Source organism: Chanodichthys erythropterus, chromosome 16 (assembly GCF_024489055.1).
Source record: "Chanodichthys erythropterus isolate Z2021 chromosome 16, ASM2448905v1, whole genome shotgun sequence".
Taxonomy (NCBI): Eukaryota; Metazoa; Chordata; class Actinopteri; order Cypriniformes; family Xenocyprididae; genus Chanodichthys; species Chanodichthys erythropterus.
The window spans coordinates 23,359,334-23,647,691 of NC_090236.1; the positions used below are offsets into that span (position 1 = coordinate 23,359,334).

The 288,358-nt window shown below is 37.5% G+C and overlaps 12 protein-coding genes, 1 long non-coding RNA gene and 1 other non-coding gene across 28 annotated transcripts in view; 4 read left to right on the forward strand and 10 right to left on the reverse strand.

The window, feature by feature from the left end:
* The first annotated feature begins 12,469 nt into the window (after positions 1–12,469).
* On the forward strand, positions 12,470–16,069 carry LOC137003283 (uncharacterized). Of its 2 annotated transcripts, XR_010891952.1 has the most exons (6): positions 12,470–12,641; positions 13,089–13,339; positions 13,432–13,522; positions 13,743–13,837; positions 14,082–14,140; positions 15,947–16,069. It is a non-coding gene; the product is annotated as an uncharacterized lncRNA (long non-coding RNA). The 2 variants fall into 2 exon arrangements; XR_010891951.1 differs by having other exon boundaries at positions 13,089–13,522.
* Positions 16,070–16,355: 286 nt separating this feature from the next.
* Positions 16,356–18,717, reverse strand: tmem275a (transmembrane protein 275a). Its single transcript, XM_067363383.1, has 2 exons — positions 18,610–18,717; positions 16,356–17,139 (listed from the first exon to the last, which is right to left on the reverse strand). The coding sequence occupies exon 2, from the start codon at positions 17,007–17,009 to the stop codon at positions 16,365–16,367; it is 645 nt and encodes a 214-aa protein (XP_067219484.1). The 5' UTR covers positions 17,010–17,139; positions 18,610–18,717; the 3' UTR covers positions 16,356–16,364.
* Positions 18,718–25,284: 6,567 nt separating this feature from the next.
* On the reverse strand, positions 25,285–38,281 carry kncn (kinocilin). The gene is made up of 5 exons (XM_067364059.1): positions 38,134–38,281; positions 33,458–33,526; positions 30,436–30,510; positions 26,511–26,610; positions 25,285–25,360 (listed from the first exon to the last, which is right to left on the reverse strand). Exons 1-5 carry the CDS (start codon positions 38,279–38,281, stop codon positions 25,285–25,287), a joined length of 468 nt encoding a protein of 155 aa, XP_067220160.1.
* Positions 38,282–47,814: 9,533 nt separating this feature from the next.
* Positions 47,815–61,618, forward strand: elovl1a (ELOVL fatty acid elongase 1a). Of its 2 annotated transcripts, none has more exons than XM_067362575.1 (8): positions 47,815–47,921; positions 57,641–57,732; positions 57,902–58,092; positions 58,616–58,696; positions 59,229–59,285; positions 59,463–59,568; positions 60,035–60,174; positions 60,867–61,618. In XM_067362575.1, exons 2-8 carry the CDS (start codon positions 57,672–57,674, stop codon positions 61,176–61,178), a joined length of 948 nt encoding a protein of 315 aa, XP_067218676.1. In that variant the 5' UTR covers positions 47,815–47,921; positions 57,641–57,671; the 3' UTR covers positions 61,179–61,618. The 2 variants fall into 2 exon arrangements, with proteins under 2 accessions (XP_067218676.1, XP_067218675.1); XM_067362574.1 differs by lacking the exon at positions 47,815–47,921 and adding an exon at positions 54,468–54,735 and having other exon boundaries at positions 60,867–61,617.
* A 554-nt stretch (positions 61,619–62,172) lies between these two features.
* On the reverse strand, positions 62,173–66,781 carry cdc20 (cell division cycle 20 homolog). Its single transcript, XM_067363285.1, has 11 exons — positions 66,610–66,781; positions 66,150–66,362; positions 65,923–66,068; positions 65,700–65,796; positions 65,442–65,567; positions 65,166–65,362; positions 63,762–63,856; positions 63,461–63,686; positions 63,240–63,365; positions 63,041–63,158; positions 62,173–62,920 (listed from the first exon to the last, which is right to left on the reverse strand). The coding sequence occupies exons 2-11, from the start codon at positions 66,337–66,339 to the stop codon at positions 62,760–62,762; spliced, it is 1,482 nt and encodes a 493-aa protein (XP_067219386.1). The 5' UTR covers positions 66,340–66,362; positions 66,610–66,781; the 3' UTR covers positions 62,173–62,759.
* Positions 66,782–67,534: 753 nt separating this feature from the next.
* cc2d1b (coiled-coil and C2 domain containing 1B) lies at positions 67,535–87,618 on the forward strand. 5 transcript variants are annotated; one of them, XM_067364123.1, is made up of 27 exons: positions 67,535–67,742; positions 67,985–68,069; positions 68,294–68,381; positions 68,649–68,790; positions 69,611–69,711; positions 69,805–69,918; positions 70,908–71,045; positions 71,154–71,457; positions 73,275–73,402; positions 74,000–74,078; positions 74,197–74,256; positions 76,657–76,796; positions 77,014–77,086; positions 77,687–77,820; positions 77,918–78,047; positions 78,564–78,736; positions 79,437–79,562; positions 80,501–80,559; positions 80,649–80,765; positions 80,953–81,026; positions 81,268–81,326; positions 81,413–81,464; positions 83,038–83,137; positions 83,364–83,454; positions 83,664–83,786; positions 86,645–86,681; positions 86,766–87,618. In XM_067364123.1, the coding sequence occupies exons 3-26, from the start codon at positions 68,319–68,321 to the stop codon at positions 86,654–86,656; spliced, it is 2,592 nt and encodes an 863-aa protein (XP_067220224.1). In that variant the 5' UTR covers positions 67,535–67,742; positions 67,985–68,069; positions 68,294–68,318; the 3' UTR covers positions 86,657–86,681; positions 86,766–87,618. The 5 variants fall into 5 exon arrangements, with proteins under 5 accessions (XP_067220224.1, XP_067220219.1, XP_067220220.1 ...); XM_067364118.1 differs by having other exon boundaries at positions 67,537–67,742; positions 76,654–76,796; positions 86,766–87,617; XM_067364119.1 differs by having other exon boundaries at positions 67,537–67,742; positions 67,988–68,069; positions 76,654–76,796; positions 86,766–87,617.
* A 1,280-nt stretch (positions 87,619–88,898) lies between these two features.
* Positions 88,899–118,401, reverse strand: zfyve9a (zinc finger, FYVE domain containing 9a). Of its 2 annotated transcripts, none has more exons than XM_067364117.1 (19): positions 118,074–118,401; positions 109,527–109,626; positions 108,033–108,140; positions 105,578–107,049; positions 104,335–104,434; positions 103,783–103,959; positions 102,569–102,732; positions 102,333–102,441; positions 101,944–102,066; positions 101,161–101,316; positions 99,134–99,358; positions 98,535–98,617; positions 98,326–98,430; positions 97,696–97,846; positions 96,963–97,043; positions 96,068–96,230; positions 94,408–94,513; positions 93,997–94,173; positions 88,899–93,144 (listed from the first exon to the last, which is right to left on the reverse strand). In XM_067364117.1, exons 3-19 carry the CDS (start codon positions 108,100–108,102, stop codon positions 92,983–92,985), a joined length of 3,624 nt encoding a protein of 1,207 aa, XP_067220218.1. In that variant the 5' UTR covers positions 108,103–108,140; positions 109,527–109,626; positions 118,074–118,401; the 3' UTR covers positions 88,899–92,982. The 2 variants fall into 2 exon arrangements, with proteins under 2 accessions (XP_067220218.1, XP_067220217.1); XM_067364116.1 differs by having other exon boundaries at positions 102,312–102,441; positions 118,074–118,400.
* A 2,093-nt stretch (positions 118,402–120,494) lies between these two features.
* thpo (thrombopoietin) lies at positions 120,495–129,874 on the reverse strand. 4 transcript variants are annotated; one of them, XM_067362943.1, is made up of 6 exons: positions 129,676–129,873; positions 127,067–127,197; positions 126,519–126,605; positions 126,242–126,406; positions 123,338–123,434; positions 120,495–123,237 (listed from the first exon to the last, which is right to left on the reverse strand). In XM_067362943.1, exons 1-6 carry the CDS (start codon positions 129,728–129,730, stop codon positions 123,218–123,220), a joined length of 555 nt encoding a protein of 184 aa, XP_067219044.1. In that variant the 5' UTR covers positions 129,731–129,873; the 3' UTR covers positions 120,495–123,217. The 4 variants fall into 4 exon arrangements, with proteins under 4 accessions (XP_067219044.1, XP_067219045.1, XP_067219043.1 ...); XM_067362944.1 differs by adding an exon at positions 129,058–129,134 and having other exon boundaries at positions 120,495–123,434; positions 129,676–129,806; XM_067362942.1 differs by having other exon boundaries at positions 120,495–123,431; positions 129,676–129,874.
* Positions 129,875–132,285: 2,411 nt separating this feature from the next.
* Positions 132,286–185,705, forward strand: clcn2a (chloride channel, voltage-sensitive 2a). Its single transcript, XM_067362416.1, has 24 exons — positions 132,286–132,731; positions 149,808–149,961; positions 159,024–159,155; positions 162,805–162,933; positions 163,041–163,174; positions 163,270–163,347; positions 166,951–167,029; positions 167,163–167,288; positions 167,377–167,461; positions 167,753–167,854; positions 169,413–169,497; positions 169,674–169,832; positions 170,203–170,272; positions 170,932–171,042; positions 171,367–171,577; positions 171,675–171,808; positions 173,005–173,183; positions 174,892–175,000; positions 175,123–175,169; positions 175,467–175,532; positions 176,237–176,272; positions 177,797–177,901; positions 180,356–180,442; positions 180,518–185,705. Exons 2-24 carry the CDS (start codon positions 149,808–149,810, stop codon positions 180,971–180,973), a joined length of 2,874 nt encoding a protein of 957 aa, XP_067218517.1. The 5' UTR covers positions 132,286–132,731; the 3' UTR covers positions 180,974–185,705.
* A 3,616-nt stretch (positions 185,706–189,321) lies between these two features.
* Positions 189,322–195,891, reverse strand: fam131aa (family with sequence similarity 131 member Aa). Its single transcript, XM_067363815.1, has 4 exons — positions 195,808–195,891; positions 195,523–195,708; positions 192,847–192,984; positions 189,322–190,027 (listed from the first exon to the last, which is right to left on the reverse strand). The coding sequence occupies exons 1-4, from the start codon at positions 195,875–195,877 to the stop codon at positions 189,579–189,581; spliced, it is 843 nt and encodes a 280-aa protein (XP_067219916.1). The 5' UTR covers positions 195,878–195,891; the 3' UTR covers positions 189,322–189,578.
* Positions 195,892–206,905: 11,014 nt separating this feature from the next.
* Positions 206,906–245,120, reverse strand: eif4g1a (eukaryotic translation initiation factor 4 gamma, 1a). Of its 3 annotated transcripts, none has more exons than XM_067364238.1 (32): positions 244,699–245,120; positions 235,311–235,402; positions 235,052–235,170; positions 234,880–234,963; positions 234,669–234,701; positions 230,613–230,792; positions 230,432–230,531; positions 225,704–225,855; positions 225,537–225,629; positions 225,388–225,460; positions 221,664–222,437; positions 221,480–221,568; positions 221,182–221,368; positions 220,159–220,292; positions 219,945–220,064; positions 219,445–219,837; positions 218,023–218,169; positions 217,702–217,938; positions 217,418–217,522; positions 216,949–217,218; positions 216,694–216,802; positions 215,033–215,144; positions 214,663–214,928; positions 214,430–214,554; positions 214,031–214,203; positions 213,210–213,335; positions 213,021–213,102; positions 212,840–212,938; positions 210,687–210,821; positions 210,512–210,593; positions 210,258–210,398; positions 206,906–208,839 (listed from the first exon to the last, which is right to left on the reverse strand). In XM_067364238.1, exons 3-32 carry the CDS (start codon positions 235,124–235,126, stop codon positions 208,658–208,660), a joined length of 4,878 nt encoding a protein of 1,625 aa, XP_067220339.1. In that variant the 5' UTR covers positions 235,127–235,170; positions 235,311–235,402; positions 244,699–245,120; the 3' UTR covers positions 206,906–208,657. The 3 variants fall into 3 exon arrangements, with proteins under 3 accessions (XP_067220339.1, XP_067220338.1, XP_067220340.1); XM_067364237.1 differs by having other exon boundaries at positions 206,907–208,839; positions 219,445–219,849; XM_067364239.1 differs by lacking the exon at positions 234,669–234,701 and having other exon boundaries at positions 206,907–208,839.
* On the reverse strand, positions 214,317–214,392 carry LOC137003969 (small nucleolar RNA SNORD66). Its single transcript, XR_010892065.1, has one exon. It is a non-coding gene; the product is annotated as a small nucleolar RNA SNORD66 (small nucleolar RNA).
* Positions 245,121–257,910: 12,790 nt separating the features above from the next.
* On the reverse strand, positions 257,911–271,565 carry tfa (transferrin-a). Its single transcript, XM_067364218.1, has 17 exons — positions 271,432–271,565; positions 271,201–271,352; positions 271,009–271,111; positions 264,312–264,491; positions 263,037–263,172; positions 262,898–262,953; positions 262,616–262,776; positions 262,303–262,450; positions 261,181–261,329; positions 260,986–261,082; positions 260,858–260,878; positions 260,567–260,728; positions 260,315–260,465; positions 260,138–260,205; positions 259,840–260,027; positions 258,364–258,526; positions 257,911–258,230 (listed from the first exon to the last, which is right to left on the reverse strand). The coding sequence occupies exons 1-17, from the start codon at positions 271,466–271,468 to the stop codon at positions 258,184–258,186; spliced, it is 2,019 nt and encodes a 672-aa protein (XP_067220319.1). The 5' UTR covers positions 271,469–271,565; the 3' UTR covers positions 257,911–258,183.
* Positions 271,566–284,324: 12,759 nt separating this feature from the next.
* ubxn7 (UBX domain protein 7) overlaps positions 284,325–288,358 on the reverse strand; it is a 13,356-nt gene continuing 9,322 nt past the window's right edge. For all 3 annotated transcript variants that reach the window (XM_067362819.1, XM_067362820.1, XM_067362821.1), the window contains exons 9-11: positions 288,074–288,358; positions 287,203–287,282; positions 284,325–286,011 (exon numbers count right to left, since the gene is read on the reverse strand). The exon at positions 288,074–288,358 is cut by the window's right edge and continues 172 nt beyond it. In XM_067362819.1, the coding sequence (XP_067218920.1) occupies positions 285,850–286,011; positions 287,203–287,282; positions 288,074–288,358 (527 nt within the window). In that variant the 3' untranslated portion in view covers positions 284,325–285,849. The remainder of the gene's footprint in view (positions 286,012–287,202; positions 287,283–288,073) is intronic.

Here is a 288,358-nt window from a genome sequence, read left to right on the forward strand (position 1 = left end):
ATGATGTGATTGAAAACGGATTGAGTTGAGGACCAATCAGCCTGCGCCATCTAGAGTTTCATGACAGAACTTTGTATATATTTAATTTTTGTGCACATAAATTTATACATTTACATGTATGCATTAGACTGTTTCTCCAAATTTCTACAAATGATTTTTTTTTTTTTTTTTATAAAATCTTGAGATTAGGTCTGCATTTTTTGTATTTAGATCAAGAATTGTATGGCAAAAATAATGATCCTAATGTCGCCTTGTTTTTCAGTAAAAATATCAAAACAATCCTAAAACAAGATACAAGTATGCGATATAGCACTTATAGTATTTTAATTTTAAGGTGAGTGGATTGAGTTATTTTAGGTTTTATTTTCAGAATACATATTCTAAAAATAAAAATTATTTTGTGAAACTAAAAATATCTCTGTTAAACATTAATCTTGCATCTCTGAGTTCTTTGTAAGTGAGTGATTCTGTGCTTCAGAGAGCTTCTCTGTCAATGATGGATTCTGACATCACCCTCACAAGGTTTGAATCACATGGCATGGAAGATGTTTGGCACAGAAACACTGACACATCACCAGACATAACTACATCATCATCTGCAGAGGCTTCGCTTCCTTTACAATCAGACAAGGCACTTGCTCCGATGCTCTGAAGTGAAAATGTTCCGTAGTCTTTACCAATGAGCAAAAATGGTTGATTCTGTGATCTCTGTATTGACTATACAAAGTATCTCACCCAGATTATGACTAGATGGCATAGTAACAATCTGTATTTTATTTTCTGGGATCAATGATCAGATTCAAGCCCCCCTGCCTATCCTAAAGCTCCCTGTAAAAGGATAACAAATCAATTATGTATGGCCAGTGTGGCACTGCCTCTCTGGATGGGCAGATAAAGGGCAATAACATAGCAACACACCAACATTTTATACATTTTCATGGTTACAAATGTTTTCTCATACAACAATCTGCTGACTGATATATAGTGAGCTCAGTGGTTCTCAACCCTTTTTGACTATAAGGTCCCTTGTTGTCCAGGCCCGGTGCCACGAGGGGGCAAAATATCTGATTTTGTGCCCCCTCAGATCAGATTTGTACCCTCCTACTGTAGTCCTAACGCATGGTATTTCACAAATCCCATATCCGAGTTTGTGAAGTACAAAATAACAAATCCAACTCCAATTTGTACTTTCAGTGAGCCCTGCAACACATTTTAGCATGATCAGATTTAAGTTTCGCAACTTTTCTCTCTTTTCTCAGTCCAACAGGAAGTCCCACTAAGCAGATCGGTGAACAGATTAGGAAGTCCTAGCAAGGGCTGAAAGAGACAGGACCGAGTGGGCCGTAACAGCCCAGGCCATCACTGAGGAAACGTTATATGAAAGGCTATTGTGCAAGCTAAACACTGCTGCTTTATGGAACTGAACCTGTAAACTCTCAGTGGACTCTGTTGTTTTGTTGTACAAGAGACTGTTCTATGAGTGCTAGAAATCTCACAGGAAAGACTGAACCAGACCCCCTGTATTATGTATGCAGGGCTGATTCGGTCAACAAAGCCAAAGTATTGTGTTTTGCTGCAGTGTAAACCTGGAGTTTTAGTTATCCATAGAAAGTAAATGAAAAGGGAGAACACTCCTGTCTGACCTGACGTTCAGTAAGCACAATTCAAGTGTATGGCTGGGTACATTGTATTATGATCTGGACAAAAGTCTATTCATTGAATGTCAAACCTAAGGAGAGCTAGTGAACAACTGTTATGCAGCAGACAGATTGAGTTACAGTAAGTTTGTCTTGCAGTATATTTCTTGCACATTTATTTACAGAGGGAAAGATAGGTTTCCATGGCAGTATGTCTGTGTAGGTGAGTTTTACAGAATGTGGCGCCCTGGATGTTCTGTCCATGTAGTGTTTACAGGGCTGAGTCTGTGTACACCTGATGCCTGCCAGACATTTTCAGTGGCTTGGGAAAACTGTTAAAAACACAATAGCCACGTTCACACAGCAGAACATTAAGTGTTAATCCGATGTCAATAACCAAACACACACCCATACATTACCAGGACACACAACTACATTTTGAACCCACTCTCATGGCAATTCGTAACTAATTGAAGTTGGTGGCTAATTCATATTAATTTGTACGATCTCATTAATACGTTTTCATACGATCTGCTTATGCCCCACTCACAGTTAGGTTTGCACAAATCAAATTGTATGAATTCATACAAAAATCATCACTTTGTAAAATAGCTGTCTTATCATGCAATAAGGTTGGCATTTTTGGTGAATCTGGCATTTGCAGTTTGAATAGAATCGCTATGGACAAATACAAAGTTCTATGAAGAAACTCTTGCAATCACATTATTCTCTAATAGGGCACAGCTGACAGGTTCCTGTTGTATCAGTAGCTCATGAGCTCATTACTCAACCTTCAAATAATTGGTCAGCATTTGCTGTAGCAGTTGCAGCACACTTTCAGTAACCCTCCAACTTCCCCAGCTCTACCTGTATAGATCTGCTACTGGCAATTTATGTATGCTATATTGTACAATACAATACATACATGACACGCTGCTGTGAGCAAGTAAGACATGCTGATGCTGTACAATATAGCAGACATGAATTACCCATAGCAGATCTATACAGGTGGAGCTGGGGAAGGTGGAGGGTTTCTGAAGCACTGCTATAGGAAATGCTGACCAAGTTTTTAAAGGTTGAGCAGTGAACTCATTGGCTACTGATGCAGCAGGAACCAATCAGCTGTGCTCTGTAGATAATGATGTGATTATGAGGAGGTTGAGTTAAAAGACCTATTAGTCTGCACCATCTAGAGATTCATGACAGAACTTTGTATGTGTCTGTCACATCTTACAGTGTGAGAGAGCCACTCTAGCTGCATTTCCAAAAACAATGGTTGAAATAAAATGCTGCGTAGAGTCAACCAATCAAAATGCTGCGTGAACTATCAGCATGTTCAGCGCCCAAGTCCCACCCCCGAAGGTTCCAGAACTTTGCAAAAGTACTACCTAGCAAGCAGGTACTTTCTGAGGGGGAATTTTTTAACCGGAACTTCATTTAGACCCTGGTTTCTGTGGTCGAAACACACAGAGTACCACCCCAAAGTTCCTAGTTCCTGGGAAAAGTTCTTGCGGTGGAAATGTGGCTTCTGATGCAATTTTTTTCAAATCAAAGTTTTAATGTGATTCATCTCAGAGCTGGTTGCTTTGATTCATTGTTTTGAACTCTTTATTCTTGAAATCATGATGGAGAATATGAATAACAAAAACACTTCCAGAGCCAAGGCCAGTGAGGAAAGTGTCCGGTCACTGTTGTGCTCATGAGCTTTATCCATTCCTAGAGCTTGCAGCTAACCCAGGCTTTCTCACTTTCACCCACATACCGAAAGGCAACCTCTGCCACAGGTTACATCTTTACAGTCCCCTCATTTTTGTAGGGGTCACTGAGTTGTCACTGATTTTTATTTTGTAAATATTATGTGTTTACACTCTAAAAAAGATCTGTAGTACAATGCCCAGTTCTGCGTTAAACTGGGACATACCCTGTTGCTTAGCAACTGAAAGGTTTTCCTTGTGGCAGTTTTGCTGGCTGTCTCTTGCTGTTATAAGCTACACACTGAGTGTTTCAGAAACACATTATGTTCTGATTTCTTTTCTGAAAGACAGACTCCATTCACAGAACATGCACATGCCACCAAAATAACAACAATAAAAAATAATGTTGAACGATACTGCAGTAATAGTATCCAGTTTAGGTCATTATAGTGTGTGAGGAATGTTAGCATTTGTGTAACATTTGTGTGTTATGCAGACAGTTCAACTATTTATTTGATGGAAAATACAGTAAAAACAGTAAATGTTGTGAAATTTTATTACAATTTAGAATAACTTTTCTATTTTAATATTTTTAAAATGTAATTTATTACTGTGATGGCAAAAATGAATTTTCAGCATCGTTGCTTCATTCTTCAGTGTCACTTCAAAAATCATTCTAATATGATGATTTGCTGCTCATGAAACATTTGTTATGAATATCAAAGTTGTGCTGCAATCATTTATCAATTGTCACAAACAGCTGAGCTTTAATATTTTTTGGAAATTGTGATACATGTTCAGAAGCATTTATTTGAAAAATAAATTTTTCGTAATATTATAAACTGTCACTTTTGATAAATTTAATGTGTCGTTGCTGAATAAAAGTATTCATTTAAATCAAATATAAATCTTACTGACCCCAAACTTGTGAACAGTAGTGTATACAATTATTATAACTATTAGCATTACTGTTTTTCATGTCTATTTGAACACCTTATTCTTACGAATTATCGTTATATTATGTCACAATTTCATTCTGTTCTGTAAAATGATCCAGTTTTCAAGGAACAGACTTGGATGGCTTGAAGTTCTTTCATGCCTCAATGAAACTTTGTGAATTAAGTTATCTGAATGAAGCATTTTTTACATGCCAGCATCCCTCCTGTGACCAAATCACAAGGAGGCGTCTAGAGTGCAACTCTCAACAACTACACACATAAATCACAGCTCTTAAAAGCAGGGCCTTCTCTCTTTCTGAAGGCCGGAACAGGCCGGACCATCCCCAACTTGTGTTTAAAGATGCTTAGCTAAGAATTATGTGGCAAGTGAAAAGGGGGTGTTCGCACTGCCTGTTCCCCCCAAGTACATTCTCTTGAACAATCTGCTTTCAGGGGGGATCCAGATCGGAACCAAAGATTGGTGAACCAGAGTGGCTATTGCGGCATGGGGTGATGAGGGGGGGACGTAATGAGAAAGCTGTCCCCGGAGGTCCCTGTCCACATAAAGGCATGATTATTCCCCCTCTTGGCAAGGGCGGCTGATGGCAGGACTGGTCAGACACTGGACTCAGTATTCTTCAGTCTTATTAGACGAGCTCCTCTCCCCTCCTGGTCACAGCATCGAGCTTGTTTGTTTTTTTGGGGAGCACTGTGGGAAAGTCATTAAAGTGTAAAGCATCCCCTTTTATTTCATTCTGAGGGATCCATTTAGAAAAGAGAGAGCGAGATGATGAGATTCTGCCGGTAATGAGCGGAGACATGGCCGCACCAGCAAACCGGTTCAGTTCTCCATCAGTGTGGCATCCATTCAGTCCATCTACTTGAAAGAATAGACACACTACACTGTTTGATCTGTGCTCCTCGTCTGCTCTCAAACACCAGCTTTCAGTGATATTTTATTACAGCACCGCTTCCTTCCAACAGAGCCTATCAAATCATCATTTATTTAAGTGGCTCCCCTACACACCTGTTGCATAACCCATCTTGATGAGCTAATGGAGGCTGTTAAAGGCCTACCACCAGCTATTTAGCCTCTTTACTGCTCAGCAATTGAGATCAAAGTGCTTTTTTCAAGTGTCAAACAGGTAAATTCAGAAACCTTGGCCCTCTCGTCTGCTGTGGAGGTGTAATGAGCAGAGGAGAGCACAGCAAAAAATACCTAAAATGGCCAAAAGTACATGTAAAAACATGTTTAAAAAAATAAGATTAATTTAAAAACACTAAACTTATAATATTATATTTCATATTACATTATATACTTACATTTAATAATATCTTATCATTTTATCAAATAATATGCACATCTAAAAGTGATTGCTGATTTAGATGAATGTGCATTTCAGTCTAATTATTATGAAAAAATGTGAAGAAAAGAGGCATCTTTAAAAAAAAAATACAGCTGTGAACCAGTTTGATGCAGTTTGATTCTTCTTCACATCAGCTCTGTGTTGTGGTAGAGGCCTCTACTGGCGAGCAGTAGTAATGCAACTTGTTTACCAATCTCATCCGATTTAGGAGAATCTCCTGGTGAATGAAGCGCCGGTTCTTTCTGAGCTAAATATTAAGCAAAATGATCAATAATTCAATCCATCCTGTTTCTATTAAAGTCCTGTAAGTTAATATTGGATCACTGAACCGAGTAGGCCTACAAAGGAGAGTACACAAGCATGTATTGCATATGTGGACTTAGAATTTAACTTAGCAATATGCCAAGTGTACTTTGCCTTTAACAAATCTATTTTTAGCTGCACGTTCTATTGATCTGTTTGAATATGTATAGTCAAACAGTCACAGTTAGCCAAGCCAAAAAGACAAATCAATCACACGCATGTATGAAAGAGCCATTACCTCATCATATAGACGAGATAAAACGTCATTGATCAGTTTCATTATGTAGAGGAAAGCCCATTTTAGATATGAATGGCCAGAGCAACACAGAATCTCTGCCAACCATTTCGTATCGTAAAGCACTTTTGTTTGAAAGCAGCAAGAGAGCAGTCAAGTCACATCAATGGTATTTCTCAGGATGTGTTTGTGATGATTTGCATTGAGGGGTCTGAAAAGAAGCTTATGCAACAGCAGTGGGTCATTTGTATAACTTGTGCTTATAGTAGGGCTGGAGGGAGGTCAGAGTTGCTGGACACTCTTTGTCTAGGGTCATTGGTATTCGTAATGGATTGGATGAGCAAAAAAAAAAAAAAAGCCTTATTAAACAGTTTGTATGAAACTCCCACACATTCTACCAAATGTTGTTGTTATTTTTGTGCCAGGGTGCCCTCATTAATTCCCATCATAGTGTTTCCCAGTTACAGATTCTAGTGCATTGTCATTCCTGTAAAATAATTCTGTGCAAGTTAACCACACCTAAATTTATTGCATTGATGTTGCAATTTCAACAAATATCACCAATAAAATATTACAGTGTGAATATTATAGATATCGATTTTAAATAAATTATTACGACGACTCCTGCATAGCAGGGTTATTATAGTTAACTAAAAATATTTAAAACATTTTTATTAATTTAAATAAAGCTGAAATAAAATAGAACAAAAATATTACATAAAAAATGAAAGTAAACAAAAATGACAATTGTTGCCTTGGCAGCTAACTGAAATAAGTGATGAAGATGAAGCTCTGAAATTACTAATGGAAAATAACCTAAATAGTAATATTAAACCTAAACAGCAGAAAATATACTAATAAAAATATTTAAAATACGCTGTATAATAAAATGCCAATACCAATGCCAACGCATAATAGAATTACTAAAAATTAAAATGAAAACTGAAAATATAACAAAAACGCTCATTTAAAATATATCAAAAACTATAATAATATTTTAAATAATACGAAAACAGCACTGATACGTAGAGACAGTCAAATTAGAATTTAAAATGGGACAAAAATGCACAGTAAATATTAAAATATTTGAAAATCTATATTTTCAGTGCAAATTGCATAGCTTTGGTGTTTCATTTGTGTGTCGTAACCCAAATTTCCACAAAAAGAACATGAAAACAATATGTATGATTTGCATAATATTACATAATATTGCATATGTTAATACAGTGCAGACACACTTTGATCCAGACAGGTGGGATTACATATTAATATTTATGCACATTATGAATATTATCATAATAACCCATTTTACATCTGTAAGATGCCAGACAGACAAAGTGAGACGTACTTTGATCATTTCTTTGGGTGCTGAGGCCATTCTTATGTGAGAGTTCCAGTCTCCACTGGTCTTTCCCAGTATGCTCTGTATTATAGAGCTGGGTCAATTTCACCACGGTTACATAACTGCTGTCTGCTTGCATTGAACTCTTGCAGCTCGTCTTTCCTTAATCTCTTCTGCTTGATTATTCTCTCTCTTTCTAAGCTCCTCCCTGACACACTCAAGCTGAGGATACAGACAAGGTTTCTTACACACACACACATACTCTCCCAAGCAACCGCCATGGTCCAGTTCTGAGCGGACTGGGAAAGCTGAGGAACCCCGTCTGTCCCTCAGGGGAGAGAAGGGGATTTGAGACATGAGAATCACGCCATACTGTCACATCAACACAGAGTCACCATCTGCATCTGCAGACAGTGCAACTCTCCTATTCTATTTCATTTGATAGGTTTAGTCAAATCTGGGCTGAGGTTAGTGAATTGTGAGTATTCATTAGTGACTTCTTATGCATACATTCCTGACTTAGCATAACATCTCATTAGTCATTAAAATTTGCTGTTTTTGGGCCTATTCAAACTACAAGCAAGTCTCTAACAAACAGTGTACTTACATTTATATATGATTGCTTGAAAGGACTGTCCAAGACTGGGTCCCAGTTGTCATATTTTCAGTTGTGTATGAAAACGTGCAAACATGTAGCCTACTATGCAGTGGTGACATATATATTAATCTACACATATTTTGACTCATTCATTCATTTCCGCTGCTCAATAGCATTCTGCACCTGCAATTCTCAGGCTGCCGCATCCCAATCACACACTAAAATATGCCCGTTCTTCTGAGATAATATTCATTTGGTAACATTAAACTTACCTGAAAACTTCATAATATATCTTGTTTTGTGACTATTTGAATGCCTCTTATGTACATATTGTGTCAATTTCCACAGACTCTCAATCTTAAAATATGAGAATCATATTATTATCAATAATTATGATTAAATTTTTTGAAAAAATATTAAATCATTGAACTTATAAGATAATCTAATTACTAATAGCCTCTTTGTTATATTAAAGGTGCAGTAAGTGATTTCTGAGAAACACTGTTGTAAGTGGATTGGACCGAGCACCAAAACACACTTGTAGCCAATCTGCAGTAAGGGGAGTATACACTCATGATGGGGGAGGTGCCTGTGTTGCATTGTGTGTTTGTGATTTTGGGGGCGGAGCTATCAAGTTAGGGGTGTGATTCTTTTGGGTAGTGGACTGTTTGTTTTGGTGATTTTGAATATCAACAGCGTTTCTCAGAAATTGCCTACTGCACCTTCAATATATGAATAAATGTTAATATGTATTGTGTATATATTTACAGATTATATTACAGATTAAAAAAATAAATTAAAGGTGCCCTAGAACTTTTTTTAAAAAGATGCAATATAAGTCTAAGGTGTCCCCTGAATGTGTCTGTGAAGTTTCAGCTCAAAATACCCCATAGATTTTTTTTTTTTTTTAATTCTTTTTTTTAACTGCCTATTTTGGGGCATCATTATAAATGAGCCGATTCAGGGCTACTGGCCCTTTAATTCTCGTGCTTCACACCCACGGAGCTCGCGCTTGCCTTGAACAGTGCATAAACAAAGTTCACACAGCTAATATAACCCTCAAATGGATCTTTACAAAGTGTTCGTCATGCATACTGCATGCATGCGTCAGATTATGTGAGTATTGTATACTGTTATATTGTTTACATTTGATTCTGAATGAATTTGAGGCTGTGCTCCATGGCTAACGGCTAATGCTACACTGTTGGAGAGATTTATAAAGAATGAAGTTGTGTTTATGAATTATACAGACTGCAAGTGTTTAAAAATGAAAATAGTGACGGCTCTTGTCTCTGTGAATACAGTAAGAAACAATGGTAACTTTAACCACATTTAACAGTACATTAGCAACATGCTAACAAAACATTTAGAAAGACAATTCACAAATATCACTAAAAATATCATGATATCATGGATCATGTCAGTTATTATTGCTCCATCTGCCATTTTTCACTATTGTTCTTACTTGCTTACCTAGTCTGATGATTCAGCTGTGCAGATCCAGACGTTACTGACTGCCCTTGTCTAATGCCTCAATCATGGGCTGGCATATGCAAATATTGGGGGCGTACACCCCGACTGTTACGTAACAGTCGGTGTTATGTTGAGATTCTCCTGTTCTTCGGAGGTCTTTTAAACAAATGAGATTTATATAAGAAGGAGGAAACAATGGAGTTTGAGACTCACTGTATGTCATTTCCATGTACTGAACTCTTGTTATTTAACTATGCCAAGATAAATTCAATTTTTGAATCTAGGACACCTTTAAAGAAATTATTATAAAATAATAATACAAAAAAAAAAAATTAAAAAGTCCACAAGGCCAAAAGTGAAGAAACGCCCATATATGAACAGCATATCAACCATTTTTTAAAAACAGTGTTATCTTAATATTATTTAAATACTATTACTTAATACTATATTATTTAAATTATTTCTGTTTAGCTTTATTTTTATTTTAGTTTTAAAACTTAAACTTTATTTCAGTTAGTAGTAGTAAAGTTTTTAACAATAACACTCAATAGCAATATAATAGCATAAAAATACATATGATAATATGTTTTTGCTCTTTAAGTACATCACTGGTTCAAATGAATGAATTAATTAAAAAAATCATAGTCATTCAACACTGTTGTTTTTGCTAATCTTTTTCGATTTCAGTTGCTTAGTCATTGTAGATCAGGAAGGCGACCTTCACTGTGACCGCTGCATTCCACATCACAACTACAATACGTCGCTGCAGTTCACCAGCACGGTTTGCCATCAAACCTGCTGTCCTCACAGACAGTAAATCATTATCTACAGTCATGCTAGGTCATGTATGACGGTAAGAAGAGTGGCATGTGACTAATTATATTTACGCTTGTAATCTGTTGTGCCATAAAACAGTATCTCAAACATGTTTCAAACATCTGGATCGACACATGAACACATTCTGAAGAGAGCTCATGCTGAGTAGTGTCAGCTATCATTATTGTTGGCTAAAAGAACAAGAAGACAAACCACAAAACAGGCTGTATTTTAGATGTGCCATCAGTCCAACTGACCCTGAGTGACTCTGGTTTCAGAGAGAACACAGCTGAAATAAGAGACAGTCTTTGAAGTGCTGCTGCTAAATCCAGTGAGAACATAGAGCATAGCCAGATAAAGTCTTACACAGAAGTACTTGCACTTCAAGAGAAGCCACTATTTGATCTTTGATCAGATCATCTGACATAGAAACAGCTGTGGGTATAATGAATGTGAGTAGTTTATTTCATCACAAGGTAAAACAATGGTTCAGGTAAAAAGAGATAGCAATGTGAAGGTGTAATCACTAAATTAATCTAAATGACATCTCGTGTATAGAGTACAGCTCTGATATCTCTGGGCAAAGATATGTGATTTTAATCACAGATATATGTATGTACCTACATAATACTGACAAAGAGATAAAGGAATGTCTTGATGTGTTTTTCTATTGTTCTGGGACAAATATTATTGTAAAACGGATGGTACAAATACAAAATTTAGCACACAGGTACAGATCAAGACAGGTTTGTCATTTTTTAGCAGCAGATATGCAGATTTATTTTACATACTTCATTTATTTATCAATATTTAGGATGGCAGGTGATTCAGATTCATGCCAAATGCATATGGAATTTGCATTTCTCCCAATGGAAATTGAGGAGAGAAAAGCTTAATATGTTTATGATATGGTTATTAATCAAATTGTAGAATTTACTGTCATTCAGACTACAGTGAATATGTGTATTTCATATTTACTAATACAAATGCCTCAGAGATTAAGAAATATTCTTATTTTATCTATTCTAACAGACAAAACAATGCTTTACTACTGAGAGAGAAAAAAAACTTAAAGGAACAGGTCGAGATATTGTGTCAGATGAGGCTAGGATTTTAATGTTATAATAAATTTGTGACTACTACCCTCTGGTGGAAAAAGGCTACACTACTGTAACAAACCGAGAATTGTTTTGACAGCAGAGCTGAGAGATAGATAATCTAGAAAGGCTATGTGGTGTGTGGAAGTGCAAACTAAATATAATAGAATAAAAATCAAAGTAGGTAGCCTAAGTATTTTTTAATAACCAGATGGTCATGATGAACCAGATTTATGATCTTAAAGGGTTAGTTCACCCAAAATGAAAATTCTGTCATTTATTACTCACCCTCATGCCGGTCCACACCTGTAAGACCTTCGTTCATCTTCGGAACACAAATTAAGATATTTTAGTTGAAATCCGATAGCTCCGTGAGGCCTCCATAGGGAGCAATGACATTTCCTCTCTCAAGATCCATAAAGGTACTAAAAACATATTTAAATAAGTTCATGTGAGTACAGTGGTTCAATATTAATATTATAAAGCGACAAGAATATTTTTGGAGTGCCAAAAAAACTAAATAACGACTTATTTAGTGATAGCCGATTTCAAAACACTGCTTCAGGAAGCATTGGAGCACAAATGAATCAGTGTGTCCTCCAAAAATATTCTCGTATATAATATTAATATTGAACCACTGTACTCATATGAACCCATTTTAAATATGTTTTTAGTACCTTTATGGATGTTGAGAGAGGAAGTGTCATTGCTTCCTATGGAGGCCTCATGGAGCCATCGGATTTCAACTAAAATATCTTTATTTGTGTTCCGAAAATTAACGAAGGTCTTACGGGTGTGGAACGCCATGAGGGTGAGTAATAAATGACATTATTTTCATTTTTGGATGAACTAACCCTTTAATATTAGTTGAAGCGTCTGACCTGTAGTTTCATCAAAGACCGACTGGGGGCGCTGTCTGCCAGTGAAATCCACTGGAGAACACGGTCACGTCTTATAAAGTGATTATTAGGCACACACTTATAAAAATCTCTCTCAGGGGTGGACTAATTGAAACATTCCACTGATATGAGCTGAATTGAATTTTCACAATACGAACAGCTTCACGAGCAACCATAAGAGCAGTGGGCTTCCGCAGAAACATGACCTAATGTTATCAGCGGAATAGTGAATGTTTATCAAGGTAGGTGTATTTTTAAAGTCCATTTGACTCAAGTGTTGTCCACAAATGTACACAGATTGAAAACATGTTGACGTGGTTTGGACAAACAAAGGGAATGAAACAGACAAACAAAAAAAACTTGTTTATAAACTTGTTATAATATTTGATTATAGTTTTTCATATTATATGGGCTATTAGTTGACTCGTCTGAATGGCAGTGTGGTTTTGTTCTGTTGTTCATCCAACACAAAAATTACTCTAATTTAAGAGGGTTTTGAATGACGTGTTTGAAACCGTAACACACATTTGTGTAATTGGACCTTTTTAGTTACTGAGATATAGCCATTGCTACAACTTCTCAGTGTCAACAAGCCCGTCTCTTTATACTACCGGGTTGTCCAAATTCGGTCCTGTAGGGTATTAATATTGAACCACTGTACTCACATGAACTGATTTAAATGTTTTTAGTACCTTTATGGATCTTGAGAGAAGAAATGTCATCGCTGGGTATGCAGGCCTCACTGAACCATCGGATTTCAACAAAAATATCTTTATTTGCGTTCCAAAGATTAACGGAGGTCTTACGGGTGTGGAATGGCATGAGGGTGAGTAATAAATGACATTATTTTCATTTTTGGTTGAACTAACTCTTTAAAGTCTGCTTGAAACAAAGTTGCAGTTGTCTTTTCTTCCCTATTAAACGTCATCACGCCAAACAGGTAAATTCAGTCTGCTTTTACAGCCTCATTATACTTATAATTGTGTTCTTATAAACTATTTTAACTCAAATGTTCTGGGAAAATGTTTTTAGATAAAAACTGAAAGAGTTGTCGGAAGCTTAGTGTTGGTGACATTGAAGTTATGGGACCGTTCATTTTGATTTCATGGTGACTTTAAAGATGGTAAGTATATCTATTGTGTGAACCTTTTATAAAGAAAACACACTAACTACTTTGGTGAATTGGTGGCTAATTCATATGAATTGGTCTCCTTTGTACATTTTCATACCCCACTAACTTCTTGCTTACTTTTACTTAAAGTTTCTGTACGAATCACATTGTACGAAATCACACTTAATCTTGTGAAATCCTCAATATGTTCATGATTTTTATTTTATTCCAGGGGCTGAATTTGGTTTTGTGACTAGAAAGTGAACATCCCAGTTCATAACAGCTTCAGCTATGACCTTGCTACTTCACATACTATTTTCTTAACAGGTAAGCATATGAGAAAAGTAAGTGAACCTCTTGTTTGAGAGAGCTATTCATAAATCTTGTCAGTCCAGTGAAGTAAAAGGGATCAGCCTCGCAACCATTGTAGCCACACATTACATCAAATCGCAGTTTCTTATTGCTTGAAATGACAAAATGTCAAACAGCATTTAAGAATCTTGCTTTTAATGTATATTCTGGCATGCCAAGAGTTGTTTTTTCATTATCTAATGTAACATTTTTTTCACAGATTTACTCAAAAGAACAAAGAGAAGTGTTCAGAAAATGTAAAGACTGAAGTCAAAACAGGTGCGGACACAATTGTAATTGAATTATGAGAGTGGGAGTTAAACAGTATATAATTAAGATGTGTACAACTTACAAAAGACACAATTCAATTTCCAGTGCCAACAATACTTTAAAGAACTCGCCATCCATCATTTTACTCAATGTGGCCTATTGCCAGATTAATAACAATAACGCTAATAAATCGGCATTATCAAAACTTTTCAACCCGCATCTCATTGCACTTCCCTCCATTTAAGTACCTTTTTAAAAACACACATGGTAGAAAGTAATGAACAGCACAACATCTTTATAAGTACAGTAATACCACATCACCAAATGTTCTCATTGGACATTTGAGTAGCCCTCACTGGTTTGATCCTGAGATCACTGTCATTATTAAGGCAGCATTCAATTCATTCAGACTACAGCAGATGTGTAGATGGCAAATAGCAGCTTACAAACAAAAGTGGACGTAGTTTGTATAGTCTAATGTTATATAAACGTGCCCATGATTCCACGGCTCCCTATCCAACTCTTCTTTCCTTAAAACTTCTCACATGGAGCCTGTGACAAACAAGCAAATCAATGCGTTTTAATGTTTCTCTTGAATTCATTAAGAACTTTTTTCCCCGTGGCAACAGTGCACTGTTTGTAAGCATGCTGTTCATTTTGCCCTTTCTTCAGCATTCATCACATACAGACCCATATGACTTCTAATAAATATACATCACTATATTACACAGTTAAAAGTACATATTAACAGATGCAATGGCACTCAGAAAATGAAAAGAAACACTAAGCACAGAATTATTACATCAAAAATCAGCCCTTTCATCTTGTTGGAACTGATGAATATGATAAGAGAAAATCTAAAATCTTTTACAAATTTTATTAGATCATTTTCATTCTTAAAAAGTTATAACTGGATAATGTCCTTTGCTTTTTCGGCTGCTTTTAGCTGACCTCTCTGGTAGAATCAACATGAGGGAAATTATTTCGCTGTTTGGCTTGAACCATTAGTGCGGGTCAGTGATAGAGGGCATGTTTGAGAACAATTCTGGCTCTTGCTTTCAAAGGGCAAAGGAAAATCAGGGGACCCAGAGACAGTAAGATAAGAAAAAAGGACATTTTGGGGAGGAATACTGTGAGTAGATGTAGGCAGTATACTCAATTGTTATTGTGCTGTTGATGTAAGACAAGTATTGACAACAGAAGAGGGATACTAGGCGGAGAAAACAGCCTTTGGCAATCATAAGGGAAAGATATATTGTTTTACTTGGCAGCATTATAAACCACGGTGTAAAATAAAGACTGAAGGCTTGCAGCTAGGTTTTTTTTTTGACAGAAAAATGGGTTGTTGTTCCTTAAATAATGTCACATCTCTCAAGAACAAGCAAAATGCAACAACAGTACGAGTGCAGCAGAAAAATGCGAATGCGCCGATACGCTTATATGCAACAAATATGCATTTTCACCACACAGCCTCAGGTGAATCGCACTATAATTGCGTTAAAGGTTTTATTCCGCCCATCACTGAACTCGAACTATCTGTCCAATTTGAACTTGAACTATGGCACCTTAGCAACCTCGTTTTCTAAGTCACACGAAAAAAACATCAGCGCTCTCGCACAGTGTCACGGCTTATTTAAGCGTCCGATAAAGACAAAATCCAAAGTGTTCGGCCACAGAGAGTCATCGAAAAAAGGGCCGAATGTATTTTAATGTTTAAAATGACAACAAGAAAATATACAACATCTGTGTTTTTTGGTCTGTGCACTGACATATGACAATGCGCAGTGTAATGTCTTTCTCCGTTCTGTTTCTTAGGCTCGTTTCCAAAGCCATCTTTACACAACAGCTGATTCTGTCTCTTTTGAGCGCAGTAACTGTGAATGCTCTGAGTAACAGTGGCACAGTATGAATATGTGAAGCACGCCACAGTGATTCACCTTTCAAGGCTCTCTCTTTTTGGATACGGGAGCATGAGATAACGCAAAAGCTCTTCACATGCTTCTCACATACCTCTGTCATTTTTATTAGGAACACATGGCATGGGCCTCGCAAACTGTGAAAAGCAACCTGCTGGATTTATGCGAACGTTTCAATTGTTAATGCACCTCGTGGCACAAGCCAGCTGTGCTAATCAAATGAATTCTTCACGCAAAGTGCTTGTCTTCCCTTCTGAAAAACTATTTACATAACGTAATACTAGCCCTTCTCCAGAGAGCGACCTAAACTGGCAGCCTTAAGTGGCGGCGCAGTCTGAGGGCAAAGTGAGCCGGACCGCCCCTCCACCCCCTGTAGAAGCAGAAAAGGCTGCTGAGCTGGGTCCGTTGGCCTCCATAGTGAAGAGCTTGCAGGCTCGTGGAGGGACGTACTCTGGGGCGGGGACGGTGGCGTTGGTGGCAGCGGCGGGAGCCTCTCTTTCAGGGCTGGAGGCATGAGAGGAGCAGGGGGAGTTGGTGGGGCTGAGCTGCACGGCTGTGGTGTCCTGCATTGTGTGCTCGCTGGTTTCAATCTCAAACGCTGCCCCTCCACCCAACCCTCCTCCGCCCCGACCCATGAAGCCCAAACCGCCACCTCCTTTGGAGCGACGAGAGCTTTGAGGTGGAGGCAAGCGGCTGCAGATGCAACAAGCCCCGAAGAAGGAGAATGCCACCAGTAGGAGTATCGGTCCGATGATGATCGGGGGATTGCTAGAGGGCACAAGCGTGCTGAAGGCGAAGGCGCCCACTAAGGTGATGTTGATGCCCGCCAACATAATGCACAATCCGCATGCGCAGCAAAGGGCAGGAGAAGGCAGACCCTGAGGGCGGGATTTCCGCTTCTTGCGGGTCTGCGTTTCCTTTTTGGGCACTGATGTGCCAGAACTCTGTTCGCTGCAAACCATATTGGCGAGGGTCACGGTTACAGCGTTGCTGCCACAACCCCACTCAGACCTGCCATGTCCTTATCAGCAAATTGTAGGAAAAGAGCATTGCTTCTTAATGAGTGCTTGCTTCATACATCAGGGATGCTACCTGTAGGGCAGAAATAGAGTGAGTGACATAATTTATAATAAAACTGCAAGTGTTGTCAGAACTTTACTGTAATAAGCATTATGAGATGCCATTTATTGAGCTATTAGAATCTGTTTGTTATTGTTGAATGCATTTAAATTATAGGGAAATACACAGATGGTTCACTGGAAGGCCACATGATGATTTAAATTTCATCAAAGTTAACTTCTCCAGCAACTGTGGTCAGTATTAACAAAGATGGCACAAAACAACATCAAACACCACATATGACACTGAAATAATAAACATTAACTGAATGACATAAAGTGAAACATAAACGCTCCAATGTACATAACTGCTAATAAGATAAGAAGAAACAAACTTGAAAACAAAATCTGAACAATTGTGATTGCTTCATAAGGAAATCTGGGAATGCCCCATTTCTAAATTTAATTATTTAGATGAGTTATTCTTTTTACTAGTAATATATATAAAACAATATTTTATTATAAAAGTATGCATTGTTTTGTGTGTAATACTGTTCAAAAGTTTGGGGTCAGTAAGTTTTTTTAAAGAAATGAATATATACTTGTATTCTGTAAGGATGCAATAAATTGATCAAAAGTAACAGTAAAGACTTTTACATTGTTACAAAATACTCGATTTCAAATGAATGCTGTTCTTTTTTTGCTTTCTTTTCATCAAAGAATCCTAAAATAATATTAAGTAGAAACTGTTTTCAGCATTGATAATATGAAATGTTTCTTGAGTATCAAATCAGCACATTATTTTTAAGGATCATGTGACACTAAAGACTGAAGTAATGATGTTGATCTTGGTCAACATAAAAGACTTCTTTAAAAAAAAAAACATATAAAAAAAAAAACAACTTGCTACACCCTCCTCCTCAAACCTTTAAACAGTAGAATGTGTAGTTTTGGTTTCAGGAAAATTATAAAGTAATTCATAATTTTGAAATTAAGTTTTTGTTAATTTTTTGTTACAATATACAGATAATCAATTAACAGATTTTACTGCATTTCACATTTACTGTAGCTTATTAGGTACATAGTTTAAATTACTAATATTTTGACAGTGAATGGCTCATTACTCAAGTCATGACACTGAAAAAGGATATTTCCACAGTCCCATTTGCTCTTATATGCATGCTGTAGCCTACTTGAGCTTTTTACAAAACCAAGGTCACATTTTACTTTCTGAAGACTTAGGAAGCTAATCATTTCACACAATACCCGTTTAAATGACACTGTATCATCAACTGTGTGAAATGAATCTGTAAAATGCGTAGGTATAACAGGAGCAATGAGCATCCTCAAAGCTGGTTTCACCCCTACCGGATGTGATAACACATGAGACGATTAAATGTGGTTAAAGATGACCGTTTAAACAAATGCTTTTCATGCTGTATGAAGACATGCGTTGATTTAGAAATATTATCAGCGTCTGTTCTTGAACAGGAAAACGTCTTACCGCTTAGTCGATGTCCAGAAGAATTACACAGGCTTGATGATGGATGTCTCCGGGTATACGTACGAAAGCTGACGGTCGAAAACGCCGTCCCCCCCCCCCAAAAAAAATACGGCGTCTTTCACGCGGGTTCCGCTGCCCGACTCATATTAAGATCAATACTCCTGTCACTCAGTACACGTCAGGTGCGCTCCACGCGCTGGATTCGAGTCTCAGCAGATGCCGAGTGACAAGATTTCTCTCGGTAAACGATTTTCTTGTACAAAAAGAAAAGATTAGCATTAAGTATTATAATATTTTCCTTTCTTGTTGGCAGTAACAGGTTTCATAGAAGCCAGTGTGTTGATCAGTCCACTGTGAATGAGCGGGTGGGCATGTGTGCATGTGTTCAATGAGTGTGTAGGGAGGAGGGGCCCTCTCATCATCAGCTCCCACATCCCTTTATGATAGTAGGCCAAACTACCACTCTAAAAATACAACATAGTTAAACCCAAAAATTCCATTTTAACATTTAAAATATGTTTACTTAGTTTGAAGGAGATCCCACATTTATTTATTGTAATTCTACTGTTGTAACAATAAATACATGTATGAAAAAGCCTATTTTGTTGTAAATTATTATGCTCTAAATTGTCTATTTGCAAAGAAACATTTAAAGATTGTCTCTTGTATCTCTTTTTACAAAAAGGTACCAACATTTCTGACAAAATACAATGTTTGTCATTTTGTTTTGTTGATTATAGTGGTTTTATTTTATAAACAAGCAGAATCTATAGTATATTTAGGCATAAATGGTTGGTTGCCATATATATACAGTGGAGCAAAAAAGTATTTAGTCAGCCACCAATTGTGCAAGTTCTCCCTCTTAAAAAGATGAGAGAGGCCTGTAATTTTCATCATAGGTACATTTCAACTATGAGAGACAAAATGAGAAAAAAAAATCCAGAAAATCACATTGTCTGATTTTTAAAGAATTTATTTGCAAATTATGGTGGAAAATAAGTATTTGGTCACGTACAAAAAAGCAAGATTTCTGGCTCTTACAGACCTGTAACTTCTTCTTTAAGAGGCTCCTCTGTCCTCCACTCGTTACCTGTATTAATGGCACCTGTTTTAACTCGTTATCAGTACAAAAGACACCTGTCCACAACCTCAAACAGTCAGACTCCAAACTCCACTATGGCCAAGACCAAAGAGCTCTCAAAGGACACCAGAAACAAAATTGTAGACCTGCACCAGGCTGGGAAGACTGAATCTGCAATAGGTAAGCAGCTTGGTGTGAAGAAATCAACTGTGGGAGCAATTATTCGAAAATGGAAGACATACAAGACCACTGATAATCTCCCTCGATCTAGGGCTCCACACAAGATCTCACCCCGTGGGGTCAAAATGATCACAAGAACAGTGAGCAAAAATTCCAGAACCACACGGGGGGGACCTAGTGAATGACCTGCAGAGAGCTGGGACCAAAGTAACAAAGGCTACCATCAGTAACACACTATGCCGCCAGGGACTCAAATCCTGCAGTGCCAGACGTGTCCCCCTGCTTAAGCCAGTACATGTCCGGGCCCGTGTGAAGTTTGCTAGAGAGCATTTGGATGATCCAGAAGAGGACTGGGAGAATGTCTTATGGTCAGATGAAACCAAAATAGAACTTTTTGGTAAAAACTCAACTTGTCGTGTTTGGAGGAGAAAGAATGCTGAGTTGCATCCAAAGAACACTATACCTACTGTGAAGCATGGGGGTGGAAACATCATGCTTTGGGGCTGTTTTTCTGCAAAGGGACCAGGACGACTGATCCGTGTAAAGGAAAGAATGAATGGGGCCATGTATCGTGAGATTTTGAGTGAAAACCTCCTTCCATCAGCAAGGGCATTGAAGATGAAACGTGGCTGGGTCTTTCAGCACGACAATGATCCCAAACACACCGCCCGGGCAACGAAGGAGTGGCTTCGTAAGAAGCATTTCCAGGTCCTGGAGTGGCCTAGCCAGTCTCCAGATCTCAACCCCATAGAAAATCTTTGGAGGGAGTTGAAAATCCGTGTTGCCCAGCGACAGCCCCAAAACATCACTGCTCTAGAGGAGATCTGCATGGAGGAATGGGCCAAACTACCAGCAACAGTGTGTAAAAACCTGGTGGAGACTTACAGAAAACATTTGACCTCTGTCATTGCCAACAAAGGGTATATAACAAAGTATTGAGATGAACTTTTATTGACCAAATACTACTTTTCCACCATAATTTACAAATAAATTCTTTAAAAATCAGACAATGTGATTTTTCTGGATTTTTTTTTTCTCATTTTGTCTCTCCTAGTTGAAATTTACCCATGATGAAAATTACAGGCCTCTCTCATCTTTTTAGGTGGGAGAACTTTCACAATTGGTGGCTGACTAAATACTTTTTTGCCCCACTGTGTATATATAGTCTCTGGTATTTCCCCCAAAATGTATCATCATTTATAATAATTTCCAGCAAAATACAATAGTTAGGCCTGGTTTATTCTTATTTCTGTTAAATAATAATAAATTCATGTGGGATGGTTACCATGGTAAATGTTATGTGAAGGTCAGCCTTACTTTGTTAAAGGAGCCTTATATACAACCAATCATATTACAGGCACTATGAACATGAGACTTACAATTGATGCCTGAATTGTCATCATATACTTTATCTCCCAGCTATGGTTACTATGGTACATTTGTGTAAGGTCATCTATACAAAATAGCGCACCCATTATCCTTTAGTGTATTTTAGATAGTGCTGGCCATGTGCAGTTCACAATATCACCATGAGCACTGTAATGGTCACACAGTTCACTTCTCTTTTTATATGAATCGTTTCAAATTTGTGGTGATTCGCTTTCTGTAGTTAACATTTACTGCCTTTTGAATAAGCTGTACTGTTTCTTCAGATCATCATGAAGTTATTTTTTTCCTAGTCGTGTGAAACTTCTCTCTAGTGCTGTTGTGCGAGACACCAGTACAATGGTGTATAATTCAGTCATTAGTGTACGTCAGAGCTCTTAGCAACAGCAGGCAGTGTCCCTCTTCGTTGTCGCCATGCAAGGACAGATACTGCATAATCAGCCTTAGTGTGTCACTGATGGTCTGCGTGGGATGGACAATGATTCTGTGCCGTGCACGTTACGTGTTCACACAGTACGTGAGCGTCTGAGTCATTTATAGTGCTGTGAAAGGACTACGATTAAGCTATAGTAAGTATGTCAGAGAGAAGATAAATCAGGAAATGGGCCTTGTGTGTGTTGATATGATAACAGTTGGAATTAAGACATTTTAATGTAATTTTTTATGTAATAATTGAGTTTTCTTCATTTTATTCACTTTATTCTCCAGCAGAAAAACATTTCAGTTTGTGCAATCCCAGATAGCACACATACATCTCCAAGATGTCTGTTAAAGAGTGTTTCATCTGGAAAAATCTGTGTTCTCTTAAGTGATCTCTTAACTGCATCCTACTGACTCTTTAAAGGGTTAGTTCACCCAAAAATGAAAATTCTGTCATTTTTGATGAATATTTATAAGTTATTTTTGATGAAATCCATGAGCCTTCTGGCCTCCGATAGACTGCAAAAGAGTTACCACTTTCAAAGCCCAGAAAGGTAATAAAGACATTGTTAAAACAGTCCATGTAACTACAGTGGTTCAACCAATGTTATGAAGTGACAAGAATACAAAATACAAATCAAAATAATGACTTTATTCAACAAAAGTCATTATTTTTGTTGTTTTTTTGCAAAAAAAGTATTCTCGTCACTTCATAATATTAAGGTTGAACCACATGGACATTTTTTAACGATGTCTTTACTACCTTTCTGGGCCTTGAATGTGGTAATTGTGTTCCAGTCTATCGAAGGCCAGAAGGCTCACGGATTTCATCAAAACAAAATCTTAATTTGTGTTCCAAAGATGAACAAAGGTCTTAATGGTTTGGAATGACTTGAATGTCGAGCATCAAACATTTGATAAGCATCTTTAAAAATAGTTTTCCATGTATTCTTAATCATAAACATCTTTCTAAATGTCTATTTAACATGTGACTGGAAACATTTTACATCCGATTTCAGATGAGCAAACGCTCAAAAAAATCTCACAAATGAAAACATGCACATCAAAATCGTTGTTTCTGAGATGTATGTGTGCTATGAGGAATTCAGAACTCAATTCAAAACTAAGATAACTTCAAATATAAACCACCATGAACCCACGGTGTGAAAAATCTTCAGTCATTTACTCATCATGTGGGTCCAAACCTGTATGACAGTCTTTCTTCTGTGGAACACAAAAGTGTTTCAGTGCTCTTTGTTCCGTACAATAGAAGAATGGGTTTAATCGTTCTGTTGAGGAAAGAAAGTAATACAGGTTTGGAATGTCATGAGGGTGAATAAATGATTACAGAAGATTCTTGTTCTTGTAACTGGGCCTACTCAACCCGCTCAGAGCTGGATTCAAACGGCATCTCCGGCATGGGAGGCGGGCACGCAAACAAGGACGTCAAAGACTGCGGCCTATAGCATCAGTAGCAAGTGCGTCTCGTGAGGTTTACATGCACAGCTCTTACTAGCTTGCTTCCGTTACACTCACCCCCTTAAACTTCACTCCCATCCAGGTCACAGAACCAAATGTAACCGGTCCTACCTGACCTGTTCTGAGCGGGATTCAAACGGCATCTCCGGTATGCATGGGAGGCAGGCGCGCTAACAAGGACGACTAAGTCGCTAGAGCGCCTCTTGAGGCCAGGGGAGTGAGGTTTACTCACACAACTCTTACTAGCTTGCTTCTGTTACATTCTGAAAACATCCGAAATTGAATACTTCTCTTCTATATACAGTGCCCTCCACAATTATTGGCACCCTTAGTAAATATGAGCAAAGGTGGCTGTGAAAATAAATCTGCATTGTTTATCCTTTTGATCTTTCACTCAAAAAATTCACAAAATTATAACCTTTCATCGAAGTAAAACAATTGAAAGTGGGGGAAAATCACAATATGAAATAAATGTTTTTCTCCAATACATGTTGGCCACAATTATTGGCACCCCTAGAAGTTCTATGAGTAAAATATCTCTGATGTATATTCCCATTCATATTTAAATTTTTTAGCACACCAGGGTATACTTCCTGTTCCACAGGAGTATAAACATGAGGAAACACAAAAGCCAAATTTCCTTAATCATTCAGTTGTCAGACAAGACTGGAAATTCAAACAGGACCGGCTTCTAAGGTCAGATAAAACAAAAAAAAAGAGCTTTTTGGCAGCAAACTCACCAGATGGGTTTGGTGCACATATGGATAAAAAGTACCCCATGTCCACGGTTAAATATACTGCTGGATCTTTAATGTTGTGTGCCTGTCTTTCTGCTGGAGGTCCTGGGCATCTTTTTCAGATACATAGGCTGCATCCAAAAACTTAGGTTTAGTGTCTTGCTGTCTCGCTGTCTTATAAGAGAATGACTTGTACGGCAGCGTTTGTGCATGAAGGCACCTCACGAAACTGCTTTCGGACAGACTTCTGAGGCAGCGTAACAGTTTAATGATCTACAGCAATATAGCGCAAGCTTTGGTGAGAACTAAACAAATATTTAATTACTACAGTAGTAATTTCTCGATAGAAATGATATCAAAATTGAAATATGTTGGTCAAAATCGTACATTTACACACAAACTGAGCAGCAAACGCAACTTTCGGACACCATCTTTATTTTTCTAGCTCAAGTGTCACAGAATGGAAAGCACAGGATTGTGGGATATCAAAGGCAGCTAAGGATACATCTATGCTTCCTTCAAAAATCGATCTGAGGAAGGTATCTCATGAGACAGGAAGTGAAGCTAACATTGGATTCGGACATGCCTTGATGCCTTAATACCTTGAAATGTATCCTCAGAAGGCAGCATTTTCCAGTTTTCGGACGCAGCCATGGTATCATGGATTCTGTCAAATACCAACAGATAAAAAAATCATCTCTTGTCAGGTGTTCTCCAAACTCACCAGGCATTATAGAAGACGACTCAGAACTGTTCTCTTGGCAAAAGGAAGTACCCGGATGGCTTACTACTTCTGGTGAGATTCTGAAATGCACATACGATGGATAGTTTACTATCCCTTGAGGCCACAGGAGAGGATTTGTGAATGGAGTTGAAGGGACAGTAACAACATGGCAGATGTAGTACGTCTGAATTCATTCATATTACACAAATTCGTACTATATAGAATGTACTTTTTCAACGGTCGTGAAGTAAATTTAAAGTCAAATGTAGTACCTACACAACGGTACGCGATTTCAGACGCAGCTATTGACTTTCATTGTATGGGCAAAACCAGCTGAAACATTCTTCAAAGTATCTTCTTTAATGTTCCACATTAGAAACAAAGTGATACAGGTTTTGATTGACAAGAGGGTGAAAAAATGATGATAGAAGTTTTATTTTATGGGTGAACTATCACTTTAAGCAAGAAAAAACTCTTGACTTTCAATTGGTTATTTTTAGCTTGCTCATTGCTTCTATCAAACAGTATTTTAGTATTACAGCAGACACCTTTTATGAATGAATGAAATAAGATAGGATACAGTAATGAGATGTAAGCAGAGATCAGCCTTGGTTATTGTGTAATGAATACTGTTTGCTCTTTAATGAGACTCCGTTCGGATCCAGCCATTATGAAGGGTCTTGATCAGAAGATGGCGACTTAAACTTTCGCCTGCCCAAGATATCTGGAATGTCTGCAGAAGGCCTAGGAGAAAAAATACAATGCTCAAAATGTCTGAATGTGTGTGCGTGTTAATACAGCATAAGAGTGTATGTGTATTTCTCCAAGATGAATAGGCAGTGCCAAGTAGGGTCCTCATGCAACATAAATGTCATTATGAGTGAAGGCAGTGGTGTAAGTCACCATGACAACCACATCCACAGCAACTTTTTTGTTGGTTTGAGACCAATAAGCTTATAATGGGAAGCGGTCGACACCTTCCTTTTTCCATTTTTTAAGAGGGTGTATTCGATCAGAAAAGACTTTCGTGCTCAAATCTATGTCCAGATGCACATTAAACTCCGAAGCCAACAGGTGAAAGATTTGCAGAAAATAGAATCTCGCTGCTCTGTAATACTTATATGACCGTAAAATCATTTCACAAAGAGGGTCAATCAAAATAATGTCCTGGAAGTGATTGGCTCCTGGCATAGTATATAATGTGGGAGCTCAAAAGGGAGCAAAAAGCCTTTCTCAAAGCAAGTGGAAACCCCAATCACTCTGTTCCTCCAGTGAGCCACAAAGATGTGTGCTGTTTGGCACCACTGCCTGCTAGAAGAATCAAATTAATTTCGGGCCCTAGAGAGAGACTGCCATATTGAGAGAGGGAATTCACTGTGTCATAAATGTAATGAGGAGAGCATGCAGACGCATGTGTGTCAGTTTAATTTGTATCTGGTATACCTCACTAATGTAAAGTTATGAATATGTGAATGACAAAATGATTTATGCAGGTCAAAAGCTGTATAGATGAATTCATTTCTTAAAGGGAAAGTTCACCCAAATATGAAAATTCTGTCATCATTTACTCACCCTCAAGTTGTTCCAAACCTGTATGAATTTCTTTGTTCTGCTGAACACAAAGGAAGATATTTGGAAGAATGTCAGTAAACAAACAGATCTCGCCCCCCGTTTACTATCATATATATTACTGATGTTTTTCCAAATATCTTCATTCTGTTGAGCAGAAAAAAGACGTTCATACATGTTTGGAACTACTTGAGGGTAAGTAAATGATGACAGAATTTTCATTTTTAGGTGAACTATCCCTTTAACATTTAGCTTTTTTAAGCTCTTGTGCTGCTCTAAAACATCAGTGTTGTTTTATAATATATTTAGACTGTAAACGTCTTACCCATCATCCTGTGAGCCCTCGGCTGCTGTAGGAGCTGCGGTCTCCACAAATGTCCCCATCCGGCTCTTCGAACGTTCTACATTAAGTTGGCTTTGAGTCCCTAAGAATGACACAGAGAAAGCAGGCATGTGTTTTTTCCATATTTACACAGGTTTCAGTATTTTCCGACCTGAAGTATGACCCACGTGAATTGCGCATACCTGCATCAATCATCTTCCCAAATTTTTAAATGAGGCATAAAAAATGTGTTGAGAGCAAAAGAGAAGCTTCAAGGTCTCCCAGAGGTTTTCCCGCCAAAATAAGAACTCTACAGTTTAACATTTAAAGTAAAAATATTAATACAGCCATAAATACTAGTATTTTAATTTTACTATTCTGTATAAAAATTATTATTATTATCATTAAATCATGTTTTTTTACAGTACAATAGTATTATTGCAATAGTGAAGTATTATTGCTATTTATATTTGCAACTAAAGGGATAGTTCACCCAAATATGAAAATTGTCATTTACTCGCCCTCATGTTTCAAAATTGTATAATTTTTTTTCTTCTGCTGAACACAAAGGAAGTTATTTTGAAGAATGTCAATATCCAAACAGTTAATGAACCCCATTGACTTCCATAGTATTTTTTTTTTCCATACAATGGAAATGAATGGGGTCCATCAACTGCACAGTAAAATCCCCAGAGTTAAATCAAGTACATTTGGTCCCTCTCTAATAGTGTTAAAGTAACACTGAAACAGAGTTAAAGTGAATGAGATAATTAAGCAATTAATAAGGCTGTTCTTGTGTTTCTCTTTTCTGAAACACAAGTGATTCTGCTTGTTAACAGCAGGCATTCATCACTAATGCACAATAATCATTCAATTAATTGCTTAATTATCTCATTTACTTTAACTCTGCTTCAGTGTTATTTTAACACTATTTAGAGAGGGACCATATGTACTCTGAGCAGAGTTGATTTAACTCTGGAGATTTTGCTGTGTGTATGGTATATTCTCCAAAATATCTTCTTTAATTCATACAGGTTTGGAACAACTTGAGGTTGAGTAAATGATGACAGATCTTTCTTTTTTGTGTGTGTGAACTATCCCTTTCATTTGTTTGAATTTTATAATTAAATAATAAAACAAAATATTATGATTTATAATAATAATTATTTATAATAATCATAATATTCACTTTTTACGCGTACGCGAGGGCCAGCGTACAATGCGCATGACGCAAATTTCGTCATCATAAGAGTATGCACATACTCTTTGCACTGCCAGATTTTTGTAATCACGCATACTTGTATGCGCAGGTCGCATATGCGTATAAAATTTTTGTTGCAGTAATTAGTTTATCCACAAGGTGGCAACCTTGCCCTGGGGGCGTCATAGTCAAAGAAAAACTGCATAAACTGAACAGAATGAAACGCATGCAAGCTACAGTGACAATGGAGGCCTACAAAGAATACAAAGATGTTTACATGGGTTGTAACTCATGTTGACAGATTGCTCAAAACTGCGCAAGCGTTGAATGCCCGTGTATGCGTACGAGTCAAGTGAAGTATACTTCGACTGTGCCGTACACTTGCGTACACATGGAAAAAAAAGTATACCCAGGGCTTTAGTATTAGCATTAGTAATGTTGCATAATCATACTGAAGCTGAAAAAACAAGGTTTTGTCTGAGAAAGGGCCATAGACACAGACTGAGACCAAAATATGAGACTGCTGTTCATTCGCTCAACACATCCCTGTTGCCTGTTTACATGATTCAGTGCATGACTGCTGTGTGCTCTGAGGGCATAATAGAGGCTGTGAAAATTTAGTGCATAATCATACTTTTTATAGCCTTTTGCTGCCAAGCCACATGCACACAGATTTAAAGAATACCTTGAATTCATATAAAGCCTAACAGTCTGATAACATAAATATATCTTCTCTGCAAAAAACCCAAGAAAATCAACTGCAGGAAATGAGGCATCATATCAAATTACAGTTTTTTTCCAGATTATCAATCTACTCATCTGAGCACAAATCTCATAACGACTGTGCATTGTGTATGGGACAGAAACAGATGTGCGGACTGAAGCAGGAAATGGCCAGTGAGGAGGCAACAAGGACACACAGTAGCTGCATGAGGGACGCTGGGCTGCTTGGCTTGGCTGGGATTGACACGTGTCAATGTAATTTCCACAGCAGGGCAAAGAGTGAGCTTTCTGATTAAATGAACATGGTTTCCTGGTAGCCCATGTCACGACTGCAGTCATTTCATAACTAAAAGTGCCCATATCAGTTTTCAGAACAAAGCCATGTTGCCAAGTACTGTTAAATAATGTTGCTTGTTCACTAATTCCTTCTACATAGAGATCACCAGCGCTGTCTGATTATGGACCCTTTTTACTGAATGTGATGGCACAGTTATCAACATTGCAAATTCATTAAGTTTTTCATATTTTAATTTGTAAAAAATATTTATAATGCTATACCTATACCTATTACCTTGTCATTAAATTACAAAAAAAAGGTGTTTCTGTGAGGGTGTTTCTAGGGAGTGAGTGATGGCGAGGGAGTGATGGCAATTTCTCCCTGATAAAATATTTTAGAGCTTGGAATTACTAGTAAAATGTATATTCATAAAAATATAAAATATTTAAAAATGCCCATGTGGGTTTAGGTTTTTATTCATTTACATTACTTTTCCAGGTCTATACTGTAAATCATACTTGAAAATTAGGCTTTCTGATATCCAGGATTTCCAAGACTGTGGGAGCCCAGGAAAGAAAGGAGTATATCTTGATATATAGATGTTTTAGATTATTTTAATGTTGTTCGTATTTTAAAGCACTTTAAGTAATCTTAAAGTTTTGCTGAGGCCCCCTCTTTGAGAACTGGACTAAAAGACAATCCTGGACCTTTGCTGGTCCACACAGGTAATTCCTATCCATTATACCATTACTATACCATTATACTATAGTGTATATATATTTTGATGGACTGTATTATAACAATCAATACTGTTTAAGTGGTCAGAAGTATGAATCTTGTATTTAGAGACTTTAAGGAGTTCAAATAGGTGATTCAAGAGATTCAAGAGTTCAGAGAACTGAAATGTCAGTAAAGTTGAAGGGGAAATCTGTGTTTATTTGATGATTTTAGTAACTTAATTAACTTGACCTGTGTTGTCGGCCTCATGCAGGTGACTCATGTACAGACTGAAGTGGTATTGGCATAGCACAGGAAGCTGCTCGGAAACAGTTACCTGCTGGAACATCATTAATTTTCATCGAGCGGGATGAGTGATTAGGCACAATCTTTTGAAACTGCCGTGGATGAACGATATTGGGGCTGCACCTAGAATTGTAAAGGCCAGGATCCACCACTTTGGTTTATATTGGGACATACTGACAATATATGTTTGTAGGTTCGTATATTTGCAGATTTTTAAAAAGAAATACCCTATAGATTTACACAAACTGAGAAAGTCAAAAAGCAAAGTTGTTCCTCGCTCTCCCTCCTATTTCTGTGGTTGTGTTTCCATTAGGGACACTGACATTGCTGTTTGTGTTAAGTTCAACAAGAGTTGCAGCAATTATCAAACAAGACAATTTGAATGAGTCTTGATTGGAAACATAGTTTTAGTTATTACCCATTAAATCAAAAATACCATTTCACATGAAATAACCTAATGGCAAGGCTCTATATTAGCTTGGAACACAGCTCAGGACTTTGTCACAGCCTCCTGCCTTAGATCCAGCAGGCCAGAGAGAGTGTAAATGAGAAGTAGCGGACAGCTGTACACTGACCCTGAGAAAATATAGTCACTCTAATGGTGTCATATGAAATCAGTCTTCGATTGTCAGACTGAAAAATGGAGAGATATGTCTGAACAGGTTTGTGTGTGCATATCCATGTTACATAGAAAAGCCACTTACCCTCTCGTGTGAGTGTAGCCGGCTGTTCAGGGGCTGGATTTAAATTTGTAGCCATTGGGTGCACTCTGAAGTTGCCTGAGAAAATTAGATGTCATATTAGTCTGCGCTTGGTCTCTCATCACAAAAGCAAATAAATCTCATGTTACACAACATAATCAAGATCGCCTCTTTAGTGAAATTTTATACAGCATTTAAATATAATTGATACGCACCACAGTTGTGCACCATTCAGAATTGAATTGAGAAGAATTTTTAAGCTGAGGTAGCAAACAGGATGCATTTGAATTTAAAGGCTTGAAACAGATGTTGTGATGGTCTGTTCTTTCCTATTGTGATGTATATCCAAGTGAAACTACGGAAGAGGATTAGGGCCAAGCAATAATAAAAAAATAAAACCATCTCGAGATTAAAGTTGTTAAATTACGAGAAAAAAGTCGAGATAAAATGTTGAGAATAAACTCGTTAAATTATGAGAAAAAACTCGATAAATTACGAGAACAAATTTGTTAAATTATGAGAAAAATGTCATTACATTTCGAGAAAAAAGTCGAGATAAAATGTTGAGAATGAAGTCATTAAATTATGAGAATAAAGTCATTAAATTACGAGAAAAAAGTTAAATTATGAGAACAAATTTGTAATTTAACAAATTTTTCTCATAATTTAATGACTATATTCTCAACATTTAATCTTGATTTTTATCTCGAAATTTAACGATATTTTTCTCATAATTTAACTAATTTGTTCTCATAATTTAACGACTTTTGTCTCGTAATTTAATTAGTTTATTCTCAATATTTTATCTCGACTTTTTTCTCGAAATTTAATGAGTTTTTTCTCGTAATTTAACAAGTTTATTCTCAACATTTTATCTCGACTTTTTTCTCGTAATTTAACGAGTTTTTCCTCGTAATTTAACAAGTTTATTCTCGTAATTTAACAAGTTTATTCTCGTAATTTAACAAGTTTTTTCTCAAAATTTTACGAGTATTTTCTCGAAATTTAACGAGTTTTTTCTCGAAATTTAACAACTTTAATCTCGAGATGGTTTTATTTTTTTATTATTGCTTGGCTCTAATCCTCTTCCGTATGAAAAGGCTTCTCAAAAACGAAAAAACTTGGCGGGACTTGATTTTGTTCATCAGGAATTGATTGGATTATTGTGGTTTGCTATTGCTGTGATCTCATTTGAGTGACAGGTTGTCCCGCCCTCACTCAAGAATGACACTGGAAGAGGAAAGGGACGGTTCTTTGATTAAAGATTAAGATGGCACATGATAGAAATAATTATGTGTACCGATAAATCATTTATAATAAATACTGCAATACTGCATAAAAAATAACAATTGCAAATTTTGATTTCATGGTGAATTTAAGGAAGTATTAAAATTAACTGAAAAATTAGAAATTCTAGTTTACAGATGTTTAATAAGTTGTTGTTTGAAGGTTTTATTGCACTGTAAACCCTAACACTCAAATAGATAATTGGTTTGAGTAGTACAAACTTAAATTAAACAAATTTGTTCAGTCAAATTAACTTAGTTTGGATAGTTACCGTCATGGTAATGCAACTTGGTTTGAGAACAGGTATATTAAATGTTTTATTGCTGTACTCATTAAGCAAGTGTTATACCATGCTATTGCTAACATGCTAGCCAATTAGCAAGGTAGCATTTTCTGAATTAGCTTGTTTATAGCTTGCTAAGTTTCCACTAATAAAGATATTTGAGATCACATGATAATTTTAAGTTAAATGTATTAATGTACTCAAATATTTCAATTTAATAACAATTAAACATGTTGCCAGCAGGTGGCGTTATGATTATAACTGAATACGTGCATGGACATGTGTTAAGGGCAGGACTTTTATCAAGTGTATGAAGTTTGGGGCAGATTGGACATTGTTTGCCTGAGTTACAGCAACTTCCTGTTTCATGGTGAAACATCAAATTTTGTCAGGGACACGCCCTTTTACGAAAACTCAAGATCTTTGCAATTTAGCGTCGCACAAGCCTTTTGATTACACAAACCAAATTTGAAGATGATCGGATTAAAACTGTAGGAGGAGTTCGGTAAAGTATGAGGCATGAAAATGGCCAAAACTACACAAAAATCGCACAGGAAATTCAAAATGGCTGACTTCCTGTTGCATTTAGGACTTCGCTCCAAGTAATGGGACATTACATGTACGTACTGAATTTCGTACATGTTTAAATTTCTTAACTTAAATTTTTTTAATGTAACCGATTGCCTCAATTTTTGAGTTTTGCCAACTTATTCGGGTTTACAGTGTGGCCTTATAGACAGACAATTCTAAAATATACACATATATATGTGTATACATAGAGGTACATACATTTCAAAAGTTTGGGTTCAGTATTTTTTTATAGTAGGCTTATTAATTATATTAATTTTTATTCTATTAAAATAGAAAAAAACATTATTTTTTAAATTGTAAGAATATTTCACAATATTACTGTTTTTATTGTATTATTTATCAAATAAATGCAGGCGAACCAACCCCAAATTTTTGAACAGAATATATAATTTATGTTTTAATACATAAATGTACAAATGGACCTCATTTGTAAAAATGAATTACCTGCTCAATTTCCTCTAAACTGTAATTCAGTACATTTTAATCTAAACATTCTTAAAGGCATAGTTCACCCAAAAATGAAATTTCTGTCATTAATTACTCACCCTCATGTCTTCGCAAACCCGCAAGACCTTCGTTCATCTTTGGAACACAAATTAAGATATTTTTTTTTTATATTTTCGTCGCTTCATAAGGTTGAACCACTGTAGTCACGTCGACTATTTTAATGATGTCTTTAGTACCTTTCTGGACCTCAGATACCCTCGGATTTCATCAAAAATATCTTCATTTGTGTTCCGAAGATGAACGAAGGTCTTACGGCTTTGGGATGACATGAGGGTGAGTACTTATTGACAGAAATTTTATTTCTGGGTGAACTATCCCTTTAAATTCTGAATGAAATATAATATCATGTAGTCTCACCTATGTTGGGCAGTATGTGATGGAAGTTGAGCCATGTTCTTATAAACGGGTAGATAGAAATGAGGAGACCTGCAGAACACACAGAGAGAACAACAGAATCGCTCACTCTGTGTTGTCATCATTCTTCATGTTCTGCTGACAAGACCTCCATGTTCCCTCCTTGGGTCTATTTAAATTGTCTTAACCAACCAGACAGCATGGACATGCAAATCAGGACTGTATAGCATGGAACATTTCAACTGGTCTTTTCAGAGTATAGCTCTAATATTACTGGATTTCTCTCTGCTCAATGGCTTCCTGAGCTAGACACATTAAAGACGTCCCCCATGCATATTGCATTACACCGCAAACCGAAGAACCACAATTTACGCATTATTATGGGCAAGCAGAAAGAAACAGAGCACTTGTGAGTGGTCAATTGCCACAAAAAGGGTTGCTTTTGGTTCTGCTAATGTTTCAAGCTAAATTTATTCTAAGACTCAAAGTCATTCACTCTAATTGGACATGCCCCAAAACGGCTATGATGAAGGTGTGCAGTTCAATTCTTTCTCTCCTGTCTGTCTCCTTGTGTTTTTCTGAGGTCTGAGGCTGATGGAGAGACTACAGGGGCTGTGCTGGATTTTGATTATGCACCTACTATTCAAGCTGTGAATCAATTCCTGTTTGAAAAGGATAAGGCACCTCTGCTGGCTTTGTGTTTTGGCCAATTTCTGTTATGAGAGGCCACTGGCAGGCATGATTGCAGCAAGCTGAGGGCTTCTTCGCCACGTGTATTGCTTGCATTTCCTCCCTCTCCCACAATTTTCCCTTCTTGCTCTTCTTTGTAATTTTGTCCTCTAATCTCCTACAGTCTTTTTCTCCTAACTCACCCTAGACCTATGAATCCATCATGGTGGTTGATGCTTTAGATTGTGGAGCTGCAATTGATCTGTCCCGTTTGACAGGAGAGATGTTCACGCACCAATAAAGACCTCCAAGCCCATGTGTGCAGCCATGCCAGCAATGAGATGGCTTCAAGAATAGGACTTTAGTCTGGTTAGATTCGACACGAATGAAGGTGAAGCTGTGATTGTATGGTTTAAAGGCTGTTGCTGACACGTTTGAATATTCAAACCATCAGCAATATTGCGAGTGTGATGCTTTTATACAACAGTTCAATAAACAAGAATTTAAAAAAGTTACATTTAAAGGATTAGTTCACTTGAAAATTAAATTTCTGGCATAATTAGTATGTTAACTAAAGGGACCTGAAAAGTTTTACCAACATTTATTACATCGAGTATATTCAGTATTCAGTTATTAAAGGGTTAGTTCACCCAAAAATGAAAATTCTGTCATACTTACCCAACATGTCATTCCACACCTGTAAGGCCTTCGTTCATCTTCGGAACACAAATTACGATATTTTTGATGAAATCCAAGAGGTATATTTTCGATAGACAGCAATTTAACCACCACTTCATAAAATTAAGGTTGAACCACTGTAGTCAAGTCGACTGTTTTAATGATGCCTTTAGTACCTTTCTGGACTTTGAAACTGGTGGTTAAATAGTTTATGGACTTATACCTCTTGGATTTCATCAAAAATATCGTAATTTGTGTTCTGAAGATGAACAAAAATCTCACGAGTTTGGAATGACATGAGTTTGAGTAATTAATGACAGAATTTTCATTTTTGGGTAAACTAACCCTTTAATAACTGAATACTGAATGTAATAAATGTTGGTAACATATTTCAGTTCCCTTAACTTACTAACATTAACAACGAGCAATACATTTGTAATAGTATTTATTAATCTTTGTTAATGTTAGTTAATAAAAATGCAACTGTTCATTGTTAATTCATGTTCAGGTCCATTAAATAATAACAGATACAACATTTGATGTTAATTATGTATTAGTAAATGTTGATTATTAATTCAAATAACTAATGTTAACAAATGAAATCTTATTGTAAAGTGTTACTTATATGTTATTAACTACAACTAAAACTAAAAATATTAAAAATTGTTGAAAAGTAATTTCGTTTATTGAAATAAAGCTGAAATAAAATCTAAATATTATAAATCCTTGGCAACTATAACTGAACTAAACTAAGTAAAAAAATTACAAAAACAAAAAATGAAATAAAAATAAATAAAAGCGAAAGAGAAATATATTAAAAAAACGATAAACTAAAATCAAAATGAAAACTGAAATACCGTCAAACTGCTGAAATCACGTGACTTTGGCACTCCGAACCGCTGATACGACACACTGATTCATAACGATCCGAAGCTTCCTGAATCAGTGTTTTGAAATCGGCCATCACTATATAAGTCGTTATTTTGTTTTCTTTGGCACACAAAAAAATATTCTCGTCGCTTCATAATATTAATATTGAACCACTGTACTCACATGAACTGATTTAAATATGTTTTTAGTACCTTTATGGATCTTGAGAGATGAAATGTCATTGCTGGCTATGCAGGCCTCACTGAGCCATCGGAGTTCAACAAAAATATCTTCATTTGTGTTCCGAAGATTAACGGAGGTCTTACGGGTGTGGAACGACATGAGGGTGAGTAATTAATGACAGAATTTTAATTTTTTGGGTGAACTAACCCTGTATTCTACAGTAGTATATAGTAAATAAGCAAATATAATATAGATTAAATAATTATATATATATATATATATATATATATATATATATATATATATATATATATATATATATATATATATATATATATATATATATATGAAAGCTGCCAATCAGCCAGTTCATCTGACTTGATGGTTGAATATCAGCAATGATGCATAACGTACCTTCAAGAGCCTATACAGGTAATGCTGACTTTTCTCCAGTAGTAAACAATAGATCAAAGGCTGCTGGAGTGTTGTGCAGCTCTATTGTGACAGGGTCCTGTGTAGATTACATACCCACCATCGTAAGCAGGTGGCTTGGATTACAGACCTGGATTAAATGATGGATGAACCCCTTTTCTTTTTTTCGACAAACCTCAACAGACTGCAGGAGGATACTTCAGTATACCTCTGTACTGCTTATAAAACATGTAACCATTTCCAACATCCCTCTTAATATGGGTTCATTTATTTATTGTTGACAAATAGCAAAGGATATAGTGTGAAATATTGTGAGAAGGAAGTGCGCTGATATGGAGCAGAGATTAGATGTAGTGTTAAAAATGTATGATATGCAAAAGAGCCATGCACTGTGGAATACTCAGTGAAGCAGCAGAGCACTAGCTGAAAAACCCTGAAGATTCATGCAGCAAATTCAAAGGATAGTTTACCCAAAAATGAGAATTCTAGCACTCACACACCCTCAGTTCATTCCAAACCTGTGAAGCTTAATAAAATGTCCAAGCTGCTTTTTTTTCATACAGTTGATGTGAATTGTCAAGCATCAAGAAGGATGAAGAAGGCCTTTTTAGAGCTTGACAAAAAGTAGTCCATATAACTCCAATGTGTCACGAGAGGCTATGATAAAAGCGCATGATGAAGGAGTATCCAAACACAAAGAATCTTCATTAAATCCACACTGGAGAAACACAGGAGATAAAGCAAACACAACCACTTTCCATAAACGTTAAACATCGATATTACCAAAGATGAGAAAGGACAAACAACTCAACAAATCAGGTAGAATATATACACAACCAAATTAGGGAACTAATGAGTTAATTAATGAACAGCAGGTGAACTGAATCAAACTGACACATACTTGGAAACTAGGTCAATTGGCAAGACAGGAACAGAAACAAACACAAAGAACAAAATGTAATCCTGACAAAATGTTTTATTTTGAATCTTCCAGTCATATAGGATAACTTTGTGTGTAACAGACTAAAATTTAAGCCATTATTCTCTAAAAATATTGCTTGACAGAAACGGTCACCATTTACTCTCATTGTATGGGAAAGAGCGGCTTGGACATTCTGACAAATATCTCCTTTTGTGTTCCAAAGAAGAAAAAAAGTTGATGTTTGGATCAACATGAGGGTGAATAAACCTTTATTTTTTATTTATTTATTTATTTTTTTTACTTGAATTTACTATGTATTAACATAGTAATTTCATTTTACTCAGCGGCCATCTTTCAAACGCCTCGCGGGCATGAAAGTGCAGCTTCGTCTCTTTGAATGGGGAAACGTCAAATTCTCCAAAGCTGTTTGCCAAACTTTCGATTCAATTTCATATTTGAAATCACCAATGAAATCTGAAAACAACAGATCATAAATTTTGTTTCTAAAAGCTCGAATCTTGACAAAAACAAAACAAAAAAACATTTCAGGCTAGATCAAGCTAATGCGCATGCGCAGTCCTAAGTGTGCGTCTCTTGTGTCTCATTTCGGAGGCACGCGTCTGACTGTTTCTATGAACCTGAGCTTCTAACGGCCGCTGCAGTGACGCAATGACTTTACCAATTGCCGATTGGCTCTTATTTAGAAGGCAGGACTTTCTCCCATTCAAAACAATACGAGTGACGCGTCTTTTGTTATTCTATAGTCTTTGGTATTAAAGACAAGATGAATGTACAGTATTCAAAGATGGAATCAATGATTTAAAAATCCATACCAGATACCCGCTAATTTAAATATTGGGGTGATGTATCCCCTTTGATATCTATGGTGGTTTTGTCCAGTCAGACAGAGAGTATTGCAACTTACCAAGCCCCCCTGCCCCGAGGAAAATGCCTCCTACAGCATCTGCATCACAGTCCTTTGACACGCCAATGATGATACAACCTGCTACAATACTGAGCAGGGCCGAGCCCACCCGCAGCCCATGGTACTCCCCAATACTGACCGCGTTCATTCAGCAGGTGGAACCCCCCCACCTGCCCCGTCTGGCTGTCCCACATGCACTTACGGAGGCAGATCACCGTATGGAAGTTTCACTGTTAGTGAAATGGGTTAACAGAGACTCTACGTTCTCCTCAAGAGTCTTCATACATCTTTAAACACTGGGCTCTTGTTACCCTGCCGGATTCATGCTTGTTCCCTTCAAACTAATTTGGGTCTGATTGAAGGCGACTAATCATTTGAGTAGGAAGGCCAAGCCAGGCCTAACAGACTCATGATACTTGAGTGTTTACGCTGAATGGCCAGCAGGGCCATTAATATGTAAGTAAATGAACTCAGTTAAGTGTGGTGAACAATATAGTTAGCTTGATCCTTAAAAATCTATTCTTGCATCCATGCATAATCGAGTGAGGAGTATAACAACGTGACCCAGAACATCTCATCTCTGCTTCTAATTCTAACCGAATAAACATGCACAAAGCAAATTGTAGGCAAACACTTTTTATTCACCCATTTAGTTCATCTGAAATACATGTTTTTCCTCACTTTTAACTAATCCAAAGTGTCAAACATTGTGCGCTTATTTTAAAATACTCATCTGCATAAAGGACTAAATTACCTGATGTTCCCAATCTCCTGCAGAGGATGTTTTCAAGTGCTGCCTACGCAAGAGTCAGAGTGTCACCACTGGGGACAAAGGATATAATAAAACTAAAAACACATTGCATAACATGGGTTGAGGTCATTGGCAGACACTGAGCAACGATATATGCTTTATGAATAAAGCTAGTTTTTTTATATATATATATTTGGCATATATATGCTATGTATGTAGAATCAGGGCATAGTAGTGTTCAGAGGGCTATGAAACCAGTAACTGACTTTGCTTCAGTAGTCAAATCATGTCAAGTGACATTTATGTACATAGCGCTTTATACAGATTGTTTCAAAGCAGCTTCACATTAATAACAGGGTTATTAATAGGGAAAGTATGGTCCCTCTCTAAATAGTGTTAAAATAACACTAAAGCAGAGTTAAAGTTAATGAGATAATTAAGCAATTAATTAAGTGATGATTGTGCATTAGTGATGAACGCCTGCTGTTAACAAGCAGAATCACTGAAGAAAAGAGAAACACAAGAACTACAACTGACTTCAGTCACAGTCTTATTAACTGCTTAATTATCTCATTAACTTTAACTCTGCTTCAGTGTTACTTTAACACTATTTAGAGAGGGACCATATGTACTCTGAGCTCTTTTGATTTAACTCTGGGGATTTTACTGTGTAGTAGGGGAAAAATACTATGGAAGTCAATGGTGCTTCAGAACTGTTCAGTTTCCCACATTCTTCAAGATATCTTCCTTTTGTTCAACAGAATTTTAACTTTTTAAGTGAACTATCCCTTTAATGTTACATTCATCAATTATTAAACACATTCAATTTCAGCTGTAAATCAGCTCTACAAAAGATCCCTGCTTACAAAAATATGCTCTAAGAATGTTTTGCTAAAATTCCCATAAAGTTATGAAAATGTTATTTCTGAAAGCATTCAAAGCATCCAGTTTTTTTTTTTTTTTTATGTTTTAAAATGTTTTGTCTTACATTTTACATTCTATTTTGCAGACATTATGTGAATGTTACTTTTGTATGTTCTCTGAAGGTTCTGAAACATTTAAAAATGTTAGACGAATGTTCATCTAAAACATTTAAAAACAATTTATAGATAATACTTTTGTGCTAACATTTTGAGAACATTATTAAAGTACGGAAGAGGATTAGGGCCAAGCAATAATAAAAAAATAAAACCATCTCGAGATTAAAGTTGTTAAATTATGAGAAAAACTCGTTAAATTTCAAGAAAAAAGTCGAAATAAAATGTTGAGAATAAAGTCATTAAATTATGAGAAAAACTTGTTAAATTTCAAGAAAAAAGTCGAAATAAAATGTTGAGAATAAACTTGTTAAATTACGAGAAAAAAGTTGTTAAATTACGAGAACAAATTCGTTAAATTATGAGAAAAATGTTGTTAAATGTTGAGAATAAAGTCATTAAATTATGAGAATAAAGTCATTAAATTACGAGAAAAAAGCTGTTAAATTATGAGAACAAATTCGCAATTTAACGAATTTGTTCTCATAATTTAACAACATTTTATCTCGACTTTTTTCTCGAAATTTAACGAGTTTATTCTCAACATTTTATCTCGCCTTTTTTCTAGAAATTTAAAGAGTTTTTTCTTGTAATTTAACAAGTTTATTCTCAACATTTTATCTCGACTTTTTTCTCGAAATTTAACGAGTTTTTTCTCGAAATTTAACAACTTTAATCTCGAGATGGTTTTATTTTTTCATTATCGCTTGGCCCTAATCCTCTTCCGTATTAAAGACCAGATAACCCTAAACGAACATTCTATTCAAGTTAATGGAAAAACATTTGTTCATAACTTTAAGAAAACCTTGCCAGAACATTAGCTATAAAGTTTGCTGTTAGCTGGGATAATAAAGTGTCATTATTCAGCTCAATTTAGTTCAATTTTGTTTCAATTCAGTTAAATAAATATGTCACAAAGTCCATCAATAGAAGGCAATAGTGTCATTATTTCATCAAGTCAGTTCAACGTAGCATTGTCAAAGGTACCAACCGCGATATAAGTCGGTACTGAAATTTTAAAATTGTGACACTTTGAGCACTGTTGAGCATATTTGTAAACACCTCTGATTGGTCTTTGTGTTCACATGCTCATCAGATATGTCTGTGATTGGCTACAATGATCAACGCTTCAAAAACATGTAAATAGACATCAATGACACTCTTCACCGAGCACTTACACAGGAGCGTTTGAAAGCAGACCATCTGCTGATAGACGCCTGCTTTCAAACTCTCCCTCTCCCGCTTTTCAAATTCAGACACTCCCGTGCGTTGATCATTGTAACCAATCACCGACATATCTGATGAGCCCGTGGACACAAAGGCCAATCAGAGGTGTTCACGAATCTGCTCAACAACGCCCAAAGCATAACATTTTCAAAATTTCAGTATCGACTTGGTATCACGGGTGGTGCTTTTGACAACACTAAATGTTCATTCATTTCAGTTCAATAACAATATTGATGTTACAAAGTTTGTTTCATTATCCTGCAATCATTCGATAGTGTCACAAATCGATAATATTACTAAATATTAATTTTTACTTGCCATTTCTTTGTAATCAATTGTGAAATGCATAAAATGTTAACAGTGACAGTGATGCAGTTCCTCTTTGTAAACAACTGTGTTATTCGGCTAATTCAAATTCAGCAGGGACATCAGCTGTGTTTGCTTTGGTATAGTTTTTTTATTATCTTTTCCATATTAGGAATGGAAAGGTCATCTTCATTCTGCCTCTTTAATGTAGATGCGCTTAAGACTGATGATCAAATCCACTAATGTGTTTATGAAGACGTGCTGTGGCACATTTTCACAGAGGTTCCTGTACCGTAGCAGGCAGATGAGTTTGCCCATTTTGACTGATTTGACTTGGAGCTGGAAGGGAATGTGTAATGAGTCTTCCGCCGTCAGGACCCAAGACCATCCACAAAGGCCCCGAGTTGCCATAGGGATGGCATATCCATGGCAACAGAAGGAGCCGGGGGTGAGCGGGATTAACACCAGTGAGTTGGGTAACAAATGACGTTAACGGGTGAAGAAGAAGAAGTGACACATTTCCTGTTTGTGGGCTGGGATCCTTCAATACTGTCCTGTGTCTTTAAGCATACAATTCCATTTAAAAAAATATATGTTCACTAGACAAAATAACACCGAGAGGAACTTATGTAACAAAAATTCAATTAAGTTAGGTAACTGAAATGAATTACATCAGTAGAGCTCTTTTTTTTTGTCAGTTCAATGGGTGGTAATTCATCCCTGAGACATAAACATCTTACGTAGTGTCAGAGAAGGTGCAAATACAACAGGCTAATTCGTTTACACCATTGAGAGTAAAATTAAATCAGAGCCATAGACAAAACATAACTCAGAAATATCTTTTAAAATAAAAAATACATTACAACATCATTGTAAACATCATGGCAGATGTCAACATATAAAATTGACAATAAAGAAAAATGACAAAAATCTACTGTGTGCTGCTTTGTGCAGTTCAGTGTGTGTGTGCCTTTGTTTGGAGTATTGCTGCAAATAGAGATAATAATTGTTAAATAATTCAGAGCAGTAATTCATTTCATCAGTCATTATAAGTTCATTATTTCACACAATGTGTCAGTAATGGGCAAGGCAAAGCTGAATATAACAGTAGGCCTACATTAACCTGTTCAAAGTGTAAATGTGTGGCCAACAACTAAAATACCAATGCACAGTTTTGGGACAAACAAAGTGTATATTTTTAATATGAAATTTTTACAAAATTGAAGCCAGACTGCACTAAAAAACTATTAGTGTGATGAATAATTCCATCAAAATGCTGTATGAACCATCAGTGATGGGGGTAACATATTACAAATACCGTAACACGAGTTACATAACCAGATTACTTTTTTTTAGATTAGGTTTTTTTTTTTTTTTTTTTAAGAAATATTTATAAAAGTTACTTAAATGTCCTAATTGAACTAAGGCCTAATCCTGGCTTAATCTAAGCCTTGTCTGTGAAACAAGGCCACAATGTATTTAATCTCACTTTTTTAACCATCTTTGCTGCTGACCTTAATTCAACCATACTAATAAGTAACAATTACTTTAGATAAACATCACATTTGTGATGTGTCACTTTTTTTATTGCTGAAGTGTGATGAACTTTCTTCTCCAGAATGGCAGCACATCTGAACGGTTTGTTTGAGCTGCGCCCTCTACTGTCCAGGCATGAATTTGCATTTCCTTCAGCCTGAGGCTAATTTATGCATTCCACTTCAAGTTTGTATTCCCTTCACTCGCTAACTTCCCTCCATCTCATGGACTCAGATGTGCGTTATTGCATATGTTGCACGAATGCCCACTACTGGCAGAACTTATGCGTAAGGTTTAAATGGAACGCATAAGCCCTTTATCGCTTGGAATACACTATGGAGCTGATTTATTATTTACACCCCATTTTACTTATGAATTTGTTTTATGCATCATTATACAGTGGGTACGGAAAGTATTCAGAGTATTCATTTGTTATATTTCAGCCATTTGCTAAAATCATTTTTCCTCATTAATGTACACACAGCACCCCATATTGACAGAAAAACACAGAATTGTTGACTTTTTTGCAGATTTATTAAAAAATAAAAACTGAAATATCACATGGTCCTAAGTATTCAGACCCTTTGCTCAGTATTTAGTAGAAGCACCCTTTTGATCTAATACAGCCATGCGTCTTTTTGGGAAAGATGCAACAAGTTTTTTTTACCTGGATTTGGGGATCCTTTGCCATTCCTCCTTGCAGATCCTCTCCAGTTCTGTCAGGTTGGATGGTAAACGTTGATGATGCTGCCACCACCATGCTTCACTGTTGGGACTGTATTGGACAGGTGATGAGCAGTGCCTGGTTTTCTCCACACATACCGCTTAGAATTAAGGTCAAAAAGTTCTATCTTGGTCTCATCAGACCAGAGAATCTTATTTCTCACCATCTTGGAGTCCTTCAGGTGTTTTTTAGCAAACTCCATGCGGGCTTTCATATGTCTTGCACTGAGGAGAGGCTTCCGTCGGGCCACTCTGCCATAAAGCCCCGACTGGTGGAGGGCTGCAGTGATGGTTGACTTTCTACAACTTTCTCCCATCTCCTGACTGCATCTCTGGAGCTCAGCCACAGTGATCTTTGGGTTCTTCTTTACCTCTCTCACCAAGGCTCTTCTCCCCCGATAGCTCAGTTTGGCCGGACAGCCAGCTCTAGGAAGGGTTCTGGTCGTCCCAAACGTCTTCCATTTAAGGATTTAAGGATTCTTAGGAACCTTAAGTGCAGCAGAAATTTTTTTGTAACCTTGGTCAGATCTGTGCCTTGCCACAATTCTGTCTCTGAGCTCTTCAGGCAGTTTATTTGACCTCATGATTCTCATTTGCTCTGACATGCACTGTGAGCTGTAAGGTCTTATATAGACAGGTGTGTGGCTTTCCTAATCAAGTCCAATCAGTATAATCAAACACAGCTGGACTCAAATGAAGGTGTAGAAGCATCTCAAGGATGATCAGAAGAAATCGACAGCACCTGAGTTAAATATATGAGTGTCACAGCAAAGGGTCTGAATACTTAGGACCATGTGATATTTCAGTTTTTCTTTTTTAATAAATCTGCAAAAATGTCAACAATTCTGTGTTTTTCTGTCAATATGGGGTGCTGTGTGTACATTGATGAGGGAAAAAAAATGAACTTAAATGATTTTAGCAAATGGCTGCAATATAACAAAGAGTGAGAAATTTAAGGGGGTCTGAATACTTTCCGTACCCACTGTATATGCACATAAGTTGTTGGAGAAAATATATAAAATCATATAGGTATATGAGCTGTTGGAGAAAAATAAAATTACACAAGCGAAAAAAAAAAAGTCAATAGTATAAACTTTGACTGTGAACATAAGGTAGCTGTACGATTAAAGGGGACCTATAATGCCCCATTTACAAGATGTAATATAAGTATCTGGTGTCCCCAGAATGTGTCTGTGAAGTTTCAGCTCAAAATACCCCACAGATCATTTATTATAGCTTGTCAAATTTGCCCCTATTTGGTTGTGAGCAACACACCATTTTTGTGTGTGTCCCTTTAAATGCAAATGAGCTGCTGCTTCCAGCCCCCTTTCCAGAAGAGGGCGGAGCTTTAACAGCCCAACATGGCCTCACCCCCTTAGTTGTGTGTTCTCGGGGGCAGGGATTATGTCAATTTTAGGGTTAATGATGTCACTAACCCGGGAAGAAGCTCGTTGTAGTCCCTACCAGCCATTTGTTGTAGTCCTTAAATAGACAATTCTTTAAAAGAAAATACCTCCCTTTGCATTGAACTTTGAGTGTCATAACTTTGCAGATGTTGTTTATGTTCTAACAGCAACATTACACACTAACTAAAGTTAAAAAAATTAAATAATTATCAACCACCCCTTTAAATCTCAACAACATATTATACACTATTATGCGATTAATTATCAAAATAATGAATATATTATACACTACAGTTAAGCGAGAACTGCTGTGATGTCACAATCATGTTGAATTGTGGATATAGAGCTGCTTGAAGTGTACATCGGAGTAGACTCGCTCCCTCAGTCAAAATCGAGGGGATGAGGACCTATCCACATAAACTTCCCTCGCCCACTTGACAAAGCGGAAATGGTGGCACGGATTCCCCCGAGGGGAAGTTCACGAGTGTATGTCTAAAAGCAAAGTGGAACGCACCCTTAGTGTGAAGCGCCCTTTACATTTGCCAAAAATAGAACAGGTGAGAAAAGGTAATGCAATTAGTTACTTTTCTATTGAGTAACGTAATATTGTAATGGATTACTTTTAAAAGTAACTTTCTCCAACACTGCCAGTAATAACATTTTATATTATTGCTGTTCTTCAAGTTTTTCTTCTAGCTTCCTGAACCTGTATGTAAACTGCCTTGTTTTTATTCTGTTCAGACATGGAGTTGTGCCCTCCTGCTCTCCCACCGACATCTTCATCCTCTCCAGCAATCCCCTCAAATCATCATTCTTGTCAGTCAGACCTGCATGAAGGAGTCTGCTATCACAGATCTGGGCGTTTGACGCAAATAGTCAGACTCCTCCACAGAAACATGTTCCTCAGCCTGACTCATGCCAAGGAAATAATCTGCCTCAGCGAGATTTCTTTTAATGACAAATTCTCCAAATTGCAAACTATTTTAATTACTAAAAGCATCAGTTTTTTTTAATTGGCAATCCCAGCTAATTTAGTACGATCGTATTCATGAAATATTTCACACCAGGCAGAATCATTAACAGCCCACATCTGCAAACAATATTACTGTCATGGAGGAAACAAGCATTGAAGGTTCTCAATGAGATGATGCTCTGCGTTAAATGAACATTGCAGAAACATTGCAGCACAGCCGTTCCTCCTCTGCTGAGGAGGATGCAGCAGGATAAATGAACAGTGTGGGCTGCCATCACTAAAGAGCTTACGGCCCCCGACAGTAATTAGCCCGTTGGACCTGTGGCACGTAATTGCGACATCTATTTAAGTCTGTGCTATTGATGAGTCTCTCTGACCTGCTGGGGAAGAGGATGGCCTTTGTTCCCTCCTGGGTGAGAAGTCTACTGAGGCAAAACTACCAGCTGTGAACTCAATTACCAGAGAGGTGAGCTACCTGCTCTGTATCCATATCACAGGTCTGCAAGGCTGTTTCTCTGGGAGGTGGAAACTGCAAGAGACAATGAGATTGTGTGAAGTCTAGCGACAGAGCTTTTCAGAGGTAGAACAGATTTGAATATTCAGTGTCATTAACAAAATAAGGCCCTATGTCTGGCGCAATGACAATTTTGGTACTTGCCTTTATTGTTATTGTTAAAAAAAAAAAAATTATATAGAAAATTAACACACCACAATAAGATATTTAGAGGTAATGGCCATCTATATGATAATAGAATTGAATTGAATGGCTGATTTGTGTTCAAAGGACAATGTCAGGCCTGTAAGTTATCAACTTTTAGCATATTAACACTAACTATAGCTGCACTATACCGTTCAAAAGTTTGGGGTCAGCTTCTATTCAACAAGGATGCATTAAATTGATCAAAAGTTACAGTAAAGACATTTAAAATGTTACATAACTTTTCTATTTTAAATAAATGCTGTTCTTTTGAACTTTCTATTTCTAAAAGAAGAATCCTGAACAAAAAAATGTATCACTGTTTCCATAAAAATATTAAGCTACACAACTGTTTTCAAAATTGATGATGATAATAAGAAATCTTTCTTGATTATCAAAGCACATTAGAATGATTTCTGAAGGATCATGTGACACTGAAGACTGGAGTAATGATGCTGAAAATTCAAACAACTGCTTTACTGATCAAATAAATGCAGCTTTGGTGAGCATAATCTTTCATAAACATTAGTTTAGTGTAGCCTGCATAATTCAATAATTATAATTTCTGTTCAGTGGTTTGGTGTTTCAATAGGTTTTTAATTGTATTCATTTTGGCTACTTAATTTGATGTTTACGTCTCACATATATAAATTAGGCCTATATATATATATATATATATATATATATATATATATATATATATATATATATATATATATATATATATATATATACCTTTAAAAAATAAGTTATTACGTGTTATTTAAATATAAGTACCATTTCGGGCACTTATTTTGTATCCTTTTGTGGTAAGTATACTTTTTTGATGTAGTACAGCGACGCCTAGTGGGTGTCGATAACAACACAATATGGGAGTAGCAGAAGCACACAGATATCATTTAGCTCATCAAAGTCATATTTTAGACGTACATTGATTTCATGAACGCTACTTAAGACCGTATAAATCATGTTGAATTAATCTCAGCAAAAAAACAACAACTCGTTATAGGTGTCCTGATACAAACTAATTGACATGATAAGAAATGTCTCAGAAAATAATGGATACAAAAACAAATCCAGACCTTCCGGACATCCAAGACTGTTTCCTGCGTCATGACGCATGATTGATCAGGTGGGCATTTGGTGTATCTGTTGTAAACTTATTCGTGATTTTCTGTAAGGTGACATGTGTGGCTTTACAATTCTGTATTAGCAAGGCAGTACATAATTAATGGGTTGAATATTTTACCTTGTAACACACTGAACTGTGTTGACCTGTGAATGAACATGTGTAACCCACGATGCACTTTACACAATTCGTGTTTTTTTCTATTTCCTTCTCTGAATTTAGAATAGTCTTCTTACAAGTCACAGATAACTGGCTAATTAACATTACCGTGTGACTTTTGGTGCACTAATGTAGTTTATTCGGTGTTGTGGCATTGCTGATAGATTTGGTTTGGGTTTTAAGTCACTAAGGAAGTGTAAAGTTGCAGACTTAAGTGTTTCTCAGATTGTTAGTATGTATTTTGCAGTGGTGAAAAGAGTATGAAGAAATTTGCTGTTGAAACACGCATATAATGTCCTTCCCTCTGGAAAATCCAGCTTAAGTTTGTGTATCTGTGTTCTAGAAAGTGCTGGCTGGTTTCTAGCTGGTCTAAGCATCCCATGTTCCACTAACAGGCATGACCTCTTAAAGGTGCTGGTTTGTTGCAGCTCCAAGATGGTCTGCCAACAAGTATTTTACTCAACTTGCTTTCATTACAGAGTTTTGTCAGCACGTGCATCTTTATTTGCATATGTCCTAAATTTTAAGACAAACTATTCTCAGTAATCTACTATTGTTTCCAAACTTCTCTAATATTAAGTGATTTGAGTGGGCAACAACTGGACTGCAAAATAATTGTTTTGGTTCTGGTAACAGTACTGCCTTTCAGATTGAAGAAAGTTTAAAGGATTAGTTCACTTTCAAATAAACTTTTCCTGATAATTTACTCACTCCCATGTCATCCAAGATGTCTTTCTTTCTCCATGTCTTTCATTCCTCAGTCGAAAAGAAACCTTAATTTCTTTTCGACTTTTTTTTTTTTGATGAAAGCATTCCAGGATTATTCTCCTTATAGTGGACTTCAATGGACTCCAGATGGTTGACGGTCAAAATTATAGTTTCAGTGCAGCTTCAAAAGGCTTTAAACGATACCAGACGAGGAATAAGGGCCTTATCTAGAGAAACCATCTGTAATTTTCTAAAAAAAAAATACAACTGAATATGCTTTATAAATACACTCGTCTGGTATCGTTTAAATCCCTTTGAAGCTGCACTGAAACTGTAATTGTGACCTTCAACAGTCTGGAGGCCATTGAAGTCCACTATAAGCAGAATAATCCTGGAATGTTTTCATCAAAAACCTTAATTTCTTTTCGACTGAAGAAAGAAAGACATGAACATCTTAGATGACATGGGGGTGAGTAAATTATCAGGAAAATTTTATTTGAAAGTGAACTAATCCTTTAACAATGCTTTTAAAGTTACCATGAAATCAAAACGCACTATTCTTATTTTTTATGGAATTGCAGTATTTTGTTTTTTATATATATATTTAAATGATTCATATGTGCACATCATTATTATTTTTTTTAAATTAATTTATAATCCTCACAATCTTTAATCAAATAACTCTTTTCTCTGCTGATGTGTTTACTGGCATGAGGGCAGGACAACCTGTCACTCACATGAGATCACAGCAATAGCAAACTACAACCATCCAATCAATTCCTGATGGACAAAATCAGCTTTTGCCCTACTTTTTTTTCAGAGAAACCATTTATCTTGGATATATATCAAAATAGGGAAGAAAAGACTATCACAACATCCGTTTCATGACAACTTTAATGATGCTTTAAGTAGTGGTTATTCTTAGAAGCAGAAGACATTCCCTGTGTCCTAGAGCATACCATCCGCCCTGAATAGCATCCGTGATCGAGTAGGTGACATAATCGCTTTGGGTTGCTTGTGACGTTGCATAAATGAGTGAGGTGTGGCTCGAGATCTCTCTTTTCTCTGTGGTTGTAGTCGTCAGACATCCTCTATGCTCTTCTGACAAAATTCATTATTCATTCATGGTGTTGTATTACTGAAGTTTCACTTGGTGATGTTTTTGATGGCGGTTATGTTTTTCATTGATTAGACACTGGCAATACAATTTCTGTTGTTATCCCAGTGATTTACAAGATTTTAGGTAAAGTGAAGTGTTGCAAAATTGAGGTTGTGCAATAGAATCTGTGGATTGCACAAGCGTCCCTTTAGATGACATCAATTCATTTGGCTAAAATTAAACTCCATAGAGTTATCTAAATAATTAGAAATAAAAATAACTATTTAAAGTGAACAAGCTAAAAGGTACCATTCAAAAGTTTTTTTTGTAAAAAAAAAAAAATATATATATATATATATATATATAATATATATATTATTCAGCAAGGACACATTCAATTGATCAAAGGTGAAACAAAAGACATTTATAATATTACAAAAAAAATTATTTCACATAAATGCTGTTCTTTTTGCTCATCAAAGAAACCTGAAAATAATATATCACGGTTTACACAATATTGAGCACCAAATCAGCATGTTGGAATGATTTCTGAAGGTAATAAAATGTCACAATATTACAGTTTTATATTGTATTTTTGATCAAAAAAATTCAGCCTCGGTGAGCATAAAAATGATGGTGTGAATCAAAAACATAACAAATCGTACCGAATACCGACCCCAAACTTTTGAGTGATAGTGTATATTTATATAAATTCCAGAAATCGAAAACCTAAAATTTTTGTTGATAGAAAAAAGTCAATTGAGATGTAATGAGTCAGATATACACATAAAAAAAAAAAAAAAAAAAAAAATATATATATATTTAAATGTTAAATATTAAATAATATGATTAAATATTATTTAATATTAATAATATAAATATTAAAATAAGCAATTAAAGTAATTCAAATCTTAGTGTATTATAGAAGGGGCTTTAGTTCTCAAATATTTATAGATACATCTAATGTGTGATATGATGCCCTATTATGTACAGTCCAAATTTATTTTCTGAGAAAGAGTCTTTTAGTGGTGTTTATGAGCTCCTTTAATTTGCCCGAAAGAGACAGTCCAGTTTCACTACTTTTCATAGTGGCTATTCCCTCTCGCTCAATAGACTAACTCAAACAATTTAAAGGATGATACTGAAGGATACTGAATGGAATCCATCATTTCAACTGAAAATCTGCTGATGTGTCTGTATTAGCACATGAATGCAGACCTTTAGCAGCCCAGCACCCTCCTGTTTCTGAAAGTCTCTCACCAGCATCAACAGCAGTTCTTATGGATAGCTTCCATTTAGGCCTAGTCATCAGTTTGAGTCCTAAAAACACGCCCATTTAATGTAATTCAAAATTACATTAATTCAGTTTTCAGTCACAAGGGCTGGAACAAGAAGCAAAGGTTTATTCAGTAGAGTAATGAGAGACAGCTGATTCTTTAAATTGAATCATGTATGACCAATTTTGCTCTCAGACTATCCCAGGACATTAGTGTATGAGATTGCTTGTTCAGTTTGACCTACAATTTGAGGATTGCTGTGGTTTGTTGTTGATGTCCTTAGGTGTGTGTTGAGTACATTTCTTCTAACACACATGATTTGCTAAATGATAGAGAACTTCTAAAAATTCTGAGAATTTATAGGATGGTAGTAATTTTATCAATACATCTACTGCATAATTAAGTAAGTATTTAGTGTCTACGTGAGTCAAAGTTATAACCGGAACTGCTGTGACTGGTGACACATTGATTAAATGTCCTCTGTGATGTCCTGGTTCGTAGAGGTTGGTTTCCTGTCTGCAGTTTGAAGCATAAATATTACTGGAAAGGGAAGTGATGGAGAAAAGTAGGTCAGAGGTCACCGGATGATGCCAAAAAACCATAGACACGTTTTTCTCAGTCAGTCAAGTGTTGGGTGAAAGTACAGTGAAGGAAAGGTGTACATATGATCCTCAGGTGTATGACGTGTGAAGAATAAGATGATGATAACAGTATGGAATGTCACACAAAGTCCTGGGAGGTTTACTAATAATAATAACAAAAAATAAATCATACCTCAACAGGCATATAACTTAACGATTCTTCTAAATACTGTACAAACATTAGGCTTTTATGAACTTTCAGCAGAAAAACATACATATACTACCGTTTAATTGTTTGGGGTCAGTAAGATTTTAAGAATTAATACTTTCCTTCAGCAAGGATTCATTAAATTGATCGAAAGTGACAGTAAAGATATTTTAAAAATTCTATTTGAAATAAATGCTGTTCTTTAGAAAATTCTGAAAATGTTTTTTGAATTATTAGAATGATTTCTGAAGGATCACGTGACTAAAGACTGGAGTAATAATGCTGAAAATTCAGCTTTGCCATCACAGGAATACATTACATTTTTATTATACATTTTAATAGTAAAATAGGAAGCGTTTTTTTTTTTTTTTTAATTTTAACAATATTTCACAGTAATCAAATAAACAGTATAAAAATATAAAATAAACAAGGGATGCCACCTAAATTATATAATTTATATATATAATATATATATATATATAATTTTTTTTTTTATTGCTAAAACTAGCTTTTTGTACCTCAGTATCCTTCAGACATGCTGAGTCTGGACATTGGGCTCAAAGGGTGTTTTCAAAGCTAATAAAACATTGCACCCTTGTTAAACTAAGTATATATATCATATAATTATTATAAATAATAAATGCCTATATATAGAAGAAACGGTTAGATAGAACCTTAAAGGGTTCAGTCAAGCACTTCATATATAGAACCTTTTATGGGTTCCCATCATAGGATCATTTTATGGATTCGTTTTTTTTTTATATTATTACATTTTATGAATTAAATGTAATTAAATTCATATATCACTAGAAAAAAAATTAAATAACCCATTAAACATGAAAGTATTATTCATATGGTATAAAGGGCTCAAGAACCCTACCTTTTTGTATGAATGAGTGTAAGAAGAGTGCATGTTTTGATATAAAAGAGTTGAATGAAGTTCTGGAAAGGACTCTGTACATTCCTAGAGATGTGTGGAGGTATGTAATTAGATGCTTGTCTGTGATTGTCTTTTCTTATCTCTTGATCCAAAGGCTCAATGTTTGTCCTCAACCACAGGAAGTTCACACAGCTGGTCATAACCATATCTGAGCTTTTACTGTAGAAAAGGGTATTTTAGCCATAAATGATGAATGATAAGATTACCTGGGTTAAAATATGTATTTTTGTAGGCGTGAAATACGATTGATTGATTAAATGTGATTTTTTTTTTTTTGTGGGTTGTGACGTGACATTCAGTGTGTCAGTTATCAAACTGCTTTTTGTGTCAGAGAAAATGACTTGAGCGCAGTGACTCCCCACTCGTGTCAGGATTTTTGTCATTCTTCACCTCCTCCCGGACTGCTACAAGAATGCGTCGGTTTGACGGATCCCACACCCTGTCCTCAACGTCTGAGGAACGGGTCAGACCAGTGCTACGGGAATCCAGTGAAACTGACTGGTAGTGTCCCTGTGTAGAACAAGTGCCACATGGTGTCTCAGAGATGGAGGGCTCAGAGACCTATAGACATATAGACATGTGTCCGATATATCTGTCATTGTTGCAGTTATGATTTAAAACACATCTCATTGTGATACAGCACTTCTACCTTGACACATGAAAGCAAACCCATTCAGTTACACTAGATATCTTGGGTTTTCTTAGAAAGGATGGCTTTCTGTTTTAGTAATGTTATTGTTAACTAAAACTAAATCTGTTAAAAATATATATTTTTTTATGTTAATAGGAAAAAAGCTGAAATAAAATAAAATGTAAAAATTAGATGAAAAATGTAACCTTAAACTGCCTTATAACTGAAATAAAAAGTTAAAGTAACAATATTACTAAAACATTTTTTTTAAAACAAAATAGTAAAATATAAATACAAAATAAACTAAATAACACTATTTATTTATTAAACCTGATTTAAGTTATATTTTATGTTTATATATATATATATATATATATATATATATAGATAGATAGAGCTATGGAAAAAAGTTAAGAGACCACTCCAAGTTCAGAAATCACTGTTAAGTGACTTAACATTGATTTCTGAACTTGGAGTGGTCTCTTAATTTTTTCCATAGCTCTATATATATATATATATATATATATATATATATATATATATATATATATATATATATATATATATATATATATATTGTATATTGTATATTGTATATAATATAATTTTTTTTTTCATATGTGTTATATATTTCTATTTTTCTCTGGCTTTGTGTATTGGTCTTACTATCACTGGATAGGCCCATATTTGTGACCCAAGGGAAACAAAAGACTTTTCATTGTTGAGCAGTCTCCGCTGGATTCTCGCCTACTTCCAGTGCATAATAAAAACCTAGCCAGTATTCAAGCCAATCACTGACCTGCCTCACTCTCAAGAGCCAATCATTGAGTTTTGAGGTAGGTTTCAGAGGGCGGTTCCTGTCAGTTGAATGCAGGTTGCAATCCCGAAACCAGGCGGGTGTTGTCTCTTTAGCTGCTGCTCAGGTTTATATTAGGCAGGGAGTGACTCCTCTGAACGTGGCCTCTGCCTTGGCAAAACTCCCACTGGGCTGTCACTTATTCTATCACTAGTGAAAACTGCTGTGATTGAGGGCCACTGAAAGAAAGGATAAGGACACTAGGAAGAACCAAAGTTCAGAGACTGTTTCCACTGCTTCCTTGGGTCTGTCATCAATTTATTTGCCCCCGTGGGGCAGTATTTTTTTAAGACTGTTTTTGTATATATTTATTTATTTATATTTGGCTGGAGTGACTATATCATCAGAAAGACAACAGGTAAGCTTAAAATCTACTTTTGTATTTTTGATAGGCTGTGTTATGAATGGGAATCCCTCACTGTCTCCTATCAAATAGTTTTTTGGGATAGTTTGTCTATTTTCTCCTTACTTAGGTGACTAAGAAATGTGATTAGACACTAGATCTGGTCAGCTTAGACCATCTTTGCATCTCAAAGGATTTAGTTTTTTGTGTTCCTTTGGTTTATGATTATTTTTTCTTTGTAGGTTTGACTGTGATTCATTTTCGTGATGTTGTCATTAGCAGTTCCTGTCTAGTGAGTTAATCTAATTCTTTGACAGGATAGATATCTACATTTCTCCACCTCACCAGTTTGACTGGCTTTGCACTATTGCACTATTCATTGGAGTCCAGGTAGTACAGAGGACATAAGAATCATTACTACATGAATGACTTTAGGGTGTTTCGTTTGAATTTCCTGGAGTTTTTAGACAATTTTGTACAGATTCGGAACTTGCACCATATTGAAGGGTTTAAGGTTTTTATGGACACTTATAAGCAACTTTGTATGATTCTAAGAGCATGAGGAAAGTAAGAGTCATCTCATATTTTAAAAGATTTTTTTTATCACAACAATCGTGTGTCTCCTTCATCTTGTGTCTTTATGATGGTTCTGTTCTCTTCTGAAGAAATAGGTGGTCATGCATAAGATGTGTAGGCAGATAAGCAGTGAAGGATCTGTTTAGTGTGCTTTGTCATCCTATCCCATTGTTTTCCTGCTGAACATCGATCCACATACAAACAGCTGTAGTGAACTGCATTAATATGCGATTTCACAGACAAGATTTAAGCCTAGTCCAAGACTAATATCTTAAAATATATCAGTGCCATTGTTTTGTCTCAAGATGCACACCAGTAATACTTAAATGCCCTAATTTAACAAAAGCCTAGTCCTGGCTTAATTTAAGCCCTGTCTGTGAAACCAGCAGGCCTAAGTCTTTATAGTCCTGTTCAGTTTGTCTGGTCGGATCCCATGTGCGTTTTGAGCAGTAGAAACAAAAAAGCAGAAAAGTAGAAAGCAGAGCAAGAAAGGTGCTGGTGAATGATCCCGTTTTTTGCTTGTCCTGTTGTCCTGCTTCATGTTTTTTTCCAACATTTTTGCATGTGAAATACTTTTGAAAAAAGTTGATGTGCTGCTAAACTATTTTAAATGACATTTTACTAATAGACCCTTTTCACATTTCCGGGTTTCTCAGAAGCGGAAGTCATCATAGTTGGGTAAAATTCTATGGCAGTGAATGAGAGAAAACATTAAATATATTTTTTGTGTTCCCGTTTTCTCAAATAGCAAAAGAAATACTCAACAACATTGTTTTCACAACTTGCAGAAAGATGAAAAAAATAGAGATAACAGCAGTCAGAAGAGAGAAAGATATGAACTTTACCGTCACTCCCATTGCTGCTGTATTAGAAACACCCTCACAGCAGTGTTGACTATTTTTTTGTAATTTGATGAAAAGGTAATACAATACGAAGTAAAGTGTTATAAATGTACATACATTTAAAAACTTTGCAAGATTTACAATGCTGATGACCACTAAAACACATCATTACAGTCTGTGAAAAGGGTCCATTCTTAATTGTAATAACTACTTAAAGGGTTAGTTCACCCAAAAAATGAAAATTCTGTCATTTATTACTCACCCTCATGCCGTTCCACACCCATGAGATCTTCATTCATCTTCGGAACGCAAATTAAGATATTTTAATTGAAACCGATGGCTCTGTGAGGCCTTCATAGGGAGCAATGATATTTCCTCTCTCAACCATAAAGGTACTAAAAACATATTTAAATCAGTTCATTTGAGTACAGTGGTTCTATAGTAATATTATAAAGCGACAAGAATATTTTTGGTGTGCCAAAAAAAACAAAATAACGACTTATATAATGATGGCCGATTTCAAAACACTGCTTCAGGAAGCTTCGGAGCAGTGTGAATCTGTGTGTCGAATCAGCGATTCGGAACACCAAAGTCACGTGATTTCAGCAGTTTGGCGGTTTGACACGCGATCCGAATCATGATTCGATATGCTGATTCATAACGCTCCGAAGCTTCCTGAAGCAGTGTTTTGAAATCGGCCATCACTAAATAAGTCGTTATTTTTTATTTATTTTTTTGGCGCTCCAAAAATATTTTCGTCGCTTTATAATATTAATATTGAACCACTGTACTCACATGAACTGATTTTAGATGTGTTTTCAGTACCTTTAAGGAAATGTCATTGCTCCCTATGCAAGCCTCACGGAGCCATCGGATTTCAATTAAAATATCTTAATTTGCGTTCCGAAGATTAACGAAGGTCTTACGGGTGTGGAACGGCATGAGGGTGAGTAATAAATGACAGAATTTTCATTTTTGGGTGAACTAACCCTTTAAATGAAGTACTTCACTAAATCCTATATTTGTCGTCTTCTATAGTTTTAAAGTGTACTTCTATAGTTATATTTTAATATTTTATTTATTTAAAAATTAAAACACTTGACTGAATGACTAGAATATATTTTAATATTAAGAATGAACTAGAAAAGGCAAAATGGGGACCTGTTACAGGTCCATTTTCCCTTATACATTCATATCAAGATTTTGGGTTAAAATTTGTGACTTAAAAAAAAAACTCTGCCAACTACACACATTGTGGTACACTCAATAGTATAGTTGGTAATAATAATAGTTTGGCTTTGGTGACATCGTGTACCACTCAGGTTGGGCTTTGTATCCTGTTCAAATGGCCAGCTGTTTCTTGTTTGCTTTTGCTGGGCTGTCATTGTTGACTCTGACTCCACTGTCCTCCTGATAACAGCATATTACTCTGACCAGCCTTTACTTGCTGCATTGTCATTGCCTGCTCACCTAATTTTAACACATTTACTTATGTTCTCCAGTTTATTAGTTGTCTGAAGAAATAAAGACAAGATGTTGCAAGAGCTGTTTTCAAGCGTCTTGAGGTTCTACGACTATCTTCTGAAAAGAACTGGTAAGAGCTCACTGAATCATGTTTCTTAGAAGAGTAAAAACCACCAATATCACTAGCTTTTTAATGTGTTACGCTATTAAAAACCATTAAAGCTTTGTCCACTAAGAATCTACTGTAGAAATACAGGCTTGTTTCTTGTGGCTGATCAGTTGATTTGTAATTTTCTCAGATGCCAGAGTTCGTGATTATCCGCTGATGCAGAGTCCCATTCAGATGACGGTCATCTTGCTGGGATATGTGTTCTTCGTTTTATACGTGGGACCACGATTCATGACCAATCGCAAACCTTTCCACCTCAACACAACTATGATCGTCTATAACTTCTCTATGGTGGCCTTCAACGCCTACATTGTTTATGAGGTAGGAAACTTTTCCATATTTTTTCATGTTTGGGAGTATAACTAAACCTATTCATGTACCAGAACTGATGTTTTTGAGGAGAACTGCATAGCTGATTCAAAAGTGAAAATTTGCTCACCTTGCAATAGTATTTCTTCTGTAGATCACAAAAGGATATGTTTAGCAGAATCTTCAAGCTACTCTTTTTCATATAATGAAAGTGAATAGTGACCATAGCTGGCAAGTTCCAAAAATGACAAATGGGCACCATAAAAGTGTCATAAATGCAGATTTTTGTGTGACAAACAGACTGACAACACATTTTTCTGAGACTTTTATGGTGCTTTTTGTGATTTTTGAAACTATGGGTATTATTCACTTTTATTATATGAAAAAGAGCAGCGTGAGCATTCTGATAAACGTCTTGTGTGTTCCACAGAAGAAAGAAAGTCAGAGAGGTTTGGAGGGTGACAGAAGAGAAAAGATGAACAAACCATGTTTTTTGTACTTTTGTGTAATTTTTTGATCTGTCTGACGCTTGCAGTTCTTGATGTCTGGCTGGGGAACAACGTACACTTGGAGATGTGACCTCTGTGACACCTCCAACAGTCCTCAAGCTCTCAGAGTAAGTTAATTTCATTCAGACATGTCTTACTGACATAAGAATTAATACTTTTATTCAGCCGGAACACATTCATTTAAAAGCTACGGTATAAAGACATTTATAATGTTACAAAGGATTTTCTGCTGTTCTTAAACTTTCTATTCATCAAAGAATCCTGGAAAAAAAACATCAGTTTTCACAAAAATATTAAACAGCACTACTGTTTTTAACTGTAATAAGTAATATTGTTTCTTGAACATCAAATCAGCATATTAGAATGCTTTCTGAAGGATCATGTGACACTGAAGATTGGAGTAATGATGCTGAAAATTCAGCTTTGCCATCACAGGAATGAATTACATTTTAAAATATATTAAAATAGAAAACAGTTTTTTAAATTGTAATAATATTCCACAATATTTCTAGCTATGGTGTTTTTGATCAAATAAGTGAACATGCAGATGTCTTTCAAAAATATTTTAAATATCTTACAGACCCCAAACTTTTAAATAGTAGTGCATAATGTTAATTGTGTTTCTCCTTATATCCTCAGATGGTTCGAGCAGCCTGGTTATTCTATTTCTCCAAATATGTTGAACTTCTAGATACGGTAAGAATAATTTATGTCTCCATGCTGTGATTATCATTCCTTAAATTTGTGTGTGTTGCAATACTTGTATTTGGAATAGGATATGCATAGGCATTTGGCACAATATACAGTAGCTTCCTCAATAACTACAGGATGATTTGTTACCTGAGTTAACAAGAACAGTGTCTGTGATTCCAGGTGTTTTTTGTGTTGAGAAAGAAGCACAGTCAGGTGACGTTCCTGCATATCTTCCATCATTCCATCTTGCCCTGGACCTGGTGGTGGGGCATTACTCTTACTCCTGGTGAGTCTGTCAATGCTGTAGTCCCTGGTTTAATAGATCAGTAGTTATTAACCGGCTTTGCTTCAAGACCCAGGACTATTTGTGAACCAAATAGTACTAAAACTATGAAGAATATGAACTATAGCCTAGTTTAAAAGTATTTTTGCATGTGGGCAAAGTAACCCCCAGGGTTTAATGTGTAACCAAGTTTAATGTGTATTAAAGGGATAGTTCACCCAAAAATGAAAATTCTGTCATCATTTACTCCCCCTCAAGTTGTTCCAATGTGGGGCGAGATCTGCTTGGTTACTGACATTCTTCCAAATATCTTCCTTTGTGTACATCAGAACAAAGAAATTTACACAGGATTAGAACAACTTGAGGTGGAATAAATGATGACAGAATTTAAATTTTTAGGTGAACTATCCCTTTAACTGGTGTAAAAATGTCTAATTTTAATTACTTTATTTTCATGTGAAAATGACAGCTGGTGGCATGGGTTCTTTCCACGCTTTGGTGAACGCGTGTGTCCACGTCATCATGTACACCTACTACGGTCTAGCTGCTGCAGGGCCACGCTTCCAGAAGTATCTGTGGTGGAAAAAGTACATGACAGCTATCCAACTGGTTAGTGGAAACTCATTTAAACTCTTAATCTTATGTGACTAATCTGAACTGCATTTGCATCAATGTTTAAAAAAAAAAAGGTGCATAAATTGAGATTAAGTAAAATTATAATTTATACTTGTCTTCCAATTCAATGTAATTATATACATTCTATTCCTTTCCATCAAAACAGTTTTTGCTCTCTCTTAAAGTGCCCCATTACACTATTTTGAAGGTTCCTAATTTTGTTTTGAAGGTGTCCTTCAATAGTTTTACATGCATTCAAGGTCAAAAAACACTTTAATTTTCTCATAAAATACATTGCAGCATTTATCTCTTTTCTCACAATGTCTGAAAACATTTCAGACATTTCCTCCTTTCCGAGAGCCTACTCTGCTCTGATTGGTCAAACAGCCCAGTCTGTTGTGATTGGTCTACCGCTTACATTGTGTGACTGAAACGAAACGTCCATTACCATATCTGAATTTCAGGCCTCAGCTACAGCTACAGTGTTTGAGGGCTGGTCAAAGTAGACACAAGTAGACAGTGACTCCATTTATCACGCACTTTTATCTTTGAAACTTTTTCAGACCTATTACAGCTATATTGCACACTACATGAAAGATAATTTCCAAAAAAACATAATAGGGGCACTTAATTTCTTTACTGTCGAACAATTATAATTACATTTCATTTTCTCATATTTTCTACAGATTCAGTTTGTACTGGTGTCTGTCCACATCTCTCAGTATTACTTCATGGAAAAGTGTGAATACCAAGTTCCCATCTTCATTCATCTCATCTTGATCTATGGCACGTTTTTCTTCATCCTCTTCTCAAACTTCTGGATCCAGGCTTACGTAAAGGGCAAGCGACTACCTGTTTCTAAGGAGGAAAAACCCAAACAGAATGGCATTATCACTGTGATTGAGCCTGTGGTAGTGGCCAATGGCAAACACTTGGAAAATGGCACTGTGCACTACACTAATGGATTTGCCCACAATGGGAAAGTGAAGGAGGTCTAAGTGGACCTGGCGTCAGAGACATGGTTGTTAGATTATTTTTGTTAAATGTTCTTTTTTATATATATATATAATTGTATGGGAGATGAAACGGCACATTGGATCTGGCGGTGGGTCCCCCTTTCTTTGTATTTTGGATGTTGGAGGCTGGGGAGCACTATGCATGAAGAGAATTCGTCCACTGAAGTTGGCTTCATTGACGTCGCTCTGAAACCTGACAGCATTTAAACATGTCTGTTTAATCCAGTTGACCTTGGCTTTTTCCTGGCATATGAGTCTCCCAGTTGTTTGCACACTGTACAGTTCTCACAAACTTAAACTTGACTGTAAATAAATATTTCCTCAGTTTATTGGAAATGTATGAGTTGTCCATTTTTTTTTTTTAGAGTTTGTTCATAACTTATCAGTTAATGTTTTTTATAATAAATGTTATTTTTTTGCCTTAAACTCTATTTGTGAAGTTGATTTTTATTCAAAAATGAAATGAAATGCATTTAAGCACACTAATGCCCATTAAGAAATGTAAAATCTTATGTTACCATATTAGAAGCATATAAAAAAATATAGACTGCTCAAGACAGATGTCTCGCACGTAAAGGCCAATTCACACTGCATTGACAGACGCCAACCAACACAATCACCAGATAATGTCACTTCTCAGAAATTCCACGACCTGACAAACACCAATTCAACATCCAATCAGTCTCTGACAAGGGTATTCAATAAAGTGCCTGGTGCAGTGAATTGTCTTTTTTTGTGCATCCTTTTACGTCTGTAATGCTTGGATGTTTTTTTTTTTTATTGTAATGCACTGATCCTGAATTATAAAGAGCTTTCTATCATACATTTCAGACAAAACGTCATGGTTATGAACATGAAAGAAAAAAAACTCACATGCAGTTTAATTGCATGTTCTGGAAAAGGCATTTATTAAAATAAAGCACATACTCCAAACTGATATTAATCTCTTCCATTTATGATTTCAAGCATGTCATAACCTAGAAGGCTTTCAATGGTTTTTAATTTAACCTTTCTGCCAACATGGAAATACGTCATTCCACTTAAAAGCCCTTTTTAAAACCACACATTAAAATATTACTAAATTAAACTGTACTAATTGAACAGCAATGGAGCATCTATAAAAGGCAAATACAATAAACGTCAAAAGGGGAAAGCAATTCCTTACAAAACTTTATTTGAAAAATTACATTTCTATACATTATTTAGTGATCACTTTTAGAGTTAAATATGCAAGAACATGAGTAGAAACAATCACTAAAATGGTCATTCAAGGGTTTATCTTACAAAGGAGGTGGTCTTCTGGGAATCCCATTTAATTTCATTTAAAAAAAAAAAAAAAAAAAAAAAAACACATTGTGCCTCTGAAACAATAAGGGTGTGTCTAATAAAACTTAGTGTAGAGCTTGTGGCAGGCGTGACCGACAGCTTGTGAATGGAATTGCCCAGCCCTTTGAAAGCCAAGCAATAAAACCAATGGAAGTTTAAAACTTTTGGGGAAACCACTTCAGATCTTTAAACCTCCCAACTCCGTTTGTTAGATGCATTAAAATTTACATTTCATAATTATCGAATATGTTGTTGAATGATGCTGTTGGTAGGCTTTGGTTTCTTGACGGCATCCTTTTCAAAACTCTTCCAGAGTCGAATGGTTTCATCAGCAGCAACAGAAGCCATAGTCGAACCATCTGGACTCAGTGCCAAGTTGAGGACTCGGTCTTCATGTGCTGAGATAGATAATTGGGGAAAGAGAAAGACAGGAATTTAAGTGTAAATTCACAATTTAGTGTGGTTGTAACATTTAACTGAAGGAAGGGTGACCACACAAATCACAATCTCAAACTTGCCTTCAAGCTCTGCAACTTTAGTGAGTGAGGGGTATTTCCAGATGATAACCTTGTCGTGAGCAAAACCATGGCCAGACACCAACTCTTTGTAATTTGGTGCAAAAACAAGAGATGATATCTGGAAGAAAGTAAAAATGTAGTCATATCACTTAAGATAACATTGTACTATGACATGCAGAGATACAATGGGTGAGCCTACCTGTGAACAAGTGTCTAAGGCACTGATACAAGAGCCACTGTTGGCATTCCAGATGCGAATATGACGGTCACTGGTGCCCCCTCCTGACGCAAGGATGCTAGGCTGCCAAGGGCACCATGCCAAAGCCTTAAGGGTGCAAAAAGGATAAAATCTCAACTAAAGCCTTAGTGGAAAAAATCAGAGCAGGAATAGAGGTTCACGTCCTTCCAAATTCAAGTTACCTTGACCGCTCCCTGGTGTTCACTTAGAGCATGGATGGCTTGATATTCTGAGCCTGACGTCATGGGCCAAATGTACACCATATTGTCATTGCCACCGCTAGCTAAATATTTCCCATCTGGAGACCAGGTAAGGCCACAGACTTCCTGAGTGTGCCCACCGAAGGTGAAGATGTGGTGGTCTGCTACTCTAACATCATGCTGATGAATCAAACCAGATCTGGAGCCACTGTGGAGAACAAGCATATTGTTTAATACCTCAAATGCATATAATCTGCAGAGTGAAAGGAGATGCTGGCCTTACCTAGACAAAACGTGATCATTCCAACTCAAGCAACCAACCCTTGCCGAATGACCATCCATGCTGCGGAGACGCTTTTGGTACTGAACATCCCATAACTGCAAGAAATGGAATGAAGCAAAGAAATTCAGCAGGCAAGATGGCAATTTGCAGAGCAATATTTTGATTGGTTTATGCATCAATCAAATCTCTACATAATCCATTATGAGAAACTGATCACAGACGGACATCCTTTAGGATCACAATAGAACAGTGATTCTACTAAAGGGTCTCAGTAAACTTCCAAAGGGGCATCAAGACAACTTAAATGCAAAAAGAAACTAAAATTAACTTGAATTCATGGTGCAAGCTGACAATGTCAGTGGGGCCCCATCAACGGTTTGGTTACCGACATGCTTCAAAATATCTTCGGTTCAGCAAAAAAAAAAAAAAAAAAAAAAAAAAAAAAAAAAGTATAAATATCCCCATAAAAATCACAAACACCTAGAAAAGTCATGCAATATTGGTAATGTGCAAATCCTTAAAGGATTAAATTTCCAATTTAATGTTACCCCAAGCCATCCTAGGTGTTTATATGGCTTTCGTCTTTCTGATGAACACCGATATTTTTATACAAGTTCTTCCATCCATCATAAACATACTCCACATGGCTCCGGAGGGTTAATAAAGGCCTTCTGAAGAGAAGCAATGCATTTGTTTAAAAAAAAAAAAAAAAGGGGGGGGGGGTTATGTAGCAAAATATCTAGCTTCTGCCAGACTGCCTTCAGTATTCAAGTTAAGAAAGTGTAAACTAGCATCGCGGCAGTTACACTTTTTTCATAAGTTGAATACGGACAGCGTAGGACGTAGTGCAAGCTTTTTGAACTGCAGGAGTTTTACACTTTCTTCGTACATTGAATATGGAAGCTAGATATTTTAACTCATAAAATGTTAAATATGGATTTTTTACACAAAGGCATTGCTTCACTTCAGAAGGCCTTTATTAACCCTCCGGAGCAGTGTGAAGTACACGTTTATGATGGATGGATGTGGATGGAGACACTTTCTTCAGCTCATACTTGTGACCCGTTCACTGCCATTATAAAGCTTGGATGCGTCAGGATATTTATTAATATTTCTCCGATTGTGATCAGAAAGAAGTCATATTCACCTAGGATGGCTTGAGGGGGAGTAAAGCCAATTCTCATTTGAAAGTGAACTAATCCTTTAAGAATATTCAAATTACCTAAATAATAAAAAACCTAGCCGTACAGTTAGATAAAATTATTGTCTCATTACAACTGAAGTACTATAAATATTTTGGGGGCCTTCGAATATGGTTTTGGACAATGGGGGGCCTTCAAGTCAAAACGGGTGAGAACCACTGTAGTATAATTATTCAACCACAGTATGAGAAAAGTCAATTACCTCAACTTTACAATCACTGGTCCCAATGGCTAAGAAATTGCCATCTTTGCTCCATGAGACAGAACAGATGTATTCATTGACATCCTCCATTTTCTTCAATAAAACAATGTCCCCCGCACCAGCATCCCACAAATACACATGGTCGGCAAGGCCAACAGCCAACAGGTTCTGCCTTCCCCAATCCATTAGGTTCAGATCTGAACATAAATTGCCAAATTAGTCTCAAATCACATGAGATTCTCTTCAAATCATGGTGTAATGCAAAACTCAGCTCACAGAAGTCATTTTTGATATCAGGGGCATCTAGAATCCGCTCTGGAACTGAGGAAATGTACCGGCTCTTCTTGATTGAGACCGGTGTGGGAACCTGACTGTAGAGAACCTTCAAGTTATTCTGATAACCTGTGGGAGATAGTGTTGACTTCATTTTAGAGACCAGTTTGTGCAAGGATGTTACCTTAAAATCAATAAGCCAAAAAAACAATTGTTCATTTTAATAGTATTAATACTAAAAGTAGTAGATAAATAATATACCCTCAGGGGCGTTCAGTGGTTTTCCTCCTAAATGCAAGATCTTTGCTTCTTCAATGTCATATCCATTTAGGGTCACAGACCAAGCTTTCTGATTTGGCTGCCAGGACATCAATCAATAGTCAAAAAACATCTACAACCTGATATATGCACTTCTAATAATTCTAATTTTATTGTAATGATTTATAATATTACAACACATTACTATTATTATGCAGGAACTTACTGCTGTAGACGATGAGGTTTCTTCCACTGGCTCGTTCTCTTTGGATATAAGAAAACTTGCTACATCCAACTGTTTGTTATTTCTCGTTGGGATGAATCGATCTCCTCCTGCCTTAGAGGGGGTGTTTTGGGTCTTGCCGTTCTTTCCTTTTAAGAGAGACATTGAATGTGTAACACTGAGGACACTCCAACACTACAATGACAAGGAGCTGGACTTATGACTCGTACCTGGTGTTTTACTGGGGGTTTTGGAAAGGCTCACTGATCTGCTGGTGCTCTTGTTTGGGGAGAGGGAACTTGTGTTAGTGGAGCTGGAAGTGCTGGCTTTCCTCTGCCACCTCGCCATCGGGGCGTTTGTGATAGGCATGTCCAGTCGGAGGACATTGTGGATGTCATTCTCAAACCCAAACTGGGACATTACTGCTACAGCGATGGTCAACTCTGCATAAGAAAATGGACAGGATATGGAGTCCGGCGACATGGAGCACGTGAAGCACGACGATACACTGTTTGATATGTTTTATATAACGCCAAACAAGCAAAAATGTATTATTTAATCTTTACATAAGCTTTAATATAAATGGATAATACATGTAAATGGTTAGGAAATGATTACTTATTACTGCAGCTATATTCATAATTAGCCTAACTTACTTGTGGAAAAAAAAAAACTTATATTTCATCTTACCACAAATCCAGCAACTTCGTTCCTCTGATGCACAAATAAAATGATAATAAAATGTACTTTAGCCGCTCTTGTTTATGTACAACTTTCCTGCTTTCTTCGTCCTTCCACAAGCAGAGTCAAGTCTCATCTGAGCAGATGAAGAAAGTTAACGGATGAACGCCAGTTTAAATGTCTTAAGCTCGTGTCGTGATTGGAGAATTCAAAAAACAAAAGTTTTCGCTGTTACCAAGGCAGCCAGGCAGAATGCTGCGCGATGATTGGTGAATCGCATCATTGAGTACTTCCTGGCAGCATTACATATTAAGAGTCCTTTGTTAGGCTCGTTCCTGGTTTTGTTATTTTAACCTGATTTGCCACTCGCTGGTCTGTTGTTAATATTTTACGAATTTTTTATTTCGGAAAGGTATGACAGAATGATGCTTCTGAAACATGCATTCAGCTCGAGTCCTTAACTGGAACGAGATTCACTTTATTATGTACTTTTATACAAGGAATTTGAATCGTTAAGACTTTAATGCGCTCACAGAAAAACACAGCAGAAACACAGCTTGACAGAGAATCACAACAAAAAAAACATATTAACTAAATAATAAGAACACAGTAATACAAATAGAGTTATTATACACATTAATGTGAAGAAAGGTAAAGGAGATTTAAAAAAAATGCTGAACTGAAAAAAAAACTGAACATTGCACACATATTTGTGAAGGAAACGCGTTTGAATATGAAAACATATGAATTTATGAACTGCGCAATGTCTGGCCTGGCATGAGAGGAATGGTTAATGATTCACCATTCGCTTTCATTGCATCTTTTTTCAATACAGTGAATGGTGACTGTGTGTTTCTTGACTGAGGCTGTCATTAGCTGAACATTTGAAGTCATACATGTTTGTAATCTTGAAATGATGACACAATTTTATTTTCGATGAGATATCTTTTTATTTTGAAAAAGGGTCTGTCATTTAAAGTTGAGAACTTTTATTTTGAAAATGCTAAAGACCGGTGTGATTTGCCACTGTTGGGCGTGGCCTGTCTTCATGTTTTCGTTGCATTGGTTGCAGTAGCAAAACAAATCCAATGTTAAATGTACTTCTATCTGCCGTGCGACGTTTTCATTAGAAATTCACCGAGGTAAATAATTTCACTTTCTTTTTTTTTTTTTTCTTCTTTTTTTTTTTTTTTTACAGTCAGAGAGTTGTCATTTAATACGCAAGTATTATGACTTAGCGAATGGGGTTACTAATACAAATTTTCTGTTGACATGAAGTATATATAGTTTTAGGTCGTTGGTGAGTGTGTTATGTCTGTAATCACCGCAGGTTGTTGTTGTTTGCTTCACATAAACTGTCAGGTTTGTGAATCCCTTTGTAAAGTAGGAAGGAGGAAGCAGGCTTTGCTTTTGACGAGGAAAAGAAAGTAAAACCACTCAACTCCACATTTCTCTTCTGGATCAGCGGGGTGAGTCAGCACAGCCCACGTGTTACCAGCACATGTGACTGTCGTTTGCTTTGATAAACTTCCTCTAAACCTAAACTGTCAGTCTACCAGAAGCAACCTTCACGCTGATATTTCGTGCTCACGTGAAAACTTAGTCCAAGATTAAAAGATTATTCCTCGTTGATTTATACATTACATTCTGACCTCAAGCATTCAGGTGTTTGTTTGTTTTTTGTCCTGAAAAGGGTGGAGGAGTGGGAGCAGGTCGGGATGTTTGCCCGGAAAAACAAGCGAGCAGCGCCTAAAGGCCAAGGAGCTGCAGCAGCCAAACAGGTCAGTGTTAAAATGCTTTGCATATGATTGTCCGTTGTAAATGATGTGTGTTAAAACATCTTAAAGGGACATTTCACTTAAAAAAAGAAAATTCTTTCATTGTCATTTACTAAATGACAAGACAAGTTTTATTTTTGGATGAATGAATATTCATATCTTGTTTACATTGGACAGGGTACAACAGAAACCCATGAATTATCTGCCCATCTCATGATCATAATAAAAGTACTATTGGATCTTTACATGTAAGCTTTTGTTTCTTTGTAGATGGGATTGTTGCTTGATTTCAAGCCCGATGACATGATGGGCATGGAACAAGATCTGGATGATCCAGCTTTAGAAGCTGAATTTGCTGCCATTGTTGGGAAGAAACCCAATGCGGCTGCCAGGGGGAAAAAGTCGGGCAAAGGTGGGCATCACGATTTCCTGTTTCTTTATTTGAAATTCATGTCATGAATACAGGCTGTATCTGTTGCAGCCAAACTTTAAAAGGTAGGATTTGAAATATTATCACCTAATGTATTCTATAGTGTACTTTTATTGCATGTTGTGGTAGTGCCAAGGCCTGTATTACCTGTATTACATCTTAGTGGCTGCTGCTCAGTTGATGCAGAATGCCCCAGAAGTACATGATTTGAAATCTGATATGTTTAATTATTGACACTCAGTTCTGCAGCCGTTTTTGAGCCCATCACCTGAGGTGTAAATGCCATGTGTACCATGTGACTAAATACCCTGGAACTGATTGTCTGATGTCACCACAAGAACACAGTCCCAAGCCCTTCACTAGTTTTATATACGGTCAAACCAAAAATGATTCAGACAATTTTTGCAGGACATTATAGTTAATTTATGCGAGTATAGCAAAATAAAGTAAACTGTGACATATTATACCCAAAAAATACAGTGGACCAGAAATTATTCAGACACTTTGACCTGACCATGTTTTGCTTAAGTGTTATCTGACATAATTAAGATAATTTTTTTCTGACACAGTTTAACTCTGAGAATTTGTCATAATTTATTACCATTTTCTTAAACTAGAATAAACTGTAATAAGTGAATAAACTGTAATGCTGAATAAACTGTAATAACGAAGTTTATTGAAGTGTTCGAGGTGTTTCTATTGGCTGCCTTGTACTCAGTCTGACTGGATGGTATGAGCCTGAAGGCCCTGGAAATATTTTGTGAACGTTTAAATGAATCTTACTTGAATTTTTGTATTCAAGCTCCATTACCAATGGAGGATATTGAAAAAATGGCGGAGGCGTGCATGAAAGACATTGATGATGATGACGATGACAGTCTGGAGGAGGATGAAGACCTCTTGGTAAATGAAACCTGTGATTTTTCATGGTTTCTTGGGTATCACTTCTGAATGTGTAAAAAGTGAGTTTAAAGTGTTTGTTTTTTTTCTCGCTAGGCTGAGCTCCAGGAAGTGGTTGATGAGGAGGAAATGGAAGACTCAGGTGCCGCAACGCCAACCTCCCCTGTTAGTGCGGAAACTCCTTCAGCAGAAACAACACCAGCAGCCCAGGTATCATCTAAAATTATTTAGGAAGCCGTGATCACATCGTCTTTGTACAGTTTTGTCAGTTGTAATAAAGTTATACTTAAGATATATGTAGTTGAATTTTTTAAATTGAATTTCTCATATAGAGATTGAGCTTATATACACTACCATTCAAGTAGTTTTTGAAAGAATTTAATACTTTTATACAACAAGGATGCATTAAATTGATCAAAATTGACAGTAAAGTTATTTATAATGTTACAGGAGATTTATATTTAAAATAAATTCTGTTCTTTAACTTTATATTCTTCAAAAAAATCTTGAAAAATAAAATCCTAACCACCGTTAACACAAATATTAAGCAGCACAACTGTTTAAAACATTGATAAAAATGAAAAAAAAAAAAAAAAAAATTGAGCACCAAATCAGCAAATTAGCTTTAACAGTTATTTTGTAAATTTGTAAATTGTAACAACATTTCACAATATTACTGTTTTTACTGTATTTTTGATCAAATAAGGGAGGGACAAATGAGGGACTTCTTTCAAAAACATTAAACAAATATTTTCAATCCCAAACTTTTGAATGATAATGTTTATACAGTTATATTATCAGCAATCATTTCAACTTGGGATGTAGAAAACTACATATTTTCAGAACTAACTAGTAGGTGGGGAGTCTAAATTACTTGTTTGGTCCTAAGGAAGCCCAGTATAATTTGGGTCTACCAAACCCATATCAGATGTGTGTTGAAAGAATTTTTTTTTAAAACAGCTAGGTGGAAGCTACTAAGAATCTGCCGCTAAAAATAGTAAAGCTAATTAACTTGTTGAACATCCTGACCCATTTCTAATGACATCTTAATTAAGTTTTTCACAGAATCTTAGTTACAGCTTAGTTAAAATCTCTCTAGTTGAGATGTGTAGATTATTCATTTAAACATCTCAATCAATATAAGCTGTGTTTTGGTACAAGGCATCACTTCATATATGATTATTTTTTTTTCCTCACAGGACATTAAGGTTTCTTCAGTGCCTGGAAGCATCGAACACACCTTAGAGGAGAGAATAAACCTGTATAGGATGGCTGTTACCAATGCCAAATCTGCAGGGGAAACCTCTAAAGCTCGGAGATATGAGAGAGGCCTCAAGGTGAGCAGATAATAGTGTCACTGCTAAAACAAACAAAGTCTGGATACAATTAAATAATTATTTTTAATAATAACTTATCACAATTGGCGCTCTCATACTCTTGTTTAGACACTACAGACTATGCTGGCATCAGTGCGAAAAGGGGGGAAGATTGACGAAACCGAGATTCCCCCTCCAGTTGCATGTGGAGCATCTGGTGGTCCAAGTCAGCCCCCTGCCCCTGCGGTGTCACCTGATCAGCACGGGGAGAGTGACAGTGCTGTCGACATTTCTCCCGTCTCCGCGGAAGCCGCCGCTGTTGTCATGGATCCATCATTAAACACTAGAGATGAGTCCTCCGGTGTGATGTCTCCAGCTTCCCTGTCATCTCCAGAAGGGGAACACGCAGGAAGTGGCGCTGAATTGCACTTAGGTCAGTCAAGTGTTTCTGTGGCAACAGACCACAGTTTAAAGGTGCCCTAGAGTCAAAAATTTTATTTATCTTGGCATAGTGACATAACAAGAGTTCAGTACATGGAAAAGACATACAGTAAGTCTCAAACTCCATTGTTTCCTCCTTATATAAATCTCATTTGTTTAAACGACCTCCGAAAAACAGGCGAATCTCAACATAACACCGACTGTTATGTAACAGTCAAGCTACAGTCAAGTCAACAGTCAAGACAAGAGCTGTCGCTATTTTCATTTTTTAAACACTTGGAGTCTGTATAATGCATAAACACAACTTCATTCTTTATAAATCTCTCCAACAGTGTAGCATTAGCCATTAGCCACGGAGGACAGCCTCAAATTCACTCAGAATAAAACTTTTAACATCCAAATAAATACTTTACTCACATAATTCGAAGCGTGCATGCAATGCATGACGAACATCCTGTAAAGATCCATTTGAGGGTTATATTAGCTGTGTGAACTTTGTAAATGCACTGTAATATAGCCGACAGCTCGTGTAGCAGGAAGCTCGCGTCTTAAAGGGGCGGCGCCGAGTGTAAATCAGTGCATTGTTAATGATGCCCCAAAATAGGCAGTTAAAAAAATTAATTTAAAAAAATGTATGGGGTATTTTGAGCTGAAACTTCACAGACACATTCAGGAGACACCTTAGACTTATATTACATCTTGTGAAAGAACGTTCTTGGGCACCTTCAAGGGTTACAAGTTAACGGCTGAAAGGTGAAGTGCCTTGCTGGGGTCTGAAGATGAGGGAATTATTTTTATTTAAATTACAACATAAAAATAATTTAATGTAGCACTGCTTTAGATCAGCAAATTGGTGACACTGACTGTGTGAACTCCTCTGTACAGATCAGGTTTGAAACATTCACACAAACCTGTGGAGTTCATGTCATATTGAGTACTGCTCAGGAGAACGAACACAACCGTTCAAAAGTTTGGGGTCTATTCATTATTAGAATGATTTTTGAAGGATCATGTGACACTGAAGACTGCTGAAAATTCAACTTTGCATCACTGTAATAAATTAAATTCTTAAATTTATGAACATAGAAAAGTTATTTTAAATTGTAATAATATTTCACAATATTACTGTTTTTTTACTGTATTTTTGTTCATATAAATGCAGCCTTTGTAAGCGTAAGATAACTTCTTTTGAAAACATTAAAAACATATTTCTGATCCCAAAAGGTAGAGTAGTACGCAATCTTCAGAAATTCATGTAAAATGTTAATTTACACTCTTCTCTTAAATTATGCTGATATAATAATTTGCAATGAAACTTGTGTTTATTAAATTAGAAAATAATACAAAGTAGAAGCATTTTCACGATTAGTCTTAGAATTTTGGATGCGATTTTATGTGGCTATGGGATCATTTTAATACAGACTTATTCCCAATTTTGTGATTAATATTTGACAGCAGTTATATTAATTTATCATTGGAGTCTATTTTTAGCTTTTCTGGTTAATAAATTATTTCTTGCTGTCCAACAACCCTAAAAAATTGTTTATATTGATCATATCATTTTATTTGAATCATTTTGTCATTTTCATTATTGCTAGTAGTCATAGTTCAATATGTACAATTGCAGAAAAGTCATTTTTTTTGTTCATTGGGACAAGAAGGCTGGATGTGGAAAGCAAACTATGTTGAAAATAAGGGCCTTCCCCTTTTTAGAGTTGTTCCCGACTAACTAATTTAACTAGAAGTTTTACATTCTGCATAGCTGTTCTTGTAAAGGGCACATTGTTGTTTCCTCTGCTCCAAAATCAGCCTCTACAGTCGGACAGCCCACTAAAGACATTCTGCTGGAGCGACAGAAGGAGTACAGGATGGCAGCTCTCAAGGCCAAACAAGCAGGAGAGATTGACCAAGCCAAAATGCATATAAAGGCCAGTAAGGTAAGATGTGGTTTCTATTCAAATGCATACAGCTTTGTATTGCTCTGTCTGCAATGTTAAATTCAAATAGTGGCATATATGTCAAAAGTCAGCCTCACCTCTCAGGGTTTGTGTTCTTGTATTTTTGTTAATTGTACAATGTTAGATCTCCCTTCATCTAATAAGTTTTATACAGTTGATATATAAAGAGATTTGTAAATGTACTTATTTTTTTGTCATGTAAACTCTGTTTTGCCCACTCCTGTAACAGACGTGGCTTTATACATGCATGCCACCCTGTTAATGTGTCTTTTTCCATTTGCCTTCTTCTCTAATATGGAAATTTTGACTTAAACTTTCCAAAGACTCTATAACTCAAAGCCTTTACTGTTGTCAAGTACTGTTTCAGTTTGTTTTGCATTCAGTTTGAGGCATCAACCACTTCAGCTATGTTGTCTTGCAAGTTTGGATATTCCTCTTAACCAAGTGACTTGTTCCTGTAAACCTTTATTTCTAACAACTTACTTGTAGCAAAAATGTGCTAAGTTATGTGGGGTATTCAAGACTGGTAGGAAGTAGACAAAGAGAAGCACTATGTTGTTTGTTTGTTTGGCTCAGGGATTCGATGCAGCAATTGAGGCTTTGGAGAAAGGCCAGCTGGTGGATGTGAGCTCCCTTCCGCCCCCTCTGTCTCAAGGTTAGAACTGAATTATCATCAATGAAGAGAAAGATACTATATTAGCCATGTTACAGAATCGATATACATTTCCAGGTCTTGTGGCATTATAGAGTAAAGGCTTAATTCTTTTCCACAGCATCAACTGTTACTCAAGCCGCACCTCAGAAGGCTGTTAAAGTCTCGCCTTCAGCTTCTGGTTAGTACACCACCTCTCACGTCAAGTATTTTTTAGAGACTGAGCATATGTCTCATTGGCTACGTTCACACTGTTAGTTTTTGGGATTGACAACCGAATTTACTTACAGATCTGAGTCTCAATGTCCCATTTACACAGCAACTTACAGTAGCATCTCGAATACTGTCTGTATAAACAATGTGCAATGGGAGTCAAGCCTGAATTCTCTTCCCAGTAACAAGCAACAGTGACCAAAGTAATATAAAAGATGGTGATGTCCATAAAACTGAAAAGTCTTAAGACTTTTAACACAACAAGAGTCCAGTCGAGCCGCAAATTCATCCGTCAAATCTTTATTAACCAACAACAGCGTTTATATCTGGCTGGAGAGCGCAGCATTTGAGTCACGTGTAGAACACAAAACTGACATGAGCAGCTCCAGGTGAAGAACAGTGACTGGATCTAAAACCCTTTTATCTTTATCGCAGCAAATGACCGAAACCACACCTGAAAACCTGCAACACATGGTAGATACGCGTTTGTGCAGTGCAGAGCAACTATCTCGAACTATCTGGACTAGTTGTCCAGTCTAGTTCCGTTCACACAGCGCATGTTTTCCGTTAATGCAGTTGTGAATTTACAGGTGTGAGTTCAGAAATAAAATGCGGTTGTCACTCCTGTAAATAACTGAACTGTGTGTGACTGTGAACTTTACCATATTAAAGGGTTAGTTCTTCCAAAATTGAAAATGATACCATGATTTACTCACACTCAAGCCGTCCTAGGTGTATATGACTATCTCTTTCAGACGAACACAATCAGAGATATATTTAAAAATATCCTTGCTCTTCCAAGCTTTATAATGGTGGTGAATGGGGGGCACATTATGAAGCCCCCCCCCCCAAAAAAAAGCTTCCATCCATAATAAAAGTAATCCATATGGTTCCATTGGGTTAATAAAGCCTGCTGAAGTGAAGCGATGGGTTTTTTGTAAGAAAAATATCCATATTTAAAACTTTTACCTATAATAACTCTGACCTGATGCATGATGTAATGATGAACGTGGAAGCTCAGAGGATAGAGCAATTTTAATGAGAAATTTTAAAGTAGAAATGACAGGGGATTTCGATATAACAGGCGAGGATATTGAGTTTGTTGCACAGCCCTATTTCTTTAAACCGTAAGAGGCGTCTAAGTTTACGCTACTCCTACTTCCTGCGTCATACATCGCGTCAGGGGGTTACCACAGTATGCGTACAGTTGTCCGCCGGAAGCTGCTTATTTGAATTGATAAACTTTTAAATATGGATATTTAAAACTTTTGCTTCATCAAAACATCGCTTCGCTTCAAAAGGCCTTTTATTAAACCCACAAGCCACCCCAGATGTATATTACTATCTTCTTTCAGATGAACACAATCGGAGATATATTTAAAAAGATCCTTGTTCCTCCAAGCTTTATAATGGTTGTGAATGGGGGGCCACTTTTTGAAGCAAAAAAAAAAAAAAAAAAGCATCCATCCATACGGCTCCAGGGGTTTAAAGGGTTAGTTCACCCAAAAATGAAAACTCTGTCATTAATTACTTACCCTCATGGCGTTATGAATCAGTGTATCGATTCATGAATCCGATCGCCAAAGTCACGTGATTTCAGCAGTTTGGCGGTTTGACACGCGATCCGAATCATGAATCGATACACTAATTCATAACGCTTCGAAGCTTTAGGAAACAATGTTTTGAAATCGGCCCATCACTATATAAGTTGTTATTTAGGTTTTTTTTGCGCACAAAAACTATTCTCGTCGCTTCATAAAATGATTGTAGAACCACTGTAGTGAGATGGACTTTGTAACGACGTCTTTAGTACCTTTTATGGATCTTGAGAGAGGAAATGACATTGCTGGCTATGGAGGCCTTTCTGAGCCATCGGATTTCAACAGAAATATCTTAATTTGTGTTCCGAAGATGAACGAAGGTCTTACAGGTGTCGAACGCCATGAGGGTAAGTAATTAATGACAGAGTTTTCATTTTTGGGTGAACTAACCCTTTAACCCCCTGGAGCCGTATGGATGGATGCTTTTTTTTTGTTTTTTGTTTTTTTGCTTCAAAAAGTGGCCCCCCATTCACAACCATTATAAAGCTTGGAGGAACAAGGATCTTTTTAAATATATCTCCGATTGTGTTCGTCTGAAAGAAGATAATAATATACATCTGGGGTGGCTTGTGGGTGAGTAAATAATGGGATAATTTTAATTTTTGGGTGAACTATCCCTTTTAAGGACTGAAAATTCAGGACTGATACAGTAACTGTATTCTGCTGCTGTGTGAACATGGCCTTTTATTTGTCTGATTATGGCCAAACCTGAATGACTGTATTTGCTGTTTCCTAGTCTTCATTTTGTGTTTTTGTTATATCAGCAGGCAGCATTTCTGGCCCTTCTCAGCCCAATACTGTTCTTGAAGCTCTGGAACAGAGGATGGCCAAATACAAAGAGGCCTTCACACAAGCTAAAGCCAGCGGGGATGAGCGCAAAGCCCGCATGCATGACCGCATTGCTAAAGTTAGTAAACATGTCAATATGACACCTAAACCTCACATTGTCACCACTGAATGTCTTTGATTTTTCAGTTTCTCTTGCAGTGTTTCCTTTTTAGATTTTATCTGATTGTGGAAATCCATTCAAATTCATGTTAACATACCACACAGGATTTTAAGCATAGCGAGGTCTTTGTGCAGACGTGTTGATTTAGGATTGTTCATGTTTCTGTGGCCCACAGCAATACCAGGCTGCCATACGTGCCCATAAAGCAGGTCGACCTGTCAATTATGACGAACTTCCCGCCCCTCCAGGTCAGTTCTTTTGTAGTCAAAAAGACCTTAGACCTTAGATATATTAGACATTATGCATACATAGTTTTGAGTATATGTGCACTACCTTTCAAAAATGTGGGGTCAGTTGGAATGTTTAATATTTTTGAATGTCAATTTAAAATTAATGTTTTTTAATTATCGATTTTTTTTTTTTTTTTTTTTTTTTTTTTTTTTTAATGCCAAAATCATTAGGATATTAAGTAAAGATCATGTTCCGGGAAGATATTTTGTAAATTTCCTACCGTAAATATATCAAAAAAATATTTTTGTGAGTGGATAAGCATTAAGGACAACTTTAAATGTGATTTTTTTCAATATTTGTATGTTATTTATTTATTTTATTTTTTTTGCACCCTCAGATTACAGATTTATTAAAATAGTTGTATCTCAGACAAATATTGTCCTATCCTAACTAACCAAACATCAATGGAAAGCTGATTAATTCAGCTTTCAGATTATGTACAAGTATTTGTTTGTTATACAAAAAAAAAAAAAATCTTTCCCCAATTTTATTTTTTCTTGAATGATATGTATGCTTAGAAAACAAGGAAATATATTAAATTAAAGTGTTCCCTATAGGCTTTCCTCCAATCCCAGGCCAGAAGGCCGCTTCTCCAGAGCAGGGATTGGCTGCTGTCCTGGAAACTGCCAATAAGCTGACGTCTAATGAAGCTGAAGCTGATGATGATGAAGAGGAAGATGAAGAGGAGAAGGTGCTTTCTTTAATTCTGTAGCATTTCTTACATTTGCAAGTTCCTTTTTTGCCATTTTTTAAGAAGTCACCATAATGTTATTTGATTTTTTTTTTAGGTTAAAGCTCCAAAAGTAGTAGACCAAAAGAAGCCCACTCTTGCAGTACAGCCTACAGTACAGGAGCCCAAGAGGACTCCTTCACCTTCCCCAGACAGAACATCCAAAAGAGGAAGTCTGCCTGACACTGGTAGAGTTGTGATTTAAGATGGCTTCTTAATTGCAATGCTATTCATAACTGATTTACGTGTGAAGTAATCCCTGTCAAATTGGTAGAGGTGTCAATCTTCACTTGCCTCACGATTCAATTTGATTATGATTCAGAGGGAAATGATTCAATTATAAAAAAATTCTTTATGCATTTTTTCCTCCTATTCTCCTAATCACAATAAAGTTCTTTTTGTTATTTTATCTTATTTTATCCAATAAAAACAGTAGAAAAAATCCAATGGAAGAAACAAATTAAGTGCTTTACTTTTTTCATTTTACATCTATTTAACAGAAGCATTAAGGTAAGAAATATTACAGAATTTGAATAATCAAATGTAAAAAATAATCACTACATAGTCTGTAGTATATTAATTACAAATAAAGAATTTGCAGAATCGATGCAGAATTTTTCACATCAGCATCGCTATACATAAAAAAAAACTATTATATTTCACAGCTCTACAAATGAGTTTAAATCTGGTTATTGTCTCTTCAGCTCAGCAGCAGCTGGAGTTTCTGGAGGACCGCAGAAAGCAGTACATGAAAGCAGCACTGCAGGCAAAGCAGAAGAATGACCTAGAGCAGGCCAAGACCTTCCTGCGCACAGCAAAGTGTTTGGACCCCATGATAGAAGCCGCCCGCAGTGGCAAGACAGTGGACGTAAGCAAGGTAATCACGGTCTGTCCCTGTTTTTATAATAAATTGGTTTGGTTTGGTTTTGTGAGACTGGAATTACTGACGACTCAGGCAGTTCAGTATTGGTACTTTATTCTGGAAGACAGTAACTCCATTTATCATGTACTTTGATCTAGTGTTGTCAAAAGTACCAAGTTGGTACTGAAATTTTTAAAATATGATGCTTTGAGAGCGCTGTTGAGTGGATTCGTAAAACTCTCTGATTGGCCATTGTGTTCACCTGCTCAACACACAGTTTTTCTTTCAAAGTTTTTATAAGCGTGACCGGTCCTCTGATAGATGCCTGCTTTCATATGTTCCCGTGTGTATCTGTGTAAGCGCTCAGTGAAGAGCGCCATTGATGTCTATTTACATGTTTTTGAAGCATTGATTATTGTAGCCAATCATAGACATATCTGATGAGTGTGTGAACACAATGGCCAATCAGAGATGTTTATGAATCCGCTCAACAACACTCAAAGCATCACATTTTTACAATTTCAGTTCCATCTTGGTATCGAAGTTGGTACTTTTGACAACACTACTTTGATCTTTGAAACTTTGTAGACCTTTTACATTTGCAAACAGCTATGTAACACACTACATGAAAGGTAATATTTGAGGAAGCATAAAAGGGGCACTTTAACAAATTCATAATGAAGTAATGAGTAATCACTTTGCCTTTATGCTTTAGCTGCCTTCACCACCTGGAGATGAGGACGAGGACTTCATTCTAGTTCATCACCGTGATGTTCAGATCTCAGAGAAAGCTGAGGAGGTCTACACTCAACTCACCAAACTACTCAAAGAGCAACATGAGGTAACAAATTACGAAGTAATTATGAAGTAACAAAGAGAATGGATTTAAATGGATAGAGTTTGATATTAGCATGATGCTAAGTTTACAGCGGTAGTAAGCATTAAAATACACATTAGGTAAAATAGTCAATATATACAGTTGATTTTAGTAGAATTTGACGTTAGTATGTTGCTAAGCTAACAACGGTACTCTAATAAGCTTACAAATACATATTGGGTGAAACAGTCCATTTTTTTATTCAGTATAAATAAGCATATTTAAAATGCTGTCTGAGTAGGTAGCTCACTAAGTTTTGGGACAGAACCTTTTAAAGGGGAATTTTACGCAAAATTCACTTTTAAATGGTGTTTGACTTTGAACATAAAATGTATGTTGGCAGTGTGCATACACAAACACCCTATAATGGTAAAAATCCAGCCATAAATCATAAGCAATGTCTCAGAACAAGGCATTTGCAGATTCTACTTTTTTGTGATGTCAAAAAAAGCCAAGGCCCCATCCACGACTGCTGGTGGCCCTATTAGCATAGACCCCGCCCTGAGTGAGCTGTACAAAGTCAATTTTCTACGCGCTGCAGTGATAAGAAAAATGTCTTGGTTTCTTACTAAGAAAGCCAGGTGTGTTGTTATTGGATGTACATAAGTGAGCATAAGACTCTTCATTTGCCGGCAACTGAGCCGCTGAAGACGCAGTAGATTCATTTTGTTTATGGTGGGAATGTGCCCCTCAAGTTGCCTAAAATCGTTCATGTCTGTGCTAATCATTTTACACCAGACAAGCTATAATAAATTATTTGTGTGGTACTTTGAGCTGAAATTTCACAGACACATTTTGGGGACATCAGAGACTTTTATTTCATCTTGTGAAAAGGGCCATAATAGGTCCCTTTTAAAAGGATGTGGAATATGGGATTAGGACCTGTTTCCTTTCTTTTTCAGAAATGTATGACGTACTCCAAGCAGTTCACACACATGGGGAATGTTGCAGAAACAACCAAGTATGTATCGTATCAATGCACCATTTCAGTAAATCAAATTCAAGCGATTTCACCGGGCATTTAATTTATTCCCATTTTCCCTCTTTTAGATTTGAGAAAATGGCTGAACAATGTAAAAAGAGCCTGGAGATTCTTAAACTGGCGCAGAACAGAGGGCTTCAGCCTCCTAAACATCACTTTGAGGAGAGAACATATCGCACTGTCAGGTGTGACACTCTTTCCGTGAATATCACATCAATAAAAAAGCCCAATACAGTTTCCAGATCTGAGGATTTTCTACAGGAAGCACCTTCCTCACTACTGTTCAACACCGTGCTGTTAGGGGAAATGTATGAAGTTTCATCAAATGACATTTGTTTTCTTATTTCTTTTTCTTGACTTCTGTTCTTCTAGGATCTTTCCAGAGCTCAGTAGCACAGACATGGTTGTCGTCATTGTTAGAGGGATGAACCTTCCTGCTCCCTCTGGTAAGCTTTAAACATCTGTTCTTGAAACAAACATTTAATTCTAAACTAAACAAATCTATATTTATTCACTTTGCAGTCACTTTCATTCAAAGTACATTTAAGGCATACATTTTTTAGTACAAGTGCTGTCTGGGAACTTTGTGGTTGAGTAACTGGAACTTGAATAAAATTTAAATAAAATAATGCAATTTTTAATAACCTCATATTGCTTTAAAATCTTCCCCTCTACTTCTTTTGAAAGGTGTTGCAACAAATGACTTGGATGCCTATGTTAAGTTTGATTTCCCATACCCCAGTACAGTGAGTACTTGTTCTTGAGTTGTCTAGGCTTCATTTTATTCAGTCATCCATTTAATTTTAATTATAACTGTCTCTGTTCACATTAGGAACAACCTCAGAAAAATAAAACATCAGTCATCAAAAATACCAACAACCCAGGTAAAAATGTTTAGCTATTAATTTCTGTATCATTACACAGTACTGTTTGGGGAAATTGTTTTATATATAATTATCTTAAAGGTTTAGTTCACCCAAAAATGAAAATTATGTAATTTATTACTCACCCTCATGTTGTTCCAAACCTGTAAGACCTTCGTTCATCTTCGGAACCCAAATTAAGATATTTTTGATGAAATCTGAGAGGTATATGACAATATAATAAACACTTTCAAGGTCCAAAAACAGTAATATTATGAAATATTACAATAAAAAAGTTAAATTTTAATCTATGTAAAAATATAATTTTTGTGATTTTATCCTTTAAAAATCATTCTAATGTGGTGATTTGGTGCTCAAGAAATATTTATTATTATCAGTTAAAGATGGTTGTGCTGCTTATTATTTTTGTGGAAACCATGATGCATTTTTTTTTTCCAGGATTTGGAAAAAAATTAATAGAAAGTTCAAAAGAGCATATATTTGGAATAGAAATATTTTTTAACAATATAAATGTCTTTACTATCACTTGTGTTGAAGTTAATGTGTCCTTGCTGAATAAAAGTAATACAAATATTGTTAACACTTTACAGTAAGGTTAATTAGTTAAACATTAGTTAATGTATAAACTAAAATGAACTAACCATGAGCAATACATTTGTTACTGTATTTACTAATCTTAGTTAACGTTAGTTAACGAAAATACAGTTGTTCATTGTTTGTTCATGTTAGTTCACAGTGTATTAACTAATGTTAACAAAATTTTAATAATGTATTAGTAAATGTTGAAATTAACATTAACAAAGATTAATAAATGCTGTATACGTGCAGTTCATTATTAGTTCATGTTAACTAATGTTAACTAACAAACCTTATTGTAAAGTCTTACCAAAATATAAAAAAAAAAAAACCTTACTGACCATAACTTTTAAACAGTTAAAAAGTGCATTAAAGGGATTGTTCACCCAAAAATGAATATTCTGTCATCATTTACTCACCCTTGTGTTGTTCCAAAGGTTCCAAATGTTGGCAACCAGACAGCTGATGGTAGCCATTGACTTCCATAGTAGGAAAAAAAATACTGTGGAAGTAGATGACTACCGTCAGCTGTCTGGTTATCAACATTCTTCAAAATATCTTCTTTTGTGTTCAGCAGAAAAAGTAACTTATACAGGTTTGGAACAACACGAGGGGGAGTAAATGATGTAATTTTTAGGTGAACTATCCCTTTAATATTAGTGATCATGTAATATGTAAGGGATTCATGTGTACAAAATAAACCCCGACTGGGTGACTTGGAGGATTATTGACAATCTGACTGTATTATCCTGTTTTATACACAGATACTTAACAAATGAATAAATAAATAAATAGACACGAATAAGATTTTATTATGTGACCACAGAGTGATAGGAGAGACATGAAACTAACACAACTATGCAGGAAATCGGTTGGCTGGGACAAATATACAATTTAGTGATCATTATACAAAAATATTTGATTGCAGGACACCATGATTAATATTTGCTGCTGAAGGTTTAATACCCCCATGTTGAATTATTTGGTGTCTTTGCAGAGTATAACCAGAGCTTCAAACTGAACATCAACCGTAACCACCGTGGCTTCAGGAGAGTTGTACAGACTAAAGGCCTGAAGCTGGAAGTGCTGCACAAAGGGTGAGAGTGTTCCTCAGAAAATGATTATCTCCAAATAATCCTAATTTTAGGATATTTACTAAAATTATAGTAGTTAATTCCTTATTTGTATTGGAGAGACCCGCAGGTCAAGATAAACATCTGACCAGTGCTGCCCTAATTGAACTCTGTGACTGCTGTGGTGCATGCTGGGTCAGTGTGTGTAGGTGGATCTTAGCTTCACACTGACTTCTTTGTCTTGTGACAGTGGCTTCCTGAGGAGTGACAGGCCGGTTGGAACAGCCCACCTTAAACTGGAGAAACTGGAAACTGAAAGTGAAGTGAGAGAGATAGTGGAGGTGAGCGGGGCTGTTTTTGAATAGTATGTGCGTAGGAGCTGGAGACGAGAGTGCAAACACCAGCTGTGAAAGCAAACATATGTATGTGTATTTAACAGATGAACTTGAGCTAAAATTATACATTCACACCCATGAAACGCACATCATCATGTTTACATTTGTAAAGGAAATGAATGTTTATAGCATTGGCTTAATTTTTTTCTATGCAGCTTATGGATGGGCGAAAGGCCACAGGCGGTCGTCTGGAGGTGAAGGTGCGTCTCAGAGAGCCACTGGGTGGGCAGGACCTCCAGACTGTCACAGAACGATGGGTGGTGTTAGAGGAGCCACAGGTTAGTGCTACTGCGGTTGTGTCACGTGATGAACAATCTGTTCAATGACTCATTTGTTCCTGATCTCTTGCTTTCAAAAGTGATTAGCGCCACACTTGCCAAACATTTAAAAAAAAAAACCTGTGGTGAAAATAAAGTTTTTAATGTTGTTTATGTCTATGTGGTATTTTTAATGTTTTAAGACAAACCATGTTCAAATTCATTACTCATCACAATGGCTGAGTATTTTACAATAGGCAGTCTCAAAAACTGATGATATAAAAAAATCAGGTAAATTTAGCAATATAGCGGGTGAATTATGTTATGATTATGAAATATATGTATCCACTGACATTCTAAGTTGTTCAAAGCATTTCTAAGGATACTGATTTTTAGAAGGCAGCTGTCTGACTCTGAGATGGTGAACAGGAACATGGTTTGTGTAACATTAGCAACACTATATTAGCTGTGATTACATAGTCAAGCCAAAGGCTAATCCTATCAATTACTGTTATGTGTCTGACATTGTAGAGAGCAATACATCAAACGCATTACCGTTCTGATACATGAGCTTGTAGACGACCCTGTATATTTCCCTCTTCCACTCCTTCTTCTCAATCAGTTTCTGGTTCAAACACATATGGCTGAAGTAAACTAGTATTTCCACTTGTTATCATGTAGCATTTACTGCAGTAAAGTTGACAGAGTGGGTCAGGTATTCTGAGCACTTGTGATTGAGTGGAGGAGGGGCTAATATGCAAATTCATGGATTCGCATGTAATGAATGAAGCAAGGGTGTAGAATAATTAGGCATAATTAGAAATGTGCCGATTCAGGGCTGCTGCCCCTTTAATTGCTCGCACTCTCCGCCCCCTCCCGAGCTCTCGACTCTATCACTGCATAAACAAAGTTTACACAGCTAATATAACCCTCAAAATGGATCTTTACAAAGTGTTCATCATGCAGCATGTCTAATCGCGTAAGTATAGTATTTATTTGGATGTTTACATTTGATTCTGAATGAGTTTGATATTGCTCTGTAGCTAAAGCTAACATTACACACTGTTGGAGAGATTTATAAAGAATCAAGTTGTGTTTATGAATTATCCAGACTGCAAGTGTTTATAAATGAAAATAGCGATGGCTCTTGTCTTCGTGAATACAGTAAGAAACAATGGTAACTTTAACCACATTTAACAGTACATTAGCAACATGCTAACGAAACATTTAGAAAGACAATTCACAAATATCACAAAAAATATCATGTTATCATGGATCATGTCAGTTATTATTGCTCCATCTGCCATTTTTTGCTGTTGTCCTTCCTTGCTTACCTAGTCTGATGATTCAGCTGTGCACATCCAGACGTTAATACTGTCTGCCCTTGTCTAATGCCTCAATCATGGGCTGGCATATGCAAATATTGCGTAAACCCCGACTGTTTCGCCTGTTCTTCTGAGGTCTTTAAACAAATGAGATTTAGGAGGAAACGATGGGGTTTGAGACTCACTGTATGTCATTTCCATGTGCTGAACTCTTGTTATTTAACTATGCCAAGATAAATTCAATTTTCAATTCGATGGCACCTTTAAGATATTGGAGGTCATTCAAGAACGGTAATGCATTTGATGTATTGCTCTCTACAATGTCAGACACATAACAGTAATTGATAGGATTAGCCTTTGGCTTGACTATGTAATCACAGCTAATATAGTGTTGCTAATGTTACACAAACCATGTTCCTGTTCACCATCTCAGAGTCTAAAAATCAGTATCCTTAGAAACGCTTTCTTGTGAAATGAAGGCCTTTGTGTTTAAATAGACCACCTTATAATGTGTGAAGAAAATGGAACACAAATATATTGCTATTGAATATTAACATTATTACTAATATTACTGCCTCTAGTAATTTATTAGGGCCCGAGCACCGATGGTGTGAGGACCTTATTGTAATTCTTCTCCGAAATGAATCACATTTTTGAGGGTCTAAACATGCTCAAACTCATAAAACTTTGCACACGCATCAGAAGAATTGAGTGTGCAAAGTACAAGTGTGAAATTCCCTAGACAGATGTAACAGCCCAATACTGACAAAAAAGTTCCTGGGTGCAAAATCTGTAAATCCAACAGGAGGAGAGATATTTTGAGTTTTCTCTGCAAAATATTTGCAGTTTTTGCCATTTCCAGACATTGTACTTTGACTCTTACTGAATACTGGCATGTAGATGTCTTTAAGCCATTGATTAAAGCTCTAGGAGGAGTTAAAGCGCCACCTATTGGCAGCAGGAAGTGTGGCACGTCGAAATGACTTTGCCATATTTCTCCTGTATTTACTCACTTGTATGCGTGTCAACCACTGTTCACAGTTTTCCTAAGGCCAACAGGTGGTGGGCCATTTCATCACTGCTTGCAGCTTTAATAATTATTATTATTATTATTATTATTATCAACATCAATAATATATTAATAGTAATTTAATAATTGTGTAGGGGAATTTACAGTTATAGATCATCTCAGATATTGGTTTGGTCATTCTAAAATACCATCAAAATGGTTGGGCATAATTCGATCCCAAAAGTGTCTTGCATAATTACATTCCCAACACGAGGCTTGCCTTTCGTTTGCACGCTTTGGGGCTCGAGTCATTTATGATGTATTAAAAAAGAGTCACAGTGGCTTTCCTAATTACCTCAGTTTTTCAGGAAGTGATGATTTTGTTTTCTTGAACTCATAAGATGGAAATGCTTTATTTGCAACTTTTAGCTACTATAAGTTACATAAAATAATAAAATCTATATAACAATTAATCATCCGAGAGTACTTTATGATTATGATTTATGAGTTATTTGGTTTTGACTGTCATGTGTTGTTTGTTTTAGGTACTGCTATAACTGACACTGATTTCATCTTCACAAAGTAAGAAAGTTTGTCCTATTTCTAATGACAGATACAATATCACATTCATGTTACACTTTACCTTACACTGGATTTGTCTTTCAGGTGTTGAGGTCTCAGCGGTTTTATCAGAGCTGATGAAGTTATGGACGTTGAAAGCTCAACGGTGCTGCTATCCTTGGGTACAAACCAAGTGATGATTTCTCAATGTGCTCTCTGTGCTTTGAACCGTTCACAGAGAGACATTGTCACTGACAGAGGCCGTTAGCTTCGTGTTTGTCAGGGTAAAAGAGGTTGGACCTTGATGTAACAGTTGGGGTGGTTATTAAAAATACAGGAGGTATTAATAAAAGGAGCAGGAAAATGTGCACCGACTTGCGTGAGATTGATATGCCTTTTAAATGGGCTTTTTGAGATAGATTGCCTCTTGATTGTATAATAAAGCTCACCCCAACTGTTAAATTAATCCATTGGAGCTGAAGCCAATGAGAGCTAACCTTTTTTTTTTTTTTTTTTTTTTTTACTGCTCTGGGATGCACTTATGCACTAATGCCAAAGTAATCACTGCTGCTGCAGTAAGATGAATGACTTAATCTGTTCTCCCTTAAAATAGAACCTGTTTCTGTCATATCTCCAATACTAATGTATGACTGCTATGCAAATGAGTTATACATGATCAGCTATGCAAAAAGGTTTGTGTTTGAATCCCAAACATTATTTCAGACATTTCAAAACTTGTTTACACCCTCTTTATACAGATAGGCCGTGCTAAAGTACTGCTGTTAAATATGATATTCCTTATGAATGCCATTAAAGCCATAAACCAGCTTGTACTAATTGAACCAGATGTGAATTATTCATCAAATGCTCTGAATAGTCTATTTCTTAATGTCTGCTTCAGTAGGTAATTACGGAAGAGGATTAGGGCCAAGCAATAATAAAAAAATAAAACCATCTCGAGATTAAAGTTGTTAAATTTTGAGAAAAAACTTGTTAAATTTCAAGAAAAGTCAAAATAAAATGTTGAGAATAAACTCGTTAAATTACGAGAAAAAATTAGTTACATTTCGAGAAAAAGGTGGAGATAAAATGTTGAGAATAAACTCGTTAAATTACGAATTGGTTCTCATAATCTAACGACTTTTTTCTCGTAATTTAATGACTTTTTTTCTCACAATTTAACGAATTTGTTCTCGTAATTTAATGACTTTATTCTCAACATTTTATCTCCACTTTTTTCTCAAAATTTAACGACTTTTTTTCTCACAATTTAACGAATTTGTTCTCGTAATTTAATGACTTTATTCTCAACATTTTATCTCGACTTTTTTCTCGAAATTTAACGACTTTTTTTCTCATAATTTAATGACTTTATTCTCAACTTTTTTTCTCATAAATTAACGAATTTGTTCTCATAATTTAACGACATTTTTCTCGTAATTTAATGACTTTATTCTCAACATTTTATCGACTTTTTCTTGAAATTTAACGACTTTTGTTCTCATAATTTAATTCATTTGTTCTCATAATCTAACGACTTTTTTCTCGTAATTTAATGACTTTATTCTCAACATTTCATTTTGACTTTTTTCTCGAAATTGAACAACTTTAATCTCGAGATGGTTTTATTTTTTTTTATTATTGCTTGGCCCTAATCCTTTCCGTAGGTAATTGAGCAAGTGGTACCATGTTTGGAAGTGATTGTAAATTTCCAGTAAATTTAAGCTTATTTTTATTTGTATTTTTTCGGCACTTTGCTGACAGTCACTCAGACTAGAACAGGTGCTGTAATAGTCGAATACACACTCTATGATCAGAAGAAGAAGCAGTTTAGTTGACAAGTTTGCAAAGGTAGATTTTAGTGATTCTGCATTGTTTTGTATATATATATTAAACAACCCTAACATCATTTATGAGAGAAATAGATTAGTTACCACTTGTCTTGCACTTGACAGTCTTGTTCTGTACTAGGGTCGCTCCTAGTAGGCACTTTAGCCATGTTTAGCCAATGTTTACATTACAGTCTAGTGTGCACTTAAAGGGATCACCAAAAAATGAAAATTCTGTCATCATTTACTCATTTACATAATTTACTCACCCTCAAGTTGTTCCAAACTTGAATTTCTTTCTTCTGCTGAATACAAAAGAAGACGTTTTGAAGAATGTTGGCAACCAAACAGTTGAGGGGCCCCATTGACTTCCATTGTATTTTTTTTTTTTCTTTCTCCATACTATGGAAGTTGGTGGGGCCTATCAACTGTTTGGTTGCCCATATTCTTCAAAATATCTTCTTTTGAAACAAATTCATACAGATTTGGAACAACTTGAGGGTGAGTAAATGCTGACAGAATTTAAAATTTTGGGTGAACTATCCGTTTAAGTCATTATATTCAGACACAATATCTTTTGATTTCCATAGTGATGACCTTAAACAGCTTAGCTTTGTAACATTTACTCTAAATACCTCATTTTTCCCCCCCATTTATATTTTGTGGTGTGTTAGGTAACAATTTGCGAAGGATTTACTGATATTTGGCTTTAAGTGTGGACAATGTGCGATCTAGAGCCATCAGACTTAAGTTTTACAGCAGATCTGTCCATTCATTTCAGTTAGATGTTCTCATCTCATGTGAATTGTGTAGTTTAGCACATTTTCCATTTTCTCAGATCGAGCTTTATCTTAGTTTAAATTGTACTGTCGGTGTCGATTCTTCATTAAATGTTTTTCATCCATTGCAAGGTTTATCCTAAAAAAATTTTTTTTAAGAAACTCAATTGTCTAGTTTTTACCCGTACCACAATGTTTCAGTTTAGTCATGCTGTTCTTAATGCATCTTTCCCTGTACTATATACCATATAATTTAATTTAATTGCACACCAAGATTTTGAATCTGTTTTATTAAATGAGAGAAACAAAGATCTGTAGCTCCTGATTTTTCTTGATTGAAATGGATAGTTTTATTTTACCTTTAATGGAAACTATTAATATAAAAACATTTCAGTTTTATGTACAACCATGACATGTTTTTGTATATTCAACAGGTTTGATAAAGACTGCTTTTATTGACATTTGTAGTGTACAATAAAGAAAGGTTGTATTCTTTTCCTTTTGGCTTTTCATACATTGCAAATTTATTTCCATTTCACCCATGTCAGGTTTTAGCAGTAATTCATCACAGATCAAACCAATAGTATGTAAAACTGTTCTTCAAAGCAGATAGTCCTCTGAAATGCTGTCAAAATGCAAAGATTTTCTGAGAATTACAAGTTCTCGTTTGTTTCAGCATGCATGCTGCAATACGCTATGGGCCGACCCAAAAAAAAAAAGGTTAACAAAATATGTCATGATATACAATACAGCACATCTAGAAAAACAATGGCAAAGGTGGATACAGGGAGTAACAAAAGGCTGTTTTGAACTCTTAATGGGAAAACAATACAGCCTTCATGAAATGCCATTTATTTTTCATGAACAGTCTGCTTCCAAAGCTGTCGGCGCTCTTCACCAAAAGCCAGAAACACATGACTATTGTCTCAGCGGTTGACCTGCTAATAAAAAGGCTGTGAGGTTCACTTGCTGTGGACCGTCGTATCAGCTGCTGTCCTCATTCATGCGTAGGCCATCTGATGAAACCAACCATATCTGAGAGTCATTATGCAAAACAGGAGAACATGTTACCATCCCACCTTTACTTTGTTATCTGACTAAAAGGTTAACTACAATTTGATTGTCATGTCAAGATACTACATCAGTTGACGCCATTTTAATATTGACTAGTTATCTAAAGACGGCTTGTTAAAAACACTCAGAGGTTACAATGTCTTTCTATCAGTTTAGACATGATTGACAATCTAGTTGACCTTTGGAATGTCTTGATGATGGACGTATCGGTTTATGAAATTTTAAGGCAAATGCCATTTTCTCTTAAAATGTGATCCACAGTGATGTCCCAAATTCCAAGAGCTCCTCTTATTGGTAGTTTTCCATTTCGGGAGAGTTTCATATTTACCTGGCTAACTGTTGTAGTAATTAATTTTCTCCATATGAGTGAAAAATCAACACCACAAACACAAAAAGTTCCTTAAAATACTAAGTCCTGCTTAAGAAGTGAATGTTCTCAAGGATTATTCTATCTGATACCACATTACATCAATCAATACCAAAACAAGCTGAATTAGGGAATCTCCTGCTTATCTAAGGCAGGACTCCAGACTAATAAACATGACTGGGCAGCTATTGGCTCCTAAAATTAAATTACTAAAACCGCTCGATAAAGATGCTTGTTTCAAAGCGCTTCAAGTTCATAATTGAGAACTGACTTGCAGTTTAGTAAAACATTTGCGAACTCTGTAACAGCTTTGAATGATTCACTGAGTCCGATTAAACATGCTAACTCACAAATCCATTTAAAAATAACTAATTTGTCCGTGAATCACGTATCACGCTGAGCAGACAACAATGTGCCCTCTAAAGTTGTAATTATCTAACAGCACCTCACAAAATGATATATAACGATACAACAGAGCCGCTAATAGGACATGGTGATGGGAAAAAAAATGAGATAGGAGGAAAATGTTTTTTTTGTGTTCTCTCGCAAAAGTATTGTGTTTACTCGCATCACAAAAGCATTGAAATATAGTTTATAATATACAAAGTTTTGAATGCATTATCGGGGAAACAAAAAACGCTTTGCAAGAGATTAGAGAATGCATAAACATTTAAATATATTTTTTTCCTCCAACACCATGAACGTTTAGGGGCTCCGTAGGAAACTATGATACACAAAAACACTCTCATAATAGTTGCAAATTTGTATTTCGTCACATTTGCGACTATTCTTGTATCAGTCTGGAGCCCTGCTAAAGCATATTGATAATGGTCTTGGCATCTCTATAGAAATAAAACATGATTGAAAAGCACGGTCACATTTACATTTGCAAACAAAATCCAGTCATTTCAATAGGAATCCATGCATGGAATCAGAGATTCACCATGCTGACCAACAGAATGTTACTTGGTTTAAAAGTGACTTCTGCGTGAGCTGTGCTTCATATAACACTACAATATTGAAAATAGACCTTATTTGTTTGTGAAATCCCTCTAATGTGACCACACCTTAACACTGTGAGAAAATAACGGACTTAATGACCCCAACCCAACAAACAGGTGCTTCAATACCACATACCAAAATCCAAACTTTCCTCATCAATGAATACAGCATTCATCTTTGAATAATACTTATATATCAGTAATTCAATTCTTCTTTATTCTCTCTTTCTATTTCCTAATGATGGCTTAATATCCTGTGCACTGCATTTCTATTCTTTACACAATCCTTTAAATGTCAAAAACATTGGCAGAACATCATATGAACATGGGCTACTAAAAAGGGTGAGAGATGGGATGGGACAGAGATGGGGCAGGATGCTTAATGCAGCAGCCCAGAAAAATGGTAACATTTCATCCTCCATCACGGCCCAAACCAATCCATTATAAAAGCTTTATTGGACTGAAACCTTCAGTCATGTCAAAACCTACCATCAAACTTAAAGTTGTAGTTGAATTCCTGAAGGCCGCTTGAAATTATTGTTCGATCATATTGTCTCATAATAATAATAATAATAAAGTCTGTGACAAAGGTCCGTTCTTGACCTTTGTATCAATAACTCAATCGTCAACATTCCTAATACTGTTCCACAATCTTTCCGCTACCATGCCAAGCAGTCCATCTCTGAAGAAGCTACATCGTTTTAGCTTTGGAGCAGTTTTACCTTACCAAAAAAAAAAACGAAAACAAGGTCCATATTCATGAAATAAAGCATCTGGTGATTCATAAAGCTTAGAGGCGAAACCGAAGCTCATTCTTCGTTTCTTCTTGAGGCCCAGGCACTGTGTACCAGAAACCATTTCATAGAACAAACCTTTCTTCTACAGTTCTTCTCTCGGCCAACGTCAACTTCTGGACAGTCTCCATTAGGGCTGAGTGTGTAGAGCGCCCTCTTGTGTTCCAGGAGCTTAGTGTTGCTACAACGGTTCTGAAGAGATCGTATTCGGGGTCACCACCCCTTTTGACTCAACAGGGCCAATGGTTTCCACAGTGGAGTTGAAAGGTGAGAAGAAAAGAAAGAGAGCACCACATTCAGCGGGGCTGGGCAGAGGGCGTCCCAGTGGAGATGGTGCATAGGTGGTATGGAGGACTTGTTCCTGCACAGCTTTCAGGCTCTTTGAAGTGCAAATGAGAGAGAGAGAGAGAGCGAGAGCGCGGAGAGGGACTCGAGCTGGTGGGAGGCATGAGTCTGAGACTGGACGGAATCCTTCCTTTTAAGAGATGATCTCCAGGATGTAGAAGATGAGCTCCATCACCACAGGCCCCTCACTTAGCTGGCAGGCCCCACTGTGGATCACTGGGATGAGGGCGCTGTCTAGATCGCTCAGGTACTGGGGGAGCAGCGGCTGACCGTTACTGCCTGCTAGGTAGCCCACCTGTAAGACATTTCAGAGTAAGTCTGGAGTCGTCATCTTTCCTTTACCGAGGCTACATTTACATTAATCTGGATAAGTTTTTGCATTTTTGTTTCAAAACACTCTCCATCCAACATGTTCTCTTCCACACTAAAAAGTCAGAAAATGCTTAAATCATTATAAAACCTTTTACTTACGTGATTACGTGAGAACAGACATGCTGTTCTTCTGGAATAATCGTTTTATTAGCAAAATATATCTTACCACTTTGTGGTCTGTCCAGGTCACACTCAAATTGCCATTCCATGTATGGGCTAAAACGCAACTGCCCTCATGTTTTGACACAAGACTAAATTTTCTGTCATCTTTGCGGGAATATAATATGAAGACAGTATATGTACAATATGCTTCACGTGACTAAACATGCGTCATCGTTTTCAAATACCTCCACACTACAACATGAAATGGTGTTTTAAAATGTATCCACTTTGAAGAGCATCTTCAAAAATCTCCTTTTTTCCACAGGACAAAAACGGGTAACACTTTATTTTACAGTGCCGTAGTTATACGTTACTACATATGCTTACTATAGTAATAACAGTAAATTATGCATAATTACAAGTAACTAACCCTAAACCAAACCCTAACTGTTACTCTATAATAAGTACATGTAGTTAATTAATAGTACTCAGTACTTATTTGAGTAATTACAATGTAACTACAGCACTGTAAAATAAAGTGTAACCCAAAAACACTGTCTCAGTGTCGACAGAAGGCCAAAACGGAGAGAAAAAGATTCAAATGTATCCGGATTAATGTAGACGTAGCCAGAAAGCAACAATTCAATGCAATTCAATGGGCTATCATTGTCACCTGATCAGAGTCCAAAGTAACCCGCAGGCCCAGTTTGGCCATGCCGTCCTCTTTGAGAAGTTTGAGGTGAGGGCACAGGGCCATGCAGAAAGCCCTTGCCACATTCTCGGCGAGTCGGCTGTGGTCTGCAGGATCACTCAGGCCATTGGTCTGGTCCTCACTCCGTAGGAAGAACACCTAAGCAAACAACACATTTAATATACAGAGCAAAATGAACAGTCATTTGATGAAAGAAGATTTGTTTTTGTCCATACTATGAGTCACTGGAGTCCAAAACAACATTGGAGCCCACTGACTTATTATTGTATGGACAAATTTTCATATTAGAAAGTCATACAGATTGGATGTGTCATTACAATAGAATTCATAACATTAAATGAAGATGAATAATGACAAATGATGAATATATACCTCTGTCCAACGGATGACTTTCCCATTGGCTTTATACTCCGAGCCATGGAAGATCTTGACGCTGGTGACTGACTCCATGGATTTCCCATCAATGGGGCTGATCACTCTTAATACGAGAAAAGTACATAGGTGAGATGAGAATGATTTTTGTTAATGACAGGTCAACAGCATTTACCCAGCTCAAGAACCTGGGATTTAATATTTCCCTTTGTAAACAGGTTTTTTGATGCGATATCCACAAAAGCAGCTAATGCTATACACACACACACACATACACTGATGAGACAAAACTCTTTGACCAGTCACAGGGGAAGTGAATATCGTTTATCATCTCCTAACAAGGCCACATATTAAGGTCTGGGTAGATTAGATGGTAAGCAAACAATCAGTTCTGGATCAGGAATAAAAATATGAGCGACTTTGACAATGGCCAAATTTTTATAGCAAGGCAACTGGGTAAGTTGCTCCCAGTCAGCAGTGGTGAGAATTTTCCAAAAGTGGTCCGAAGAGCGGCAAACCACAAACAGGTATTGGGATTCATCCAGTAGAGCATTTGTAAGGTCAGGCACTGATGTTGGACGAGAAGGCCTGGCTTGCAATCTCCATTCCAGTTCATCCCAAAGGTGTTTAATGGGGTTGAGGTCAAGGCTCTGTGCGGGCCAGTCAAGTTCTTCCACACTAAACTCATCCAACCATGTCTTTATGGACCTTGCTTTGTGCACACTCATGCTGGAACAGAAACAGGCCTTCCCCAAACTGTTCCCACAAAGTTGGAAGCATTGTCCAAAATGTCTTGGTATGCTAAAACATTAAGATTTCTCTTCACTGGAAGGGGCCTAGCCTAACCACTGAAAAACAGCCCCATACTATTATCCGTCCTCCACCAAAATTTACAGTTGGCGCTATACAGTCAGGCAGGTAATGTTCTCCTGGCATCCGCCAAATCCAGACTCACCCATCAGACTGCCAAACAGAGAAGCGTGATGCGTCACTCCACAGAACACATTTACACTGCTCCAGAGTCCAGTAACAGTGTGCTTTACACCTCTGCATCCAACGCTTGCCATTGTACTGGGTGATTTGAGGCTTGCACGCAGCTGCTCGGTCACGGAAACCCATTCCACAAAGCTCCCACCGCACAGTTTTTGTGCTGATATTAATGCTAGTGGAAGTTTGGAATTCTTCAGCTATGGAATTAGCAGAGCACTGGTGACTTATGCACCTCAGCACTCGGTGACCCAACAGTACTCTGACTATACATGGTCTTCTGTTTTGTGGCTGATACCACTTACAGTTGACTGTGGAATATCTAGCAGGTATGAAATTTCACAAAGTGACTTATTGCAAAGGTGGCATCCAATCACTGTATGCTTGACTTCACTGGGCTCTTCAAAACAACCCATTTTTTCATAAACGTTTGTAAATGCAGACTGCATGGCTAGTAATTTATGTGAGCAAAAAAATACCATTTGGGAGTTTGCAGCCTGCATTTATTGATAAACACTGTACACAAAGCGAAATTAAGATATCAGCAGCACACTCCATTAAACAAGCATGGATCATTATTTGATGTGAATGCTTTTTTTAAATTAGGTTTTAGGGAATGGTGTCAGTAAAAAAACTGGTCAAGTGAAAGAGTCAGTTTTAGTTGTCTGCTCACCCCTTGTTGACATTGTGGTCATCATCAACCCACTGGATATGGACGTGTTCCTGGTTCTCATCCTGATCAGCTTTCCCACAGGCAATACTGAAATCTTTCATCTCTCTCAGGGCTTGCCGTAAGGCCTCCATCGTTTCAGCTGTAATCTGCACCATCACGCCATCTGGGGTACAAGCATTCAGTGTTACTGCAGTAAGCACACATATCAGTGCAACATTTTACACTGCTAAGTAGAAAGCACTTTAAATTTGAATCAGGTGGTACAAAAAGTACAATTCATCCTGACTAGGACTCTCTGTGGACTGTCACTGTTAACCCCTTATACCCTGAAGGCATTTTTAATGATTTCATGTGGCACAGTTAGAAGTAATAGCTTATAACTCTCCACAACAAAGGTATCATCAAGTACATGGTCTCATTTGATAGAAATCCTTTGAAATTTTGAAGAAAATAGATTTTGATCTTTTTGGAGGTTCTTCTGAGAAAACCCCAGACAAAGTCATGTAATTAACTGATTTATTTTGTAATTATTTGTACTTGACATGCTCACTATTGGAAAGTATATACGAAAAGTCATAAAATCAAGTTTGGGCACAATCATGTCAACTGCATCTGGGCCAAATTTTGTGTTGATATCTCAAAGCAATTAAATGTTACAGCACTGGTTCCAACATGGCAGACTTTTTATCAAACTCCAAAAACCTCTCCAAACTATGTTTTACTGCTAAGTAGAAAGCACTTTAAATTAGAATCAGTTGGAACAAAAAGTACAATTCAGCCAGACTGGGACTTTGGTCAATGTTAAAAGGGAGATTATGTCCAGTTTAGACATTGTTCCAGGGGGATCAGATGCCCTACATTTAGAGAAAGTGGTTGCAAATGTCTTCTGTTATACCTTCCACAATGCTGGTCTTAGCCAAGTAGCCCGATGAAGCCTTCAAAGCCCCGCTGAACACAAAGAAGGAGGCACCAGTCACTAAAAGAGGGATAAAAGGAAATAAATACATCAAAAACATACTTTATTCATGCAATATTACTCATTTACTTTTGGATGAAATAGAACTCAGTGGCCAAAGATTTTTTTCAGTGTACTTTAATCAACTGACAGCACCGATTTTCATACATGACATTGCCGTACACTTCCGTTCAAAAGTATTTTAGTAGTAGATTTTTTTTTGAAAGTCTCAAAGGCTGCATTTCTTTTTTTTATTAAAACTGCAGTAAAACAGTACTATTGTGAAATATTATTACAATTTTAAACTTTTTATTTGAATATATTTAAAAAAGTACTTTATTCCTGTGACGCAAAGCTGTATTTTCAGCATCATTACTCTAGTCTTCAGTGTCACATGATCCTTCAGAAATCATTCTAATATGCTGATTTGGGTCTCAAGAAAACCGTGATGCATTTTTTATAATTCTTTAATGAATACAATGTTCAAAAGAAAACGATTTATTTGAAATTTAAATCTTTTGTAACATTATAAATGTCTATTCTGTCACATTTGATCAATATAATGCAATATAAATTGACCCCAAACTTTCAAATGGTGGTGTGAATATTCTGAGTGAAATCTTTGGGTGCGGCTTCAAAGTTTAATTTGCAAATGCAAGTAATCGTGCCGCACCTTTGCGAGGCTGGTGATGAATACTGATGGCCTGCGTCTGGTAGTTACCATCATCGTTCTGAACGCAGACAAGATGGGAATCCGCCCGCTCATTGAAGCATGCGCCCATTGCCAGCACATGCTCGTTGGACTTATTCATTGCCTTCATGAGCTGATAAAAGAGAAAGCCAAAAGAAAACTTGTCACAACTTTCCAAAGTTTTGCATAATCCTAAAACTTAATTATGTTTTTAAGAGTTTATAAGTCCTAGATGAGTGAAAGACAGCTATTTAAAGACAGCAGAGAGTAAGTCACAAGGCAGCCAAGGCTTTAAATAATCCCTGCCATGTCAAAGTTCTGCCACTAGAAGTTCTGTTCCGTCAAATGCTTTCCAAACACAAGCTAAATACCAAAAGTTCAACGACTTGAAAAAAGGACACTGAGACAAGCTGTTGTCAATGCTTCACTTGTTTCATGGGACATTTGTCATGAATCTATTACGCTCGCACGCTGTTCCATGTAAATCTCAAATACATTTTCCATGCATTCTATCGGAAATTTATTGCCATTCAACAACTAAAAATAAGTTTTGCTATAGAAATTCAAATAGCGTCTCTGTGGCATGTTCTTCAAGTGCTAGTCTTCATTCACCTCATTGTAACGGTTACTCGGTATCTTGATGCACGTTTTCCGCACTTCCATGTCCACCACCAGCCCCTTCACCACCGGCAATGTGTACTGGTAATTTCTGAAGTCCTGTAGACATGTGGGAAAAGTCAAATGCCATCAGATGACTTGGTATGGGTTCATATTGACAGTAAGCCATGTGCAAAATGCAGAAGTGAAATAAGATTACTTACTGCCAGCAAGTTCATGATGGTATGACCGGTTTCTCCAAAAAGGGGTTTTCTGAAGCGAACGCTAAACAGTGGGCAGGGGTAGACTGCAACACAAGTCATGCTATTCAAATCAGCAGCTCACAATAAGCTCTTTCACACTCCAAAGGCTGCTTTTATGTAATACGGCAATTACTTTAATGTAAAAATCGGGGGCCCTGTGTGCTTACACAGTCCTCACACACCCCGGTTAAAGATGAGACTAAAACCGTACATGATGCTTCTAAAGTGAGAATGCTTGCATGTCACGGCTGAGGATTCATGAGTTGAGAAGCTCAGCGGGAAACACATTGTTAATATATTCCATCTCCACAGGAGGCAGTGCTTACGAATTAGTGCAGAGAAATTCTCTGCGTGAGAAGAGAGCACAGAAAAAGACATTTTCTGCATTGTTGTTTCCTAAACAGCTCTTCTACAGGCAACTGAAAGCATTCTCACTACCCTCACTGTGTCAAGAGGTCAAAGATACAATATAAACTACAGGAACAATCCAGATCTTCCAACATCCAACACTGCTAAACCATTAAACAAGCTTGAAATTTAACATCAAACCACAAACTCACATCGGTATTCCGCCCCTAGGCGGAGCATGAGTCGGATGGGAAAGACCTTAGCCCAGGGGGTCTCCCACTTCTGCACCAGGATACCAAAGAGGTAGGGTGGGTTAGGCAACGGAAGGTCCTGCAGGGTCTGGAAGGTGGGGCTGATGTAAAGGAAGCCGCCATGCTCCTTGCTGCCCAGGAAGCTCTGAGTGAAGAAGGAGTGGCCCAGGTGACTTAACACATTTCCTGCACAGAAGAAGTGTGAGATTAGATCAGGTTCTACCACTGTATTTTCATGCTTAATCTATTTTTACTTAGATAAATAGCGAAAATAAACTTAGATTGCTATACACATTTGCAGAAATTCCTAACCCTAGTAAGTACATGTAGTTCTTTAATATTGCGTACTTAAATGTATAAATACACGGTAACACAGACAAATAAAGTGTAACCAAATGCTGTTAATTATAATACATTTAATATGTTGTAAACAGTTGTAGTCCAATAGTCATTTAGTTATAACTATACCAAAATTCAGAAATAAAATATAATTAAAATAGTTATCAGACAAAAATATCTACCCAGAAAGCAGTACAATGAAAATGGGATTTGAAAAAAAACCATCCAATATGTTGGAAAGACTGTAATGAAATGTCAATTATGTATGGAAGAGGATTAGGGCCAAGCAATAATAAAAAAATAAAACCATCTCGAGATTAAACTCGTTGAATTTCGAGAAAAATGTCGAAATAAAATGTTGAGAATAAACTCGTTAAATTACGAGAAACAATTCGTTAAATTTCAAGAAAAAGTTCGAGATAAGATGTTCAGAATAAACGCGTTAAATTACGAGAAAAAAACTCGTTAAATTTCGAAAAAAGTCGATATAAAATGTTGAGAATAAAGTGATTAAATTATGAGAAAAAAGTCGTAAAATTGAGAACAAATTCGTTAAATTTTGAGAAAAAAAGTTGTTAAATTTCAAGAACAAATTACTTTATTCTTAACATTTTATCTCTACCTTTTTCTCAAAATTTAACGAGTTTTTTCTCGTAATTTAACGAATTTATTCTCAACATTTTATTTCGACTTTTTTCTCAAAATTTAACACCTTTAATCTCGAGATGATTTTATTTTTTTATTATTGCTTGGCCCTAATCCTCTTCCGTAATTATGAATACATTTTATTTAATAGAAGAATAGTTGCACCTAATTACAAATAGGCTGTCAATATTTTTATGCTTATTAGAGTATCATAAATGACATCATTAGCTTAGCGACGTGCTAATCTAATACAACTATTTGTGTGGCATACAAAGAAACTGCCTTTGTAGTGTGTTAAGGTCTAGTTACATTAGCAAAACTTCTGATGAATTTCACAGGCTTTGTCAATAGTGCAGTGATGTATGAAGCTCAGCTCACACAAGCATATTTCTATCAATCAACGTTGCGAATTCAAGAGTCCAATTTGAACCTGATGCGGAATCAGCATGGGAAACGAAAATCCTGATTGCATGGATTCCTGTTGAAAATTAAACCATGAAAATTTGCAGAACAATGGTAAATGTGACTGCACGTTTATGAAGCTTACTAGGTTTTAGAATAGTACTAATGACTATAGCTCATTATGTTTCACATTTCAAAAGAACAAAAAAACTCATGAGAGTTTCTCAGCATTAGCCACTATGTAAGCTGATGGCCAGTGAATCTGGCCAGACAGATAACATTCTTTTACTGAACACGCTGAATTGGCCTCCACACGTCCTACATTAGGCTCACAGGGAATGCTTTCAGAGTAAGAAGACATGGGGACTGTTTTGTGGTTGAGCCCATTGACCTGAAGTATGACTGGGTGACTGGGTGAGGATTGTGTCTGGAAAACAATTTCTGCTGAAGTGGATCCTGAATGCCACCGGGACCAGCAGCCTCATTTTACATTTAAGAGCCTCTTGGCAGAACAGTCTAATTTTATCTATGTAGGGCTCGCTCTCATTTTGTCAGGATCAGTTTACCAGAACAGGCCCCCTGGTGGAGGCGTATCAGTTTACCTGTGAGAGCCTCCCGGTACAGCTGGACGAAGTGGCTGAAGACGTCCTTGGGAATGGTTTTCTCATCAGGGAGGCACTGTAGAAGCACTACAACCTCGGCCTGGCCCACGGCATGCATACCCTTTGTTGTCATATACCAGCACTTCCTATTTACATCTTTACACAAAGATGGCATAAAAGACTGTCATGGCTTATGGGAATTGTGAGAAATCCCTTAGCAATTTTCTGTAATTCCACAAGAGTGACAAAATCTACAAAACGTACAGCTAACAGTTACGTTCAACTACACATCTAGCCAATGAAAATGGAAGATTAGTAAATGGTACAATTTAACTAATAAATGGGTGTTTCTTTAACTTCAGGCATATTTACATAACCATTTAAATATGTATTGTGTGTAAATGTTTTATATACATTACCGTTCAAAAGTTTGGGGTCAGTAAGAAAGTTTGTTTTTGAAAAAATGTATACTTTAATTCAACAAGGATGCATTTAACGGATCAAAAAGACATTTATAATGTTACAAAAAATGTCAATTTCACATACTTGCTGTTCTTTTGAACTTTCCTGAAAAATGTAACAAAAATGTATCACGGTTTCCAAAACAAATGTATGCAGCAGAAGTGTTTTCAATTTGATAATACTACGAAATGTCTACTGGGCCTAACATGCCCATAGATAAAGAAACACCCATGAATTAGCATTTTTCAAAAAAAATCACTCCATTAGCATTATATTAAATCTAAACTGAAGAGAACCTCTAGAAAGTAGTGGCTCACTCACAATTGACCAGTTTGACCATGGCCAGCAGGTTGGCATTGAGGACAAACACGAGGGGATCAGGGCCACCCTCCTCAAGCTGCTGCATCAGCACAATCTCAGAAGGTCTTTCCTCCACAGCATAGTCTGCAGACAAGACAAACAATATCATTAATGTAACTAGCAACAAACTGGTCCATGACAGTTTCTGTTCACTTTCCTCTCATGGTACAACCCAGATGAGGAACCAACCCCATGAAAGCCCTCCCTTAGCATGAGTGGTGGAGACAAAAGCAGAAACATAGATACATGCACACAGACAAGCACAAACAAGCACTAATACTCATATTTAGAAGAGTGGAGGCAGCTGAATGGTGAGGATGGGCAAGCACCTGTGATGTGGCCTCCCGTACCTCCTTTGACGCCTGTGGAGATGAGGATGGGAGGAAGTCCGTCCTCTGGGATCAGACTGAGAGAGCTGCCCACAGGGCTGGCGGTCGAGGCTCCAGTGGCACGGGCCGTCTGCAGCAGCAGAAAAGACACAAATTCATGACTGTAACATAACATGACTGTCTCAGGATAAGCACCATGATCGAAATGAGCCTATGCCTGAAAAATGGAATTGAAATGGAGCAAAGTAAATTGTCACCTCAGAAGCATTGGCTCCTGAGGATTTGTTTGAGCTTTGGGATGTTGCCACAGGCTGTGAGGGGTTGGGGTTTGCCGGCGGCCCTTTAGAAGACTCTGTAGTTTCCCCGTTGGGTAGAATACCGTCAGCAAACCAAACCCTTCTTTGCTCTCGAGGAAGAGTACCTGGAAGTATACGCACACGGTGAGGCTTGAGAACAGCTAACTCTGGACTTTAAATGATAAACAGCCTAAAAAGCAGTGTTTAGAGTTAAGGCACCTGTCACATATAAGAACAAACAAAAAAATGGTCAAATTACTCTTTTGACATAATGTGATTTTTTTTTATCCAATTTTTCATCAGTGATCTGAAACTTATTTGCACCTGTAAGCACCTGTAAAGCGCTTAAGATACTATATTATCTCTGTGTTAATGGGAGAGTTCACAAAAATGAAAATTCTGTCATCATTTACTCATGCTCATGTTGTTTCAAATCTGTATGACTTTCTTCTGTGAAACACAAAAGAAGATATTGTAAAGAATATTTGTAACTAGGGGTGTCACATTATACTGGTATTGATGATAACCATGATATTTAAAAACTGAAATATTGCTAGGTGGCAGTAGTGCACCATAAAAAAAAGAAAAGAAAAAAAGACAACAACAACACAATGTGAAGCTACTACTGTTGAACAAAGTCATGGCGGAGGAAATGATTGTTATTGCCACTATAATCATGTAGTAAAAATCTGACACCGTGACAGCCCTAAAGTGTTTTGTTGACTATTGCCTAACAAAAAAAAGCTGAGAGAGACATTTCTTAAAATATTTTCTTTTAAGTTCCACAAAACAGGTTTGGAATGACATGAAGGGGAGTCAAATGGTAGAATTTTAGGAAATTACGATTAGTGCACAATTAGGTTTGGGCAGTGGTTCCTAATATTGGCCCTGGAGTACCCAGTACTGAACTTTCATCTCATCAGCTCTAAGACCTCAAATATGTGTGTTAGACAAGAGAGACATCAAAATGTGTGAGTTGGTGGTACTCCAGGAACAGGGTTGGGAACCACTGGGTTAGGTTAAGTGAAGCTCCCCCCAAACAGACCAAGAATGAAGTCTAGGGGTTGAGGACCCACAAAGAGCCCTGACACAATTTGAACACTGCTGAAAAGCACAAAAAATCCACAATCTACAAATGAACAACATTTATCTTGGCAATATCCTACAGACTATACCTTCAGACCCTGGTTGTTTAAGGACACCAACAGGCACCATGACTGTTGGTGGTGGGGTGCTGAGTGCTCCTGATGCCTGGGCTTGCTGCAATGGGGGAATTGTGGAGCAGTACTCAGCTGGGTTGTTGGGATTTGGACTCTGGTTGCAACCACCTCCCATGTTCTCCCATGCTTGAGCTAATGAGTGAGTTCAAAGAATCTGGTTATACACAGTAAAACCCTAATTTTAAGTGTTACTTCTCTACAGAAGTGCTTACTTCTGTATAAAGCTACTTAGAAACAAAGTTATTCTGTTCTTTATAATCCTTAAAATCTTGGAAAAATGTCCTGCAGAGAGGCTTCAAATTAACTTAACTGAACAAAAACTCACCATAAAGATTATGTTTTAATGAAAACTACAGTACATTAGCACCATTTTAAAAATTAAAAAGGGTGAAATGTAACTACGTTAACCTTCTGTTAAGTGATTCAATTTGGGGAAACTGAGGTACAAAAACTCCCAGCCTGTAGAGGGAAATTTATAACTATTCCTATGAGTTTCATATCACTCACCATTCAAGAGTGCACGGTGGCAGGTAACACAAACCCTTGCTTCTTTCCTGTCCATGTACATCAGTCTGCTTTTCAGACTACAACAAGCAGCACAGAACACCTGGCCAGACACACATCACAAACACATTTGCTTTGATAAAAACTATCCATACCAAAAAATAAGACATAATAAATGAGATATAATAAAACAATGGAAAGAAACTAAATGAATCAGTCATAACTTGTGAACCAGTTCCCAGGACAAGGACATGGTCTAGAACGATCAGTTCTGTCAGATTAAACAATTTTACACCACAGCTACATTTCATTTTCACTCAGTTCTTTCCAATTGTTCTTTCCAGCCCATGTCTGTGAAAATGTCATCACCGATGCAGCAGTTTATCACCAAGGGAAATTAAGGCATTATTCCAGCAGTCTTGCAGTTATTTTTGAGTGCTGCATCGACAACCATTTCTCCCTAAAGGAATCTGACAGCTTTACAGGTTTAGAGCTGCCCGACAATTACCCATACTTCCTTGAAATTCTGCTCTCTCACTGTACTGCAGCATCCCACTAGCTGACTCAGAACAGTTTGATTCTGGTCGAGGATGTCACACGCAACTACTTTTCCTGAAATCTTACCCTCTTCTGTTGAGGGTCTGTCGTATTTACGGATCAAGAATAGAAGAGGGATATGACAGATAAAACGAATTAAGCTTATGACTAAAAATTGCCTGAAACTCTAGTGGATGCCAGCCGTAAAGTGTTATGGCTATCAAAACGTTATATTAAATAGTTACAACATCATGAGATAAACTAAAAACGAATTGGTCTGCAGCAGGAGAGACAAGCTTATATTCCACTTGAGCTTCCAACTTGAGCCAACATTAAATTGATCTTTAATTTCTGAGGAGTGCTGCTTGCCTATGCAAAACTCACTGCCACAATGCAAGGATGTTGCGGCCTGTTGCCAGTGCTGTGCTATGCGGTTATTAAGGTGTAATGAGAGGCTTTTAAACATGTTGCTATGTGGTTGCTAGGGTATTTTTAGTAGTTACCAAAAATTGCCTGAAACCTAGAAAGAGAGCCAAGTTAAAAGAGCCAAAGTTTAATATAAGCCTGATTGCTAAAAAAGTAGCATCACACCACTTCTCAAAAAGCTGCACGATTTAATATACCACACAGAGTTACTGCTTGTTTAGTTAAATACTTGGATTAGGAATTTGAATAAAAACACCACTCAATAATGAACAAAAAGCTTTACCTTGCCACAAGCCCGACAGTGATGTCTTCTTTTAGTGAAAGTGAACTTGACCTCGCACTTCATGCAAATGGGTGCTTGAGAGTCAGGAACCCAAACAGGAGCCACTTCCCCCAAGGAGCTGAAGGGTTTCTTAGAGAAGGCTCCCTGCTGGCCTGCCTGGAGATCATTGTCTGGACTCTCAGATGGGATGAGTAAGCCTGAAGAGCCATCTCCCTGCTCTCCATTCATTCGAACAACCCCAGACTCGGTTATTCCACAAGATGTCTCAAGGACTCCTGTCATACTCTGTGGCTCCAGGTTCTTGTTCTTGCCAGTAGAGCCAAATTCATTCTTAACTTGGCTCGAGAGAGGCTGGGGAATCTGCAGCTTCAGACTGACAGGCTGTTTTGGGCGGGCACCACCATAGGGAACGCTGACAGGCTGTAGTCTGCTGTTGTTGAGTTTGCCAGTTCTGCCAGATTCCAGTCCTCGAACTGGATCACAACACTCTTGTTTGCTCTCCTCCATTTCTTTTTCTTCCATCACAGAGTCCTCCTTTGAAGGGACTGCTGGCTGGCTGTGTGCATCTCCATCAAGATCCACAATCAGACCATTGGACAGGGACTTCTCCGCCCCTGATGATTCAGAGGCTCCGTGAATCCCTTTGTGGTCATTCTCTAGCGTTTTCTCTTTCTCTTCCTGATCTAACGCCCAGGTATTTTTCCCTATACTTTCATTCTCGACCAGTCCACCATTCTGAAAGACACCCTCATGATTCTCCCTCTCAAAATCCAGTTCTCCATCACCATTCACTGATTTGTGCAATACTGCTTCCCCTTTCTGGGGATTACTTCCTTCTGGAAATACCAGATTACAGTCCCTCATTCTGACCTCATGGACAGGTGAACCACCTTCAGGCTTGATTGCCTGTATCTTAACACCGTTCTTTAAAACAGGTGACCTATTCCCAGGTTCATCATGACCAGCACCACTTCCTCCCTCATCGGTACCATTCCGCTCCATCTTAAGCTCACAATTGTCCTTAACACTTTGCTGATCTGTAACAGCTTGACTTGTCTCATCTTCATTGGCTAGAAGGACATCAGACTGGCCGCTATGTCCAGGACTAGCTGGATAGCCGTTTTCCAGCACCACGCTGCTGGAGGCCGGCAAGTCTGCCAACTGCCCATCAGTGCTCACCAGCTTGCCAATGTTGGGCTGGGGCAGAGGGGGACTATGAACATCTGCCGGCCGTTCTTCACTCCTGCCCTCTGGCTGTTGCCCCAGCCCCTGTTTCCCCTCTAACCTGGTGACCTCAGCCAAAGAGGGGCCATCTGACATCTGGGCATCCAGAAGAGGCTTGAAGCTGATAGGGCTGTCCCTTGGGCTGAGGTCAGAGTGGGTCAGTGCTGGATTCAGGGAAAGGAGGTGTGATGGCGGGGCCAGAATCTGAGTCCACTTGGCATCCGAGAGAGTCGGCGTGTCCGTTTCATCTAAAAGGGTGAAAAAAAGAAAAAAAAAAGAGCTCATTAGCTTCCTTTTTGAGAAGATCGAAACAAACAGAAGATAAATTGAGAAATGAGGTCAGGCTAGATTGGAAAATGTTGAGGAAGTGGGCCAATCTGGTCATTGCCTTGGGATCCATCTGTCAAACTGACACATCAATGCTTTGGAATGTGGGCAGGCATTCCCTTTCTCTTACATACATCCAAGCGTGATCAAGCAGACACAAACTCACACTGCTCTCCCTCTCTATTCAGCTTTCTTCTGGGGCCGTTTAATAGTTTTAAGTCTCCTTTCACCCCCATTAATCTGTCAAGATTAGTGTCTGAGAGGGGATGTACATTCATTCCACAGTTCAATGGCGTCACTAAGAGGGTGGCTGTGTGTGAGGCAAGTCTGTGTAGCTTTTAATGTTCTTTGTGACAAACAGGACAAAGCAATCAATAAATTCCAAAGTCAATTTTATGTGGCTGTGCACCAGGATCTGTTGTCCACATATCCCAAAATCGTGATCAAAATTATACTAATTACAATTTCCTGCTATAATTCAAAATGCACATACAACCTTTAACCTTGTAAATTACATGTGCTTGACTGTGTGACACCAATTAAACAGTGTTCAGGAAAATCAGGGAGAGGCAGAAGTCCTGAGGGGAAATGCTAATTCAATTGACCCCATTTACACCACAGACTGTTGCCACCAGCACAGCTACCTGCTTGTGCTAGCCATGCTGTGGGCAGCTCGACTCAAGAGACAGTGCCAAACATTTGTTCTATTTATATCAGCACCTGTGTTACTCTGCGTTCAGTTCATTGTACTCTAATTCACCTGACCAAGTGGGTTATCTGAAGACATGTAAACGTGCTGAGACTTTGAATATCTTTTGTTCTGTTTTACAGCCTCAGAACATCTATGACTGTCAGAGCTAGTGCTTTATTCTTTCAAAGTTTTGCAAGTTAGCAGTTCTCTTACCTTCATTCTGTTCAAATTCATCCAGCACCTTGTCCAGGTTAAAGGCCTCAGCCTGGAAGTAATTCTCCATGGGTCAAGAAACTCCACCCTGCCAAGTGATGTGTGAACCTGAAAGGGAAGTTGCCTTTTTCATAAGCACATAAATACAATACTTTCCACATGCACAGGAACACAGACTGCTGACAAATTAAAACCTTATACAAGTACAGTGAACTGTGAAAATCTTCTAGAGTCTGCTTGCATATCAGAATCAATAAAAAGTAATATATTGTGATGCTTAGGACCAATGTTCCCTGTAAGCTGTGCACGTGCACGGCCACGGCCACGCAGAAAAAAATATTTTCCGTGCAGAGAAAAGACATGAAAACCATGTGTGGGGAAATCCATTTGATTGTAGTAGTTTAAATGAGAAACAATTACAGTGCTTGGACAACTGCTATAGAGTTATTGTTGCTATAGAGTTAGAACCGGTGAATGTGGTTTATAGGTTTCATAGAAAGAACGACTGAGCGCGTGTGAGCTGGCTGGCCCTGAGCCAAATCAGTCACGGTAAGAATACTGTCATGTTTGCAGACTAAATACCTCAATATGAGAGGCAACGCGAAACAAAAAGAAATGTGAAATAAAACGTCATGTTTTAATGAAAAGTGGTGGAAATAACGGATGATGGGCACATAATGCTAACAAAACTCTTTATAATCAAACACCCACCACAGGTGTAGCTTGCAAACTCAAAATACATCAGTGATATACCTCCGTTTAAATAGTTTTTTGTGTGTGGTTGATGTTTAGATAACTATAAAAGAGTTAACGTTCACTTTTTCTTAAAAATATTTAGCTATCAGATCTGTTTAAATGCTTCAGTTTGTTTTCACTTTATAATATATTAAAACAAATGGAAGCATTTAAACTGATATAATACTGTATATCAGTTTAAATACTTAAATATTATATTATATTTTATTATATTATAATGTAAGCCTAATAAAAAAATTTATCTCACAAGGGGATTGTTTAGGGCTCCTTGCCACGAAAAATCTTGAAACCTCCTGGTATATAAAATCTGGGAAATTCATAAGCAATAAACATGTAACTTTGATGGTTTAACATTGTTTGTTGCTAATAATTGACTGTACAAAAACACATTATGTTACAAATAGGGCTGGGCGATATATCGAATGCTTTTGTCACGCGCATTTCGTCAGTAAAGCCGGTTCCCTGATTGCCGCTAAATCGCCATCACCTGCTTTCAAATGAAGCGGCATTTAATAGACAGAGCCGTAGTTCACTGATAAGCCACGCAATATCGCGTTCAATATCGATGGCGATTCATATCACAAGAGTTAGTTGCTGTGCACATCAAATGATAGCAGAGAGGAGTGGGTGTATAAAAATGTGTTTTTTGAAAAAAATTAATCTTTATTAAACATTAATTTGAACCAATCAGTAAACTCAGATCACATACAAGAAATATACATGATTAATAATTTTCACCTGCCCAGAGGTCCTCTTCAGTAACTGCAGGTCAATCTGCACAAAGGCTCCTGATAGAGCCCTTGTCTCATCCAGTCTCACACACATTGGACAGCCAAACCTGAAACAGAACAGGATGATAAGATTTCACTAAAGACATACAAACTCTACTGGTTTGAATTATCCCTGTCATGTCTGATTCAGCCTTATGCTAAATGGATGCCTCATGTTAATACCCTTGAGGTCCAAATAAAACCAAAATCTTCCAGTTAACCTGCTATCATTAAAATTTGAGCAATTCCACTTCCAGTAACTTGCTGAGCTTTGAAGATGGACAAAGTTGTGGCTGCCTCTGTTACATTGGAGGATAGGTTGTCACTGCCAAAGTGGGTAACGGTGTGGGCCGGTCTCACATAAGAATGAGTGTGCTGCAGAGGGTTCTGAAAGTAGCAGACTAGACACATTTTATGCTTAGTTAAAAATGCATGCTTTGCCACACTGTCAGCACAAAGCTAAGACGACAGGGTAGAGGGGAATAAGAAACACAGTCATGCAAACCGCTTAAGTGAGGTTGGGGAACAGGACCCCTGATTACGCATTTGCTCTCTTTTCCGCTGTGTGTTAGAATTAACATCTGATATCCCTTTAGACCAGAAAACATTATTAAAGTAAATGGTAATAAAGAGGGAATGAACTATAAAAGAAAGAAAAAAAATACACTATACAACAATTCTTTTGGCTACAAGCATTAGTTAAGGTCCTTGAATATGCCTGACTGAATGTGCAGATGCACTCTCCTACAAAATCATCCCAATCATTCTAAAATTAGTTCTTTCCAATTACAGCTATTCAAATCAACTGCTGAAATTGTTTAATATATATATATATATATATATATATATATATATATATATATATATATATATATATATATATATATATATATATATATATATATATATCAGTGCTTCCCACACATAGACTTTACTTGGGCAGGCTTGCCCACGTATAATAACGGCCACCCAAGTATATTTGGAGACACATTTTTGCTTTTATTCTTTTTATCCTCTTATACTTTTATATCCGCGCAAGATAATGAAATCATCCGCAATCGAATAGCTAGTCGTTTCGTACCTGCTAGTTATGTGTGCATCAGAACTGTTTACTCCCGCTGACATTCCCACGGGCGCTGCATTTTGCGAAGTCACAAGGCGCAACAGCGCTTCAGACTCTATGTTCAGACTCCTTCAAAGTGATTCACAATCAGTGAAAAGCGCAGAATTATGCAAAGTGATTGCTAATGAACTCAAGTTGATGAATTATTACAATGTCTACTTCATGGCCTTTATATAAAATGTTTTATACGGTTGTAAGAATCTGAAGGATCAGCCTGCAATAGTACAGACATTTCAAAATAAGAGTCCCGGTGTATTTCGGGGTTGTTTATAATTAAAAGTCAGTAGTCAAAAGTCAAAGTAATTAAAAGTTTTTTCTTTTTCGTTTGGGCATTATTGGTATTTTGATTACACAATAAATTGTATTTAATTTGATTTCCATTTAATTCATAGTAAATTATTGTAGTCTCCCCCACAGGAAGAAAAAACAAAGAACATTATTTGACACCTATATTATTCATTTTATAAATTTTACTAGTAAAATCTGTGTCCCATTCACTGAGAGAGACACTATATGACAGCAAGGAGAACATAGGAAAAGGAGAACCATTTAAATGCTGCAATTTTGCATAATTTACAATGCATAATAATGCATAATATTAGTATGTAATTAAATGTAATAGTATACTATGTAATTAAACTTAATTTCAATAAATAAAAATACTGTTAAAAAAAACAAACAAAAAAAACAACCACGCATTATTTGTTTGTCACATGTAGTAGACCATTAGGATAATAGGAGGAATTTTCGCCCAGCTACCACAGCAAGTATATTTCAAACCTGTGGGAAGCACTAATATATATATATATATATGGACCTTAAGCACAGATCCTTTATACTGTTACACATGCATTTTCTTTCTCAACTGTTGTTAACATTCACTTAAACATAACTTTCTGTGTTTACCTGAATTCTCACCAAGACCTGCATTTTGACATTATTTTGTGTGTATTTGCTGTTTAAGTGCAGTAAGCAGCGAAAAAGACTCAATTTATCACTGAGGCGGCTTTATGCACGTGCACTTCGAGTGTAAGCACAAAATCTGAGTGAATGAGTAAAATTATGCACAATACGCACAATCCAACGAGAAACAAACAACCGGAGCAAAACCAGTGAGTGAGGGGAGGCGGGTTTGTGTGTCAACACTCGCTGTCGGAGAGATGAAAGAGCGAAAGTGCAGCTGCTATTGTGTATCTATTCATCGGATAATAAGTATCGGAAGCATTTCAGATATTTCAGGATTGATTTCTTTTGAAAAAAAAAATAATTTTTGACAACACTACATTTCACTTAGTTTATTAATTCAGATGCCTTTTTAAAAGACCACAATTGCAAAAATGTGTATATGTAAAATTCAACCCGCCGAAAGAGGCTAGTAAGAGTGACTGCGTTACACACCACTGCTGAAATCCACACTCATTTGATTTGGAGGGTTAGCGGATGTTTAATGTCAAGCCCTGCATATAGCAGGAAAAACAAAATATCGCAATGTCAGTTTTTTCCAATATCATGCAACCCTAATTCTTGCTCATATAATATTGCTTATTTATGGCCAAAAAAAAAAAAGGTCAGAAGAATGGCTCATAGGTGGTTCTGATCATAAAGATTACATCTATCCTACATCTGACATCACTATCACACAAGTAGAATGAAGGACCACAACTAAATCTCATGGCTGAAAAATAGCAATTATCACTCTGAAAATATACCAACTGTCCAGCTATGGGCTGATGGAAGCAACTGTTGCACAAAAGCTCCTGATCTAACAAAGTAAGTTTGAGCGAGGATGTGAAGGGTTACGGAGTTTACAATCACATTCTGTTTATACTGTACCAAAAAATCAAGTTCACTGCCAACATGAATGTCTTGTGGGACTGTCCCTGTAATTAGAGTGTTGGAAGGTGCTTTGTCATTTAGTAGCTACATGATCACATGTTACAAGAAAATATTTTTTTTCTTAGTATAAGAAAAAAAACATGATCTGTTCAATTGTGTTACTTTAGAAGAACCTTTCAATTTTATATATTTTGGGACATGTAGAAACTTGCAAGATATCACACAATATTTTAAAGCCAGCTAACCAAACTCTTTGCATCAGGAGTAAAATCCCCAAAGCCTCAACAGCCAACTGAATGGGTTGTGATTACAAATGCAAGTCTTTAATTACAATCCACAATCGTTGCTATAGATGACTGGCAGCGCAGCAACAAACCCATAAAGTTTCCATTAAACTGCACTGTGACTCCACCCAATCTGAAATACAAAAAGCTTTGTTTTCGCACAGCTAACAAGGAGCACTGCATAATCCACTATAGACTTAATGTATAGTGCATAGTTAAACTTTGCTTGTTTAAATTGCTTTTTAAAGCAACTATAAACACAAAATGTTTAGGAGACAAGCTGGTTGCGACTAGTGAAACCAGGGACCATGTCTGATTAAGATTTAATTACTTTGTAGATTCTCTGAATAATACATGCACAGTCAGTTTCAACAAAGGTGCTGTATTTTTACACCTGTAAACCTATGAGTAATACGGTTTAACATCCAGACATTTGAAAGCAATTTGTAATCCTTTTGGGATTGCCAAGAAGTGGAAAATTTGAGGAATATTTGGCTCCACTGAACTAACATATTCATTTAGACCAGAGGTAAACATTGTGTTTTTGTAAACAGGTAGAGATTCACATCAAGAAAAAAGGAGTGACAGGCAAACAGAATATAGTGACTGTGCGTAATCACATAATCACCTCATTTTATTTCAGCCAATGTGTTGTTACATAACAAACCTGTTGGGAAAGAGACACAACATATGCCACACCTTCTTACACAGTTTTGTAGATCTGCTATAAAAAAATAAAATTAAAAAAGTTGTTCTTCATGTCTTATGGCTTTTTCTTAATGTTCCTGACTTAATCCTATAAAGCCTGACATAAGAAATAATAGTAAGAAAAATTATTGAAGGATTATTGAGAAAAGTTATTTAAACTTTAGATAAAATATATTTTTTAAATCCATTAAAAAGTTGCATACGAGTTTTATTTTTTGTATAATTTTTTTATACTTCAGGCATTTGTGGCTCATATAGTAGAGATGCACGATTGTATATAAATTGAGAATCACAATTTTTATTTTTTTTTTTTTATTTTTTTTACAGAGATCACGATTCTCCCATGATTCTGAATAAACAACTAAACAAAATAGCGTAATTTACTTTAAGTTCTGACAGAATGTTATTTGCATTACATAAAGACTTCAATGTTACATAAATACTTCACTTGTTTCATTACTGAATGAATCAAGGTTTTTGAAGGATCTCTTGGCTAAACAATTCAATGACAAATACTTTTAACAGTTGCTTGTCGCCACCTACTGGTGAAATGATGTAATTGACTCCATCGTTATAAGTGTCAAGTTACTTTCATTGGTGTTTATTTCCGAACTATAAACTTCTATTCCAGTACTTCTGTGATAATTTGAATTATAACACCGTTATAATGATACTCTGTGATTGAAAAGACTGTTTGTGAAGCTGTTTCATACCAATAAAAGAGAACTCAATTCGGCACTTGCACGCTGTTTTCTGTGCAGGGCACATCCAGAGCATGTGCACAAAAAGACGCCTCTCATATAGTGCACGAATACTGTACTGAGTTCTCTCTCACATCTTCTTCAAAATATCCTCATAAACAGTCAGTTATGTCTTAAGTGAACGTAAACAGTTGAGAAAGAAAACGCATGTGTAACAATTTTGGATCCGTGCATAGGTCTAAGTGACAGCTGGCTAATAAACCCACTGTTGTCTGTGTCATTAATGTTAATCAAAGAATAAAAGAAAGAAAATCACTTACTGATCTTGACTGAATAACGGATATGGCTGGGCGATAAAACGATAATAATTATCGCAATATAATTTTCCTCGATACAACTATAACAGAAGTATAATAAATGTTCGCTATAAAGTTTATGCAGCAAAAGCGGAATGAAACAACACTACTCGTTTGAACACAGACCATTTATCCACTCGGTTCAAATGGCAGCACAGCACAAGCTTATTATAGCAAATGCATTTACTCACTGATCAGTCTAGATCATGTGACCACTAAACAGCGCTGTGAGATCCAGTAAGAAGCACTTGAATCCAACTAAGAATACGAATGTCTTAATGATTAAAACTAGTTTAAACCAGATGAAACATCACTGACATTCTTAACAGCACTTACAAACACAAGAAACACTGTGCCATGAGTGACCCAGTTAGACTTTTCAATCTACAAATCACCATCATTTATGGATTTACTACAGGAACACTAACATTGTACAACCGCCCACCGGGAAAACTCCCGATGCTTCTGACAGCCAGACCACCCCTGATCTGCACCATGGTTTTGTGGCAGAAATATTCAAATCAAATTTTATTATATTATTAATGTAGACATGTATTAAAGGAGTAGTGGAATAATATAATGTATTAAGTATTATTTCTTATTAAGCTATAGCATTTGTTTCTATAGTAAAAACGTATTTAGGCTACTGTTTTTTTAATAAATACCATAGAAACCATATAGACCTATAACTATACTAGTAAGATGCTATATGCGTGCATGGTTTTACCTATGATTATCATGATCTAAAAAGTATGATACTATGGATGACCAATGGTTCATTTAAATAAAAGTAGAGTCCTAAATGAAAGTCAGAATATTTGAATTTTACCCTATGTTGTTTCAGTTTTTGTGTTAATGTTTTTGTTAATAAACAAATTTACATCTACATCCCAACGCAAGCTACTGCTACTGTCAACACAAGCTACGGTCAAATGTGAATTTCTGAGACAAAACACATAATATTATTAATATTGCAGCCTGCACTGCAAACAGTGTCGAAGACGCACATCATTAAAGTCAGGCAACACAAACTATCATCCGTTAGAAGAACATGCAGAAACTAAGACATTCATTTTTCTATTAGGATATTTCTTTTGTTAAGGAAAAAAAAGTTAATTCATGCATATTTTGATGTAGAAAAATATTTTATTATAATATTCTACCTCAGATTTGTGAGATGTTCACCTTTTTGGCAAGTGTTTTTCATGTTCTGACAAAAAAAAAAGTAGTTTAAAACCACAATTAACTGTCTGGCTCATACAACTTTCACTCGGGAGCAAAAAGCATTTGCCTTTAAAGTTTTTGACATTTATCGTGATAATTATTAATATTGACAGATGTGAAAAATTTTATTGTAATAATTTGGCTATATCACCCAGACCTAATAAAAAGAAAACTATGCAGCGTTATTTTATAATTGATTTTAATTTCTGAACTTTGTTCAGTTGTATTTATTTGTGCTACTGCTGATTTTCTTATTTGTTCTTATTGTTTACTGGCTGTATACTTTTCTTTAATAATGTTTGAAATTTATATTAGTCTGGTTTATTAGTTAGTTGTTATTTAGGTTACTGGTTTTTGTTCATGGTATTCAGCTGCAACAGAATGCTTTGCAAAAAGACACACAACAAATGTGTTTGATATCAAAATGTTTGTTTGTATAATTAATGGGGTTTTTTTTGTTTTTTTTAACCATATTGGAACCAGTATTGCTAAAATTAAAACAATACCCAAAACTACTCACAACCCGTCTGCGGTCGATATGTGCCCTTGATGTGGACTTATGTCGACCGAGCCTAAAAGGTAGTATTTTACTTGCCACAAAAGTATGAACAATCAGAGGGCAAAAGGCTTGTTTTCAACAGGTTTTTCAGCAATGTTTGGACTTATGTTAAGAATTTAGAGGCCTTAGAAATTCACATCTCAATACTCAAATACACTTCTCAGATACTGTAGGCTTCATAGAGTTAAACATGTAATATATAACCACATTCCTACAATGGCTTCATGTGATCATTATCGGCACTCCCTGTATTCCCAAGAAAAACTATCCTCACATGCAAACGCCTAAATTTTAATAATGTCATGTGACCAGTTCAGTTTGGACTTAACTTTTGCAAGACTCTGGAATGTTGAGATATTTCACTGTACATTTTATTTTAATAGTCTTTCTTCCTGTTATTGTTCATTTTGCAAAGCATCTTTCTGCAGCACACTGTGCCGCTAAGACTGTTGACGGGAAGCTCAGTTTGATTGCTTCCGCACTCCAGGAATGCTTTCGCTGTCACTTTCTTGCTACTGCCTGGATAAACTTTAAGGCCTGCTGTGGCATTTCACCCGAGCTTTGCATATAAGTCATCCTGAACATAAAGCCGCATAAAGTAAAGAAAAAAACAGAGATGCTCCAGAAGCTAGGTAGAACTAGAGCTCACAGCTGCCATAGTGTCTCTCGCAATTTGAACATCACAGTAAACATTTCTATTACAAGATTTTACTTTCATCTACTCTCACAGAAGAATGAAAATAGCACAAGGAACTAGCCTTTGTTCCAGCATCAGTGTCATATTTAAAAGAAAGAGCATTAGAAGCAGCTCAGATGTCTTGGACAGCAGGGCCAACCTCAGAGAAATCTGTTGCTGAAGGAAGCGAGAATCTGTCAACCTGTCACTGGGTTCACTGGATTAAAAAAGCTTCCACTGCATCATTTCCTCTTTTCCCAAATTAATCTCAAACAAGTGCCTTAAATCACACATTAGAAAGCTGAATGAGTAACTTTAACTTCTGCATTTCAAGTGTTGATTCACTCTGACAACAAGTACCAAACCCTTGATGACTATATACTCATGCCCTATCACGAAAAATCTAGTCTAATCTCCATATAAACATTTTTAATATATTTTTTGTAATGTGACTTGCATTTAAATAATAATAATAATAATACAATTAATATAATGGGTTCTTAACAGTTGGTCATGATAAACTATATTCCCAACTCCATCCCAAGCTTTCAATGAACCCTGTGGTTGTACTACAAAAAGTTAGCACTTCATAAAAACTTTTTAATATTTTAACTGCTAACCAGTTAAGTATTATATATTAAGTATCAGCGAGGACTTGTATTAGGAGCATATTCAAAAGTTAGAGTTTGTTGAAGTTCATTCTGCAGTCTCTAAAGACGCTATTACCGTTAGCTAAATAACATTAGCCTGTCAAACAACCCGCTCTACTGCATGTTTACTAACCTGATTAACGTTACCAGCTATTTTTACACGCTTCACAAAGCAGTCAGAAGCTAATCTTAGTGATTTAAATGTGAACACACAAGATAAAAATGTGCGAGCCTAAATTAATCTTTGGCAAAAAAGAAAAAGGTCAGTTTACCGCTCGCAAATGATCTGTCTTCAATCTCTTAAGTAGCATTAAATGCTGCATTTGTTGTGTTTCTATAGTAAACACCTCACAGATGTCATAAGCGAATAACAGTTTGTGGGTTAATCGTTTACTCACCGGTAGAATCCCCATCATCATCATCATCATCATTACCATCATCTTCACGCACGATTCAGCCATGTAACTCCCCAGATTAAATCCAACACACTTCGCGTCATAAGCGATAATGTCTTTGACATCTGCAGGATATCTCCAGGAGCAGCTAGGCCATTTTCCAGACCTCCTCAGAAGTGTAGGAAGAAGTAGTTTGCGCGAGAGCTCCCGTATATCCCTCCCCCAAACGTTTAATGGAGAGAAGGTTACTACGAACTGCAGCAAGGGTTGGACATTTTGGCTCAAGCTACGCCGAAGTGGCGTGAGACTCCCACGCTAGCGATTTAGTTGAGCCAAGATGGCGTCTGTTTCGTAACCTTGTGTGGTAAGCGTTTCACAGCGGGTGACACCACCGTGCCTCTGGATCCAGAGGAAACATTACCGCGGGGCGGCACCCGAGTCCACGTGACGTCATTACAATGCAACACTATCATATTTAGGGATCAAATTCTTCTTTTGTAATACTGTATGCATAATGGCATAAATGTTTAATACTTGCATTTGTACGAAAGTCTATCTAGGATTAGATTCACATTGGCATTTAGGCAATAAGGAATAAACATCTTGTTACAGAGCTTGTGAAACTGACTTTAAATTCAGTTTCATACATTTTTACATTTTTTGAAATTTTTTTTACATTTTTTGAATTTTTTGAATCAATGCTGCAAACATGTCTTTATAGTTAAAATTCCTGAATTTTTGGCATTCCTGAACTTTTCATCGTCTTTTGTAATTGTAGTTCATTTTATTTAATTGTGTTTTTGTATTGTATTAAACTTTTAGAGATGTTTGAATTAGTTATTTGCAGTTATTTTACTACTGCAGTGCCACCATTTGTTTATTCAAAAGCATTCCAGTTTATTAATATTCAAACATGTGGGCTCAAGCATTTAGTGCTCAAAGGGATGTTTATATGAACAGAGATATGGGCCTTTTAAAGAGTCTCTTAACCATGGGCCTGTAGCACAAAGTGGCCTGAAAGGCAGGGATTATTATGAGCAACGGTATTTACTTTATACAAAAGTGAATCTAAGAAATAAATACAAATATTAAACGTGACAGCAATGTCAACAGAAAACAATGTATATTTGTGGTGAAGAAATACATCTCTACCCTAAGAAAATCGTACTGTGATGTGGAAGGCTTGGCTCATGGATATTATAATAGGATATTATAATTAGATTAAGTGATTGGACGCTCCAGGATGGTTACCAAGCAACATCAACATGAAACTATTAATATTCATGAGCTATTAACATTTGTTTCATTTCCCCTAGAGTTTCACTCTCGACAAGTGCGACACCTAGTGTTCATTGTGATAAGCTGCATACTGCATAAGATTTTTCAGTCAAATGTATAAGCATATATATATGCGCAGTATTCAATCCTTTCATACAATTTTTTTTATAATTTTACATTCTTAACTCATTAAAATCGTTTTAATGCCGTTTCGTTATGGAGTATGTGTGCAATATAGTCACTTGGTGGCGCTATAACCTTCTACATCGGACTGCCATGGTAGGCTTGCCCTGATGATGATGTGTGATGATAACTGATGAGGTGTCCAGAAATTTTAAAGATGAAAGAAATACATTGTCCTCATCATAGAAGTCCAGAATCTGAAAAGTCAGTAAACAATCTTCTGTAAGTTCAATGCCCTAAACTAAACTGCATAGAGGTGGGTTGTATTACTAATAGCCTCCCAGACATAAATGTCAGGAGTCAACTGATTCACAAGAGCTTCAATATTAAAATAAGAACTTGGTCTCTTAGTCTCAAAATGAAAACAGCAATTAAAATGATATTAATCTACATAATTATTCAGTTCCCAGTTTCCCTTTAAAAATGAACGCAAGCAAACAAAGTTTGCCTTCATATAAGCAGGCTTTCAAGAGCCATGTTCAACACTCTGATTAAGTGTTGGAGGTAAATGCCTATATACTTGATGAAAAAGCCTTAGAGATGTAGCTCCAGCTGCTAGTGGGACTGAAGAAGAGGATGAGCAGAAGGAAAAGCAGCATGAATACAACACTGACAGATGCAGAGATGGCATTTATCAAATACATCATGTTCAGCACATATTTATAAGGTTACATTACCTTATTATGTTACTACATTTGAAAGTATATATATAGTTTATTATTATATAGTTCAGTTATTATTAATTATATATATATATATATATATAATTGTATTGGAATACACAAATATACCCTGACTACTTTTTGATTACTGTTTAGATTACTTGGTTAATGTGTTTATCTGAAAAAGAAAAAAAAAATGATGCAAAAAAGGCTGACTATCTGTATCTACAGGTCCTATTATACAATGGGAAAAGCATGCATCATAATCAGTTAATAATATTTCATTCGTTTTTTTTTTTCTTTTTCTTTATTACTATTATTCATTTTTTCTATGACAACCTAGGAAAAAAAGATGTCTACAAAATTTGGCATGTTTCATTGCGTTATTACAAATTGACTCCAAGCACAACTACACAATATGCTTACAAAATCTTTTTAAAAATTGTAATAATCTGTGAATTAAGGGCGAAGCTATCAATTTTCCAGACATCACTTTTGGCCACTTCTGTAGATCATGAAATGCATTAAACATTACAGGGTTTCCCAAACCTGAGTTTGTGAAAGTGCTGCAGAAGGTTCATGAGTTGATGAAAAGCTAATAATTAATGAAATCATAAAAATGAATAAATAATTCAAAAATAAAAACAGTCCAAATAAAACACTTGAACAGTAAAAATCGAGATACATTATTTGTTTACCTACTTGTCAATATGACCATTAACTGGCATCAGAGAACCGTGAACATGCAAATGCATTATTAAAATTATTGAAATATCAGCTTAAAATATCAGGGGGGAATTCAAGTAAAAAAATTTAGGTCAAAGGACTAAAAAGTACCTGCACTGCATGAACAAACATTAATAAACATTATTAATGGCCAAAGTCTCCCAGGATTGAAATATGATGTCCAGACTTCCAGAATCAATAATTAGTGAAGGTCACATGGTTATGATGAAGACAGTATTCACAGCTTCACATCGGCAGTGTTTAGTAATTATTCATCTCATACATGGTGTAAGGAAAGGCACATTTATTTATATAGCACATTTCGGTAATTCAAAGTGCTTTACATAGAAAAGGAAATCAAATAATCATAAAATAATTACAACATATACATAAGAAATAAAAAAATATTATGCAAGAGTCAGAGAGCTTCGGTTCTTGAGACACATGCAACTCCCAGCTTCAGTAGCCCCTCACTGCAGAACACTCGAGATCCAGGGGGCGGAGACAGGTAGGTTAAGGGTAACCAGATCCAGGGGGTGGAGATGGGTAAGTTTAGGGATATGTAAAGTGGGAGGAGTTGGATCTAGATCCAACCCTGCCCCCTGGATCTTGTGTTCTGCAGTGAGGACCATCTCATTTGAGTTCTCATAGAAAGACCTACAGTACCTACAATCATTGTCATCAGATGCATCTGAACCTGACCAAGGCTGCTAAGTGCATATTCAGCAAAATTAGATCCCAATGCTATAACAAACAAAGGTAAAAATTCAAACAATGCTGAGATTTGTTTTTCCTCTTTAGATGTGTGCTGCTACTGTCCAGATGGAGAGATTTTTCTCAAAACAATACAGTAAAAACAGTAATATTTTGAAATGGTTACAATTTAACTAATTTCTTTTTTAATATAGTTTTTAAAAATATGATTTATTTCTGTGATGCAAAGCTTCATTTTTAGCATCATTACTCCAATCTTCAGTGTCACATGATCCTTCAGAAAGTAGAGTTGTCAAAAGTACTGACTTTTTTAAAAATGAAAGTATTGAAATTTTAAAAATGTAATGCTTTGAGCGCTGTTGTGTGGATTCGTAAACACCTCTGATTGGCCATTGTGTTCACGCGCTCATCAGACATGTCTGTGATTAGCTTCAATGATTGGCGTGTGAACAAAATGGCCTATCAGGGGTGTTTACGAATCCACTCACCAGCGCTCAAAGCCTAACATTTTTAAAAATTTCAGTACTGACTTGGTACCAAAGTCGGTACTTTTGACAACTCTATCAGAAAGCATTATAATATGCTGATTTGCTGCTCAAGAAACATTTCTTATTATCATCAGTGTTGAAAACAGATGTGCTCCTCAATTTTATTTATAAACTGTGATACATTTTTCAGGATTCTTTGAATAGTTCAAGTTCAAAACAACAGCTTTTATTTGTAATAGAAATCTTTTGTAATGTCATAATATAATGTCTTTACTGTCAATTTTGACTTGCTGGATGAAAAGTAATAGCTTCTTTAAAAAATCTTACTGACCCAAAACTTTAGAATGGCAGTGTATATGTCTTCCACAATTAAATCCACTTTAGTTAAAACTGCCTGGATAGAGCATACATTAAAAACGTAGCTGATGTTCGAGGTCAGTGTTTAGATGAAACACTATAATCCACACAACAAATTAAATGAAATTATATTTAAATATTTAGATATGTACATTTAACAGCTACAAAAGACATTACAAAAGAAGACATCATATATTAAAAAGAGAATATATTTAGTGATTTAAATATTACGTATTTTCACATTGTGCACTGTTTATTTATACTGTTTTGTTTTAATGCATCAGTGTTTCAATTTAATAAAAATATTGTATAAATGATATTTTTTCCTTTTTTTAATAAAATATTGTAAATACTATTTGTATACAAAATATATGATATGCAAAAATATCCCATAATTATAACTTGGAGTGTAAAGGTAAAGTCATACATTCTGCCCTTTTTATTGTCTTCAGGTTGTCTTCCATGTGCTATCACACCATGTAGAGTTAATTCAACTTTAATGCAACCTATAAAATAAATAAATATAATCTGTGTTATAAAAACATTTAGGACTCACCAGTTTTCAGTTCAGAACAGTTTGTATGTTTTAAAAATTCTAGTGGGTGCATGTCAACAGGTGAGTCAGTTCAGCTATGATCCAGTAGATGGCAGAGTCTTGTCGTTTACGTATCATGTACTTTCTCTTCTGTGGTCTCCGGCAAAGTGCATGGCCCTCCCTTGTCTTGAAGGTGGACCATCGTTAAAATGGATTGGGCCTATCTGGTCCCATTACGCAAGGTTGAAGAAAGGCCGAAATTAGAAGTCAGTTTTTCAGTCTAGCATCCTTTTGCCATCTCAGCAATGAGCCACTCCAACTTGCCTGTGAGAAGTCTCCCAAAGTTCTTCAACACCAAACCCAAATCCTTAGAGGGCTGGCCCAGACATCTCTCTGCCTGGGGCACTACTTGCTCCCCCTGCTGGATGAGACAAAGATAAAGAAAATGGTGTTCAAGCTAAAAATAGTCATAGTATGTTGAAGAGGGAAGAGCAGAAAGGACTTTGGAAGATGGCGGGTCATCAGTGAGAGCAATGAAAACACCAGCTTTGATTTTCGCAAGTAGGATAGTTATATTTTGCAAATACATCAGATAATAGCAAAACTACAGTCCAGCAAACATCTACCCCCCTCCCCCCCACAGTATGTTCTTTAATCTAGAAGTGATGGTATGTATATTTTATCAGTAGGGCATGGCTGTAATGCACTTCAGAGAGCACCATGTTCCCATCCTTCTCACGGGTCAAGTATGTGTCGCTATCTCCCCTTCTTTCCTGGGGAAGGAAGGCAGACTTCACCCGGTGTCAAAGTGACCAAGATGACGTGACGGATCAACAAAGATTCCGGGAAGGCAGGATATTTTCCTTGAGAACTACTTGCTTTCACAGCCACATTCAAATATTCACATCTTTTTTCCATTCAATCACTTTTACTTTTTTTAAGTAATATTAAAGTACAACTAACAGGTCGTAGTTTTTGTCTTTATTTTATTCTATAATATTTATCTTTATTTCACTTTCATTTCATTTTATAATTTATTAAATTAATGAACTAATTAGAAATCAATCATTTTAATATACTATAAATATACAGCACTAATGTATGTATATGTGTGTGTATATATATATATATATATATATATATATATATATATATATATGTGTGTGTGTGTGTGTGTGTGTGTGTGTGTGTATTAGTGCTGCCAGTTGATTAAAAAAAATCACATATTTTTTGTAATTAACTGTGAAAACATTGGAGATTTTATTATTTTTAAATTGTAATAATTTCACATTTACTCTCTTAAGTAGAAACAACTTAAAGACAGTATATTTTAAATAATCTTCTTATGAATGAAGGCCAGCATCACTGACACTAATACTGGTACTGATGTCTCTATTAAATTGATTTTTTTAAAACATTAATTATATACATTCAACATTACAGTATAAGTAAAAGCTATCAATTTCAACATTTATTAGGCTTTAGAAAATAAAAATGTACTGTGGCCTTCCTCCCTATCTGGCAGGTAGGAAATATAGCCTTCAGTAATTACATAAAGTTATCAAACACTTTACAGTCTTCACTGCATAAATTATAAATTTAATATAGATTAATTCTTATTAAAACTAAAATTTTCTCTGTTACCTTTGTTCTTTGATTAACATTAATGACAGACATCACAGCAACTGGTTTATTAGGCTGCTGTCACTTTAAGAGCTGCCACTGCCGAACATGACGCGGATCTGACGCGCATCTCATTTTCTCACTTAAGTTCATTTAAGATGTTATTTAAGACCGAAAAATTGACATTTTGGCATAATTCTGTGTTGAAATTCAAGTGTGAAAGAAAACTCCACACTGGCGGACAACTTTATGTGCGCAGGAGGTGTGTGTGTGTCACACAGACATAACATTCACAGACAGCGCGTTCTTGTTTGTATTGAGGCACATGAATGGTTTAAAAGCATTTGCGTGAATAAGAGCGTGATCATATAATGTATCGCTAGCAAATTATGATGGAAAAACAGATACTGCATTAATTGAATCAATTTAAATCATGGGCTTTTCCTCCGAGGAGGCAAGGGAGGCAGTGCCTCCTCAGGAAAAACAGGATGACAAAATAATCCATATTACATATAAAACAACACAAATATTACAAATTATGACATTAAAAAGAGCGCAAGTCAACAGCGACACCCGCAGATAAAGTTACAGCAGCCATGCCTCCCTTTGCTCTCATATAAAACCATAGAAAACCATTAGACCCCCAGCGTGCGGTGGGTTTTGTGGGGGGTAATTGAGAATTAATGGGGGAAAGTCACGTGAGAGGAGGCAATGTCTCCATCGCACTATGATTGGATGTAATTGGTTATGATTGGATATGATTGGTTTGTGCCGTAAATCCCGCCTCTTGTTTACGTGCGCGTTCCGCGCGTCAGTTTGAATGAACAAATAATGGCATCAATGGGAAGACTAATTGAAAAGTAAGTAAACAGATCACCCAGTTAGATATCATTGTTTATTCTACAAGTTGATTCCTATGTGAGTGAATTCCTCAAGAGGCTCGCACTCTGTCTGCATGCCATTTGTCTCTGCGGCAATATATATATATATATATATATATATATATATATATATATATATATATATATATATATATATATATTGCTTGCATGCTTGCATATTTACTAAATATTATAAAATGATGGGTACAGTATACAATATTTTTATATTTATTTATTTTTATTAGGTCAGATGTTGTAGTAAATCCTGTGCCTTCATTGTTTATTCTGCAAGTTGATTCCTATGTGAGTGAATTCATCAAGAGGCTCGCAATCTGTCTGCATGCCATTTGTCTCTGCGCCAATATATATAACAACAAAAGTTCAGCATGCAAGCAATATATATATATATATATATATATATATATATATATATATATATATATATATATATATATATATATATATATATCTTGCTTGCATGCTGAACTTTTGTAATATTTACTAAATATTATAAAATGATGGGTACAGTATACAATATTTTTATATTTATTTATTTTTATTAGGTCTGATGTTGTAGTAAATCCTGTGCCTTCATTGTTTATTCTGCAAGTTGATTCCTATGTGAGTGAATTCCTCAAGAGGCTCGCAATCTGTCTGCATGCCATTTGTCTCTGCGCCAATATCTATCTGCGCTTCAGCACAAGGTTGATTTGGTCATCCTCACCTCAATGTGGAGTAGTCTGACTACATGCAGGTAGTTGTTGATACTGCGTTCCAAGCGCTCTAGCAGATTGAGTCTACAGCCAGGTTGGCTGAGTGTCCTGGCAGACCGCACATCCTGCGCTAGAGTCCCCAAAGACAGCAGGATCTCAGCCCTCCACTCATGCACCTGGAACACAAATATGCAGGTGTCTCAAAGAGTGTGTGCCCGAGAGCAGCATGAGTGGGTTGATGCTGTAATGGAGGGAGTGTGTGGGAGTGGGCTGCATTGAACAACTCACTGATTTTCTCTCCCAGGTTGGTTTGTGAATGCCGACGCATTGTAATTGAATAGAAGAGGGTAGAGCATCTACAGCATCGCAGACTTTCTGTAAAAGGGGTGAAAAGCACATCCTATCAAATGTCTCACCGGTGGATAGACAAGTAGATGCTGAAGAGTCAGACTGGCAAACTGTCAAACAAACACAGAGTCAAGTCAATAAGATAACGGATGACGCCAAGACAGAGGATGACAGCAGTGAAGCAAGCGAGACAGTTAACATGCAAATAGGTAAACTGACAGATATCTGTCAAGTGAAGTGTAGCATGCAAACATCCTATTAATGAAGAAGTATTCAAATGACTTTATATAACCTAATTAAATTGAATGTTATTTGATTTTAGCACACAACATAGGCTCATTTTGGAATGGAAAGTCAGCAAAGTCCATTGTTTGGACAAGAAATTTGAATGGCTCCACTGTCCTTGTAATGTTATCCTTATGGTGTAAGAGCCACAGAATATTATTATGGTGTAAGGTGTAGATCTGGAGTAGATGCCACAGTCTTACCATTTCCTCTTGTAAGTCCTTCACTTTGTTCATCATTCTTCTGGCCTCGCTGTTGCACACAAAGTCAATTGGTCTAGTTTGAACGCTAGACAGTTCAGAGGCAACCATGCTGAAGACTACTACCAGAACTCCTATAAGACAACCAATCTAATGAGAAAATGTTTGTCTGTATTATGTAACTCTGGGAACTAAAATAATGAATTACATTAGTAGATCACAAATTTGCAATATTCAATATCACTTTACATGAATAAACATTATTAAATTATAAGTTTCTTAAATCAGAAGGTACAACATGAAACAACTCTCTGGATTACTCAATTCTGATTGGTCACAGCACTAAACTGTCAAATATTTTTCTTTAGAGTGCAACAGTGCACAACAACTTTTTCACTTTAGAACCCAACTGTTGCACTCTCATGTTATTTTTAATGTAAAAGCGGTGGCGGACATTTTTAATTTGAATGTGCAAGGCTTCCAGTATCATCCGCTTTCAGTTATTATTAGTTGTACAAACTAGCAGCGTTGAGTGAACCTATGAAATGGAACAGCTCATTATGCTTCTTGACAAACTTATACCATCCCGCCAATTTGATTGGCCAGTAGCGTTTAGCACCACTCTGAGAATACACGTATGCTTCATATCAGCGTGCTAGGTGCTATTTCAACAGATTTCATTCCTTCAGGATGTGAATGACACCGGAAATCTGACACATTAAAATGACAAATTGCTCTTGCCTGAAAAATAAGGCGGATAGCGAATAATGAATCCGTATTGCAAAAAAGGTGGATAACACCAAAGTCCCTTTCAGCCAAGTCACACCCCTCAAGCAGCTATTTCAGTCATGCAAGTGCAGCTCCTATCTTTAATGGGGAAACATCAAATTCTTCAAAGCTGTTTACGATTAAATTTCATATTTGACATCACCAGTGAAATGTGACAACAGCGGTCTCATAAATTATGTTTCTAAATGCTCAAATCATGACACAAAACAAAACTGCATTTTTCAGGCTTAACCAGCCAACGTGCATATGCTGTCCTATGTGTCTCAGAACACTGAAGCTGCAGTGACGCAATGACTTTACCAATTGGCAATTGGCTTTTTAACTTAGAAGGAAGGAATTATCCCACCATATCCCACCATATTGTGCGTTGCACTTTCTCCCATTCATAGTAGGCCTAATATAAGTACACCGTCTTTGTATATCTAAAGCTATGATCTAGTCTTTGATAATACTAATGTGTAACCGTTGCCCATGGCAACATTCTGGCTTTCACCAAAATCCCTTTAAAGGCCCACTGAAGTGTCTTGGAACGGGCAGCATTATTCAATGTGTTGACGTAATTTCAACTGGAACAGGAAGACAGGGCGATATATCGAACAGCCCCGCCCCTTTTTTTTTCAAATAGCCAATAGTGTTTCGTTTATATCACAGCTTGACCAGAGCTGTTAAACTCAGTAAAACATCTGTGTCCTTTTAGTATCTAACCGTTTATCCTCCTAATCTCCTCTATATCACTTATACAGCATTCTGTGCAGAATTTAAATGGGTCAGATACCTTTCGCTGATATGATCCGCTCTGTGCTCTCATGTCTCTGGGCCATAGCACCGTGCTTGCTTCATTCGCGTCAATGGAAAGCATATTTACACTGTCTGAATCGTTCCCTATTCTCTATATAGTGCACTATGTGCCATTCACCATGCAGAAACTAGTAAATGTGTGAATAAATGACCGATTTCAGTGTCTGTTGATAGTGTAGGAGGGGGCGGGACTTCTAGAGAGCATTTGATTGGACAGAAGATTTGATGAGAAGCTGAAGTGCGATGTGATGTCATATAAATCCGTGATCCATTTTAGCGGAAGTGAGAGACTGTACGTTTTGAATGCCTATATCTCTTAAATGCTAATTTTGCCACTGATTTGGAACACACCAGCTTATTCATAACATTAAGGCTAACATATTCATACTAAAAGCTAAAAAACTTACATTTTGATTTCAGGGGACTTTAAGACTGTTATTCTATAGTCTTTGCTTTCATATCATCACGGTGAGGTCGGTCTCCTCTTCTCATTGCAAAATAGAACAGTCATCTTGTGACTCAAAACAGTTGACAAGTGTAATGAAAAAACTCAGTATTTATTGTCGAAAACATCGGAACAGGTGCAAAAGTCGTGTTACACTCTAGCTAAATATGCTAGCTAACAATAAATCAACATAGTAGACGTGTTTATCTTGTTGCAACATTTTCTGCGTTATTTTTAGCGCAGCTTTTAATATAATCTAAATTACATAAATCAAATATTTCATGTCCATGCATTAATTTGCCAAGTAGCTGTGCAAGATAATTCAATCAGCTGGTCATTTATGTAAAATAGGCCTATTTGTCCGCACATTGTCCTTTACATTTTTTGTAGCCTACTGTAGGCTACCTACTACTAATCTGTTACATAATGACTTTACAAAAAAACTCAAATTTAACAGCTTTTTCAAAATAACTGCGCAAAGGTAAAGTCATACAGAGTGAGAGAGAGAGTTTCAGAAGCGTTGAGTCTGCATTGATAAGTTCGTTACAATGAAGACACCATTCATGCATAGCCTACTTACTACTTAAATCCATGCCCTGTAAAAACATAAGATCTTCAGTCGCGTTGCTTTCCATTGGAGAGCGTCTTTTCTGAAGAAATAACGCAAAAACACCAACCGAGACGTGCGCTTCTCCACTACATTCACTATCATGTGCATCGCCCCCTCACTTTCTGACTTTTTCTAAATATTCCTTTCCCGGCTGGGACGTTTTTTATCTCGTCTCTGAACATGCCCTGACGTCCCTTCAGTGAGTCACATTACAATGAAGCCAAGATAAAAGTGAGGTTGTAGTGGATACTGATACAATTCTAAATAGATAAACAAGTAACAAGAGTTTTGGAGAGAACAAGTTAGGCTGAACAAACACAAAGTGCCCACATAGTTTAGTTCAGGTTAATATTTTATTACTTGATCAACCCCATTGCTTTCAGGATTGCCACATTCAGTAGGACATATTTTTGTATGTATTCCTCCACTATTCATACATATCCACACATATTTTACTCTATATTTTTATTTATACTTCATTTATTGTTCTATTAAATATTTATTGAATGTATAGCCCAAAGATTCCACTGTAGTCTATAGGCCTAAACCCACAAAACTGAACTGTGCATTTTTGCAAGTAAAATCAAAGAACGTCACAACCTGTGTTTATATTGAATCTACCATATTGATATCTACCATACTGATATCCGCTATTAAATTATTTAAATAAAAAATAATATAATCAAGTGTATTTTATGTAGCCTTAATCAATAAAATAGTGTGACAAGATAGATGGTAACAAAATATATTGTCAGTGACAGTCTACCTATTTAGATGGTAACAGCCTATAATGATACAAACATATAGGGAGCTCTGTATATTTAATTGCTCAGGGCTAAAAGAAAGCAGGTGTGTGTATGAATCAGCAGAGCTGAATGAGTGTGCTCAGACGGCCTACTTTCATGACCAGCCTGCTGGTGTCTCTGTCCCTTTGTGAGTTATCATAAATATTTGTTTTATTCAGCTCCAAGCCTACATATCTCTTTGCCAGATTACACACACACACCACTTAAGACAAGCTTCAACTGTAATTTCAATTCACATTTTTCAGTCTAAGCACATCAACTGTCACGTGTTTGCCTATAGTATAATGCTTGCACAGATGTGTGTGCAGAAGCCTATATCTTCCTAGCAACACACCTGTTGTCTTTGAATTTGGCAAATTGTTGTAAACATAAGAAGATCATAGTGCATTCACTGTTTATTTGCTGCAAATCAGAACACTGATCTAGAATGGTGATATGTTTAAATATGGCAGAGTGTTTGCTCTGAACATTAGAGCACACTGAAATTAGAGGATCTCACCACCCTCTCTCTTTCTCACTGCCGAAACAATCTTGCGCTCAGTCACCCTGCAGCAGCCCACAAGTCACAGCTGTGAAAAATCAGGATAGGGCAAAAAGCCTTGTCTGCGAGCCTTGGAGTCGCTGTGATCACGACAAGCTTTGAATGGCATTGATAATGATTACAACACCACACATGGGCCTATATGTGGAAAAGATAGATACATAGATGCATACATAGATACATACATACGATAGTGAATGAACAAGCATTTACTTGTCTTTAAAACCTAACATTCTGTCAAAATACCATCAGCACAAAGCACTGGTGAAGAAGACAAATGCGCAATTCCATGCATTAATGACTAAACCAGTGACAGAATCTGCATAGATAGCACATACATAGATACATACACTTAGCATGTGTCTCAATCAGCTTCCTAGTTCAGTAGTCAGGGCACTGATCAGGGTATCAGCCACATTCACTTTCATTATATACTGATTCACGACCTGAGCTAGGAAGCTGATTGAGACACAGGGTTAGTGAATGAACAAGCATTTACTTGTCTTTAAAACCTAAGATTCTGTCAGAATACCATCAGCATAACACAAATGCGCAATTCCATGGCATTGGTGATGGGTAACGGGGACAGAAGAGGAGTCAACCCGCTATACCAGTGACAGAACCCGCATACACACATAAATACATAGAAGATACATAGGATAGTGAATGAACAAGCATTTACTTGTCTTTAAAACTTAACATTCTGCCAAAATGCCATCAGCACAACGCACTGGTGAAGACAAATGCGCAATTCCATGGCCTTAATGACGGGTAATAGGGACAGAAGTGGAGTCAACGCGCTAACTAAACCAGTGACTGAACCCGCACAATCATAGATACAGACACATCCTACACTTAGTGAATGAAAAAGCATTTACTTGTCTTTAAAACTACACAGTCTGTCAAAATACCATCAGCAACGCACTGGTGAAGACAAATGCGCAATTCCTTGGCATTAATGACGGGCATTTAGCCGGGACAGAAGTGGAGTCAATCCGCTATACCAGTGACAGAACCCGCATAGATACATAGAGACATACACTTAGTGAATTGAACAAGCATTTACTGTCTTTAAAACTTAACATTCTGTCAAAATACCATCAGCACAACGCGCTGGTGAAGAAAAATGCGCAATTCCATGGCATTAATGACAGGTAATAGGAACAGAAGTGGAGTCAACCCGCTACAACGAGTGACGGAACCCGCATTGCATCACAGAATCAATTCCTGGCCAGTGCACGCGCCCCAGGCTCTGCCGGCTTAATTACTCCTTTACCTTTCAGCGCGTGCAGTGCACACTAATCTGAACCGTTTAGGTGATGCATTAACACCGTCAAGAAGCCTATGTGTTAAGGAAAGCGCTAGGCTTTTTTCCTTTTTCTTTTTTTTTCTTTTTTTGAAGTTTAGCTTCCAGTCAGAGGCGAAGACGAGCGCGAGGCATCAGCAACAGGGCACTGCCAATTCACTGGCGAGGACAATTATACAGAAAGTATCTCGATGGTCTAGACGAACAATTGAGACCTAACAGCACTGACGTCATTACTCGATTTTGATTGCGTTGCTCTAATTGTGTGGGGATTTCTTACATTTTGCGTCATTAAATGGAGCGGCGAAGGTGACGTTTGGACTGTTGCGTTCGAGAGGAGCTCTTTCCAAGACTAAAGCCGGCGCGGAAAAATGTAAGTAGCCGCCAAAGACGAAATAGCAACCTGTTAAGGGTTCCAATATTGCTGCCGATAAACTGCGCTGTTACAGCGCGTCAGAAGTCACACAACTGCCATCAGAACAACCCGTTCGCCCTTTTATAGCTTTTGCTTGTCATTCTTATTCCGAAGGGCATTTAATCGACTTGGTTATCTTGTGGGGCTCAAGGGCACAGTGTTATTCGTGCAGGGAGTTGAACATACGCCTGATTTTCTTGTCTAGATCCTCTAACGAGGACAAATAGGCACAATTTTGTCAGACCGGCTTAATAAGATGATGTCCTATCTCTTTCAAGAAACCCTGTGGGCTCAGTCGTTTATGTATCTAGATCCAATGTCCCTTCAAGGTCCTTTCTTATGTTGGAGGAATCTGAAGAGGAAAGAACAAAAATGTAATTGATATTGCATCCACATAATTCAAAACACAAATCGATATCTCCACCTCTGCATCCATCTTAAGGGATAAATTCACTTCACAGTTCAGAAGTGGGCAAAATCACATAACTTGGAGACAAACTTTATCTTCATATGCTAACTTGTTTGATTTGGTATCATTAGGAGTTGATATCAAGTCAAATGTTGCAAGCTATACTCTGTAAATTTATGGTAAACAAAAAATGGCAGCTCAGTTTACTATAGTAAAAGAACTTTACCAAATACACTGATGATATTACAAGCCGTACAGGATGGCATTTTGGTGACCATATGTTTCAGTTCCTAAATGTGTATGTCATTAAATGATGTAATGTTATTATACCAGCCTATTTGAGCTATTAAAATCGATTTGTTACAGTAAACTGTGCTGATAGATACAGATGGCACACTGGAAGGCCACATGATGACTTAAAGTTCGGCAACATTGGCCTCTAGCAGCAGTGACTAATAATAACTTAAAGACAGAGAACAGTGTTGCTCACACAAACATAACACCATCAGGGAACCATGACACTAATGTAATACAGTAAACTTTATAACTGAAAAAAAAAAATAAATAAATAAATAAGGATTAAAAAATAAGATTTTTTTTGTTATAAAATCTAAACAAATTTGATTGATCAGGGAATTCAGGGAAAGTAACCATTACTTTAAAACACAATGATAGTAATATTTTGCTCTAAAGATTATGATAATATATATATATATTTTACAATATTTTTATAATATTACATGTTTTTTTATTTAACATTTTATTTTATATGCAAATAAAATCAAGTTAATTAGTTAAATGTACAGTCAATTTATAGCATTTCTCCATTCTTTTTTCTGTTCAAATGAAAAAACAAACAAAAATAGGCTACAGCAGGGTTGCCAGGTTTTCACAACAAAACCCTCCCAATTGCTACTCAAAACTAGCACAATCTCGTTTCAGGAGTGTCCCATGGAAAAAATTGCGTTCCGGGGGATAAAATCCGCGTTTCTGGTGAGGTTCCCCTGGTAAAATTCGCATTCCAGGGGCTAAATATCATGTTATTTGGGGTCGCTTCAACCCACGGACAAGAAAAACAACCCGTGGCAACAGTGTAAAAGTAGCCCAATTCCACAGCAAAACCACAGACTTGGCAACTCTGAAATACAGTTTTAAAGTTTTGTTTATTTTCATGCTTAATGTATTCACACTCATAGAACTGCGAATGAGCTAAAACCACTTAGTTGCAGGCCAGTATTGAGCCACATGCTATTGACTTCAATGCACACTGGGTCTTATTCCGTGTCTGGGATGGTAATGTACTAGCATGTAATCTAATATCGACCCTTGTTTCACACCCCTACCAACTCTCATTTTCTCAACCAGACCCATATTTAAATAGTCGATGAGCAAGATGTTCTTTTGAAGTCTTCTGGGCTTCCACAATTCATTAAAAGAACATACAGAAAGTTTTGTGGAAGATGCATCGAATTGGGTCAGTGTGTTAACGCTGAGGGCATTGGAACACCCAATTCAAAGAAATATGCAAGCAATGGATGATGCTCACCTGTCCAAACATTTTCGTATGACTATGATGTGCGTTGCCAAGAAAGAAAGAAATAAGGTCTTGTGTTTATTTACTTCTTATTAAACTTAAAAAGACCTTATGGTCATCTAAAAAATTTAATTTCTTTCTTCTGTGGAACACACACATAAAAAGATATTTTGAAGAACATTGTGGTTCAAACCACATTGGACCACACTGACTTTCATTCATTGAATGAAAAACTTTTTCTTTCTTTTTTTCAAATGATCTTTTGTGTTTCACAGAAGAAAGAATGTTGTACAGGATTAAAACTATGATAAGGGATGAGTAATTGATGACAGAATTTGTAATTTTGGGTGAACTGTAATAAGAAATAGCTTATGTCTGTGAAGAAATGTTAATGTGACACAAGTAATAGAGGTAGATTACCAGATTTGACAGTGTACTTTGCGATCATTTTTTTTTTTAGAACTGCTGCACAAACAAAGACATGTTTCAGTTTTGAGTAATGTCTGGATGAGCATGCATGGATGGGAGAGAGAGAGAGAGCTTGAACACATACACAAAAACACTGCAGTGTTGCAAGAAAACTGTCAGAATTCACAGTGATACATTCATATTTCATCCCAGCCTGTGCCCCTGCTGTTCCCTGAGCTGGCAGTGGACCTGTTACTGAGCCCAAAAGCAGCCTACCAGTTTCTATCTCTGTAGGGAAATCTGTTTAACAACCTATTGGTTTCTTTCTCTCTCTCCAAGGAATTTTGTCTTTCATCCTGTGAAGCCTTTGAGCTGTTGGTGCTTGTAGGCTGCGCTTGAAATGCAGCCTATCTATATTTAGTATTTACTGTAAGCACAAGTAATATTAATGAGGTGTAATGAACTGCCCACCGGCTCTCCACAGGTTTTAAAGTGAGGATGTTCTGTGTCATTACAGATCGATTGATTTCTTAAGTGTATCCCAGTTTCAACTGAAAACATTTAGTACTTTTGAAATAAATTCGAGTATGAACTTTGAATGAACTCAATACATAGGCTACCTATTCTTGCCTTGGTACAGAATTGCACTGTATTCGTTTAAAACTTAGTCATAAAGTCATAAAAAGCTTAGTACGCGTTAAGTGCTTGAGTTCACGGTAGTGCAAAATAGGGATTAGTCACAGAGGTAGAAAAATACATCTATTGATTTTTGACAATCGAGTCAACAGGTATGGAGTGTAGTAACCCCTGTCTTCCCACACAAAGCGGGTTTTCAGCGTGTTAAGGCATATATTGCAGTGCGCGCGCGGGCAGAGGAAGAGTTCATTCGACAGCTGAATGTGCTGCTTGGCTGATTTCTGCGGAGAAAGACCTGTTACTCAGTTTGTGCTGCTTGTTGAATTGCGTCCCAGTGATGCGGAGGTGATCTTGTGGTGTTTGGGAATACCGTATCGCATTTAAATACTTAACTCCCGCTATATTCAACGTAATGGCGCGAGACCGAGCCCAGCAACGCGTGCTTCAGTACCAGCAAACTCTGGTGAGTATTGCTGGTCAACGTGATTCGAAACGAGATGTTTTATCCGCAGAGGTGCGTACAAGTATGATTGAGTGTAAAAGTGTGGATTTTTTTATGAATGAAATTACCCTGTGAATTGCCTAAGTAGAGGATAATTCAAGTTGAACGGCGAGAATGTAATAGCCTAATTGTTGTAGGCCAGGAGTGTAGCCTAAAAGACGGTTTATATTTAATTTATGTGTGTTGCTCGACATTTGTAACAATAGCATACGCCGTTTCCAGCTAATTAAGTCAACTGTATATTGATAGGTGGTGGTTCTGGCGAGTCCACAATAACATTTGAAGCATAACTAATGGCATCATTTGCATTGAGTTCAATCATATTTCAAGTTTAAGGGCATCATCAAAGTCCCCCCTTCATTCCGCTTCATCCCCTCAGTACCCCTCCTACTCCTGCACTTGTGGACTAAATGTAGATCCACTCTGAATATTAATTGACTCATGCACCAGTTTCCCCCCATTTCTGTCACATTGTGATTGACAGCTGTACCCTGGAGCACTTGACAGGGATATCTCTATATTCAGGCAGATGTGAAGAGGAGGAGAACTGGAGAAGGACACGTTCAAACGGTCGGTATGGGGTACAGTCTTCTCATTCTGCGCCAAAATCCCCTGCTTCACCCCACCCACTAACATCCATCTATCTGAGCAAGTTTTTGCACTGTTATGACAAATGTGTTTGCATAATGAAGGTAGGTGTGAAGTGGCCGCACTCCGATCCATGTGTTGCATTCGTATCTTGTCTTTTTGAGTTCAGGCTATTTCTGAGCAGCCTTTCTCCCTATAGGGCCAGACGATGTGTTCCACAGGGTCCATGTGTGTGATGAATGAAACTGGGACATTTTTTTCTGGCCCTGCTTTCCTTATCGGTGAGAGGATCAATACAGCGCTATACAAAATGGTGGCTGGAGACTCATGGTTTCATTGCCTCTCTCAACACCTTTCCCTTTGACCAGGGGTTGGGCCTCGTTCTGATTGATGTCTTTATCATTTACTGTCCTCACGATGTGCTTTGCTGCACTGCCAGACCCGAGTCTGGAAGCATTTGGCCAAAGGAGGATTAGTCTGTGGTGTGTGCTTTTCCATGCCATGTTTGTTTTTCTTTCAGTATATGCACAAGCTCACTCTGTATTTTATTGTCTCTTTATTGTATTTCTCCAGGGATATTGCAATGCTTATGCTTGCGTGACTCACATTTTCCAAGTCTAAATGCTCAAATATGGCTTTCAGTACTGTCAGTTTTAAGAAATCTGGCCTTGCTCAGTGATTCATGTTTGCACTGAAACTCGTGATTGCACTGACGATATTATCTTTTCAAAGGGCCTTTTAAATGGTCTTGCAGGTAAGGGCATCACAAGTGCAGTGAGTCTGCTCTTTAGTGGCCTTTTGTATCTTGCAGCACTCGATTGCACATACCCACACTATTTGCAATTTATTTCCCCTCAGCGCGAAGAATCTATTTCTTTCGAAACCTTCTCATCTGCACTGGCGGTACCTTTGGAAGATTTTGCTGTATTGTTTAGAAGAAGGGAAAGAACTATGAAGCTCACTTTTTTGCTTCCTCAAGACAGCCAGATGTGCTTCCACAAAGCTCTTAGCAAAAATAGCACGCCTGGGGACACTTTCCTCCTAGCTTTAGCACACATCACTCCTCTGTGTCACTGTGCCCCAACTGCATGGACCGGTGGAGAGTCTCTGCTATCACCCTGTCTGATCATTGGCAGCATTCAATCCATCAAAAAATCCGTCCAGCATCTCTAGCTGAAAAGCTGCAGCCCTAGCAGGGGTTTACATATGAGAACTGGATAAGAGCTGAGTAGAGATTACAGACAGGTGTCAGTCTGGAGGCAAGCAGTGGCGGAAACCAGGTGCATGTTATTTCCATTGAAAATCATAGTAGTGACTGTTTACTTGTCTGAGAGGATGGAAAATTGATGATAATGCTGAAAGATGGGTTGAGTAAAATGGGGATTGTGTTCGCTGATGAAACTGTTTACACTAGTGCGTTTTTGTTTTAAAACAGCGTTTTAAAATGAAAGCGATCCTCATCTACACTGTTTTCACAGCATTTCAGAAACTATCTCCTTCTGCAATACACGACCGAAAACGCATGTCACATGACTATTCATGCACACTGGGCATGTCGTACAAGTGTAAACAGTTGCCTCTTGTGCATGTAGGCAGCTGCAGTATTAAAAAAATGCTAAATTAAAGTGCACAATGGCTGCTTAAAAAACTACAACAAAGCCAGCAAAGATTGCAGTTCAGTCTCCATGTTATTGTATACACTGTCATCAAGGATACGAGCAGAGTGAACGTGGGCAGCAACGCCACTGATTTTCAAAAGTCTCCGTTTTGGTCCGTTTATACTGAAATGCAACCTACCTTTTTTTTTTTTTTTTTTCCTTTTTCTTTTTTGCTCACCCGACCATGAGGTTTGTCTAGACAGTGTCCAAAAGATTAGTTAAAATTGCTGCTCTGCAATGAAGTTAATCCATTATAGAGGCTTGTTGGTATTCAGCTGCTTTGATATGTTTGCTGTTTCTTTATTTTTACTGCCTTATGGAATGTAATGTCTTCTTAGGAAGGATTTTTTTTTTTAAAGGTTTAGTTCACCCAAAAATGAAAATAATGCAATTTATTACTCACCCTCATGTCGTTCTATACCCGTAACACCTTCGTTCATCTTCAGAAGACAAATTAAGATATTTTTTGATGAAATCCAGTGGCTTAGTGAGTCTTTTATTGCCAACAATGTCACTGAACCTTTCAAGATCCAAAAATGTACTAAAGATATACTTAAAACAGTTCATGTGAGTACAGTGGTTCTACCTTAATATTATAAAGTGGCAAGAATACTTTTTGTGTGCCAAAAAAACAAAATAACAACTTTTCAACAATATCTAGTGATGGTCGATTTCTAAACACTGCTTCATGAAGCTTCTAAGCTTTACAAATCTTTTGCTTTGAATCAGTGGTTTGGAATGTCAAAGTCACATGATTTCACTAAACAAGGCTTCGTTGCAGTTTGATACGCAATCCGAACCACTGAAACAAAAGATTTGTAAAGTTTCGAAGCAGTGTTTTGAAATCGGCCATCACGAGATATTGTTGAAAAGTTGTTGTTGTTGTTGTTGTTGTTTTTTTTGGCGCACAAAAGTATTCTCGACCCTTTATATTATTAAGGTAGAACCACAAATTTGTCAAATTTGATACCTTTGTCGAATTTCGCGAGGCCCTGTGCAGTCGCCCACCTCGGCCAGCCCTTGCGACGGCTCTGAGTATAACGCAAAAGCCACATGGATTATTTCATTTTAAAGCTTGAAAATTCTGCCTAACATCTCCTTTTTGTGTTCCATGGAATGAGATGGGTTGGTATGATAAGGATAGGTGAATGTGATTTTACCAAGTACAACATGTTCTTAGATCAACATCTTTGTTGATCCTGGAACAAAATTTCAATCAACCAATCAGATATAAGGGACAAGTTTACTGTTTGTCAAGTTTAGGTTTACAACCAGGGTTAGGTGCTTCTACATCAATGTTATTCACCTATCATTCCCCTCTGATTTTAGGGATAAGTTATGGGTAGGATTAGGTTTAGGGGTAGGAATTAGAGGTCGACCGATGCCGATATTTAGAAATCAGGGCATCCGATGGCTGATATATGATGCCGATTTTTTTTTTTTGGCTGATATGTTTGGACTAAAAATAATTTATATGTTAAATATTAAATACACAAAACAGGTAATCAAAAATCTAGACTGTCAAATTAACTTAGTAGTAACCTAATTCATAGTAGGGCTGACCGATATATCGCATGAGATTGTCACGCGCATTTCGTCAGTAAAGCCGGTTCCCTGATTACCGCCAAATCGCCATCACCTGCTTTCAAATGGAGCGGCATTTAATAAACAGAGCCGTAGATCACTGACAAGCCACGCAATATTGCGTTCACTATCGAAGACGATTCATCTGCCCTTATAGTAATAATACATGGCTCAACATTTTAAGCACCTTCTCAAAACTATTCTGAGGTTTCATCTGAATTGCACGTTTCTACTTTCACATGCAAATGACGTTGCACTTATGATAAACATGGTCGCATCAATTCTAGTAGGCTACAACGTAATTACTCTTTCAAAACGGTCTGGTTTCCCCTGCCATTGTTAGTTGAAGCTGTGTGTCAACAAGGCACGGCTGCAGAGTGTAAGTTGCTCCGTCTCACACGCAGCCTCAGAGGGAGAGAAATTCTCCAGTAATGTACAGAAACAGAATTAATAACGTCAGAGTTTATCTATTCAACGCAGGCTTGTATAATAACTTAGCCGCTGTGCTCGTTACCAGGTTTTGGTACCCGCGCCTACCTGTAGCCTAAACTACAGCTGGTTAAAGGCTTGCACATCCCGTCCACGTGCAGGATGATCCGCGTGTATAACAGGGCATGTGTGAGTGACTTGAGAGCTTCAAAACAGCAGTCCACTAAATCTGTTTTTCCGCACTCACGGACAAAGGAGTATACTTTGAAAGGCTCGTGTGCTCAACTGTGCGCGAGATGCAGCGGAACGCGGAAAATGAAGTATAACTGGTCCTTTATGCCAGTGGAATGGCAATTGCGCCTGCCTATTAATCAGCCTAATTTGCAGCACAATCGGTCAACCTCTAGTAGGAATAGGGTTAAGACTACATTTTTAGACAAATATGTTGATCCAGGAACATGTCTTAAAGTCACGGTGACAGATAAGGATACAAGTAAATGATGATTTTAATTTTTGTGTGAACTGTCTCTTAAAACTCCCCTTCAGATTGAGCAGGTGAAGGTGTGTGACCTCTGGTTTTGACCTTTAAGGGTGTGTTTCAAGATTGAGGATATGCAATAGCGGATGCTTTTAGATAGCCTGCCAGTTTCCGCCATCAAGCGGAGGAGGATTTCGGCCACCGATGAGATCAAAGAGTGTAGATGTTGTCAGGATATGGGTCCTACAGTGTGACATCAGCCTCCCCTCACATCACCAGCATGGTGCTCGCAGTCACAGACATGTGATTATGCTTTTAGCACCGCTAGAGGATCTTTACAGTGCACTTACTAAAGCGGGAAGATGGTAATGACCTCACACTTTACCAACAAACATGGCAAGAGAGAGATGTAGGGGTGGGAAGTCTTTAACAGCCAATGGTACTGCCTGCAGTTTGGTCATGCATGGATGTAAATTGATCAGCAGTGTTCATACAATGAATGATATGCTGAAGAGAGATGCTATTCATCACTCACCACAATGATTTGACTACCTCATTTATGATTTTTTAATAATTTTTTTTCCCCACAAATGAAGCAATGAATAATCTTAAGCAGGCAAGGCAACAGCTCTAATGACAGCCATACCTACTTGATTGCAAAATGGATTAAAGAAGGCAGTTTAATCCCACATCAGCTTTTAGTCGCATGATCTCCATCCAAGCATCTGAAACACCATTTGGCCCTGAACCACTATAATTTAATAGAACACCTCAGGTAAAGATATTACACATATCTTTAATATTCTTCATTCTGGCTCAATGTCAAATCAGCCCACTCCAGGTGCGGTGGATTGCAGAAGAGTCGTTGGTGTAATGGGATCAATGCCTTTTTTTCTTGTATGGGATGTTTTGGGGAAACAGGAGTTCTGGTTGCTGACAGAGGTTGTTTTCGTGAATCTTCTGGCTGTGTTATATGCTAATCGAAAACAACCTTTTTCTTACTTTTTCCATTATATATATTAAAGAAGTTCTGACATGGAGGATCTAAAACTTGTTTTGATAAGCTTTTTGCTTATAGAGATGGGACATCAAATGCCCTGACTAGGGGAAGGAATTTGCACAAAAAGGGTTGATAACATCCTATCAAGAATATCTGCAAAATTATATTTCAAAGCCAAGAACCGAGATAGGTTTTAGTTTATGATCTTCAGAGACGTTTCTACCTTGTTATGACTACAGAATAAAACTAGAGCTGTGTATCTTTCAAAACTTTGGGGTCAGTAAGATGATTTGAACATTAGAATGATTTCTGAAGGATCATGTGACACTCGACTCAAGACTGGACATTCAGCTTTGCCATCAAAGAAATAAATTACATTTTAAAATATATTAAAATAGAAAACAGTTAATTTAAATTGTAATAATACTTGACAATATTACTGTTATTTTACTGTATTTGTAATCAAATAAATGCAACTTAAGCATAAAAGAAATCTTTCTGACCCCAAACTTTTTAAATTCAGTGTACATCACTTGCCATCACTGGCAAGTGTTTTTCATGTACATTGCAAATCCTTTTATTATTTTAAATAATGCCATGGCATCAACATTTGTTTTTGATCTTAAGTTTTGTGAGCTCTGTTCTGGTTCTAACAACTCCAAAGTCATGGGCTCAATTCCCAAGGAACACACATACTAGCAACATGTGTTGTATGTACCTTGAATGCACTGTAAGTTACTTTGGATACAACATCTGTACCTATGAAATACCTAAACATCATTAAACAAGATATATTTACTTATTAGTTTTACTTTTTACTTAGTTTCCCATAGGAAAAAATGTTCAAACATAGATGTGAGTTTAGTGAGGCACTTGAAAGATATCTGAAACCAATTATTTTACACAATTTTGCCTCCCAAAGAAATGCATCGTGTTTAAAGGATGTTTAGATGTTTATTTTTACTGAAAAACAAGACAAATACTTAAATTATTTTTACAGTGTATGCATGCTTTTAATTCTTTGTTTATGTGCTTATGTGCCATGTTCACTGTACAGTTAGCTAAGCTGAAGACACTTTCTAGGATTTTGCCATGGTTTTTTGTCTAAAACATTTTTTTGCAAATCATAAAAACAAATAAGTTGTAATGCAGAATCTGCAGTTTTAATGTGACATGCTCATTGATGGCTGACTAATTGCCATTGCGATGTATCTTCGCTGAATGAGTTCTGATAATGTCAAAATATGTGGGCCACATTTCTCTGGTGTGACTCCTCTTATGACACCCATCTAATGAAGAATGAAGCACAGCAACTGATGACGTTATCTCTCACTCTCTCTCTCTCTCTGTGTGTGGATATAGACCAGAAGAGACCGAGAAAAACAGAGACGTTCAGTTGAAAATACTTCTAACTTGTTATCTTCTATCTTATCTTATCGTCTTGTATTCTAAAATACAAGATATCTTCTTTCAAAAAGACGAGTCTGCTTTGAAGAAAGCCTTTTTTTAGCGTTGAAACAGACTCCAGACAAAAAGATCTTGCTTTGGTTTTAGCAGCCCGTTTCAATTTTGTGTGTCAATAAGGATGTCAGAATTTGATGGGGACTGTAAAACGCCCAGTCATGCCTGTCAATCATGACCACAGTCTTAGCTAAGATGCACATTGTACAGTTGACATAAAAGATGTCACACAGTCTGCTGTGGGCATCATGCGAGATTTCTATGGGGTCATATTGTACATTCTGACAAGCAACAATCAAAAAGGACAGCAAAGATTTTGCAGTACAGCCATATTTAATTGCAGTAGCTATTACATCCCATTCACCCTGTAGTGGAGCGCCATACCTGCCTTAGAGACGCAGGACAGGGCACTTGATGCTCTCAGACGGCTGGCTAAAGGCTCTGAGGCAGAAGTGGTAAAAGGTTCCATTTACACTCCAAAACCCTTCAGAGAGATCTTTGCCACAGGCCACTCATATCCACCTGAAATATTCCTTGAGCTTGTGTGCCTGTGGGTCTATTTGATTAGCATACTTGCTAGCTGTATACCAATAAATGTATAGGTCAATGACATGTAAGTGTCCTTGATAAAGAGGAAAAACACATTACAAGTTCTAAGAAACCCACTCTTTGTATTCATGTAGGTTTCATATGGTTTTAAAAAATCATTTATACCATTTTCAAGAAAGGAAATTTAAAGGGGACCATTTTATGACTTTTTCAAAGTCTTGATTTTGTTTTTAGGGTCTACTAGAATAGGTTTTCATGCTGGAATGTTCAAAAAACACCTTATTTTTCACATATTTTACATTGTTGCAGCACCTCTCTTCCCATTCTGTCAGTAACACTATAATTGCCTTTCATTTCAGAGGCTGCATCCTCCGGAGGTCGCATTTGAAGGCTTTTCTTAAATGAGACCGCCTCAGTGACGTATGCAGCCTTCAAATTCCACATCCGGACGATGCAGCCTTCGAAATGAGATTCAGCTTATGTTGAGTTCGTGTCTTGATGGAGCCACTCCTTCCGAGAAGTGCGTTGTGCTTTGATTGGTCGGGGGGACCAGTGTGATTAGTCAACCACTTCTGAGCATGTTTTGGAAATGTAACGACCCTTATAACCATGAGTTTCAGCACACTACTAACTCAACCAGGCATCACCTATCCAATCCAAAGGGACTGGAATTTCCAGTCCCTTTGGATTGGATTTAAACCGGATTGCAGGGTTGCTCAAACAGCAAAATTACACACTTATTTAAGAAGAAAATGTGTTTCAAATATTATTGATTATTAAGCTAAAAGTATACTTCCCATATACAAGTTCCACTCTTGCTCACCAAAAGACCCTGTGATGTAATTTTTGTCATTAATACAGTGCACATATTTTTTGCACTTGAAAAGAAAGCGTCATTTTCATTTTTAATAGATTATGCACTAAACTGTGCGTGAGAGGGAGCAGAACTGGGAAAATGGAGTATATGTGGGCTTTTAATTCATCTTTTTAAAAATTTTTTGAGAGCCTGAATTAACCTTGACATAGTAAGTAATATTACTTAATGCAGACCTCTAGTTGGTCCCGCCATATGACTTTCACCAGGTGAGAATTTTAGAATGTATCACCTTGTTAACGCATACGTTCACCCACTTCTCCTGGAAGACATGAAAATGAAGTGGCCAGTGAACTTAATAATTAATAATTATGTACACAATGCATGTTTCATGTGAATAAAACATGTCATCAAATTACGTTTGAATTGAAAGGATTATTGCCACTTCCATCGACATTTAGTGTGTACTGCACAGTTGAGATATATGAAAAACGCTAAGTGAGTCTGTCTCTGGCTTAGTGCCCGTCAAAGCAGGAAAGCAAATCTCTCACGCACAGTTCATCACGTGATGCATTGAATGTTCTAATCACATCGGCGTGAAAGTACACGTCAAAGGGTTAATAGATAGGACAAAAAGAAAGAGCTTCACGTCTTTAACCCTTACAGCAGTAACTGAACTTGGATTATGCATGTGAAAGCAGTACTGCCAGACATGTCTTCTAGTACAAACTGTGTGAAAGAACAGAAAAATGTGCCTCGTTTGCCCAGTAACTGCTCAGTGACAGGGATGCAGGCATGCGGCGTCTGCAGCGCCCTTCCTGGTCAATATGCCGCAGGTCTGTTTGACCGCTAGGATACTGAAGGGGAACACTTTAGAGGCTTATTGTATTGACTGTGTGTGCTCTGAAGTGTTGGCGGGGTTGAGCTTGATGTGATAAGGCAGCATCTGTTGGGTAAACCTTGTTTATCACAGCTTGTCACCTAAACCCTTTTCCTAATTTTAAAGAGAGGCCAGGAGCTCACCTGTGATAGGAGCATCGCATTTCGGGCGTGTGATTTGATTGGTCGCAGCAGCTCATTGAATGTGACAGTTTGTGTTGCTAAGGTTAAATGTCATTCTGTTAGTAAATTGTGGGTGAGTTTAATTGAGCCAGACTAATATATCAAGCTGTCCAGGATGGACGGGTGCCAAGCTGATGAAGGCGATGACTTAGGCATTGCGTGTCAGGCGACGGCTTCAGGTGGGTAGATGTTTAGGATGAGTGACAAAGGGGTGCAAAGGTTGTGTGAAACGAGGCAGACGGAACAGAGGAGGAAGAGGAGGGTGTGGATCAATCTGCGCTGGGCTGCTTTGCTTTCTCTATATGAGCTGCACCTGCTCATGCGAGCGAAGAGAGAGTCTGCTGGAATCGTGATGCTCATCTCAATGTGCCGCTGGCGGCAGAGCTCCTCAGATCAGAGTGCCGTGTGTTTATAGAACAGAGAAAGAGAGAGGGAGAAACAGGAGGAGGGAGTGGGAGAGCGGGATTGTGGCGCTACACAACGGACCTGCCAATATTCCTGTCTCTCCATCTTTAGCACCGTGGGCATGTGCCTGTGTGGGAGCAGCTGACTGTAAGAACGAGGGATAGGAGAAGAAAGGAATAGGGAAAGGCAGAGTACAATGGGTGGGAAGGGCTCAAAATACCCCCTTACGTCACCCACACATGATTTTTTTTTTTTTATATATATATATTGGAGGACAAAATCATACAATTGAACATAATTCAATATGAATTGAGCTGAAGGATACAAAATTGTTGAAAGCATTATTGTAAGTTTGCAGTTGATTGGCTGAAAGGACACTGCACAATTTCTGGTGTAAAAGAAAAATGTTAAATTGATTGATCAGATCTCCAGTCAGGGTCCAAAATGGACCCAGTGCAGACTAAAATTGGGTTTGGCAAGTGAATAAAACCGTAAAAAAAAAATTGAATTGTAAGAAGAGCCTGAACATCACTAAAGTGATATGCTCAGTGGTGATTCAAATAATACCACAAACAATTTTAAAAGTAGTAGTAGTTTATTTTGGCTCTTATTTTTTTCCTCCAGAAATACATATGTCAATTACTCCCCATGTTAAGCCACAAAAATGAACACAAGCAGAGGCTGGCTCATAATGCTGCAAGTGACACAATGACCTACATTGTCACAAATATGCAGTGAAAAACAGCTAAATAATGTCATTGTCATAGTGATTGTAATATTATAGCAAAAATAATACAAAATAGAGTTTTAATGAGTGTTAAGTAATATTTACAGATGTAAAAATTAATTTGTCAATGGCAGTTTTAGTTTTAGATTGTTAAATTGTTGATTTTTGGAGAAACAACACAAACCAACAACAAACAGCATCTTTATCAAATAACAAGCAATAATTTGTGTGTTTCAAGGAGAAGAACTGCTCATTTAAATAACATTCTCCTTGAGATCGCCTCAGAAACCTTGTGCTGGGCAGTTTGAGGATAAAAAGTATAGATTTCAGTTTGCTTTAGGGTCTCATGGGTCTGTGTGAAATAATCTGTAACTGCTTTATTGACTAATGAAATATTCATTGACAACAGGGTGCTTGAAAAATGCTTGTTTCAGTTTCAAAAATATTTTTGTAACTGAACTTGTATTGAAAATCATTTACCGTACAAACCATACTGTTTTAAACTATTTGATATTACAATTTGACATTATCAAGTCACAGCTCAATGCAGCAAAATGTGAAAGTAGTTTAAATTCTGATGGTGTATTATGTTCTTATATCTCTGTGAAACACAGCCAACCAGCACTGTTTTTGATACTGTTAGCTTTAATGTGTAGAGCTCCAGGAGAATAGAAAAAAGAAAAAGTGTACAATTCATCTCTTCTTCTGATTTTTCTACTTAGATATGACAGTCAGTATTGCACTTAATTTATAGTTTCTACAAGAGGTATTTAACTGCCTTGAACTTTTTTTCACATTTACTTTTATTACGGCATCAAATCTTTTTTGTAAGTGCAAATATTTATATTTTGATTATACTTAAAGGGTTAGGTCACCCAAAAATGAAAATTCTGTCATTTATTACTTGCCCTCATGCCGTTCCACACCTGTAAGGCCTTCGTTCATCTTCGGAACACAAATTAAGATATTTTTGTTGAAATCCAATGGCTCCGTGAGGCCTTCATAGGGAGCAATGACATTTCCTCTCTCAAGATCCATAAAGGTACTAAAAACATATTTAAATCAGTTCATGTGAGTACAGTGGCTCAATATTAATATTTTATAAAGTGACAAGAATATTTTTGGATCGCCAAAAAAAACAAAATAACGACTTATTTAGTGATGGCCGATTTTAAAACAATGGAAGCATCGGAGCACAATGAACAAGTGTATCGAATCTGATGTTCAATACACTGCTGAGTAATAAATGACAGAATTTTCATTTTTGGGTGAACTAACCCTTTAAGTTAACATAGAAAATCATGTAACTCACAAATAAGGAGAGTGAGATGCTGAAATCTGTCAAAAGTATTAAAATTGTGACTTAAAATGTTAACCTATGAACTCAATCTTATAAGTTTATTGAAGTCTGTCAAAATAAAACAATCTTTTGTATTAAAAAAAGACAACTAACACACAAAAACACTGCAAATAAAAGCACCAAACACTAAAAGCACAATTTTCCAGCTGCTTTGGTTCACTGAGATTAATTGAAACATTATAACATTTGATTGAAACTTTCCAAGGTATTTGAAAATCAAAAAAGACAAAAGTAGAAGACGTCTTACATGGAGGAATTAATTACTCATCCCTGAAGCACTGCAAATGACATCATTGACTATTAGTATGTCTATAATTAGGAATGTCACAGAAGCTGAATTACCCATTGAGCACATCCGAGCAACACACAGTAGTGGTGTTTCATTCCTAAACAAATCAGTGTTTTTAAACAAATTGGTTAAGTAAACAATTCAATGATTCACTAACATAACTTGCTTGTCCTTTAATGTATCCAGAACCACGTGTGATGTAAATGTAATGGTTACTTTTCTGAAATGATGCAGCCTCAATGATGTATATAGCTGACAAAGGCAACCTCTGGAGCCTTCAAAATGAGACAGTGTCTTTGAAAAAATCCTACTGGCATAGCATAATGGAAAATGCAGAAAAGGTTACAACACTGTCTGGAATGTGCATAGATTCACTTTTAATCTGATCTTTATACTGCATAACTTATCTGATGATTGAAGTTCTGTTTTTTGAATGAATAAGCATTTAGTACCTTACTTTACAGGTAAATTATCATTAATCTCCAATGAAACGAAACTGAAATGGCACATTGACTTTACTGGAATCTGTGTATCTGCAGTTGAGGTATGAGGTATATGAATTCAAAATAAAGCACACCTGGGTGTATGTGGGAGCATCTCTGTGCAGCTCTAAAGAAAACATTGCACCATCAGGGCAAAGGCACTTTCAAAGCACAGAACTGCATCATGGTTCATATAAAATAGCAGTCAGGGCAAGTATGTGTTTTTTTAGAAAATGTGATAAAATCTGGAACACCTGTGAATCTGTTAGCAAAGGAGACCACTAAAATGCTCACAGTAACTATAGAAGAGTTACAGCCCTCCATGAAAGATTGAAGAATGTGCATGAGACGACAACAACACCATGAACAATTCATAAGTCTTGTAGTCTTGTAAGTTAGGTGGACTTTTTTCCAAAGGAATAAGAGTGAATCAACAATCGCAAGGATTTTTCTATGGCCCAGTTAAGTCAAATGTGGATGCTTAAGTGTAAATTTAAATACACTTAAATTTAAAACTCTGACAGACTACCTTCATTTATTTAAAGGGTTTTTGAACGGCCTGTTAAGTTGCACATTATTTCACTGAAGCACTTCTCGGCTTGGTTTCCCTTCATTTCCTTCCCAGGTAAAATCTTTATTCACTCCTGTCTCAATTTCAGATGTATGGACGCTATACACAGGAGTTGGGGGCCTATGCCAAAGAAGAGGCTGCTCGTCTGCGTGAGGATGGAGCGCTGCGAAGGACCACCAGTGTGCGCGGCCAGGCTCCAGAACTGCTGGAGTATGAGAAGAATCCGTGTGCCAAGTGTCAAGGTGGGTGTGTTGTGTACATATGTGCGCACCAACAGCTTGCTGGCTGTTCTGCTAACGTCATAGCTTGCTATTTGTAGTGGTGGCTACAGAGTAAAGCAAGGAAAGCAGAGCCAGCAAAAATCTACAGTGATGAAGGGCAGCAGGGACTGAAAGAAGAAAAGGGTCACAAAGGGCAGCAGGTAAAAGAGTTAGAGAGAATGTGCTGAAATTGGGGATTAGGTGAGGCCATTGCTGGAGATAAGTGGGAGGGATTTGACCGAAGATGAGAGCTTTACTCTGGCTGCGTGATGTATCTAGACTCTTGGTCAGGCCAGTGGCAGAAGAGCTTTGCATGAAGATTCATTTTTTTCCTACAGAATTGAAACACCCTTACTTTCCTCTCCTTCTAACACAGTGGTTCTTAACCTTCTTGACTCCAAGGCCCACTGTTGCCCAGGACAGTATTCAGAGGGCTGATATGTACCTCTAGTACTTCTGTAACCCAAAAGTATGATGTAATTTTAATGTTTTACATCTTTACTTTTAGTGTGTTTAGTATTTTAATTATGATTCTGGTAATTTAACTAAGGCCATGTTCACACAGCTGAAGAATACTGTTGTCAGACCTGTATTTGAGTCCTTTATACAGTTGTTCACACACATTTTAGTTATTTAAGGGAGTGACAACTGTATTCTATAACTGAACTTACACCTATAATTATTAAAAATTCTCAATTTTCCAAAATCCAGTCACTGTTTTCCACCAAAGCTGTTTCTGTTAGTTTTGTGTTCTACGAGCGACTCAAATGCTTTGATTTCCACCCAGATATAAACGCTGCTGTTGGTTGATGAAGATTTGATGGATGAACTTGCAGCGCAATTGGACTCTTGTTGTGTCAAAAGTGATGAGACTTTTCAGTTTTACGGATGCCACCATCTTTGATATTACTTTGATCACTGTCACTATGGTTACGGCTTGACTCCCGTCCCGTCGTTCATAAAGTATTCGAGATGCTACTGTAAGTTATTGTGTGAACGGGACATTTCGAGACTTACACCTGTAAGTAAATGTGGTTGTCAATCCCAAAAACTGACAGTGTGAATGTAGCATAAATTTGAATCATTTTAAGACTTAGTGGGACTCCTGGAAGTTTTCTGAGGCTCCCTACTTGGCCCAAGCCCCCCGATTGAGAATCACTGATCTAACGTATCCCAACATTTGTTGCAGCATTATGTTGTGTTTCGAAGGCTGGTGTCAGTGAGAATTATTCAGTGATTTTTAATGGGTCAGCATTTTTGTGAAATTTTTGTCATTAAATTTCTGGATTTCAGGCTTTAAGTTTGTAGTGCTAAACCAAATTTTAGCAACTGCAGTTGCTAAATGGTAACTTAAAGTCAGCATTAAAACCAAAGTTATGATCATCTTATCTTTGTGATGTATGTCCAAGTGAAATGGCTTTTTGAACAAGAAACAATCTTACACCCCTCAGACGAACATGACTAACTTTCGTGGTTAATGATAATAATTTAATAATTTAAATTTTTTTTCTTTATGTAAAAGGAATACATACTTTTGAGCCCCCCCAACCTTTTGTTTCATTTTAGGGGAGGCAGAACCCATGATCGACTTCATAATTCAAACACCGGCCGCTGTTCCAACAAGCAGCCAGTGTTTGATTTATGACTAGCTTAAAGGGTTAGTTCACCCAAAAATGAAATTTACTCACCCTCATGTCCTTCCACACCTGTAAGACTTTCATTTATATTCGGAACACAAATTAAGATATTTTTGATGAAATCTGAGAGGTTTTTTATCTCCCATTGAAAGCAATGAATTGACCACAAGCAAGGTCCAGAAAAATAATAGACATCATTAAAATAGTCAATTTGACTACAGTGGTTCATCCTTAATGTTATGTAGCGACGAGAATATTTTTTGTGTACAAAAATAACAAATTTATTCAACCATTTCTTTTCTACCCTGTCATTCTCCTAAGCTGTTTACGATGAAGACACAGTGCAGAGCTTCTGGGTTCTACGTCAGAATGCCGGCTCATTATTGCCTGACGCTGTTCACGTGAGCATCATGACGCTTGTTTGCATTGCTGGCCAATAATGAGTCTGCGTTCTGATGTAGAACACGGAAGGTCTGCAATGTGTCTTCAAAGTAAACTGTGTAGATTAAAATCTCCAAAAACCATTAGTGCAGTGTTATGTATATTTTGTTCAATTGTGTACTTGCATTGTCTCAAATGTTTCCAACAATGTTTATATCCAGAGAAATTTGCAATTTTAACCAGTGCAACGGCTTGTCATTGCATTGCCTGTCAATGACGCCATATTACATACGCGTTACCCTCAATTTCTGGCCCTACTTCCGTAAAAACCATGTAAACACCAAAGATGCTTTAATATACCATGCGTTTTATTAGACAGCAATTGTTTGGATACCTTTTATCAACAGAAAATTAATCATTGTTATACAGCTAAACACAGTCTTACTGTTTAAATCTTGTTTTCTTGATTTACCTTGAGTATAACATGTTTGTAACCATGCCTCAGAGACAACAATTTTCTGTCAAGTGGCTAACATGGCAAAACCAGAAAGAGCTGGTTATAGTAACACAACATTTTTCACCATGCAATATATTTTAAAATTAACTTCATGCCATTTAACAATACAAATCATCCAGCTTTTATTCATATAATATTCTAATATCGATCTAGCATAGTCTCATACCAGCCAACGAGTGAACGCAAATAGTAACGTTAACATAATTTTAACGTATTTTTAGTATGATTGTTTTGACCAAGTAAAACAGCGATGTTACCCCACAATTTTAATTTGTCAAAAAAAGTGAGCTGTATGTGTAGTAATTCAGCACTCACAGCTATTTCATTAGACATAATTGTTATAGACATAAACAACATAATGAAAGAAGCGGCAGCAGCCAACTACGCCATATAAGCATAATAAAAACAGCAACGTAAAATGTTCCAGGCCTGGTCCTCTCTCACCCTTCACCGCTGTCATTCCTTCTTATATACTTCCGAAGCTCCTCAATGGCACTCGCAGGTGTCTCTCACTAGCATTTGCTCCACTGGCCTCGTTCTGCTCTCAGCCCCGTCCTGATTCATACCACAGTAATGTTAAAGGTGTCATATAATGCCATTTTTGTACAAGCGGTACATTTTTGGCCCCGACGAAGTTTGACAATTAAGGCTCGAACAGGATGTTTCTGAATGGTTGGTTAACGTAATGTCACTTTGATCTAACTTTGTATGTACTGGCAGGGTAGAGAAGTGAGATACGAATGCTATGTGTTTACTGATTGTATACATTAGTTCATTGACAGATTGATGTTACAGCTAATGGTCATGAAAAACTTTTTTTCAGTAAATGCTTGTCACTGATGCGTGATTCATGCAGTAATAACTGTTGCAACACAATTTTTTTATTTTTTTTTTGACATTACTTCTTAATCAGTAACAGACACCGTTATAAACCATCTACAAAAGTAAGCTTAGTGTAGTGTTACCACGTTAACTTTACCACCTGTATACACAGTTTGTAATAACACAATAACCATAACGCATTGTTCATTATAAACGTGGGATTATGAATTATATTGAGAATATCGTACATGGAAAGCATGCCGTAATGTACCCTGAGTGTAAACTTTAGCCACATTCATCGTGAAGCGTGCAGGCGATTTGCAAAGATTAATATAAAGGTTAATAAAACGTTACATTCACTTCTTCTGGAGGTGCAGCAGGAACACGAATAACTTAGTTGGTACTGATCCTTTTTTCAGGAGCAGCTTCTTAGCAAAACCTGCTTTATACTGACCCTCTGGTGAGAAATGATTTGCGCAAACATGAAAGCATTGACGTTGATCAGGGGGAATATTCCCTTCAAAAACGAAACTCAGCCACTGCGTCTTCAGCGGTTCGGATTTAGGAACATCAAAATGACTACTGTGTTCGTTATTACACCCAAGAACAGAACACCACAATCGCTTAGACACCATTCTGCTCCAGTGCATCAACAATGGCGGACTATGATGACAGCTCGCTCAGGGCGGGTCTGTGTTGAAACGCTGCTGTCAATTAACAATCGTGGGAGGGGCGTCCGACCATGTGACGTCACACGGTCAGATGGCTCGATTCGAGACAGTGGAAAACATATAAAGAGATTTAAAAAAAAAAAACACTGGATGTTTTTTTTTATCATTATAGGATGGTTGTATACAGGCACTGCCAATACAAATTTCAGTATAATCAACTTGTAAAAGTACATGTACCATCATATGACCCCTTTAATAAAACTTTAATACATTAGCTCATCCATGAACATGATTTCTGCCCGAGTCCTGTTGGATTGCTTTCCATCTGCTGTGGAGGTGAAGACTACAACTCCCATGATTCCACGCTTATTCACGGCATCATCAAGCTATACCTTTGTTATTGTTTTGAATTAGCGACCTCTAGCTATGAAACTTACATACTGTGCCTTTAACCAGCAAGACTTTCATGGTCAACCAGAATTAGTTCCCAGGTAACATGCTGGGCAACCAGCTTTCTTAGCTTTTGCTGGTGAACAACATAGCTAGATCAGCACCAAACCAGCATGTTCAGATCCATATTTAAATCGTTTCCACATTTTCCCCAACAATATGAAAAAATCAGAAAATATAATATGAACAGTCCATCTGGCTCTGCTCATGTATTTAAAACAGTTCAGTGAGAGAGGATATGGTCATGTCTGACGCCTGCAGATGTGGTGGTTTACCTCCTGCTTTCTAGATTGCCCTCTACTGGTGATTAATTGTCACTGGTTTGTGTAGCTGCTGTTGTTGTTTATCAATCTGTCACGCACATTCCACAAGTGTGGCCATCACCTGAATCTTAAGAGATTCTTGATGGTCTTTACATTTATGGCGGAGATATTTTTTCCCAATAATTTTTCAAGCATTGACACTGAACATTTGCTGTTGTCTAGCCTGTAAACTACAACTTGCAGCATTTATCGGCCTGTTCAATTCCCTCTGCACCTCAGTGCAGTGCTCGCCATTCACCAGCAGGGAGCATAATCAGTCTGCGCTGTTTAGGGGTGATAGATGAGACACGTAGACGTGCAGTGTATCTGTAATGAGCCACTGTGTCTTTGTGTGTGCTTGTGCATCTGTATCTAGAAATACGTCACTTTTCACCAAAGGATGTATTAAATGCACCGTTACATTTGAGTTTTGGGAAAAAATATATTCGGCTGGTAACAATTTATTTTTTCATTTAATGGTACATTAAGATGATTAGCTGAATAAAAAGTGAGCTTTGAACAAAAGCAGGACGTCTGTGATAAATTCCCTCAACAATTAAAAAAAGTTGAGTCCTCATTTAATAGGCAATAGTGTCTCGCAGTCCACTGTTTTTAGTGCTAATGAGGGATCTCATTGGTTTCTTGTAATATAAATAGACTGCTCTTTTGGCCTTGTGTAATCTCCAAAGACACACAGCATCTGTCTCTATATCATCCTTCCCGCCTCCCTGTTGAGTGTGAAAAGCATGAGAAATCTATCGGCACAGTGTGCAGCGGAGGTCTTCTGATCCTCCTTGACTGAGTTTGAGGGGTTTGGAGGCTTGTCAGCACACTACCTACACACTGGCATCATATGTGTCTCTTTCTCTCTCTCCGTGTGTCTCTGTCTCATTTCTGTTTTATTCCTCCATCTAATACTGTTCCAAAACCTAGCGAGCTGCCGCATTGCATAGGAGGCAGTCTTCTAATGCAGCATCCCAACCCTCATGAAACCTCATAAGTGACTGATTTGAAACGCACTGCATTGACTTCCAGCTCCAAAAGAGTTTGTTGCTAAGCTAACCACATGATACTCTGAGCCTTAAAGGGTTAATTCACCCAAAAATGTCATTATGTACTCACCCTCATGTTTTTCAAAACCCGTAATTCATCTTCAGTCACAAATTGAGATATTTTTTTGATAAAATCCAAGATTTTCTTTTTTTTTTATCTCCCATAGAAAGCAATGAAATGACCACATTCAAAGCCCAGAGAAGTAGTAAAGACATCGTTAAAATAGTCAACTTGACTACAGTGGTAAAACTTCAGTGTTATGAAGTGATAAGAATACTTTTTGTGTGCAAAAACATAACATAAAAATAACGACTTTGTTTAACAGTTTGAAATGTCGTCATACACAGTTGACGTAGTAAATGCAGTGCAGGCGTCCGTGTTTATGTTCAACCGCTGTGATATGAGGCTAATTAATGACACAAATTTCAATTTTGGGTGAACTAACCCTTTAAAATACATAGCACACTGAAATATTGAGTAAGATAATACATTTTTATTCACAGTAAACTATTTTATCAATACTTTAAAGTACTGAGCAAAGTAGATATATTTCTAACCAACATTTTTTGAGTTTGATATTAGATTGTTGCTAAGCTATTGATAAAACAATACTCTATTAAGCATAAAATACATAGCACACAGAAACATTGGGTAAGAGAGTACATTTTTATTCACACTACACCTTTACTTACTGAGAGAGGTATTTATAGCCAATATTTCACTAACCTTGTCCACTCGCTTTAGAGATGATGTCAGTGTTGTTACGCCCGCTAATATATAATATAATATATTATATTATATTATATTATATTATATTATATTATATTATATTATATTATATTATATTATATTATATTATATTATATTATATTATATTATATTATATTATATTATATTATATTATATTATATTAATTATATTATATTATAAATATAAGCAGTGGTGGTTTGTGCTTGTGCTGGGCCTGTTTCCAGGATACAATCACATATTTGGGTTTGCTAGTGCTTGACCTGCATAGCAATAGTGTATGATGATTGCTAATAGCAGTTGTCAAATTTTATCAACCTACAGTCTATAAAATTCCCACTTTTCTCCAATGTTTCTACCTGTCCCAGCTCTTTCTTTACCCCAAGGATGTGTAAATGCAAAAGAGAGAAATGTATTGATTGATATTGTTTGGTTAGATTTTTAATTACGCTGACAACATTTTCACTGGCCTCAGCACGAAAAAAAAAGGCACGTTTGTTTTTAGTAATGCATATACAGTATGTGCCAGAAATAATATTTACATTTTTCATTGAATGTAGGTTATCTTTACAAAAAAACAAAAAAAAAAACAACAACAAACATTTGATCTACGTTATGACATCTCCATAAAATAACACTTTATAAACACACATTTGCTTGAAAATTATGGCAAATAGTTTGTAATTTTTAAGCCTTTATGCTACAATAAATCACATTAATGAATTCAAACAATTCTCGATCAGCTTATTTCGAGGAAGTGTATTTTTAGGCTGGTTTTGTCAGAACAAGTAAGTTGCTTGTTCTTGTGAGATCTGGCATATATGCCCACCAAAAAGAGTATATAAACACATCCTGCTCTCCATGGTGTAATTAGACTTTATTTGCGAATTTTAAGATGACAGAGGGGGGTAGATTTGCTACAAGCTGTCAGCATCCTGCTGTTTGTTCTCTATGCAACTTTAGAGTGCAGTCCTACCACCATAGCGGACATAATCTGTCTATTTCAGTGCTAATTGTTTTGGATCTGTGGATGAAAACAGAGAACTGGCAGCAGTCCACCAGCTCGCCCTCGTGGGAAATTGTGACTACTGCTCGGAGGCTTAGTGTAGAAAATGCCGCATAAGTTGTCATATCAGGCAGAGTGAGGGCATATACTATTGCCTCTCACCAATCCTCCTACACCTTTCTACTCGCTCTGGGGATATAAATAGATCTTGGATATATAATACATTGTTATATTATGCATGCGTGCCACATAGGGATGTCACTTCCAGTGCTGGCCTGTGACTCACTTGTCAAAGACACTAAAATCTGTGTGGGGAAGCATGGGCTCTGCATATTTATACGGTTATTCCTCAAACTCCAATTAAGTGTCAAAATACGCCGCATCTCAGCACTTCTGTCTGGCGCGGTTTGGAGATAAGCACTCCAGGTTTGCGTGTCCAAAATGCATCTTGAATTGCGGTAAATTTGGTTCGGCTTATTGCTTTCTCGGTTGAGGATTGTTACTGGGTTTATTTTGAGAGCAAAGACATCTGTTGTGCCACTTCAGTGGACAAACCGGCCCACGTGCCAACTCTCGCACAGAGGAGCCGGGCAAAGAGCCACTCAGCAGGTGCTGAGGCTGGCGGGGCAGCGTCTCTGTCACGTACACAGAGGTGTCCCATCACCTGCCGTGACCCTTCCCTTTCCGCTGTCTTTCAGATGCCTCTTATCTTCAAACGCACAAGCCATTTCCTGTCTGGGTCTCCACAACCCTGTCCACCTATGCAACAGCGCAATTGTTCACACTCTCATGAGTCTGGAAATGTGGGAATCCAGGGGAAAACAAGCTCTTTTATGAGCAATTGTTCACTTCATTAAAGCATACTGTGTACCTACTGCTGGGTTCAGGTAATTTCTCTGGGTTGTTTATTTCCTGTTCATACAGCCTATCTCTATGTTGTGAACACAGACTGACCTAAAAAAGGAAAGGAAAACTGTGGATGTTGTTGGTGCTTAATAGATTAGATCACTCAAAAATTTAAATTATGTCTACATTTACTCAATCTCAGGTCGTTCAACACCAATGAAACCAAAAAAAAGTGGAAAATTAAGACATTTTAAACAATGTCCTTGCTTGTTCTTGCAATTACTGTACCATAAATGTAGCCTATATATATAGGCTGATGGGTGCAAAACACAAAACCCACTGGACACTCACATTTTTCACTATATTTTTATCAAATAAATGCAGCCTTGGTGAGCATAATAGACATTTTTTTTTTTTTTTTTACACTTTTGAACGATACAGTATGGCATATAAACTGATTTTTTTTTTTTAATGTTTCCTTTGCATCTTTTTTTAAGCTTCAGTGGCTTGGTACTTAGTCCTTGGACAAGAGCAAACAGCAACACAAAAGTGAGTAAATGATGACAGAATTTTCATTTTTGGTTGAACTATCCCTTTAATGTCTGTCTGCAGTCTGTACATCACGGTGTCAGAAGTTCCTGATTTCCCGTGTGGGTGAAGACTGGATCTTCCTCATCCTCCTGGGGCTTCTCATGGCATTGGTCAGCTGGGCCATGGACTACACTATTGCCTTCTGCCAGCAAGGTGAGAGAGAGAAAAGAATGAAAAGAAAGGAAAGGACAATTTTCTGCTTGACAGGGTTCCATGAAAAGTACAGATGGTGTCATTTAATCAGTCAAGTATTGTTTTTTTTTTCCAGTGGGGTGTCGTCATCATGTGTATTCTGGGATGGAAGGTGCATTAATGCCTGAACGAATTGGTGCCAACTCACTGACCTCCTTTAGCAAAAGAATGAGTTTATTTACAAGGGCTGGGGTTGTCAGTTCAGTCGATTAACAAAAAGGCACATATCAAGGGCAACTTTTTTAACGTTGCAGCATTAGCTAAATCAAAAATATACAAATAAGACAACTAGTACTTTTGACAGATATGTTTAAAGTTATTTACACTCACATGAAATGAAGGCCCCAGTGATATCAGTGGCCTATTTTATTTTACATAGTGCCTGTTTCTCCTCCGAGTCCATACTTTGGTGTTGTGGGGTCTGCATCAGGAAGGGAACATTGAGGGTGCATACAAGCATACTTCCGACTTATAAATTGACAAATGGCAAACAACGGCCATTGCAAATCTGCAAGAGCACTAGTACACATCAAGTGTGCCATACAGGACAGGGCCATATAGTAAGTCGCCCCCTCGTGGTGGTTGCCATGTTTTAATCATATGGGGAAAACACTAGAACAGTGGTTCCTATCAAGGTCAAAACTGACTGCATGTACACAAGCAGCATGCATAGGTTGCATGCAGAGTATGCTGCCTTATCAAATCACGCTACATTACTGCCGTTCTCGACAATGTACCTTTGTAAAAGTATGGATTTAACACTTACTAGCATGAAGAACAAATATAGACATATGCACACTCTCTCTTTGATACAAAAACACATCCTGTGTGAGTTCTTGTTTTTAAAGTTGATAATATTTTATTCAAGCAAGAATGTAATTTTTCCCAAATATCCACGATTGCAAACGTGACTTCAGTTCAACAAACAAAATGGTAATATTAAGTGCTGTACATTTTTAATATAGTATTGCCAGTATTGTTTACTCCATTTTGCAACAAAATAATAGCTCCATTGAAAGCTACAGCAGAACTACAACACACAGCTGTGTTTTGTGAATGAATCTGCAGCTTTGAATGAATCGTGAGAGTCAATGATTATCTTGGTTTGTTACTGAATGAATGAATGAATGACTCCCGCCACCTATTGGCAGTTTTAGTTCAATATTTAATATCACTTAGTTTTTACCATTGCTGCATATTTCTTTATTGAACATTTTTATTTAAAACATTATTTATTTTATAAAGGTATTTATAAAGGAAAAAAATGAAAATCACTTTAAGGGGGCAAATAGCTTTTCCTTCATGGAATGTTTTCAGTAAAGTCAAAAAATAAGTTGAATGTTTTTTTGTCAAAATTGGGTTTTCATTAAATTATTATTCTATAACATCTTGTCTATCATCTCTGAAAATATCTTGGCAAAATTTGCCTGTTTAGTGCATAAAAATAGCGATTTATAATGGCAAGCTGAAAAGAATACACCCGGCGTTGGTGCAAAAAAAAACAATAGGCCATAGCTTTACCTAGACAGTTCACTTATCAAAATAAACCACATAACATGTTGAATGAAGGTGTAGTAATGCAAATTTCCCGCCAGTCCTGTATAAACTACGGCACGCAAAGATTTTTTTCTCTAATACAACGTTATTGTGAGAAGGCGGAGCACAAGAGAACAATGGAGCTATAATGAACATACATGTTCTAATTATGTGTTTATTGGAGGTTGAATTCAAATCAAATACTGCCAAACTGCCCATACTACTTCTGAATAGGATGTCTACTTCATAAAATTTATGAAAATATGGAAATATATGGTTCAGAATCAGATCACTCAAATAAATGGAGGCGCCCTTAAATGGTCAATAATGGAGTTTGGATGTTATATAGTGAAAAAGTTTAGTACTGCACCCAAAAAAAAATCTTACTGAAAGCTCATTTTTGAAATATTTCAACCTAAAATTTGGAATGTTGACATTTTTGGCTTTGATTTTCTTGCAGTTTAAGAGTAAAACATTTTTGTAATATATTATTAGAAAATATAAACATATATTTTTTAATTTTCGTAAATAAACTTCTATAGCTTTTTTTTTTTAGCTAATTTATCTCACATCCACAATAATCTGACAAGTTTCTTTTTTAAAACAAGACCAACTTTATGTCTATATTCCAAAGCATTCTTGAATTACAATCATTTATATTTGGATAGTGCATTTTTATGTCTGTGCGAAAAAGGGGGTGACCTTACTTAATCCTGTTATTCTCAGAATTCTGTTCCTGAAAATCACAGCGATCAGAAGACTTTATATAACCATAACTTTTGTTACAGACAAGCTATGAAAGAAGTAAAAACAGAACAGAACCTGTGATAGGTCAAATTTCACCATGTGATGGGTTTTCGCATATCCCATCTCACATTGATATAGTCTATGTATAATCTATAGTCTATAATCAAAGTTGCAGACTTTGGATAAACATAAAAACTCTCAAATGCTATCCTTATATTGTAATCATTACGAGCACAAGCTTTTAAGCACAAGAATTCTGTGCAAAACTAGCTGTTTTAGCATTACTAGTGTTACCATGTGTTTGAAAGAAGGACTATATTGTCCAGTGTTTTTACTGCAGTGCAGTATAACGCATAGTTCCCCGACTGCCAAATAAAAATGACAATGAATAACGAGCAGAGCAACACTGAAACGCACCTGTGATTGACTTAATGTTAGTTCACTCAAACCTAAGTGGCCAACACCAGAGAACATGGGTGGGAATGGTGGCATGTGTTGAAAAAGTACTTTAAAAAGTACTCCCACTGCTGCAACACCCCTGCTATGTGCTGTACCATATAGTGTATGAATTTTAGACAGTTGAGTGCATGTTGAGTGTATGAAGTGTCTGATATTCCAGACTTTTTTTTGGTTAAATAAGCCATTATCCAACACTGTTTTGTAATTTTTTTATGTGAATAAACTATTTGCACTAAAAATAGCATAGAATAGTGCTTAAGTATGCAATTTGGAATACACCTTATATGTCAAAAGTAAGGGCAAGGACCCCTGATAGAGACATGGAGCAGGGACCCTCCATTTCAAAATGTGTCAAACAGAGCTACATATTTAGCATATAGCTATTAATATTAATAGAAACCAACCATATTATGATAGTTATATTATGTTATGCATTATATTAATAAAGTTAATATAGTTATATTATATGAACTATGCACATAATTACTTTTCATTGTTAAAACCAGTGCAAGATGCTTCATATGCATACATGTTGTGATTCATCATTAGTTGTTCACAGATGTTGTAAATTATTTTAATGGATTTGCAGAGTCATACATTTTCATTTTACTAGTCAGCTGGAAAATTAAACATTTATGTGAACTTTAGATTCAAGTTCTCTAGTAAAGTGCGGATGTAATGTGTAATCAACGCTATACCATAGCAAGATTAGCAATGTACATTTAAGATTATTTAAATTTAAACATTACATTTGACTTTGTGATGATTTTTGCAATACTGCTGTGGACCCCCTAGGGGTCGCAGACCCCCGTTAGAAGAGCCTTGGTCTACAGAGATGTAATTTTATGGTGTGTGCCGGTGTCTGCAGCACAGAAGTGGATGTATGGTGGTCTGCACAATAACATGCTGCTGCAATACCTGGCCTGGGTCACCTATCCAGTAGTTCTCATCACCTTCTCTGCTGGCTTCACACAGATACTGGCACCACAGGCAGTGGGTGAGATATGCACACACTGATCCATGCTCACGTAATCAATTTAAGCCAAGTGGCCTTTACGTGTTCTCAGATCTCTTTGTAACCCCCTTCATCATTTTTTCCTCTAGGCTCTGGGATCCCAGAGATGAAGACCATCCTCCGAGGTGTGGTGCTGAAAGAGTACCTCACTTTCAAAACCTTTGTTGCCAAAGTGATTGGCTTAACTTGTGCCCTTGGAAGTGGCATGCCTCTGGGCAAAGAGGTGCATAAGAGGGGATATCTGATCCTAGATAAGCTTTCTAATGCTAAAATACTGTAATCACATCTGTTATTTCTATCTCCTCTTGCATCCTCTAGGGACCGTTTGTTCATGTTGCCAGTCTGTGTGCTGCTCTGTTGAGCAAATTCATGGCCTTGTTTGGAGGAATATACATGGTGAGAGATGTTTTTTAATGATACTGTCTTTTGTCAGTAACTTTCTGACATTTCATATTTTGGTAACACTTTATAATAACTTGCATTAAGAACATTAACAAACGTTATTACAACATATTATGGTTTACAGAACATCACTTACAATCAAATATTTGATGAGTTCAGATGCAAAAGCTGCTAAATGCCACTTCCGTCAAAAATGAGATAATGATATTGAGTGAACGCTCTCCACACATAGTATACGTTCATCAAATACTTTCGCTTCAATACCACTAAATCCCAGTGTCAGCCCATTCAGAAATACCAGTTTGTTGGCAGATACCACTAAATGCCACTTCTCTTTGTCAGCAAAAGCCTCTAAGTCCACAGAAGAACCAATTGGAAGACACAAATCGAATCATATGATTTCAAGATGAACGACGGTGTGCATATGAGCCGGCTTTCAGTTGTCGAACTGCAAGTTTTTATCATGTTTTGTCCATCTTTACAGCGGCAACAACAGATTTTGTGAGTGGCAAGTAAACACAGTGTTCCTTTTGCTGCTGTAAAACTGATAGAAATAGATGTTTTACTATGTCTTGTTGTCCAAAGAGTTTTTTTTTTTTTTTTTTTTTAAAGGCACACATGGACAGTCAAATTGGTTATATACCAATGAAGTGACATTTTTGAAAATAAGGCATTTCAATAACTGACTAATAACCTTTTCATTGCCATTAAAGTAAAATTACTGAACCTGAACATAGGAGCCTGGTAAAAAAAAATTCTAATTTAAAAGAAAACATGTCAAAGGGACTTAGGCCCTTTATACACCTGGTATTAAGATACGTTTTGGTTGATCGGATCACAAGTGGATGACGCTAAAAACAGGTGTAGCAACAAATGATGTTTTTTAAACAAAGTTTTGGAGGAACACGTTCAAACTGTCTATCTAGTCAGCTCGAGAGGAGGTATAGGCTATATACACAGACGAGAGCTGACTCACCTAGTCACCGCAACAGTTTTCTGCATCCCTTCGCCACCAATCGTTCCAGGTTGGCAGCAGCGTCCATTAGGATTGTTTGTGATTTGGTCTTAGTGACTTAGGAGTCCTCTTAAATACCCCTAATGTTTTACAGATTTAGTAGCTAGTTTTAGTGCTAAAATGCTTTGTGAAATTCTCTTAGAGCAAAAAATCTAGATCCAACTCATCCCACTTAACATATCCCTAAACCTACCTGTCTCCGCCCCCTGGATCTAAACTACCCATCTCCACCCCCTGGATCTGGATCCAACTCCTCCCACTTTACATATCCCTTAACCTACCCGTCTCCGCCCCCTGGATCTTGTTTGTTCTTCAGTGAGGGGCTACAGCCTACATCAGCAAGTTAGGAGCTACTTTTAGCCTTAAGATGTTTTGTGAATATATCCCCTGATTTCTAACAGATGCTCTGTGTTTTTCTGTCATCTCTGGGTGCATTCATATGTAAATTGCGCAAGCTTATTTTGTCCATTAGAAAGATCTGAGAAAAAAAAAACATACATTTACCCACCCATAGACCCTCCACTTGAAGAAATCAGGGCAGAAATTGTGGACAAAAGAGATGGATAAACACCAGGTATAAACGGTGTCTCCCTCATCAACTTGTGATCCCATCGACCAAAACTAATCTTATACTAGACCAAAACTAAACTAATACCAGGTCTAAACAGGGCCTTAGAGGTTTTTCCATCTGAATACAGTCATATACAGTGGCCTCATTAAGTATTTGAAAACTTTTGGACAGTGATGAATTTTATTGCATTAGATAATAAATTTGCACATGCTTCAACATTTTGTGTTTTTGTGCACATGACCCAAGTTTGAATCTATTTGATATTATTTTCAGACTTCCCCTCTTGATAAAAAAAGTCCAAAAATAAAACAATAATAGTTAGGGTTTAAAATAGTATCTGTTAATAATATTTAAATGTACTTTAACTATTAATCTATTAAACATCATATAATGATGGTTAAAGACCTCTTAATGAAATGTCCTATTAACAATGACCCATTAATGAGAGATGTTATAAAGCGTTACCAATGACTTGTGTTTGTATTATCACTTTACATGTCACTGCACCTGGAACTTCATAGCCTTGTTCTTCTAGTCTCATCTGCGTGTATCATACAAACAAGCAGCTGAGTGTTCTCTAGGGTTTTTTGTTAGGCTTTGATTAGTCAGAGTACATAAGGTATCGGTTCTCTAGGGAATTGCAAGCACAGTGAATGGAACCATTTGTAAATCATGCTAAAAATGAGTCAAACAGCCTTTGTGTGATATCATATCAACCTTCTGGACTTTGCCCACAAAGTAACCTGAGAAATAACAGCATGCTGGGGAATGGATCAATAACATGTTGTTAGCGCAGAGTGAATCTGACAGAAAATCGGAGGCCATAAACATGCCGACACATTTTAACTGTTCCACTATAATTGAATGCGCTTTAATTAGGCAAATGTCAATGGCATGTTTACACAGTCAATCAGGCAGTGGGGTCCGGGGTAACGGGCCGTGCTGATAATTATTTGTCTGACACCTTGTACCTATGGGTGTTACTTTTGATAGTGGGATATGAATGATGATCTCCAATTAGGGCCTGAAAAAAAAAATACTCTAGTACTAATATAAAGGGGATAATGTTGCCATATTGAGGGGAGTTACAGATTATATCAGCATAATTTGTAGGTACTTTATTGGGGTGATTACAGATAGATAGATAGATAGATAGATAGATAGATAGATAGATAGATAGATAGATAGATAGATAGATAGATAGATAGATAGATAGATAGATAGATAGATAGATAGATAGATAGATAGATAGATAGATAGATAGATAGATAGATAGATAGATAGATAGATAGATAATCACAATTTCCACCAAAATATTTAGCAGCACAACTCTTTTCAAGATTGATAGTTATAATGAATGTTTCTTGAGCACCAATCGATCATACGACCCCAAACAGTAATGTAAATAGTTAGACAGATCAAACATTACATTACAATAAATAAAAAAACATGAAAGAGAATAATAAAGATTTACTTTTTATAGATACAGACTTGAAACAAGTCAACAACAGTGTAAGTACTTAAAATATTGATAGGCTTTGAAAGAGTGCAGATACTCACATGTATATGTGTTATTTTGATTTACTGCTGAAGGAAGAGCCCTTTGAGGGAAACAAGGTAAGATGCAGGTATTATTATGTTTGGGTGTGTCTATGTGATCAGATTGATTGAAAGTGTTAAAATAAATGAAAAAAGCTAGTTTTATTTTCTGCTCCATTTGTGAATTTTTATTTCCCAAGTTTACCATTTTTCCATTGTAATTTAGAGTCTACTGGACTTCATTCTCCCTGGCCGTAGCAAACCCGTTCACAAAGATAGCGTATAGTGAATGAAAGAGCAGTGTTTGTCCATTTTTTAATTGTGTTCATAGCAGTACCTTGTTCAGCATGTCGTTGCCATGTATCCGTCAGTGTAATTACCCTGTTTCACTCTTGGCTGCCTGTAAAATGCCACCGTGATAGTCGTTTGAAACAGGATTTGCATGTATTCGGTTTTCTTGTTAATCTGACAGAATGAGCTGAGGAACACAGAGATGCTGTCAGCCGCCTGTGCAGTGGGGGTGGGCTGTTGCTTTGCGGCCCCTATTGGAGGTAAGACCAGACATTGTGATCATAGCTGGCCACTGGAGATAACGCCATATCACATTTACGACAGTAACGTTTCCCTGTATACTTCCAGCTTTGAGCAAAGTTGTTTGTTGTACAATCTGCTGTGTTGTTGCAGGAGTGCTGTTTAGTATTGAGGTCACATCTACGTTCTTTGCCGTGAGGAACTACTGGAGAGGTTTCTTCGCTGCAACCTTCAGTGCCTTTATCTTCAGGGTGCTGGCAGTGTGGAATAAGGATGAGGGTGAGGGAGGAATACGTTATGATTGCCAACACTGTCAGATGATTCATTCGTCATTTCTGACTGTCATTCTCTCTTCGCCATATTGCAGAGACGATCACAGCTCTCTTTAAAACACGCTTTCGTCTGGACTTTCCCTTTGACCTTCAAGAGCTTCCAGCTTTTGCTGTGCTTGGGTTTGTGTCTCATTATTCTCCCAGAACAAATTTGATTTACATCATTTCAGTTATGGAAGTCAGATTTTATGCAAACTAATATCCTTGTCTTGAAACATTTGTGCTACAAATGTCTAAGCTGATTAGCACTGTTTATTTGTCTTCTTTCAAACACTAAGAGTTGTGTGCAGTTCACATGTCGAGTCTTTAAATCCAACTAGTTTGTGATTCCTAGTTCTTAGCTGTAAAATAGAAATGTGCGATGGCCATAGTTTTGCTTAATGTTTCAGTTGTTGTTAATGTTTTTCTCAGAATTGCCAGTGGTTTTGGAGGGGCGTTGTTTGTGTACCTGAACAGGATCATAGTGGAGTCTATGAGAAAACAGAAAACCATCAACAAGTTTTTGCTAAAAAAGTTAGTTTTTAGTGCTTCTTTTACAATGTTAACAGCAATTCTTATTGTATAATGTATTTTATTTAGGAACTAGCTCAGAATTTTTTAAATTTCATTATTAAAGTGTTAGTTCTCCCAAAAATGAAAATTATGTCATTAAGTACTCACCCTCCTGTCGTCTCAAACCCGCAAGACCTTTGTTCATCTTCGGAATACAAACGAAGATATTTTTGACTTAAATCCAAGGGTTTCTGAACCACACTTAGGCAGCAACATCATTCCACCTTTTGAGGTCCAGAAAGGTACTAAAGACATTGTTAAAATAGTCAACATGACTATAGTGGTTCAATCTTGATGTTATGAAGTGATGAGAATACTTTTTGTGTGCAAAACAAAACCAAAATAACGACTTTAACAATTTGAACTGTTGTCATATGCAGTTGACATGGGCGATATTGAAACACTGCTTCATGAAGCTTCAAAACCATTATGAAACTTTTGTTTCAAATCAATGGTTCGAAGCGTGTATCAAAGTCATGTGATTTCAGTAAACGAGGCTTCATTATGTCATAACTATTTCATGTGGATTCACTGAGATAGCCCCCCAGCGGCGAACCATTAAACAAAATCCATTTTACCTGATCTCTGAACAATTTTATACATTTGTAGATGTTTTAATGAGTACAATTAAAAGGAATAATAGTAGTTAATAGTCTCTTATTGGCCTGTTTAGCTGAGCTGTCCATTGAACAAACAAAACAAGCCCTGAAAATTGATAAAAGAACACATATTACACAGACACTTGATATTGAATCTTATTAGATGATTAGTTAATTGCATTTGATAGATTTTATTTTCAATAAAACATTTGCAATAGTTCTGACCAGCAGGGGTCACCAGTGTGTGGTGTTTCGAACACTTTGAAACAGTGAATAATTTTGCGAAGCAATTGGTTCATTTGTTTCAAAGCTTTAAAAAGCTCCACTACCGAACACCGACTTCTTATTGGCCGGCTTCTGTGTCAGCATCACACACATGCGTTGTGCTGCTCATGTGTACAGCGTCGACCAATAATGAGCCGCCGTTCGGACGTAAACACAGAAGCATTCACTACGTTCAACTGCATAATGAAAACCGCTCATATTGTTAAATAAAGTCATTATTTTGGTTTTGTTTTTGCGCACAAAACATTAAGGTTGAACCACTGTAGTCACATTGACTATTTTAACAATGTCTTTCTGGACCACAAAAGGTTCTATGACACTGCTGTGTATGTGTGGTTCAGATACCCTCGGATTTCATCAAAAATATCTTTGTGTTCCGAAGATGAACAAAGGTCTTATGGGTTTGGGATAACATGAGGGTGAGTACTTAATGACAGAAATTTCATTTTCAGGTGAACTAACCCTTCAAAGAATGTTACAAACTAAAATATATTTTCTGTTTTCGGAGCTGGATTTAATAATGAAATGAAATAAATGATTAATATTAAATTATTAATTTTATATGAAATAGTAAAATGTTTGTTTATTATATTAAAATCATATTTTTTTCCTCTCTCATGTTTGGTTTCCCATAGAAGACTAGTGTATCCGGCAGTGGTCACTCTCCTTATCTCTACACTCACCTTTCCTCCAGGGTTTGGACAGTTCATGGCAGGCCAGGTCTGATGTTTCAGATGTATTATGTGTCTCATCGAAATGGTTCCCTTCTCTATACCTTTCTTCTTTTTATACAACCAAACTTTTTCAGTCTTTCAAGTGTGCTTCATGTTGATAGATTTATTTGTTCCAGATCAGTAACTGCATTCAATAACAAACTGCATTGCCTCCTCTTTTAGCTTACTCAACATGAGTCACTAGTGGCACTGTTTGACAACCTGACCTGGTACAAGCAAGGTGTTGCTGAGGAGTTTGAGTACTCAAGTCACGTACCTCAGGCCTGGAAGCACCCGCAAGTCAGTGTGTTCATCACACTCCTCCTCTTCATTGTCATGAAGGTGGGTCTCGCCATGTTATGTAAATTATAAAGGCCACGACTGTTAACGTCAATGAGCAATATGTGAATTTACCATATTTTATAATACAGCTATCTTTTGATTAGCTTCATAGAATAATTCTCATTGCAAAAATAAATAAAATATCTGGTCATATTGAAATGTCAGTTACTCAATATATTAACTTCTTGTTATTGAATTGCAATCATGCTGTTGTACTGAAAATCAGCACAGTTTCGATTCGCCTGCAGGTAAATCACAGCCATTCTGATTTTCAGTACAGCATCACAATTGCGAGTGTGATAGTGCTTAATTATTAAAGGGTGTCTTTGTTCATGTGTGTGACCTTGTGGCTCTTGAATGTTCTTCTCAGTTCTGGATGTCAGCTGTGGCCACAACAATGCCTGTGCCTTGTGGGGCCTTTATGCCGGTTTTCCTCATTGGTATGTGATTGGTAGTGTGCATATGTTGTTTTTGAAAGTCAACACTGTTGGAATTGTTTTTTTACTTTGGTTTTCATTTCAAATCATTATTGTACTCTGCCAGCCAAAGTTTGGAATAATTATGACTTTTTTTATGTTTTTGAAATAAGACCATTTTATGCTCGGATTTATTTAATCAAAAATACAGAAAAAAACAGTAATATTTGAAAATGATTACAATTTAAAATAACTTTATATATATTTTAAAATGCAATTTAAAAAATTTTCAGCATCACTACATCCTTCAAAAATCATTCTAATATGCTATCATTCAAATAAGAGACTTTTTTCAGAAAACATTGGACCGGCAGTTTATGAGCGAGCACGTTTGAACATTTATTTTGCTCTTGTGTTCATACCAGCCATCATATTTTAATTTTGTTCTTTATGGTTGTTTTCCTTTTCCTGCAATCATGTTCTCCATTTCCATCCCTCATCACTGTCTGACTCACTAAAGCCTGTGTGTAAACTCGTGAAATCACTGCAGCTTTATTGTGGAGTCATGTGTGTGACCTCATGTAAGTACACATCAACCACGTGTTACAAAATTGATTTTTTTTTTTTTTTGTCACACCCAAAATGTCATCAAATCTGAAATGTGAATTCTGTGTGTCGCCCAGGGGCTGCATTCGGTCGACTGGTCGGCGAGAGTATGGCCGCTGTCTTCCCAGACGGGATACACGCCGACGGCACTGTATATCCCATAGTTCCCGGCGGATATGCAGTTGTCGGTGAGAGCGTCCATTGTGCATGCCTTCTTACGGATGTCCATTTGTTTTCTTTCAAAAGCCATCAGTTTCAACCCGTCGTGGCTATATCTTATTCACACACGTAATTGAACCTGCAGGGTGTTGTATGCAAGAGTCATACATTTTTCATTAACCCACACAAACCAACAGCCAAATTAGATATTGCCTTTGGAAATGGCTTCAGCGGTAGCGCTGCATTGTGCAGTGGAGCAGAAAGCTTGTCAGGAGCACAATAGGAAATCAGATGGCTTGAGGCGGGTGACTGCTACTGTAATTTGACGCGGGACGAAATGGTGATTTCCACAGGGGCGGCGGCTCTCTCTGGTGCAGTCACTCACACCGTGTCCACCGCTGTCATTGTGTTCGAGCTGACCGGTCAAATCTCACACATCCTGCCTGTGATGATCGCTGTGATATTGGCCAATGCCGTGGCTCAGAGTCTACAGCCTTCCCTCTATGATTCCATCATCCGGATCCAGAAACTTCCCTACCTGCCAGAGCTGGGCTGGGGACAAGAGTGAGGGCTGTTAGGTTCCTTCCCCAAATTATCACTCTCATATGATTCCCCTGGCTTTTTGAATGCGCAATCTCCCATCTTGTTTTTTTGTCTGTAGGAAATATAATATCCGCGTGGAGGATATAATGGTGAGAGATGTGCGGTATATCACTCTCTCCTCCTCTTACCGGGACCTGCAGGAAGCTCTCGTAACAGGCCAGCTTAAAACCCTGGCCCTGGTGGAGTCCAAAGGTGAGACATGCATATATCTGAATATTTTACACAAAAAGTTGTTGTCTTCCTGTTAGTCCACCTTCTGCACGTCCTTCATACCACTATCACTATCTCACATTGGGAATTTTTAGATAGATTTTTGGGTCTTCTACCCAAAGTGTCTTTATTCCCCATTTTATGGAATATGGAAGAGCAGTTCTGCTCTGCTGAAATGACTCTGCAATATCACTCATTGATTGCTGAACCATTTTTGTCAAGAAATGAGGTTTTCATCAAAATGGGTTTTCAATGGCTGATGCCAATCTCTAGAGAGCGAAGTGTGTGTATATATATATAATATTGTATATATATATAATATAATATATATATATATATATATATATATATATATATATATATATATATATATATATATATATATATATATATATATATATATATATATATATATATATATATATATATATATATAAATGCAGTTCTTTCTATTCATCAAATAATCTAATATTTTAGTTTCAACAAAATTTTAAGCTGCATAGCTGTTTTTAACATTGATAAGACTGGAGTATGATTTGAGCCACAATGGAGGACAAAAGGTCACATGATCATTTGATTGTTTGATTAGTGACTCAGAAATAGTGCACAATCTGAAATATTTCTTATTCATTTTATGAATAAGTTTTATGTTTAATTTTTTTTCAAAATCGTAAAAAATTTTGTGTATTGCAAGGTTTACATTTATATTTCCAATGTGTAAAATATGCTGATAGCGATTCCGTTAGACGTGTACAGTTGTAGATGCCTGGGAAGTAAATGAGCTTCTGGATGAATATAAAGAAACAGTTCATTATAGGTGTTTGTATGATGCTTAAAAAACTGCTCAAAAGAAAAATACAAATAAATAAGTGTGTAAAAATGAGGTTGTAAATACCTTTTTGATGTTTGATTTTGGTACAGTTTTTTCCAGCCATTTTCTTGAAGTTCCCAAATGAAAGCTCAGTTGGAAATGTTATCCCACAGTTCCACCTCATACCCTGTGACAGACACATACTTTACCTTCTCCATCTCCTTTCCCGCCCTTCCACCATTTCCCTTTGCTATCCCCCGTTCTTCCAGCTATCCCGCTGTGTCTCTCTCACTTCTCTCTTTCTCTCTTTCCATCTCTGTCTGGTCTCTCTGCTGTCTCCCTTGCCTGTGTCCCCACCTGGCTCCAGAGTCCATGATCCTGCTGGGTTCTATAGAGCGCTCCCAGCTGCAGTCACTGCTCTCGCAGCAGCTCGGCCGAGCTCGCAGGCTGGACTACTTGAGAGAACGTGCTCAGGACAATGGCACCCATGTGCCCACCTTCCCCCAAGACTCTCCCTCCAAGACTGGCCGTGGTGTACGTTTCCTGGTATGAACCTCAGAGAGAAAATGCTAGTGTTAAGTACAGGTATCTGAAGCAGCAACTGACTTTCGGATGGCATTTTTTCCCCTGTAGATTTTTACATGATCATATTAGAAATGCATCAGACATGAAAAACAACACCAGGTTATAGGATGACTTCGAACAAAAATTAAAAATGCTATTTTTCTGTGCAGCTTAAATCTCATTGATTTGCATTAATTTTCAGATTGCACCAGGTTTGAAGTTATTGAGGGCAAAAACACATTCAGGGTGCACCAATATTAACATTATGGCCACTAATTATAAGCTGATAATTATTTTAAATTCGCCATGAAGTCGCCATCACTTGTTCACACATGTACTATTTTTACAAGGTTGAATGGCGCATAGTCCGCTATATAGGGTATAGAGAATGACAGTGTCAATATGCTTTCCATTAAGGCAAATAAAGTCTGTTTTCATGGTAGTGTCATGCGAACTGCTGCGAGTTGGTGCAGGCCACAAAACATCATTTGAATTATACACAGAATTCTGTATTTTAAAGCGTTTGGAGGAAATTAGGAGGAGAAATGGTTAGAGATTAGAAAGAAAATGAGGCATTACCAAGTTCAAAGGCTCTGGCCGAGCTGTGATATAAATGAAACGCTACTGGCTATTTAAAAAAGGGGAGGAGCTGTTCGATATGCCCTGCCCTTTCTTTCTGTTTTAATTGAAATTACGTTAACACATTAAATAATGCTGCACATTCCAAGGCACTTCAGTGGGCCTTTGATGGTAACCAGTAAATTCTTAAGATCTGTGCTATTTATTTGTATCTATCTATACTGTATAAATCTAAATAAATAAGAAGCAAAACAGTAAAATTAATTTCACTTAATTATAAAATTAAAATGTATCATTTTAAATGCTACAAGGGAAATTAAGCATTATAAAACAGTTTGAAAAATTCATGATTATTTTGAGATTTGCTAAAGATTGCATTTAACAGTGTAATTAAATTAGTGGGTTTTTTTTAAGATTATTTTTAAGTGAGCGTTTGATTTCGGCAAAGGTTAATTAAATTTTAAAATGAGGGAAATGAGCATCACAATTAAAAATACAATTTCAACCAATGTTAATTAACAAAAAATCTAACCGATTGATCCTGCACTTCTAAAAGCCATTGGTTCCCACATGGTAAGTGAATGCTGTTCTTGAGCATGTGGGATGAGGAATGAGATTTGCGGAGAATGAGATTATCTACGTTCAATCTGTTTAGTATGGCTTCAGAAGACTCAAAATACAATGTATGAGTCTCATGGTCTCCATTAATGTTTTTTTTTATATTGTGTTTTTAGTGTTTAGTGGTCACTATGAGCTATGGTGGTCACTGTAAAGATTTCTCCTTTCATGTATAAGTGAAAACAGCATATAGGCTTGGAACCACACAGGGAACGTAATAAATCATTTTCAAATTCTGTGTGAAGTATTTCTTTAATTATGTTCAATGTTAGTCTGACATTGTTTTTGGAGTCTGTGTATTTCTCAAGAAGAACAAAGAATTTTCAGATCATGTCAGGTTTTTTTTTTTTTTTTATGTTTTCTGTTTCATTCCAAAGAATTCTTTCCCTACAGGTTGTCATCTCTGAGCTCAGTAATACATCTGGGAGTGCATGAAGTGTGTTTTAGTAATCAACCTTACTGATAAATCTATCTAATAGAATGTTTTTTCCAGATCTCCACTGAAGAGTCCTCCTACAGCCCCACACTGACTAACTCCCAGATCCCCCTCAAGTCTGCTCTGAAGACGGTGTCTGCAATCAGCAACACAGAGTCACTGAACAGTGTGTATATAACACTTACTCACACATTTCAACTCCTACTCATGTATGTCGTGTTGCGAACTGTCTGCGACCCCCCTGGTACGCACCCATCTTGTGCTAATCTAATCACTCCTCTTCTGCAGGCTCTCCAAATCTCTCCTCTGGGGAACCTGTGAAGGAGCAAGTAGAGGTACGATGGCTCTCTAGGGACCATGGGTGCAACGCAGCACTTATGTAGCTGTAGATTTTACAGGTGCCCAGAGGCTGAATATGGGATGAGAGACACAAGAGGAACCATCTGCCAAAACAGCCCCACAATTAGCCTAAACGTCTGGTTTGACGTAATTTTTTCAGTGTTTCAATGCTTGTCTTAGGCTTTGTTCAGACAGGCAGCATTTGACTAAATTCTGTTCTGTTGAGAGAGCCTTGCGTTAGAGTTGCATTAACGCTTTATGCTCCTCCCTTTTCTATATGTTCTGTCTGGAAGAGCAAAGCTGGCCCCAAGGCTCCTAAGAGGAGCAGGAGGCCCAAGCGTGTGAAGATACCCATGGCGGTAAGAACACTGCCGCAGGGATTCGTTCCACTTGCCCACAAACACGCATCATCGGGGGTGGCAGTGGCACAGCCAATAGGGCCTTTACATCTCAGAGGCCTTATTGCGTTCTGCCTGTGTGCTGCATTGATACTCTCGTCTCCTCCAGCTTAGTACTTCCCCTCTGGGGAACAGGGATCGAGCTGACTCACAAGATGAATCATGCCATGTTATGAAGTGTATATTTATCTCTCACGGGATAAATGCGTTTGTGTGACGCATGGTTTGGTTTTGAGGTTGTCAAGATTCAGAACGGGCTCAGAAGGCCCGTATATTCGCAAACCTATGAACGGATGTCAAGGGGTGTTGTAATTGGACCCATTTCTTTTGAACAATGCTTCACAAAGTAGATTCAAGTCCAATTTTCAACTAGAGCCTTAAACTCTCCAATCAAATTAAGAACCTTTCGAAAAGCTATTCCCTGTCTTAGTTCTTTATTGCCTTCGTAATGGCATCCAATCTACCTCACCCTCCCCTGGGCTGCTTTTAATGTATTGCTTAAGCTTGCTAATGTTTAGTAAAGCTTGAGCCGCTTCGGTAGATTACATTAGTATGTGTAGCTTGTCTTGTCAACTGAATGAATTGCATGAACGTTTGTGAGGACAAGAACATATGAAAGGGACATTTGTGCATTTCTGTGTCTAATTCTGAACTTGTGTTTTCAGGATACACCTGATGTAGAAGATATGTCAACAGCAGAGGTATAAATACTGTACTTACCCCTAATTATGTTGTAATTGTATCACATTTCATTGTAACTAAGGTGTGTTCTAGAATATACAGTGGGGTCCAACAGTCGAATTCTGGCATTCAAAATCTTATTTAAAGGAACACTCCATTTGTTTTTTGAAAATAGGCTCATTTTACAACTTCCCTAGTGTTAAACAGTTGAGTTTTACAGTTTTTGAATCCATTCAGCCAATCTCCAGGTCTGGTGGTACCACTTTTAGCATAGCTTAGCATAGTTAATTGAATCTGATTAGACCATTAGTATCGTTAGCAGAGTTTCAATATTTTTCCTATTTAAAACTTGACTTTTCTGTAGTTACATTGTGTATTAAGAACGACGAAAAATGAAAAGTTGCAACTTTTCATTTTCTGTCGGTCTAAGTACACGATGTAACTACAGAAGAGTCAAGTTTTAAATAGGAAAATATTGAAACTCTTTGGTAATTTTTGAGCGAGATGCTAACAGTCTAATCAGATGCTAGCTAAGCTATGCTAAAAGTGGTACCACCAGACCCGGAGATCGGCTGAATGGATTCAAAAATGGTAAAACTCAACTGTTTAACTCTAGGGAAGTTCGAAAATTAGCCTATTTGCAAAAAAAAAAAAGTGTTCCTTTAAACTTGAAATTAACTTTTTTAGAATTTTGAAATATGCAAAGAAGGTTCTGCTCCATTTCTAGGTCTATAATCAAATAATTCAATTTGTGACATTGATCCTGTGATTTTTTTTTTTTTTTTTTTTTTTTTTTGCCTCTCTCTTAATCTGGCTTCTCTCTTATGGTTCCATGGTGACATGCAACAACAACATCAACAACATAAATCAGAGTCAATCAGAAAATAAATATTTGATGTTTAACATACAGTTATGTGGAGCAGGATTCCGGTCCAATGAGATTTCACTGTGAGTAGGGCCAAGGAAATAGACACCAAATGACTGCCAAAATGTCCTTTCACTTATGCTAGTACATGGAATAAATATTTATTATGGCTTGTCACGTAACCATGTTGCTCCTGGTTAGGACACTGTGTAATAAAGCTAATTTTGTAGCTTCTTAAATGTAGGTTCTGTAGAGAAAAAAACATTCTGTCATTCTGTCTTTGGAACACAGGAACAGAAAAGAAATCCTGAAGAATGTTCACACTGTTCTTTTCCATAAAATTGTAGTTTTTACGAGAAACAGACTGACATTTAAGATGTTATTCACTAAAAAGCTGACCTTGAAAATCATCCTTGAAAGCTGTGGTTACTACTCACTGTCATTGTATGAAAAATAGCATAAAAGTAAATATTCTTTTGTGTTACAATAAAGAAAGAAAGCCATTCTGGTGATGACTTTGCATTTTTTGGGTTAACTATTTCTTTAATATTTAATGGACTGCTTATGGACAGGATTATCTTATAGTCATCTTATAATATAAAACCAAGGATAATTTCCCCTTTGAACTTTTGTACTTTTTTTAGTTTTACCTTTTTAAGATTTTTTTTTTTTTCTTCAGATAGCAGAGTGGGAGGAGCAACAGTTGGATGAGGCTGTTAATTTCAACAACTGTAAAATAGACCCCGCCCCCTTTCAGCTGGTGGAACGGACATCTTTGCATAAGGTAAAATCTGTATCTGCCAAGAATAGAGAGTGGTGATGTATTTTTGTTGGCCAACCTAGAAGTTGGTTCTAGAACACCCTTGTTCCCTCAACAAAATGCCAATAGGATTTTTTAGAACAGTTTTCCTGAAATTTTATGTTAGAAGTTTGTAAGAGCATAATTATGAATACAACAAGGCTGTAAAAATGGACTAGTAATGAGTAGATGAGTCCTGCTCTGAATGATGACCCAGACAACTTCTGTAGTCTCATTTAGCCACTTGCTTAGCCACAAATAAAAGCTTTTTAAAAAACCACAGACAGATAACCACAGACTTTGTTTCAGGCATTTAACCAAAAACACCTAAAGAAGAACTTTAGGATGGTGGAATTGAAAGTGCTGAAATGCCAACATGTTTCTGGGTTTTGAACTACAAAAATATGTCCTCCCTGCAACACTCTCTTATTTGACCTTTAAAGGGGTGGTTACATGCGATTTCACTTTTTTAACTTTAGTTAGTGTGTAATGTTGCTGCTTGAGCATAAACAGTATCTGCAAAGTTACAGCGCTGAAAGTTCAATGCAAACGGAGATATTGTCTTTTAAAGTTTTATTTTTTTTGCCTACAAAAACGGGTGGTTTGGACTACAGCGAGCTTCGTCCCGGGTTGGTGACATCATAAACCCTTGCTATTAACATAAACACTGCCCCCGGGAACACGCAACAAAGTGGGCGAGGCCATGTGGCGCAGCATAATGAAAGCGGAAGAGTTGTTTACACCGAACGCGAGCTGTGCGACGCGACGCATCAAAAGATATAGAACCCATTATAATCTGTGATATTTTCTACACTGGATGCGGCGCTGAAGACAGCTTACAGAATCTACACGAGTTCAATGCTGGATTTACACAAAGGCTTTTACTGAAAGATGAAGCAGTTCCTACTTTAAAAACAGAAGCTGCTGTTTATTGGCTTCAAACTGTAAGTACATTTTATTGTTTGTAACTTACATGTCTTTTAAACGTAATGTTATAGTTCTGTTGCTGTTTTTAATGCATCTAGGACATATACAAAGAGCAACTCGTTTTTGCTTGCCAGTTAGCTAAATTCTAGTGCAACAAACACTAACAAACTTCTATGTTCATAGACAAACAGTTGTTCATGCTATAAATTAAAAGATACCTTTACAAAAATGCGACTACTCAGGCATGTATTTACTACAGGAAAGCTTTAATCAGGATTAAACTGTATATTGAAAGCTAACAAACAGCAGTGACAGCATATCTAAACACTTTGACACAAATACTAAATGAAATACCATTCATAAACGTCCTTTAAAAGCCACGATTGGAGAGGTTCTGCTTTATCCTCTTCATCTGGGTCTGATTCGGCTCAATTTGATACAGCAATATAGGCGCTTTTATTTACTTTCCACCTAAGCGCGTAATAACGGATGGTAAGGGGCGTGGCGTTTCCAGACGCTTCAGCGAATCACGATAGACTGGGCCAGTTACCAACCTGCTGACCAATCTGAGCACATTGCGTATGTCGGAGGGAGTGGCTTCATAGAAGCAGGAAGTCAAACGAGCCGTTCATATGACAGTGGAAACAGAGGTGTAGAATAAAGATAAAATATATGAAAAATACAGCGTTTTCAAAAAAACGAAGCATTAAGACATGTTATACTGTGCCCCAAAAACACAATCAAGCCTAGAAAAAAACCACGTAACCACCCCTTTAACATATTTATCCTAAGAAAAATGACTCTCTCTCTCTCTCTCTAATATATATATATATATATATTAAAATTAACACTCGCCAAGCGCCAAATGCGAGTAAAAATCGGCGTTGCGAGTGAATGAAATGGTGTCAGTCTAACGGTGTCACTTCCTGTGCTTCAGTGGACAAAATCACTCAAAATTATGACAAAAAATGCCTGTCTCAGCGAGTATCCTAGTAAACATAGACGGTTATGTCTTAAGTGAATGCAATCACAAAACACATGATCCATGTGTGCATTCGGTCTTAAAGTGACAGCATCCTAATAATCCTGCTACTGTCTGTGTTTTTAATGTTAGCCAAACAACAAAGGACGATCTAAAATGTTGGTGTCATAACTGCCTGTTTTTGTGTCATGGCTGGTAAAAAACATTTTTGGCTAGTAAATGTTCTTAAGTCACCAGTCCTTTGTTGTTTGGCAGGTGTGGCAAAAAAATAGTTTTAGGCCCTATATATTAAATTATTATTTTTTTAAAAGTTGAAAATATATATATATATTTTTTTTTTAGTACAATATATTCAAAATGTTCTGAAGCCACACAACAGATTTTTTATGAGGAACAGACTATAATTTAATTCATATAAGGAATATAACACACAAGTCCTATGGAAAACAAACAGGCCATTTTTTTATCACAGTTGCCCTTTAATGAAACATGAACATCAGTCCTTTTCTCTGTCCCTTTGTGCATTACAGACACACACCATTTTCTCACTACTTGGCCTGGATCATGCCTATGTCACCAGTACCGGACGTCTAGTAGGAGTCGTCTCTTTGAAGGAGGTGTGTAATTGTAAAGCTCTTCTTTACACCTGGAAAAATGCTTACATTTCAAAAATTGCTTGTGTCTGTCTGCAGCTGCGTAAGGCCATCGAGGGCTCCGTTACTGTGACCGGAGTGAAAGTCCGTCCCCCGCTGGCCAGCTTTCGCGACAGCGGCAACAGCAGCAGCGTCTCAGAGGTCACAGAGCTCCACAAGTTCTGGAGCCGTCACAAGAGCCTGTCATTGCCACGGGAACCCAACCTCCCCGACCTGGATGACCAAACGGAGCAGCCGTCCGAGGGCAGCCTGGTGAATGAGACGGAGTGCACAGAGCTGTCCAGTCAGAACAGCCCTTTACACACAGACGACCAATCGGAGCTGCCTTACGCTGATGTCACGCCCCAAGAGGAGCACATATCACAGCTCCCCTGTGACTGTATCAACCCGATGGAGGACGGCGGCTCGGAGGCAGTCAGCGAGCAGTGCCCAGCTCCGAATGAGGAAGCGGTGAACAAGGGAGGCCCCTCGCCGTCAGCCGGTCAGCTGGAATGACAGCTGCTTGCAGTCGGTAACGCACACTTCATTTACACCATAAGCGGGATTGTGAAGTCAGGTTGAGGAAAACCTGGAGGAAGTTTTTAAGCAGTGAAGCACACTTTCTGCTACTAATCAAACCAACCCCAATTGCTGGTCCTGCCTTCACACGAAACATGCCGTGTGTGTTTGTATGTGTGGGATGTCATAGAAGTGTGCTGCAGCGTGAGTGCCGTGTGGCTTTGGATATGTTCAGTGATTTCAGGCGGGCTCATGAGTGATCGTCTGTTTGTATGTGTGCATTCGTCATAAATTTGTTTGATTTGTGGCTTCGTAGTACATTTGTTTGTGTGTGTGTGAGATTAATTTAAATAAGTTTGTTCAATGATGTCACAACGTTTTTTTGTGTGTTTGCGGGTTTTCATCATCAACATTTTTGTTTGTCGATTTGTAGCTTCACGGCGCATTTGTCTGTGTGTTTCTCCGTCTTTGCGCAAGTGACAGAGTGTGCGTAAGAAAAGCTGAGTGTGTGTGCGAGAGTGACTCAACTGCACCTAGCCAACGCACCCATCTGGTGCCGACACTTTAAATCCAAATAAAATTGTCTCTGAGAGCCAAACTACAATTTTGCTCTAAATATAGCCCTTAATAACCCACACTGCAAGGAAACATGGAGGGACAGAGCGGGGGAAATCAAGGGAGCGGGTGGGCAAGAGAGGACACAGGGAGAACAAGAACATGATGCAGAATGAGAGAAAAACAGAAAGGACACGGGAAAAATGGAGTCATGGAAAGGCAGGAGAACGAATGGGAGAGTGGGGTAAACTCTGTCGCTTTTTACTTAGGCGATCAACTAGGCAAGAAGAAACAAGTAATCTGGCAAATGAATATGCAGAATATGTAGGGGCACAGAAATTTGACTTCTCAAGAAAAATGGTGTAGTGGCACAACTTACCCCACATTAGGGGTAAGATGTGTCATGATAAGGGGTAAGTTGAACCATTGGGGAACGTTTTAACTATTTCTGGAAAAATGAATATAATCTCATTTAAAGTTTTATTTTGCTGCACAAGATTTACGTTTTCATAAATAACTAGAAAAATGTTGTAAATTTGCATTTGGATGCAAAGCTTATATCTTCACTATTAGCCACTGGCACCTTTACACACTTTACCCTAAAGCTAAAATGTAGGGGGAAACAAAATATTCATAGCTAATTTTTTTTTAATAATTCATACCATGTTTTATACACTGGCAATTCACCAAAATGTGTGATTATATACAGTACTGTGCAAAAGTCTTAGGCCACCACCAGCTTTGTTTTAATGACCATCCATATTTATTTTTATATGTACACAAAATGTAAAAAAAAAAAAAAAAAAAATCAGTATTCAGTGTGACCTACTGGACTTCTTCCATTTTCTCAAAGGAAAAATCTGAGAAACTTCTCATCATATTTTGGAAGGTTTCTTGGCCTTCCAGTCCTTTTCCATTCCATTTAGGTTCAAGAGACCCCGTTTCCTGGTATTGCTCAAGTGTAAGGAGAGGCTTACTAAATACTTGCCACTTTAGCCTATAGAAGTCATTTTTTCTGTTTTTAAAGGGTTAGTTCTCCCAAAAATGAAAATTCTGTCATTAATGGTGCACATTCTCGTCGCTTCATAACATTAAGGTTGAACCACTGTAGTCACATGAACTGTTTTAAATAAGTCTATAGTAGCTTTCTGGGCATCTGAATGTGTTATCTTGCTGGCAACGGAGGCCTGACTGAGCCATCAGATTTTATCAAAAATATCTTAATTTGTGTTCTGAAGATGAACGAAGGTCTTATGGGTGTGGAATGACATGACGGTGAGTAATTAAAGGTGGTATAGAGGATGTTGTCGTCGACTGAGTTTTTGAAATTTCAAGTGAACGCCTCCCAAAACTCGTCCACGAGTGTTTGTTTACCACCGGCATTCGCTGTGTTATTAAGCCGGGCACACATTTTACGACTAGCTAAAACATTTTGACTGTGCTCAGCATACAGCGATAGTTTCCTGCTCCTGAAGCAGATTTATATACTTTCACATGGAATTTGAACACCGACTGTAATCGCAGACTGAACGCAACTGGCTCTGACTGGACGCGTTTAAGCGCGATCAGTCATAAGTATCAATTTACATTCATAATCGGCCTTACAATCGTTAAGCCGCGCACACACTTAGTGGATTCATTATGTCGGACTCACCGCAGGTAACTCATAATCTGCAGTTGTTACTCCTGTCTCCTGACAAAAACATTGCATGCGGCGTATGTAGAGTGTGGAAAGTTACTAGAGCGCGCAGCCGCGCATCTCTCACAAGGAACGTCACGGCAGTGACTGACAAGCCAGAGGGCCAATCGTTCACGCGATGATCGCATAAACGATTGGCTGATGTTTTTAAGGCCCTACCTCGTGCACAGATGATGTATATTAATATTATTCCTTTCAGTGCACCTAAATAAATAGTCTTTTATCAGTTAGTAAAGACAGTTTCAAGTAATATTGCAAAAATGTATAAAACAAAACATTTAATGACGGAATTTCCATTTTTCGGTAAACTAACCCTTAAATAATGCATACAAATTTCTTGTATTTTATGGTTATATTCTAATAAAGAGACTGAAGTAATTATATATGATCATTATACCAGGCCTAAGACTTTTGCACAGTACTGTATTTTTGATTTAACATTTACCAGCCATGTATAAAATTATATTGTGCTTTGAACCATTTCAAAATATATGTTCATGTGATTAATAATGTTCACAGTTTGCTAGATTATGGGCACATCTTACCCCACTCTCCCATACAAAACCAACTGCAATTAACAGTCTCACAGTGGAGTTTCCAACCAGGGTAGTTTTGAAGCACATTGTAATTATCATCCAAACAAAACACAGCAATACACAAGCGTCTCACATACTGACAGCATCAGAAAAATCTCCTTTAACGACGCATCGTTGAGTACACGGTTTGGATAGTGCTGCCTGTAATTACGAGTAATGATATACCACGATATGTAGGCACGTTAAGCATGCACAAATCTGTATCAGGACCAGAGAGCCTGGCCATTTAAAATGTATTAAAGCATCTTCCCTAGAAACTCAAAATACCCAGAGAGACTCCGAGTGGAGAAACGGAGCCTCTTAAATTCTTAATTATATGCATGCACCCCGATGCAATCATTTGCATGCTCGCACACTCGCATAAACAATACACATCGTATTGCTTAAATACAGCCATTTAAAAAGCCTGTTTTATGTATTACTTCATCAGATTTACTTACATGGCCTTCTGCTTTTTCAAAACCAGAGCTCTATATTTTTCTGCACGTGCTCACAAGGTGTACAACATGTCACAGACTACAACGCCAGTGTAGATTGACTGATAAAGTGTTAGAACTGCAAGAACCAGCCTTTGTATAAATACCATTGCAGGGAGTTTGTAGTCACTGTGCAGATCTCATCCAGTAATGTTCAAATTTGAATCATCAAAGTATTAAAATGTTATTCATTACAATGATGGATATTCTGTGTACCTGCGATCGTGTCATATCTGAATTGTTTTACATATATGTGAAGCTTTTAACATTTGATTTTGAGCTGTCGACTGTGCAATATTAGAATTAATGCTTGCCGAATAGGGTTATTTTACTGAACACTGGCTGTTTCTACAGTGCATATTATTTTGAAACTGTTTGCAATAATGCACATCATGAATAGGACATGTACTGAAACAAACTTTTAATGCCTTTAAATTTCGCTTTCACAACCTGCAAAGTGTTTACTGGACCTCAGCAGTGGAGTTTTTACTAGTTTCAGCCTGAGAATGATGTTTTAATGTTCTGTTTGCATCAAAACTGTCTGAACGACGCTATGCAGTATGGTCAAGAACAGCACAACTACCCCAGACACAAGCCTAAGCAGAGCTAAATGGAGAACAAGTTGTTTTGTTTTTTTCTTTCTTGTGCACTGCAGAAATGCGAGGCTACGGGTTTGATTTAAACGGATCAAGGCAAGTGGACCAAAACCATAACCATAACACTGACTTCCTGACACAGCCTTTTCTCATTCTCTCAGAAACGCCTGCTACGGGTTCTGTGAGCCACAAGAGCAGAATGTTTCATCGCCATTTATCCGGCTGCACTAATCAGCTGTTTTATTAACGTTTGTTATAAAACCGAATCCTGGTGTGGAACAGGAATATCTTAAGCTACTAATGATCTTTAGATATGTTGTGTCACGTTTTGTCTCTGTTAGCCGCTTGTGCAGTTTAAGTCAAGCCCACGATGTGTAAAGTGTCTGCTAATATGCCGCACATTCAGTGTAGAGTTAAGCAATAAGTCTGCTCCCATATACGTAAATGGTTTTTATAAATCATTTGCTTGTACAGAATACAGGGTAAAGCGGTATGTATATGAACTCTATTCACATACCCTGTACATATAGAGATAAGCATACTGAATCAGCTGTTACCATTATTTTTCAGAAAACATGAAATTGTTTTGTACATCAGTAAATATTAAATTTCAACTTTAAAGCTTTGTTTTATGCAACTCATTTGTGTGGGAAATACTGTGGTGTAAAGTTGGAATACGCTGGAATTTTTTCTTGTTTTGGGTAAAATATTGAAAAGCAAATTTAGGTATGAGAATGAATTATTTTGGATGATTTTTCTAAACAGCATTTATGTATATGTAGTATATGCAGTACTATGCTGCAGTATATGTAATGATTCAGCAGTGAAACGTATGAATATACACATAACTTTAATGCAATCATAATTCTCACATTTGACCTCAGACATTTTCTGTACAAACAATAAAAAAAAAAACTTTTTGCAGGGATTCACACATTCACATCAATGAACATCATGACATTACCGGTCCATATTGGGGATAAAGATGACAAAACATGGTTGGTTATGAATTTACACTGCCTTTCCCCATGCTTCTGCAATGAATGAATGAATGCAGTTTGGAAAGGCAACATATTCTTTCTGTCTACTGTTTTACTGTAGCTGCATGTCAAGGTTAAACTAGTATCTTCAAAAAACCTGTTCATTTAGCAGCCAATCACAAATCAAACATCTAATGAAGTGCAGATAGGGAGGAAAAATATGGCAGAAAGGAAAGTAAGAAACATGATTGATAGAGGATTCTCACTCAGTTTGGTATGGAAGCCCATTTCTACCACAAGAGAAAAAGATTATGCTTTGGCAAATCAGTTGTGAAAAAAAAAAAAAATAGAAATTATGAGATACTAAGGCAATATTATGAAGTCAAAATTATGACAAGTCAACTATGTGACAAAAATTCAAATTGTTTAAAAAAATGACAAAAAATTGATAGTTATAATTGACTTTTTATCTCATAATTAGGATATTTGTCATAATTTGTTTCATCTCATAAATGATGTCATGATTCCGATAATGTATAAATTTCAACTTATTGACCTTTTATCATAATTTGAATGTTTTGTCTCAAATTATTTTTTTATTGAGTAATTTAGACATTCATTTTGACTTGGTATCTTGGTACCCTAAATCTTGCGCACGATTTACTAATTCATTCCCTCAATTTACTAAATCGTGCACACAATTTAAATATTTCTTGCAAATCATGTGCAGGGCTCCATATAATTGACAATCTCATAAGTAGGCTATGACTTAAAGGTACAATTTGTGATATTTTTTTTCCGCTAGAGGTCGCTAGAAGCCTATTCAAAACAAAGGCGTAGTTTGATGACGCCAAGTTTTAGAGCGGAAACTTGGGACATGTGGTCTCCATCTCAACTGACGGTGCAAAAGAATGGGGATTAGAGTCAGGAAGAACTCATGTTCGTGGATGCGATTATTAATGTTACTGTAGTATGAAGCAGAGCAGGAGCGAGTGTTGCGGGAGCTGAACGAGGAGCTGGAGCGATTGATCAACACACGCATCACGAGCAGCGGGACTTTTATTATGACACAGTCGCGGGCGCCGCTTCCGCTTTTCCGGTCATGAGTTTACGGGAGCTGTCCTTGTCGACAGAACCAGCGGCAGATGGTAAACAGTAATTATGTTCCATAAATAAGTAACACAATCCACATTAAAACGTGCAAGAAGTAAATAAGGAACTGCTTGAAGCAAGCTAGTGGTTTGCTGGACGCTAACTCTACTTCCGCATTTGTCCAAGGCACTGATGTCGTGTGGTTTCTACGTCAGTAAAGGCGGTAACAAAGGTAACTGACGTCATTGACAGGCGACTGCACTGCCCCGTGTCACTGTTTAGAATGGGAATTTGCTCATGATTTACAAGTAGTTGAAAACAGAGATATTGTTAGTAATCAGCTGGACAAAATATATAACACTAGCCTAGTGGTTTTTGGATATTTTACTGCAAAAACTTTACATATTGTACCTTTAAGATGTCAATTTCGACATGTCATGACTTTTTATTTCAACTTCATTTCATCATTTCACAAATGACTTGTCAGAATTATGACATATTTTACATGTTAATTTAAATCATAAATATGACAGTCTGTCATAAAGTCATAATTTTAACTTCTAATGTCATTATTTACTAAAGCAAGTTTATTTTTTATTTTATTTTATTTATTTGTGTGTGTGTGTGTGTGTGTGTGTGTGTGTGTGTGTGTGTGTGTGTGTGTGTGTGTGTGTGTGTGTGGCAGAAATGACCTTCCATAGTTTGGTAATATACATCACACAGTGATCATAATAAACAGGCACATTCTATTCATAGTTACAACGCAGAAACCTTCCTGCACCTCAACCCTTCTGGAGCAATAAGCCGAGACACACGAGCACTTGCAGCGTGACATCTAAACCCAAACAAAGTAAAGAAGTGGGCTTTGTCTGTCCCTTAGGAAACCTGCAGTCCTGAAGTATTAACGACATCTTACAATAGCATTATGTCACTTTTGAATGGTCGCAGCAGAAAAACGTTTGAAACCATGTTCCTCACAGAGATATTCCAGTCTCTTGATGTGTCGTCACATATGCGACAAACGGAGAAGCTGCTGAATACACCAAGAGCACAGGTAATGAGCGTCACGTCCGCGTTTCACTGGAAACTGTTATCATAATGTCACTATCATCCTACCCGCCGCTTGAATGAGGAAACAGTACTGTAGATTTCTTGAACGCTCATTTCAAATGAAGAACGTGTAGATCAAGAGGAAGCGGGGAAAGAGAGGAAGAGATTAAAGGGGTAGTTATCTCTAAAATTGAAATTCTGTCTTCAGTTACTTGGCCTTTTTATCCTCTGTGGAACACAAAAGAAGACGTTTTGATAAATGTTCACGCTGCTCTTTTATATACAATGAAGGCAAATGGTGACCTTCAAATAAGCACCATAAAAGAATCATAAGTGGTCCAATGATTTATCCGTTATATTTTTAGTCTTCGAAGAGACACTATAACGTTATGTGGCAAACAGACTAAAATGTAAGTCACTGTTCGCTGAAATTCTCGCCCAACAACCATAGTTATCATTCACTTTAAAGGGTTAGTTCACACAAAAATGAAAACTCTGTCATTAATTACTCACCCTCATGTCGTTCCACACCTGTAAGACCTTTGTTCATCTTCGGAACACAAATTAAGATATTTTTGATAAAATCCGATGGCTCAGTGAGGCCTCCATTTCCAGCAAGATAATTAACACATTCAAATGCCCAGAAAGCTACTAAAGATATATTTAAAACAGTTCATGTGAGTACAATGGTTCAACCTTAATGTTATGAAGTGACAAGAATTTTTTTGCGAAGCTTTACGAATCTTTTGTTTTGAATCAGTGGTTCGGAGTGTGAATCAAACTGCCAAAGTCACGCCCCCCAGTGGTGAACCATAAAAATTTCAAAACACTTATGACGTAACGAAGCCTCGTTTACTGAAATCAGGTGACTTTGGCAGTTTGATAAACTCTCTGAACCATTGCTTCGAAACAAATGATTTGTAAAGCTTCGACGCTTCATGAAGCAGTGTTTTGAAATCGCCCATCACTAGATTTTGTTGAATAAAGTCATTATTTAGTTTTTTTGGCACACAAAAAGTATTCTCGTCGCTTCATAACATTAAGGTTGAACCACTGCAGTCACATGAACTGTTTTAAATATGTCTTTAGTAGCTTTCTGGACATTGAAAGTGTTAATTATCTTGCTGGCAATGCAGGCCTCACTGAGCCATTGGATTTTATCAAAAATATCTTAATTTGTGTTCCGAAGATGAACGAAGGTCTTATGGGTGTGGAACGACATGAGGATGAGTAATTAATGACAGAATTTTCATTTTTGGGTGAACTAACCCTTTAATTTTAATTAAAAAGAGCAGCTTGAGTTATTATCATTACAAATAAAACCAAAAAAAAACATTTCAATCTTTAATGTTTCACAGAAGAAAGTCAAACAGATTTCGATGGACATGCGGGAGAGTAAATGGTGACTGAATTTTAATTTTTTAGATAAACTATCCCTTTTAAAGTATGGAGGAGAAAAACAAGCCATCGTGTCTGAATGCATAACAGACTGGACAAACACTTCACAGAAGGGTTACTACAAAGAGACCGAGACAAAAGGGCGAGCGAGAGCACAGCGTCACTGCTTGGAACCTTCTTCCTGCTCTTCCTCCTCCTCTTCCTCATCAAAAGACACGGCTCCAGAGGTATCGGAGATGCTTCGGCAGTGTCTGTACCAGCGGATGACTTCCTGAAAGACGTTGTCCTCCCCTTCCTCCACATCTCTTCCATCCTCCTCTTCTTCCTCGGGTGAAAGGCCAGACTCGGAGTAGGAGGTGGAGTAGTAGCAGGAGTCTCCCTTGCTCCACAAAGGCCTGCGGTCTGGTTTATGAACCGCACACATTGCCCTGTCGCCCTCCCCTTCTGAAAGCTGGAGTTCTTGGGCATATGGTGGCACTTCTTCTGAGATGAGCAGGTCGTCGTGGTCTGTCTGGGTGGAGCAGGGTTCTGACTGACTGAGTGGGAGTTCAGCGACGTCTGTCTCAGCCTGACTTGGCACTGGGCAGCTTTGATTGGATAATACCGTATCTGAGGGAGGAGCAAAGGGTAAGAATACCTATAGATACAGGAGAGGATAGAAGTGGAAAAGAAGATGGAGAGAGACAGAAAGACACAAAGGACAAATGATACCGAAAACAAAAAGGAAGAAATTAAGCAGAAAACACAAAAAATACATGAGAAAGAGCATAAGAGATGAATGAAATGACAAGACTAACAAGACTAATTCATTTTTTCCACAAAAATGAATTCAAGATCAACAAAAAAACATGTACTGTGAAATTGCAAATATACAGAGTCTGCAAAATGTATCTGGACACTTTTTGACACGTCACTGCATTACATACAAAATACCAAACCAAGTGGTATCTGAAAACACATGATACTAAAGATTTCCTCATAAATAACAGAGACATGTCTTTAATTATTTTAATTGATTTGGAAGTCATTCTTTGTGGAATTATGAAACAAACTATGTGTAGTTCATTAATAATCATGTTACACAAAGTTTGACAACCAGAAAGTGAAACTTTGTCTTGATTTTGAACAATATATTTATGGCTTCATATTTTGGAACCTAACAAACTTCCTTTTGTTTAATGTTTTAATTGAAAAGTGTGCTTGTGCTTCCAATCTTTCAAATATATGCAACTGTTCAAAATTTGGGGTTGTTAAAACATTTATTTGATCATATATATTTATATATATATATATATATATATATATATATATATATATATATATATATATATATATATATATATATATATATACACAGTGGCATGAAAAAGTATGTGAACCCCTTGTAGAATCTGTGAAAATGAGAATTATTTTAATAAAATAAGAGGGATAATAAAAAGTGCATGTTATTTTTTGTTTAGTATTGTCCTGAGTAAGATATTTTACATAAAAGCAAGTTTGCATTTAGTTCACAAGACAAAACAATAGCTGAATTTATTAAAATAACCCAATTCATAAGTATGTGAATCATTGATTCTCAATACTGTGTGTGGTTACCTGATGATCCACGACTGTTTTTATGTTTTGTGATGGTTGTTCATGAGTCTCTTGTTTTTCTGAGCAGTTAAACTGAGCTCTGTTCTTCAGAAAAATCCTCCAGCTCCTGCAGATTCATCAGTTTTCAAGCCTTTTTGCATATTTGAACCCTTTCCAGCAGTGACTGTAGGATTTTGAGATCTGTGTTTTCATACTGAGGACAATTGAGGAACTCAAACTCAACTATTAAAAAAGGTTCAAACATTCACTGATGCTCCAGAAGGAAATACGATGCATTAAGAGTCGGGGTGTGAAAACTTTTGAACAGGATGAAGATGTCACAATTGTTCTTATTTTGTTTAAATATCATTGTTTTTCATTTAGTACTGCCCTTCGGAAGCAACAGAAGAATATTTGCTTGTTTCCCGGCAGAAAAATTAAGTACAATTTACCTTGATATTTGAATTCAAAAGTTTTCACCCCTCGGCTCTTAATGCATCGTGTTTCCTTCTGGAGCATCAGTGAATGTTTGAACCTTTTTTTAATAGTTGTGTTTGAGTACCTCAGTTGTCCACAGTGTGAAAAGATGAATCTCAAAATCATACAGTCACTGCTGGAAAGGGTTCAAATATGCAAAAATGCTTGAAAACTGATGAATCTGCAGGAGCTGGAGGATTTTTCTGAAGAACAGAGCTCAGTTTAACTGCTCAGAACAAACAAGAGACTCATGAACAACCATCACAAAACAAAAAAACAGTCGTGGATCATCAGGTATCCACACACAGTATTGAGAATCAATGGTTCACATACTTATGAATGGGGTTATTTTAATACATTCAGCTATTGTTTTGTCTTGTGAACTAAATGCAAACATCTTTTATGTAAAATATCTTACTCGGGACAATACTAAACTAAAAATAACATGCATTTTTTTATTATCCCTCTTATTTTATTAAAATAATTCTCATTTTCACATATTCTGCAAGGGGTTTACATACTTTTTCATGCTGTATATATATATATATATATATATATATATATATATATATATATATAGATAGATAGATAGATAGATAGTAATTGATTCCTGTGATGCAAAGCTGAATTTTTAGCATCATTACTCCAGTCTTCAGTCACATGATCCTTCGGAAATCATTCTAATATGCTGATTTGCTGCTCAAAATACATTTCTCAGCGTTGAAGTTAGTTGTACTGCAACTCTTTTGTAACATTATAAATGTCTTAACTCTCACTTTTGATTTAATACATGCTTGCTGAATAAAAGTATTAATTTCTTTAAAGCTGCAGTCCGTAAGTTTTGTCTCTTTGTCGCCATCTCTGTTTGAAACCTGCAGTTGCAGTTATATGCGGAATTATCATCTTTACATGCATTGTGCATCAGCACGGCTCCTCACCGCAAATCTAATGTTTGCTGTCAGTCACTGCACTGGTGTGGATACTGTATCTGCCATTAAAATGACAAGTTTAATTATTCCAGCTGCTGAGAAAAATGGCTATAAATGATCAGCCACCTACAGACATGATGTAATGACGCAAAGCTATTTTTTTCCTGCGGAAACCTCAAATTATAAAACATTATTACAAGCTTACCGTTGTGAATCGGGCTAAGGTAAGGAGATTGTTTTGACTGGCTGATTTTGGATAATTTTTTAACAAAAAAAAAAGTTATGGACTGCAGCTTTAACAACAAAAAAAGTTTTTGAATGGTAATGTATGCAACTCACTTTGATATTTTGTACGAAAATGAACAAATTCGCTTCATATATTTTTATTTGTAATGTTTGTTCAAGTGTGAAAATACATTCTAGGGCCACTTTGAAGGCCACGCTCACCTGAGCTCAGAGTTGTTGTGATTGGCTCGTCATATAGAGGAGGATCCTCTTCATATGACTCTTCATCCATCTCCTCCTCATCTACAGAGGTCCAGGCACGGAGCTTCGCCTCTGCAATGGCAAACTGCTCAGCCACACCTAAAAAAAAAAAGAATCGTATCGAATGACACCGGACTTTACACGCTAATTAAACAGGCGGCAGTGCAACAAAATCTCTTTTGACACAGCAATGACGTACAAGTTTTCTGGTGAGGCTTTTGTTCTTATTGAACAAACTGCTGAGAGACGAGGGTTTTCTGTGCTAAATGCAAGTTAAATGACAGATTATCTCAGCAGCCCAATTCACGGCAGTCAGGAAACTGATGACAACCAAACGTAGCAGAGTATAAAAGCTGCCAGGTAAAGTAAAAAATGGAGTGCTAGAAGAAAGGAATGAAGTAAACTGCAGGATCAGCAGGTGTAACTGTGTGACTGTGTAATCTAATTTAACACCATCTGCTGAGTCTAAAAGCCTTCAGCTGGCACATGATGGAGGGGCGGAAGTTGACTGACAACAGATCATATTCCTCTTGCATTATATACTGTATTGATGTTATATTAATAATAATAATAACACTTTAATTAAAGCTGCAGTCCGCAACTTTTTTTGTGTTAAATATTTATCTAAATTAAATATTAAAAATTATATAATGAAAATATACAACATGAATCCATTTTCCAAACCGTGTTTTTGTCTTATCTTGAATCATTATGGTACACTTATAATAAGTGTTTATATTCGGACTATTTCAGACCGGACTGGTAGGACCCGCCGTAGAGTATCACAGTAACTGCGTGACTCGCCATAGACATACACAGAGAAAAGTAGCTCCGGCTAGAATGTTCCTCCGCAAGACGCGTGCAGTTCTGTTTATTAACCGCTAGAGGGCCAAAAATTGCGGACAGCAGCTTTAAAAAAAAAGTACTATAATAAAATAAAACAAATTTCAAATTTTTGTGCTTACTATAATATAATTCATATTTGTAATTTGTTATTAATATATATAATGAATGTAATAATAATATCAATAATAGATACACACACATATACAGTAAATATACGTTTCACACACAGTTATTATAATATTAATAAAAAAAATTATTTAGCAAACTTTTACAATTCTGGATGAGAATATAGAATATTATATTGTAGTCATTATTACATTAATTAATAATAATAATAATTACATTAACTTTTTGTCATTAATTTGTATTATATATGTGTGTGTGTGTGTGTGTAGTTTAAGTACAATATAATATTCTACATTCTCTTCCATAATTTTAAAATTTTGGTAAATAAAAATTGTATTCGTTTTATGCATCCAAGATGTAGGTGACTTTTTTACTTCAGTCGAACGCAAATTATGATTTTTAACTGCAACCGCTGCCGTCTGTCAGTCAAATAATAGCAGTGATTGGGAACTTGAACAATAAGAGTCGAAAAAACTTCCATAGACAAATCCAAATGAAACCCTGCGGCTCGTGACGACACATTGATGTCCTAAGACACGAAACGATCGGTTTGTGCGAGAAACCGAACAGTATTTATATCATTTTTTACCTCTAATACACCACTATGTCCAACTGCGTTCAGCTTCCGGTGAGTGAGGTCAGATCGCGCTCTGACAACGGAAGTGATGTCTCGCGTTCATTGAAGTATATGGGTCATCACAACGCGTTTTTTGACCTCACTAACAGGAAGCTGAACGAAGTTGGACATAGTGGTGTATTAGAGGTAAAAAATTATATAAATACTGTTCGGTTTCTCGCACAAACCGATCGTTTCGTGTCTTAGGACATTAATGTGTCGTCACGAGCCACAGGTTTTGATTTTGATTTGTCTAAGCAAGTTTTATTTACTGTTATAGTTGAAGTTCCCATCTACTGCTATTATTTGACTGACAGACCGCAACGGTTGCAGTTAAAAATCATCATTTGCGTTCGACTGAAGAAAAAAAGTCACCTACATCTTGGATGCACTGGGGGTAAGCAGATAAACATCAAATTTTCATTTTCGGGTGAACTATCCCTTTAATATTATAACTATTTTCTAAATGTGTTATAATACAATTTTAAAAGAATTTTATAATAACATTTTAAAAGAATGTATAATATTATAATAATAGTAATTGCTATCATTATGAGTGCTGTATTTGACCTGACATTAGCTGATTATTATTATTATTATTCATCTTATTATTAATTAACATAATACATTCATGCAAATGTTAAAATCTTGATGTTGAGTAATAAAGTTCATGTCCAAAATTCAGCTTTGCCATCACAGGAATAAATTACTTTTTAAATTATATTAAAATAGAAGGTAATTAAAAATTGTAATAACATTACACAATATTAATGTTCATAAATATTACAGTTATTAAATGATTAATACATTTCTAATCATTTATGACAGTAATTTTGACTTCACATTAGCTGATTATTATTGTTATTATTAAATCCGTGAAAACATTCATGCAAATGGTAAAATCTTTATGTTGAGTAATAAAGTTCACTTCCACGTTAGTTGGCAACAGCCCATGTATAAACACCCAGGCAACAATATCTTTGAACATCTAGGGTTATCTCCTCAACACTTCATCAGCAGTGAGAGATCCACAGCTGTAAAAGACCCACCTGCTGCAAACCGGGCCTCCTGCTCTCCTTCGCTGAGATGGGAGTAGGAGTTAAAGTGGGACTGCAGTGTAGCAGATGGAGGGTCTAAGGGCTTAGACCAGCCCTTCCACTCAATCAGATGAGCCACCCGACCCTGAGCCATGGCCGTGGGTTTGGTCACGTGATCCTTCACCACCTGTGAGATGCCTGTTAGGGAAACAGCAGATTGGTGGTAAACACTGATGTGTGTTACTAACATACATAAATGCTTCTGATGAATGAAGCTACAGGTGTTTAAATCCTCACCATTAAATGATGATCTGGCCAGAGCTGCAATTTCCTGGATACTAAGAGCTTTTCTCGACTTGGGGAGCATATCAATAGGGTCATCAACCTGAGGAAGCAAGTTCAAAGACAAAATGGTCTCCTTTTGCACTGTGTAGATATTATAATATACATTTCCTAGAAAGAAGCAGTTATAATGGTTTGGTCTTGTTTGGGCTTTTTTAAAGAATTTCATTCAGCACAGATGTATTATATGAATTTGTATTACAAAAGATTTCTATTTCAAATATTATATTATAACTTTCTATTAATTAACTGTTTTCAGCATTGACATAATAACAGATGTTTTTAAGCAGCAAATCATATTAAAATGATTTATGAAGGATCATGTGACACTGAAGACTGTAATATATTTATGTAGATATATAGCATATATATGGGTCAGTAACATGACGGGTGATTTTTTTTTTTTTTTTGTCCAAAGGCCTTAATAATAATAAAAAACAAAGATATGACATCCAAAATATGTAAAGTAGTACAACTAGATCTCTTTTATTGAATTCAAAAGGTTTAAATTATATTTTGCTACATATAAAGGTATTTTAAAGATTTTGAAGTGTCAAAAGATAATTTGGTTTAACCATCCAAAGGCAAATACAGCCATTTAATTTGTGATTAAAATATCTTAAAATGTAATAAATTTATATATTTTTTTTTATTATGGCATGATTTTATAACATCATATATCATCAGTGTGCAAAATGGTATTAAAAATGTGTAGAAATTGTTGCTTTGTTATGAGAAAGAATGTCTGTAAAAATGAATTTCATTGATGTCATTCGGAGTAACCAATATAAAAGGAACATTTTGGATCAAGTCATGAGGTCAATATCATGTGACAGGATGTGGAATCATTCAGACACCTGCAAAGGACCACATGGTCATGAAGCAAAGTAACTAACTCTCTTTTAACTATTTAAAAAATTTATGTTTTCACTTGCTCCTACGCATGTCCCGAAATATCAGGTCATACGGTACAACCGCTATAAAACGTAAAATATGCTGTAATATTTTAAAAACTTGTACTAAATATAAAATGTTTGATTTGCATTTTGCTAGCTAGTTAGCAAGCTAACCAGCTAGCTATCTAGATATCAGCCTTTTAGCATTGTTTGAAAATATCGTCATTTGGTATAACCACAAGTGTCATTCGGTAAAACCGGAATTTTGGTTAAACCAAATGATTTTTTTGGTCACATTTTGTCCAGCTTGTAAAAAATTACAAAAGCAGTGTTAAATGATCATAAAAACAACAATCTCATTGTTATCACTTAATAAATCTTCAAAATTAATTATATCTCCATTATATTTTTTTGACACTTTAAAAAACCTTATTCGTCAATGACCCATATATATATATATATCATACCATACAAAATCCCTCTTACTTTGTTAAAATAATTAACATTTTGCAGATTATGAAAAAAATGATCAATACTGTGGGTGAAAAAACAAACTCACTACATCACATATATATCCTGCTATGAATGTCAAACACACAATTACTTTCCAATGGTCCCCTGTAACCTGCTAAAATACCCACTGGGGCACAGTATGTGCGCCCCTCTTTGGGAATTATTGACAACACAGCAATGGCCACCATCAAGGAATTAACCAATTCGTTCTCTTACCTTATTACATCTCCTGACATGTCTCTCTCGCTTTATGAATGGACGCATCTCAAAAGGCAGAGTTTTCTAGTCAAGACACGAATACCAAACTACAAGAGCTCCACATGAAAGTAAAGACTCTAAAGTCACTGCCGACTCAAGCTCCACCTCAGAAACAGATGCCAAATCCACAATTAACCCTTTGACAATTCACTTGCACTCATCCAAGTTGAAGCATATGTTAGTTGCACAGGCTGTTAAAGTGTTCAGCCACACTGTGGCATTAATAATCAAAGCAGCTGATGGCTTAGACATATTTGGCCAATCAAGCCTCTTCCTGTGGCTTGTTAATTTACAAACAGCATTCGCTGCCATGTCAGATAATATTAGCCTGCAGCCCTCAAGATGATAAAAAAAAAACTGGCCACAGCTGGGGGCTAATGACCTCTGGCGTTTGACTTTAATGGATTACATGATGGAAATTTGAATCGACAAGTGACATCCATCGGTTTAAAAAGAGAACCGATGTGTCTGATGAGTGATGAGGCGACTATTTGTAGCCCTTGTACTACAAATCTTTTAGAAACAAAGATCCAGTTACTATTTTCAAATAATCAGGTGAGGTGAAGGATTCGTAAACGACCAAAACAAAAGTAGGCCACTGTGTCAGGCATAAAATTATGCATTTAAGCTATATCCACCCTCCTAAAATCAAATCACACAGGTGGGTCTGACATGCACGTGCCTGACGTCAAAGTCTCGGACGCAGGTACATATGCTTAAGACAGATTGCCCTTTAAAGCCCATAAGAAAAGCTGCTACTGAAGAAGATTGCAGAGGCACCAGCTGCCTACCATGTTTCAGTGCTGTATGTGGGTCAAATATTTCTGCGTGATTTGGGGTTAGCCGTCACAGCAGAGAGAGACAGACATGGGCCATGGTGATCATAATGAGGTCAATTAAGCTTACACCACAGGATATGGGCTCATTTTACTTCATTACCCTGGTATTATATGCTAATACCATGGTACTTTGATATGGTAATGATTCAGTACCATGGTACTGAACAGCACTCACCCTGCATCATGTCATTCAGCCTTCCAAAAAGAGCAGCAGAACAATTAAAACAGAATGCTTGGTTTTTTTTCCCCCCGCAGACAGTCTACATGTCCAAAACATAAAACATGGTATAACCATGGTACTATGTGCAGCAAAAAAATTAAAAATATAATATTACTATATTATTACTATGTAAAAAAACAACAAAAAAAAACAAGCTATTACCAAAAAAACTACTCACAACTAAGTCCACTATGTCCACAAACATAATATTAGCATGGTACATGCCATATGTCCTAAAAAATAACATGGTATTACCATGGTACTACATCAAAAAAAAAAAAAAAAAAAAAAGAAAGAAAGCATCATACCATGATACATGTCCAGAACAAACACACACACAAACACAAACATGGTATTAGTATTATTACCATGATACATGTACAAAAAACAAAACAAAAACAAATAAACAAACCATGTATTACCATGGCACTGTGTCCAGAAACATAGTACCAGAATAGTAAATGTCTTACAAAAATGGTACAACATCCAAAAAAGCAACATAGAGGACCACAATACATGTTCAAAATAAACAAAAACAAGGTGTTATTACTACTATATCCAAGGTACATGTTTTTTTCCCTAAGGTACATGTCCAAGAAAATACAAACAAACATAGAATTACCATAGCATCCAGAAACACAGTTTTAGCATGGTACATGCCCAAAAACATTCAGCATGAGACTGTTCTCATACTCTCAAGCCACACGTCCATTGTCCAATTTTCTCACGCAGTGGAAAACACTGTGGAGCAAAAAGGACACAGACAAGGCATTGACAGACAAGATAGTGCAGGGTACTTCTGATATGAAACAAAGTCTCAGCTTTTAGATTTTGTACGTTTTACTACGAAATTCAAATGATAAATACAGTTTTGGCGCTCTTTAATATGGCCTGAAGACTGCTGTAGCGCCTCATTTCAAGCGAAGCAGGAGCGTGTGTGAACTGATCTTCGTTTCCTCTTTATTACTAGTTGTTATAGCATGAAATAAACATGAATGAACATCTGAGGGTATGTTGAAAGAAACAGTACAACTTATTGAAATATATCATGCCTCATGTAATCGCTCAATCAGTGCGGAAACACGTCAATAAAATGACAATGTCACGTAACATTACATTTACCTCAGAAAAGCCATTAAGAGTCATCTCTATAGTTAGCAAGAAAAAATTACTATACAGAGGAGCATTCTGCAAAAAAAAGCAGAATATTACATATTAATTATATTATGCAATTAAAAAGCTATTATTAATGTTATTATCATAAAAACAGTGTTGTATGCAATTGTATACAAATCAGTTAACCTTTAATAACAGGCTTCCCTGTATAGGCTAGTTTTCAACAGTAGTTAAGATTAACATGTACTATATCCATTTCCGAATTAATCAATATGTAAATACAGTCTTATGAAACTTACAATCTTATGGTAAGAATAGTAGGCTACATGTCTTAAAAAATAACATGGTACTACTTTCAAAAAAGAAAGCATGTCCAATAATACATGGTATTACTATTACCATGATGTTCTGTCAAAAAACGTGGTATTACCAAGGTACATGTCCAATACAAACAAACAAGCAAGGCTTTACCATGACACGATGTCTAGAAACATAGTATTAGCATGGTACATGCCCCAAAAACACGACATTATAGTATGTCCTAAAAAATAACATGGTACTTCTTTCATAAAAGAAAACAACATACCATTGGCATTATGGTACTGTCAAAATTATACATTATTATGTATTATACACACATACAAAAGAATTCGCTATAAGCAGGAAAAAATAAATACACAGACATTGTCACAGAGATAACGAGGTCATATATTGAGATTTGTTTCATCTTGAAATGAGCTGCAGCATCTCGAGCAGTGTGTCTGGGTGAAATAAATATATACCCTAAACATTATTAGCCTTGTTAGGTCAAATATATTACAGCATTTGCAACAGATATTTAGTTGCAGTGAAGGAAAACGCACCTAAATTAGGCCACCTGAGCTCAATTCATGGAAAGGAACACAATGCAGTTAACGCAATATAAGGGCCGGTCGTTATAGCAACAGGTAACCCGTGAACCATCTGTCCCTGAGCATCATTAATTCCCATTGACCATGCACAACACGCAGGCACAGGTCTATGAAATGTGCCGCTGTAGGGTTTGGGATTTGGCTGGTTCGATTGGATTTTTTCCCTCAATCTGTTTTCCCCCAAACTGTTACATTCTGTATTATGCATAACATTCCATACACATTTAGTGATCTGAAATGACCATCTGTTTCTATGAAGCCCGTGTACGACAATAATGGCACAAAAACGGTTATTTTGCGGATAACTGCACGCTTTAAGGTAATGATGAATCAGGCCCTGATAAATGAATCCCATCACATAAGTGAGGGTGACACGGCAGGACATAAGACCCGAAGTCCATCAGCGGCCCGAGAATTGCCTGCTTGATTGATTGATTGGCGAGCAGATCATTTTCATAAACAACAGTGTAGCAACAGCACTCAACGCGTTTGTTTCCTGGCAACAGGCGAGCTGTGATATTATTCACGCATTGTACGTGACGGCCTATTGCGATCCCAGCAATTCCAGCGCAACAACACATGCATAGCAGTCACCAAAACCATAAACATTGATGGTGCGAGCCAGAATCGATGGAGCATTTTGTCAGTGACACGGAATCCACACGTACCTTTAGATTTAGTTGGGGTAAAGCTGTCAAAAGCATTGCACATGGATACAGCATTAGCGTTGGGTCTCAAGAGAAGAATCGCGGAGCCGTCTTCGGCAGTGAATAATAGACACCACCTTTTCTTGAGCATCAGAGACAGGGGCAAAAATGAGTGCTGCTGTTAACCCACGAAACACATCGTCCCCACCACACTGAGTCTTTTAGACAGCGTCATCCCACCTGTAATGCGGCTCTCTTAAAGACACAGCCTCTTTCACACGTACAGAGCCTGAGCGACGAGAGCAACTTATTATGGCAAGCCGTTTTAACATTTATTCCCAGTAGCGGCTCCTGACTGTAAATTTAGGTAGAGCAGATTCTGGTTTAGTGCTAGTTTATGATAAACATTTTGTAAGCTTTATATTCTAATCGCATGCAGAACACTTTTGGTAGGTTGCATTATTCAGCCTGAGGGTGGCGCTCTAATGTGGATTGACAGGATTTGTACACACAACACATGCATAGACTGCTATCTTAGAATTGCCTTCATGTTATTGTCTACAATTTCACCGGGAGAAGGGCCAGTTGACTAGCGATCTAACCAATCATAATGCCGAGTCTGCCATTTTGTGTGACAAAGCAGCCAGGGGAGTTAGATTAACGTCGGTGGACTTGAACTTGAAAAATGGTGTGTACTGATATCTTTCCTCGGTTGAAAGAACATTCCTTCTGATGTTCATTCATGTTTATTTGATGCTATAAATTAACTAGTAGGAAGAGATGATTGGTTTACAAGCTGCTTGAACTGCAGATTTGTCACAACATATTAATGAACCAGAAAACGGTATTTATTGTTTCAATTTCTTTAAAAATGATAAAATTTGAGACTTTGTTTTATATCAAAAGTAACCTGCTCTGTCTTGTCTGCCGACGCATTGTCAGTGTCCTCTTTGATGTATTTCCCGATGACTTGTTGGACGTAGCAACAGTAACTAAAGGGGGCGGGTCTTTGTGAACGACAGTTGTTGTTTTAGAATAAAGTTGCGGAGGAATTCGAATGAGGAAAAGTGTCTATTCTCATAACAAACAAACACAACAGAACTATATAAAGACTTTTCACATTAGCATGTTTACACAACACCTTTTTCAACTAAAATCAGAAAACTTCTTATGTGTTTTGGCTGTTCATTTACACGACAACAGCATTTTGGGGGCCTGAAAACGTCAACCTTTGAAAACAATACCATTATTGTCTCCGTATAAACAAACAAAAAAGTGAATTTGTGAAAAGAGTGACGTTATGCGTATATGTATTACGTGTGCAGTCTATAGGCGCATAGTTTTTCTTTACAAAGTGACCTTTCCAACTACTGGCCTGGCATGCATAACAGCGTTTTTAATCAGTTTTGTGGATCCATGTGAACGGGGATGGTTTTGACAGCGTTATCATCTGCACGTGAAAAATGCAAAGTACAAGTGCTGGTCATATAATTAGAATATCATCAAATAGTTGATTTATTTCACTAATTCCATTCAAAAAGTGAAACTTGTATATTATATTCATTCATTACACACAGACTGATATATTTCAAATGTTCATTTCTTTTAATTTTGATGATTATAACTGACAACTACGGAAAATCCCAAATTCAGTATCTCGGAAAATTAGAATATTGTGAAAAGGTTCAATACTGAAGACACCTGGTGCCACACTCTAATCAGCTAATTAACTCAAAACACCTGCAAAGGCCTTTAAATGGTCTCTCAGTCTAGTTCTGTAGGCTACACAATCATGGAGAAGACTGCTGACTTGACAGTTGTCCAAAAGACGAACATTGACACCTTACACAAGGAGAGCAAGACACAAAAGGTCATTGCAAAAGAGGCTGGCTGGTCACAGAGCTCTTGTGTCCAAGCACATTAATAGAGAGGTGAAGGGAAGGAAAAGATTTGGTAGAAAAAAAAAAGTGTACAAGCAATAGGGATAACCGCACCCTGGAGAGGAAACAAAACCCATTCAAAATGTGGGGGAGATTCACAAAGAGTGGACTGCAGCTGGAGTCAGTGCTTCAAGAACCACAACGCACAGACATATGCAAGACATGGGTTTCAGCTGTCGCATTCCTTGTGTCAAGCCACTCTCAAACAACAGACAGTGTCAGAAGCGTCTAAAGACAAAAAGGACTGGACTGCTGCTGAGTGGTCCAAAGTTATGTTCTCTAATGAAAGTAAATTTTGCATTTACTTTAGAAATCAGGGTCCCAGAGTCTGGAGGAAGAGAGGAGAGGCATACAATCCACGTTGCTTGAGGTCCAGTGTAAAGTTCCCACAGTCAGTGATGGTTTGGGGTAACATGTCATCTGCTGGTGTTGGTCCACTGTGTTTTCTGAGGTCCAAGGTCAACGCAGACGTATACCAGGAAGTTTTAGAGCACTTCATGCTTCCTGCTGCTGACCAACTTTATGGAGATGCAGATTTCATTTTCCAACAGGACTTGGCACCTGCACACAGTGCCAAAGCTACCAGTACCTGGTATCCCTGTTCTTAACTGGCCAGCAAACTCGCCTGAACTTAACCCCATAGAAAATCTATGGGGTATTGTGAAGAGGAAGATGCGATATGTCAGACCCAACAATGCAAAAGAGCTGAAGGTCACTATCAGAGCAACCTGGGCTCTCATAACACCTGAGCAGTTCCACAGACTGATCGACTCCATGCCACGCCGCATTGCTGCAGTAATTCAGGCAAAAGGAGCCCCAACTAAGTATTGAGTGCTGTACATTCTCATACTTTTTATAATCATCAAAATGAAAAGAAATAAACATTTGAAATATATCAGTCTGTGTGTAATGAATGGATATAATATACAAGTTTCACTTTTTGAATGGAATTAGTGAAATAAATCAACTTTTTGATGATATTCTAATTATATGACCAACACCTGTAAAAACGTTTCTGTTTTTAGTATGTTGTCACGTAAATGTACCCCTACCCTAATATACACGAGTTCACACTTACATATAATCAGATATAGTATAAAATATGTGTATTTGGCGTGCTGGTCAAGGAGAGGGCTCCGAGCTCGGAATTTGAACTAAATGAAATTAATTAGACTAAATTAATTTAAAAACTAAATTAGAGCATGCTGCAGTTCCATTTTTCACCACATATTTACACAGGATAATTGTGAGATGCTATAGAGATGGGAATCTCTGCAGCACTCTATAGCAGTTAGAAATTACCATGGTTACTAAATACTACTGCATGTCCCTAGAACCAGATTCCATGTCTGGGGATTGGGTCGCCGGGGCCCCCGCCTTCGGCTCCCGCCCAATCCACAATGCACCGGCCCCTTACGGTCCCTCCTGCAGGTGGTGGGCCCAAAGGAGGTCGGCCCCACGCCATTTTTTCGGGCTGAGCCCGGCCGGGCCCCATGGGCTAAGACCCCGGCCACCAGGTGCTCGCATGCGAGCCCCAACCCTGGGCCTGGCTCCAGGGTGGGGCCCCGGTTGCGCCATACCGGGCGACGTAGTGGACCTTGTTTTTAGTTGTCTCATAAAGGGCTTCTGAACCGCTCTTTGTCTGATGAGCTGCGCTGAGCTGCGCTACAATTTTCCGGTCAATCTACATTCCTACTCTCACCTATGGTCATGAGCTTTGGGTCATGACCAAAAGAACGAGATCCCGGATACAGGCGGTCAAAATGAGTTTCCTCCGCAGGGTGGCTGGGCGCTCCCTTAGAGATAGGGTGAGGAGCTCAGAGTTGAGCCACTGCTCCTCCACATCGAGAAGAGCCAGCTGAGGATGCCTCCTGGACGACTCCCTGGGGACGTGTTCCGGGCATGTCCCACCGGGAGGAGGCCCCGGGGAAGACCTAGGACACGCTGGAGGGACTATGTCTCTTGGCTGGCCTGGGAATGCCTCGTAATTCCCCCGTAAGAGCTGGAGGTAGTGTCGGGGGGAGGGTGAAGTCTGGGTGTCTCTGCTTAGATTGCTGCCCCCACGACCGGGCCCCGGATAAGCGGAAGAAAATGGATGGATGGATTGACTAAATACTATACTAATATAATAAATATTGAGACATGATAAAACATTAGTCACTATTGGAATGCCTACTAGTAGGCTAATAAGATATCTTTTAAAGAATAAATGTTTAAACAGACTGCCATACATGCCCATGTTTCAATACATCTTAATTCTCTGGGTTAAGAACTTATCATCTGCTCCCTTATAATGCAGTCAGCAGCACCTGAGATGATATAAATTGAAAACATGTTATTCACCCCATGGACATTGGCACTTAATAACAAGCATATAAGGCTTCCTAAGCCTATAAGCTTAGGATAACACATTCAGAATAAATGGTTGCCTTTATACCTAGCATATTACTGTACATGGATTTTTTGTCTCAGAAAATGATGCATCATTTACTCTGTGCTGTAAGGACATTAAAAACTCAACATTTCAAGGTCGAGAAGCTATGATCACAGTGTGTTGCTCCTTTAAGTACATTTAGAGGAAAAGAAAATCTTTAATTCAGCAGCAGTCAGAAGCCACAACTGCAGCTGTGCATGTGATACATGGAAAAAGTGTAATAAGCTAGTCTTGTCTCAAGGGTGGGCTGTGGTTTAAAATAACTTGTTAAGAGGATGTGATCATACTGTGACCAGGTTGTCTTTACTGACAGTTTGTCCCTAAGCACAAGTTAAAATATTACTGATATGTAACATAAATATATATATAATCAGGTGACAATTTGGTAAATTTTAGACAATTTACAACTTATTTTGTGCAGTAAATAGGTGCTAAAAAGATTAGTGTTGGAAATGCTAATATGGAAATATTAGCATCAAATTCTAGAAATAAACTAGTCCTACTTTAAAGCTGTAGTCAGTAAGTTTTGCCTCTTTGTCACCATCTCTGTTTAAAAACCTGCAATTACATGTGGATTGTGCATAAGCATGGCTCCTCAGAGCAGATGAACCTGTTTGCTGTCAGACTACAGACTGTAGTCTTGGAAGTATGACCAAAATAAGAATTTTCACCAGAAAATGTCATCTAAAGTAACAAATCTGCCACGTTTGTTCTGACAAACTGAGAAAAAAAAAAAAAAAAGCATTACAATAAATCGCACTACCATGGTGCACATTATTGTTATACTTAGTTCTCAAATTATTAATGTAAACATCAGCATTGCATGACAGCATCAACAGCATCTTCCACATGCCATATTGCCTACTAGCTGGGACTCCTTTATGTAAACAGACGTGATGCAAAGATGAACGGCAGCATGCTCAAATTTCCGCGGAAACCCACCAGTACCACTCGGATTAGAACAAATCATTACAAGCTTACCATGAATCGGGCTATGGTAAGGAGATTGTTTTGAACAATGCTTGGTTATGTACTTGCTCAAAATTTGATTTTGGATAACAAAGTAAATTACAGACTGCAGCTTTAAGCATACATTTCCCAAAAACAACAACACATTTGATTGATAGAATTCTTGAAACCTTAATTTAAAAGCACCTTTTCAAAATGCATTAATTTCATGGGACGACCCATAATATTAGCAGCACAGACCTAATGAATTGTGGAATTAAAGCAGAAATGTGTCAAAAATGTTTTAAGGAGGCTACTTTACTTCCTCTACACATACCAAAATTATCAGAAATGACAGTAACATATATATATATATACATATATATATATATAAAATTCCAGTCCAAATCAAAGCTGATCAACACTGAATTTAAGTTCAGATGAAAGGAACTGCATTAGTCAAGGAAACAGATACACAGCTAAAATTAAGCATTAAGTATCCAGCTGCAGAACCACAGCACCATACCAGCAGCCACAGGACAGAAATGAGTGGCAGAGCTTATATAGTTATTAGTGAGAACAGGTCATTTAATATGAGAACATTGTGTATGGGTAGTCTTTGCAGCATAAGCGCCACTCCTCACTTCCATCCTGTTGCTGTGGTTCTGCAGCTGGATATCTTGGCCCTCTAACCTTCATTTGAACAAAATTTCTTAGGCATGCCCTCTCCTGGCACAAAGGCTCATTACAGCATGAAAGCACCAAAGTCGCATTTTTCATTGCAAAAACACTCCTTCACCCTGTCTCCACTTCCCTCAAACACACTACTTAGCAACTTGATAATCTTTTATTTGCAATGTTCCATTTCTCCAACATTTCCAGTTTGATGTGAAAGCATTTAATTCCTTAAATAATAAAGAGAGCAAAAAATATTTACACATTTTTTTTTCAATAAAACTAATCAATGGATCATTGTAAGCACCTCTTACCATCTGGAAGAAAACAAATCTTAAATACAGGGAAAAAGCCATTGTTTTGGAAAAAATAAATGGCATTACATCAGATTTTTTAACTTTTAATTTCTGAAAAAAAAAAAAAAAAAAAAAAAAAAACATTTCCATATGTATGTACAGAACGCTCCTGAAATGTATTTCCACTTTGCAAGTAGAAAAGGCTTTAGGATCATTACTGTCATTTCATCAAGTTGATTTTTCTATATGCTTCAAGTTTTAATGATTTCTCTTAAAATTCCACTGCAGGCTTGCTTAAGTAGGGCTTCCATGAAAGACCCCATCAGTTCTTCAAGAGAGGTAAGACGCAAAAGTGTGGGGTAGGAAGCAGGACATGGATGGCTTAATAGGAAGCATGTTGGACCCCCCTCCTCATCCAGCAGCACTAAGGTCAAAAAGGTCAAAGTCCATCCAAGACCATTATCCTGAAGTTCAACAGGTCCACCCCTTACTAAAGGATACAGGAAGCAAAAAAAAAAAAAAAAAAAAAGGGGCAAAATACAAACGCTACACAAATTTCATCCGTCACTTAGAGAATTCAAACACTAAGCAAGTATACCTTTGTCTTTGCAGATTTAAAAACGTGACTCCTCTCGCACACACGAAAGAAAAAAAACTTCTGTAAGAGCTCTGCGTTTGATCTGAAATTACAAACCTAAAGGACATGATTGCCATCAAGCCCTCTATACAATATATGACATCCTGTCTGGTCCGTCATATACCACGTTGCATATAAATCTATATTAACATGTAAGAGCAGCGTTGGTTTGTACTTTTTCCCCAAGAATTTCTCATAAAAAATAAATGACGATGAATTGTTAACACGTTTAAGCAGTCCTGCAGATTTTTTTTTTTCTTTTAATTTTATTGTTTTGGTGGACATTAGCCACAAGAGATATAGAGAGCAGAAGAAATGACTGAGAAATGATTGTAGTTTGTATCTGTCGAGAGCCACCCTGAACAGATAAGATTGGCTTATGAGGACCAAGTTCAACTTTGTCGTCAAGATATCCTCCTCAGAGTCCCTGGCAGCGGTTTCTCTCCAGTGCTACCTGGGCTAGCAAAGTTCAGGATTAGCTGTTGTCAGATTCGGACTCAGCCTCCCGTAACCAAGTGAAGAAGGCAGTGACAGACTTCAGGGCCACACCCTTTCCCAGCTGCTCCGCCGGGTCTTTGCTGGACTCCCATTTGTAGAAGGCTTCCTCTTTGATCACGTCCTCATCGTACAACGCGTCAAAAAACATGCGCAGTAAATCTGGGTAAAACAGAGACAACTCTCGTCAGCTACACTTTTAACAACAGAGGTTTAAAAAGCCAGCCAGAAGCAATAAAATGTTAAAGTGATGGTACCTAAACGTCATACACTACCATTATAAAAGTTTGGGGGGGGGGGACAGTAAAATTTTTTATTTTTTAAAGAAATTAAACACTTCAGGCAAGGATGCATTAAATTAAAATGACAGTAAAGAAGTTATTACAAATTGCTGTTCTTTTGAATCCTAAACAAGTTAACAATAGTTAGCGGCGGTTTCTTAAGCAGCAAATCAGCATATTAGAATGATTTCTGAAGGATCATGTCACACTGAAGAGTAATGATGCTGAAAATTCTGATTTGATATTGCAGGAATGTTACATTTTAAATGTATTATAAAACATTTTAAATTGTAATATTTCACCATATCACTGGTTTTATTGTATTTGGTCATATCAATGCAGCATTTGCGCAAACTTTAAAAAACAATCAAAAAAATCTTACCGACCCCAAACTTATTTTATATCCAACAAAAGTATAAATTACTTGCATAACTTAAAGGAACACTCCACTTTTTTTGAAAATAGGCTCATTTTCCAACTCCCCTAGAGTTAAACAGTTGAGTTTTACCGTTTTCGAATCCATTCAGCTGATCTCCGGTTCTGGCGGTACCACTTTTAGCATAGCTTAGCATAGTTCATTGAATCTGATTAGACCGTTAGCAGGCGTAATAATCAAGGAACTTTGCTGCCGTTCCATGGCTGCAGCAGTGCAATGATATTACGCAGCGCCCGTGAGCCCCTGCTTGCACAGGGAACGTGCCTTGCAACCATGGAGACGTTTGTGAGAGACGCTGCGTAATATCATTGCACTGCTGCAGCCATGGAACGGCAGCAAAGTTCCTTGATTATTACGCCTGAATGAGAGTATAGTTCCTAGCCATATCAGCCTAGAAAATCACAACTTTTTATTTTCCGTCGGTCTTAGTACACAATTTAACTACAGAAGAGTCAAGTTTTAAATAGGAAAAATATCAAAACTCTTTGGTCATTTTTAAGTGCGATGCTAACGGTCTAATCAGATTCAATGAACTATGCTAAGCTATGCTAAAAGTGGTACCGCCAGAACCGGAGATCGGCTGAATGGATTCGAAAACGGTAAAACTCAACTGTTTAACTCTAGGGGAGTTGGAAAATGAGCCTATTTTCAAAAAAAGTGGAGTGTTCCTTTAAGATTAACAATACAGCACAATAAAACCAAACAAATCAACTAAATTACTATAATTAAAGCTGAAACAAAAAAAAAAAAAAAAAAAAACAGCTCAAACCACAAGCCTTTTGGACATTTAGAAAGCAATGTCATCTGTGGATATGACTGAAGAGTATGCGCAAAAAAAACAAAAACAAAACACCACCACTCACTGGCCGGCTGCTCCATCTGCACCATGAGAGCCTGGAGAGCGTAGAGTGCCTGCAGCTCCTTGATTTCATCAGAGAGGTACTTCTGCAGCAGCTTGGCCCTTTGGTTTATCTGCTCCACATCCACCTTGTAGGGGTTCTCACCTATAAGTGTTCATTTATGCACACAATTAAAATTAAGTGGAGGTCAGTGAAAGTTCAGGTCTGAAGTCAAACTAAGGTGAGGGAAGTAGATTGCATTTAATGGATTCACTCACATATAACGGCAGACTGACACACAGACGTCATCAGGGCCCGCACAAACTGATTGGAGCTCATCTTCTGCTCATCTAGGTTGGCCTTTAAAGGAGAGAAACACCAGTCAGTACATAATGTTATACCTTAATGTTTGATTAAAGAGCCTTGAACCATAGCCAAAGCACACGCACTCACCTCTACCCAGTCATAGATCCTCTGGTTGTTGGCTTTTTCCTGTAACAACCTGTCCAAATGTTTACTCATCTCCTCAGCAGTCAGTTCTTTCTTACTGGGCTTCTCAGACTCCTCACCCAGAGTGAACTCCATTTTCTGCAAATATGACATCTTAACCTTCAGGCTCATTTCATTCATTACTACAGTTAATTCACTATAGTTTAAAAAAAGGGTAATAAAATATGATAAGATCTCAGAGTTAAACTGTGTCAGAAATCATCTTAATTATGTTAGATAACAATTAAGCAAAACATGATCAGATCAAAGTGTGAATAATTTTTGGTACTGGTAGTCCACTGTATAAAATTGTGTATGTCGTCAGTTTATTTTGCCATCCTCACATAAACTACAGTGTCCTGAACCCACTATTAAAAAAATAAATTATATCTAGTGTCCGAATAATTTTTGGTTTGATTATATGCATACACAAATATTTTTGATATATATAAAAAACATTGCAAAGAAAATCTGAAGAACTAAAAGGTTAGGAAAAGTATATTTTTTTCAAATATGTGCAGTGAAGATGTTTGACCACAACAACAATTACTATTACTATTAGGGGTGGGAATCTTTAGGCACCTCACGATCTGATCTGATTCCAATTCTGGGAGTCACGATCCGATTCCAAAGCGATTTTTATTAATTAATTAAATTAATTTCGTAACCTTGTTTTTTATTATTATTTTTTAATACATAGTCTATGTAATTATAGGTATTTTTTTTTTAAATTGTTAAAAAAATTGAATGTTAAGATTTTCAAATATAGGTTTTAAACAGCTTCAAATCATAAAAGTGGTCTAATAATAATAAAGAGGAACAACAAAACATTACAAGCAATAAACAGAGTGCTTTCAGTATTTAAGAGTATCTGAAAGTTTTCCATTCAAAAGCTGTGAGGGATTTTTCTCTTTCTCAGCTTTATGGTTGTTTGATTATTACTGATATCATCATAGACAGCAGAAGAATAAGCTGCATTCACAATAATGCACAGTTTTCTTTTAAAATATAAGATGTTTTTGTCCTGTCTGTTTAATCCTTTAAGACATCTAACTGACTGTTTACATTAATTTCACGTCGTAAAAGCATTTTGAGATGCAAGCAGGCTACATTTAAACACTCAAAACAGCCACTTGCGCGAGCGCCCTTCACAAAGCACACATGGAAATTTAAAGCAGCCTTCTGTCAGTGAGTTTCATATTTCTAAAATATAAGCCCACAGCACTCCAAATAACATAAATGATGCTTTCGTAGAGCATTTGTAAGGAAAATAGGCCTACCGGCGGGCAAGAATGCAAGCTACAAGCGCGCTTCTCTCACAGCTCAAATTAGGGCTGCACGATTAATCGCATGCTATTCTCACGCGCATTTCGTCAGTAAAGCCGGTTCCCTGATTACCGCTAAATCACCATCACCTGTTTTTAAACGGAGCGCCTTTTAATAGACAGAGCCGTAGTTCACAGACAAGCCACGCAATATCGCGTTCATTATCGCAGGCGATTCATCTGCGATATGATCGCGATATTGCGTGGCTTTTCAGTGATCTACGGCTCTGTCTATTAAATGCCGCTTCATTTGAAAGCAGGTGATGGCGATTTAGCGGTAATCAGGGAACCGGCTTTACTGACGAAATGCGCGTGAGAATAGCATGCGATTAATCGTGCAGCCCTAGCTCAAATCCTGTGCAATGATCAAACATGCAAATGTCCGTGCAATGGGTGCGCATAATTCGCTCTAGCTTTTCTGAACTGTATGAAGGATTATTTTATAGAAGGTTAGAGTGGTGTGTGTATGAAAGGAAATTGAAACAAGCAAAATACGGTTGTTTCTGACAGTGCCTGTCCACTGGCGCGGAGCGAGCGTATTCGGTTCATTCCTATGGAAGTTGAGCATTTTCAGGCTCGCAAGAGTGAAGCTCTACTTCCATATGAATGAATTGAAAACGCTTGCTGTGCTCCGCGCTGGTGGACATGCACTTTAAGCACACGCAGCGTCAACTCACAACTGAGGTAAGATCAGAATCGATCCAGAATCATTGATGAGAGAATCACGATGCTCCCACCCCTAACTACTATTATGATGACTTTTTTATTTCTAGTATGTTTAGCTTTCAGTACCTGCTCTGTAACAAACTTATTGACATCCTCATCTTCAGGCAGAAAGTCTTTCCACCTGAGTCCTGCCTCCAACCACATCGATCCAGCCTTTTTGTGACTCTGAGAATTTTTCAGAGAAGAAAAAAAACTGCAGTTTATGCAAGTAATATTCATAAAGCATTTGCCATAGTATGATACTCACCAGTCCTTTGCAGAGAAGGTTAAGTATGTCAACAAGCAAGATTGCTGCTTTGCCCATTGGCAGAAGAGGTTTGGACACTTCCCTGTGGACAAGATTATTTAAAAAGTTCAGATGGTGTGCAAATGCATTATTTTCTATTGCTTTGATGGTTTAGAGTCTTGCATACAGGTATCTGATTCAGTGCCTAACCTGAAAAGCTGGCCCATGGGAATGCCACCCTCTTGCAACATTGGTGTGATGATCTCAGCCAAGTAGAGCCAAATGTGAGGAATGTCAATGGCCATATCATCTGCTATCTCTAGAATCTCCTGAAGTCTACAGTGGGTAAAACAAGACATTAAAATCATAAGTGCAGAGACGCATAGAAATATTTTGTGATGATGGTTTAGAGTTGATAGACCTGGCAGCATAAGCTGTTATATTATTACGGTCATCATTGTATTTGTTTATTTATTGAATTTATAAAAAAAGCAGAAAAAAAAAAAAAGCAGTCATGCTACATTAGTGCAGACACAGAAAAAACAGTGTTGCTGTTGTCAACAATGTAGATTGATTACATTAAAGGAATAGTTCACCCAAAAATGACAATTTTATCATCATTTACTCCCCCGCAAGTCATTTACTCACCCTCAAGTGGTTCTAACTTTAAATCTAAATCAGTTTCTTTCTTTTGTTGAACACAAAAGATGATATTTTAAAGAATGTGGGTAACCAGACAGTTGATGGCAATCAGGAAAAAAAAACAAAAAAAACTACTGAAGTCAATGGGTGCCATCAACTGTCTGGTTACCAACATTCTTCAAAATATCTTTTGTGTTCAACAGAAGAAAGAACCTGATTTAAATTTAGAACCATTTGAGGGTGAGTAAATGACTTGCAGGAGTAAATGATGTTAACATTTTCATATACAGATTTGGAACCATTTGAGGGAGAATAGATGACAATTTTCTTTTGAGAGCTATATTTCCTGACTCGGACTAAAAACTGCATGTAAAAATGCATGAACTTACCCCTTGTAGTACTGCTCATGTAGTAGTATTCTAGCACTAACAAGCTTCTGAAACAACAGGCCCACATGCTCTCTAGCGATGGTGCTGCGCTCCAGCGTGGACTCCACACCGTTCCGTACAAACACAAAGAGAAGAGAGGCGCTGTTCAGCTCCTGCACACACTGCACTGCCTCCTACAGACAAGTAATGAGAATAATGTCAGTGGAACAGGCCAGGGTAAATGTATAGGTTTAAACTGATAAACAAGTTTGATAAAGATGACACATTTCAGATTTGTATGCAATGGCTCCTCAGTTCCTCAATCCCATCAGTGTAGATCAGTGGCCCAGACACGTGGCACAAAATGAAGGTCATCAGTGGAGCACACTTTCACTTTAGGATAAAATTGGATTTACATACCTTCATGTCGTTGATGTGGAGATACTCTTCAATTATGGATTTGGACTTCTTGTCCAGCTCTTCCTCACTCATGGCAGGTTTGGCTGGAGCAGGAGGTGGTGGAGCAGGAGTCGATATAGGCTTCGCTGAGAAACCCAAGCAGGTAAAGAGGTGATCAATTTGTGAATCATCAACTCAAACATCTCTCTTGCTGGTGCAGCTCAGGACAGTTCTCCTAGTCGGTCGACTCTCACCTGTGTCTTTGCTTCTATCGCGCTCTCGACTGCCTCGGTCGCGGTTCTCTGTCATGCTGGACACGCGGCGTACAGAATCCGGAGGTCCGCGACTGTCACCTCCTCTGCGCTCTTCGTTTTCACGGCTGAAGCTGCGTTTGGTGATGGTCTGACGGGGTCTGTCTAGGCCTCGGTCCCGATCTTCCCGCCTGCTATCAAATCGGTCAAAGCGATCTCTGTCTCGGTCATTGCGATCTCTGTCGCCACGGTCCCTACTGGAGCTGTTTCTGCACAGGAGATGGACAAAGTCAAACTCATTTTTAGATTACCATTGAACACTGAAGTTAGCACTCGTTTGCCACACAAAACAAAAAGCACTTCAAAACTGTACCTTTGAGGCACTCTACGATCAGAGTCAAGTGAGGATGAGGATGAAGAAGATTGTCCAGACTGCTGCAATGCAGAGAAGCGGTTGAGTGTGCTAGTGGCAGGTCTCCCCTGGTCTGCATCATAAAAAAAAAAAAAAAAAAAAAAAACAGATTAGAGTTTTACAATTAAACAAACAGACAAGATTTTTACATTGTTAACACTTTGACAGTTATATGTTACTATATGTACTTACTATAGTAATAACAGTAAATTAAACCGAAATATATATTTTTACATTAACACTCTGATGTAGTTACTACATGTACTTACTATAGTAATAACATTAAATTATGCATAATTACAAGTAACTAACCACAAACCAAACCATAACCCTATAATAACTATAGTAGTTAATTCATATTACTAAGTAATTAAGTCCAATGTATCTACATCATAAAACAGTGTAAATGAGAAAATGAGTGATGCTTGCCCATGCAGTCTCCTTTGTCTTTAGCCAGTTATCAACCACACAGAACATTATAGCAACAACTCTTGCATGTCATAATACATGGAGCAACTTTTTGAGCAATGTTGCCAGGCAATGTTGCTTGGGTACTTCCCCATTGAGAATGGGCAATAAATTTTGATCTAAAGTATCCAGATAGAAATTTTGTTGCCCAAGTCTTTAAGGCTATGTTTATACTGTCAGTCCAAATCTAATTATGTATCCGATCCAACTGTTTTCCAGTATATCTGCGTTGACAATAACGTTGAGTTGACAGGCATATGCCAAAAACAACCGCAGCATGGAGGGATTTGCAATATAGATGTCTTATTAACAACTCAACAATGTGTAGGACTACTGTGCTGACTACTTCTGATGCAACGGCAGAAACGTAGGAGGCTGGCATGCATGGCTTTATTACGTGCTGTCGCTGTGTGCCACTTTTAAAACATGTCTCCATTATATTGTTATTTTGTTCATCTGGCACTTTGCAACAACACAACCTTTCTGCAGTGACTTTCAGCATATTTCCTATGACATCATCTGACATTTATGTTTCACGTGGCATGAGAAAGTCACAAAAACCATGTGAAATCTGATCTGTGGTGTGTTTCCCGAAAGCATCATTAGCCAACTCTACCAATAGAGTTCAATGGGACTTACAACTAATGACGGAACTTGCGACCATAGTTTGCTTTGGGAAACGCATCCCAGAGCGGTCTCAGACTGAAACTGAAATCCTATTCAAATCACATCTCTGGAAGTCTAACTACATATGAATGTAGCTGAAAACAGATTTGTAAAAATCACAATGTGAGATGTTTTGGTAGTTCAGACTTGCTTAATCTGATCAGATATGCACAAAAATCAAATTTGGACTGACATTCTGAATTCTAGATAAAACTCATGTCACAGTGTATAATAGTGGTTGTCAACCATTGGGTTCTCAAGCTTCCAATAGGGCCTTAAAATGGTTTACAATATGCCAAAACAACCATTTAATAAGCCAACAATCTTTAAAAAAAAGCAAAATTTTTTATTTTAATGTCACAAGATTTGAAGCGTCCACTGCCGTGGTAAGCAGCACCAATTAAAACAGCCCATCTATGACATGAATAAAGAGCTGGTATTCTCTATTCTGTGTGAAGTCCAAGTTAAATAAGACTAGGCAAACTCACCTTGATCTCCAGTGGACTTGGCTCCTGTGCCTCCACTGCTCCCTTTGCCCCAGCTACCCCATGAACCCTTTCCTCCTGGGGCCAGCAGCTGGTTGCTGAAATCTCCAGGCTGAAGACAGAAATACAAAACAAATGAGACAATCAATGAGCACATCAATCAAACAACTGAAAAAATATTATGCCATGAAGAAGTGTCACTTTCAACAGCTAAATTATAAATGTCTAATGTTATAAAATAGAAAAGTTAAGATTCACCTTAGTAATTTTACTGAGGCGACTGGTGTCAATTGGTCTGTTCTTAGTGGAAATAGGCACAATGTTCCAGCCCTCATCTTGGGTCTGGCTACCGCGGCCCCCAGAGGAGTGCGGCCCACCACGGCCCCCTCGACCCTGACTAGAGTCTTTCTTGGAAAGTAGCTGTTGTTGGACTTTGATTTGCTCTCTGTGTTCTTCCAGCTCAGCTTCTTTGTGGATCTGATCAATGGTCTTGGGACCCAGATCTCCTCTCCTGGGCACCCAGTTGTTCTGCGTGACAGAGACCATATGCACATTGTAAAAAAAAAAAAAAAAAAAAGGGCGAAGAAATTGAAGCGCAAGAAAAACTTAAAACACCACCATGCATTTATTTTTTTATTTTTATATATGTAAATGAAGTTCTTGCCAATTTCCTTGTGCAAATGCCACATGAAACAAAGATTATTTGCCAAACCAAGTGTAATGTTACCTTTCGGAGGTCTAATACATCCTGTAGCATGAAGCGGATTCTAGAGGACGTCTTCCTCTCTTTAATGATCTTCTCCATCTGGTGGAAGTACTGATCCATACGAGGCTGCACACAACAAACCAACATTAAATCTGACTAAAAGTAAACAAGTGAAGACAATTGTACAATATACTACACACAACTGAAAGGAATGTAGACTAACAGAATTATACAGCTCATAACTCATGAACCCACAACTCCTCAGAGCTCTGATGGATATTTGACTGATACAAACTGTGCTATACCTTGGCCTTCTCAAAGTCTAGGTCTTTGCCAATGGTGGACAGCAGCCGGCAAAGGCACTCTAAGCTCTCCTCATCATGGTTCTTCAAGAGCTTGACAATGCAGTCATGCATGATGGGCTCTGTCAGCATTTTTAGCTTGAACAACTCTCCGATGAACTTGATATTTCCAAGCGACCGTCTACGTGCCTTGTCCTTGGCTTCAACCAGCTCCTCGTTTAGGCGCTGACGCTCCTCTTCCTACAGTTAAAAAAACAAAACAAATTGTTTTGATTTTAACAGAACTATTTGATGCACCTCTAGTTAAATGTGGTGAGACGTCACCTCAGTGGAAGCATCCAGCTCCTTCTGTTTTTGCTCAAAGATCTCATCATCATCCTTGTCCTTTTCAAACTCTTTTTGACAACGATTGAGCAGTAGTTTACGGAAATTCACAGTGACTCCCGGTTTGTCTGAAGTGGGGACTTTAAGCTGGAAAACAGATCATTCAAAAATGAAGTCACATTGAAGTCACATAGATTAATCAATTTCTTTTCTTGCTCAGAAACAGGTTTCAGTTGGTCAAATATGGTAAATGGAAACAAATGTGCTTGCTTGATGCACAAGATCCAATGAGTTCTCGCTTTCGTTTACCATATTTGATTAGCTCCATGTATGCGCATTGATTGATAATATGTGAATAAAAGGCTAAATTAAATTTGTTCTTCATAAAAAGCATCTTCAAAAGACTTGATTTAAATGAATTTCTTTATAATTTCTTTAAGATGTCTTTATGAACTTTACGAAGCATACAATTTTCTGTAGAATGTACTTTCAAAGGAGAGACAGAAATTTTACGTTTAATTTCATTAAAAACATTGTCATTTGTGTGTTTCGAAGATGAACAAAAGTCTTACAGGTTTGGAACTAAAGCCCCGGGTATACTTCGGCCGTCCGGGTTCGTGCACCGTCCGCATGACGTAATTTTCGTTACAGCTCAAATTTTGAGACAGCGCGGACGGTGCGTGTGCAACAGCGCATGCTCAAGCAGAAAAGAAGAGTCCACTAGGTGGCAATACGCACAGTGACGCGTGCCACGTCCGGGAGCAGAAAGTGAAGTATACCTGGGGCTTAAGGCTTTAACAATCACTTTGATCTTTATTGTTGGTGTTATTTTTTGTTTAACTGTTGTTGTCATTAAAACAGTGATTGTTTGGCAAGGCCTTTTTTGAAAAATGGAAAAAATAAAATGCATATTTAAAAAATTTTTTTGGTAATAGATTAATGATAAGTGGAATAATCTATTGGTTATTTTTATGATTAATCGAATGTGTGTCTTATCAATCAATTAATCCTTTGGTTATGGTACCAATAAAATAATAACTGTAACTTCTGTCATTAATATTTCAACATTTTATTCAAACATAACATTGTCAAGAATTAAAAGGCATCTGTCAGTAATACAAATGTCCATGACGGCTGATTGGTTTGTCGAGAAGGCAGTTTTGAGTCCTGAAAATGTGCAGGTGTCAGTTCGGTTATAGAAGGCAGTTGTCAAGATCGTAAAAAACAAAACGCTGTATGAACAACCATATGCCATACTAGCCATTAGCATCTACTTTAGAGTCTTGTTTTGTGTAAATAAAACAAAAACAAAACGGGGTTTTAGGGATGAACGTAAAAAGTGTGATGCGTCAAAGCAACGTGGCACAAAACAGGTCATCAATTGAGCCAACACACCAAAGCAAACAGACAATTGTTACTCACCCCCATAAGGCAGCGGCACATGTTGGCATAAGCTACAGAGAAGTTGGGTTCGGAGATGGCTTTCTCAAAGATGAGGTCAATGACACCCTTGAGCCTTTCTTCTGTGTCTATGCTGAGCTCCGTCACCTGCTTCATCAGTTGCTGGAACATCTGTGGCGTGAGCTTGTTAAGGACGCTGCGCACACGGCGGAACAGCTCTTGTGTTTTTGCAGCCTCAGCGTCATCATCCTGCTCCTCTACCCCACGGCTTCGGGCTTGCTTCTTGACCGAAGGTGTCCAAGCGTTCTCAGCCTGGTTGAGTTCCACATTGTCTTTAATAGACACGCTGGTGATAATCTTGGGGTTGCGATTGATTTGGTCTTTGCCTCGACCCGGCTGAGGGCGCCGTGCAGACTGAGAAGAGTGCTTTTAAAAATAAATGACCAATCTCAAAATACAGCCACATTACTTATAACTGACAACTGACTTTTGAATCATAAGAGTAAAGAAAGTCAACTGACCGGTCCTCTCCCTCCTCCTCCGGATGACTGTCTACCTAAGTTAGCATATGAAGGTGTGAAATCGGGCCCACAGTTCATCAGACTCCTTGGATCCAATGGCCGCAAGGGGGTTTTATTTGCCTGTTGTGGAAATGGCAAAGAGCAAGAGGGTGATTATAATTTTTAGCAAGAAACATTTCAGGTTAAATCTGTTAGGTTCAGATAGAACCTTCACCTTGTCCAAGACAACATCGCTGATGTGCGGCAAACCCTCTGGCTTGTGCATGCTTGCACTAATGAACTGGAAGCCAAGCAGGAACTCTCGATCATATCGTTTCTTCTCTTCTGGGTTGATGGGCTTCCATTGCTCTGTAAGGGGGACAATGAAAAGAAAAAAATTAAGTTGCAGGACAGCTCCACAAACGCAAGACATTTAGACAGTTTATCTTGGAAAAATCTATATCATGTATAAAGATTTTCTTGATTTCAGTTTGTCTTATACAAGGCAAATTCACCAAGTTTGGTATCATTTGGTGGGAATGCAAAAACTAGCCAACAATCCATTCCCAATTAAAAATGTTGCATTTATTCACTGGTAAATACGCAGTGAAAAAAATAAAATAAAAATGTTATTTCACTGATTCCCAGGGGTATAGTATTTCCATTAATCGTGTACAATTATATAACCATATCTCTACAAATTAAAATACCAATAATATAACATTTCAACTTGATATTCAATAATTCTAATATTTCACAGAAGAAAACCTTTAAAAAATGTCCATTAATGTACTTTCTGAACAAGAATGTTGCCTAATATTTAAAAGCAGAACATTCCAATAAAATATTATAGTCAAGAAAGACTTCACATAAAGGCAAATCTTCCCCTTCTAATAAATATACATGGGTAAGTCATATGACAAATTTGACATTTTGTATATACAGTCTGATCATTTCTATTTTAAAAATTAAAACAATGGTTAGGTCTTTCATTTATAACTGGATTCTCGTCATGACTTATGGACACATTCATCCCCTGGAAATATACAAACTCAGTGTGGGTTTTGTCAGATTAATAAGCATAAGACTTCTCAAAAAAAAAAAAAAAAAAAAAAAAAAAAAAAAAAATTATCCACAAACTTTTGAACATTAGTGTACATTCAGTGAACTGTCCTCTAAATTAAAAGAACACTCATATATTGCTGTAATCTGTAAAACAGGATGAACGTTCTCAAGCAAGACTCAATTAACTTCTAACCTTCTTTATACTGATACTTCTGTTCTACAGGTTTAGACGCATCAGGCTCAATATTTTCTGTGTCCAGCTTGTCCTCCTTCTCCTCCCATGTTTCTTCCAACTCTTCAGCTGGTGGGGTAGGGGTTGGCGCCGGGGAGGGTTCTTTCTGAGCAACCTCTGGCTCAGGAGCAGGCTTTTCCTCCTCTGGCTGAAACCGGTAAAGACGATTCATTATTGCACACGTGTACTCTTCACAAGTCGCAGAATGTCCCATAAGGTCTACTGTTGTAAAACAAAAATGTGTCTCATTACTACAAACCTCTTTGAAGGCATCTAGGACATCTCCAAAACCTTTGTTATTCAGATCCTTGATCTTCTTTTTCTTCTTTGGCACTGCTGTCACGGAAGCTAGGAAGAGAGAAAATAAAGTCAAACATCTTAAAAAAAAAAAAAAGAAGAAGAAAAAAAAAAAAAGCTAAATATTTCTCAACTTATTTCCCCACCTTGCATAGTCGTTTCCTCAACAGGGCAGACTGCTACAGGGGTGGGCATCTCCTCTACTTTATCCTTTTCTGCTTCCTCCACAGGTGCTTTCACAGCCGTAAGGCAGCTCTGCTGGACCTGAGGAACTGCTTGTTCAGCAACTGGATTAGTGGAGCTCTCTGGCTTCACATCTGGAGACTCTGCAGAATCCTGAGGCAAACCGTTTTGCAAAGGCTGTTCCTTTGGCTCATCAATGACCGGTTCTGGAACAGGTGTCGCCATGGTTACAGGGATGGGGTCCTCAGAAGCATCATCACCATCATTAGCTACAGCAGGAGAAGTCTCCACAGGAATGGAGGTGATGGCAGCCGGGCTAGAGTCAGATACAGCCTCTGTTTCAGCCACAGGTTCTAACTCTTTCTCCTTGGCTACCTCAGGCTCCTCTTTTGCAACCTCAGTAAAAGTTAGCTCCTCAAGAGGGGAAGTGTCCTCAGACTCCTTCTGTTGAGCAGGGGCATCAGGGAGCACTGGAGCATCCACACTGTCGCCAGTTTGAGGCTCTGAATGTTGGGGATTGTTTGTGGGAGGAGGAGAAGGAGAAGGTGGGAGTGCGGGGAATAGCACAGGTTCCTCTGCTGGAGGAATGGGAATCTTGCTCAAAGGTGAAACAGGTCTGACCTCCGACACAGGTTTAGAGTCGGCGGCTGAAGGTGCAGCGGGGGCTTGCTCTGGTGTCTTTGATGGAGGAGGGGTGGACACAGCTGCAGGAGGAGCCATAGCTTTCCCTTGATCATCTAAGGATCAAGGGCAGTAAAAAGTATAAAATCAGTATAAGCAGGAAGAAACTCCAGCTGCTGTTTCAACATCCCTAGAACACATTCCAAGGGCCGGATTCATAAAATGTTCCTAATAAAACTTCTTATATGCTATTTTCTAACTTAAGAATATAGTTAAGAATATTTTGTATTCCCCAAAACATTTTCTCTAAACATTGTTCTAAAGTCAAAACTTAGGGTGCTTTCAGACTGGACGTTTAGTTTGAAATGGGGCAGAGTTTGCATGATAAATTGGTAATGTGAAAGCTGTCATGTGCACCAGGGTACGGAACCCAAGACTACCTGGGTGCAGTTAATGGCGAAAGATGAGGTAATTTGACTGAATGTCATATTTACGGCATTTTACCTGCAAGAAATACATGCTCAGTTTCAATGTTATTTTAATTTGGAGTAGAATTAAATGAACGGCAAAGCATTTTGTTTGCGTACGTCAGTTTGAGAGCCACTGCTGGATATCAGCCTACACTTTGGTCGCAGATTTAGTCAGCAAATGAGCAGCTCAACATAGACCAACTGAATGACACTTTAAGTAGAAAATCTCAAATGAAGATCGCTGAACTCCAGTTTACTTGTCTGTGTTTTCAGATCATCCGCACTTTTTCATCAGTGTCTGTGGTTGCCAAATTGCAAAGATTAAGTAAAACGTGTTCTTTTAACAAAAAAGCTGATTGGGGGTTTACAGTCTGGAAATCTAGCAACAGTCTGTAATGTTTTGTCTCCTTTATTCGTCAAAAACAAAGTGATTTCAAAAGAGTGATTTTGGTTAAGTTTTTAGTCTTTTAGCCACATTTCAGTCTCGCCTTTTTTTCCGTCAACGATATTGCACCTGTTGATTTAGTCACAGTTATCGTTAAATGACATTTGTGTCATCTCTCATCGTCTAGTCTTAGTCATGGAAAAAAAGGTCGTCAACGAACATTTTGTGTCATAGTTTTCATTATAACGAAATTAACACTGGTGGCAAATAAATGGCAATCCACTGTCTCTTCAAAAGAGCCAGTTTGCAAAATGTTCTATTCAATTTATAATTATCTAAATGAGACTTAAAATATTTATTTTAAATGAATTCAATATGTAAAAAAGTTGGTTTAAAATTAATGTTTTATTCAGTTTTTAAACAAATTTCCATCAAATAAATTTTAACAGTCACTGCTAGCCACCTACTGGCATAATGTAATAGATACAATCTTTATTTGCGTAACAAGTTTCAAAAGTAATTTACTCATTTTGATTAGGGCTGGGTATTGACAATTTTCGCGATTCCTATTTACATGCTTGCGATTCAATCCAGATATGATATTGATTATTTTGGATGTAGTATATCAGATACAGTACATGGCAAATTTTCCAGAGGAAAAAAAAAAAAAAAAAAAAAAAACCTCAACTAATGCTGTAAGCTATACATGGGAGTCAGTTGGTACTACATTACTATAATATTGAAGATTAAAATTAACTTATTTATATACCAACACTTAAATTACACTCAATGTTTTTTTTTTTTTTATAACAAATAAAGTTTAGGGTAACACTTTACTTGAAGGGGTGTGCATAAGACTGATATGACACCTTCATAATCATAACATGACATGTCATGAATATGAAGGAGGGTTTATGAATGTTTATGACAACTGTCATTAAGTGTCATTCGCTCAATTATGTCATTTTTAATGCAAAGATGACATTGTTTGAGATGTCCGAGTTATGACAACTTGACATAAACCAATACATCATAACCTGTCAGTGTCTTTGTCATGACAACTTGACATCATTTAGCTTTATGGGTTAACATTGCATTAAACTGTCATGTAGTTGGTTTTGACATTGGCTGTCATGAGGCCATTATAATAGTGTCATGAATATGTATCTTGAGCTCAAGTACAGTGGTACAAATTGAACTTGTCATTAAAATGTCATTAAGTGACAATACTCTGACAAATAATTTTATAACAGCGTCATGACTATTTTTTATTTCATGTTTTTTTTCCCTCCAACAGAAGGTCAGATAATAGACAATTTCAAATTTCGTAAAAAAAAGATGACACTGTTATAAAATAATGGTAACACTTTATTTTAGGGTCTTTTAACTAGTTGCTTATTACTATTAGCATTCATATGGCTAAAATATTGGCTATTTATTAGTACTAATAAAGCACATATTAATGCCTTATTCTGCATGACCATATTCTACATTCTTAATCGTACCCAATACCTAAACCTAAAAATTAACTATAATAAGCAGTAAATTAAGAGTTTGAGGGAAAAGTTAGTTAATCGTTTATATACGTGTTCCCTATACTGAAGTGTTACCAAAATAATGTAATGTTAACCCATAAAGCTAAGTAGTTTTTTAAGTTTGATAATTAATCTGCTATGTCATGTTTATGACAGGTTATGTTGTCTTGGTAATGTCAAGTTGTCGTAACAAAGACAAACAATGTCATCTTTGCATTAAAAATTACATAATTGAGCGAATGACATTTAATGACAGTTGTCATAAACATTCATAAAACCTCCTTCATATTCATGATATGTGTCATGTCAAGATTATGAAGGTGTCATGTCAGTCTTATGCACACCCCTTCAAGTAAAGTGTTACAAAGTTGAGAATAACAATCATTTTTACTCCAATTTATTATTTTTTTTTTAAATAAACATTTATATTGTGCACTGGGAACAATCACGCTAGAACCACAGCAAACGTGCCAGTGTGAAATCCCCCTTAATTTGGATATCTGACAAGAATCCCTCTTAAAGTTAAGATAACCTCAAACAGGCTCTTTAAAAATTTAAAATGCACAATGATTAGATAAGAGTTAATGATTTTTAAACTTTTGAAACTCTGACATTTTTACATTTTGTGACTTTAAAAGACAGAAACCTGATTGGTTGTTTAAGAAAGCCCACTCACCAGCTCTAACAGCAACAGACGGAACACTTTCACCATTGGTCTGGACAGGACCTCCCGCCTCTAGACCAACAGTCTGAGAAAGAACAACAAACCATAAGTCCTATTTGCCTTGCTCATGTCATTATAAGCAGATGAGGCAATCAACAAACCTGCGGAGGAGTGGGTGTGGAGGTTGTTCTCCCTCCAGACATAATCTCCTCTGTGATGTCACGTCCCCCCTGGTTGGGGTCACGTATTCTGATCTGTGAAGAAACAACTGGTAAGTCACAGGCAAGTGGATCTAAACAAAAACACACCAAATGTTGTTCCCACCCACCTGTTTGCGCTCTCTCGGTTTGACTGGTGCCGACTGCTGCGGCGGAGCTTGCTGTGGAGGCGGAGCCGGCTGCTGCTGAGCGGGATTCATCATGACAGGGGCGGCGGGGACTGACGTTGGGTACTGCTGTGTCGCAGGGTAATAGGCAGCCGCTAGACCACAAAAAGAGACATGAATAAATATGAGAACTAAAATACTAAAATATGAGACAGTCAGCTTTAAAGAGAAGGGGACCCACATGCAAAAAGTATTCTCACACCCAAAAACACTTCCCTGAGGAAAACAATGTCAAACAACTCAATACTTCATTCATATACAAGACTCATCATAAACTGCTTAATCACACTTAAATCCCAGAAAGTTTGCGGTATGTCTAGGTTGAAGTAGCACTACATCAAAGGGTACATGCTTTCTGCAGTGTTAAAACAAGACCAGCCAGGTTGAGACACGGACAAGAGGTGCGACACAAACAGCCCTGCGCTTCAGACTCACCAGGATAGCGCTGGGAGGTGAGAGGAGCTCCGTGCAGCGAGAGACGTCCGTTCTCTCTGCCCGCACCTCTCCCCCCACCCCCCCGCCTCTCCCTCCCTGCCAGAGAGGGATCTGAACTCAGCCAAAGGAGAAAGAAAGAGGAAAGCGAGAACAACAGAGAGAAAGAGACAAAGGTCGAGAGTGAGTAAGAGGAAACAACAAGCAGCATTGAACAGCGTTAGTGAGCCAGTAATCTAAAGCCGAGTTCAGACTGCACGATTTTCAAAGCAGTCGGGTCACTGTTCTTTTCACACTGCATGACTATCTTGGCCAGCATTCAGTCGCTGCTGTGTTCAAACTGCATGATGGATCGGCGACAGGTTTCACACTGCATGACTTTACAATAGGAAGAATTGCCGACAACTCTGTCTGGCAAGCAAAACTACGTTTCACAGCCAAACACACACGAGAAAATCTCGCATGCAAGACCGGAGTTCTCACGTGAGACTGGGATTATTGTTAAAAATGGTAGCCCACAAGAAGCTTGCAATACGAATTGCCTGTGCACTGATTTGCAGTGAAAACAAGAAAAGAATATGGAGGAGGAAATGGTTGGGAAGACGTGAGGAACAAGGATTGTGTGTTCTGCAATGAGAGTGGTCTATAACTCCTCCCCGAACTCCCCGCTGCTCTATATCTTGCTCTCTCATTGGCTTTCAGTCATCGCCAATGTAGTTTTCAGTCAGAACACTTTCACACAGCAGGATTTTGAATCGCAGCCAGGTCCAGATATTTAGCATGCCAAATATCTCACGGGCGTCTGCGACTCTGTGATTTTCTCAGATCACGTCTTTGCTCATTCACACTGCATGATTGTCACTTGCGTGAACGAGCATCGATTCGCCTGTGATTTCGGGTTTTTGTTGGCGATTTCGGGGCTAAAATTGTGCAGTCTGAACTCGGCTTAAGCAGACATAAAAGGTAGAACTAGGCATTTAGTGGTTAGTTATGACAGGGATATTATCTAATGTAGATGACTTATCTAACGTTGACTTCCAAACAGATTCATCTTTCATGGTCTAACAAAGTGAACATTACTAGTGCTGCCCCCTAATACTTGACTAACCGTTTGATGATGAGAAAAGGCTTAGTCGAGCAAAATTTTATTAGTCGCAAGAAGAAAAAAAAATTCCACAGTACATCAGGCAGGACATCCAAATGCTCATTCATCGACCTCAAATATGGCTTTTCATATGAAACATGTTAGTAGTAGCAACTTTATATGGCCACTCACTTTAAACATTAAAGCGTTAGTTCACCCAAAAATGAAATTTCGGTCATTAAGTTCTCACCCTCATGTCGTCCCAAACCCCTAAGACCTTTGTTTGTCTTCGGAACACAAATTAAGATATTTTTATTAAATCCACGGATATCTGATCCACACATGGGCAGCAACATCATTGCACCTTTTGAGGTCCAGAAAGGTACTAAAGATAAAATGGTCAACGTGACTGCAGTGGTTCAACCTTATTATGAAGTAAGGAGAATACTTTTTGTGCACAAAAAAAAAAAAAAAAAAAAGACTTAAAGACTTAATTCAACAAATTCGTCTGCCCCCTGTCATACTGCTACACTATTTTAATTTTTGCTCAGTAGTGGCGGGCTCCCATGTCAGCATCATACGGATGTGTTGCGTCTACTCATGTGACCAGATCCGCCTTTTGGACGTTAACACTGAGGCTCTGCAATGAAAATAGTGAAGCAGTATGACAGGGGACAAATGAATTTGTTAAATAAAGTCGTTATTTTTGTGCACAAAAAGTATTCTCGTTGCTTCATAATATTAAGGTTGAACCACTATAGTCATGTTGTCCTTGATTGTTGACCTTGATGTTGATTTTATCAATGTCATTTTATAGATGTCAAAAGGTGCAATGACGTTGCTGCCTATGTGTGGATCAGATACCCTCGGATTTAAAAAAAAATCTTAATTTGTGTTCCGAAGACAAACAAAGGCCTAACGGATTCGGAACAACATGAGGGTGAGAACTTAATGACAGAAATTTAATTTTTTGGTGAACCTACCCTTTAACCTAGAAAAATGAGTTGAAGAGTAGTGCGCTTACTGCATGGCGGCTAACATGGAGGCTCCATGTTGGTCATCATACAGATAAGAGTAATACATCTTTTGAATCTGTAAAGAGTCTACCTTTGTTTGCGTGCACTCACAATATCAACGTTGGGCTTTTGTAGAATAATGAAATCAAACGGTGTGCGATTGCTGCTGTCTGTCTCTGTGAACTTGAGTGCGGCAAAAAAAAGAAAGAACCAAAACTCCATGTAAAACTTGCCTCACAGACATTAAAAATATAAATCAATAGAAAAGCGAAATGACTAATTTTATATTTTATTTTAAAACAAACGTTCTCAGGTTATGTAATCTGAATGAAACGTGCAAGGTGCATCCACTACTGCAGAGATGATGAGTCAGCATCATCAACATCACTGCAGCCAAAAATAACAGTTCATTCAACAGTTCAGAAAACACTAGTTCAATTATTAAAATGTCTCCTTGCCGTTTCCCCTGAATGGATTCATAATCATTGCTTCTGCCGGTGCACAGTGGTAAGCTCTATGCGTGCACTTGAACGCTGATTAGGCTATGTAGGCATTAAAGGCTCATTATTATGATTTATATGGTTCATTAAGAAACGTGCGATGTATTCGTCCATTTTAAGCATTAGTCTACTATAGTCGACCCGAAAAATCTTTATTCATTTCAGAATCCTGGATAATCAAGATCAGTTTTCCCACGATTCTGAAAACAAAAACAGGCTAAAAACAACAAGTAATTCACTTGAGGTTCTGACAAAATGTTCCATTTAATTTATAATTATCTAAAATTTTATAAATGAGGTTACTAAAAATATTTTAAATTATTATTATATTTTTTTTTAAATAATTAAGAATTGTGTTGTCCAGAGATTGAACTAATCTCCATTAAAAAAAAATTAACAGTCACTGGTAGCCACCTACTGGCATAATACATACAATCTTTATTTGCGTAACAGTGTAACATTAGTTTCAATAGCCATTTACTCATTTTGATTAGTATTTAAATCTTGCCAAGGTCTGCTAAAAATTGGCAGATGTGCTTCATTGCTAGGTGGTTCTTTACATTTTACACTGGGGTTACCCACATTATGTTTCTTGGGTCTGCATTATTCCCTTCAAAGCAAACAAACTAGCGTGCTTTTATTTGTTGCATAGTGATCTGCAAGTGCAAAGCCAGGAGGGGGGCTTTTTTTTTTGTAGACAACTGAGTAGGAATTATTCTCATGATTTCATTCACCATGACCCTGTCCAAAGACTGCCCTCGTAGACATCCCCCTCCCCCACCCACACAATTTCCAAAAACTCATCAGATCTAAACTGAATCACAATAATGACCTATTTTGGCTCCAAAACGGTGGATTTCACCTAAAGGTGACAAGTTTGCATCCCTGCTTTAAGCACAATCTTAATTCTCATCATTGAAAACCACCAGCGGGGGGGGGGGGGATTATACAGAATGGAAGCAAATTATCAAGTTGAAGTGTGTAATTTTGGAAGCAATGGCAGAACTGAAAAATGTTTTCAAACATGTTTCTTGAACATTTAAAGTGATAGTTCAACCAAAAATGAAAATTGTCATTTACTGAACTTTGTGTGTGTACGGGGCTATTTTGACAAATACTGGAAACCAAGAAGTTTAGGTTACCATGGACTTCCAGTGTATATTTATATTTCTATATTATATATATATATATATATATATATATATATATATATATATATATATATATATATATATATATATATATAAAAGACATTCTTCAAATTATCTTATGTTTTACAGAAAGTCAAACGTTTGGAATGACATGCATTTTTGGGTGAACTATCCCTTTAAATTGAAACCATTATCTTTTAATTTATACTGGTTTAGCTTGTTTGTTTGTTTGATTATGGGATGAAATGTGGCCTAAACATGTTTTTGTGAGATTCACCCAACACAAATGTTGGTTTCAGAGAACCTCCATAGGTCTAAATATTTATTCAGGAATCTAATGTATGTGTTCTACAGACTGTGGCAAGAGCACTTGAGTAAAATGAACAAGTTAAATAAGCAAGAAAGAACATGTTACTGGCACAAGGCACAGTAAAAAGAGGGTTTAGTGGTTCAAACAAGCAGGGGAGGCCCAGAGCAGAGCCTCTTACCATATGTACCATATTCAGCTGGACTGCTTCCAGCGTAGAAGCCTGCAGTTCCACTGGATACAGAGTATTGCTGGGTTGGGGGCATGTAGGGGGGGCGGTACTACAACAGAAAATTAAAGGTTATTAGACAAATGAACAACCTTTAAAAAAAAAAAAAAAAAAAAAAAAAAGTAAAAGTTACCTGTCCATGTAGAAAAAAAGTATGGCCCTGAGAGTTGGCGAATGGCAACTGTTGCTGGGGAATCATCATAACCTGTGAGGTAGGTTGGTAGACATGAGTGGGTGCAACAGACCGGGGGTTGTTGCTGGGTGGGACCCGAGGGGCACTGCCTTGCATGTTGGGCCGGTTGGCGTAGTACGGCTTTTGAGGAAATGAGAGAGAGAGTCAGTTGCACATGACCAAACCTTACATTTTTCCTGTTACTTTAAGCTTTAAGATGCCGTCACACTACATTCACATCTATTCATATACATGCATACAACAGGACCAAATTTTCATCAGCCATTTCTTCAGTGTCGCATGAGCCTTCACAAATAATTCTAATATGCAGATTTGGTGCTCAAGAAACATCTCTTATTATGAAGAATGTTGAGAACAGTTGGGCTGTTTAATTTTTTTGGAAGCAGTGATAATTCTTTCAGGATTCCTGATATGTATAGAAATTTCAGTCTTTCCTAACATTATAAAATGTTAATACTGTCACTTCTGGTTAATGTAATAAAAAAAAAAAAAAAAACACTGATATGCCAAGCCATCAGAACCAAACTGAAAACCTTAAAAAAAAAAAACAGAGGTATGTATTGAACCATGGGCTAACTGTAATGTTGCATCCCTAGTAGTTATCTAGAATGTTTAAAGCCTAGTGAGACTGTACCTTTTCTAAACATATCACCAGCTCACACCAAGAATTAATGCATTTTACTTTATGATCCTACTTATCATGAAATCAAAATGACCCCATTTTCTTAACACAAATTTCCAGTCTTAATGTGCACGATTCAGTGTAACAATGAGTTTTACACTTTAAAACGTACATATAAGACAAGAACTCTGGAAAGTATGATTATATTGGCTGTGAACAGAGGGAGAGAAGAGTTACCTGCAGTGACCTGAATCCACCCTTCAGCCACACAAAATATCAGAAGAAATAGAGTGGAGAGGTGGCGTGAGAGATAAAAACAGACAACAAGCAGCAGTAAACGTTAGCCATAAGCAGTGAAAGCAAGATTCCCACATGCACGGTTAAGAGGAGCCGGAGAAATATAATGCAAGCACAACAGAGGTCAGTGGCACACAGAGAACAAGGTATTAAAGTCCCTGTAAAGTCATTTTAAAGTATGTGTTTTGAGCTTGTCACACCACAGAAAAATGTGTTATTAACCACCCAGCCAAATTTGAATGATTAAAAAAATCTGCAAATAAATGAATTAAGTTATCAAAATCTCGAAAAAATAGGCAGCGCTGTCTGTTCACAAACGCTGGGGGCGTGTCCGCTGTCGGCGCTGAAACCACGCCCACTCGCGAGAGCTGCCGTCTCAACTTACTTGTCTAATGAGTCAAACATACTGATGCATAAACAAAAGAACCACGTTACCCTCTTGCACATTTTAGTAGAGTTACTGTGGAGTACCTACTTATTATAACATAAGCACACACGAAAACTTACACTCATTGGGCACGTACTGCCGTACTGTTGTCGCGTCGACAAATGACGGTGCTGCGAGACGGGAGGATGAAGGCCGGGACGGGAGAGAGTCTGTCCGGCCACATATATCATCGGTTATTGTCGGGACGGTAAGAAGGCCGAGGCGGGAGGGGTGGACGAGGTCTGTTCAGTCACATTCACCAAAACAGCGGATTATCTGTGAATCCCAGCTGTCTGATGAAAGTTTGTAAAATATCCAGTGTACAACGAGCACTTTAGAATCCTTCATATCATCGTTTTAGGAAATTTAAATAAGGAGACAGAGCATATTGTATATTTTAACAACCATGAAATATGCATTTGCATGACGAAGGCATTACTAGCTAAATGTACAAAGGGCTGTATATAACTGTAATGACACTCAAGATTGAGCGAGTGAACCACTGTAGAGTTAGAACGAAGCAGCGCCACGGTGCGTCATCGACATTTATATAGTGTTAGGGGCGGGGCTATGCTCGGGGGACGATGTGCGTCATTAGACCCCCGTTTTAGCTCCGCCCAAAAAATCCTGAGCAGAGACTTGAAAAACTGTTTAACGCTCTAACTTCATAATTAAGCATAAGTCAATTCACAGACTTTGTAATGTGTTTCAGCAATACATTTGTAACATTTATAAAGTGTTTAGAAAGAATTCTCAGAATTTACTTTACAGGGACTTTAAAGGGTTAGTTCACCGAAAAATGACATTTCTGTCATTAAGTTCTCACCCTCATGTCGTTCCAAACCAGTCAGACCTTCCTCCATCTTCGGAACACAATTTAAGGTATTTTTGATGATATCCAAGAGTTGTTTTAATCCTCCATTGAAGGTAACAATTACTGTCATTCAAGGTCCAGAAAGGTATTAAAGACATCCTTAAAATAGTCCATGTGACTACAGTGGTTCAACCTTAATGTTATAAAGTGACGAGAATACTTTGTATACAAACTAGAGCCCGACCGATATATCGGCCGATATGAGCTAATTGCATTTAAAACATGAGAAACAGTCTCATGCTTCACTCATGTTATGAGTGTTGCATAGTTTGCCCACCAGAGGGAGCTCTGCAACTCCCCAGTTGACAACAGCGCCAGAAATCCACTACAGAAGAAAGTATTGTTGTACTCTTTTGACGGTGAGTCTGTCGTTCGTCATGTGAAATGATTGTAGATTTAGTTCATACACTGTATATAAAAACAGTGTGGTAGTTCTAGCTAACGGTCCTATCAACACTTCTAAATATTCTGTAACATCATTTACAGCCGCTAATGCATTGCTATATTAGATTAGCCACAAAGCTAATACCATGTTTATCAGTGGAAGAGCGCGAACGTTAATAAGAGGTAAAACTATAACGTTAGCGTTTAACTTATTCTAAATATATCTGCAGTGTTTCCCATTTAACTTATTTTAATTTTATTTTCAATTCATTGACATGATTTTGTGGAATATTGAATTTGTTTGGTATAGCTTTTACTTTAACGTTAGTATTATAATTTATTTACAGTACACACACAAACTGTTAAAACCAGCTTCAACTGGAAGTAAGTAAAACTGTTAAATATTTAAAACCAGACTTTTTTTGATCATTAAAAAATATATACTTTTGATGTGCAATTGTTTAGTCATTGAGACTGTAATCTAAGGCTTTTTTAAACATAATCCCTTCTGGAAAGTGGTTTATACAGCCCACATACATAGAACAGGCAGATATTTTGCTATTGAATGTTGTGTAAGTGTAGTTTATAGGAAATGGGTCTAATATCAAGTTAATTTTCAAAATCAAAATATCGGCTTATAAATCGGCTCTTTTCGAGTTAATATCGGCATCGGCCCCCAAAAATCCCTATCGGTCGGGCTCTAATACAAAAAAACAACAAAAAAACAACAACTTTGTTCAACAATTTCGTCTCTCTCATCAGTCTTCTAAGCAGTTGATGCACTGCGTAGAAGTTTGTTGAATAAAGTCTTTAATTTTTTTGCCCACAAAAAGTATTCTCATTGTTTCATAAAATTAAGGTTGAAAAAAACTCTTGGATTTCATCAAAAATATCTTAATTTGTGTTCTGAAGATGAACAAAGTCTTACGGGTTTGAAACAACATGAGGTTGAGGGTGAACTTCATGCCAGAAATTTAATTTTTAGGTGAACTAACCCTTTAATAGTGAACAGACGAGACCCAAAAACAGCCATTAAAACACATGCAGCCTCTGATAATTAGGGTTGGGAACCCGGAGGGGGGGGATGGGTGCTGTTCTTATTCAGAATTGCATCAACAGAATTCAAAAGTATTTTTAAGTACTTTTGAGTGAGGCAGGAATGGATGCTTCTTCAAATGTACTAAAAGAATCTAACCAGAACAAGATTCATGAAACATGATTCCCAACCCTATTGACAAAGGACATGAATATATGGAAAAACCAGCAAGAGGAGCACCTAGATGCAATAAAACATGTAGCGTATTAGACTATTTTTTTTTGTTTGTTTGTTTTTGTACAGACAGAAGACTTCTTATAACCAAGCAGGCTCCAGTTTATGAAAATTGGTAGTACCTGTTGGTGTAAAGCACGAGGCCCTGGCGCAAACTGGGAGGAAAGTAAAGAGTAAAAGGTCAAAGTTGAGATGCAAAAAGGAGTCAGACTCTGCCATACATGCACAGTTTTTCCTCCAACACAAGCAGGAATTAGGACACCTAGCTAAGCCACAAAACAGACTGAAGGCTTTGTCGGTCATAAAGAGTTTCAAGGCTTGAACATTGTGTACCTGTCTGGGTTGCGGTGCAGTGTTCATTTGTGGAGATGGCCCGGGAAAGACAACCGAGGGAGGCTGGCCTGGGGGATAGGCACCCTGTAAAAGAAATGGAAATACTGACAATGTTAAATACGACCCAAATCATCCACTTTATATTTGTAAGTTTCTCCAAATTCACTTTCACCTGTGTCAGTCCTGGCGATTGGGAAGGGTGGGGAACGGCAGGGGGTCCTGTTATAGGCTGAGGTGGTTTATTCATTTCCTGTGGTTCTGCATGAGGGGGCCTCACACTTGCCTGCCAAACTGGAGAGTCAGCAAATCACAATTGAGGAATAAAGGGATACAACCAAACAAGTTATATTAAAACAGGCCAACTTTTCAAAACGAAATACAACACAGTGAAATAGATCATGTGCAATTGAAATAATTTGTGAAAATCATACCTCTAAATTAGTATTCTGAATCTCTGGGGTATTGACAAGCCCTCAGGAAGAGTCCTTGTGTACTTGTGTAGTGTGTCCTTTAGCAATTCACCCTGGATAGGAACAAGAGACCATTAGTTTGCTATTAAAGTTTTATACATAAAAAAAATTCAGTCAACAGGTTAGGGACGATCATGTCACAACCAAAACCAGGAGCCTCAAGTGTGCATGCACATAAGCGGCAGATTTTCTGTACGCACAATTTTTCCGATTGATAAAACCATGCATACGCCAGAATCTTCGCAAAATTCCCTTTATGAAACCAAGTCATTACTATGCATTACATCGTCTGCATATTTCCATGCATATTCCCATCCACATGATAACGTTTAACAGTACAAAACATTAGGAAAATATGACAAATGCAGTCACATTAAGGCTGATTTATACTTCAGCGTCAGGCCTACACTGGAGCCTCTGCGCCGTAGGCTATGCGTCTGTTTTCATTTATACTTCTGCATCGTTGTCCGCATCGACGTACATGCAGACCACTAGGAGGCAGTGTCCGCGGTCATGACAAATCAAAACAAAAGCTGAAGAAGTAGCTCATGTACGTTGTCAGAGAAGCTTAAGAACAGAAACGGCAGAGAAGCGACAAATAGGTAATGACTTTTGTTGCAGTTTGTCTGTATGTGTCCTCTGAAACAGTATTTTTTCATTCATAATGAAGTTGAAAGTGCTCGCTCTTCTCCGAGTGCTCCGCGCCAGTTTTTTGACCCGAGGGAGGGGTTCTAGCAGACCAATCAGAGCGCTTGCGGTCAGCGTAGAATTGACGCGTTGTTACATTTTTGAAGAGGTGCACGTCAGGTTACGTCGTATGCTACGCACAGCCTACGCCGTTGCTACGGCGTACACTCGATGCAGAAGTATAAAACAGCCTTTACATTGCTTGTTTTAGAAAAAAATAAATCAAAATACTGTTCAGAATGTTTTCAATGAAGAGTTTTTCTCATTCTTTTCCACTGGCCAAACAGTATTTTTAATTGTTTTAAACAAATCAGATTTATGCAATTTTGCCTATATGGTAAACATAGCCTATACTACCTTTCTAGATGTAAAAAAGTGCAATTACGTTGCTGCCTATGTGTAGAGCAGATACCCTCGGATTTCAAAAATATCTTAATTTGTATTCTGAAGATGAACGAAGGTCTTGCGGGTGTGGAACTACATGAGGGTGAGCACTTATGACAGAAATTTTATTTTTGGGTGAACTAACCTTTTAATTGCTGCAATCTACTTGAAAAGTTTACTCTGAATCATTAAAAATAATGAATGAAAGTTTGAATGAATGATTCAATGTCAAATACACTGTTTAATAGTCACTTGTCGCCACCTGGATTTGAATGTTCTGGTGTGATCATAGGTTACCTGTCAAAAGGTTTAACAGACAGGCAATTTGCTGTCATTCAGAAATAAGATCACATTTCTGAATCGAGATCTTTTAACGATTAATCGTGCATCTCTACAGTGAGAATAAAATAAATTGTCCTTTAAAAATATTATGTAAATGCTGTAGACTGCAAAGACCAGACTAGGGTGATTTGTCAAAGTGGGACTAACAGACCTAGACAATGTGCTCCGTTTCATTTAACACATAAGTAAAAATCAAACTACAATTTAAATAAAACGTCACAGGTTGCCATCTCGGAATTACGGTTACTACATGGTGTGAACAGCACAAGTTTGTGGTTTTGGTTCAGGAGGAGCTGTAAAAGGTAACTTTGTTTTTGACGTTCAGTTGCTGTCTGTCTACAACTCTGCTTAGCCTTACGTTGATGACGTGTGATGTCAGCATGAGCAGAGTGCACGGAGGTATTGAAACGCATATGTTGACAGGCAGGTAGGACATTGTATGCGATGGACCGAATGTAATGATAGGACGAACATTTTTTGGTCAAGAGACCTCCACAGAAGATAAATGTACACATTTTAAGATTTAGACCACATCTATTACTAATTGCTAACAGGATGTGAAGAGAGTTTCAACCAGTATAACAAAGTGTTATAACAAATTGCCTACCCTACCTTTAATAAAACTTCAGCTGCATCAATAACAGCAGATCAAGTTCCATCAATGACAGACATGACTCAAGCATTCTAATGTCAAACATGACTGCAGCAAAGAAGGGAACTATAAGACACCAGTTATCCTGCTGTAATGATGTACAATGTGTACCTGATTACGCTCCAAGAAAGCCTGAATGAATGATGTCTGTGAGCAAGTAAAGAACGGGTGGGGGTCTACTAGTGTCAATTGAGATAAGACCACACCACACCCTTAAGATCTCAAACACACAGAGACAGAATGTGTATATAACACAATCTTCCAGCTCAGCTGAGACAAGAAAGGGAACACACAGGAGAGCAGCTGGAGAGCTCAGGCCAGGGGTTATTGAGATGTAGGCTCTTCATTCTGGGAGTGTCTGTCTGCCCCCCGTGACCCTCACACAAAAGAGCGGGACCTACCATCCGACTCTGTTTTTGATCCCGACAGATGGCAACCAATAAACACCCTCAGACTCTCTCAAAAAGACGACTTTCTGGAAGACAGCAGACGGGGGAGGATGAATGATGCTACTAAGGAACTAAAGCATGTGGGGAATGCGCTTCCTTTAGAGGGAACATGAGAGCTTCTGACAGATCACCAAGGCCCAACTACATTTATGAATTTCTTTTTTAAAGGAAATAAAAGGAAAAAAGTAAAAGAACGGCTCAAAGAGACATTGGTGTCAGTGACAGAGGGAACCTAGAAATAAACGAGCTAAACATGGGATGTTTATAGCATGAGGGGGGGAGGGGCCACACGCGTGTTCAATATAGCCATGCCCAGCCATCCATGACATCCAGATGAAGTGTTTGTGGGGTGGTGGGGGATGGAATGCTAGGCTCATGGAGTTATGATCAATGCATTTGGGAGACTTTCACAAAAAGCCATTGGCTTGTACGGCATACATCATAAAGTTCATCCCTAAATTTAGTGGCAGTATAAAGATAAAGTTTGTTTTTTTTGTTACACGTGTGCAGAGTTGAGCACACAGTCTTTTAAAGTATACTTTCACATCATCATTTTTATGTATATTGCTATTGTGATTTGAAACAATATTTCTTTACACATATACTTGTCTTACTGAGAAAATTTGCATAAATTACACAGGATGGTGTTGGTTATTTCTTTATGCCATATGTTTTGTTCACAAATTCATGTAGAATAAAATTTTGTTCACCTGTAAACGCACTAAACAGACATCTCTAAAAGGTTAGTACAACCAAAATAATAACATTTCTGTCATTTACTCACCCTCATGTCATTCCAAACCCAAAAGGCTTTTGTTCATCTTCAAAACACAAATGAATATATTTTTAATGAAATCTGAGTGATTTCTGTCCCTCCATTGACAGTCTACCAACTACCACTTTGATGCTTCAAAAATTTTATAAAGAGCAGTTAAAGGGTTACTTCAGCCAAAATAGAAAATTCTGTCATTAATTACTTGCCCTCATGCTGTCAGACCTTCCTTGATCTTCGGAACACAAATTAAGATATTTTGGTTGAAATCCAATGACATTTCCTCTTTCGAGATCCATAAAGGTACTAAAAACATTTAAATCAGTTCATGGGAGTACAGTGGTTCAATATTAATATTATAAAGTGATGAGAATATTTTTGGTGCACCAAAAAAAAAAAAAAAAAAAAAAAAAAAAAAAAAAAAAACTTATTTAGTGATGGCCGATTTCAAAACACTGCTTCAGGAAGATTCGGAGCATTATGAATCAGCGTATCGAATCATGATTCGGATCGTGTAAGACTGCAATCACATGACTTTGGTGCTCCAAACTGCAGACTCGACACACACTGATTCATAATGCTCCGAAGCTCTCGGGCCATCACTAAAGTCTTTTTTTTTTTTTTTTTTTTGCCGCACCAAAAATATTCTTGTCGCTTTATAATATTAATATTGAACGACTGTGCTCACATGAACTGATTTAAATATGTTTTTAGTACCTTTATGGATCTTGAGAGAGGAAATGTCATTGCTGGCTATGCAGGCCTCACTGAGTCATCGGATTTCAACTAAAATATCTCAATTTGCGTTCCGAAGATTAACAAAGGTCTTACGGGTGTGGAACGGCATGAGGGTGAGTAATAATGACAGAATTTTCATTTTTGGGTGAACTAACTCTTTAAGCAGTTTAGTCCAAATTTTCAGAAGACAATCACTTAATATGATGTTTAGATTGAATTTAGGCTTTTATTAACAGTGAACATAAACAGAAGCTCAACTGTACCTGCTTGACGAGTAAGAACCACCAACATTGGTTCTTGCGGAAGCTCAAAAGTGCTGCGTAACACAAGAATTAACATCACTGGTTCTTTCAAGTCAAGCAAGCATGAGCTTTTTGATATAATTGATATAAACTCACAATTGCGAATATTAATGTTCGAAACGGTAAATATAAAAATTCAGGATTGTGAAATTAAAATGTTATAGGCTGTTTAAAAGTTATATGTAAAATATTATTGGTTTAAATATTATTTCATGCAGTAACTGCTATGCATGTCTTATGAACCAAATATTGTGTAGACTGTTTACATCAAATTATTGTTTTGATTGTAGACTAATCATTGCAGGTTTCATCAGTCCAGTCTGTGACTTGCAACAAACATCTGTGTGTAGCTTCAACGATGGTATTCTATAAAAATTAATACTATTTTTTTGCATTCCAATTCTGATATCCAAAGACACAAAACATTTCTCTCCTATTCTGTGGATTTTGCACATTTTCCTCCACTTGTTACCTCTATTTTTCTGCCACCACTATGCGCGCGTAGCTGCAAGTGACGGAACTGTGACGTCTGCTACAAATGGGTCTATAGTTTGATAGTTCCCTGGATCTAGGACACATCTCTCCTGCATGCAAAATATTCCCAAACCACAAATGTTGATATTTTGGCCAAGTCCTTAACCAGTCCTGAATTCACCTTCCCTATTTCTGTGCATTTAGATTGCACACTGAGGGGCTAGCAGAAAAATTGTGCTTTCTGCAGTTTAGAAATCATGCATGCTCACATTGCAATTTAATTGTGAATCCGATTAATCACATAGCACTCTCGACACATGCGCACTTGAAAGTTTCATCCTTGTCCTGTGTCTGCGCTATTTCTCTCCAAAAGTTATGAATGCTGTTTCCAGTAGTTTATTATTGTTGCTCCAGCACCATTTCCTTTTTCAACTGAAATTAAGGCCCAGGTCAGAGTGGTTTAACTGATTAGCAAAAAAAAAAAAAAATACAAGTGAATGTGCAGGCTGCACATATAGAGTTGCACGGTTACTAGGGGTGTAAATATATATAGCAGTACGAAATTTCGTGATGCAAAAATGTTACGATATGCATCGTAGAGTGATGGCGATACTTTTACGATATGACGGAAGTTTAATCTTATTGGTTGAGCTGCCGACGTGACCTACTCTGCAACATGGAAGTAGCAGTGAAAGAAGCCGTGTTGTCACCGCATATTAAGGGTGTGTCTCAATCAGCTCTCTAGTTCAGTAAGTGTTTCGCGCACACATCGAAACTTACAAGCAGGTTTAAACATTTCGAGTCAGTCTATTGATTGGTCGCGTGAGAAAAGTCGTGGCTTTCTTTCACCGCAGTGCACAGCAACAGCTGTGCTCACAGAAAAGCAAAAGATTCTTGCGATATCTTGCTTTAACAAAGTTCTGTGGGGCCGTTCACATATTGCGTCTTTTCCGCGTGCAAGTCAGTTATTTCAAATGTAGCCATGCGGCATGCGTGCTCACAATGGAAGCAAAACGGTCGTGACGCGCATGCGCTGCGTTTTCCAGACGCATCGAGATGAAAAATTCGCAACTTTTCAGAATGACGCAAGCGCACCGCAGGTCATGTGACAAGAACCAACTGATCAGCTATGGCCTTTCCGTGACAAAATATCAAAATCTCAGCCGAACAGCTGATCATAGCTGTACAAGGTGTTTTTATATCTATAAGTAAAGCTAATGCAAGGGCTAGAAATCAATTTATCCTTGCCGAAACTTCCTGATCCTCTTGGCGAGCGCGGTTCATGGTTGCATAGTAACGACCGACGCCACGGGAGCGCAAGCGCTTTGGAAAGGAGAAGCGGCGCGGCCGCGCCTTCCACGCATTTTTAGAAGCGATATGTGAACGGTCTCTTAGGATTCTTAATTCTAAGTTCATGTTAATTTTAACATTTTTTTTTTCAGTGACAGACAGACCTATTCAGCTGTTAATTTGAATAGGCTACAGAAGGTTTATTAAACCTTGAAATGTGATCTTGTATGTACAAGGAAAATTATTGAAATTTGTTAATGTTTTTTAAATAAATCTTATTTTAATTTCAGTTTCATTTTGTTCAAAATATCGTGATACGTATTGTATTGTGAATTCCATATCAGGATACGTACCGTATCGTGAGCTGAGTGTATCGTTACACCCCTAACGGTTAAAAAAATTACTAGCGGTTAACAAATATCAAAGGCCAATACATCAGCCAATATTTGTTGAAATGTGCTTTTGGAGCCTGCATAAAAACACGTGGTCTCTGTGTGTGATGGTTGGTCCGTGCAAATTGAATGTGGGCAGGAGAGTCACTGGAGACACTTTAAACCCTTGATTTTAAGCTATGCTGTGCTATATCCAGTTGTCCACTAGGTTATATTCATGTCATTTTCTTGCTGCATGTAAAATTAGTTTCCTTGTCTTTATTTATGATTCCCTGTGTGCACAAACCTACCAGATTGCTGACTGTTCTGTTGGTTAGTATTTACTTCGTTTTAAATTCATATTTTTTAAACAATTTATCTGTGAAAATATTGTAACACGATTACATGATTAAGAAGTTGCCATCTAAAGTTTAAGTCTTTATTTAAACAGATTTAATTCAAATTATTTCTAATTTATTAAACTTTAATTAAAATAGGCTAATTAAAATAGGCTAATTATAAATATATAGCTTTATATCAGTCATCCTGCTCTCTTGAATAAACCTTGACTTTAGACTTTATTGTTATCTGTTGCCAACTGCATAAACATAGCTACTATGTTAAGACTGTCTTAACTCGTCTGAACAACTAGCAGACGGTCAGGCAGTTTTTCTTCGTTGGCAGACTAAATTTTCTTAGTGTGTTCCGCATCGCCGGCTGAAGTTGGTCCTCTTCAGCTTTTTTCCACCCGATTCGACATGTTGAATCGGCGTCAGAGTTCGTTGGTCCATCTGATCATTATGATTGACACTTCAGCTACTGCCACCTGCTGTTTCGGACAGGCATTTCATCCTACACAGGCACAGAATGGATGTGCTACTTGGCCGTTGAGCATTGGTTTGGTGTGTCAGGGCAACTTTGGACAGACGCTGCCGACGCTTTCCCCCAGTTTCACAGACGAGGCTTAAGCTAGTCCCAGACTAAAATGCATGTTTGAGCCATTTTAGGTGAAAGCAACTTGTACTGACATTTCTTAAAATATGTCAGTGCCACTGTTTTGTCTCACCCTCATGTCATTCCACACCCATAAGGCTTTCATTCATCTTCGGAACACAAATTAAGATATCTTTGATTAAATCGATTTTTGATTGATTCGATTCGTAAAGCTCTGAAGCAGTGTTTTGAAATCGCCCATCACTGTATTATTGAAAAGTTTTTTTTTGTTTTTTTTGCCGCACAAAAAGTATTCTCGTCACTTTATAATATTAAGGTAAAGCCATTGAACGCACATGAACTGTTATAAATATGTTTTTAGTACCTTTATGGATGTGGAGAGAGGAAATGTCATTGCTGTCAATGCAGGCCTCACTGAGCCATGGAATTTATTCATAATATCTTAATTTGTCTTCCAAAGATGAATGAAGGTCTTACGGGTGTAGAATGGCATGAGTAATAAATGACATTTTCATTTTTGGGTGAACTAACCCTTTAATCTAAGCTCTGTCTGTGAAACTAGGCCTTTGTTTTTGGAATCAAATTAGACCAATCTCCTTTCTCATTTAAATGAACTTATGACCAGTCTTAATGAAAAAAAAAATTAAGTTGACAATTTACTCATCTTCATGTTTCAAGCATAAATAACTTTCTTCTGCCTAACACAAAAGTACATGTATTATACATTCACTTCCATTGCATACTTTACCACACAATAAATGGTAACAGGCTGTCATTCTGCATAACATGTTTTCCGCAGAAAAAAAGAGGGTGTATGCGCAATTAAAAAAAAAAAAAAAAAAAATCATTTTAGGGTTAACTACCCCTTTAAGCAACTAAACCCACTATGGTGATTCATATGTCAGAGCCACGAGGAAATTAACCAAACAGGCTGATTCAATTATGAAATCCTCATGATACTGCAACACCAAGTTAAACTCAAACATATAAAAAAAAATTTGAAATAATAATAAGACCGAGCAAGGGTAACGTTTCCCAAATGTCAAGTTTTCTGCACGCTGTGTTCCCTGAAGCAGCGAGCTGCTCCTACAGACGTGTCACACCGCAGCCATGATGCTCTGCCGGTGTGGCTAACAGCGCTAGCCTCCATATGGCACTGACACGCTCACATCCACTCCACTATCTGTACCATAACAACATAGATTAATTCCCAAGCCAAGATTTAACCACCACCACATAGCATTCGCGAAAAACCCACCTCGACAACCATCTGAGAAAACTATAAAATCAACCCGGGCCTTCAGTAAACGTGAGGGGAAGTGCCCATTCCACCGCACTAGCTTATTAGCTATACCCCCCTCTAAATCAATGACATGGTTAAAGCCGACGGTCGGTGAAGTTGTCTCCGGTTCGTTTAACTATATCGTATGTAAGACTTCGGTAAAGTTGAGGAAAAACGTTAACGTTACATGCTGCACAAACTTATTCTAACGTGCGCGTGGCGACATTCCTTCCATACGTCACACGAGACAACGGTTAAAAATGCTGTTAAAATACCAGAGAGCAACCCATCCACAGCCGACAGGCCGTGTAAACCCAAACGGGACGGCACAGGACTGTCCAAAATTGATATGTTCCTCAAATGTAAGTAGATTGACTCCCAGAAATATGAGCAATAGTGTAACACTGAAAAAAAGCGTAGTCCCTGGGAAGTAAAGCCCAGGGAATACAAAACTGGCTTATCATTGAGGTAAAGTGGGAAAAATAACTAGCGACAAGTTAAAAGAAAGGCGTTTAACGAAGAAAATGTTTGATACTTGACCACACATCAACATTAAACCCGTCGTGAGAATCAATCTAGGCCCGCTTGGCCCCTCCGATTATCGGTTTAGACGCGGCTATCAAAGTTAGCATAAGCAGTAGGATTTACTCACCCGGCACCGCAGACAAATGGGAAAACTTGAGGGCAAGACTTCGTCAGCGTGTTTCTTGAAAGTTTCTTTTTTTATTTTTCGTTACTAACAAAGGGCGTCTTGGTTCCCACAGGTATATTTGGTTTACTCAAGTGATAAGTGTTGGCTAGCGGCTGACACTTTAGGTTTAAATCCCATGTAGCGTGCAACGCAAGAAAAAGTGACAGTATGGGGGGAAAAGATAATAAATACAGTTTTCAGATGTTACTACTGACAAAGTTGATGCCCCCAGGACAAGCCTCTTGACTGGAGGTCCATGTTTAAGGCGCGGATGGTGACGGATTGCCGGTAAGTTGATCACACTTCTCTTAATAAACGCGATTAGAACAGAGCCATGGTGCTTCAGCGCTTCTCCCCTTGAGCCCGCAGAACCGGACGGAGTGCTCGTCGAGCCGCGTGGGTACTTCCGGGTTAATCAACCTGAGCGCTGCGGGGTCATTCGCCAAGGGTAGAAAGAAGGCGCAATAATAAAAGTCTCCTGCACACGTAAAGATTTAAGATTGTGTTAGTTTATGTATATACAGAAAATAATTAAATACTCGCGTGTATATTAAAATGTTGAAAGAAATAGTTATAAAACGAACCGTGAGTGTATAAACCAGAAAGGCACGGACTGTGTTTAAACAGGAAATGGAAACAAAACATGAAATACGACATTCAGTATGCAAATAATGTGTTGAAGTAATTTATATAAAAGAGAAAATCAATACAATAGAATAAAATACAAGTAATTGAGTATAAAGCACGAAATGTATTTAATTTTGTAAATTTAAAAGCATCATGAATAAATGACTATACAATGAAATTCACATTTCAATTCACATTTATATGCTTTTTAAAATACATATAATTTCAAAGCAGCTTTAAAGAAAATGCATGTGTCTACATTAATTTAGAGTGATCTGTGACTGAAATGTATATATACAAATGATACAGTTAGCTAATTTATTGATTTAAACAATGTATTAATTTAAGGTAGAAACAGCTCATTGAAGTAATGAATACATGTTGCTAACAAAAATGATTAGGATATATAGAAAATTTAGCATAGGTGCATGTTGATTCAGTTTGCTTCATCTGAAGTCCTCGCAGCAGTTGGGAGTCGTCTCTTCACAGCTGTTGGGGCATCTGTAGACTTCATAAGAGGCTGGATCCAAACTGGAGCTGACATATTCTCTATCTCGGGATGGCATCCCGAGATAAAACAGAAAAGCAAATGGAAAATAATTAGCATACCTGCTGTTCACAATATAAAGCAAAGATAATCATGTGCATTTAATCTGATATAACGAGTATGGTGTTATGATATGGGTCACTGTGATTTTGCCAAGTATGACTTGTTGATCCTGGAACAACATTCCAGTCTGAAAATTTAGTCTTAACCCTATTCCTACACCTAAACCTAATCCTACCCATAACTTATCTCTAAAATCAGAGGGGAAAGATAGGTGAATAACATTGATGTAGAAGCACCTAACCCTGGTTGCAAGCCTAAACTTGATATAAACGTTAAACTTGTCCCTCATTTCTGATTGGTTGATTGATATGTTGTTCCAGGATCAACAAAGATGTTGATCCAGGAACATGTCTTACTTGCCAAAATCACGGTGACCTATTATATGCATTATGTGCATGCTTGGCTATAAAGAGATGTGTCTTTAATCTAGATTTAACTGGGCAAGTGAGTCTGAGCCCCAAACATTATCAGGAAGGCTATTCCAGAGCTCTCCCTCCTTTAGTGGATTTAGATATCCTAGGTACTGCCAGAAGGCCAGAGTTTTGTGAGAGCGTGATGGATTGTAAGGTGATAAATTGGTTAAATACAAAGGAGCTAAACCGTTTAGAGCTTTATAGGTCAGTAGCAGTACTTTGTAACTGATAAGAAATGTAACCAGTGTAGAGATGATAAAATTGGTGTTATATTATTGTATTTTCTTGACCCTAGTAAGAACTCTAGCAGCTGCATTTTGGACTAACTGTAGTTTGTTTATTGAGGATGCAGGACAACCAGTAATGCATTACAGTAATCTAGTCTAGATGTCATGAAGTAAGAAATAAGAAACGACATGAAAAACCTACCAGAAAGGACGCCGTGGGATGTAAACTGTTACTTTCACCTATTAAATTTCTGAGGGATAAATATCTTGCCAAATATTTATCAGAAATGACTTGGAGAAATCGTTTTTGCTAGTAGGCTATATAACTGCTAATTTACATGAAATTATTATCTCTAAGTTTTAAGAATTCAAATAAAAAAAAAATAAAAAAAATTCTTCATCTACAAAACTAATCGTAATTAATGGTAATCATGAACATGTACAGTGCCTATAGAAAACCATCATACCCCTTTGAAATGGTTACTTTATTTGTTGTACAGCCCGAAATCAAAACCCATTCCAACAATGCTTTGCGAAAGAAGAATGAAACAAAAGATTAATTGCGATTAATCGTTTGCAAAATAAAAGTCTGTGTTTACGTAATATATGTGTGTGTTCTGTGTATAATAATTATGTATATATAAATACATGCACATGTATAAATTTAATAAATATATACATGTATAAATAAATATACATATTTATATATATTTTATATTACATATAAATATAAATATATTATATAGAAATATAATTTTTTTCTTAAATATATACGTGCATGTATTTATATATACATAATTATTATACACAGAACACACACATATATTACGTAAACACAGACTTTTATTTTGCAAGCGATTAATCGTTGTGCAGCCCTATCTGCAAATTAATTTAAAATAACAAGGTTTGAACAACAGGGTTTGAAAAGTAATCAGCCCCTTGATTGTATACTTTGCAGAGCCCCCTTTTGATTTAATTATTTGTCATTTATCTTTTTAGATATATCTGCACTAGCTTTGCACTTCTAGATTGGGGAATATTTGCCCATTCTTGCAGAATGTCTCAAGTTCAGTCAAATTCCATGCTGACTGGCAATGGACTGCCATCCATCCACAGATTGTCTATTGGATTTAAGTCTGGGCTCTGACTTGGCCACTGTGATGTATTGAATGCTTGCAAGTTTTGCATTTGACACAGTAGAGATTCCGTAGCTAAGGGGCGGGGTCTTTTTGGGAGGCGCTTGGCGCTGGTGTTTGAAGATTGAGTCAGTAAAAAAGTGACCAGAGAAATCAGCCATGCGGTCTCACGTGTGTTTATTCAAATAGATACATCACAGCCACTCAAGGACATTCACCTTCCTATCCTTAAGCCAAAACTTGGCAATTTAGGAGAAACTCTTAAAAATAATGGGCATGTCAGGGACTCCTAATTTTTTGCTCTAAGAGTTCACAAAACATTTTAGCTCTAAAACTAGCTCCTAAATCTGTGAGGAGGTTAGGAGTTGTCAAGAGGACGCCTTAGTCACTAAGACCAATTCGCAAACAATTTTAAAATGGCTGTTGCCAACAGTCTGCCTCAGTAATCCACCCAAAGACACTTTACACCATTGAGCCAATAGAGCCTTGGGTGCTGAACCTTTTCTTCATAAATGCAATAAATATTTTGATTTCTAGATTTTATGACATAACATAAAGGTTTATTTATGTACAGGTGAAATGTATTGAATGATGGAGAATAAAACATTGTGGTCAAGTTGAAAATAGTGTCCTATCATTGGCGCCGAGTAACCCCCAGGTGACCCGAGTTCACTTTAGGCTTGTGGGCCTTTCCCGATCACATCCCCCCTTTCTCTCTTCCCTTCAACATCCTATCATAATAAAAAGGCAAAAACGGCAAAAATAAAAGTTTGAAAATAAATAAATACGAAAATAATGTCCATTGACATGTGGCAATTGTTTTCACGAGTTCACACAATGATTGAATAGTGTAAAAGAGTAAAATAAGCATATTTCGCGTGCTGTCCAAGGAGAGGCTCTGAGCTTGGAATTTAGCTCAAACCCAGAGTACACCCACATCACTGTAGGCATAGTTAGTAAGCATGTTGACATCATCCATAGCAACGAGGTCAACCCCACCCTTACTCTTAGCTTCAGACTTCTCTCTGTTCCTTAGTAAAAGTTGGTCTCAGCAGCTTATAGGAAATAGGAAACTCATGCTAAGAACTTTTACTACTATTTAGGAGAACTCTTAGTGGTAAGATAAAATGTTTTGTGATGGTTGTGATGGTTGTTCGTGAGTCCCTTGTTTGTCCTGACCATGTTCTACATTAAAATCATCCAGGTTCTGCAAATGCTTTGATTTTCCAGCATCTTCTACATATTTGAACCCTTTCCAACAATAACTGTATGATTTTGAGGTCCATCTTTTCACACTGAGGACAACTGAGGGACTCATCCAGGTAACAACACATTAAGAATCAAGGGTATGTAAACTTTTGAACTGGGTCATTTTTATAAATTCAGTTTTTTTTTTTTTTTTTGTCTTGTAGACTTAATGTATCTTAATGCATCTGTTATGTTTATATTATGTACAGTTATGTTAACCGTACATCAAAAAATAAGTACAGTGTTCAGCCGAACATATTTATTTATACAGCACATTTATTTTTGTAGAAATGTGTTACATGTAAACTGAAAATTCAGTTGCTTGTTCATTTTTACACACTCTATTACTGTATGCCTTGTCTTTCCCTAACAGCACCACCACCACACATTCTTACATATCAGCTTTTAGGGCAGACTTGTAACCCAAAGGTTGCAGGTTCGATATCAGCAGGAAACGACTGAAGCCAAGTTTACACTACAGGACTTTAAACATTGTCAGATCACTGTGCTGTTCAGACTACGTGACTTGCTGTGGAGTCTTGAAGTTGTTGTGGTGTTCACACTACATGAGACTACGTAAATGATCTGCGACAGGGGGTCACACGCACTAACTGACCTGTCGGTGAGCTCTTTAACTTGCAAATCGGGCTTAAAATCCTGTAGTGTAAACTTGGCATGATGTGCCCTTGAGCAAGACATCTAGCTCCCTGCTGTCCACTGCTGTGGGTGTGTGTCCACTGTTTGCAGTATGTTTGTGTGTTCACTAACTTGATGGGTTAATTCTAGGCCAATATAAACTAACACCAATATGAGTTAAGTGGATATACACCCATCAGTTATATATACTGCCACCTGTTGGCACATTTGTGTAACTTAGAGCAGAGATTAAATGTTTAGTTCACTATCAAATTAAAATTTCCTGACAATTTACTCACCCCCATGTCATCCAAGATGTTCATGTCTGTCTTTCTTCAGTCGAAAAGAAATTAAGGTTTTTGAGGAAAACATTCCAGGATTTTTCTCTATATAGTGGACTTCAATGGCCTCCAAATGGTTGAAGGTCAAAATTGCAGTTTCAGTGCAGCCTCAAAGCATTCTACGTGATCCCAGATGAAAAATGAGGGTCTTATCTAGAGAAACCATTGCTCATTTTCCAAAAAAATAAATAAAAAGTTTATACATTTTAACCATAAATGCTCATCTTGAACTAGCTTTCCTTCTTCTCTATTTGAATTCCGGCAGTGTAGACCCTGCTAAGTGTATTACTGCTCTCCACAGGTCAAAGTTTGAACTAAATTGTCAGATACAATATGCTTATGTAAGTATATAACAATTAGTTCAAACTTTGACCTGTGGAGGGCAGTAATACACTTAGCAGGGTCTACACTGCCGGAATTCTAATAGAGAAGAAGAAGAGAGCTAGTTCAAGACGAGCAGTTATGGTTAAAATCAATATAATTTTTAATTTATATACAATTATATACAATTGTTTCTATAGATAAGACCCTTATTCCTTATCTGGTATCGTTTAAAGCCCCTTGAAGCTGCACTGAAACTGTAATTTTGACCTTCAACCATTTGGAGGCCATTGAAGTCCACCATGGAGAAAAATCCTGGAATGTTTTCATCAAAAATCTTTGTTTCTTTTCAACTGAAGAAAGAAGGACAAGGACATCTTGGATGACATGGGGGTGAGTAAATTATCAGGAACATTTAATTTGAAAGTGAACTACTCCTTTAAGTCGTGATAACAAGAAAACAACTTGTGTTATCTCGTGATCACGAGAAAACTAGATAAAAAAATAATGCTGTGTGTAATATGTGTGCTGTGGTTATGGTAAGAAAGTTCACGCAAGTTTTATGTTACTGCAGCGGTACCTGCAAGAGAAATGCAATTTCATTCTCACATAAATGTCAACAACGCGTGACTTGAATTACACAGCTCCCCTAGAAGAGCGTGCAAAGATACAATGTTTTTTAAGGTATTCTTTTTAATCCCTTTTGGTTATACTGTTGCCTTTTGCCTGACTATAATTATGAAACTCATACATAGACATGGTTCTTTTGTCTAACTTCGCTCGGTGTTTCACTATGGGGATATCGCTTTGGGCATGACCAACTACGGAAGCTCCAATGACACCCATAGACTGTAAAAAAATATGGACGTAGCGTCCGTGACGTCACCCATAGAGTTCTGAACAGCAGTTTTGAAGCGAAAATGAGGCCGCGGCCATCTTAGCTGCGCGTCACCGCACGTCACTCCCGGATAACTGAAAATGGGCAAAGAGGCGGGGAGGTGGTTTGAGCTGATGTGATTGGTTGCTGAAACCACGCCCGCCTAGCTCGACGTGACCACGTTAGCAAGCAAAGGAGCTATCTATCTAGATACTATCTAAATTATTAATAAAGATAAGTTTTAACATCAGAAAGTTCTAAAGGTTTACTGTCAATTTACGGTGTTTTTTTAAGATATAGATGCTCCAACACCAGTAGTGTCGGGTGTGCAAATAACAACATGGAAAATCAAATGGGACTTCATACCTTTATAATAGAGATCGCGAGATAAATTCAATCTGTGGCACTTGGGTAAAATATAAATGTCCATTGCAAAACAAAAAAAAAACATTTCACATTTCTTCTGAATGATCTGCTCTCTGTCATCGTTCTTGAAGAAAGGATGCAATCTGAGCAGCGATCGTATCTAACAAACAACTGAGCCTGTGTCCAAAGTATATATTTTTTTCAAAATAGTGCAGCAGTTTTAGTTATAATATCCAAGCAGTGCTGTCAGAGTTGTATATCCTCCTGGTATTGTCATTGTTGTAAATCTCACAACCAAAACTTTCAGCCAATGCCACGATCCAACAACGTGTGTTCTGTGTCTCTTCCGCATGCATGCACATCTACGACACACATTTCGAATATTATGCAGCAAGCCATATTTTATAATTGTATAAAATAATCGAGAAAAAAAAGCACAAAAACGGCTGAGATGCCAAATTCAGCGGCAGCTGAGGTAACATGACAGCTCACAGACAGCAGCGCACTCTACCTGTCACTCAAGTGACCACACCCTTAATTATGCAGAACTTTAAGGCTTAATATAATTTAAACGGATAAGTTATAAAAAAATTCACCCCCCTCAGAGTTATCATGAAGGGCAAAAATAGCAGTATAGACCAAAACCACAATTTGAACCAACTTGTAAACATGTTTTTTTCTGCTATAAACTTGTCTTGGCCAATTTAACATGGGACTCTATGAGATTCTGCTCTCTTTTGGAGCCTGTCCCTAGCGGCCAGTCGATGAATCGCAGTTTAAGTTACTTCCGTATTGGCTTCACGAGAGAAAGGGGGAGGTTGCCGCTTGATGACACCACGTCTGTCCTTGACAGACAGGTCAATCTGAGATCAGGCTCCGCCCCACCTATATCACTCAGGTCGACCCCTATTGAGATCATTCGCGCTTTCTTGCCATGAGGGACTACAAGCTCTCTCAGCACATCCGTCGTCATTGCTGATTTCGTTGCTGATTGTGTTGAGTGACATCGTAAATTCTGAATAGTGTCCGCGTCAAGGCGAGCTATTCTGTTTAGACTACATTGTATTAAGTTACGATCTTCAGTGGCGTCAAGCCAACTTCAGGTTTGCGCATTAAGGCGAGCCGTTGGAAGGGATAACTACCCGACGATTACCTTTTTCATTCTTCATCCATCATGTCAACGGTCATTACCCCCGCCAAAGGGAATGAGTTGAAGAGCAGAGAGGCTGCATCCCGCCCGTGTCCATCGTCAAGTGGAGCAACCATCTCGGGCAGGGACCCTCACCCAATGTGCATTGTGTGTATGGGCTCAAAACACGCTCAAACGTCGCTTGCGGACCCACAAACATGCGTTCACTGTGCGTCAATGCTGGTGAAAATCTTAGAGAGAAGGCTGAGAGTAGCGGTGGCTAACCAACAAGACCCATGTCTGTCCAGAGCCGCCGCAAAATCTACGGCTACTGAGCATCATACGCGAGCTGCCACGAGCTGGGCGGACATGATGGAAGCCGAATCCCCAGATATGCCTCCTCTGCTCGAGGGCCTTCTTGCACAGGAGGAGGAAGAACTGGTTGACGAGGACGCAGAGGGCAATGGCAACTCTGACCTCCTCGACTTAGACATGGATGATGAGGAAGAGGAAGATAATTCTCCATTCCCTATCCCACAGTCTAGACCCCCCAGCACGACTGACTCAGCCTCACAGGCAGACAGTAACCTGCATGAGGTGTGCAAACGAGCCACGGCGAAACTGGATCTAGCTTGGCCCGCAGCACAAGATGCTGGAGAGAGACAATTCTACAGTGGTTGCATGCGTATATCAACCGGCAGGGAGGCACACGCTCTCTTCAGCTGCATCAGTTAGCGAAAAGGCTGATCGTGTGGTGCAACACAAGGCTTTTATCCATCAGAGCGACCCATGTTCCAGGGATATTGAACAGGGGAGCAGATTTATTGTCCAGAGGAAATCCTCGGTACAGGGAGTGGAAACTTCATCCCAAGGTAGTGAAGCAGATATGGCAGAAGTACGATCAGGCTGCTGTAGATCTCTTCGCCTCACAGGAAAACGCTCAATGTCCTCTGTATTTCTCTCTAGCAGATGAAAATGCACCATTGGGTGTGGATGCTCTAGCCCACCCATGGCCAAACATCCTGCTGTATGGGGGGAATTTACCATCCTCACCCAGACAGGATAGATCTTTGGGCCTGGCCCGTGACAGGTGGAATTTGAGTGCAGCAGGTCTGCCCCCATCGGTCATACACACTATACAGAGTGCTAGAGCCTCTTCCACTCGCTCACTTTATAGTAATAAATGGCGAGTCTTTGAAGAATGGTGTGGGCAGATTCATATTGTCCCTTTTCAGTGCTCAGTGAGGGACATATTATGTTTTTCTCCAGGATCTGCTAGATAAAGGGAAGGCTTTTTTTTACCCTGAAGGTATATTTACCAGCTATTTCTGCTTGTCATGTTGGTTTTGGTGACAAGACAGCGGGTCAGCACCCCTTAATAAGTCGTTTTATGAAAGGGGCACGCCGTAAGAGGCTAGTGGCCAGACAGATGGTCCCTTTGTGGGATTTGTTGTTGGTTTTAGAGGCCCTTTCTCAACACCCTTTTGAGCCTTTAGAGGGCATTGGGTTGAAGTTTCTCTCTCTTAAGACAGCACTGCTTGTAGCATTGGTGACTGCTAAGTGTCTGAGTGACTTACAGGCCCTGTCTATCAGCCCGTCTTGTTTACAGTTTTCTCCAGGGTTTACAAAGGTTTCTTTTCGACTTAACCCTGCTTTTGTACCCAAAGTAGTGGACTCTGCTTATAGATGTCCAACTACAGATCTTACAGCTTTTCACCCTCCTCCTTTCTCTTCTTCAGAAGAGGGGAGATTGAATGCATTATGTCCAGTACGGGCGCTTCGTGTGTCATAGGGGTCGACCTGAGTGATATAGGTGTGGCAGAGCCTGATCTCAGATCGACCTGTCTGTCAAGGACAGACGTGGTGTCATTGGAGCTTCTGTAGTTGGTCATGCCCAAAGCGGTATCCCCATAGTGAAACACCTCACTCTGTTATCAAAGAACCCGGAATTACGTTAAGTAACCCATCGTTTTTAAAAATGTTTGTAATATAACAGAAACCAAATCACATCCATCTCTGTTCTTTAGTGTGAGATTCACCAGCAATGCTGCCCTTATGTTTGATCATATGCATTTGTACTGACACTATACTGCAACATATGAACATCATGTTTCCCTCACACTGGTAGTTTATAAGGAGAAATAGAATGATTCAGAGATGTAGTTGGGGAAATTTGATGTGTATTTCTGTTAGGAACTCAATCTACTATGCATCCAAAGTGCATGTCTTCACCAGATCTGTGAAGAAAAACATTAAAATGAATCATTAAGTGGGCATTATTTCATAAGTCAAAAGCAACAAGACACGACTATAAAATTTTTACATTTTAACAAAATCTATTGTAGGAAATCATAGACACATTCCTGGTTTACCCTGGACAGTCTTGTGGGTCCTTTCAATCACGTCTATGTACTTTTTAGACAGGAATTCCTTCAGAGGTTTAGTATTTTCTTGAAGGCATTTAGTGGAATCAGAGAAAAGGAGGTTTCTTTCACCCTCTGACTTGAAGAGGTCTGGACTAGAGCTCTGAAATATGGTGGCGAGAATTCAAAGATATGACAAATTACTTTGAAGACAAAATTTAGAAACAGATTGAGGTCTAGTAACACAAAAGATGCTGCTTTAAATACAAGTAAATAAAACGTGAGCAGGACCAGAGAGTTTCTGAAATCTCCCACCTGTGCTAGTATCAACATCGCAAAAGATAAAATGCAGATGTCATGAACAAAGTTTAATTGCTCCTTGTTTTCTCCTTTCTTCCTATCATTTCTTTTAGTTATTTTCACCTGCAGCTCATTTCTTCTCAGCGTTTGTGCTGATTGCTCATGCACCTGTTGCGTTTCTTCTCTGATTGTTTCCCCTTCTTTGCTCTGCTGCTAGCCACGCTTCAGTGTCGGATTATTCTCACGCTGGCGTTTGCTCCTCGCTGTCTTAAGAAACCTTTCTGTTACATTGTGTGTGCCTCAGCCTTAGTCCCAGTCCCAGACGCCTTCTCTGGATCTCACCACACTGTAAACCCTAATGCTCAAAATACTTAATTCGTTTGAGTAGGACAAACTTAAATTAAACAAATTAGTTCAGTTAAATTAACAGTTATGAGTATTTAAAACTTTCTTTTACTTTTGAGTTCACAGCACTGACATATTTCAAGTAAACTAAACTGTTTTAGTTGCAGCAGATTTTTAATTCCCAGCATGCTTTGCATCAGACTGTCTAAATGTTGAAATAAAGTGTTATTTTGTGTGTTTTTGCATAAGATTAACATAGGGAGACATAAGTTAGTGTTTAATGTTGTGTTATGTTGGGATTGACAGGGGGTTCTGTTATGTTAGTTTTGTAGGGTTACCATTCTGGTGAAGAGTAGACCGTGTGGTTAGGTTGAGGATGGGCTGCAAAACTTTTAAGACCACATATACTGTATGTTGTTTGATTATATACATGCAAGTATATATTGACAGTCTCTTTGATAATTATAATAGCATGTGTTTTTTGCTAACTAACATTTAACCAAGATTTGAATGTGATGTTTATGTAAATTAACTATATGTACTTGAGTAGGGCGAGGCTGAGAACTGTGGGAGCGAAGGAATGCCAGTGATGTGATTGTTAATGAGAGACACCTGTGCACCACACTAGCATTGCTCCACTTCCATGGCTCTCGGCCCCGCCCCACTTGTCACAAAAAAATTAAGTTCTGCTAACTTAAAAAAAATAAGTTAGTTAACTTAAATGTTTTGAGGTAATAAGTTTCCTCAAATGTTTTGAGTATTCTGAACTTATTGAGTTTTACAGTGCATCTGTATCTTCAGTTCCCTCTGCCTGGTCTCTCCATCTGCCGGCCGTGGGTTTTCCCATCACCAGCCTGAAGATACCCTGGCCTGAGACTGTTCTGCGGCTAAAAGACTGTTTGTTTTTTTATACCAGCTGCAAGTGTGTGTGTGTGTCTCCGCACTTGGCAATCTGCCTACGTTTCTATTATTGAAGGACTATTAAAACTGTGTTCAGACAGAACATTAGTGCAAATCAAACAGAATATTAACCTACAGGTGGACAACACGTAAAGATGATTGACATCTACCTCAGCACTCATCCATGTGACTCAACAATACCATGACTTTCTTGATGCACTCATCCACAGATGATGCTCTTGTACACTCCAGCAAGGAATATGTAAAGTTATGGTCACACTTCTTTAGCTCTGCATGGCCAACAGTACACCATTCAGTTTTACGGTCCGGTGCTGGGGGGTTCCCATCTGATTAGAAATTATACATACAATTTACAATCATGTTTTTCAAGTAAATGTTAAGAACTACATTCAAGGCTTCAAACGTGTCTTGACACCTAAGTCAGCCGTAAAATGGGGCATCTGTAAACGCATGATGCTAGAGCATTTCTCAGAACTCACTTTTTAGTGGATGTAAGCAGTTTGTACACACAAATTCACACAAACCATTTACCTTATCTGAACCACTGAGGTTAATTCTTGTGTTTTTTGCTGCACTTTTGAGCTTCAGCAAGAACCAATATTCTCGCACATCAAGCATGTACGGTTGAGCTTGTTTATGTTCACTGATCAGTGTTTATATGTGAATAAAATACTAAATTAAATCTGATCATCATATAAAGCATTCGATTCTCTTCTGAAAATTTGGACTTAACCGCTCAATTCATATGGATTAGTTTTACTATCTCTTCCTGAACTATTTGAAGGGTCAAAGTCGTAGTTGTGTAAACAGTCAATGGAGGGACAGAAAGCTCTCAGATTTCATTAAAATATCTTAATTTTGTGTATCGAAGATGAACGACATAAGGGTGAGTAAATGACCATTTTTTTCATTTTCAAGTGAACTGACCCTTAATTGACTGCTCATTAATTAAAATAAATGTTGTTTAATAACAACTGTGTAACACATATTGAATAATATTGTATAATAATTGTGTAATTGCATGTCACCTCTAAGGGCATGCATGGACTTATAATAATCTTCTTTCAGGTAGAGGAAGGAGTCTGTGATCTAGTTATTATAAGAAAGTTCACACAAGTTTTGTTACTGCAGCAGGAGAAGTTCAATTTTAATTCCCACACAAATGTGACTAGACATGATATGAATTCCACAGCTCCCCCAGAAGAGGGTGCAAACATACGTTTGTTGTTGTTGTTTGTTTCATTTTTATATCCCTGTTGGTTATGCCTTTTAGTACTTTGCCTGACTATAATTATGAAACACACTCATAGATATGGTTTTGAGAATTTTTTATTTTTTATTTCAACCCCTGTTGTAATAAAACAGAAATGTAATCACATCCATCTCGGTTCTTTAGTGTGAGATTTACCAGCAATGCTGCACTTATGTTTGATCATATGCATTTGTACTGACACTACTGCAACATATAAGCATCATGTTTCTCTCATACTGGTAATTTATAAGGAGAAATAGAGTGATTCAGAATCTTATTGGGGAGAAATATGTCAGACAAAGCTCATGTGGCCTGAAGTTAATGTGTATTTCTTTTAGGAATCTGTACTGCAGTTCTCCAAAGTGCATGCCTTCAGCAGTTCTGTGAAGTAAAAAACATTAGAATGAATCATTAAGTGGGCATCATTTCGCACATCAAAAGCAACAAGACGCGGCTATAAAATCTTTACATTTTTAACAAAATCATTGTAGGAAATCATAGACACATTCTATACCTGGTTTACCCTGGCCAGTCCTGTAGGTCCTTTCAATCATGGCTATGTACTCTTCAGACAGGAATTCCTTCAGAGGTTTAGTATTTTCTTGAAGGCATTTAGTGGAATCAGAGAAAAGGAGGTTTCTTTCACCCTTGGACACGAACAGACCTTTTATAGACATCTGAAACATGCAGGAGAGAATTCAAATATAAGGCAAATTACTTAGACAAAATTCAGAAACAGATTGAGTTCTAGTAACACAAAAGATGCTGCTTTAAATACAAGTGAATAAAATGTGAACAGGACTGAAAAGGTACACCTGTGCTAGTATCAACACTGCAAAAAATAAAATGCAGAGTCTGTGAAAGAAGAAAAATGAAAGGGGTAACGCTTTAAAATATTGATCCTTCATTAATGAATAACTACACAGGAACAAATTAGTAATGCATTGTTAACACTAGTAACTAGTATTAACTAACAATAAACTCTGATTAATGAATTAGTAAGTAATAGTGCTCAGTTGTAGGTGGCGGTTCACTATTAACTAATCAGTAACTACTGTTTTTTCATTCCACCCAGAGAACTACTAAGAACTACTATATACAGGTTCATCATAATTAACATGAATGATGCATAATGTATAATTAATTCTAAAGTGAAGATCATGGTAACCCACTAGTAATGACTGAAGTATTACCAAATCCTTCAGAAGGAATTAATAATTATTTGGATCAGTATTCTAAAGTGAAAAGCATGATAACTCTCTAGTAACTATTGATGTCATTGTAAACTTTTGATGTTTTTGTATGTTTTTGTACAGTAATTCCTTATGATATATTTGGTAACACTTAAGTAATTACTAGTGGATTACTATGATCTTCACTTTAGAATACTGATCCAAATAATTAGTAGTTCCTTTAGAAGGATGTAGTAACACTTGAGTTATTACTAGTGGGTTGATATGATCTTCACTTTAGAATACTGATCCAAATAAGAAGTAGTTACTTTAGAGTTATATAGTAACTCTTGAGTTATTACTATCCAATACTTTACAAAACCTTCAAAAGTTTACAATGACGTCAGTTACTAGAGAGTTATCATGTTTTTTACTTTAGAATACTGATCCAAATAATTAGTAATTCCTTCTTAAGTATTTGGTAATACTTCAGTCATTATTAGTGGGTTACCATGATCTTCACTTTAGAATTAATTATATATTATGCATTATTCACTTTAATTACAAACATGTATATAGTAGTTCTTAGTAGTTCTCTGGGAGGTATGAAAAAAACAGTGAAGTACCACCTTTAACTGAGCACTACTACTTACTAATTCATTCATCAGAGTTTCTTGTTAGTTAATAGTAGTTACTAGAGTGTTAATAATGCATTACTCATTTGTTCCTGTGTAGAATACTGATCTTTCATTAATGAAAAACTAAAGTGTTACCATGAAAGGCACGGGAAAATCTATACAGAACTGCAATGAACTCACTTGAGCCTGCTTCAGAACGGACACCACATCACTGCGTACATCTTCCCGAGTGACCACAGCATGAGCCGGCACTTTGGCAAGATTACACTCTTTAAAATCAGAGTATTTGAATGTTCTGTCTGGTGATTTTGGACAGATCAGTTCAAAGTCGTCTGACTTTAGAGCCTTAGCCCAGTCTGTTCCGTTACCTAAATAGATCGAGATAGAGAGAAGGAACCAGAACAGAAAAAAATCATATTTAAAAATGTGACACTATGAAAAGTGTGAAGCTTTAATAATCGATGTAAACCACACTAACCATCTGTGTAAGCCCCAACAATACTGTGCTTGATAAAAGCAACATCACCAGCTTTTTCTGCAAGACACCTACAAGAGGAGTGAGATTATGGTGTATTTAGATTATGGATTGGAGTCAGTGTACAAATCTAAAAAACACATTTCCCTTTCCATTCCAGTCTGGGATATGGTCGAGTACCTGAAAGCCCCATCATAGCCATAGTACATCTCGCCAGAAGAGGCTTTGCACTTGCTCTCATCTCCCACTGCTTTCCCACTTCCTTTACACAGTTTACACATGTTTGATGCAGGATCAGCACCAGGAGCGCAGCCTTCACTGAAGAAATTGTCTGAGAAATGAAGACAAAATGTGTTATTTTACGCAATTACTCATAGAATCAATAGAAAACATGAATTAACCAGCTGTGGGTACACACTCAGTGATACTCACATAGTGTACATTCAGTTTTATTGCCGCATATGACTGAATCTGGGACTTTCCAACCAGCGTTGCGGTCCAGGCCAGTGTGGCAGGACTTTACCCCTCGCAGTTTACTCCACTTTACACCTGAGTCCTTACGCACAACCGCCACTACATAGTAACTTGAGTCCTCTGTGCACATCATAGAAATTAAGTTTAAGGCAGGATTAGCAGATCGATGTACAAAGATAACTCGGGTCAGAAAACTCATGAGAAAATGCAGTGTAGTGCTTCACAAAAGTGGAAGTACGTAATACTTGCCTCCACCTTCAGGACAGCTTTCTGTAAGGAAGGAGAGAATAACATTTTAGGTTTCATCAAACATGTAAATTCTGACTAATAGGGCTTATGAACTCATTCATGAAATATGAGGTAGTGTTCATTCTTACTTTCATCAGACTGCTCAACCATGGCTGGAACTAGACCGCATTTTCCAGCAATATATACCTGGCCGCCATCAGCTGTAAAGGCATCTGCTTCTCTGCGCTTTAGTGCAAATCAAACAGAATATTAACATACAGGTGGACAACACATAAAGATGACTGACATCAACCTCAGCACTCATTCATGTGACCCAACAATACCATGACTTTCTTGATGCACTCATCCACAGATGATGCCCTTCTGCACTCAATACGAGGAATCTGTAAACCGTCACACTTCAGTTGCTCTGCATGGCCAACAGTACACCATTGAATGCTATAGTCCTTAGCCAGTGGTGGAGGGGTTCCAACTGATGAGAGATTATACATACAAAATACAATCATGTTTTTCAAGTAAATGTCAAGAACTATACTTGAGGCCCCAAACATGTCCGGACACCTAAGTCAGACTGAAAATGGGGCATCTGCAAACACATGATGCTAGAGCATTTCTCAGAACTCACATTTTTGTGGATGTATAATATACATATTATGCAGATAGTACACATAAAGTTCAAACACACAAAAAACTATTTTTAGCAATTAAAGGGTTAATTCATCCAAAAATTAAAATTCTGTCATTAATTACTCACCCTCAACCTGAAAGACTTTCGCTCATCTTCGAAACACAAAGTAAGATATTTTATTTTATCTGAGAGATTTCTGTTCCTCCTTTGAGAGCCCACGCAACTACCACTTTGATGCTTCAAAAAGTTTATAAAGAGATTGTAAAATTAATCCATATATAGAGCAGTTTAGTCAAAGTTTTTTCTCAGATCGCTTTATATGATGAACAAATTTAATTTAGGCTTATTTCGCATATAAACATTCATCAACTCACACATCAGTTGTAGTAAACGGAAGCTCAAGCATGTTTGCGTGACGCATGCGAGAACCATGAGGTTCATTCTCGTGTTACAAAGCATGTTTTAGCTTCCACAAGAGGTTTGTTCTCACATGTCAAGCATGAGCGGTTACGCTTGTTTATGTTCAATGATCAGTTTTTATACATTTTTTCATCAAAAAGGTTTTCATTTGTGTTTCAAAGATGAATGAAATTCTTATGGGTTTGGAACGACATGAGCGCGAGTCATTTTTGAGTGAACTAACTCTTTAATAAATGCTAAATAATTCAAATTAATGTTGTTTAATGAATGTTATTTGTGGCTTAATTGCAAATATATATATATATATATATATATTTTTTTTTTTTTTTTTTTTTTTTTTTTTTTTTTTTGGGACAATGTATAAATTCACATGTATTTTAGCATTATTGTGTGTCACCTTTAAGGGCTTGCATGGCCATATAATAATCTTCTTTCAGGTATTGGTAGGAGTCTGTGTCTCTAGGGAGCTCCACCAGGCCAGTTGCAGAGTCTGAGAATATCAGGTCTTTTCCCCCAAAAGCAGCAGAAGAGAAAAGATCTGAATCCTGTTGAGCAAAACAGATGAATATTCAACAAGAGGCTTTTAGTGTCCCCTGAATGTATTGTATTACAGAGTGAAATATCAAGCTTTAGATCAATATTACTGAGTCTTTCTTCATAGTATGGTGAAATTAAAAGTTACTGATGCAGCATTTATTGCAATGACATACTGGAATCTGTTTAAGGACTCTATAAATGTTCTGTGATCCAGTGTCCTTGTGGGTGATGACAGCACGGGCAGGCTCTTTGCCGAGGTGGCAGGTCTTGTACTCCGTAGCAGTTTTTCTACTGCCGTCCTTGCACAACAGCTGGTAGTCTTTTCTCTCACTCACTTAAGAATTCAGATTAGACAAGAAAATCAGCAACCTTGAAATCATAACCTCCTGCCACAACTCTAATATCTTTAGCAGTTTTGTGACAGTGAATGGAATTTGGTAAAAGATATCACTCACCTGGGATTGCACTGTGGCAAACAAAGGCAACTTGTCCATCACCATTTTTCATGCACCTAGAGAGTATGCACGAGTTATATTGTTGTTCGTATGTAGAGAAGACAATAGAAATATGAGAGTGTATTAGTGTGGATCGTACTGAAAGGCTCCTTCACCACCGGAGTATTTTTCATTCTTTGAGCAGCTGCAGTCACCCTGGCAAGCTTGGCACAGGTTTACGTATGTGTCTTTTGATATTCCAGGAATGCAACTGCCTGAGAAGTGCTGTGACACAGCTGGAGAACACAAAAAAGCACAGCTAAACACCTGAATTGTATCACACAGCAACTCATCAAAAAAATATGTGGCACAAAAAATATTGATTTCCCAGAGGAAAAATTCATTGCTCAGTGGTTGCTTTTCGTAAGCTCAAGAGACTTAGTTGTGATAATCATATTTCCTTTATTTTAGTATCAACAGCCTTTCAGATGTTTCTCCTTAGGACAGAGGTTCCCAAACACATTCTTGGAGCCTCAACCAACACTGCACATTTTGCATCTCTCCTTTGTTTGAGAAACCCAATTCAGGTCTTGGAGTCTCGACTAATAAGCTAATGATCTGAATCAAGTGTGTTTGATTAAGGAGACATGAAAAACATGCAGTGTTGGGAAGGCTCCAGGAATGTGTGAACCCCTGCCTTAGGAGATTTAAAATAAGACACAACTAAAACATGAGAAAGTTCTGAAAGAAAGAAGTTCAAAATGAGAAAGGCCTATGAGAAACATGGGAGATCTCTTTATTGTCTCTTTACTGTCTCTGCTGTAATCTCTTTCAAAACTCTAATATAAAAAAAATTATATTGCTCTTTTTTATGACATTGGGGTTTTCACCTTTAATGGACAGGACAGTATGAGGAGGGACAGGAAGCTTTACTTCTAAACTTTAAAGGAGACAAATATGAGATCTCCAGAGTAAGGAGAAAAATCTGAGCATAGTGTGTGATGATGATGATGCTAATGAGATCTCAATATAATCTTAAAGCTGTAGCTAAGAAATAAAATAGTCCATGTACAAAACAATCGGCCTAGCAAGTTTCAAGAAGACGAACCCCGCAACAATATTACTGTAATATTAATACTTTAGTCCACTGATGGAATATAAAAGGTAAATGATTACTATAATAAATTAAAATATGACAAATACCAGTTTATAATAGACTATTTTGTAGAGCTAAAATAACTGGATGTGGCTGACACCGGAAGCCTCGCACATTCAGGTTAAAAATGGTCCGCTCTTATCTTAAAAATAAGGTATATCCATAGACATAGTTTCCATAGACAACTGTCATTATTAGGACATATCAGACCATTGAATGCCAATATTCCAGAGAGCCATTTGATTATAATCTACACAAAAATAAAATATCCACACTAACCTTTCTCAAGAGCCATATCACTAGGAATCCAGGAAATCTTATTGTCTGCAACCAGTGTTCCAATGGGTATATTCCAGCCTCCGACACTTTGATGACAACTATGGCAGGAAGTCTTTCCTTTGAGTGCAGCGATGTTGAAGTTAGAGTCACTCTTTACCACAGCCACAGCATGACAGCATTCTTGAGAAGAAGTGGAGCAGAGATGAAGTGAACAGAATCAAAAACATCTGTCAGAAAAAAATGACTGCTAAATAGAAAAATATTTAGAGACAATGTTACCATGTGCAGATGATGATGCATCTTTCAATATATTATTAAGAGAAATAAAAAAGAAACATTTGCTAATAATTTAATTGAAAATCACAAAAGGGGCCATCTTGCCTCACTAATGGAAATATGTCAATACATATGAAACCATTATTTTTATGTAAAAAAAAAAAGGGTCATAATACAAGGGGGTCAAATACTAAATCAAATATTCATTTAAAGGTGCAGTATGTAGATTTTCGTCCACTAGAGGCCGCCTATTCAAAGCAAGGCATAGCTTGATGACGAAATGTTTGAGCGCGGAATCTTGGGACATGTGGTCTCCACCTCACAGCTGGTGGAAAAGAATCAGGACGGGACTCAGGCACTCCAGCGAGTTCGGTTGTTTAGCAAAAGTACAGCGAAACCGATTGTTGGTGAGTGTGATGGCATTGGCTTTATGGCATGTTCAAAACATATCAATCATTGTGGTTCAACCAATAGTAGGACGTTGGGGCAGGCCAATGGGGGTCAAGGTTTAGCTTCAGTAGTTACAGTGTTTTCAAGTCATGTCAGAAAGAATGTATTTAAAATGAACATGAACATCAGCACAACTCATAATTATGAGTTTAGGTAACTCTGGTAATTTCCTTAAGAGTTTTCGAGTTAAGTACCAGATGGTGAGAAAACATGTCAGAGGCAATGGATGCAGGGTCTGCCCTAGTGAAAAAACCCTACTAAAATGTATTTAAAATAGGCCTACATTCATTTCACACTAACTAAAAACCCATTAATATACAGTCATCAGCATTTGAAGTGGATCAAAAAAGTTCCTTTGAAGAAGATTTTAGGACAACTTTGATGAAGGGTTTTGATCCACTTCAGATATTGACTATTTAGAGACATACTAACAAAAGTATTTTAATTAAACTTTATTTGCAGTTCTTCTTTTTTGCACAACGCACAATACATATTTACATTTATTCATTTATCTCTAAATATTAAGCATAAAATGTGTTTAATATCACTATTAGTAAGGATAGTATGATCACTGTATAATTTGAATGCAAGATGTATATACTTGTACTAAAGTATACTTGCAATAGTTCCACTTTAGCACAATCAAATATACTTAAAGGATTAGTTCACTTTTAAATAAACTTTTGCTGATAATTTACTCACCCCCATGTCATCCAAGATGTCCATGTCTTTCTTTCTTCAGTCGAAAAGAAATGATGGTTTTTGATGAAAAAGGATTTTTCCAGGATTTTTCTCCATATAATGTACTTCAATGGGCACCAAACGGTTCAAGGTCCAAATGACAGTTTCAGTGCAGCTTCAAAGGATGTGCCACGTCTTTAAAATTCGAATGCATTGTTATCAATGAGTGTACACACACCGGTGGCGACATTCGGCGCCTGTCCGCGGTGCCCAGCAACAACTCAGGAAGTTGTTCAAAATCCTGCCGCGCCACAGAGCGCCATGTACATTGTTTTACATTAAATGTATATTATATTTCTCTCAAATCGTCGTTAATGAACATACTGACTTCACCCTGTGCTGCAAGATACATTTGTTTTGCATTCTTAGTTTAACAGTTTGAATAAAGCCTAAAAATGTATAATAAACGTAGCCTTTTCTTTTATTTTGCTCTGTTGTGCCATTTTTCCATGTACACTAACCTCAGTGCGAAATATTAAAGCATAGGCATATGTAACGTTTCCCTGTTGATGTAAAACACTTCCATTGTGCAGCTCTTCTATCAGGAGTCGATTCAAAATTGAGCTTGCGCGTATATAATGTGCGCGTCCGGTGTGCGACCCGCTTTAGAGGTGTTTTTGTTCTGATGGAGAAGGGTATGACAGTCTGATGGCACTGACAACACAGGATGGAAGAACCATTAGTTGTTTTACCTTTTTTTGTAAACGGCGTTTGACTTATATTTGCACGTTCAACTTGTAAACACTGCAACTTGGTACTTCCGCCTACGTCAAGCGTGACCCTTCAATGTAATTGCGTATTAAGTGACGTCACGAACGCCCATCGAAGAACAGAGCAAGGCAAGCATTTACACTTAAACTCTTTTAATATTTTTTTAAATGGCCGATCGTTTCGCTAGATAAGACCCTTATTCATCGTCTGGTATCGTTTAAAGCCCTTTGAAGCTGCACTGAAACTGTCATTTGGACCTTGAACCATTTGGTGCCCATTGAAGTCCATTATATGGAGAAAAATCCTGGAATGTTTTCATCAAAAACCTTAATTTCTTTTTGACTGAAGAAAGAAAGACATCTTGGATGACATGGGGGTGAGTAAATTATCAGCAAAAGTTTATTTAAAAGTGAATTAATCCTTTAAGTATATCTTTAGTTGGACCTCAACACAAAAATACATGTTCCAGTTTAGCAGACTTTAAGGCCCAATCCCAATTCTATGTTATACCCTTTCCCCTTCCCCCTACACCTACCCCTTCTCCTTGTCCCTTGAAACAGAGTGTCAAGGGGTAGGGCTGAAAATATTCCCCTAAGAAATGGGACACCACTACTAGACCGTTACACGTCATCATAAGTCGTCGCTAGCTCCTACGTCATAGATGCGCCGATGTTTATCACACACTTCTAAAGGCCAATTCACACCGCACCGACTAAACTCGTCTGTTGGAGTTTGTTGGATCGGTGTGATACCCCTGTTGGCGTCTGTTGGAGTCGGTTTTCACCCGACTGAACATGTTTAATCGGCGTTTGTCGGGTCGTGGAATGTCTGCGCTGTGTGAACAGTTTTCCAACAGACGGCAACAAACTCTGAAGTAATCTGACCTGGCCACTAACCGTTGCCATGACGATGAGGCAAGTCCCCTGCAAAGACAGCTGTTTGATCGCGCCCGCGCCTCACACACACAAAACAAAGCAGTGGAAACCTGACATCGCAGCTTGTTCATTATAAAAAATAAAATACTGTTAAAAAAAATAAAATATACAAAAGGTACAATAGTCCATAGTGCAATCCGTGCCATTGAGCAAGAGCAGCTGCTCCACTTCACCGAAAGAGAGAGGTAACGTTAACCATGAGAGCAACGCAGGTTTACCTTCAGTTTCGTTTTTAATAATTCGTTTTGGCTTGTTTAGCTACATGGTTGTATATTCTTATGGGTCTCGTTAATAAAAAGGGTCGCGCTAAAAAAAATTGTTTGTTGGTGCGGTGTGAATTGGCCTTTTAAGATACCATCGATAGCTGTAGTGATCTCTGCTGCTTGGGCGACAGCTATTTTTTTGCATTTGTCTTCAGTTCTTCGCATAAGACAAAGGAGACGAGCCTGCGTGTTTCCTCAGGAGTCCCTGGTTGATACAGAACATACAATACTGATGAATAAGCACGCAAACTGAATGCACTTTTTGTTTATATCATGTAACCTACACGTATTTATGGACGTAACCACAGCAAAACAAAACATTAATCTGGCATGCGGCAAAAAGACAAGTTAGCTGCCACCGGATTTGAATTTATGTTCTCAAATCAACGCGGGTTTCAATAAAATATAAAAAAATATGTTGTGGAACTATCATAAAGTAAAAAATATTAGCGAACTGTTTTCATAGCGATTTTAACAAATCTTTTTTCGGAGAACATAACCGTATACATGAACATACGGAGCCCCTAAAGGGACATGGTGGTAGAAAAAAAAAATGGGAAGGAAGGAAATTTTACGTGGTGGTGGAAAAAAATTTGGGATGGGAGGAATTATTTTTGTTTTAATATTTTGCGTTCCCTCGCAAAGATGTTTTGCGTTCACTCGCAAAGATTGCGTTCCCTCGCAAAGATGTTTTGCGTTCCCTCGCAAAGATGTTTTGCGTTCCCTCGCAAAGATTGCGTTCCCTCGCAAAGATGTTTTGCGTTCCCTCGCAAAGTTATAATCGTTCCCTTGCTGTGAGCTCGGACGAACACTTCCTCTTTAATGTCCCGCTGGCTGGCAGTAGTGTTTCAGTTAGTAACATACGTTAATAATGCACGGCTCATAGAGTTTGAACTTGACTCAAAAATGAAGAAATGCAGTCAGTGCTTATGTCAAGCAGTTCAGTTGGCAATATATACACAGATTCGAGCTTCCCGGATTAATAACTCGTGTGCTAAACGTTACTAAAACACAAATGCAGCTACTTCCAATCATAGTAACCTAGACAACAAGCTACAACAACCCAATTTTGAGCAGGCAGGCAGCGGAGATACACGCCTGAAGGGACCGTCTGAAAAGTGCAAAACCCGAAACCCCTTTTGCTCATTTTATATTACGAAAAATACTCAGTAACGTCACTGTAACACACTGTACTGTCACCGAATTCAGTTCATAACTCACTGCCCTCCTGCTGGTTATAGGTACACTTAGTTTGGCAAGTAGCACATAAAGGCCTTCTTTACACAAATGATGTTGGTACACAGCTTACATTCTTACAACAGCTTTTGCATGATAATTGCTTACTGGATTTGATGGCATTACAATTTATTTAATATTTTTACCAATAACAGTGTAGTTATTATTATTTTATTTTATTTAATAATTATAATCATAAACGTTATGCTTTTTAAAAAAAATCAAACTAAGTATTGGGTTTTGCACTTTTCAGACGGTCCCTTCAGGCGTGTATCTCCGCTGCCTGCTCATAGAGACATTTATTATAAAGCACATTTGAGGAAAATTGGGTTGTTGTAGCTTGTTGTCTAGGTTACTATGATTGGAAGTAGCTGCATTTGTGTTTTAACAACATTTAGCTAACGAGTTATTAATCCGGGAAGCTCGAATCTGTGAATATATTGCCAACTGAACTGCTTGACATAAGCACTGACTGCATTTCTTCATTTTTGAGTCCAAGTTCAAACTATGAGCCGCGCATTATTTGTGTGCATTATTAACGTATGTTACTAACTGAAACACTACTGCCAGCCAGCGGGATATTAAAGAGGAAGTGTTCGTCCGAGCTCACAGCAAGGGAACGATTATAACTTTGCGAGGGAACGCAAAACATCTTTGCGAGGGAACGCAAAACATCTTTGCGAGGGAACGCAAAACATCTTTGCGAGGGAACGCAAAATATTAAAAAAAAAAATTCCTCCCATCCCAAATTTTTTTCCACCACCACGTAAAATTTCCTTCCTTCCCATTTTTTTTTTACCACCATGTCCTTTTAGGGGCTCCGTATGAACACAAGATTAAAGGCAACATAAAACAAGTGATTATTTATTACTAAAATGCTGTTTACCGTAAAAAAATTCTGAAATTTATGGGTCTCTCTGCTCGCTTGGTCGGCCATGTTGGAAATTTATCATACCCCTTCGTCTGAAGTGTGGTCCCGAAAAATCTTCGTTTGAAGGGCTACCTGGCCCTTTCCCCTACCCCTTCCCCTGCAACCAAATGAGAATTGGACACCCCTACCCCGCACGTGAACGCGCGAAACAAAGGGAAAGGGGTAAGGGGTAGAATTGGGATTGGGCCTATACCAATTTAGTATACTAAAAGTACAATTGCAGGGTATTTACATTAAGTATGCAAATGTAAATGCAATTGTAGTACACTTAGCATAAAATAATTGTATTTCAAATAGATTTTAGTATATTTATTTTTCAGTAGGGATATTAAAGCGTCTTTGGTGTTTCCATGGTTTCTTCAAAATAATACTAAAAATCAAGGGTAACGCGGATATGACGCCATTGACAGGCAACTCCCGAACCCGTCCCGTATCCTTGGTTAAAATCGCAATTTTCTCACGATTTACACAGTTGGAAACATTTGGGATATTAAAAGTACTCAAGTGAACAAAGTAACACTGGCCTAGTCATTTTTAGATATTTTACTGCAAAAATCTTACATATTGCAGCTTTAAATGAGTGTATTCTAAGTAATTTATTTGAATAACTGAATAATGAATAACAAAACAAATCGCAGGTAAAGGGATCATCTGAATTGCACTACATAATTCTATTTATTAAACACAGACCTATATTTTTAACTGAATTGTCATATTAGCAATAAACTATTTAGATTGAATAATACCAATTAATTGGTCTATAGGTTATGATGAATAATTAAGATGTTTGAAATCATGTGCATCTTATTCACTGAACTATTAAATAACTCCATGAATTCTAATGATCATTTCATTAAATAATAAAAAGACCTGCAACAATATGCTACTCAGTCAGAATCAGAAAGAGCTTTATTGCCAAGTGTGCTTGCACACACAAGGAATTTACTTTGGTATTGAAGCTTCCAGTGCACACATATAACAACAAGAAGGCATATAATAAAAATTAAGAATTAGGTTTGACAGGTTGATAGGTTAGGTTTAGTTTAGGTTTCGTCATAATAGACATATTTAAAGATTTGCATTACTGTGAATAATAATAAATAGGCCTGTCACCATATATATTCTCTTCATCAACACTAAAATAAAATATTTACCTTTATTATTTTTCTCTGAAATGATAGGATGGAGTTCGTAAGGAAGGAGTCCACCTATGTAAACATTTTGTCCATCTGCAGTTACAGCATCTGCCTCACCATCCTGTGAATTATAGACAATTTGATGAAAATCCTCTACTGAACAAAACTCCCAAGGGTGAGTGAGGTAAAATAATATGCATGTTTTATTACCTTGATGCTCCTCATGCACTCAGTTAGAGAAGACCGGAGATGACAATCAAGATCTGGTGATTTGGTTTTAAGGTGTTCGCATTTTTTCAGCTCCTTCTGTGTTTTCACACACCATCTGACTTTTTGAGCACTGGCTGAGGGCAGTGCCACAGCTGCAAAGAAAACAATCACAGTGTTAAACACAATGATTAAATAGAAGAAAATGTCAACAATATCAAAGATGAGAATTACCAAGGCAGCCCAGCAATGAGAGGAGCAGGATGTTCATATTAGGCTTTCACCAGGGATTTCTGGTAGGAGGAGACAGGAGAGATGATGCTTTTTATAGGAGGTCCAGAAGCACTAGTGGGTTGGGTCAGGCAAACACAAGACATGATGATGATGATGATGATGATGATCATTATCATCGTTTGCTCATGATTTCTCAATATTTGCTTGTGCAGGCAGTGAGCCAGTTCACATTTGCAAAGTGGGCATTTTCTGCTATGGAAATTCCTTGGTGCAGCTAAAGTTAATGTCAAACATTTATTAACAATTTGCCTTTGTCTTTTATATAAACTAAAAGTAGAACAGAACAATTATACTGTACATGCACCATGACAACTTGCCTTTCAAGTAAAATCTACCTTCATTAGGCAACATTTACCTAATATTAGTGTGGCTTTATTGTTTTTTTGTTTAACAGTTACTACAAAAATATGTCTAGATTCACATTCCTTACATTCTCCATGACATGATTAACTTATTTTGTGGTGGATGGCATCATTTGAAAAAACATTTGCCCAGAGTACACATTGTCTCTGTTCAGAGACTGTTGTATGTGTGCGCTTGGAGATCAGTTGATTGGTTTGTATCTGACTTTTGCGCATTGTAAATATTACTCAATCCAGGAGTATAAAGTACAGATTGATGGAAATTACGCAAAGTAACCAAAAAGCCTTTTTTGGGGTATGTCAGAAGTGTGATGACGTCTACATTAAACATTGCAGGTACCAGTATCTGCTACTAAATCACAAAAATCACACCAGTGTGTGACTGGCATTGCACAACAAGCAGTTCTCCCCAGAGAGAGAAAGAGAGTGAAAAAAAAACTCCACCTGAAGAGTTATTGCAAAATACAATAAAAGCATTTAAACTGATTAAATGTATTATTTGGCTATCCACATTGATTCTTTTTAGTGTCAGTGTTTCTATCCCAAAGAAAAAAATGAAAGAAAAGGAAAAATCTTTTAAAATCTACATGTGGCAAATTATTAGAAATGTTTTTTGTTTTTTGTTTTTTTGTACTTTTAAATCATTTTCAGTTTTTATGTAATGACTATAAAAATGTAATGTGGAAAAAAGTATGAATCATTTTAAGGTAAAAGTATTTACAATTACAAATATCATTGATTAATCCATAAATATAAAAATGTTAAAATATCATGTATCAAGTTACATGATATTTTAAAAGACTTACTGACTTTGAAACCAGGGTTATTATCATTAACTAAAACTAAAACCGTAAAAACATTTTCATTACTTCAAATAAAATAAACATTAACTGAAATAAAATATAAAAAAGTTAGTTTAGTTTAAGTTAGTTTAAGATAAGTAATATTAACTAAACTAAATACTAAAGAAGACTAAACTAAAAAATAATCTAAAAACTATAGAGTATACATGCACAATTATAGAAATACAAAATAAATAATGACAAAAACACAATTTAACCATTTAAACACAATTTAAAATAATTTAAATGAAAATATAATAATACATATTTAAAAAAATGTTATTAAAATATTAACAAAGACTAGAATAGTACATCAATGGCACTAAAATAACACTGCTTGAGTCAAGAGGGTCATCTCAATGATATCATTTCCTATTTTTTTCCTGCATGTTAATTGCATCAAATGACTGATTTGATTGACATGCATTTTTCAAATATTAATAAGCAGTGAAGCAATTAAATTAAAAATAGTATAATTTAAATCATATACAAAATACATTTTTTTTATTATTATTATTTAAAATATTAAGAATCTCATTCTTTTAATTGGCTTTTTGGAGGCCTCATTATACCAGGACAGTTCAAACAACAAACGTTGACTTCACCATGTCCAATTGTCTCATGAACTCTAACCCCGGACACTCCACTATCTCAATGAGAAAACAGACAGCAAATGTTCCATGTTCCCTTTTCAGGGATACAGGGCCATTGTTTGACGAGATCATGTCATAATCACAATGATATGCTTATAAATGGCAGACCATGAAAAATATGGCAACATACTGTATGTTTGACTGAAAATTTACAGCATCTGCATGTCCTTCTCTTCGAGCATGTCAAACTAGGAAATCAAGGTTGCAGTACTTCAGCCTCTTGATCGACATTAAATTTTGTACTAATACTTCACCACGTGAATATAAGACAAAACTTTTGTTTCATGACTGCAGAGCAACACATTTACTGGTTTCTGAGAATGAACGGAGATGACTGAGGTTCAGCTTCATGTAACTGCTCAGGTTGTGTTCTGGAGCACTTTATAGGATCTGAGCATGCAGTTATATTTCACTGGCACTAATACCAGATACTGACTGACAGCATGCTGGTGTTCAAGTCTGAGAATGTCAAATCTCTCTGTTTTGATTCTAGATTAAGCAGCTCACATGTGCCCTATGTGCAAATCCTGTGGTTGACTGACCTGAGTATTTGACCAGCTGCAGCTATTTAACTTAGCCCTACTTGCAAAAGTTTAAAGGTAGTATGCCTATGCAAGCAGTGAAGAGCACTTGCGATAAAGAGGAAAGTTTAAAAATGAAAGGTTTTACCAATACTGACAGTTTACAAGTTGTCAAATGCAGATGAATTAAAAAAATTATAAATGAGGTGGTTGATTTATTTGAGTATTTTTGTACACCAGTGAATTAATAATCTGTTGCTTAGCGGTCAGATTTGTTGCATAATTTAGTTTTCGTGTTGGATCTTTCGTATTTTATTTGGTGGGCATTGAAACATTTAATGTTCATTCAATGCAAGATGTAAAGGAGAACTGGTTTGGTTGGTTATAGGGTTTGGTTGTCTCAGGGTCTATTTCATAAGGCACTCTCTTGATTCAGACTCATTGATATTATAAAGGAATTAAAAGGCCAAAACCTGTCAAATGTGGAAAGAATTAAAAATGTACATAAATAGAAAGATATTTCATATCTTCATATTAAATTATGCAGCATTCTTAACATTGACATTGTTGTTTTTTTTCGTTTTTTTTTTTTTTTTTTTAATTTAGCATTTTTCTGTATATTCTCTTAAATCTTTTTAAACTTGATTCTTCTCTGAACATCATGCAAATGAACACAAAAAAACTCTAGTCATTAATTAAGAGGTTAAGAAATATTCTGTGTGAGACTGTCACAGTGTGGTTGCAGCAAGGATTAGTTGAGGCAGGATCTGATTGCAGAGATTAGTTGAGTCTTGGGTCAGAAAGCCTAAAAAAAAATTCAGACATTCAAATTCAATCCCTACAAGTTGTTTGGGAGGGTTTCAGCATATTCAGTTGTCAGACACAACAGGAAATTCAAAAGGGACCTGGTTCTACGGTCAGATGAAACTAAAAAAGAGCTTTTTGGCAGCAAACCAACCAGATGGGTTTGGTGCACACATGCCCACTGTTAAATATGCTGCTGGATCTTTAATGCTGTGGGCCTATTTTTTTTTTTTGCTAACAGATTTCAACACAAAATTGTGTCACTGAGCACAAAATGAAGCTTTTGCCATGGCCGTCCCAGTCCCCTGACCTGAACCCTAAAGAAAATGAGTGGAGTGAACTGAAGAGAAGAAGCACCAACATGGAGCTGGAAATCTGAAGGATCTGGAGAGATTCTGCATGAAAGAATGGTCTCTGATCTCTTGTCAGGTGTTCTCCAAACTCATCAGGCATTATAGGTGAAGACTCAGAGCTGTTATCTTGGCAAAAGGAGGTTGCAAAAAGTATTGATTAAAAGGTTAAACTGTAAAAAAAAAAAAAATTATGTGCTGTTTACTTTAAGAATATATGGTAACAATATTACACATAATATTTTTGAGTAGTTTTTAAGGTTGTTTTTCTTAATCTACTTGAATAAATAATGTAAAATCTCCTCAAATATTTAGTCTATGACACAATTAAATTAATATTTTTAGTGAAATTTGCTTTTTTATTTTAAGTTGAATCTCAAAAGTGTGTGATTTAGAGTGAATGGTGATGTACAATTAAAAGACTGTATTCTGCTAGAACAGCACAAGTACAAACAGTTTTGTTACTACACTGGCAATAGCAAAGTTACTGCTCATTGAACAAAGCAACATGTTTCAAAGTTTAGTATATGCTGTTATCCACAACCTAACCATAAGCTCTACTCTTCTGCACTATGGTAACAATCAAAACTTCAACATAACAGAAACTCTTTCAATTGTCAAACATAACTGAACATTAAACATCAACAGATATTTCCCTTCACTCAAAAACACATAAAATAACACTTAATGTCAATATTTACTCTACATTTCCAGCCACATGCAAAGCATGCTGGGAACTGGTGTCCAAATAAAACTGCATAATTGAGCTAATTATCTTAAATAGGTATCCTTCTTTCCTTATTTTTTTTTTTAGCATTTCTACTATTTATTCTTCTACGTTTACATTTCTGAATGACTCAAAAAGTATTTTTGTACATTATATAAATTTGATTATTTTTTTCATGAATTTGGCCACAATATAATCTTTTGCAAATCTGGAAGTCCTGTCACACAGGTAAATAAAGCTATCTCTGGACATTTATTGCAATTCTGTTTTGTAACCTCATTCGCAGCCTTTGAACCTCATGTGACTCATTCACCCTGCACACCCCTTACTCGGACTCTGAATGTGACATTAGATTTTTAAAAACTGTTGTGTTCTTCAAGGTTTTTTTCACTCAAACTTTACTTACAAAATGCCTTCATGTTCTCTGTTCTACCATAATTGACCATCAAGATTTAGACAAAGAAATTTCTCAATGTGCAGCATAAACATTTTTAACCATACAATGTATGAAAAAAAAAGAAGAAAACTTGGATAGTATGATTAAACTCTCTATTTTATATCTCGCCTTCTAATAAAGTTGATGCTGTTCTGCTTGTTATCATGCAAGTGTTAATTTAATTTAGTATCTTCCTTTATGTGTACCCTAAGAAAGAATCATAACCCATGTTTGGACACATTCTGAATATTATTTAACTCATTATCAAAATGTTAATAAAATCATAGAATAACATGAAAATGTGCAATAAAAATTCAGAGTAATATAAAAATGTACATTATTGCCTAAGGTTTTATTATTTATGGTGTTAGGGGTAGAAATCTAAGAGTGAAGCATCCTGGCCACTAATGCAGATTGTGGGTTCATTTCCAAGTAGGCTATCGATTCACTGCAGTTCCATAGATAACAAACTGCAACCCACATAGTAGAAAATATCACAGTAGACACATTTCTGTGATCTTTGGCTGGAAAACTGTATAGTCAGCATGTGGGTGTCGGGAGCAGAGTGGGTAAAGATCTGAGCTGGCAGGACAGGTAAGGGCAGGAAAAATCAACATGGGCTACAGAAACAAAACCATATAGCATGGTTTGTATGGTTAGGTCCACATGGTGTGACATGCAAAATACTTTTTTACAGATCAACATCTAAACAATTATATTTAAAATTGGGAATAAATGTAAAATCAGAATAAATGTAAAATATAAACTACGAGCACACAAAAAGTACTTTGTTAACTCAAAGACAAAACTGACAGTGACCTCTGGTGATCATCTTGTGACATTGATCTTGAAAGTGTCACAGAACTCTTGACAGAACAGCTCCTAAAATGAAAATTCTGATATTTTATAGTCATCCTCATGTTTTTACAAACTTGTGTGTCCCAGGCTCTCGGCCGCGCTCTGCTTCATACCACAGTAACGTTAATAAACCTTTAATACATTAGCTCATCCATGAACATGATTTCTGCCTGAGTCCCATCGGATTGCTTTCTGCAATCGGCTGTGGAGGTAAAGACTATAACTCCCATGATTCCACGCTTATTCACGGTGTCAACAATCTACATCTTTGTTATTGTTTTGAATAAGTGACCTCTAGTGGTGAAACTTACTATATATTGTGCCTTTAAATTGTGTGTTCCAGACAGTAATTACTGGTGAAGTGAGGCTAGCAGACATTTAACTTGTATAAAACTATAGCATCCTTTTTGAACTTTCAGCTAAATTATAGTGAATGGATAACAGAGAACAATTCAATTCACTGTTTAAGCACTTTTTGGATGCCCAATGTGCCTCATTTGACCCATAATCTGAACCATGATTTCTGTATTAAACTTTACTGTTTCACAGTGAATACCATATGGTGATAAACCATTTAAAGGGAAAGTTCACCCAAAAATGAAAATTCAATCATCATTTAATCACTCTCAAGTTGTTGCAAATCTGTATAAATTTATTTGTTCTTTTGAACATAAAGGAAGATTGTGGCGAGGGGGGCGTGGTTTAGCGGGTTCTGCAACAGGAGGGAGCGTCTGGGGAAGCGCGGTGATTGAACGGGTTGAATGCAAATCACGAACACCTGTTTCTCGTTCCAGTAATTGGCGTGGAGACAGGATAAAACGCCAGGAGAAGCAGGAGCGGGGGAGAGAGAGAGAGTCTGCTGACAGTCGATGTGTGAGCCCTGCTCGTTGATTGGAGTGAAGCCCGTCCTCGGATGTGGAATTATTGAGTGTGCGTTGCATCGTCCTTTTGTTTGTTTTGTTTGATATTTTCTCTGGTGAGAATAAAAAGACTGTCAGCAGCCAAAGCCGATCCCTGTCCTCTTCCTTCCCACTACACAAGAACCTTACCACACTGGTGCCGAAACCCGGGAGGGAAGACGGAAGCCACCGCCATGCAGGCATCCCCCGCCGCTGGAAAGCCGTTTGCGGACATCATCGCATCCCTCGCGGTCCTTCATCAAGAACAACATCGGGCCCTGCTGGATCTCCGAAATGACCAGGAGTGCCGCTTCGAGGCAATCATCCAGGGCCAGCAGGAGGACCGCGAGAGGTTCCGGAGCTGGATAGACCGGGAGGTTCCCGCGGAGACCAGCGCGGCAGCTGCTGGCCCCTTCCAGCTGCCACTACAGAAGATGGGCCCGCAAGACGACCCGGAGGCCTTCCTGGACCTGTTTGAGAAGTCTGCCGAGGTTTCAGGTTGGCCCCGGGACCAGTGGCCCATGCGGCTCGTCCCGCTGCTTTCGGGCGAGTCGCAGGTGGCAGCACAGCAGCTGCCCATCCAGAACCTCCTGGTCTTCAACCACCTCAAGAGGGCCATCCTACAGCGGGTCGGCCGCTCCCCCGAGCAGCATCGTCAATGGTTTCGGTCTTTGGAGCTGGGGGAGGCGGGGCGGGCCGGCCCTTCGTGTTGGCCCAACAGCTCCGGGACTCGTGCCGCAAATGGCTGATGGCCGACGGAGGCGACGTGGAGCAGACGATCGATCGCGTGGTGCTGGAACAGTTCACCACTCGGCTCCCGAAGAAGACCGCCGAGTGGGTCCAGTGCCACCGGCCCACGTCGCTGGATTCGGCCATCCAATTTGCGGAGGACCACTTGGTGGCGTGCCCAGGGGTCGGCGAACCCCTGCCATCTGTCTCTCTCTCTCCCTCTCTTCCTTCTCTCTCTCTCTCCCGACCTGTCCCTTTACCTAGGTCCCGTCCGCCCGGCCCGCCTCGTGTTCCGCCCCGGGGGCGGGGTGGAACGGATTTTCGGCCGTTCGTGGTGCCGAGAGCCCTGCCCAGGGGGGCGGGACTGGCCACCGCCGGGCTGGACCCCACGCCTGCTTCTCCTCTCTCTCCACGCCAATCATCCGGCCCGTTCTCCGCCACTGGAGCGGCGGGCAGGTCTGGGCCGGCCTGTTGGCATTGCGGGGACCCGGATCACTTCATAGACCGGTGTCCAGTGATGGAGGTGGGGACATTGACCTGCAGGTTGCCCCCGGTCAAGCTGGTCAGTACCAGATACCAGTGCTGAGCTCAAATTACAGGCTGAGTTTGCCGATGTGTTCTCTCCTCTACCGGGCCGTACTGACCTCATTCAGCACCACATCAAGACCGAGCCGGGCGTGGTGATTCGCAGCCGGCCGTATAGGTTACCTGAACACAAAAAAAAAGTGGTTCAGGCAGAATTAGAGGCAATGCTTGAAATGGGGGTAATAGAGGAATCCAGGAGTAACTGGGCGAGCCCGATAGTTTTGGTTCCCAAAACGGACGGCTCAGTGCGGTTCTGTGTGGATTATCGCAAGGTGAATGCAGTGTCGAAATTCGACGCGTATCCAATGCCGCGTGTGGACGAATTGCTTGACCGGCTTGGCACAGCTCGCTTTTATTCGACACTGGACTTAACAAAAGGGTATTGGCAGATCCCCTTGTCTCCATTATCCAAAGAAAAGACCGCTTTCACGACGCCGGTTGGATTACACCAATTCGTGACCCTTCCGTTCGGGGCACCGGCTACCTTTCAGCGACTCATGGACAAGATCTTACGGCCCCATGCTGCGTATGCGGCTGCCTATCTGGATGACATTATTATTTTTAGTAATGATTGGCAGCGGCATATGCAGCATTTGAGGGCTGTCCTGAGATCGCTGAGAGGGGCTGGGCTCACGGCCAACCCGAAGAAGTGCGCAATTGGGCGCGTGGAAGTAAGGTATCTGGGCTTCCACTTGGGATATGGACAGGTGCGTCCCCAAATTGATAAGACAGCAGCGGTTGCAACCTGTCCGCGTCCCAAGACCAAAAAGGAGGTAAGACAGTTCCTCGGGCTGGCGGGATATTACAGAAGGTTTGTTCCTAATTATTCGGACCTCACCAGCCCGTTGACTGATCTGACTAAAAAGGATGCACCAGATACAGTCCAGTGGACGGAGCTGTGCCAGCAGGCCTTTACCCAAGTGAAGGCTGCTTTATGTGGCGGGCCGTTACTTCATTCCCCTGATTTCTCTCTCCCCTTTTTGTTGCAGACAGACGCGTCGGACAGGGGGCTGGGTGCAGTCCTGTCCCAGGAGATAGAGGGTGAGGAGCGGCCGGTGCTGTACATTAGCCGCAAGCTCTCCAAGAGAGAGGCTAAGTACAGCACCGTGGAGAAAGAGTGTTTAGCCATCAGGTGGGCCGTCCTCACCCTCCGCTATTATCTCCTGGGGTGGGAGTTCACCCTCTGTTCGGACCATGCCCCTCTGCAGTGGCTCCACCGCATGAAGGACACCAACGCGCGGATCACTCGTTGGTATCTCGCTTTACAGCCTTTTAAATTCAAAGTGATCCACAGGCCGGTTGCAGGCCGGACGGCTCCCCGGCCTGAGTCGGGCGGTGGGGGTATGTGGCGAGGGGGGCGTGGTTTAGCGGGTTCTGCAACAGGAGGGAGCGTCTGGGGAAGCGCGGTGATTGAACGGGCTGAATGCAAATCACGAACACCTGTTTCTCGTTCCAGTAATTGGCGTGGAGACAGGATAAAACGCCAGGAGAAGCAGGAGCGGGAGAGAGAGAGAGAGAGTCTGCTGACAGTCGATGTGTGAGCCCTGCTCGTTGATTGGAGTGAAGCCCGTCCTCGGATGTGGAATTATTGAGTGTGCGTTGCACCGTCCTTTTGTTTGTTTTGTTTGATATTTTCTCTGGTGAGAATAAAAAGACTGTCAGCAGCCAAAGCCGATCCCTGTCCTCTTCCTTCCCACTACACAAGAACCTTACCACAAAGATATTTTGAAGAAAGTTTGTAACCAGGCCACTTTGGGGCATCATTGACTTCCTTAGTAGGAAAAAAAACTATGGAAGTCAATGGTGCTTCAAACTGTTCAGTTTAACACATTCTTCAAAATATCTTCTTTTGTGTTCAACAGAACAAAGAAAATTATACAGATTTGGAACAACTTGAGGGTGAGTAAATGATGACAGAATTTTCATTTTTGGGTGAACTATCCCTTTAACAACAGCCTGATTTCCTACTTGCCGAATAACAACCTCAAAGTTTCTGAATGCCGTGGTGCATCATGCAGTGGTGTAAGTTCATTCTTTGAGATCCCTGGCTGTCATAAATTTGGTTATGACAGAATCCTACACCATGTCCACAAGGAACTAAATCTCAAACCCAAAGTTGTTTCTTATGTTTAAAGAGTAGGTGTCTTATTGATCATCAGAGGAATGTATCTTGTACTTGAAACACCCTGTCATCTGGAGCTAGTTGATATTTCCTGCTTTGTCTGATCTCAAGGTTTTCCCTAAATCATATTTGACATTTATCAGTTTTCCTGCACCCGGCAAACTGAAACTTCTTAACTTTGCCAATCAAACTTCAAAGACCAACTTTGAGCTGATGACATACACTTTATTGCCAAAAGTATTGGGACACCCCTCCAAATCACTGAATTCAGGTGTTCCAATCAGTTCCATGGCCACAGGTGTATAAAATCAAGCATCTAGGCATGCAGACTGCTTCTACAAACATACAGGTGCTGGTCATATAATTAGAATATCTTCAAAAAGTTGATTTATTTCACTAATTCCATTCAAAACGCAGACGTATACCAGGAAGTTTTAGAGCACTTTATGCTTCCTGCAGCTGACCAACTTTATGGAGATGCAGATTTCATTTTCCAACAGGACTTGGCACCTGCACACAGTGCCAAAGCTACCAGTACCTGGTTTAAGGACCATGGTATCCCTGTCCTTAATTGGCCAGCAAACTCGCCTGACCTTAACCCCATAGAAAATCTATGGGGTATTGTGAAGAGGAAGATGCGATATGCCAGACCCAACAATGCAGAAGAGCTGAAGGCCACTATCAGAGCAACCTGGGCTCTCATAACACCTGAGCAGTTCCACAGACTGATCGACTCCATGCCATCCACATTGCTGCAGTAATTCAGGCAAAAGGAGCCCCAACTAAGTATTGAGTGCTGTACATGCTCATACTTTTCAGTTGGCCAAGATTTCTAAAAATCCTTTCTTTATATTGGTCTTAAGTAATATTCTAATTTTCTAAAATACTGAATTTGGGATTTTCCTTAGTTGTCAGTTATAATCATCAAAATTAAAAGAAATAAACATTTGAAATATATCAGTCTGTGTGTAATGAATGAATATAATATACAAGTTTCACTTTTTGAATGGAATTGGTGAAACAAATCAACTTTTTGATGATATACTAATTATATGACCATCACCTGTATATGAAAGAATGGGTCGCTCTCAGGAGCTCAGTGAATTCAAGCGTGGTACTGTGATAGATTGCCACCTGTGCAATAAGTCCATTCATGAAATTTCCTCTCTACTAAATATTCCACGATCAACTGTTAATGGTATCATAAAAAGTGGAAGCAATTGAGAATAACAACAACTCAGCCATGAAGTGGTAGGCCACATAAAATCCCAGAGCGGGTTTAACGCATGCTGAGGTCACAGTGCGCAGAAGTCGCCAACTTTCTGCAGAGTCAATAGCTACAGACCTCCAAACTTTGTATGGCCTTCAGATTAGCTCAAGAACAGTGCGTAGAGAGCTTCATAGAATGGGTTTCCATGGCCGAGCAGCTGCATACAAGCCTTACATCACCAAGTGCAATGCAAAGCGTCGGATGCAGTGGTGTAAAGCACGCCGCCACTATACTCTAGAGCAGTGGAGACGTGTTCTCTGGAGTGACGAATCACGCTTCTCTGTCTGGCAATCCGATGGATGAGTCTGGGTTTTCTTGTCCGTTGCCCTCACAGATTCATGAAGCTAAGCTTGGATGTACATTTACATTCCAATAAAGGTTATTGATGACATGCCTCAGAAGTTTGACTTTTTGCACCATTACAATACTTATAGGCATCTAGTCATCATATCTTCTGCTCTATGAAACACGTTAATGCTCATTAGTACACATATATGGTTCTTTAATGTATTTGCATTGTACTAAAATGCGTTCATTTTCAATGGGCATATATGCGGCTTAAACAGGTAGTCTAGTTCATCCCAAATTTTTCAACATTAACATTTTAATATAACATTATAGTCATATGGCCTTTAGAAAAATGTTTTTTTGAGGAGGTGGAGTACACAATAGGCCCCTGTGGCGCGGCTTAAGCTTTTGTCCTTAATGACATCTTTTTCCTTACATTACTTTTACTTTTATACTTTAAGTAGTTTTGAAACCAGTACTTTTACACTTTTACTTGAGTAAAAAGCTTTGAGTTGATACTTCTACTTGTACAGAAGTCTTTTTAAACCCTAGTATCTATACTTCTACCTGAGTAATGAATGTGAATACTTTTGACACCAGTGAAAGACATGGATGAGCGAGTTTGGTGTGTAGGAACTTGACTGGCCTGCACAGAGTCCTGACCTCAACCCGACAGAACACCTTTGGGATGAATTAGAGCGGAGACTGCGAGCCAGGCCTTCTCGCCAACATTAGTGCCTGACCTCACAAATGCGCTTCTAGAAGAATGGTCAAAAATTCCCATAAACACACTCCTAAACCTTGTGGAAAGCCTTCCCAGAAGAGTTGAAGCTGTTATACCTGCAAAGGGTGGACCAACTCCATATTAAACCCTACGGATTAAGAATGGGATGTCATTAAAGTTCATGTGCACGTAAAGGCAGGCGTCCCAAAACTTTTGGCAATATAGTGTATATTAGAGTAAACCATAACTACACTGATATTCACTATAGAAATTTCACTGAGCAAATATTTCTAAATATTCTGTTGTTTCCAGGCCTGGATGTCACGATTTTAAATTTCCATGATGTTTCATGTTCATTTCACACCAAGGAAAAAATCAAAACAGTAATATTGGGAAATATTATTACAATTTTCTATTTTTTCTATTTAAATATATTTAAAAACGTAATATTCCTGTGATGCAAAGCTGAATTTCCAGCATCATTACTCTGAAGTTCAGTGTCACATGATCCTTCAGAAATCACTATGATGATTTGCTGCTTAAGAAACATTTCTTATTATTATCAATACTGAAAACAGTTGAGGTGTTTAATTTTTTTTTTTTTCAGGATCCTTTGAATAATAAGTTCAAAAGAACAGCATTTATATGAATTAGAAATCTTTTGTAACATTTTACATGTCTTTACTGTCAATTTTGATCAATTTAATGCATCTTTGCTTAAAAAAAAAAAGAGAAAAAAAAAAAAACTTACTGACCCCACACTTTTAAAAGGCACTGTATATAAATATCTGCAGAGGTGTGTTTGCAAACCTATACACCAGCAAACTGATCAGAAAAAAATCATAAATATCTAGATGCAGATACCTAATTCGACCTCGCCAGACAAATCAATATGTCCGCCATCTTGGAACGGTCAACTTTTCAGATGCTGCTCATCACTCACACTGTAACAAACCAATAAATTTCCACTGAAAATGTTATAATGTGCAGCCTGTACTTGTAACATACCTACAGTAGAATTCTCTGATAATAATATTTTTAAGAGCTTCAAATAATATTCTTTTTATTTTCTGTATATACAGAATTATCTAACTATGATAAAGAAAATCACCTGCTTTAAGACTATTGCAGAAATAGATATTCATTCATGTGAATAACTTGCTTGCACCGTTCCAATACGGTGGACATCTCAAGTTATTAACAATAAATGAAACAGCCACTAATGTGGCTTCTACATATAGATTTCGACAAGAAAAATGCTACAGCTACTTCGAGTATTCGTCTGCCCCCCAGTGGCCAGTCTGGCACTCATACTGTTCAAAATGCTGGTGCTAAACTGTGGGGGGGAATCTGTGTCACTTTGAATCACTTAAGATCTGTATGCAAAAATAAAAGCTTGCCCTAAATGCATATAAAGACAACCAGATCTGTCCACTGTGGCACACAAGTCTTCTATGTTCAAGCACCCTCTGGAACATTCTGACTGCAAATGTTTCTAACAAGAATCATGTCACAAAACAGGAGAAGAAGTTACTGAAGAAATAGTCAAGTGGAACAGCTGTCCCTTTTGTTTCAATGATTATATTTGAGAATCAGTTTTCTGTGGAAATGATGCAGTATATAAAAAAGGAGACAGAAACTTACTATAGCTAAATGTCACTCTACTCCATTCATCCCTGCACATTGCAGATGAGATATGTGAGTGTTTACCTCTAAATAATAAGCATCCACCCCAATTCATCACCTGAGCCCATGTTCAACAGGATCCCAACCTGCTCCAATGATTTTGATAGGAACTGTAGACATTTTGGAACTGATGTTCAATCCTTAGAAACTTTGCATACACATGATACACAATGTTTTTCTTATATCAAGGCCATCTGTAAAAGCTTTTGGGGATTAAACTTCCATATCAAAATGAGAATAACTCATGTATACGGACTGCCTTGAAGAATTAGACCCAGACAGGATGGGAGGTGCCAAGTTGTTTGTAAATAAATACGTTGACAAATGCAGCTCAGGGGGCGGTCCCTATGAACTACCAAATGTTCTGTGTATCCTGGACTTATTATAAAAAAAGGAGAAAAAAAAAAAAAAGACAAGTGGTAACAGGACACAGTCAATTCAGTCTTTCTAGGGCACAAGTGACAGGACAGAAGGGGGTGTGGTTTATCTACAAGTGGAGGGGCTAATTTCTCTCCTGCACAAACACAGTCTCCTGCGGACACAGTCCTGCTTCCTGCAGTGTGATGTCATAGTCCAAATGAGCGAGTCTTCGGCGGGGGAAGTTGGTGACAAGTTCGAAGCGTTCGTTGGGGAATCCCTTAGATTGAACGTGTCTCACCAGTGCCTACAAAAACAAAATTAAGAATTAATTGGTTGGAGCTAGACACGTTCTGTTAGTTGGTAATATGGTATATTGCGGTAATGAACATGCCCATTTTTGCTATCATGGGCAATTGACCCTTCGCAAAGACCCGCCCCCCTTAGTTACTGTTGCTTTGTCCGACAAGCCGTGGTGCTGTCACGCCACACAGAGTGAAAAATACGTCGCAGAGCAAAGAGGAAACTGACAACACGTCGACAGAAAAGACAGAGCAGGTTGCTTATGATATTAAACAAAGTCCCAGCTTTCAAACTGTGTAGTTTTTTAAGAAATTCAAACAATAAAAAACGTTTTGTGGCTCTTTAATGTGTCGTGACCATGGTCGTGACAGATTGCTGTAGCGCCTCAGCTCAAGAGGCTCGTAAACCGATCATCTCTTCCTACTAGTCCATTTATAGCATCAAATAAACATGAATGAACACGAGTATGAATGTTGTTTCAAACGCGGAAAGATGTACAATATACACCATTTTTCAAGTTTAACTCCACCGAGGTTAATCTTCTAACTCCTGACTGCTTTGTCGGACAAAATGGCGGATTCGGCGTTCTGATTGGTTAGATCGCTTGTCAATCAAACTCCCGGCGAAGGGTCAATTGAAAATACTTTGAATAATTCTAGATACATTATTATCGAAATGTTTTTTCCCCCCACCAACTGGTTTAAACGTACAAATTAACTAGAATGAAAATGCAAATTCGCTTTCTGACAGTATATGGTGCTTATGGAAAAGCAGAAATACAACGGCTACCCCAGTACACAAAGCAACACTGCGCAACTTTCTGTTTCTGACAACCGCTTTCACAGAGACGGAAGTCAAACTGTATTTACATACTTTCAGACAGCCATTTAGATTTTTGTATTTTCTTTTTATTTGATTTGATTCTTGTATTCACTATATTTTCATATTAAAACATTTGTTTGCATGTATTCCAAAACATGCCAGCCCAGACAAGAAATAGGTTTAAAATGCTTAATTTTTGTTGTTTTCCATTTGTTTACTTTTTGCAATTTTATTATATTTAAATGTTATAGGTAATTAAAAGGACAACACTGAAGTTTATCTTTTCAACCGGTTTGTGTAATGTGATTCAATATCGTTATGAATTTAATACTGAAACCTATGAACTATACAAATCGTGAAATGCTTCACCCACCATAAGTTTAGCTTTAGCAGATAATGCTATTTGTTCCCTCTGGCCATCTGGGTATCGCAGCATTAAGCGAGCCTTTGGACCTGCGGACAGAGTCATTTTAGTACATTTATTATTGCATTCTCTGTATAAATGTTAAAATCCTTTAAAAGTGACATTCACCAAAAACTGCCATTATTTAGCCCACATGTCATTCTATTCCTGTATGTTATTTTTTTCTGCAGAACACAAAAGGACAATGTTTGAAGATCAGCTCTTTTCCATATATGACAGCTCCAAAAATGACAGAAAACATACACAAGCTAACCATAGCCATAACTAATAGATTTCAAGCAGACTGAAATTGAAGTCATTATTAACCGATAATTTTCCCCTCCAGTGGGCTGTTAGCACACAAACTGAATATAATTGCAAACAGATTTGTGAACTTATCTTTCAGCCCGATTTGTGATTTGGATCAACTACTTCTCATCTGGCTCAAAAGAATTATATGTTCACTAACAGGATTGCTTTAGTTCTAGCATTCAATTCACTGACTCAATTCAGTCAAAATGGTTCTTAAATTAACAGATTATCAGAGAATAACAATTTAAATTTTAGCGGGTTTTGCACACAAAGTTAACTTTAGTGCACTAGGAATATAATGCACAAGTCATTTGAACTACTTTTAAGCTGCTTTTACAGTGCTTTTTGTAGTTTCACAGGCACGCTTACATCAAAAATGTCCTTTTATGTTCTGTGGAAAATATAACTGCAATCGGGTACAACACGAGTATGAGTAACTAAAGACAGAATTTAATTTATTTTGGCTTAAAGTGCTAGTTCACCCAAAGTTAAAACAGACATCTGACATAATAACAGAAATGCTGTATACCGTTGTCGTCTGAATCTGCTGTGCTGGTGCCAGCAGGTTCTGAGGGCTGGTGTGATGTGGATCTGTGGTTTTCTCCCAGCCGCTGTTGGGACTCTGTTTGTCCGGTCTGACTGTGACTGAGCCCAACTGGCTCTAAGTGATTCTTCTTACTCTCCTCTTTCCTGTGGCACAACTCTTTGTGTGGGGACTTCCTGTGATGGGCTGGGCTGTCTGGTCTGGTGGGAGGAGCTACCTCTGTGGGGACGTGTCCATCTAAAGAATCCTCCCCTCCACCGACCTCATTAT

Coding starts and splice junctions, on each gene's coding strand:
- tmem275a (XM_067363383.1), bottom strand. CDS start 17,009: ATGGTTTGCAGCGAACAGAGTTCTGGCACATCAGTGCCCAAAAAGGAA.
- kncn (XM_067364059.1), bottom strand. CDS start 38,281: ATGAACGCGGTCAGTATTGGGGAGTACCATGGGCTGCGGGTGGGCTCG. Junction 30,511..33,457: donor TCACATACTGCCCAACATAG/GTGAGACTACAT, acceptor TAATTTTCTCAG/GCAACTTCAGAGTGCACCCA. Junction 26,611..30,435: donor GGCTACACTCACACGAGAGG/GTAAGTGGCTTT, acceptor TGTCATTCTTAG/GGACTCAAAGCCAACTTAAT.
- elovl1a (XM_067362575.1), top strand. CDS start 57,672: ATGTTGCAAGAGCTGTTTTCAAGCGTCTTGAGGTTCTACGACTATCTT. Junction 58,093..58,615: donor ACGCCTACATTGTTTATGAG/GTAGGAAACTTT, acceptor TGACGCTTGCAG/TTCTTGATGTCTGGCTGGGG. Junction 59,569..60,034: donor GGGCATTACTCTTACTCCTG/GTGAGTCTGTCA, acceptor TGAAAATGACAG/CTGGTGGCATGGGTTCTTTC.
- cdc20 (XM_067363285.1), bottom strand. CDS start 66,339: ATGTCCCAGTTTGGGTTTGAGAATGACATCCACAATGTCCTCCGACTG. Junction 65,363..65,441: donor TGATATCAAAAATGACTTCT/GTGAGCTGAGTT, acceptor ATTTATGTTCAG/ATCTGAACCTAATGGATTGG. Junction 63,366..63,460: donor AACACCAGGGAGCGGTCAAG/GTAACTTGAATT, acceptor TGCACCCTTAAG/GCTTTGGCATGGTGCCCTTG.
- cc2d1b (XM_067364118.1), top strand. CDS start 68,319: ATGTTTGCCCGGAAAAACAAGCGAGCAGCGCCTAAAGGCCAAGGAGCT. Junction 80,766..80,952: donor AGAACATATCGCACTGTCAG/GTGTGACACTCT, acceptor CTGTTCTTCTAG/GATCTTTCCAGAGCTCAGTA. Junction 83,138..83,363: donor CTGGAAGTGCTGCACAAAGG/GTGAGAGTGTTC, acceptor GTCTTGTGACAG/TGGCTTCCTGAGGAGTGACA.
- zfyve9a (XM_067364116.1), bottom strand. CDS start 108,102: ATGGAGAATTACTTCCAGGCTGAGGCCTTTAACCTGGACAAGGTGCTG. Junction 97,044..97,695: donor TCATCACCAGCCTCGCAAAG/GTGCGGCACGAT, acceptor TCCCTCTTTTAG/TGACTGGTGCCTCCTTCTTT. Junction 93,145..93,996: donor TTACTTTGGACTCTGATCAG/GTGACAATGATA, acceptor AATGTCTTACAG/GTGGGCTACCTAGCAGGCAG.
- thpo (XM_067362941.1), bottom strand. CDS start 129,730: ATGGAAAGCAACGCGACTGAAGATCTTATGTTTTTACAGGGCATGGAT. Junction 127,198..129,675: donor ACAGGGCATGGATTTAAGTA/GTAAGTAGGCTA, acceptor GTTGTCTTATAG/GAGTTCTGGTAGTAGTCTTC. Junction 126,606..127,066: donor AGGACTTACAAGAGGAAATG/GTAAGACTGTGG, acceptor CCCCTTTTACAG/AAAGTCTGCGATGCTGTAGA.
- clcn2a (XM_067362416.1), top strand. CDS start 149,808: ATGTATGGACGCTATACACAGGAGTTGGGGGCCTATGCCAAAGAAGAG. Junction 163,348..166,950: donor TGTTTGGAGGAATATACATG/GTGAGAGATGTT, acceptor TTAATCTGACAG/AATGAGCTGAGGAACACAGA. Junction 176,273..177,796: donor AAGATATGTCAACAGCAGAG/GTATAAATACTG, acceptor TTTTTTCTTCAG/ATAGCAGAGTGGGAGGAGCA.
- fam131aa (XM_067363815.1), bottom strand. CDS start 195,877: ATGCTCCCCAAGTCGAGAAAAGCTCTTAGTATCCAGGAAATTGCAGCT. Junction 192,985..195,522: donor GGAGGCCCGGTTTGCAGCAG/GTGGGTCTTTTA, acceptor TTTTTTTTTTAG/GTGTGGCTGAGCAGTTTGCC. Junction 190,028..192,846: donor CACAACAACTCTGAGCTCAG/GTGAGCGTGGCC, acceptor CTCCTCCCTCAG/ATACGGTATTATCCAATCAA.
- eif4g1a (XM_067364237.1), bottom strand. CDS start 235,126: ATGAATAAACCACCTCAGCCTATAACAGGACCCCCTGCCGTTCCCCAC. Junction 220,065..220,158: donor GCGATGTTGTCTTGGACAAG/GTGAAGGTTCTA, acceptor TTTCCACAACAG/GCAAATAAAACCCCCTTGCG. Junction 212,939..213,020: donor ACCTTCTCTGCAAAGGACTG/GTGAGTATCATA, acceptor AAAAATTCTCAG/AGTCACAAAAAGGCTGGATC.
- tfa (XM_067364218.1), bottom strand. CDS start 271,468: ATGAACATCCTGCTCCTCTCATTGCTGGGCTGCCTTG. Junction 262,777..262,897: donor TTGCCACAGTGCAATCCCAG/GTGAGTGATATC, acceptor TGAATTCTTAAG/TGAGTGAGAGAAAAGACTAC. Junction 258,527..259,839: donor CCGTTCTGAAGCAGGCTCAA/GTGAGTTCATTG, acceptor TGCATGTTTCAG/ATGTCTATAAAAGGTCTGTT.